The 252,455-nt window shown below is 45.1% G+C and overlaps 3 protein-coding genes and 3 long non-coding RNA genes across 6 annotated transcripts; 4 read left to right on the top strand and 2 right to left on the bottom strand.

Moving 5' to 3' along the window:
- Nucleotides 1-1,307: 1,307 nt before the first annotated feature.
- On the top strand, nt 1,308-18,739 carry LOC142070627 (killer cell lectin-like receptor subfamily B member 1B allele C). The gene is made up of 6 exons (XM_075124453.1): nt 1,308-1,412; nt 7,758-7,829; nt 11,236-11,325; nt 14,972-15,115; nt 17,270-17,424; nt 18,209-18,739. Exons 1-6 carry the CDS (start codon nt 1,331-1,333, stop codon nt 18,356-18,358), a joined length of 693 nt encoding a protein of 230 aa, XP_074980554.1. The 5' UTR covers nt 1,308-1,330; the 3' UTR covers nt 18,359-18,739.
- LOC142070629 (uncharacterized) lies at nt 5,766-32,378 on the bottom strand. The gene is made up of 2 exons (XR_012666545.1): nt 32,292-32,378; nt 5,766-6,110 (listed from the first exon to the last, which is right to left on the bottom strand). It is a non-coding gene; the product is annotated as an uncharacterized LOC142070629 (long non-coding RNA).
- Nucleotides 32,379-66,242: 33,864 nt separating this feature from the next.
- Nucleotides 66,243-80,965, top strand: LOC142069380 (uncharacterized). Its single transcript, XR_012665179.1, has 4 exons — nt 66,243-66,533; nt 77,061-77,503; nt 78,800-78,859; nt 78,977-80,965. It is a non-coding gene; the product is annotated as an uncharacterized LOC142069380 (long non-coding RNA).
- A 788-nt stretch (nt 80,966-81,753) lies between these two features.
- LOC125623125 (C-type lectin domain family 2 member L) lies at nt 81,754-99,569 on the top strand. Its single transcript, XM_048821996.2, has 5 exons — nt 81,754-81,894; nt 89,360-89,443; nt 90,233-90,420; nt 92,213-92,313; nt 96,374-99,569. The coding sequence occupies exons 1-5, from the start codon at nt 81,825-81,827 to the stop codon at nt 96,477-96,479; spliced, it is 549 nt and encodes a 182-aa protein (XP_048677953.1). The 5' UTR covers nt 81,754-81,824; the 3' UTR covers nt 96,480-99,569.
- A 17,109-nt stretch (nt 99,570-116,678) lies between these two features.
- Nucleotides 116,679-128,157, top strand: LOC142069381 (uncharacterized). Its single transcript, XR_012665180.1, has 2 exons — nt 116,679-117,065; nt 126,015-128,157. It is a non-coding gene; the product is annotated as an uncharacterized LOC142069381 (long non-coding RNA).
- Nucleotides 128,158-132,556: 4,399 nt separating this feature from the next.
- LOC125623141 (uncharacterized) lies at nt 132,557-239,653 on the bottom strand. The gene is made up of 10 exons (XM_048822009.2): nt 238,993-239,653; nt 236,492-236,569; nt 232,845-233,008; nt 226,914-227,017; nt 165,102-165,307; nt 142,836-142,925; nt 140,084-140,227; nt 137,800-137,954; nt 136,897-137,015; nt 132,557-135,204 (listed from the first exon to the last, which is right to left on the bottom strand). Exons 1-10 carry the CDS (start codon nt 239,318-239,320, stop codon nt 135,057-135,059), a joined length of 1,536 nt encoding a protein of 511 aa, XP_048677966.2. The 5' UTR covers nt 239,321-239,653; the 3' UTR covers nt 132,557-135,056.
- Nucleotides 239,654-252,455: the final 12,802 nt, after the last annotated feature.

The raw sequence follows: 252,455 nt of genomic DNA on the forward strand, positions 1-252,455 counted from the left end.
AAGTTAAACCAGAACATCTGGGGGGGGGGGTAGGAAAAAGCAAGAGGAAACAGGCTACCTTGCATAATGACTTAGCCACTCCCAGTCTCTATTTAAGCCTAAATTAATAGTATCCAATTTGCAAGTGAATTCCAATTCAGCAGTTTCTCGCTGGAGTCTGGATTTGAAGTTTTTTTGTTTTAAGATAGCGACCTTCATGTCTGTGATTGTGTGACCAGAGAGATTGAAGTGTTCTCCGATTGGTTTATGAATGTTATAATTCTTGACATCTGATTTGTGTCCATTTATTCTTTTACGTAGAGACTGTCCAGTTTGACCAATGTACATGGCAGAGGGGCATTGCTGGCACATGATGGCATATATCACATTGGTGGATGTGCAGGTGAACGAGCCTCTGATAGTGTGGCTGATGTTATTAGGCCCTGTGATGGTGTCCCCTGAATAGATATGTGGGCACAATTGGCAACGGGCTTTGTTGCAAGGATAAGTTCCTGGGTTAGTGGTTCTATTGTGTGGTATGTGGTTGTTGGTGAGTATTTGCTTCAGGTTGCGGGGCTGTCTGTAGGCAAGGACTGGCCTGTCTCCCAAGACTTGTGAGAGTGTTGGGTCATCCTTTAGGATAGGTTGTAGATCCTTAATAATGCGTTGGAGGGGTTTTAGTTGGGGGCTGAAGGTGACCGCTAGTGGCGTTCTGTTATTTTCTTTGTTAGGCCTGTCCTGTAGTAGGTAACTTCTGGGAACTCTTCTGGCTCTATCAATCTGTTTCTTTACTTCTGCAGGTGGGTATTGTAGTTGTAAGAAAGCTTGACAGAGATCTTGTAGGTGTTTGTCTCTGTCTGAGGGGTTGGAGCAAATGCGGTTGTATCGCAGAGCTTATGTACTAATATAGAACACCTTTATACCTATATAACTGCATCCATCCTTGGGGCATTGTACAGTTTTAACTCTATCAATATAATTAAAGTGGTACTACTTTTGTGTGTAGACAAACTCTTAGACAATTTATTACATTGTGACCAAAACGAAAAGTGTTTCCCCAAGACCAACCCCCGCCCCACATAACCTTTTCTACTTTTAGTCATTTATATTTTATCCTAAAGGCAAGATCTCACGTTGCAAGAGGCAGATTGATGGCTGAAAAGTGCCCAATGAGAGGAAGCTGTGAAGCCACATTTAACAGAAATAACTCTTTTTTTAACCTCCCCTAGACTCATCATGCTGTGTGTGTATGTGTGTGTCTGTGTGTCTGTGGAGGCAGGTGAGATTAATGCAGGATACAACTACTCTGTTAAGCAACTGTTTCCAACACTCAGACAGAATTTTATCACCAATGGCAAACCAGGTCACACACACCGATGTAAAGATTTTACCCAGGGAAAGATCATGTATTGCTCCTCCGACTTCGAATCCAGGTAAAATATTCTTAATAGTTATCAGATTCATATTTGCATGTTGTCTTTTCTTTTAAAAATGTCATTTCAAAAAGCTTTAAATAATTGTCATGACATTTTGCAAGTGAAGGCAATGTATTTGAGGACAAAATTGCACACACATTGTGCCTGATCCTTAGAAGATATCAATCCGCAAAGCTTTATTGAAATCAGTGTTGTCATGCTCATTTACCCTCTCTGAGGATCTGGCCCAGTGTTGCTAATAACAGAATAAAATATACGTTTAGCTAAATTATAAATTAGCAGAACAATAGTTTATTTTTTTAAATGTCTTTGTCTGATCAGAGGGTTACTATGGCTTAAGTAAGCCATGATCTGATCTGAATTAGCTAGCCTGAGAGGCCAATTATTGCATTTGACCAATGTGCTAATTCTGGCAAAATGGTGGCATATAATCCCCCCAAAATCACAAAAGACAGTTGAAAGTTCAGCCACTGCTGCTGCAAGGAAGGCACCAGATGGACCCATTTGTCCACAGTTCTTTTATATTTGGTTTTTAAATAATGACTTTCCTGTAACCAAACTATCAAATCTGTAAACACATCATATGCTTGTCATAGAAGACAAAAGTTTAAGTGGATATTTAGGGGGAAAGAGCTGACTTTGACAATATTTCTTTGTGAATAATATTCCCAGGACTTGAAAACAATTGATAAATTCATTCTTCAGTACATTTTGCAAAAATGATGGACCGCCACTAACCTATGTTACAATGATTAAAAGTAAATATGAAATACATAGTGTTCAGAGTAAGTTGGCTAGTTCATAATGTTTTCAGGGTACAATAGCTATTAATTAATTATATTAGCAACCAACGATGTCATCATTTTACAGTCTGTATTATTAGAATAAATAATATATTTACTATCTACTTTGATTCTTGATTGTTGAGCTGTGATTTAATGTAACGGAATGGTAGAAACAATATTTTGATATATATTTACAAAAACTATTTCTCATCATTTAAATTTCATTTCATTTATTTATCTTAATTGCATTTACAATTAGAATAGTGATAATATATGGTACAGGGCTAGGTTATTATTATTAGTCTGACTTCCTATATATCGCAAGCCATCGAATTCCAACTAATTACTCCTCTATGGGGCTGAATAACTCCTTGTCTACCAAAAGGCGTCCAGTTTTGATATGAAGAAAGAGATGGAGAATCTACGACTTCCATTAGTAGTTTGTTCTAGTGATTAATTGCCCTTACTGTTACAAAAAATTAGGCCTTATTTCTAATTTAACTTTTTCTGGCTTCAGCTTCCAGCCATTGGTTCTTGTTATGCCTTTCTTTTCTAAATTAAAGAGCCCTTTAATATTTTCTTCCTATAAAAGTTCTTATACATTGTAATCAAGTCACCTCTCAGTCTTCTTTGTGAGAAGAAGAACAGATAGAGCTCTTTAAGTTTCTAATTGTAAGGCATTTTCTCCAGCTCTTGAATAATTTTTGTGGCTCTTCTCTGCATCCTCTACAATTTTTCAATAGCCTTTTTGTAATGGGGACACCAGAACTAGATGCAGTATTCCAATGGTGATTTTCCCAATCCCGTACTCAGGGGTAAAGTCACCTCCTTATTCCTACTCAATACTCCCCAGTTTATACATGCAAGGATAGTATTTGCCCTTTTCCCCACTGCATTGCACTGGGATCTCATATTGAGTTGCTTGTGTACTGACCCCTCAATCTTTTTCAGAATTGCTGTGTGGGTATGGCCTATATTCTTTGTTCCTAGATTTATGAACTTGCATTTGAGTGTACTAAAACACATTTTGTTTGCATGGGTCTATTTTACCAAGCAATCCAGATCACTCTGTATCACTGCTTCATCATTATTTACCATTCCCTCAATTTTACTTCTAAGTCATTGATAAAAATATTGAATAGAGTCAGGCCCAGTACCAATCTTGCAGAACACCTCCATTTGATGGTCATTCTCCATTTACAACTACTTTTAGAGATCTTTCTGTTAGCCAATTCTGAATCCATTTAATATATGCTAATATTTGAATCAGAATGTGTGCTACTAAGTTCAATTATTCCTACCCTAAAGTTTTAATATTTTGGCTGAAATTTGGTACACAAGCTCTCAGTCAAGGTGGAAATTGTTCTGAAAGTTTCAAAAAAAAAAAAGGTGAGATTTTTAAGTGCAAAAAAGGTGGAAGAAAATGGAGATTTTCTGCAAACAAATTTTTAAACACCTCTTGTGACTCAGTAGAAGAAGGATGAAACCTGAAATTTGGAAGGGACATAGTTGTTTGATGAAAATTGGTTTTGGTTTGCCCAAGTTATGTGGGGTTTAAAAAATGTATTCTGCATGCATGGTGTTTTTTGCTATATGATAATCCGCAGTGCGGGAGGGTTCTAGTGAGGTGCCCCGAAGTTCTGTTCTTGGCACAATGCTATTCAATATATTTGTCAATGATCTGGGAGAAAACATAAAATCATTCCTGGTAAAGGTTGCAAATGACACATATTTGTGGAGTGGTGAATAATAACTGTCCTCATCATTAAAAACTGATCTGGATCACTTGATAAGATGGATGCATTTGAACAATGTGGCCAATAGCCTAAAAGATATTTAGGAGTTTTTAATTCCCATTGAAATCTGTGGGAATTAGGCACCTAAATACCTTTATCTGGGCTCATTTTTTTAGTACAGTCAAATACAAAGTCATACATCTAGGAACAAATAATGTAGTTCACCCTTCAGAATGAGGAACTGTATCCTGGAAAGCAGTGACTCTGAGAAAGACTTATACCGGTAATGGTAGATAACCAGCTGAACATGAGCACCCAGTGAGATGCTCTGGCTAAGAGGACCAATACTATTCAGGGGAATGTTGAGTAGAAGTTGGGAAGTAATATTATCTCTTTTTACAGCATTGGTAAGACCATTACTGGAATACAGTGTCCAGTTCTGGTGTCCACATTTTAAGAAGAATGTTGAAAAATTAGAAAGTATTAAGAAAAGAACTACAAGAATAATCTGAGGTCTAGAAATCCTGTTTTACGGTGAAACACTTAGAAAGTTCAATCTACTTAGTTTATGCAAGAAAAGGCTAAGACATGACTTGATCATGGTATACAAGTACATGGGGAGAAGATTTCTGACAATAGACGGTGCTTTATTGGAGCAGACAAAGGCATAACAAGATTCAATGGCTTAAAGTTTAAGCTGGTTAAATTGAAACCAGAAATAATGTGAAGATTTTAAACCGTGAGGGTGTTAACCATTGAAAAAATTTACCAAGAGCTGTGGTGGATTTTCCATCACTTGAAGTCTCTAGATCTCTAGATCTCTGGATGTCTTTCTAAAAATATGCTAGCTCAACCACAAGATATGGGTTTTGATACAGGAATTAATATGTGAAATTATATGGCCAGTGTTATATAGGAGATGAGCCTAGATGATCATAATGCTACCTTCTGGTCTAAAAATCTATGAATCTACAAAACTAAGGATCTGCCAAAGTTGCATTGACACTCCGCATGTTTGTGTATATACGCTGAGTGGAAATTTCCCTTTAATAGAAAAAAATATCTCTGTACTCCATTGGATTTGCATATACATGTATAACTAAGTTGAGTAAAATTTCACTTTTAATATGTGGCACATGATCTGTGAAGATCTGAATCTAGTGAGATAGGGCTCTTTTATATGTCACATACGGGTATGTTTGCAGCAGGTAGAATTCAGGTTGCAGGAGTAACCTGGACTTTGCCGTCTGATGATTTCTGAGGACTTTGCATTCTAACTTCAATGTTCATTTATGTAGATACTTTGAAATACAGGCAATGAACTTATTCGGGAAAAATTCTGTTTCCATGATACAGAGTCACTTTTTTTCATACAGCCAGATAAGTTGTGTTTAATATTTAAAAAAAGTAATGTGTATTTATTTGGGGATGGAGGGAATTTTTTTTACATTTACAGGTTTTCTAAGTCAATAGGGTTAAATGAGTTTTCCTATTTATACAGCAACTAAATTTTAAAATGTACAAGCCTCCATTATTTCTTTACCATAAAACAATATTCAGATTTTAAATAAAATATATATTTGAACAATGTCTTCCTGCAAACACTATCAGAGTTATCTCTCTGTACAATAACTATATCTGTATAATTCTTCTGGGACCAACAGCATTTTAAAACTTTTTTTAAGAAAAAATATTTAATTACAGTTATATATAATAAATATAAATGTGCATATTTTCTACATTTTATTGGACGAATCAATTAAGAAAGAACAAAACAAACAGCAAAATGTCTGTACACCCACTGAGTCACAACACAGGGGACCTAAAAGCATAGATGTGCCTCATTTATTAACCATTTCCCCAATATTTTTCTTGTGATATTTACCTTTGTAAAAATTTTGAATAGTTCAGACTGAACACTCTACAGATCAAGTGTGCTCGGATGTTTTTTCTAACAGCTAGACTGCTTATCTGACGGTCATGCATCATTACCTTTCCTTCTCATGCAGCATTACCAGTTCTGCTGACCAAATTCTGCCCTCAGCAACACTTGTGCACTCACATTATAGTCAATGGTATTCACATGTGTAATTAATTGGAATTAGTTAACTATTCTCTTGATGTTACACAGAAAGGAATAAACAGCAGGAACCTCCCTCTGAGTTGTGTTGGCTCTGCAAAAAAACAAGAGGAATTTATCTTGTCATCAACCAGCATTTTTTATTCAGAAGTTGAATCACACTTTAAATTCACAGTATTCTTATAAAAAACATGAACTACCCATGACAGCAGCAACACAAGCCTCATCTTATATCTCACCCTTTCCTGAGTGGGGCAAAGATGCAAATATTATCCTCTGTAAAACTAGGGATATGTTTAACCAAGGTAACATCTTGTGTCCCAGCAAAAATGGTGAAATAATGATTAATAACTGAGGTACACGCATGCTTTAAAGTTGAGTTATTTTGGCTCCATTTTAATCTCCTGCTTAAGTTCCAGCAGCTAATATCTCAGGTGACTCTACAGTTAGGGTTTGATGCCACATAACATTTTATAGTTACAGTTTCAAGTTGTAAGTGTACATATTTATTGGTTCTTTCAAGATAGTTGCCACCAAATCCAGGTCTGAATTGGAATGTAGGGAGAGGGCGGGGAGTTGGGACAAGGAGCAAAGCAAAAAGGTACCGAGATCACCCCATGATAAGATTTGATATCTCTTGGTCTACATGGATTGGAAGCAAATGCTTTACATATACTATCTGAAAACTGGATTAAAGAAGTAACAAATTTAAACTCATTATTTATGATATCATGGGCTAATCACATGTTTGTTAAAAGAAAAGGAGTACTTGTGGCACCTTAGAGACTAACCAATTTATTTGAGCATGAGTTTTCGTGAGCTACAGCTCACTTCATCGCATGTTTGTTGGTATTGAATTTTCCTGGACAGGACCTAATATTAGAGCTAGTTGAAAACGTGTATTTTGTTTCCACAAAAGATTTCAAAGAAAAAAACCCTTTTTTTGTCAAAATGTTTTGCAGGGTTTTTTTGGGGGGGGGGGGGGAGGGCGTGTTGCTGGCAAAAAAAGAAATATATTTAGTTTTGTGTGGTTCATTTTTTTTTTTTGACAAAAACTGAAATTTCAGAAACCCATTTCTCACTGAAAAATGTTTTAGTAGATCAATGTTTGACCACCTCTACCTAATCTATCCGGTCCCTGACATTGGATCAGTGTAATATTCAGTGACTAATATCCACTAGTGACATAGCCCTGCACACAGGTTGGTGCATAAACTACCAGGAGTAGCCCGGGGAGCTATGATTTCTCACAGATACTTCTCTGAGGCACAATTCCCTCTCTGCTTCTCCCTTGCTCCAAGGGGGTGGTAATTTTGTGCTGGCATATATCAGCACAATTTGTGACTCCCCCTGAGTTGACTCAACTATGTCAGCCAGTTTGTTGTGGGCAGAGTCAAGGATCCACCCATTCTCCCCCTCTCCCTTCCCACACACACACACTCCACCCATTCTCCCCGTCTCCCCTCACACACACACACACACACACACATTACTTATCCACCTGTTCCAAGATTCAGGTAGTTCATGCAGCAGTGTAAGGCAGATTCTTACTCCCCCCATTGCTCCTCTGCATAGACGTGTAGTCTCAGGTATAATCTAGCCCATTGTTTCTAGCAGTAATGAAGCTGAGCCAGCACCATGGGGAACATATGCACTTTGCAGATAGACTGATTCTTGTAATGGTGTCTCTATGTAATGGTTGTCACATCCAACATTGTCAGCATTTACTTGCTCCTTACAGGGATCACATATGCTCAACTGCGTGTGCATCGTAAATCTGAAAGGATCAGCAGATCAGAGACTTCCCCTTCTGGTATTGTGGGTATTTGCTGGGGTGGCATTTTTAGTTATTAGAGATGTATTCTTTATTATGTTAGAAAACTGTAAAAACAATATTGCTGAGAATCTCTAAATTATAAATCATGTATAGAAATTATTTCAACATTTTAAATGGTGACTTTTCTATTCACTGGCTTATTGAGCCCTACAACAGCTCTGTGGTGAACGCAGTTTCAAAAGTAGTTTAAACTGGCATTTTCTGATTTTCTGAAATTCTTTTGTGCTCTGTTTCTGAAATTTGGGAGGAGGGAAGTGCCTTAAAATAAAACTGATTTTTAATGAGAACATTCACAAATTAATCAACATAATGTATTGGACTGGGGTTTGGTTTACTACCATTCAGACTCTAGGCATCTAAGCACCTTGTTTATTATGAAACCTTATCTAAGTCACAACTCATTTGCTCCATTGCAGCAACACTCCCAGTGTGTGATTGGCCACAGTTACCCTGGTGAGACCATCTTATATGCAGAGTTTCACCTACTGTTTGTATTGTAAGCCATCTTTACCCCACCTCCTTGTCCTGAACCGCACTGAGTGCCGGTCAGATGGCCCACAGAATACTTTAAACTGAACTCAGAGTGAACATTATGAGAATACTACATTGTGACACTGTATGGAGGCAGGGTTAGAGACCTGGTGGTTATCTGAGTGTGACTCTGTGGCTTATTGTGGGAATGCAACCTCAACCCTGAATTTCCTGGGTTTCTAATCTTTGAGTTTGTGTTATAGCCAGAACACCCTTGTAAAGTGGACAAACTGTGTCAGGGTGTATTTGGTCATTGTGGCTCCCTGCTGAGTCCGCCACAGTCCTACTACCCCTGCACTCCAAGAAGTAGCAAGCTGGGAGAAGAACAGCAATGAAGGTTACTCCTACAAGCTTTCCTAGAGAGGACTCTCTGGAGCAGCCATTTTGGAAACCACAGAGACCTGGTCCTCCAAGGGCAAAAGGGGCTAGCAATAGCCAATCAGGGGCCACGCTGGCCCAAATAAAAAAGGGCTGCCTGGCTTTAGCAGTTTAGCTCCTGGCTGGGAGTGGAGGAGGGAAGAAGGGGGTTTGTACCTGGCTGGAGTAGCCAGCAATCAGACAGCATTCATGCTGGGCTGAATTTCCATAGCTGGGATCACAGAGGGAGAAGGACCTGGGGATGCTGGACCTGAGACAGGGCTGGAGATAAAGGGGCCAGGTGGAAAGAGGCCCAGGGAAACAGCAGTGAAGGACTGAGGGAAGTGATATATGGCTGCTGGTTGTAGGATCCCTGGGCTGGAAACCAGAGCAGTGGGAGGCCTGGGTTCCTCCACCAGCCACAGGTAAAGTAGTGAAAGACCCAAGAAGGGGGCAGGGCTTAGTTGCAAACCTGAACAATTTAAAGGGTCCAGAACCAGGTTTAAGATCCTAGTGAGGGCAAATAGCCTGTTTGTTTACTGAAATCTTAAATACCCCACAAGGGGTTCATTTCAATTTTGTGACTTAGCCAGAGGGCCAAACCACTGAAAACCCACCACAGTTGTCCTGCAGCCTGCAGGGAGCACCAGGGGTGAGAAAAGGCATGTGGTACCACACCAAGCTGCTCAGAGGTGCTCAAGAGGTGAGTGCCCCTTTAGAATCATAGAATATCAGGGTTGGAAGGGATCTCAGGAGGTCATCTAGTCCAGCCCCCTGTTCAACGCAGGACCGATTCCCAATTAAATCATCCCAGCCAGGGCTTTGTCAAGCCTGACCTTAAAAACCTCTAAGGAAGGAGATTCCACGACCTTCCTAGTAAAAAAGTGCTTCACCTCCTTCCTAGTGAAAAAGTTTTTCCTAATATCCAATCTAAACCTCCCCCACTGCAACTTGGGATCATTACTCCTTGTTCTGTCATCTGCTACCACTGAGAACAGTCTAGATCCATCCTCTTTGGAACCCCCTTTCAGGTAGTTGAAAGCAGCTATCAAATCCCCTCTCATTCTTCTCTTCTGCAGACTAAATAATCCCAGTTCCCTCAGCCTCTCCTCATAAATCATGTGCTCCAGCCCCCTAATCATTTTTGTTGTCCTCTGATGGACTCTTTCCAATTTTTCCACATCCTTCTTGTAGCGTGGGGCCCAAAACTAGACACAGTACTCCAGATGAGGCCTCACCAATGCTGAATAGAGGGGAATGATCACATCCCTCAGTCTGCTGGCAATGCTCCTATTTATACAGCCCCAAATGCCGTTAGCCTTCTTGGCAACAAGGGCACGCTGTTGACTCATATCCAGCTTCTCGTCCTTTTCTGCAGAACTGCTGCCTAGCCACTCGGTTCCTAGTCTTTAGCAGTGCATGGGATTCTTCCATCCTACGTGCAGGACTCTCAATGCTCTGATATGAACCTTCAACCTCAACTTCATTTTAACAAAGACTTTGGTGTGGGACCATTATCCTTTCTATACAGTCATATGAACCAGTTTTCAGTCCAAATGACAGTGACCCCACAGCACATCCTTCTGAAGAAACGAGGGTCAGACATTAGGGGAGGAAACCTCCACAGCAACTCTTCATGGAGATTTTCCTGAGGTGTCCCATTGGTGGGATGGCACGTTTACCCCCCTTGGAGAAAAAGAAGAGAATTCATTCCCCCAGAGCCCACTACTCGATGCATATCTCAGGATCTCTCTCTGAGGCATAGGTTCAGGGTGTTCTGGTCCTTGTCCCCTCCTGTACACCATTCCCTAGTTCTCTGGATGAGTGGTTCTATCGGAGCGTCATTACTAGGACTTGCCTCAAAGAGCAGCGATTCACTCCAGAGGGGGCAACAGGAAGTGTGCTTCAACCTGGGGCTGTGTTACCTTTTTCAGGTAATCTGTGTGGCACTGGTGTGTGAACAATGTATCCCCCAGCCCTGCATCCAACTTGCCAAAGATCACAGTGGAACCCCAGTGCCACAAACAACTGATCCCTTCCCCTTCCCGCTACATGGAAGAAAGCTATGTGTGGATGGCCCTCATCATATAGGCTGAATGAATTTTCATGTAATATTTTATAATCTGTGACATTTACAGCATTCCCTTCCTCTGCCAATACTATGATCCTGTCATAGGAAGCAATTGGGTTCCTTGGGGTCCCAGTCATCCTGGGAAACATTCACGCCAAGGTCCTTCTCCCAGAGTGTGATTCTCTCCTATCCTGCCCTTTGTGTCTCCATTTACATCTGTGCAAAGTGGGTGTAAAATGCTAACAAATAAAGATGTTTCCTTTCACTTAGAAGTATTTTTAGACTGTCAATTTCTATCTCAGCACTTGGTTAGAAACTGTCCGATATCTGAAGCCAATGTGGCAATGCTTGCGCATGCTAGCAATGTGAGGGCTTAAATTGCAATTTCCTCCAAAGCAACTCTTTTGTTTTTCTTTTTTGCAGGTCCTGGCTCCCAGTGTTCAAGCTGGCTCCATGTTGTTCTAGTCCTGGGGCTTATCGCACTGGTTTTCATGGCTGTTCTAATCACTATTTGTGAGTGCCACTTTCCAGATGACAACTTTTGCTTTATTCATGCAGCTGTGCATGTTTAAACCTCTCCAAGAGGATATTACATGTAAAAAATAACTGACATTAATGCAATATTATGGGTGACAAGTTAAACACATAAATCAGAAAATTAAAATATTAATGTTTCCACAGGGACATTTACTATTATTTCACATGCAGAATATTTATGAAGGTGAATAGTTAACAAAGCATCAAGTACTCAGAGATACTGTATATGCGCTCTGTGGGGGACTTCAGTGACCTATGAGACAGTTAACCTTTGAATTTCTCTATTCATAAGATTGAATTGCCAGCCTTGACTTTGTGACACTGGACCATAAGGTAGTTTTCTTTGTTTATTTTCCTTGGACAGATCATTAGCTGGTGTAGACTCATAGACTTTAAGCCCAGAAGGGACCATCATGATCATCTAATCTGACGTCCTGCACATTGCAAGCCACAGAACCTCACCCACCCACTCCTGTAATAGACCCGCTAACTTCTGTCTGAGTTACTGTAGTTGTCAAATCATGACTTAAAGATTTCAGGTTACAGAGAATCCACCATTTACACTAGTTTAAACCTGCAAGTGACCCCATGCTGCAGAAGAAGGCGAAAAAACCCCGGCGTCACTGTCAATCTGACCCGGGGGGAAATACCTTCCAGACCCCAAATATGGTGGCCAGTTAGACCCTGAGCATGTGAGCAACACTCTCCAGCAGGACACCTGGGAAAGAATTTGTTGTAGTAACTCAGAGCCCTCCCCATCTAGTGTCCCATCACCCACCACTGGAGATGTTTGCTGCTAGCAGTCACAGGTCGGCTACATGCCATTGTATGCAGTCCCATCATACCATCCCCTCCATAAACTTATCAAGTCCAGTCTTGAAGACAGTTAGGTTCTTTGCCCCCACTGCTCCCCTTGGAAGGCTGTTCCAGAACTTCACTCCTCTGATGGTTAGAAACCTTCATCTAATTTCATGCCTAAACTTGTTGATGGCCAGTTTATATCCATTTGTTCTTGTTTCCACATTGGTGCTGAACTCTCCTCTCCCTCCCTGGTATTTAACCCTCCAATATATTTATAGAGAGCAGTCATATCTCCCCTCAGCCTTCACGTGGTTAGGCTAAACAAGCCAAGCTCTTTGAGTCTCCTCTCATAAGGTAGGTTTTCCATTCCTCAGATCATCCTCGTAGCCATTCTCTGCACCTGAATAGCTCCAGCAAAGTATCCTTGTTCAACAAAGCACTTAAGCACATGCTTAACTTTAGACACATGCTTAAATCCCATTGACCTCCATGAAACATTAGTGTGTGATTAAAGTTAAGCACATGCTTAAGTGCTTTGGTGAATCAGCGGTTCTATGAATGTGAAGCTTAAAAGGTATGTCTCTTTCTGCTTTGGGGTATAGTGTGGAATGAGTTAAAAAACTAAACCCCTTCTCTCCCTTGACACTAGTCTTCAATATTGTGAATTCTCTGATAGCATTACTATTATGTTCTTTGGCCTAAGAACTCCTTTTAGCTTAACTGTACATCCCCACTAACTAGGCCTTTAAAGGTGACAGACAAAAGGGGGGGAAAGAGTTGTCCTGCTTTTTACATCTTTTTGAGGTTTAAATAAGCATGATGGGTTGACCCTCTGGTCTAAGTGGTCCCACTCTCCAATTACACCTGGTTCAAACATGTTGGAAATTTGCAGGTGGGTTTGAGCCATAACCTGGAGTCCAAGTGTGATCTTCTTCTAACAGCAGGCAGCATCAGGGTCACTTTCAAGTAATTTCAAGGCCTCAGTTGATGGACACTAATTGGGGCTGGTGGGACTGTGGAGACCCTGTGCACATAATTCATTGGTCAGATATGAATACAGAAAATCCTTAAGCACTCATCATATTCTTAGGTGGTGCCATTGGCAGATATGGTTGAATAATTTTTCAAGTTACATATTATTTTTTAAAAAGAAAAGGAGTACTTGTGGCACCTTAGAGACTAACCAATTTATTTGAGCATGAGCTTTCGTGAGCTACAGCTCACTTCATCGGATGCATACCGTGGAAACTGCAGCAGACTTTATATACACACAGAGAATATGAAACAATACCTCCTCCCACCCCACTGTCCTGCTGGTAATAGCTTATCTAAAGTGATCATCAAGTTGGGCCATTTCCAGCACAAATCCAGGTTTTCTCACCCTCCACCCCCCCACACAAATTCACTCTCCTGCTGGTGATAGCCCATCCAAAGTGGCAACTCTCTACACAATGTGCATGATAATCAAGGTGGGCCATTTCCAGCACAAATCCAGGTTTTCTCACCCCCATACACACACAAACTCACTCTCCTGCTGGTAATAGCTCATCCAAACTGACCACTCTCAAAGTTTGGATGAGCTATTACCAGCAGGAGAGTGAGTTTGTGTGTGTATGGGGGTGGGGGGGTGAGAAAACCTGGATTTGTGCTGGAAATGGCCCACCTTGATTATCATGCACATTGTAGGGAGAGAGGTCACTTTGGATGAGCTGTTACCAGCAGGATAGTGAGTTTGTGTGTGTGGTTTTTGGGAGGGGGGTGAGGGGGTGAGAGAACCTGGATTTGTGCAGGAAATGGCCCAACTTGATTATCATGCACATTGTGTAGAGAGTTGTCACTTTGGATGGGCTATCACCAGCAGGAGAGTGAATTTGTGTGGGGGGATGGAGGGTGAGAAAACCTGGATTTGTGCTGGAAATGGCCCAACTTGGTGATCACTTTAGATAAGCTATTACCAGCAGGACAGTGGGGTGGGAGGAGGTATTGTTTCATATTCTCTGTGTGTATATAAAGTCTGCTGCAGTTTCCACGGTATGCATCCGATGAAGTGAGCTGTAGCTCACGAAAGCTCATGCTCAAATAAATTGGTTAGTCTCTAAGGTGCCACAAGTACTCCTTTTCTTTTTGCAAATACAGACTAACACGGCTGTTACTCTGAAACCTGATATTATTTTTTGTATGTTTGTAAACTATTTAAATAACTATAAGCCCTGAAAGGGTTTGTAGTGGGTTTTTTTTTTTTTTTTTTACTGCTTGTTTGTTACCTTAGAAATATCAGGATTATCAATTTTGACTTCCTTGTTATTGCTGGAGGATTTCTGTGCGGACTCCGCTACGTAGGAAGGTAACGTCTCATCCTTTAAATTAAATATTGGGATGTTGGATCTTTTTGTTAACGAGATTTACTCTCATATGCTTAGGTTAAATGGGGGCTAATAAAAGAAAAAACTGAATTCTAGACAGTCTGAATCAAATTGATATCTCTTTTCAATTAATCAGATATATAACTGTAGTAAATGTAATGTCATAACCGTACCTATTCTCCACCAAAGTAGGCAAGACCTGAATTTCTTATGGAGAAAACAAGCAGGGAAAACAAATCAAATTTAAACAAAAAACAACAAAGAGAAAAAAATACCAGGCCTTCTTGATATCTCATAACCCAACAAAAAAGGCACAAATCTATTTTTAATCCCTTTGCAAGCTGCCTTCCTCACTGACTGTGCTCTCTGTAATACAACTGTGTTTTCTGACCCTCAGATACCAAGACTGCATATTACTGATGCTCCTATTAACCATGTTGTCTTCCTTTGCATTGAAGTCTGGAGGGGAAATGGTCAGAGTCCGTCCCTGCCCAGGACAACCTGCACTGAAAACACTACATCTTCAGGGGAATCTCCATGCACAGGGAGATGCTCGATGACAATCAATGGATTAATGGACAATCTGTGTGAAGATAGAGAGGGTGAGGAATTACAGCCCCTCTCTAACTGTGCAGTGTGTTCCCTTCTGCTGTTTGTTAACACCCCTCTTCTATAACAACCTGAAAATGTTATGGATCAAAATATGGCTTCTTTACTGTCCCCGTTGAAATCAATGGAACAATTCACAGAAGAAGGTACTACTCAGGATGAATAAAAGTATCAGAATCTGGCCCTGAAGATGTATTTGAACCAATATTTACAATTCCTAGTTAGTAATTATAATTATTGATACATACCCTGTGCTTGGAATAGAACTGGAATGTCCAGGGCTGCTTTTAAAAATGACATTAGATACCTTAGAGCACTGATTCTCAACCTGTGGTCCATGGACTTCTGGGGGTCCACAAACTATGTCTAAGGAGTCTGTGAAAGACTTAGACTGAAAACTGACTGAACAGAATTCAGCTATATCTACAAAGGGGTTTCCAAAGGGGTCCCCACCTCCATTCGAAATTTCCAAAGGGGTCTCAAATGAAAACCTCTGCCTTACAGCTTCCTGGTGTTTTCAAGAACTGCTCAAGGCCAAGGATTTTTTGCAAAGAGAGGGAAGGATTTTGGCAGCCTGGGCCCTTTACTAAATGACACATGTAGCCTTATTTCCCTGAATCTATAATTTGATGATAAATATTACTTGTTGTTAAATATTTTTATAATGCAAATATTTTGCTTAAAACCTGTAGCAGGAAGCCAAGCAGGAGTGAGCTAGGGAGGGTTCTAAACAGAAGCTCCTATGGTGAGAGAGAAAGAGAATGAGTGTAGTTTTAGGGATAATACTGTTTCCCTTATCCTAATAAAGTTACTTGTTCACTGTGGCCCTCTGTAGACTCAGATCTAAAGTACGCTGGTACCACGTTCAGGCTAACACTTGTAACCGACACACTCTGGAGGTTTAGGCTAGATAAGGTTGGGTGCTCTTAACACTTATTGAACCCGGTCAAGTTAAAGTCTTTGCCTAGACAAGGGCTGTGTTAGAAGGAAGTACATTTTCTGTGTCTCTCTAACCCAGGGAGGGTGTGACATTTGGAGTGCAATTATTCAGACCAGTGAGAAGTTGTCACTTCTTGCCATGTAACCCTGGGTGTCTTTAATGCTCTGCTGCTGTGGCTCACAGCCCAGACACCAACAGCCAGCAAACACATGCAGCTCCCTGAACGTGTGTGCACTGTGCAGCCCTGGTTCAGCGCTCTGACCCCAGCAGCCTGACACAACACAACAGCCACACCCGGGTCTTCACCAGATTCGTTACAACTCACCCAGATCCTGTGGAAAACATGTTTGTAATGTCATTTCCCCACCAGAGTTAGGAAAACTAATTTTTTTTCTTGTAACACTCTTCAGTAGTAGTGGCATAAGAAGCCTGGTTTACTCACAGAATAGATTATCCACATTCTCCCTCTCCTTTATTTAACTGGAAACTGATCACATTTGCATAAGTGGCAATTTTACCTTTTCTAGTCTTTTTTTTTCAATGAGGAGATTTCTTCTCTGCTACGTCACTTGCTCTCAGCTCGTTGTTGTTCCCCATCCTCTCCTCATCACATTAGATTGTAGGATTTTCAGGGCAGGGACCATGTTTCAACTCAGAGGGGCCCTTTCTCAAGCCGTTAGGAGCTACTAAGATACAAAGAAAAAGAAGAATCCTCGTCTTTTACTTACACACACACACACACACACACACACACGCATGCAAACAATATTCAGGTCACTGATTTACCGCCATTTCAGGTGAAGGGAAAACAACCGAACAAGCAAGAACAGTCACAGGCTGCATCTCAACAACTGAGAACAAAATGGCAGCTGCTGCCTGCAGGCTCCTAGAGAGGCAAACGTGCAGCACACAGGAAACAAAAGCACCAGTTTCACAGTTCGAGGCCGGAGCATGCACGGTGTCATGTTGCTCGAAGCAATGGTTCCCTAAATAGGCATTTAACCCATTCAACGATAATTAGAAGAATGTAAGACCCGTCGGTAAAATGCAGGGCAACTGACAGCTGTGACATTTCACCAAGAATATTTAATTTTCCAAAATGTACTGTTAACAGCTGGGAGGCTATTTGCTTCCCCACAATATGTGATGGGAGTCATTAAACCATTTGTGATGCTGGGTAATGATCTTCTTTCCTCCCCCTCCCCAGGAAGAACCGAGTGTCTGCTCTGCTCCCCAGGGTGGATGCTGCACAGGGGGAGCTGTTACTATTTCTCAGAGCAGTCGGGGACCTGGGATGCCAGTATGCGAAATTGTTCAGGCAGGAAATCCCAGCTGCTTGTTGTTGAAGATGAGGCTGAGATGGTAAGTCTGGGAACATTCCACATAGTACCCAGCAATCAGCAAACCCTCCATGTCATTCAGACACTTGACTGAAAAGCACAAATATACCTTAGGTTTTATCAGAACCTCTGACCAGGCAGGCTCTCCCTGAGAAACTGTCTGTGAATGGGCTTTTATTTCCCCACAAACAAGAGCCCCACTTGGGAAGACACCCAGAGGAAGCGGGGCCTGGCCTTTCTTCCCTCTGGCTGCGATCAGTCCTCTGATCCATTACTGAAAAGCTGCTCTACCAATTCAGTGGGCTTCCCTGGGTCTCCGTGAGGCTGATGGGCAGATGCTTCAGATGCAAATGTAGAAAGCAGAATAAGTTCTGATCTGGGAGGAGATTGGGGGTGTGATCAAGGGCTTTCCGCAGTCTGCTAAGGCAGGAAAGGCTTTGCTTTGCGGTTGAGTGCGACTTTCACGCTGTCGAGGGCCTGCCCAGTCTCCCTTTGGAAATGTAGAGGGTAGATTCCCTCTACAAGGCAAAAAAGGGCCTGATTTTCATGTCTGGAAGTTCACTCAGGGTCTGGCTGTTTTCAGCGACTCTTATGTTCTCCCAAGTGCAAGACTTTTGGGAAAAGCAGCTATAAGGATTCCCATGTGCCCTCAGGCTGTTCCAACCAAACTAGTTACCGGTGTGGCTGAGTCCTTGTCTTTCACATGTATCCCGGTCTCGGTTCAAAATGAGCATGTGATTGCATGAGGAATGAGGCAGAGCTGAAATGGCCCATCAGTGTGTAATGTATTTCTGTTTAATCCACAGGAATTTATAGCAACCAGAACAGAAACGAAATATTTCTGGATTGGATTAAACTTTCAAGAGAAAGAGGGAAGATGGATGTGGCTGGGTGACTCCCAGTTAGAAGGGCACAGGCTGAGCTTGTGGGTGGATTTTTCTTTGTATAAATGTTAAGTTACATTAATATAAATGCAGATACAGCTCTGACCGCATAGCTTCCCGCTAAGTAATTCCCAAAGCACAGAGCTAGTACTGTGATTGAAGGCACATATTTAGCTCCATCTTAGATTGCAAAGTCTCCAGCATGACCTGTTCCACAGAGACTAAGTTTTCCTTACTTATAGTCACAGTCTTTAGAAAGAAAAGGAGTACTTGTGGCACCTTAGAGACTAACCAATTTATTTGAGCATGAGCTTTCGTGAGCTACAGCTCACTTCATCGGATGCATACTGTGGAAAATACAGAAGATGTTTTTATACACACAAACCATGAAAAAATGGGTGTTTATCACTACAAAAGGTTTTCTCTCCCCCCACCCTACTCTCCTGCTTGTAATAGCTTGTCTAAAGTGATTACTCTCCTTACAATGTGTATGATAATCAAGGTGGGCCATTTCCAGCACAAATCCAGGGTTTAACAAGAATGTCTGAGGAACAGTGGGCGGGGGGGGGGGGGAAGGAATGAACAAGAGGAAATAGGTTACTTTTAATAATGCTCAAATGAATTGGTTAGTCTGTAAGGTGCCACAAGTACTCCTTTTCTTTTTGCGAATACAGACTAACATGGCTGTTACTCTGAAATTAGTCTTTAGAAAGCAGTGGTGCGGGAGATGCTGCATGAAGGACTCATCCTCAAGTTCAAATCACTGCAGACCATTGCTGCTTAGGCCCTATCTACAGAATCGTTTGGAGACTATTTTGTAGACGTTTTGCTAGGGCTGTATAGCAGCCCCATGAAAAACCTCTAGGGCTTGTCTGTACTAAGGTTATGGCCACATTGTAACTTAAGTTAATTGATTGCCAATTAACTCAATTCAAGTTACACAACTATACATGTTAGTGTAGACACTGTACAAACATTTGTTCCTTCTGGTCTTGGGTCACCCTACACTGAACTCGAGGAACAAGTATTTATGGAGTGTCTACATCAGCGTGTACCATCAAGCTAATTAATTGTTGATTAGAAATTATAGGAACAAAAGTACAGGACCAAACACGTCAGTCTAGACACAGCTCTAGTGTAACCATGTGGCACCAGAGTAAAAAGAAAAGTGATTTGTATCTGTGGAGTTTGCCTTGGGGCTTCCAGATGGGGAGAAATCTTCACCCCTGTGACATCAACAGGAATGCAAAACTCCCATTCACTTCAGTGGAAGTAGGATTTCACCACTAGGGTTTGTACTAGTGCAGCTAAATTGGTGGAGATACAACTGCACAAAGCAGCATCCTCCCTAGACAGGACCTTCTTGGCATCAAAGTTAAGTTGATGATCTCTTTATTCTCTTCTTTGGCAATCAGGTGGCTTTGGGCAGGGTGAGGATAGCCGAGCTGGAGGAATAAAGTGCACTGACACATATCATAGTAAGGTGGCACTGCAGGGACACAGTTATTCAAATGGTTTAAAAATGTACAAAAATAATATGTAACTTGAAAGAATTTTCAACCACATCTGCCAATGGCACTAACCTAAGAAGGTGCTGAGTGCCTAGGGATTTTCTGTGTTCATATCTGACCAATGTATTATGTGGCCAGGGTCACCACAGTCCCACCAGCCTCAATTACTGTCCATCAAGTGAGGCCTGTAAGTACTTGAAAGTGACCCTGATGCCGCCTGCTGTTCATAGAAGATCGCACTTGAACTCCAGGTTATGGCTCAAACCCACCTGCAAACTCCCAATATGTATGAATCAGATGTTATTGGAGAGTGGGACCACTTGGGTTGACTGTCTGGTCTGTCATGCAGACTTGACATTTGGATTCATGTAGCTGAAAACTCCTCCTCGCCTCCTCACTATTAAGACTCACCATTTCTCCTTTGTGGAAGGGTTTTCCTCCTCTTGCTGATAATGCTCATGGACCCCTGAATTCCTCCTACCAGTGTCTGCTCTCCGTGAATCCCTGTGCAAATCCCATCTGTCCGATCAAATGGATTGCAATGAGCCTGCATATGCCAGTCTAGCCACATAAGAAAAAAACACACACACAAAAGAAAAAAACCCTGGTTCCCTCCTCCCAAACTCTGTTCCTGTCTTTTTATTCAGTCCCAAGTTCTGAGCTAATCTCTCAGCGAGCAGCTTTTGTTTTCTCTTTAGGGTGGTGGAAAACGGAACTGGAGATGGCAAGAACTGTTGTGTTTTCAAAAAGAAGTTATACTCTGAGAGCTGCCCGAGTTTACACAGATGGATCTGCAAGAAAAATGCATTCACGCTGGCTCCCTGGAACACCCCAGAACATTAGACACTGTCCCTTGTAGAATGATGCATTTTCTTGTACTTTGATATTTTAATGTAAATAATCATAAGAGCATTGCACAAAAACCATAGCATTCGGCAATCCTGTGTCGATTGACCACTGGCTGTATTAGGAATAGGTTTGTATTGTAACCCCCTGTAGCTCCTGGAGTCCAAGGCTAGAGGATGTTTAGCTAAACAGATTATAATAATTGATGCATGATAAATAAGCCAATAGCACATTCGATCCAGGGCCGGGCCTTTACCCTTCAGCTTGAGCAACCTCATCCCATTTTATTCACCTCTTCAGATTCCAAATGCTTTTCGTTTTAGGCTAATCCCTTTCTCTTAAGATTTAGTGCCAAATGACATCTGCATAAATATGGAAATGCCTGTGACTATCTGCTCTGTATTAAGAAATGACTCATAAACACCTCTTTCCTTGCTTACTTTCAACTTTTGTATTATTAAGATTTTCAAGTAGAAACTCTTATGCAATGGAAGGTTCTTTCCTGCTCCTTGGTGCAGCTGCTTTAGCAGGAACCATTTTGGTTCCTCTGACCAGCCGTGCCCAAAGATGACTTGTGTACATTGTGAGTAAATGTCAATATTAATTAACTGGACAGGAAAAATACTCTTCTAACACCTGGGGAACTAAGGCACTTTGGCCCAGATCATAGAATCATAGAAGTGAATGACTGTCCCTGTACTCCTGTCCCTGTACTCAAGGCAGGACTAAGGAATAACTAGACCGGGGGTTGGCAAATGGGAGCTCCGGGAAGCGAACCGCAGCCACTGGAAGCTGTGAGAGTCTGTGCCCACGGACAGTCAACGTAAACAAAATGTCTCGCGGCTTGCCAGCAAATTACCCTGATGGGCCACGTGCCGAAGGTTGCCGACCCCTGAACTCGACCACTCCTGACAAGTGTTTGTTTAACCTGTTCTTGAAAACCTCCAGTAATAGAGATTCCATAACCTCCTTAGGTAAACTATTCCCGTGCTTAGCTACCCTGACAGGAAGTTAGTTTTTCCTCATGTCCATCCTAAATCACCCTTGCTGTAATTTAAGCCCATTGCTTCTTGTCCTATCCTCAGAGGTTAAGGAGAACAATTTTTCACTCTCCTCCTTATAACATCCTTTTACATACTTGAAAACTGTTATCATTTCCCTGCTCAGTCTTCTCTTCTCCAGATTAAACAAACCCATTTTTGTCAGTCTTCCCTCATAGGTATGTCCTCCAAACCTTTAATCATTTTTGTTGCTCTTTTCTGGATTTCTCCAATTTTGTCCATATCTTTCCTGAATTGTGGCACCCAGAACTGGACACAGTGTTCCAGCTTACACCTAATCAGTACAGAGTAAAGCGGATCCACACAGCAAATTAGGCTCTTAACATCCCTTGATTTCAGTGGAAGTTAGGAGTCTAAGTAGATTTGTGGAACTGGGTGATTAAATGACTCTCCCAAGGTCACACAAGAAATCTATGGCAGAGGTGGGAATTGGATTTAAAACTCCTGAGAGACAATCTAGTGTAATTTTCTTCCTTGAATTCTGTAAAAGCCTACCCAACATGCACCTTGTTTTTAGACAGAGGAGGTTGTTTTCACCAGATGCCCAGTTATTGTTCTATTTAATTCCCAAGATACTATAGATGTCTTCATTATTTTTGAAAAAGGCCTCATTTATTTAAATGATTACTGTGTAAGATTCTTTGTTGCATTAGATACTTGCTTTGTGTCTGACCTTAATGCAACAAGGTTACAGCCTGCCTCTGGGAGAGGAGTGTAGTTAAAAGCTTAGAGACAGGATAACCACAGCTAGAACAATCAATCTGAAAGATTTGACCTGATCTGCCACATTAGAGACCGGGGTGAAATCCTGGCCCCAGTGATGTCAATGGCAAAATGCCCACTAACTTTAAGGAGGTCAGGATTTCACCTTAGGGTTCTATTTCTAACTGAGCCTGCAATGAGCTTGAATAACCTCTCTCTCTATTTATTTTAAAATGTAGTCTGTGTGCAGCATCTTAGACTGGATTGTTCCCATGGCGTTGGTCAATAAGAAGCATGGTGAAGGATGAACACAAAGAGCAGTTAGCAGAGGTGATACAAACTCATGGCAAACACTATCAATGTCTAACTGACATTGTTGAAAGTGACCCATGAGGAGCAATCAGTGGAGCCAACCATCGATCCCTGAGCATTTCAGATTCCTTGCAAAGGGGTTTTACAAAAGGTGAGACAACCCAATGAAAACCAAAAAGGATGATTTTCAACTCTCCTTATTCTTCCTGTATCAATCTGCTGTTCTTCAAGCCAGCATGAAATGTTCAAAAGGTGCTTAAAATTTGCCATTCTTAAGATTTGTATGAAATAAAGATTTAAAATTCCAGTTAAACAGAAACCTCTGCAACAGCTTTAACTGTGCTGTTCAGACCAGCTCCAGCATGGCACAACACTGTGTTCTTCTCATTGAAGTATCTCAACACCTTGAGGAACAATCCTCAGATCTCCACCGGCGTCCCCCCCCAAATATCTTATCCTCTCTTTCACAGCTGGAACTCAATGTGCTTTCTCTTCTGCCCAGGTGAAGAGGCAGCAAGGAGTCAGTTCTAAGAAAATTTCCTCCCAGTGCTGGAGACCTGGGGCCTCATTCCCCACCTCGTGACTCCAGATTTACACCACCGTGAGGCCATAGGTTTTAATGGAGTTACACCAATGTAAAACTGGAATAACACAGTGGTGTATGAGGCTCCTGATCTCTTCAGAACCATCCTACCAACTGGGCACACAAGGAAGTGAACTCAGCTAATTGCTCCTATAACTGCCATAGGAGCCACAGGAGCGAGAATTGATGGAGTTGATGCTCCTTTCAGCAACCGTAAACATTGAAGTGCAAATGAACATTTAACACTTACCCATGTAAATCAAGAGTCACTCCACTGCCTCAGTGGAGTTAATGAGAGGAGCATCAGGACCAGTGGGTGCGTTCTTCCAAAGGTGCAGAGCAGCCTTCATTCTCCTGCCCCTTTAAGAAACAGTGGTGTCAGACCAGAGAACATTCTAAGTGTGTTTCTTCTTCAGTGCTTTCTGGTGTACAATTTCACTGCAAAGCACCAGGGCAGGCCTGCTGCTCAGATTATACAACCTGGAGGAGGGGTGGGAGAATGTATGCCTCCATGTAGGTTCACACACAGTCTGACACTTCCAACACATGTACCCATGTTGGTCTGTGTGTAACCCTTCTGCCTGTCAGAGTTGGCAGCAACAAGGGCCGGGTTCAGTATCTAGGGCTTCCATTCCAATAACACAATGCAAAACCGGCTTGAGCCCCCACCCAGTGACCTGGGACAAATATATACCACCTCCGCTGGGCGCCTCCAAGAGGCAATACTTCCCCTCTTGCAAGCACATAGTCTGAGTGTAGCAAAACGCCTTTTAATAACAGAGAGAAACAATGTGGCATTATGTTGGGGACACACCACCAACAGGATTCATAACACAACTCATGAGCAAAAAAACCCACCCCAAGCAAATTGGGGAATGTCCTTTCCCTTTGGTTCTTGAGTCCAGCAACCCAAATCACCCAAAGTCCAATGACCAAAAGTCTCTGTCCCTGGTCAGGGCAGCCCCATAGTTCAAAAGTTTATTTGCAGAGTTTTACTTCCCAACCTGGGTGGAGATTGGGGGAGGGGAGTAAGGGTCACCTTACGTGGTCCAAAACTGATGGCCCCACCTCTCCATGGGGCTCCGCTCTGCCAGCCACCTGATGAGCTGCTCCAGGCATCCAACAAACTGCTCTGCTCTGCTCCACCAGCCGCTCTGCTCACCGTCCTGCAAACTGCTCCACCATATATCTTCAGGCTCCCCCACTAATTAACACAACACTCAGTGATTTCAGCTCTTAGTAAGTTTAGCTCTTTTGTGATTTCAGCTTGTAGTATGGGAGCCTCAATTCTGGTACACCATTAGCCCAAAGTGAATTCAGCTCAGCAACCTGTAACTAGACTCCTAATAGAATCAAAATTAGCTCTGATATTCCACTGTGGAGAAAGGAGGCAGTGCAATTAGCATGTAAGGCCCTCGCCAGGCCAGGCCACCAAGTATTATTTCCTATCCCCGTCCTCTTTCAATTCACAGAGTTTTGGAACCCATGTCCCTTGCCTAGCGAGTGCTACTTAGTTGATGGCAAGTCCCTCCATCATAACAAAAGGCCAAGTACAGTTCCACTGTCCTTGATTCCCATAATCAGGGTAATAACAATTTATTCTTCCTGCCCCAATAACAGAGACACTGGGGATCCCACAGCAGCCAAAGTGACCATTTGGGCAGCTATGGCCTCATTCTAGGCGGGGTGGGTGTTCCTATGCAAATGAGATCGGCGCCAGAAGTTCTTTTCCACAACTTGCCACACCTCACCACCAGATGTAAGGGTGGAGCTCATCCTGACTCTGCTTACATGTCTAACTCAAAAGGCTACTTTCTTTCACCAGCAGAAGGTGGTCCAGTGAAAGATATTACTTCTCCCACCTTGTCTACTTTTGACACAGTCTGGCAAATACAAGGTATTTCGGGGGCCGGGGCCAAAGGTGCAGAGCAGCCTTCATTCTCCTGCCCCTTTAAGAAACAGTGGTGTCAGACCAGAGAACATTCTAAGTGTGTTTCTCCTTCAGTGCTTTCTGGTGTATAGTTTCACGGCAAAGCAGCAGGACAGGCCTGCTGCTCAGATTATATAACCTGGAGGAGGGGTGGGAGAATGTATGCCTCCATGTAGGTTTACACACAGTCTGACACTTCCAACATATGTACCCATGTTGGTCTGTGTAACTCAAAAGGCTACTTTCTTTCACAGAAGTTGGTCCAGTGAAAGATATTACTTCTCCCACCTTGTCTACTTTTGACACAGTCTGGCAAATACAAGGTATTTTGGGGGCCGGGGCCAACCACATTGCTAGTTTCATGATGGAGCTCCTAGGGGTCCACAGAGCCAAACACGAGACAGACCCTGCCCAGAAGAATGTACAGTTCAAATAGAACAGACAAAAGGTGAGAAAGGAAACACTTTTCTCCCCTGTTTGGAGATGGGGAAGTGAGGCAGAGAGAGGGGAGGGAAGCCACTAAGCCATTTCCACTGGCATTTTCAATATGTTTGGTGGTCACTGGAACTAAAATTTAGCTTGTTTAGTTCTACATTACACAGTGTTCTGCTGAAGTAAAAGCATATTTTGCTGGGTCTATAAATGCCTCTTCCTGCCTCTCCATAGATTCCTCGATTTTAAGGCAACTGGAGCCCATCTAGCCTGAGCCCTGCACAACACAGGCCATAGGATTTCACATATTCATTTCGGCATGAAGCCCATAAGTTCTATCTGAGCAAGAGCACATCTTTTACAAAGATCCCTTTGAAGCCAAGGGCTGTGGCACAAGCTCCATCCTCCGTCAGTACTTGAGGTCCTTTTTATGGGTGTAGGACCTTTGCCTCCAGCAAGAGAACAGCTTCTGTTCAGTTTCACAACAACTTTAGTGCAGTTTTCCTCTAGGCTACAATTCAAACAAATAATTCTTCACCAGAGCAGCTCCAACAATGAAAGCCATGGTGGAAGCTGCCATTTAAAAATGTTGCAGGCATTTTACCACCAGGTGGTAGGGTTAGATAATATCCAGGGAAACAGCTGGACCCTCTTTGTGTTACAGATCCTACCACTACTATTACCATTGGAGCTTCACTGGTGGAAAATTATGGGTCCATTTTTTTCCTCGTGTAGACAGGGCCTTAGGCCCAGATCCATAAAGCTACATAGGCACCTCAGCTCCAAACTGAGGTTCCTAAATTCCATTTTTAGGCTCCACTGCAATCCCCAAAATTGCCACTCGGCTACTGCTTAACCCTGAAGGTGCTTAAACTCACTCAGTGCCTAAGCTTTAGCTGTAAAAGGTCACTAAGCACCAATGTTTCTGTTTCTGGGCATATGCACTGCTGCCTCCATCTAGGCACCTGGACACCGATCTCCTGCCTAAGCCCAGAGCAACCTGCAAACCAGGGGAAGATAAACACTCCTTCTCCTCCTAAATCAATATGCAGGCACTGCTCCAGTAGCCATGCTCATAGGCTGCCTAACTTCACACAAAGCGGCTGATGGGGAAAGAGGAGGAAGAACTCCATTATAAGCTTCATGCAGTGGAGAGGGAACTTACCTGAGATGTGGGTAGCCCCTACTTCAAGTCTCCCCTCCTTCTGAGTTGGAGAGGAGATTTGAAGAGGGATCTGCCACCTCTCTGGTGGCTGCCCTCACCCTAGTGTTTGGGATATTCTAATGTGGGCCTTCCTTAATCTCTCCTAATTAAGTTATACCACTTTAATAGAATAATTAAAGATTAATTGGGCCAAAGAAAGAGTGAGGATGACTCTATAGTCCAGTGGTTACAGCGCGTTCCTCCCTCTTCAACTCCCTTATCCTCATCAGGCAGAATGGGGACTAGAATGGGGAGGGGCGCTCTCCCATCCTGGTTGAGTATCCTAACCACTGGGCTAGAAGTTATAAGTGAGCTCCTCTTTCTCCTTCTCCCACCCCCGTTTGGTGTAGATTGGGCCCACTGCCGAGTTACCTGAGAGTGCCATTTTCCTCCTGGTTTGTGGATCACTGGCAGAGACTGGCACCTCACTGCAGCCTGGACTCAAGTCCTGTCCCTCTCACAGAGTTCAGCACTTAAGACAAACCCCTCTTGTTGCCATCTCCCATTAGCTAGCCTAGGTGGCTCCCATCTAGCCTGCTGGCTTTTGTGGATCTCATTCTAAGGTCTGATCTACACTAGGGGCAGGGATCGATCTAAATTATGCAACTTCAGCTACATGAATAACGTAGCTGAAGTCGACGTACTTAGAACTACTCACCGCGGTGTCTTCACTGCAGTAAGTCGACTGCTGACACTCTCCCATCGACTCCGCCTGCGCCTCTAGGTCCGGTGGAGTACAGGAGTCGACAGGAGAGTGCTCGGGGGTCGATTTATCACATCGCATTTATGTGATAAATCGACCCCCACTGGATCAATCGCTGCCCTCCGATCCAGCGGGTAGTATAGACATACCATAAGGCACCTATCATTCCCCATTCATTGTACAGGGAGCCTGGGTGTGTAACTCAGGCTGTGAATCCCAGTGTTGTTCCTTTGATTTTCTAGGTGCTTAAAAGTTGGGTGTTGTAATGCTCAGTACTGCAATTGTAAGCAGAGTCAGGATGTGCTCTACCCTGACATCTGGTGGTGAGTTGTGGTGGGTTGTGGAAAATAACTTCAGGGGCTGATCTCATTTGCATAGGCACACCCATCCCGCCTAGATGGTCACTTCGGTTGCTGTAGGAGCCCCAGTTTCTTTGTTATTGGGGCAGGAAGAATAAACTGTTATTATCCTGATTATGTGAATCAAGGATAGTGGAACTGTACTTGGCCTTTTGTTATGATGGAGGCACTCACTATCAACTAAGCAGCGCTTGCTAGGCAAGGGTCATGGGTTCCAAAACTCAGTGATTTGGGAGAGGTTGGGGGTAGGTATTAATGTCTTGTGGTATGCGTCTCTGGTGAGGGTCTTACATGCCAGTTCTCTTCTCCTCACTGTGGAATACTAGAGCTAGTTTTGATTCCACTTGAAGTCTAGTTAGAGACTGCTGAGCTGAGTTCACTTTGGGCCAATGGTGCACCAGTGCTGAGGCTCCCCTACTGCAAGCTGAAATCACTGAGCATTGTGTTAAGCAGTGGGGTGGGAGCCTGAAGGTATATTGTGGAGCAGTTCTTGGGATGGCTGGTGGAGTGGACTGTCTGGTGGAGCAGTTTGCGGGACGGCTGGAGTGGGTCACAGGACGGCTGGTGGAGTGGAGCCCCACGGAGAGGTGGGACAGTCTGCTTTGGTGTCCATTAATCCCCACATTTCCACCCAGTTTGGGAGGTAAACTCTGCAGATAAAGTTTTGAACTCTGGGGCTGCACTGACCAGGGACAGAGACTTTTGGGTCGTTGGACTTTTGGGACTTTGGATTGCTGGACTCAAGAACCAAAAGGAAAGGACATGGCCCAATTTGCTTGGGGTGGGTTTTTGCTCATGGGTTCTGTTATGAATCCTGTTGGTGGTGTTTCCCCAACATAATGCCACCTTGTTTCTCTCTGTTACTCAAAGGCTTTTGCTACATTCAGACTCTGTGCTTGCGAGAGGGGAAGTATTGCCTCTTGGAGGCGCCCAGCGGGGGTGGTATATATTTGTCCCAGGTCACTGGGTGGGGACTCGAGCCGGTTTTGCATTGTGTTATTGGAATGGAACCCCTAGATACTGAACCCGGCCCTTGTTGCTGCCAACTCTGACGGGCAGAAGGGTTACACAATGCTTAACTGCCTTTATGGATCTGGGTCTTAGTCCATAAAGGAAAATGCTGCCAATTTCCCATAGGAAGGAAGGGAGACCCACTAAACAGGCAATGAAGAGGATACAGTTCCAAAACCTCAGTGGCACCATAGCCTGATATCTTACTTCCTTTTCCTAAATGAGATCTTTGAGAACTAACACCAGACATCTGACAACATTCTGGATCCTACCAATCAGGCTCTAGCTATTGGAATGGTATACTAGGGTTGCCAGGTGTCTGGTTTTTTCCAGTTGAAAAGGGACCTTGGCTGCTCCAGTCTCCACTGCCGTCCAGGCCATTAAAAGTCCAGTTGGTGGTGCATCGGAGGCTGGGGCTAAGGCAGGCTCCTTTCCTGCCCTGGCTCTGCATGGCTCCCGGAAGCAACCACCAGGTCCCTGTGGTTCCTAGGTGCACGGGTGGCCAGGGAGGCTCCATGCACTGCCCCCGCCCTCAGTCCCAGCTCTGCAGCTCCCATTGACCAGAAACTGCGAACAATGGGAGCTGTGGGGGCGGTGCCTATGGCCGCGAGGGCAGTGCGCAGAGCCTTCCTGGCCACCTATGCGACTAGGGGCTGCAGGGACCTGGCAGCCGCTTCCTGGGAGCTGCAGTAAGTGATGCCGGGACCCCACACACAAACCCCCCACACACACACTCCGACCCCCTGCCCCAGTCCTAAGCCCCCTCCAGCACCCCAAACCTCTCATCCTCAGCCCCACCCCAGAGCACACACTCCCAGCCAGAACCCCCACCCCCACACCCTAATCCTCTGTCCCAGCCCAGTGAAAGTGAGTGAGGTTGGAGGAAAGCGAGCGATGGAGGGAAGGGGAATGAAGCGAGCAGGGGGTGGGACCTTGCAGAAGGGGTGGGGGCTCGTAGAAGGGGCGGGGCAGGGATGGAACGGGGACAGGAAGAGGTGGGGTAGGGCGGGCTGGGGGCAGGGTAGGGCGGGGGCGGGAAGATGCTGGGCAGTTGGGGCCCTGGGGGAAGGGGTGGAGTGGAGGCAGGGCCTGGGATAGAGCTGGAGGTCGAGCACTGCGGTAGATTATGTGAAACTCACTGGTTGTGCTGGTATGACTCCCTCCAAAAACTGCATGCAAGATATGGCACTGTAGTGGAAACACTGGAAGACGTTTCAGTTCAGAACCATCAGCTAGATCAGTTCAGACCATCAGCTAGATGGCAAGGCCAAAGAGCATCTGTTGAGGCTCTTGGCTTTGGAAAGAATATTCAAGATTTTGAATAGAGCTTCAGAAGAACTACAAAATGAAAACCTGAATTTATCAAGTACCATGGAATTAGTAGCAAGCAATATTGCTGCTCTTCAAGAAATGAGAACATCTGAAAGCAAATGGAAGGAGCTTTGTGATACAGATGAAATCATTGCCAAGGAACTTGAAATTGCTATTCCGGGTCAGGCAGTCACAACTCCTGAGCACAACAAAACAAAATGGCAAGAAGACCTAACAAAATGTCCTCCAAGCTGGCCTTGTTTTTTGTTTCTAGTACACTGGGTCAGTCACCGACACGTGATGTTCTCAACAGCATGCAAGAATCTATAAAATCTGATTTCTACTATCCTGTTCTGGCCACAGTTCTTGCTGAGCTTGATAAACGATTCACCTCTAACTCCAGTTTGTTTTCCTCACTAATTGCTTGTGACCCAAAGAGTGAACATTTTCTTGATTATGAGAAACTGAAAATAATTGCAGATCACTATAGATCAACAGGCACCAATTTTGTTGACCAGGATGCAGAAGTCAAAGTTGCCAAGAAGCACATTGCACCAAAAACTTGACTTCAATTTCTGAATTCTGGAATGTTCTCAATGATTTACCAAGGGTTATTAGTCTTTGATATCCATTGTAGATATTGTGTTGAGCCTTCCAGGTTCTACAGCATCAAATAAGAGGTTCTTCTCTGTGCTCAAGAGAATGAAGGACTACTTAAGATCCACAATGAGAGACAGGCACTGAAGTGACTTGGTCATTTTATCTTCAAAACACCTGGATATCAACAAGGCTATTGACAATTTTGCCAAGATGAGACCCTGGCATTATCTATTGTTTTACTCATACCTGGAGTGGTTGTTTGCTTGTTTGTTTGTTTGTTTGTTTGTTTTCAATAATTTATTTCCTGTTAAATATTTCTGGAACAAATTTACTGTCGGATTCTCCTCTTCACAGTTTGGAACATAAAACATTTTAGCCAGGATGGGCAGGGATGTAAAAACATGCGCTGAAGTGTCCCTAGCCTCTACTTGCCAGAAGCTGGGAATGGGCAACAGGAGGTGGATCCCTTGATGGTTACCTGTTCTGTTCATTCCCTCTGGGGCACCTGACACTGGCCACTGTCAGCAGACAGGACACTGGGCTAGTTGGACATTCTGACCCAGTATGGCCGTTCTTATGTTCTTAAAAAAAACAATTGCAAGGGTAAGCAGATTTTATTCGTTTTTATTATCTCTACTAAAGACAGTATACAAAGTATCAAACTTGTGTTTCCGTTATCTATGCTATGGCTGCAAAACCTCAAGGCTTGGGATTGGGGATATTTTGCTGTATTAGCTCCTCATTGTTCTACATTTGCATATAAAATTAAACTATGGCTTCAACTGGTGTCTGTATATATTTTTTCTTTCTTGATATAGGAATTAGATACAGTGCTCCTGTCAGCTTATTTCTACGTTATTATCTACTAAAAAACTAGAGATTTAGGTGCTTAAGTAGCTCCTAGAATCACAAAGCTGCCTCCCCCAATCTGAAATGACTGGATTCCCTCCAACCACATATTGAACTCAACACATGACAGCAGCAGCCCATACTCCAAAACAGCCTTCCAGCATTCAAGCCACATCCTGGGTGTCTGTGTGAAACACCCGCCTGCCAGCCACATCTGAGTTACACTTTGACTCTCACCAGCCTTGGTTATACTGTAGGGTGACCTTCAGTCTTAGATTTCCCCCCAAAAAGATGTGTCCTGTACTGCCCACCCCTCTCCTGGACTATACAAATTACATTAGGTCCAATGTTTCTTTAATAGAAATAGTCTGTACACAACTTGTCACTCCAAATGGAGTTGCCCAGACAATTCAATTTCAACACACTGGACTAGACAAAACAATACAACAGGTTTATTAACTACAAAGAGAGAGATTTTAAGTGGGTACCAGTAATGCAATATAAACAAATGGTTACAAGGAAAATAAAGATAAAATGCGACTGGTGCCTAACTTAACAAACTATGTTAAATTCAAAGCAAAGTTTTCTTACCACATGCTTTCAGCAGTCTTACCGATCAAACTTCTTAGCTCAGGACCCCTTCTCCGAAAGTACAGTGAATGCTTCCTTTGTTTCTACGGGTGCCATGAATGTGATAGGTGGGCGGGGAGGAGGGTATCTTGGGCGGGGGTGAGGGGGGTCTGCCACTTCTTTTTATAGTCCTGTCTACCCTTTGAGAAGCATTTCCAGCGGGGAGTGTGCAACAGGCCATCTGTGTGGAAGGGAACTCCATACTGTGACTTTGCTAAAATGTAGATTTTTTTGCCCTGCCCCCTTTCCTGCCACAGAATGGCCACTCAGCTAGGGTGACCACATGTCCCATTTTGGCTGGGACAATCTCGTCTTTAAGCCCTGTCCCAGCCATTCTGATTTTTTTTGGCAAAACTGGGCATTTGTCCCATTTTCTCTTGCCAACTGATCATCAATTGGCAAGAGCAAACTGGACAACTGCACAGTTTTGCCAAAAAAGTGGGGTGCAACCCCTAGTGGGACACAGAAGAACTTGCAGGGAGAGGCAAGGGGCAATGCCAGCCCTGCAAGGGAGCGAGGGTTCGGGAGAGCGGATCAGGCCAGGCCAGCCCCACATGGGCAGCCAGCCAGAGTTCTTGGGCTGGCCCACGTGCAGGGAGTAGAGGGGGGCCTCAGGCCAGCCCTGCTCAGGCAGGTGGCAGGGGGGGCTCAGGCTAGTCCCATATGTGGGGGGGGTCTCGGGTGGGCAGCAGGGGGCTCAGGCCGGCCTGGCACGGGACAGAAAGGGGGGCCTTGGACCAGCCATACGCAGGCAGGTGGCAGTGGAGTCAGGGAGGGCTGGGAGTGGGTTCACACGGGGGAGGGACAACAGCACCATTTCAGATTTGTGGTGGGAAACAACTTTAACTGTGATTCCAGGTGCTACTTAGGCACTTGAAAACTCTATTTTTTTGTCAGATAACTTAGCAATTAAACTGACAGGAGCACTGTATCTAATTCCTATATGAAAGAAAGAAAATTAAATAAATATTAGACCCACTCAGCTCTAATACTAACATAAGAACACAAGAACATAAGAGTGGCCATACTGGGTCAGCCCAAAGATCCATTCAGCCCAGTATGCTGTCTGCCGACAGTGGCCAATGCCAGGTGCCCCAGAGGGAGTGAACCTAACAGGTAATGATCAAGTCATCTCTCTCCTGCTATCCATCTCCACCCTCCGACAAACAGAGGATCAGGATACCATTCTTTATCCACCCTGGCTAATAGCCATTAATGGACATAACTTCCATCAGTTTATCTAGTTCTTTTATAAACCCCGTTATAGTCCTAGCCTTCACAACCTCCTCAGGCAAGGAGTTCCACAGGTTGACTGTGCGCTGTGTGAAGAACTTCCTTTTATTTGCTTTAAACCTGCAGATTTGTCAGATTTGTCACCTACAAAGGACGGGTTAGGTTTGGGAATCTCCCTAACATCCTCAGCCGTGAAGACAAATGCCCATTAATTTCATTTGGTCGCCCCTAGTTCTTATATGATGGGAACAAGTAAATAACTTTTCCTTATTCACTTTCTCCACACCACTCATGATTTTATATACCTCTATCATATCCCCCCTTAGTCTCCTTTTTTCCAAGCTGAAAAGTCCTAGCCTCTTTAATCTCTCCTCATATGGGACCCGTTCCAAACCTCTCATCATTTTAGTTGCCCTTCTCTGAACTTTTTCTAATGCCAGTATATCTTTTTTGAGATGAGGAGACAACATCTCTAGGCATTATTCAAGATGTGGGCGTATTATGGATTTATATAAGGGCAACGTGATATTTTCTGTCTTATTATCTATCCCTTTCTTCATGATTCCCAACGTTCTGTTCGCTTTTTTGACTGCCGCTGCATATTGAGTGGATCTTTTTAGAGAACTATCCATGACGACTCCAAGATCTCTTTCCTAATTAGTTGTAGCTAAATTAGCCCCCATCATATTGTATGTATAGTTGGGGTTATTTTTTCCAATGTGCATTACTTTACGTTTATCCACATTAAATTTCATTTGCCATTTTGTTGCTCAATCACTTAGTTTTGTGAGATCTTTTTGAAGTTCTTTACAGTCTGCTTTGGTCTTAACTATCTTGAGCAGTTTAGTATCATCTGCAAACTTTGCCACCTCACTGTTTACCCCTTTCTCCAGATCATTTATGAATAAGTTGAATAGGATTGGTTGACTGACCCTTGGGGAACACTACTAGTTACCCCTCTCCATTCTGAAAATTTACCATTTATTCCTACCCTTTGTTCCCTGTCTTTTAACCAGTTCTCAATCCATGACAGGATCTTCCCTCTTATCTCATGACAACTTAATTTACGCAAGAGCCTTTGGTGAGGGACCTTGTCAAAGGCTTTCTGGAAATCTAAGTACACTAGATCCCTCTTGTCCATATGTTTGTTGACTCCTTCAAAGAACTCTAAAAGATTAGTAAGACATGATTTCCCTTTACAGAAACCCTGTTGACTTTTGCCCAACAATTTATGTTCTTCTATGTGTCTGACAATTTTATTCTTTACTATTGTTTTAACTAATTTGCCTGGTACTGACGTTAGACTTACCTGTCTGTAATTGCCGGGATCACCTCTAGAGCCTCTTTTAAATATTGGCATTACTTTAGCTACCTTCCAGTCATTGGGAACAGAAGCTGATTTAAAGAACAGGTTAAAAACCATAGTTAATAGTTCCACAATTTCACATTTGAGTTCTTTCAGAACTCTTGGGTGAATGCCATCTGGTCCCGGTGACTTGTTACTGTTAAGTTTATCAATTAATTCTAGAACCTCCTCTAATGACACTTCAATCTGTGACAATTCCTCAGATTTGTCACCTACAAAGGACGGCTTAGGTTTGGGAATCTCCCTAACATCCTCAGCCGTGAAGACAAATGCAAAGAATTCATTTAGTTTCTCCGCAATGACTTTATCATCTTTAAGTGCTCCTTTTGTATCTCAATCATCCGGGGCCCCCACAAGACATTCTGACATCTTGTGGCAAGTCACTTAAGAGACACTAGTTAGTTCAAATTTTAATGTATATTCTCACTTTGTTACTAACTCTGTAGAAAGAGAGACTCCATCAGGACTCCTGGGATCTATCTCAGCTCTGGGAGGGGAGTGGGGTCTAGTGGGTTACAGCGTGGGCAGGGGGGAAGCAGATACATCTGAGTTCTAAATAAGAACAGAATGACCATACTGGGTAAGACCAATGGTATATCTAGCTCAGTATCCTGTCTTCCAACAGTGACCAATGCCAGGTGCTTCAGAGGGAATGAACAGGACAGGCAATCATCCAGTGAGTCATCCCCTGTTGCCCACTCCCAGCTTTTGGCAAACAAAGGCTAGGAACACATAGAACATGGTGTTGGAACCCTGCCCACCCTGGCTATGATAGATCTATCCTCCATGAACGTATCTAATTCTTATTAGAATCCTGTTATAGTTTTGGCTGTCCCCAACATCCCCTGGCAAAGATCTCCACCGGCTAACTGTGAAGAAATACTTTCTTTTGTTTGTTTTAAATCTGTTGCCTATTAATTTCATTGAATGACCCCTAGTTCTTATGTTATGTGAAGGAGTAAATAACATTTTCTTCTTCAGTTTTTCTGCACCATTCATGATTTTATAGACCTCTATCATATCTTCCCTTAGTCATCTCTTTTCCAAGCTGAAAAGTCCCAGTCTTTTTAATCTCTCCTCATGCAGAAGCTGTTCCATACCCCTGATCATTTCTGTTGCCCTTCTCTGTGCCTTTTCCAAATCCAATATATCTTTTTTGAGATGGGGCGACCACATCTGCACACAGTATTCAATATGTGGGCGTACCATGGTTTCTGTGACAGGGACCTCTGCTCCCAGTAGGGCCTAGACCTAGGCAAATATTTATTGAAATGGTTTAGAACATAAGAACAGCCATACTGGTTCAGACCAAAGGTCCGTCTAGCCCAAACAAAGGGTCTTCTGAGAGTGGACAATGCCAGGTGTTCCAGAGGGAATGATGTGAACAGCTAATCATCAAGTGATCCATCCCTTGTCACTCATTCCCAGCTTCTGGCAAAGAGAGGCTAGGGACACCATCCCTGCCCATCAAGGCTAATAGCCACTGATGGACCTGTCCTCCATTAACTTACCTAGTTCTTTTTTGAACCCTATTAGTCTTGGCCTTTACAATGTCTTCTGGCAAAGAATTCCACAGACTGATTGTGTGTTGTATGAAAAAATACTTCCTTTTGTTAGTTTTAAACCTGCTGCCTATTAATTTCATTTGGTGACCTCGAGTTCTTGTGTTATGAGAAGGAGTAAATAACACTTCCTTATTTACTTTCTCCACACCAGTCATGATTTTATAAACCTCCATCATATCCCCCCAGGAGCAAAAGAGCACTCTCTCTCTAGCTCTGAGAGGGAGGGACCTGGCTGCAGAGACCTGAATAGAGGACCTAGTTTGGAGCAGGGCTGGGGAAAGGCCAAGGGAGCCGGGGAGCTCTGGCCTAGGAAAGCTCCAGGCTGCAGGCCTGGGAAGGCCTATTAGGTAAGGGGGTTCCAGGGGTAGCCATGGGTAGGCAGAGGCAGCAGGTCCAAACCCAACCTTGCTGGTGATGAGAGGCTCATACTGCAGTCTACCCCAGGGAGTGGGGGCCAGCTGGTGACTGGCAGGAGCCTACGACAGAGGTGAGGTAGGGATAGTGGGTGGGGGGTTCCCCTGGGAGGGGAAGACCCAGGACTATGGGGTACTACAGTGGGCAGCATCCAGTGTAAGGGGCATCGGGATCCTGGGAGGGACACGGGAGTGAGTAGCAAGGCGGGACACAGGCCTGAAGAGGGCGCTCTGGAGGCTGGAATGCTAATTCCCTGAGATGACCAGCAGGAGGTGCCGCTGGTGAGTCTGCGTGTGGCTACACTGCCCTTTTCTGAACTTTTTCCAATTCCAATATATCTTTTTTGAGATGGGGTGACCACATCTGCATGCAGTATTCAAGATGTGAGTACACCATGGATTTATAATTTGAAAATGTACCCCAAAATATGCAGTGTATAAAGTTATAAAACCACATGTGGTTATGACAATAACTAACAACATGGTCACAGCCAAGGTATGTGGGGCGGGGGGGGCGGGGTCTGTTAATATCTGGCCAATTAATGATATAGTCAGGGCACCACATTCATACCAGCCATTATTTGTTTCTGTAGCCAGGGCTATAATTATTTTAGATGATTAGGGGGCTGGAGCACATGACTTATGAGGAGAGGCTGAGGGAACTGGGATTATTTAGTCTGCAGAAGAGAAGAATGAGGGGGGATTTGATAGGTGCTTTCAACTACCTGAAAGGGGAGTTCCAAAGAGGATGGCTCTAGATAGTTCTCCTTGTCCTGTCATCTGCTACCACTGAGAAATGGTCTCAAGTTGCAGTGAGGGAGGTTTAGGATGGATATTAGGAAAACCTTTTTCACTAGGAGGGTGGTGAAGCACTGGAATGGGTTACCTAGGGAGGTGGTGGAATCTCCTTCCTAAGAGGTTTTTAAGGTTAGGCTTGAGAAAGCCCTGGCTGGGATGATTTAGTGGGGGATTGGTCCTGCTTTGAGCAGGGGTTGGACTAGATGACCTCTTGAGGTCCCTTCCGACCCTGATATTCTATGATTCTATGATCCTGATGCTGCCTGCTGTTAGAAGATCACTCTTGGACTCCATGTCTGGCTGAAGCACATCTGCAAGCTTCCAACAGTGTTATTGGTGAGCAGTTCCATGTGCAAACCATGTACTGGGATTCACTGGCCAAAGGCTCCCTTCTCACCATTGCAGCTTAGCAGTTCTGCTTTGTGCAAGATTTTTCTCCTCTACTGATAATGCTCTTGGGTATGGGGACCTCTGAATTCCCTCTTCTGGTGCCTGGGCTCCCAGATTCCTTGTGCACATCCCATCTGCCCAGTGAAATAGACTGCAATGAGCCAACACGTGGCAAAGCACCCAGAAATATTTTTAAAAAAGTTTACTCATCCCAAGCTTTGTATCTGTCTTTATATTTAATACCAAATTCTGAGGCAATCTCTGTGAGGAGCTTTCATTTGCTCCTCAGAGTGGCAGTATATGGAAGTAGAGATGACAATTTGGGAGACTAAATCCCATTTTTAAAAGTGACTTTGGGCACTTAGGAGAATAAGGCTCATTGAAAGTCACTTGGATTCCATGTCCTGGCTCAGCCCCATCTGCAAGCTTCCAACCTGTGTGTACCAGGTGTTATTAGATTAGTACCTACTGGGCTGAACCTCACATCTATCATACACACCAGGCACTGAGATTCATGTGGCTGAAGGCTCCTTCCCACCTTTTCACTATTGGGGCTCAGCATTTTGCCCATTTATAGTTCTCCCAATCCCCACTGACAGCCAATAGTACTTAGGCACCTAACTTCATTAGACCCTTTGAAAATCCAAGCCTCAAAGTAGAAACCCCTTTACCTGCACTTCCATACCAAAACCCCAATAAAGCTGCTGCCACTGTTGAAGCTGTCAAGGTTCCTTCCCCACTCTGAACTCTAGGGTACAGATGTGGGGACCTGCATGAAAGACCCGCTAAGCTTATTCGTACCAGCTTAGGTTAAAACTTTCCCAAGGTACAAACTTTGCCTTGTCCTTGAACCATATGCTGCCACCACCAAGCGTTTTAAACAAAGACCAGGGAAAGAGACCACTTGGAGACGTCTTCCCCCAAAATATTCCCCCAAGCCCTACAACTCCTTTCCTGGGGAAGGCTTGATAAGAATCCTCACCAATTTGTACAGGTGAACACAGACCCAAACCCTTGGATCTTAAGAACAACGAAAAATCTATCAGGTTCTTAAAAGAATAATTTTAATTCAAGAAAAGGTAAAAGGATCACCTCTGTAAAATCAGGATGGGAAATGCCTTACAGGGTAATCAGATTCAAAACAGAGAGAATCCCTCTAGGCAAAACCTTAAATTACAAAAAGACACAAAGAGAGGAATATACATTCCATCCAGCACAGCTTATTTTACCAGCCATTAAACAAAAGGAAATCTAACGCATTTCTAGCTAGATTACTTACTAACTTAACAGAAGTTCTGAGGCTGCATTCCTGATCTGTTCTCGGCAAAAGCATCACACAGACAGACAAACCCTTTGTCCCCCCCCCCCCCCCCCCCCGCACTCCAGATTTGAAAGTATCTTGTCCTCCCATTGGTCATTTGGGTCAGGTGCCAGCTAGGTTACCTTAGCTTCTTAACCCTTTACAGGTGAAAGGGTTTTGCCTCTGGCCAGGAGGGATTTTATAGCCCTGTATACAGAAAGGTGGTTACCCTTCCCTTTATATTTATGACAGAAGCCAAATCCCAATTAAGGATTATGGTTTCTGCAAGGTCTGTTTTTCACAGAACTATTGTGTTCTGTCTTTTGTTGAAAAAGATTAATAGATTCCAAGGCCAGAAGGGACCATTGTGATCATCTAGTCTGACCTCCTGTATAACTCAGGACATAGAACTTCCCCAAAACAATTCCTAGAGCAAAGATTTTAGAAACACATCTATTCTAGATTTAAAAATTATCAGCAATAGAGAATCCACCACAACCCTTGGTAAATTGTTCCAATGGTTAATTACTCTCACTGTGAAAAATTTACACCTTATTTCTAGGCCGAATTTGTCTAGCTTCAACTTCCAGCCATTGGATTGTGTAATACCTGGCTCTGATAGATTGAAGAGCCCATTATTAAATATTTGTTCCCCATGTAGGTACTTTTAGACTGTAATCAAGTCACCCCTTAACCCTCTCTTTGTTAAGCTAACTTCATTGAGCTCCTTGAGTCTATCAATATCAGGCATGTTTTCTAATCCTTTATTAATTCTCATGGCTCTTCTCTGAACCCTCTCCAATTTACCAACATCTGTCTTGAACTGTGAGCACCAGAACTAGACATAGTATTCTAGCAGTGGTTGCACCAGTACCAAATACAGAGGTAGAATAACCTCTGTGCTCCTGAGATGAATGGTGTTAAACTGTGAAAATCAGTGTCTCCAATACATGCTTTTCCAGATGTATTTTCCAGGCTAACTAAAAAGGAAACAGACATTGTTGCTTTTAATAACAGAATTAATTCCTACTGTTTTCAAGGCGGCTATTACACCTCATTATAGCTTGTCAGAATGCCCTTTTATCAGGACTTTGTTTGAAGGATTTTGCAGCCTCCCTGATGTTTAACCAGGGCTATACCCATCTAATACACTTCATAGCTGCGCTACCAGTACAAATCCGCCAGTGGGAGTGCACGTGGAGGCTGTAGTAGACAGGATTTTTACACAGGCAAGGTGACGTGGTGGTGAAAACACCTGAGCCCCAGGTACACAACAGCTTCCACTGTTGCTACCTAGTGGGAACTGCACCAATGTTTAATTATAGTTTCAAAGTCTGGTAGTGTTGAAGTAGATGCATCCAGAGTGTTCTGAGTTAGGCACTAAGCATGACTCACCCAACTCATTTGTGTAACTTTGATGACAAACGCGAGAGAAGTTGCTGTCTTTTCCTGTCAAATGAACCTATATAAATATTAAAGTTCCTTTTTACAGCTGGAGTTACTAAGCTACTTTTAAATCCATCTAAGTACCTAAAAGGCCCACACAGAGTACTGCGAAAAATAAACAACCCTCCACCAAAACTCAATCTGATCCTTATATTGAAGAGGATAAGTATGTAGTTGTTTTAGCTGCATGCTCAGTTTGTTACTGACACACTTAATAGTTGTGTGACCAAAAAATATTGTTGTGATCTTTCCTATCTCTAACAAGTTCTTGTTTAATTTAATACTTAATGAGATGTTTTACTAAATTAGGTACAGGCTTGGTATCTGGCCTTATTTCTGTAATGTCACTTAGAAGGTTGTATTCTCTTTGAAAAAAAATTTCACAATTAGAAAGAGGATATAACTATGGCAGCACTGAACATTGTTCAGAATGACTATTCTCCTCATCTCCCATTGTAACTCACATCCCAACTGGATGTTTCCCCACTGCTTAGTCAGGGACAGATCAGCATACAGGCACAAGAGGCCAGTACCCAGGGCCTTGGATCCTGGAGTGATGTGATAACATCAAAATCTCAGCTTTCATTTTTTTAAAAAAAAGTTTCTAGCCCTCTTTGTTGTGAAGAAAATGTTGAAAATGTGACCTGAGTGTAGCTTATGCAGGGACATCTGCTTGAATCTACAGCCAGCCTGTTGCGAACCACATCATGCAGATCTGTGGGGTGTTAATTACAAGACTCACTGTTCCAGGAAACTCTGTCAACACCATCCCTGCAGAGAACTTGTTCAGGAGTAGAACTGTGCAATAGACTCACACTGCGGGTCTCCTGCTGCTGCCCATGCATCCCTAGGCAGAAGACGGGATCCCCGCTGGTCATCCAGGATAGGGCCTCTGCAGCTGCACCTGGGAGGTGAAGGGACCTCATGCAGCTGCCTCTGTCTCTACAAGGCATTGAGCCACCCCTCCCCACACTCCTGCCATTCCAAATGGGTGGGCCCACAGTGCAGGATCAGGGTCATTGGGGTGGAGCCATAAGGGCCCATGTCATAGGAAACCAAGGGCCCCAGATTGTTTTAGTCCAGCCTGCCTCTAATTATGGATCTTTCTGTTTGTTTGTCTAGTCTACAATAATCTTTTACATTTTTTAATCTCCCAGTATTACTTTCCATCCTCTATCTGTAAACAAGTCATTGCAACCTAACTCAGGAATAGAGCAGACCAGAAAACCCATATTCCCTTTTGAAGCTTTTCAACTGAAAAATGTTGGATTCTCTGCGGGGATTTTTAAAACAAAATTACATTTAAAAAACCAATGATTTTTTTCATTTCCTTTCCACTTTAAATGGTTTAATGTTTGGAAACCAAAACAACTTTCACACATGTCCTTACCATTTTCCAACATTTTCCAGTGTAGGGAGAGAGATTAAAAAAAGAAAAAAAAAAGGGGGGGGGGGGAGAGGAATGAAACACATTTTTTGTTTTCCAGAACTAAAATACTCCAAAAGCACAACCTTTAAGTTACAATGAAAATGTTCATTTTCTATTGAAATGTCAATTCAAAATGAATTTTTGTTTTGAATTTTCTGGTTGGAAAATGGGAAAATGTTGTTGATTTCAACATTTGCCTGTGGAAAAAAATTGGTTTTCATAAAACCAGATTATCCAATAGAAAAAATGTTTTGGTCAGATGATTTTGACCACCCCTGGTCTGGAAGTCTTTGCTCTTTAGTTGCCACCTTGCTGAAAAGCACATTCTTCTCTACCCCCATCTATTCCCCCCCACATCTCTGAAGAACACCACATAAAAATAATGCCAGTGGGCAACACTGTGATTCCTTGAAGGGGAATGAGAATATTCTCACAAACACCCCAGGTTAGGAGGAAGTGCTTTGTAGAATCAGTCCCTCTGGCCACCCAGGAGCAGTGTTCACTGGCTTTACAGGAAACTCCATCCCTCAATCACAGAAATTATTAACCAAACAGCCTGAGAGAACAGAGACTGGAGACTTCACAAGAAACCTCTTGACCCACAAAGCACGAAGGGTAAAATCTTAGTCCCAACTGAAGTCAATGGGAATTCCAAATGGGCCAGGATTTCATCCCAATTTTATATGTTTCTGCACTGTCTGCTGAAAAAGAAATGACATAATTAAAAGTAAAAGGTGCCACTCTACATGTAAAAACAATTTCTTAGGCCAGCATTAATATTCTCTGTAGCTGTGAAACAGAGGGACAGTGCAAATGTGGCCTCTGAGGGATACAGTCTTTAGACAGTATTTATTATGAAACTGAAACAATTAAAAGGGGCTGGACCTTTCTAGAGCAGATGATGCATTGTCTCTGGTTACGCCCAAGTGGTAAGTGTCTGGGCCTTTACTGCTTCAGGGATGGGCTGTAGGGGGTTGAGAGCTAGCAGAGCGTGTGTTTGTGACTTTGCTGGTGAGTGTCTAACAAACATAGCTACATGTGAGCTGTCTCCTAACAGTTCTCTGGCTTTAGCATATTGACCAGCTCCAACTGGTCACACAGGACACAGGACTAGTGCCTGCAGGTGACACCTTCCTCTGTGAGTGCAAAATGTGTTCTTCACTGTGTGCGAAGGCAAAGAGAAGACAGAAGACAGTAGAGCAGTAGAGTGTGAGCAGCAGTGTAAAGATTAACACCTCTTGTCACAAAACTCTACAGATAGGGTCTGGTGAGCACAGGGCTCCAGGTTCTTCCTCCTGCACCTTTTCAATGGCTCTAAATGCATTCCTGACAACTAATTTAAACTTACCTCTTGCTTCTTCCTGACTAATGCATAGTGATAGTCAGAGAGATGCTCAAGCCAAGATGATTGAATCCTAATCCATTTTAATCCAAAATTTGAGGTCATTGGATGTCTTTCTAATGAGACATCCTGTGTATACGGTACATGGCTCAGAGGAGATCAATCTTCTGCTTACACCACTAACTAGAAAGTTGGGCCTAGTCCACACTGGTCCTGCACCATGTTTCAGATGAAGCCAGTTCAGATGAAAGCTCTGCACTACAAGCTAGGGGTGTGATTCCCTTACTCACATAGGCGCCGACTCCATGGGTGCTCCGGGGCTGGAGCACCCACGGGGAAAAATTGGTGGGTGCTCTCCACCCACCGGCAGCTCCCCACGTCCCCCCAGTTCACCTCCGCTCCGCCTCCACCTCCTCCCCTGAGTGCGCCGCACTCCGCTTCTCCCCCTACCTGCCAGTGCTTGCTGCGCGAAACAGCTGTTTCGTGGCGCAAGCGCTGGGAGGGAGTGGGGAGGAGGGGGAATGCGGCCTGCTCCGGGAAGAGGCGGAGCCAGGGCGGGGATTTGGGGAAGGGCTCCTACAGGGGCAGGGAGGGGGCAGAGTTGGGGCAGGGACTTTGGGGGCTGGGATGGGAGCGGGGCAGGGGTGGGGCCGGGGGCAAGCACCCACTGGCACATGAAAAAATTGGTGCCCATGCTTACTCATGGACACATATTCACACTAGCTCTCGTTGAGCGAGCAAGAGTGTACATAGCAGTGTAGCCACGGTCACACAGGTAGTGGCAGCAGAGGCACAGCTGGGCCATGAGGAATACATACATATGCCATGAGAACACCTGTTCTCACTTTCAGGTGACATTGTAAACAAGGAGCCAGCAGCATTAGCTCTTGCAAATGTAAACAAATGTGTCTGTCTGAGCGATTGGCTGAAATAGGACTGAGTGGACTTGTAGGCGCTAAAGATTTACATTGTTTTATTTTTGAATGCAGTTGTTTTCTGTGTATAATTCTATATTTGTAAGTTCAACTTTCATGATGAAGAGACTGCATGACAGTACTTGTATTAGGTGAATTTAAAAATAGTATTTCTTTTGTTTTTTACAGTGCAAATACTTGTAATCAAAAATAAATATAAAGTGAGCACAGTACACTTTGCATTCTGTGTTGTAATTGAAATCAATATATTCAAAAATGTAGAAAACATCCAAAAATATGTAACTAAATGGAATCATACAATTAATTGTGATTAATTTTTTTAATCGCAATTAATTTTTTTTTGTTGTTGACTAAATAGTTCCTGGATTTCAGGGAGAATTGATCCCCTGCTCGCCTGACTCCCATTCTCCTCCTCATCATTTTCCATGATGTCCTCCCTGTTGTTGCCTGAAATGGCCCGGGACTCAGACTCCTGTGAGGTATCCCACTGTGTTTGGGGGTAGTGGTGGGTTCGCCGCCAAGAATCGCATGTAGTTTTGTAGACACGGCACGTGTGTGGTGCAGAACGAGAATGACTGTTTGCCTCCCTTGTTTTCTGGTTCACTTGCCAAAGTTCTTTGATTTTCATGTGGCACTGCTGTGTGTCCCTGGTGTAGCCCTTGTCCCCCCTGCCCTGTTCAGTCTTTTCATAGATGTTGACATTTCTATGGCTGGATTGGAGCTTTGCATGCACAGGCTCTTCTCCCTACTGACCAATAAGATCCACCATGTCCTGTGTACTCCAGGCAGGAGGGCGTTTGGGGTGTTGAGTTGCCATGATCAGCTGGGCTGGTGAGCGCTCCACACTGAACAAATATGAAATGGGCATTCAAAAGATCCTGGGGCTTTAAGAGGGGAAGGGCTATTTCCTGTGTACTCTGTGCAGCGGAGTTAAAAATGATCACCAGAGTGGTTACAGCGGAGCATTGTGGGACACTGCCTATTGGCCAATTCAGTCGACCTACACAATGCTGTGTCTACACGGCCTCTCTGTCGACCCATCAACATCAAATTAAGCACTACATCTGTCACGGAGGTGGAGTAATTAAGTCCATGTAACAGGCAAATTAGGTAAAAGGAAGAAACCTGGTAGTGTAGATGCACACATTATTATGTCAACATAAAGGCGGCTTCTGTTGACCTAAGTTTGTAGTGTAGACCAGACCTTAGTATGTAGATTTCTAGTATCTGTATACCAAGCACTTACAAAATTTGTCAAAATTTAGCTGTCTGCGTTCATGTGATGTAATTGAATGGGACTCTTTTTCATTTGACTGTTCCTCTTCAGTTCCTACCTGTACTTTATCAACTTCTATGTAGTTGGATATAGAATTATAGAATATCAGGGTTGGAAGGGACCTCAGGAGGCCATCTAGTCCAACCCCCTGCTCAAAGCAGGATCAATCCCCAATTTTTGCCCAAAATCCCTAAATGGCCGCCTCAAGGAACTCACAATGCTGGGTTTAGCAAGCCAACGCTCAAACCACTGAGCTATCCCTCCCGCAAGGAATATAGAGTATCCCTTTAATAAATCCTTCCCTGTCTGAACCATGTGCTTCTCCACACCTAACGGCTTTCCCCAAGCCCTTAGTTTAAAAACTTCTGTATGACCTTTTTAATTTTACATGTCAGCAGTCTGGTTCCATTTTTGGTTTAGGTGGAGCCCATCCTTCCTACATAGCCTTCTCCTTTCCTAAAAGGGTCCCGAGTTCCTAATAAACTGAAATCCCTCCTCCCAAAACCATTGTCTTATCCCTGGACTACACTCAGAGTTGAGGTCGAATTTAGCAGCGTTAAATCGATTTAACCCTGCATCCGTCCACATGACGAAGCCCTTTTTTTTTTTACTTTAAGGGCTCCTAAAATCTATTTCCTTACTCCATCCCTGACAAGGGGATTAGGGCTGAAATTGGCCTTGCCAGGTTGAATTTGGGGTACTGTGGACACAATTAGACGGTATTGGCCTCCGTGAGCTATCCCAGAGTGCTCCATTGTGACTGCTCTGGACAGCACTCTCAACTCAGATGCACTGGCCAGGTAGACAGAAAAAGGCCCGCAAACTTTTGAATTTCAATTTCCTGTTTGGCCAGTGTGGCAAGCTGCAGGTGACCATGCAGAGCTCATCAGCAGAGCTGATCATGCAGAGCTTATCAGCAGAGGTAACCATGATGGAGTCCCAGATTCGCAAAAGAGCTCCAGCATGGACCAAACAGGAGGTATGGGACCTGATCGCTGTTTGGGGAGAGGAATCTGTGCTATCAGAACGCTGTTCCAGTTTTTGAAATGCCAAAACATTTGTCAAAATCTCCCAGGGCATGAAGGACTGAGGCAGTAACAGGGACCCGAAGCAGTGCTGCATGAAATTTAAGGAGCTGAGGCAAACCTACCAGAAAACAAGAGAGGCGAACGGCCACTCTGGGTCAGAGCCCCAAACATGCTACTTCTATTATGAGCTGCATGCCATTTTAGGGGGTTCAGCCACCACTACCCCAGCCGTGTTGTTTGACTCCTTCCATGGAGTTGGAGGCAACACGGAAGCAGGTTTTGGGTACGAGGAAGATGATGATGATGAGGTTGTAGATAGCTCACAGCAAGCAAGCGGAGAAACTGGTTTTCCCAACAGCCAGGAACTGTTTCTCACCCTGGGCCTGGAGCCAGTACCCCCCGAACCCACTCAAGGCTGCCTCACGGACCCGCCAAGCGGAGAAGGGACCTCTGGTGAGTGTACCTTTTAAAATAGTATACATGGTTTAAAAGCAAGCATGTTTAATGATTAATTTGCCCTGGCATTCGCGGCTCCCCTGGATGTACTCCCAAAGCCTTTGCAAAAGGTTTCTGGAGGGGACAGCCTTATTCCATCCACCATGGTAGGACACTTTACCGCTCCAGGCCACTAGCACGTACTCGGGAATCATTACAGAACAAAGCATTGCAGTGTATATTTGCTGGCGTTCAAACAACATCCGTTCTTTATCTCTCGGTGTTATCCTCCGGAGAGTGATATCATTCATGGTCACCTGGTTGAAATAGGGTGCTTCTCTTAAGGGGTCATTCAGAGGTGCCCATTCCTGCTGGGCTGTTTGCCTGTGGCTGAACAGAAATGTTCCACGCTGTTAGCCATGGGGAGGGGGTAGGGGCTAGCCATGTGCTGGGGGGAGGCAAAATGTGACCTTGGAACGAAAGTACATGTGCTATGTATGTAATATTAACAGCAAGGTTTACCATGAAAGAGTGTACCCATTGTTCTCTAAAATGTGTCTTTTAAAATACCACTGTCCCTTTTTTTTCTCCACCAGCTGCATGTGTTTCAAGGATCACAGGATCTTCTCCTTCCCAAAGGCTAGTGAAGATTAGAAGGCGAAAAAAATGCACTCATGATGAAATGTTCTCTGAGCTCATGCTGTCCTCCCACACTGACAGAGCACAGTCGAATGCATGGAGACAGACAATGTCAGAGTGCAGGAAAGCACAAAATGACTGGGAAGAGAGGTGGCAGGCTGAAGAGAGTAAGTGGTGGGCTGAAGAGAGGGCTGAAGTTGAAAGGTGGCGGCAGCGTGATGAGAGGAGGCAGAATTCAATGCTGAGGCTGCTGGAGGATCAAACTAATATGCTCCAGCGTATGGTTGAGCTGCAGGAAAGGCAGCTGGAGCACAGACCGCCGCTACAGCCCCTGTGTAACCAACTGCCCTCCTCCCCAAGTTCCATAGCCTCCTCACCCAGACGCCCAAGAACGCAGTGGGGAGGCCTCCAGCCACCCAGCCACTCCACTCCAGAGGATTGCCCAAGAAACAGAAGGCTGGCATTCAATAAGTTTTAAACTTTGAAAGTGCTGTGTGGCCTTCTCCTTCCCTCTTCCACCATGCCTCCCGGTGCTTCTTTCCTGCACCAACCCTCCCGGGCTACCTTGGCAGTTATCCCCCTATTTGTGTGATGAATTAATAAAGAATGCATGAATGTGAAGCAACAATGACTTTATTGCCTCTGCAAGTGGTGATCGAAGGGGGTGGGGGTGGTTAGCTTACAGGGAAGTAGAGTGAACCAAGGGGCGGGGGGTTTCATCAAGGAGAAACAAACAGAACTTTCACACCGTAGCCTGGCCAGTCATGAAACTGGTTTTCAAAGCTTCTCTGATGTGCACTGCGGCCTCCTGTGCTCTTCTAACCACCCTGGTGTCTGGCTGTACGTAACCAGTGTCCAGGTGATTTGCCTCAACCTCCCACCCCACCATAAACATCTCCCACTTACTCTCACAGATATTGTGGAGCGCACAGCAAGCAGTAATAACAGTGGGAATATTGGTTTCGCTGAGGTCTAAGTGAGTCAGTAAACTGCGCCAGCACGCCTTTAAACGTCCAAATGCACATTCTACCACCATTCTGCACTTGCTCAGCCTGTAGTTGAACAGCTCCTGGCTGCCTGTGTACGGCTTCATGAGCCATGGCATTGTCCCCAAGGATAACTATAGGCATTTCAACATCCCCAATGGTTATTTTTTGTTCTGGGAATAATGTCCCTTCCTGCAGCTTTTGAAACAGACCAGAGTTCCTGAAGATGCGAGCGTCATGTACCTTTCCCAGCCATCCCACGTTGATGTTGGTGAAATGTCCCTTGTGATCCACCAGAGCTTGCAGCACTATCGAAAAGTACCCCTTGCGGTTTATGTACTCGCCGGCTTGGTGCTCCGGTGCCAAGATAGGGATATGGGTTCCGTCTATGGCCCCACCACAGTTAGGGAATCCCATTGCAGCAAAGCCATCCACTATGACCTGCACATTTCCCAGGGCCACTATCCTTGATATCAGCAGATCTTTGATTGCATTGGCTACTTGCATCACAGCAGCCCCCACAGTAGATTTGCCCACTCCAAATTGATTCCCGACTGACCTGTACCTGTCTGGCATTGCAAGCTTCCACAGGGCTATTGCCACTCGCTTCAAAACTGTGAGGGCTGCTCTCATCTTGGTATTCTTGCACCTCAGGGCAGGGGAAAGCAAGTCTCAAAGTTCCATGAAAGTGCCCTTATGCATGTGAAAGTTTCACAACCACTGGGAATTGTCCCAGACCTGCAACAGTATGCGGTCCCACCAGTCTGTGCTTGTTTCCCGAGCCCAGAATCAGCATTCCACCGCATGAACCTGCCCCATTAGCACCATGATGCCCACATTGCCAGGGCCCCTGCTTTGAGAGAAGTCTGTGTCCATGTCCTCATCACTCACGTTACCGCACTGACGTCGCCTACTCCGCCAGGAGCACCTCGGACAGGATAAGGATGGTTTTCAGGCCTATTGCACTGTCTGCTGCCACAAGGCAATGAGTTGCTGCTGCTGTGTAGCAATGCAGTACCACATCTACCAGCACCCAGGAGACATACGGTGACAGTGAGCTGAGCGGGTTCCATGCTCGCCGTGGTATGGCGTCTGCACAGGTAACTCAGGAAAAAAGCCCGAAACGATTGTCTGCCGTTGCTTTCACGGAGGGAGGGAGGGCCTGAGGATATGTACCCAGAACCACCCGTGACAATGTTTTTTGCCCCATCATGCATTGGGATCTCAACCCAGAATTCCAATGGGCGGCGGAGACTGTGGAACTGTGGGATAGCTACCCACAGTGCAACACTCTGGAAGTCGACGCTAGGTTCGGTTCTGTGGAAGCACTCTGCCAAGTTAATGCACTTAGAGCATTTTGTGTGGGGGGACACACAACTGTCTATATAAAAACGATTTCTAAAAAACCGACTTCTATAAATTCAACCTAATTTTGTAGTGTAGACATACCCATATTGACCATTACCCCATAAGGGAAGCCACAAATATAACCATTATTGGGGGAAACAATTCTCTGGCCCCTGTAACTCTCCAGTGTATCAGAGCATGACCCTCCAAGGCCGCAGTGCATGGGGCAAGTGAATCCCAGCAACTGCTGGGTCAGTGTCTTGCTTTGTTTCTTTGCTAGCCCTGTAGAGACTTAAGTGAGGATAGGAGGAGCCACTCACAGCCAGAGTGACCTCATGCCTTATTATTTATTCCTTTAGTTAAGAGTTAGTTACTGTTTATTCCTCTAGTTATTAACACTAGAAATAGAGCTCTGATTTATTACAATCGTTAACCCTATTATATATAACGGATTGTATTCTATAATGTTTTATCAACAATTTATTATTAATAGCTTTAACAATATTATTACTATAATGTGAATTATTGTTCATATTTTTATTACAGTTTTATGAAACTTAGCTTTAGTAACTATTTATTATAATGACCATTATTATTATCATTAGGGTTAGAACTGGGTCTAGTGCTTTATTTTTTCTAATGCTGCTCTTTCTCTCTTCCCTGAGCATTCAAAGCGCTTACAAAGTGCATTCTGTTCAACCACACAGTTGCTGTCTGTACTGGCACCAAAGAAGACCCCACTGGAAAGGAGCCCATAGTAACAACTCTCTGTGTGGCTTGTTTGAGGGAGAGTGTGTTTACCTGTGTGTCTGGGCTGAAAGGAGACTGTGTGTGTCTGTGTGTGGGTTGGGAAGAGAGTGAGTGGATATTAGGTTGGATATTAGGAAAAACATTTTCACTAGGAGGGTGGTGAAACACTGGAATGCGTTACCTAGGGAGGTGGTGGAATCTCCTTCCTTAGAAGTTTTTAAGGTCAGGCTTAACAAAGCCCTGGCTGGGATGATTTAGTTGGGGATTGGTCCTGCTTTGAGCAGGGGGTTGGACTAGATGACCTCCTGAGGTCCCTTCCAACCCTGATATTCTATGATTCTATGAGTGTGATGGGCTGAATGGAGAGTGAATGTCCAGCAATGACAGTGAGCCATTAGCATGGCATTGTTGCTCACATATGTATGTGCTAATTCATTGAGATTTTGGGTGTATTAATTGCAACTTTCTTTAGGATGAGAATTTGTTTAATAATCACTGGAGAGGAAATGGCATACAATCTAAACCCTTTTAAAAAAAAAGCCCTGAAATTTATGATTACATGAAGTTATTTACAACTCTTCAAAATTTGCTCATTTAATAATTTGCATACATTTTCACAGGTACAATTAAGTGTCCTTTGTTTTCTACCCAAAAGGCAGGAATCCTATGAACTTGGAACTCAGGAACTTGATGCTGTTTGGCAAGAGTAGTTCATTGTGAATTTTACCTTGGATTTAGGTCATGCACATAGTCTTTCTCTCATTTCTCTTCCTACCTTTCCTATTTTCCTGGAAGGCCACTGACCAACAGTCCTCAGCAGAAGAAGGGGTCATTTAATGAGGAGAAGTCAAGTACACCTGGTCCCTGTCAGTGAGTTTCTCTCCTCCTTACATTACTTCTGAGGATCCTGTGGTTCTAAACGTAAAGTGTTTCTTCAGCCCCTCTACCACCAGAAAGCTGGCTGGCCCAGACTTCCTTCCTGATTCGGGTCAGGTTCTTATTGAGTCGAGGCTGGAATGACAATACATGACAAATAGGGATTTAATATCATTCATAATGCTACCTCATAGAGTTTGCTTCCCCTCCATCCACATTTTGTGTCCCTTCTTCCTGGGGCATTATGAATTTAGTAGTGGACTGGCTTTGGGAGTCCTGTGTTCAATTAGTAGCTATGCCATAGATTTCCTATGTGAGAATGGGCAAATGACTTCATTAATCTGTACCTCAGTTCCTTGCCGGTAAAAAGGGGAATCTTAGCATCCATGGGTGTTGTAAAGTGAATATGTGTGATACTATGGTGATGGAAGCCATAGAAATTAATGGATAGATCAGTGGTCCCCAACCTCTGGTGCGTGCCCCCCTTAGGGGGGCACGGAGGAATGTCTGGGGGGCATGGCCCAGGCCCAGCTCCACTCCATCCCCAGCTGCAATCTCTGCCCCTTCTCTCAGCCCCGGCCTCTGCTCCTGGGTGTGACTCAGCCCTGCTCCTGGCCCCAGCTCTCAGCTGTGGATTAGTTTCTGCTTAATGCAGAATTTTGCATCCTTTCTACAGTCTACAGACAAGTCATATCAACCTGAAAATTGGTAGGTCAGGTCAAGGTCTTGAGTAAAGTTTGTGAGGAAAAACGTTAAGTAATTTGAACAAGGTTTTCCAGAAACTGAATGCCCTAAAAAGTGTGCCATTTTCATAATTGAAAAATTCAAATGCTTTTTTACAAAGACCTCCAGGAAAAAATAAGACAGGAGACACATGAAACATATCACTAGACTCCTCCTGCTCAGATCCATTGCATGGTACCAAAAGCAAGGTCTGCAATTCAAAATAGAAAAATTAGCCCTTGAATTGGAATTCTGTGGACAGCAGAGTGTTTGATGGCTGGCACAGAGTGCAGGTGCTTTAGCTGAGCTGTTAGCTGCACTCCTCGCTCCCTGCCCTGCTTCCAGTAGACCTAATGGGGAGCATGGAGGGGGCAGATAGGTGGGAAGGGAACCGAAGCTCTGACAGAAGCAATGCACTGTAAACAGCTCTTCTCCTCTTGAAACACCTCCAGCCAGTGAAGCAGCTTGGTATCTAATGCAGTCCTATTTATCCCGTGGAATTCTCCTCTCTTGTGAAGTCAAATCCATAGACCTTGCTTTGTTATTTTCCTAATAAATTTTTGTAGGAAAAAACACACACAAGAAGGAATCTCTTCATCAGCCATTTCTAGTGTTTTGTCCAATTTTCAAAATGTCAAATCTTTGTTCCGGACTAGAAGATCATAGAATCATAGAAGATTAGGGTTGGAAGAGAGCTCAGGAGGTCATCTAGTCCTACCCCCTGCCCAAAGCAGGACCAATCCCCAACTAAATCATCCCAGCCAGGGCTTTGTCAAACCAGGCCTTAAAAAGCTCTGAGGATGGAGATTCCACCATCTCCCTAGGTAACCCATTCCACTGCTTCACCAGCCTCCTAGTGAAATAGTGTTTCCTAATATCCAATCTAGACCTCCCCCACTGCAACTTGAGACCATTGCTTCTTGTTCTGTCATCTGCCACCACTGAGAACAACCGAGCTCCATCCTCTTTGGAACCCCCCTTCAGGTAGTTGAAGGTTGCTATCAAATCCCCCCTCACTCTTCTCTTCTGCAGACTAAATAACCCCAGTTCATTTATCCGCTCCTCATAAGTCATGTGACCCAGCCCCTTAATCATTTTCATTGCCTTCTTCTGGACTCTCTCCAATTTGTCCACATCCTTTCTGTAGTGGGAGGCCCAAAACTGGTCACAGTACTCCATATGTGCCTCACCAGTGCCAAATAGAGGGGAATGATCACTTCCCTCGATCTGCTGGCAATACTCCTTCTAACACAGCCCAATATGCTGTTAGTCTTCTTGGCAACAAGGGCACAGTGTTGACTCATATCCAGCTTCTCATCCACTGTAATTCCCAGGTCCTAAGAACTGCCGCTTAGCCAGTCGGTCCCCAGCCTGTAGCAGTGCATGGGATTCTTCCATCCTCAGTGCAGGACTCTGCACTTGTCCTTGTTGAACCTCATCAGATTTCTTTTAGCCCAATCCTCCAATTTGTCTAGGTCACTCTGGACCCTATCCCTACCCTCCAGCGTATCTACCTCTCTCTCCAGTTTAGTGCCATCTGTGACTTTGCTGAGGGTGCAATCCGTCCCATCATCCAGATCATTAATGAAGATGTGGAACAAAACCAGCCCCAGGACTGACCCCTGGGGCACTCCGCTTGATACCGGCTGCCAACTAGACATAGAGCCATTGATCACTACCTGTTGAGCCTGACAATCTAACCAGCTTTCTATCCACCTTATAGTCAATTCATCCAATCCATACTTTTTTAACTTGCTGGCAAGAATACTGTGGGAGATCATGTCAAAAGCTTTGCTAAAGTCAAGGCATATCACATCCACCACTTTCCCAATATCCACAGAGCCAGTTATCTCATCATAGAAGGCAATCAGGTTGGTCAGCCATGACTTGCCCTTGGTGGATCCATGTTGACTGTTCCTGATCATCTTCCTCTCCTCCAAGTGCTTCAAAATGGATTCCTTAAGGACCTGCTACATGATTTTTCCAGGGACTGAGGGGAGGCTGACCAGTCTGTAGTTTCACAGATTCTCTTTCTTCCCTTTTTAAAAGATGGGCACTATATTTGCCTTTTTCCAGTCATCCAGGACCTCCCCCATCGCCACAAGTTTTCAAAGATAATGGCCAGTGCCTCTGCTATCATCCAACTCCCTCAGCACCCTTGGGTGCATTGCATCGGGCCCCATGGACTTATGCATGTCCAGCTTTTCTAAATAGTCCTTAATCTGTTCTTCCACCACTGAGGGCTGCTCACCTCCTCCCCTCACTGTGTTGCCTAGTGCTGCAGTCTGGGAGCTGACCCAGTCTGTGAAGACTGAGGCAAAAAAAGCATTGAGTACCTCAGCGTTTTCCACATCATCTCTCACTAGGTTGTCTCCCCCATTCAATAACGGTCCCACACTTTCTCTGATCTTCTTGTTGCTAACATACCTGTAGAAACCCTTCTTGTTACCCTTCACAAACTAGCTACAACTCCAATTGTGCTTTGGCCTTCCTGATTACACCCCTGCATGCTCGAGCAATATTTTTATACTCCTCCCTAGACATCTGTCCAAGTTTCCACTTCTTGTAAGCTTTCTTTTTCTCTTTAAGCTCACCGAAGATTTCTCTGTTAAGCCAAGCTGGTTGCCAGCCATATTTGCTATTCTTTCTGCACATCGGGATGGTTTGCTTCTGCACCCTCAATAAGGCTTCTTTACAATATAGCCAGCTCTCCTGGACTCCTTTCCCCCTCATATTAGCCTCCCAGGGGATCCTGCCCATCAGTTCCCTGAGGGAGTCAAAATCTGCTTTTCTGAAGTCCAGAGTCCGTATTCTGCTGCTCTCCTTTCTTCCTTTTGTGATCTAGTGAATTAGGGTGAAAACACAGAGGTCTCCCAAGAGGTTCAGTTACCACCAGAGGGTTCCCTCGTTCAGTGAAATTCTTGGATGGTAAATCTCAAGGTAACAATTTCTTTCATTCTCTCTTGCAGGTTGGCAGCAAAGGGTTTTAGAGAATGTGCTTATATTGAATCCGATGTGGTCTCCAGTTCTGGATGCTCATTAACCAGGGGCTGGGGCTATAAAAAGAGCCCTTAGCTGTTTGTGCTCATACACACAGGACACAGCTTGACTTGGCCGTTTTCTCCACTGTTAGATGCTCATTCACCATTAGCTACAAATGGCTTGATTTTGTTTATTATAATGATCACTGATAGCAGCGCTATAGTGAGTAGAATTATATAAGAGATGGAAAAGACATGGAAGGTTGCCTAATCCAGTTCTATCACTGTCCAATTTAAGGTCGTTCCCTACAATACACAGAGCAACCCATACTGCACACCACCCCCAAAGTATACCTATAAGCTTGGCTTGCAGATCTGTTCCACCCCATCACAAAACCAGCCTCTTTTAAAAAAACAGTTTTTGCTGCTAGCTCTGCTCACCAGATATCAGGCATTCTGTGTGTTCCCCATTTTACTTTTAGATGTCACTTCATTCACCAATTAATATAAGACCCAGGTTTTAACATAATTTTGAAAGCTATAATGCAATGTAGTCTCAATAAATGTATATAAACTTCAAAGCATTAACAACTGTAGATTAGCAAAATCTCTTCCCCAAAACACTAACTCACAACCCCTCCGTGTGGGTTCAGTAAGGAAGGAGAAAGATCGAGCAGCAATGAAATGAAAACTCAAGCAAGCTGGTGTGCTGTGAGTGCTAACTGTCCGGCTGATAGGTCCCATCTAATAGATTCCTTGTGCTTCGTCCCCATACCACCACCCCCGCCGGTTTCTTTGTTGTATCCACCTATTGTTTCTCATCTCGTAGTGAGGATATGTCGATGCATACCCAAGCTAGCTTTGATCTTACTAGCTCAAATTACAATAGCAATGAAACTGCAGCTGGGGACCTCGAAATGTACTTAAGCAGCAAGTCCGTGCAGCGTCAGCTTCAGGTCTATTGTTACTCAACTTAGCTAGTTCAGAGGTAGCTCAAGCAAGTCCAAGCTTGCTGCAGTCACATCTCTGACTGCAGTGTACTCTTAGACTGCAAGCTCCTTGGCTAGCTAGATCAAACTATGTCTGTGCCATATGTTTGTGCAGTGCCTACCACAATGGGGACCTGACACTAGGTGCTATCACAATGCAAATAATTAATAGTGGTAGTCACTAAGCCGATCAGAGGATTAGATTCAAATAATTCTTGGGGGTGTTGGGGCCAAATAAGTTTGTAGCACAAAATTCAGTTCAGGGGCATCTACTAGGGTCACTTTCCTTTCACACTCAAAGAACATGTTCTGGGGGAACAGTCCGAAGGGCTATTCCAGTGCAGCAGTAAAGTTTAAGGTAGTCGGGGCAAGTTCCCAACCAACCCTGAGCTACCTACGAATGGAATCTTAGGTTTCTGAGTGAGGGCTTGTCTATGCTACGGGTGCTACAGTGGCAGCACTCCAGCTTTGCTGCTGGATCACCACAGAGTAGAGGCTTCCAACATTGACGGAAACCGGTTTTCCATTGACGTAGGTAATCAGCCTCCCCGAGCGGCAGTGGCTACGTTGATGGAAGAATTCTTTCCAAGCACCTGGGATTAGGTTGGCTTAACTATGGTTCTCAGAAGCATGAATTTGTCACACCCCTCAGCACTATAGCCAGGGTGGATTTGATTTAAATCAAATTGATTTAAATCATGGTTTAAATCAGGGGTCGGCAACCTATGGCACGTGTGCCAAAGACGGCACGGGAGCCATTTTTTAATGGCACGCTGCTGCCTGCTGGGTCCCAGCCGCCGGCCCCGCTCAGCCCGCTGCCAAACCCAGGCCGGGACCCCCGCAGGCAGCAGCATGCCATTAAAAATCCTGCCCGCCCCAGCCCACTCTTCTCCACCTCCCGCCCCCCATGGGGGCAGGGTGAAGAAGCTTGGTCCTGCTGACTGCTGCTGCAGGGCAGACAAGGTCCTCCTTCCCACGCTGTGCTGGGTTCCTGCCCCTCCTCCTCTCCCTCCCTGCCACCGATCAGCTGATGGCTCTTGTGAGGGAGGGAGAGAAGCAAAGCCACAGCACACTCGCTACTCCGGGGAGGAGGCAGAGAAGAGGTGGGGATAGGGCCTTGGGGAAGGGGGGGAGGGAATCAGGGCATATCCCCTCCAGCCCCTTGCCGTGAGCCGCTCTGGGCAGGGGACTGGGAGCACCCCCATGACCGTAGCCCACACCCACCCCCCCAGCCCTCTGCCCTGAGCCCTGCACCCCCCACACATACCCAGCCCTCTGCCCTGACCCCCGCAACCCCAGCCTTGACTCCAGCACCCCCCACACCACATGCCCTGACTCTTGCACCCCCTCACATGCCCCCAGCCCTCTGCCCTGACTCCTGCCCCTCCTCACACGCCCCCAGCTCTCTGCCCTGATCCCGGCACCCCTCACCCCCCTCCCAGCCCTCTGCCCTGACCCCTGCACCCTCCCACGACCCCTGCCTTTACTCCAGCACCCCCACGTATACCCAGCCCCCCCACACCCTATGCCCTGACTCTTGCACCCTCCTCACACCCCCCACACCCTCTTCACACACCCCACACCCCATGCCCTGACTCTTGCACCCCCCACATTCTCACCCCCACCCTGAGCACCAAACGGGAGCTCCTGCACCACCCTCCCACATTCCTGCCTGCTCTGGGCAGGGGACTGGGAGCACCCCCATGACCCTAGCCCACACCCACCCCCCCCAGCCCTCTGCCCTGACCCCTACACCCCCCACACATACCCAGCCCTCTGCCCTGACCCCTGCACCCCCCCCCACAACCCCAGCCTTGACTCCAGCACCCCCACACCGCATGCCCTGACTCCTGCAACCCCCTCACATGCCCCCAGCCCTCTGCCCTGACTCCTGCACCCTCCTCACACACACCCCAGCTCTCTGCCCTGATCCCGGCACCCCTCACCCCCACCAGCCCTCTGCCCTGACCCCTGCACCCTCCCACGATCCCAGCCTTTACTCCAGCACCCCCACACATACCCAGCCCCCCATACCCCATGCCCTTACTCTTGCACCCCCCACATTCTCACCCCCACCCTGAGCACCAAACGGGAGATCCTGCACCACCCTCCCACATTCCTGCCTGCACCCCTCGCACCAAATGGGAGCTGCCCAGGTAAGCACTCCACACCCAAACCTCCTGCCCCAACCCTGAGCCCCCTCCCTCATTCTAGCTCCTGGCCAGACCCTCCACCCCAACTCCCAGCCTGCTCCTTCACCCCCAGCCCTCTGCTCAGTGCAGAGAGAGAGGAAGAGAATGGGCTAGAACCAGGGAGAAGGTAGGTACCCACTCTATGTGGGCAGGGCCAGCATCCCAGACTGGCAGCGGGCTGAGCAGGGCCAGCAGCCAGGACCCTGGCTGGCAGGAGCCGGCGGACGGAACCCCAGACTGGCAGCGGGCTGAGTGGCAGCAGGCTGAGCCGCTCAGCCCACTGCTGGTCTGGGGTCCTGGCTGCTGGCCCCGCTCAGCCTGCTGCCAGCCTAGCTGAACGGAACCTCAGGCTGGCAGCGGGCTGAGCGGGCCAGCAGCGTAAGATCAGCATTTTAATTTAATTTTAAATGAAGCTTCTTAAACATTTTGAAAACGTTGTTAACTTTACATATGACAATAGTTTAGTTATATAATATATAGACTTATAGAGAGAGACCTTCTAAAAAATGTTAAAATGTATTACTGGCACGCGAAACCTTAAATTAAAGTGAATAAATGAAGACTCGGCACACCACTTCTGAAAGGTTGCCGACTCCTGGTTTAAATCATGATTTAAATCACTAGTCAGGAAGACTCAATATAATCATGGTTTTCTCCATAAAAGTGCATTGTTGTTGGTTGTTATAACCTTAATACATATTCTTCACATCTCAGAGATAGATGTAGGTTTCATTTTTAGAAGGTACACACTATACATTTTTAAACAGTGATTTATTTTGAAAACTTTTCAGATGAGTTTTACAGCTATATCAGAAAATGAATGATTGTTTGGTTATTTCATTTACCAAAGGTATTGAAGCAGATATTTATGAAGTCATTGGGAGGTAAACTACCTCCAATTCAACAGGTTAATCATTAATATTTGGAGGATTTTTTTGCCGTGTTGTATTAGGAGGAGAACATCACCAGACAGACATTTAAATTGTTTGATTTAACTAAAACAACAATGTTAAGTATTCTGGATTTTTTTCCTCAACAGCAAACATATAATATTTTAACAAAATAAGTATATGTCCCTCGCGTCTCACATTTATCTCCAGACTTCTTCTCCTTGTCCAGATCTATTGGGCCCCCAACAATCTTCTATTCATTGAACTTTTTGAAACTTTGCACTTTTAGAAAGAGGTAAGGGATTGACGCTGTGTACACAAATTTGCAGAGGGACAATAGAGTTGAGGTCTGTTATTTCTCACCTCTATATATTTATTTATTTATTTAAAAACATTTTTGCTGTTAACAAGCATGTTACCTCTGGAGACACAAATCCACAGTTTTAGAACTGCAGAACTAAGCATCTCTGATGGTATTTTCTAGATTGACCACTGAGTCCCATTGGGTAGATAGAAAGATTAACCTAAATAATCTACACAGAAGCCCCTGCAACCCCATAAAATTGGGTCCCTAATCCATGAACTATTAGAACTCATTTACAAAACTTTTCTTAAACATTACACGAATATATTGTCTCATACTATAGAATTAGAATTTATAATCCTAATTCCGCGCTGAGCTATCTTTGAGCTATAATGTATCTTAATTAAAACTATCTTTAGATAGTTTTTTTCCTCAAAAATCTGATTTAAATTAAAAAAAAAATCCAATTTTTTAAATTTCTTTTTAAAAATCATGGATTTTTATCCACCCTGGCTATAGCTAGGCTGATCTAAATGTTAAGTGTAGATCATGGCTCAGTATATGAAGCTACTCATTTCTCTGTTGAGATCGTTCTAAGAATAGTGAGGGACAAACAAGAGCAAGGTAGCTGTGGAACAACTACCACTGTGAGTGAGTTTATGCGGCCCAGCCAATTGATTCTAGCTGTTGGTGACGTTTGACTCTTAGGGTAAGAAACCATTTCAAATCCGCTGTCTGTACTTGGGAAGGATCAAGAGTTACCATAAGTCTGGGAGGACTGGAAGCCCTCTAATGTGAGTGAGCTCTGAAGAAAAATATCAGCTTTCATTTAAATATAATTTTCCTTCAACAAGCAGGGGCAATAGAACGAACACAGATCCCCACTGGCACAAAGTTTATCACAGTGATTTTTTTCCCTGAAGATCACAGAGCCAGCTCTTCAGCTAATGTAAATCAGTGTAACTCCATTGACTCACGTGAGGATGTGCCAAATCACACCAGCAGAGGCTCTGGCTTCATGTGTCCTTCAGGGTTCTCTCCACTCGTCTCCCTAGGCATGGGGTTGGTCTTTGTGATCCGTGACACCAGGGACTTGAGAGTTGTTGGAGGGAGAAGTTCGTATGCAGCCGCTACAGAGCGCCTGCTCTTTAGGAAAAAGAGGATCTCGTGATAATCTGTTTTTCAATGGCTCTAAAATTGTGCTTGGTTTCATAAATTGTTTACTTACATTATTAGACTGCAATTTTTTCCCCATAATGGTCTGGTTTTACTGTTCACTTTGCCTTATATATTTTACTTCAATGTATTTTTCTTAAAGTTTATTTGCTGTTCGGTTTTGTCCATCTTATGTATGTCGGCAGTATGGTAGGGCCTTTACACTAACAGGACGATATAAATGTCCTGGAGTTTATGATTCCAATACCTTTAGTGACTCAGACTTTCTAGATGATCATTTGTTTTTGGTTTTTTATCATTTTAATATTTTGTAGATTTAGTAATAAAAACAAGAAGAATATTTTAACACTTTGGACACACAGACCCCTATGAAGGGTAAAGTAGTAGAGCTGTCCTGAAAGAATACCCCTACAGCGAGTAGATATTGGTACATTCCATGTATGTATGAACATGTCAAGTTGCCTTAATTAAAATTCACATAACTTTCAGATTATTGGATGGAACAGTTCTATCATTCTTTATATCTGAACAGTTTTCCCCCCATCTGTTGCCATGAGAATTCAGAAACACATTGTGACAGGTTTTGCCAAGGTGCAACCTGAACGGTGGGACCTTTCAGCCCTCTATTCCACAAATCTCTGTGATAAGCCACAAACCTCTGTCAGGTGCTACACTTACATAGACATCCACAGGCAGGGACACACCCAACTGAGTTACATGAATGCTTCTCCCAGCCACTCATGAACCAACAATAGAGAGGCTCCCCCTCAGCTGCCCCAGAACCTGCATAGAGCATAATAATAATTAAAATCCTGTAAACAGCGTCCCACTGCAGCAGCTGTGCCAGGGAAGGCTTAGCCTTCTCTGGCCTGTTATACCTGTCACCTCTGGTGCCCTCTAAACCCCGCTGTGAAACAAACACTAAATAATGTGCTCATCCCACCCCCCAACACACACCATCTGCTCTTGCGCCCCACACAAGCCAACTTCCCACATCCAACCTGCTCTAGATGCCTTCCTGGCCCATGCACATACCCTGTGTTCTGCCCCTCCAGGCTCAGCCTCATACACACATGCTCTGCCCTGCATTTCCCTCCCCCACCTACACACAGGCTGTGGTCCTGCCAGTTACATGCCTTCTACTTTCACATTTTCCAGCAGCTGCTCTCCTCCATTGCTCCTTCATTATAAGCCCCAGCCTCTGCTCAGCAGTCAGGGACCAGGCAAATGGAACTACATTCCTCTAATCTAATGCAGTACAGGCTGGGGAGTGGGACAGTTCTGGTTTTCTGGCACTTGCTGCCTTCCTGTTTAATACAAGTTCTCTCACACCCCCACTCTCCGCCCCCTCTTGGTCAGCAGCTTTCACTCTTCGTTTGTGTTTGCAGCTGCACTTGGGGATGAAACTCAGCTCCTGAAAGGGCATTTTATTTTGGAGGAAAGGGGTCACCCTAGGGCAAGAAGAATTTGGGTGAGGAACTTACCTTTTAGTATTTGTACCTTTGGAGAGCTGTTCAGGAGATGTGGATTGTGGAAGATCCAACATGTACTGATCAAATGTTTAGGAAACACAGGAATTTAGATCGCAGTGGGGTGCAAGAGTTTTGAGCAGGTGTAGATCAGTGTGTCTGCATTCATGCATGTGCACACCCACATGCTTGTTGGCTCACTCTCATTTTGAATGTTGTTGTGTTAATGGGAACCTTCTCCACTCTAATATATGTGAATTGGACGTCAGCTTTATCCTGCGGTTTGTTCATCCTGCTCACTCTGTTCCAAAATTTCCAGTTCTAAAGATTGTAGCAAGAGAGTAATGCCATCAGCTTGCACTCTTGTGGCTTCTAGAGAAGGAGCAGGAAAAATGAATTCTGTCCCCTTACATTCTCTGTTGGTCTGATTAGTTTAGAGGCCTAATTCACCACCACATTACACTGATGTAACTCCATTGAAATCAAGGGGATTATATTGGCATGCAACTGGAGTAACACAGTGGTGAATCAGGCCCTATGTCTCCAACACTGGGAGGAGAAGTACTTAGAGCTGCTTTCTCATCCTGTCTTTGTGGGGAGACAGCCTGGGGAGACTAGAACTAAAGAGAGAAGTGAAAATGAGAAAGGGTATAAAAGCATTTGGGGGGGCTACTTGTTCCCCATAGACTGTGACAAAGTGGGAATGTTCCTAATAGTTTCTCTGAATACTGTGTGTGTGCCTCAGTTTCCCCTATGCATTTCTTAAGTATCTAGGTGGTGGGATAAGGGCGTGTGATTATTGCAGAGCCCTAGAGGGGAAGGGGTGTGCAGGGGTCTGCACAGAGAATGGCTGACACCCTGTCTCCTGGCAACTAATGGCCTGAGCACCTTCTCTGCAAGGTGCCAACAAAAGGTGTTGGAGAAAAAAGAGATCAGGTGTCTCCTTGCCCGGGAAAGAGACAAAGGCCAGAGCAGGGGCTGGAGGGGTTTTCAGTTTGGAGCTGGCTGGGGAAACGGATGGAGGCCCAGCACCGGAGTCGGGGCTCCCTATCCCACAAGATGGACTTGACTGAGGGGTCCTGTTTTCTGTACCTAAAAGCTCAGTTTTGGACTGTGTTCCTGTCATCTAATAAACCTTCTGTTTTACTGGCTGGCTGAGAGTCACAGTGCATCGCAGGAAGTGGGGGGTGCATGGCCCTGACTCCCCTAACTCCATGACATAGACATTCTGTCTTCTCTATCTTACTAAAGCAAGGAGAGCTTGTATTCAATGATTGCATTGTTTTAGTTTACTTTATATACTTCTAACAGGGCAGTATACAGAGCCCATCCCTAGCTGCAACCTGAAGTTCTCTGTTCAGCTGAACAGCTACTAGCCTTCGAATGACCTTTTGACATAGAATCATAGAATATCAGGGTTGGAAGGGACCTCAGGAGGTCATCTAGTCCAAACCCTGGCCCAAAGCAGGACCAATCCCCAATTAAATCATCCCAGCCAGGGCTTTGTCAAGCCTGACCTTAAAAACTTCTAAGGAAGGATATTCCACCACCTCCCTAGTTAATGCATTCCGGTGTTTCACCACCCTCCTAGTGAAAAAGGTTTTCCTAATATCCAACCTAAATCTCCCCCACTGCAACCTGAGACCATTACTCCTTGTTCTGTCATCTGCTACCACTGAGAACAGTCTAGAGCCATCCTCTTTGGAACCCCCTTTCAGGTAGTTGAAAGCAGCTATCAAATCCCCCCTCATTCTTCTCTTCCGTAGACTGAACATCCCCAGTTCCCTCAGCCTCTCCTCATAACTCATGTGTTCCAGTCCACTAATCATTTTTGTTGCCCTCCGCTGGACTCTTTCCAATTTTTCCACATCCTTCTTGTAGTGTGGGGCCCAAAACTGGACACAGTACTCCAGGTGAGGCCTCACCAGTGTCGAATAGAGGGGAACGATCACATCCCTCGATCTGCTGGCAATGCCCCTACATATACATCCCAAAATGCCATTGGCCTTCTTGGCAACAAGGGCACACTGTTGACTCATATCCAGCTTCTCATCCACTGTAACCCCTAGGTCCTTTTATGTAGAACTGCTGCCTAGCCATTCGGTCCCTAGTCTGTAGCGGTGCATTGGCTTCTTCCGTCCTAAGTGCAGGACTCTGCACTTGTACTTGTTGAACCTCATCAGATTTCTTTCAGCCCAATCCTCCAATTTGTCTAGGTCCCTCTGTATCCTATCCCTGCCCTCCAGCGTATCTACCTCTCCTCCCAGTTTCGTGTCATCTGCAAACTTGCTGAGGGTGCAATCCACACCATTCTCCAGATCATTTATGAAGATATTGAACAAAACCGGCCCCAGGACCGACCCTCGGGGCACTCCACTTGATACCGGCTGCCAACTAGACATGGAGCCATTGATCACTACCCATTGAGCCCGACAATCTAGCCAGCTTTCTATCCACCTTATAGTGCATTCATCCAGCCCATACTTCTTTAACTTGCTGGCAAGAATACTGTGGGAGACCATGTCAAAAGCTTTGCTAAAGTCAAGGAACAATACGTCCACTGTTTTCCTTCATCCACAGAACCAGTTATCTCATCATAGAAGGCAATTAGATTAGTCAGGCATAACTTGCCCTTGGTGAATCCATGCTGACTGTTTCTGATCACTTTCCTCTCCTCTAAGTGCTTCAGAATTGATATCTGCTGCCACCTCATATATTCCTTACAAACAATAGATCTGCTTCACACCATGATGATGGTGAAATAAAAAAAGGTAAATTGGATTAGACAGTGACTGATATTCTTCCCAGCCATTTTATGTAACTTTATTTTAGGGAAGGGAACTTTGCTAAAAGAAAATACTTTCCCCTTCAGATCAAAATTTGAAGTCACAGAAGGCCTTAACCACCAGTACCTTAAATAGACACAGTCATTTCCTGTAGTGCACAGAGATTTTAAAAAAATGACTAAAAGGTATCGGGTGACTGCACATTTAAGATCTGCAACACTCTGATGCAGAGTTCAAAACACCTGGTCAGTCAGTCCTCTGAGGTGACTGGACTGGAGGGCAGCCTGGAAGACCGGCCCTCAGACTCTGCTTACCTGAGCCAGTGTTTGATGCCATTTTTCTTGTTCATTTTCTTTTATCGAATTCAAGTAATCTTTGTTTACTGAGAGTATAACTGCCTGATTGGGAATCCCTTTGTATTCACCCTCCCCTCCACGTAAACACAAGCTGCTCCACTACCACAAAACACTCTGAGCCCGTTATTCTCCTCTACCCCACACCACTCTGTAAATGCACTTCACAAATGACCTTCTGCCTCCCTCCCCCATTTGGTCCTAAACGCTGCACAAAGATCTAGGCTGTATCTTTCAGTGCCGTATCTCTCAGTTCCATCATTGGCAAGGTAGTCAGGAAAGCAGTTTAAATTGGCTGTATCTGAAAAGGAAACCTCTCTCACTCAGCAGACAAGAGAGGACAATTTTTTTGTAAAGCCCCGTTGGTGGCAGCTGTTCAGCTCAGCATTCTTTTGCAGTTGGTGTAAGACTAAACCCAGTGCTAAACAGGAAACTGTGGTTTGAAGAGCTCAAAGTGATGTCAGAGTAATTTTATAGCTTCCTAACCCCAGAGTGATACAAATCCACCGTGCAACCTAGGAAACTGGTTCTGATCTTCTCTATGACTGAGGTCTGGCTTCCTGGGAAAAGTAGCAGATGATGGCATTGGCTGATGAGGCAACTGTGCAGCCTCATTCCACCCCAACCATTAAGCTGTTTTCTGGTGCAGATGCACCGGCTACAGATATCTCCTTTGAAAATTTACCGACCACAGTCACCAGGATGGAGGCCAGGTTCACCTGGCTATGACTCTGACTCACAGAATGAGAAACCTCACTGTGCTCTTGGCTGCAAAACCTTCAAACTGTGAGTAGCTCTTCAGGGGGTTAAAACTAGACTCAGTGAAAGGTTCCTCAGCCTTAAGGAAAATACTGTACTCCTCTGGGAAGGTGGAAATGTTGGAGACCCATATAGCAGGGGTGGCCAAACTGTGGCTCTTTTATTATTAAAGTGTGGCTTGTGGAGTCCCCCCCCCATTCTCCATCTACCAGACTGGGTGGGAATGGAGCTCAGGACCTCTGCCTTGCAGCAGGGCGATGCAATAGGGCTTCCCCATTGGGGAAGGGAGTCTTGGGGCTTCAGCTCTGCATGGTGCTCCTTCCGGGGCTCGGGGCTTCAGCAGGAGCGGGGCTTCCGCCCATAGCCCCATCAGGTGCCTTCTGCAGGAGAGAAGCCCTGACCCCCGGCAGGTGTACCCTGGATCTCGAACTTCTGAAGATTGTTGTATGTTGCTTGGAGGGCCAGTAAATTTGGTCACCCCTGCCAAATACATCTAATCTGTATCTAGAGTCAGATCCTCAGCTGGTGTAAAGGAAGTCAGATGAGCTGTGTCCACTTATACGAGCTGAGGATCCTGCCCCTGATCTCTTCTCTCTCTCTCTCTCTCTCTCTCTCTCTCTTACTGATTTTTATTATGTTATTTTAATCTTATTTATCTTCATCTTCTCCATGTCATTGTACTGCTATATCCCTTGTTCTTCCTCACCCCATCCTCTCCCTATTTCTTTTTACCCTCACTCTCACCAACGGCCATAGTAGATTCTCCATCACTGACCATTTTTAGATCAAGGTGGATGTTTTTCGAAAGGATCTCTTCTAGGGATGATTCTAGGAAGTTCTTTGGTCTGTGTTATGCAGGAGATCAGAATGGTACCTTCTGGCCTGGAAATGTATGAATCACATATTTAACATCTATCAGTGAGATTGTCTTCAATCTGAGAGGGGGGCATGTCTTCTGTTAAGCACCTTGCTTACTTCTGAGTGCTAAAGAGAAATCAATAATAATAATGAATGTTGGAATCATTAACAGCATTTAAACCACAGGTCACAGTCGACCTAGAACACTTGCCCTGCTGTCTTCCACACAATACTATAAGGGAACTGCTTTCCAGATGCTAGGGCTTTATACACTTTTTCTGCAGCTCTAAGGCTTATCTGTTTTGACACTCAGAATCTGATTTGTTCCTTCTCAGCTCTGAACTCTAGGGTACAGATGTGGGGACCTGCATGAAAACCCCCTAAGCTTATTTTTACCAGCTTAGGTTAAAACTTCCCCAAGGTACAAACTATTTTACCTTTTGCCCTTGGACTTTTTTGCAGCCACCACCAAGCGTCTAACAAACATATATCACAGGGAAAGAGCCCGCTTGGAAACGTCTTTCCCCACAAAATCCTCCCTATCCCTACACCCCCTTTCCTGGGGAAGGCTTGATAAAAATCCTCACCAATTTGCATAGGTGAACACAGACCCAAACCCTTGGATCTCAAGAACTATGAAAAAAGCAATCAGGTTCTTAAAAAAAAGAATTTTAATAGAAGAAAAATTAAAAGAATCAACTCTGTAAAATAAGGATGGTAAATACCTTACAGTGTAATCAGATTCAAAACATAGAGAATCCCTGTCAAGGTTCCTTCCCCACTCTGAACTCTAGGGTACAGATGTGGGGACCTGCATGAAAACCTCTTAAGCTTACTTTTACCAGCTAAGGTTAAAACTTCCCCAAGGTACAAACTATTTTACCCTTTGCCCTTGGACTTCCATTGCCACCACCAAACGTTTATCTGGGTTTATTTTTATTAGGAAAGGGTTGTTTGGAAACGTCTTTCCCCCCAAAATCCTCCCAACCCTTGCACCCCACTTCCTGGGGAAGGTTTGGTAAAAATCCTCACCAATTTGCATAGGTAACCACACACACAAACCCTTGGATCTTAAGAACAATGAAAAAGCATTCAGTTTCTGAAAAGAAGGATTTTAATAGAAGTAAAAAGTAAAAAAGAATCACCTCTGTAAAATCAGGATGGTAAATACCTTACAGGGTAATTAGATTCAAAACATAGAGAATCCCTCTAGGCAAAACCTTAAGTTACAAAAAGACACACAGACAGGAATATTCATTCTATTCAGCACAGCTTAATTTCTCAGCCATTTAAAGAAGAAATCATAATCTAACGCATATCTAGCTAGATTACGTACTAAGTTCTAAGACTCCATTCCTTTCTGTTCCTGGCAAAAGCATCACACAGACAGAGAGAGCTTTTGTTTCTCACCCCCCCTCCAGCTTTGAAAGTATCTTCTCTCCTCATTGGTCATTTTGGTCAGGTGCCAGCGAGGTTATCCTAGCTTCTTAACCCTTTACAGGTGAAAGGCTTTTTCCTCTGGCCAGGAGGGATTTTAAAGGTGTTTACCCTTCCCTTTATGTTTATGACACGCCCTCCAAATCACAGATAGGGTGAAACGCTGGCTGTGATTTCTTCCTGGAGCTCTAGGAGAAAACAGAGTTAATAAGACACATGCACCTCTAAATATACTTTATACCAAGTGTATAAAGACTAACAATATTTTCCACCTCTCAAGGACTATTTTAACCAGTTGATTCTGGGAAACTTTCACGGGAGAGTGCATCAGCCACTTTGTTAGAAGCTCCTGAGATGTGTTGGATGTCGAACTCAAAATCTTGGAGAGCTAAACTCCACCGAATAAGTTTTTTGTTATTTCCCGTGGTGGTATGAAGCCACTGTAGCGCAGCATGGTCGGTTTGCAGGTGGGAACACCGTCCCCAAACATATGGGTGTAGCTTTTCCAGAGCGTAGACAATGGCGTAACATTCTTTTTCACTGACTGACCAGTTGCGTTCCCTCTCAGACAGCTTCTTGCTGAGAAACACTACAGGGTGGAATTCTTGATCCGGTCCTTCCTGTATTAAAACTGCTCCCACACCACACTCGGACGCATCTGTGGTTACTAGGAAAGGTTTGTCAAAGTCTGGGGCCCTTAGTAGAGGGTCAGACATGAGTGTCATTTTAAGCTGCTAAAGGCCTTCTGACACTCTTCGGTCCACTGAACGGCATTTGGCTGTTTCTTTTTGGTTAGGTCTGTCAGTGGGGCGGCAATTTGGCTGTATTGCGGTACAAATCATCTGTAATAACGAGCCAAGCCTAAGAAGGATTGAACCTGTTTCTTTAACTTTGGGACAGGCCACTTTTGGATAGCATCCACTTTAACCTGTAGGGGGTTGATAGTTCCTTGACCCACCTGGTGTCCAAGGTAAGTCACTTTGTTTAGGCCTATTTGACACTTCTTAGCCTTAACAGATAGTCCTGCCTCCCTTATGCGCTCGAAGACTTTTTGTAAATGTTCCAGGTGTTCTGCCCAGGAATCTGAAAATATGGCCACATCGTCAAGGTAGGCGACTGCATATTCTCCTAATACCGCTAGGAGACCATCTACAAGTCTTTGGAAGGTGGCGGGTGCATTCCGCAGCCCAAAAGGGAGTACATTCAATTCATACAGCCTGACATGTGTGGTGAAGGCTGACCTCTCCTTGGCGGATTCATCTAACGGTACCTGCCAGTACTCCTTGGTTAAGTCCAAGGTAGAGATGAACTGGGCCTGTCCCAGTTTCTCTAATAGTTCATCTGTGCGTGGCATTGGATAGTTGTCTGGGCGAGTTACAGCATTTAGCTTACGGTAGTCCATGCAAAAACGTATCTCCCCATCTGGTTTGGGAACTCGAACTACTGGAGATGCCCACGTACTGCCAGAGGGGCAGATTATACCCATCGGTAACATATCCTGGATCTCCCGTTCTATAGCAGTTTTAGCTTGAGGAGACACCCGGTAAGGTTGGACTTTAATTGGGTGAGCATTACCTATGTCAATGGAGTGGTATGCCCGTTCAGTCAGTCCTGGGGTGGCTGAGAACGTCAGCGCATAGCTAGTGCACAGCTCCTGGATCTGCTGTCACTGCATACGCCCAAGGGTCATGGAGAGGTTCACCTCTTCCACAACACCAGCACTTTTCCCTTCTTAGTAGACACCTTCAGGCCACTCAGCGTCATCTCCTCCCTGGGCTATAAACTGACAAACTTTTAATTCTCTGGAATAAAAGGGCTTTAGAGAATTGATATGGTACACCTTAGGCTTTCAGTTTGAGGTAGGGAATGCTATGAGATAATTAACAGCTCCCAGGCGCTCCTGGACCATGAATGGCACTTCTCATGACGCTTCCATTTTATGGGCTTGGAGCGCCTTTAAGACCATGACCTGGTCCCCTACTTTGAAGGAACACTCTCTGGCATGTTTATCACACCAGGCTTTTTGCTCTTTTTGAGCATCCTGTAGGTTTTCTTTGGAAAGGGCTAAAGGGGTTCGGAGGGTGTTTTGTAGGTTGGTTACAAAGTCCAGAATGTTAGTTCCTGGAGAAGGTGTAAATCCCTCCCATTGCTGCTTCACCAACTGCAATGGCCCCTTAACCTCGCGGCCATATACAAGTTCAAATGGTGAAAACCCTAAACTGGGAGGTGGTACAGCTCTGTAGGCAAAGAGCAACTGCTGCAACACTAGGTCCCAATCATTGGAGTGCTCATTTACGAATTTACATATCATGGCCCCCAAAGTTCCATTAAACTTCTCCACCATGCCATTTGTTTGATGGTGGTAAGGAGTGGCAACCAAGTGATTTACCCCATGAGCTTCCCAAAGGCTTTCCATAGTTCCTGCCAGGAAATTAGTTCCTGCATCTGTGAGGATGTCAGAGGGCCAACCTACCCTGGCAAAAATGTCTGCTAGTGCCTGGCACACACTTTTAGCCCTGGTGCTGCTTAGAGCTACTGCTTCCGGCCATCGGGTGGCAAAATCCATGAAAGTCAGTATGTACTGCTTTCCTCTGGGTGTCTTTTTCGGAAAAGGACCCAGAATATCCACAGCTACTCGCTGAAATGGAACTTCAGTGATGGGGAGTGGCTGGAGAGGGGCTTTGACCTGGTCTTGTGGTTTTCCCACTCTTTGGCATACCTCACAAGACCGGACATAGGTAGAAACATCCTTGTCCATTCCCTCCCAGTGGAGTGACCTCCCCAAATGGTCTTTGGTCGTGTTCACCCCAGCGTGGCCACTAGGATGATCATGGGCTAAGCTCAAGAGCTTGACCAGGTACTTAGTTGGAACTACCAACTGTCTCTGAGGATGCCAGTCTTCCTGGTGGCCACCAGAAAGAGTTTTCTTGTATAAAAGTCCTCTTTCTACAACAAACCTGGATCGATTAGAAGAGCTGAGAGGCGGTGGGTTGCTCTGTGCTGCCATCCAAGCTTTCTGGAGGCTTTCATCTGCTTCCTGTTTGGTCTGGAACTGTTCCCTTGATGCTGGAGACATCAGTTCCTCATTGGATTGTGGACCTAGGCTTGGTCCCTCTGGAAGCGACATAGGGGATGGGGCTGTTTCCGTTGACTGTGAACCACTCTCTGCTGGTGCACTATGTTGGGGTTCAGGCTCCGGCTGAGCCTCTTGTGTCGGGTTATGGGCTGCTACCGGTTCAGGTTCGGTGGGGCCCTCTGGTGTTGGGGTTGCAAGTACTGGATTCAGTGCTGGCAATGGGTCTGGTGCTAGTTGTTCCGCCGATTCTGGTTCTGGGACTGGCTCTGTCTGGGTCTCTGGGACTAGATCCACTAGTGCTGTTGCAGACATTGGCCTGGGGTCCAGGTCCATCACCTCTGACCGGGTCCTGGTAGAAGTTTCCGGAACAGAGCTAAGCATGATGACTTGTTTAGCCTGGCTGGCTGCAGGTGACCATTCCCACCCTCTTGGCTAGCTTCACACGATTGGCCAAGTCTTCCCCCAACAGCATGGGGATGGGATAATCATCATCGACTGCAAAAGTCCATATTCCTGACCAGCTCTTGTACTGGACAAGCAACTTGGCTGTCGGCAAATTGAAAGAGTTTGACTTGAAGGGTTGAATCATCACTTGGATCTCTGGGTCAATTAAATTGGGGTACACTAAGAAAGCATGGATAGCCGACACTTGTGCTCCAGCGTCCCTCCACGCGGTGACCTTCTTCCCGCCCACACTCACAGTTTCCCTCCGCTCTGAGGGTATCTGGGAGGTATCTGGGCCTGAGGACCTCTGGTGTGATTCCGGTGCAATGAACTGTAATCTGTTGGGATTCTTGGGCAGTTGGCCTTTACATTTAAAAAGTCATCCAACTGACGGGTCACTGGGGCGAGTTGGGTTGCTGGAGAAAGGTGTGGTGGGACGATAAGGTGGATGGAGGGTTCCTTGGGGGGTAGTTGGGGCCTTGGGCTGCCCCCGGTAGTAGGGTGTGGTCTGAGGTTGTCCCTTCGGGTCTCCGCTCCAACTGCGACCAGTTTTTTTCTTTTCTGCCACCTCCACCCATTTGGCTCCAATCTTCCCCACCTCGAGTACAATTTCCCATCTAGGATGTATCTTTCTATTTCCTCAGGAATATCCTCTAAGAACTGCTCCATTTGCATTAGGAAGGGCAAATCTTCTGGAGATTTAACACGTGCTCCCGATATCCAGGCATCCCAATGTTTCACAATGTGGTAGGCATGTCGGGTAAATGATACGTCTGGTTTCCACCTTAGGGCTCTCAACCACCGACGGGAATGCTTGGGTGTTAGCCCCATTCTGACTCTTGCCTTGGTTTTAAACAGTTCATACTGTTTCATTTGTTCCTTAGGCATTTCAGCCGCCACCTCAGCTAAGGGTCCACTGAGCTGTGGCCTCAGCTCTATCATGTATTGGTCTGTAGAGATGCCTGTACCCAAGGCAGGCCCTTTCGAAGTTTTCTAAGAAGGCCTCAGTATCATCGCCTGCCTTGTAGGTGGGGAACTTTCTGGGATGGAAAGTGGTACCTGGAGAAGGATTGCTAGGGTTTGTTGGTATATTCTGCTGAGCCTTTGCATTCTCCATCTCCAGTGCATGCTTCCTCTCTTTTTCCTTCTCCTCCAGTTCTTTGTCCCTTGTCTCCATAGCTCTCCTGTGGGCAGCCTCTTGGTTTTTTTCTGCCTCTTTCGCTGCCTCCAGTCTGATTAACTCCAATTCATGTTGTGTCTTGGTTTCTGTCATCTTTGCCTCTCTGTTTTTAACTAACTTTACACCCGAGAATTAGAAATCAATCAAACAAACAAACAAAAAACTTGGCTTGTAAAATTTTGCTGTGCTGTAATATGATACCTATATTCTCTGATAGTGATTGTCAGCCTACAGAAAAATCCTTAAAAAAAACAAAAAACAAAACCCTAACACCTTTGTCTCCAGGCAAATAGATAGAAAACCCCTCTAGTTGCTCTTAGGTAAAAAACAACTACAGGTCTGTGAAGACTTGTGCATTTCCCTGCAGAAGGTTAACTACCCTGCCTTTAGGTAGAGAAAACTCCAGCTCAAAAAAGACAATTCCCTTTTGTCTCTGCTCTGGCCCCGAAACAGAGGAAAAAAAAAACAACCTCTAACTGCTTTCAGCTTAAAACCTGCTTTCCAGCAGCCCAAAGGAAAAAAAAATATTTCCTTTTCAAATCTGTGCTTCCGGTTCAAAAAATTGCAAATTGATCTCAAAATGATTTCAAGTTAATCCCACTGCTCTGCCACCATGTCAAGGTTCCTTCTTCACTCTGAACTCTAGGGTACAGATGTGGGGACCTGCATGAAAACCCCCTAAGCTTATGTTTTACCAGCTTAGGTTAAAAATTCCCCAAGGGCAAACTATTTTACCTTTTGCCCTTGGACTTTTTTTCCGCCACCACCAAGCGACTAACAAATGTATATCACAGGGAAAGAGCCCACTTGGAAACGTCTTTCCCCCCAAAATCCTCCCTAACCCTACACCCCCTTTCCTGGGGAAGGCTTGATAAAAATCCTCACCAATTTGCATAGGTGAACACAGACCCAAACCCTTGGATCTCAAGAACAATGAAAAAAGCAATCAGGTTCTTAAAAGAAGAATTTTAATAGAAGAAAAAGTAAAAGAATCACCTCTGTAAAATAAGGATGGTAAATACCTTACAGGGTAATCAGATTCAAAACATAGAGAATCCCTCTCGGCAAAACCTTAAGTTACAAAAAGACACAAAAACAGGAGTATACATTCCATTCAGCACAGCTTATTTTCTCAGCCATTTAAACAAAACAGAATCAAACGCATATCTAGCTAGATTACTTACTAAGTTCTAAGACTCCATTCCTTTCTGTTCCCGGCAAAAGCATCACACAGACAGAGAGAGCCTTTCTTTCTCACCCCCCCCCCTCCAGCTTTGAAAGTATCTTCTCTCCTCATTGGTCATTTTGGTCAGGTGCCAGCGAGGTTATCCTAGCTTCTTAACCCTTTACAGGTGAAAGGCTTTTTCCTCTGGCCAGGAGGGATTTTAAAGGTGTTTACCCTTCCCTTTATATTTATGACATTCTGAGGTGCATCCTCAATTCTTAATGGCTTCTTTGGGATATGGGGATGCTCAGCACCTCACAGGATCTGGCCCTTAACTTGCTGCATCAGATATTTTCAATGTTACTTTCAAATGCTTTTATAGGACAGTGACTTTTTAATGGTTCTAAACTCTACTAACCAGGACAGAGCGTCTGCTAGCTAATTCAAACTGCATGATTTTATGTCGCAGCCTCCCCCTTTCCATCCCTCTGTTTCATCTATCATTGTTTAAGGCCCCGATCCTGCTCATGCTTACTTTTACATGTGTAAGCCAGTCCCATGGAATGCAGTGGGAGTACTCACATGCTTAAAGTTAAATGTGTGCATAAACCTTTGCAGCCTTGAGGCCTAAGATTTGAAGTTTTTTGGTGCAGGGATCTTGTTTTCCTTATGTCACTAAAGTATCATGCAGATTTATAGTGTTACAAAATAATAATAATAGGCCCAAGACCAGGAACACACTTTATTTTACAAATACTAAGAAAAGAGACTGTTCATATGCATTTGTCCTTCTGAACATAAAATATAAAACCAGCACTGAGTACCAGTGATAACTTAGGGGCAGACAGTAGCATTAGGATGAAAATAACCTTGAATATCTTCTTTGGATTTAGAAAAAGAGGTCTCATGGCACAGGGAAGGTATTGATTGGGAGGTTGTTTCATAAGTATTATTGGTCTGTTACAAATGCAAAGCAAGGAGCAGGCTATGACAGTGGGGATACTGATGGTTAGTAACCTTCAAAAATTCAAGAAGTAACATTACAAGATATAGTATCATTATAACCTTTTTGGGGGTGAAAGTAAATAGTAAATAGAAGGGGCGGGGCCTCAGGTGGAAGGAGCGGGACTGGGGGTCAGCCTCCCCCAGACAGCCCATCTATGCTGCCTGGCCCGCGCCACCTAGGGCTCTGGAGGCGATTTAAGAGGGCCCGGGGCTCTGGCTGCTGCTGCCAATGCTGCCATAGTAGATGCTCCATCACTGACCATTTTTAGATCAAAATGGCCCCAGGGCAGCTGCCCCTTTTGCCCCCCCCACCCTCTGTCGGCGGCCCGGGGGGGGCAAAAGAGGCAATGGCAGTAAAGTGCTGCCGCAGCTCTTAAACATCGCTGCCCCTTTGGCCCCCTCCCCTGCTGACAGGGAGGGCAAAAGGGGCAGCAACGTTAAAGCGCTGTCGGCTGTGTATGGGCCGGCACCGGCTTCTCACCGGTACGCTGTACTGGCCTGTACCAACCTACTTTCAGCCCTGAACCTGATCCAACTCTCATTGCAGTCAATGCAAAGACTCCCCATGATTTCAATAGGAGTTGGATTGTACTCCAAAATAGTAATACGCATATAGATAGTGGACTCGCATCTAACAACTAACCAGAATTTCCAAGAATACCCATCAGTATCAGAAAGTTAACATCTTCACTGGGCTCAGAGCCCAATCGAAAGCCCACTGGAGTCTTCCCATGGAATGTTGTTGGAGCTGGATCAGGACGTAAGTGCCCACTTATGCTTCAAGCATGTTTACAGATCCATATTATAAGGCCGGAAGGGACTGCTGTGATCTAGTCTGTTACACTTTTGTCCTGCACTATTGATATGCAGCTATTTGTTGTCAGATAAAACATTGCTGGATACTCAGAAAATATCAGTTTGTAAAAATAAATAAATGAATAAAAAGGTTGTGGCTGGAACCTAATTGATTGGATGTCAGGGTTCAAAATATTAGTCTACGTGGACCAAATCTGTAAGGTGCTCAGCACTAGAGCTCATCAAAATGTTTACAATGAAAAGGTTTTCATTGGAAAATGCCCTTCTTTTTTCATAGAAAGTGTTCACAAAGACCTTTTGCTTTTTTTTCAAAACTTTTCATTCTTTCCTTTTGGGGCTTTTTGAGTGTTTTCTGTTTCTTGTTGCTGTTGGTGAACTATTTTCCTCTTTCTTTGGCCATTTTCCTTTTAAAAACGGCAGAAACACTGTTTTCTTTTCCTATCATTTTTAATTTTCATTGATAAAATGGGAAAATTTTCAATAGAAAGTTTCATGAAAAAATCAAACCCTTGGGGGGGAAATGAAATTTTTGTGAGATTAATTCTTTCCCTTTTTCTGACCAACCCTCCTCAGCACCTTCAACCACAATGACTTCAGGGGGAGTTGAGGACACACAGCAACTTGCAGAGAGTACTCAGTACCACGTTGGACTGGGCCATACATGTGTGAAACTCGTTGTGTGAAACTTCAGCGACAGGAAAACAGGCTATTTCCTAGGTGACCAAAGAGTCTTTCATGCCTCATCTTTCAGTTGACAACTTAATCAACTGAACAAGGAGCACACACAAGAGAATACAAGATGGGGTTCGTGGACTGCAAGATGGGGTTCGACTGGAAAAAGGCTAATGTAGTGCCCATCTTTAAAAAAGGGAAGAAGGAGGATCCGGGGAACTACAGGCCAGTCAGCCTCACTTCAGTCCCTGGAAAAATCATGGAGCAGGTCCTCAAGGAATCAATTCTGAAGCACTTCGAGGAGAGGAAAGTGATCAGGAACAGTCAGCATGGATTCACCAAGGGCAAGTCATGCCTGACTAATCTAATTGCCTTGTATGACGAGATAACTGGCTCTGTGGATGAGGGGAAAGCCGTGGACGTGTTATTCCTTGACTTTAGCAAAGCTTTTGACACGGTCTCCCACAGTATTCTTGCCAGCAAGTTAAAGAAGTATGGGTTGGATGAATGGACTATAAGGTGGATAGAAAATTGGCTAGATTGTCGGGCTCAACGGGTAGTGATCAATGGCTCCATGTGTAGTTGGCAGCCGGTATCAAGTGGAGTGCCCCAAGGGTCGGTCCTGGGGCCAGTTTTGTTCAATATCTTCATAAATGATCTGGAGAATGGTGTGGATTGCACCCTCAGCAAGTTTGCAGATGACACTAAACTGGGAGGAGAGGTAGATACGCTGGAGGGTAGGGATAGGATACAAAGGGCCCTAGACAAATTAGAGGATTGGGCCAAAAGAAATCTGATGAGGTTCAACAAGGACAAGTGCAGAGTCCTGCACTTAGGACGGAAGAATCCCATTCATCCCTACAGACTAGGGACCGAATGGCTTGGGAGCAGTTCTGCAGAAAAGGACCTAGGGGTGACAGTGGACGAGAAGCTGGATATGAGTCAACAGTGTGCCCTTGTTGCCAAGAAGGCCAATGGCATTTTGGGATGTATAAGTAGGGGCATTGCCAGCAGATGGAGGGACGTGATCGTTCCCCTCTATTTGACATTGGTGAGGCCTCATCTGGAGTACTGTATTCAGTTTTGGGCCCCACACTACAAGAAGGATGCGGAAAAATTGGAAAGAGTCCAGCAGAGGGCAACAAAAATTATTAGGGGACTGGAACATATGACTTATCAGGAGAGGCTGAGGGAACTGGGATTGTTTAGTCTGCTGAAGAGAAGAATGAGGGGGGATTTGATAGCTGCTTTCAACTACCTGAAAGGGGGTTCCAAAGAGGATGGCTCTAGACTGTTCTCAGTGGTAGCTGATGACAGAACAAGGAGTAATGGTTTCAAATTGCAGTGGGGGAGGTTTAGGTTGGATATTAGGAAAAACTTTTTCACTAGGAGGGTGGTGAAACACTGGAATGCGTTACCTAGGGAGGTGGTGGAATCTCCTTCCTTAGAAGTTTTTAAGGTCAGGCTTGACAAAGCCCTGGCTGGGATGATTTAGTTGGGGATTGGTCCTGCTTTGAGCAGGGGGTTGGACTAGATGACCTCCTGCGGTCCCTTCCAACCCTGATATTCTATGATTCTATGACTGCAAGGCACAAGATACTTTCAGTCCCTAACAAACCCCTTTTCCTTCATACACACAGATCTCTTCTGCCTCTGAAGCTGAGCCCCCAATTCCCATGTGTTCAAGAATCTTTTATCAGGTAAATTCCAGGCTCTGAATCCTCCCCCTTCATTTACTTGAGAGATGCAGCTTGTTCCTTGTTCCTCTCAGTCTGCTCCAGAGTCTTTAAAAAATCTCCACCCATGTTCTCTTGTAGGTGCCAAGGACACTGGTGCTTCATCCCCCCAGGAGCCTGGAGATGTCTGTTAGCGCGAGTGACAGCACGGAATGTCTGATATTTCCCTGCACTGCCTGGCTCAGAGGGGCCTGATTTGGTTACCCTGCGACCTTCTGTGCCAGCAGGTGCAAAGAGGTTGTAAAGCCAAATGGCCACACCCCCCAACCCCCTCCCTACTGTGGACAAAACACAGTAAAGGGTCTCTCTGGCAGGCACAGAGCTGACACTTTCCCTCCAAGTGCCCTCAGTGCAGGGGGCATTACTGGGGTAGAAGAGGGTATGGCCGGGGTCATCCTTAGCCCTTGCTATTCCACAAGTAACGTAGGGCCCTTAAGGACCTTGGGCAGCTAGGCACAAGGTAGGGCCGCCCTCAGGGCTAAGCAGTGTTGGGGGCTCATCCTGGTGTCAGCAGATAGGGGTGGTGTGGGGGTGAAAAAGGTCCCCGCTTTCAGTCCATGTACTGGGCTCTGCACAGGTGGAGGGGTGAATTCTCCCCAGGGTCAGCCCCGGCAGGGTGGCCACTGACAGACCCGGTAGTGTAGCTTCCACTTAATATACAGGACACTCAGGCAGTTTCCATTTATGGCTGTCTTGACTTGTTTCTTGGAAAGGAACTCCTAAACCATACAGGCCCAGACATTCAGAGGTTAATCTGCCCCGGCTCTCCTCTCTCCTCCCTAAAGCCCATTAAGCATTACTATCCCATGAATATTCAATCTGACTGGTCCAACCTTATCTCAATCCAATAATTACAGTTTCACCCTTTGTTCTCCCTCCCTTATCAAGAGGGGGCATTTGAACACCTGGCCTGCAGGGCCTCACTGCTTACTCTGATAACAAGGAGAGGTTGCCTTGAGAGGTGCCTGGGATTAAATAAACTGTGAAGCTGAAAGTCCAAGCTCCTGGTTAGCTCAGAGCACCATTATAGGAAGCCCCTTGGGGTTATCATTACTGGTATCAGGCTGAAGAGTCTAATAATTCAGTAGTGGAAACATTATGGGGTTTCAGTGTTTTTCTTTTTAAACAGAAGAGAAAGTGATCAAGCTGAGGCTGCCCTGTGTACTAGTGGCTGGTGACAGTTGGGAGGATTTCTGTGCATGCTGTATGGTTATGAGTAAACATCTGATGAAGTGAGCTGTAGCTCACGAAAGCTCATGCTCAAATAAATTGGTTAGTCTCTAAGGTGCCACAAGTACTCCTTTTCTTTTTGGTTATGAGTCAGTAACTCCACTGTCCACTGGTTTTGCACAGTCCCATTTAGTGGGAAAATAACCAATTATTTCTCTGTTCTACGTAACAGGGGAACTTTCTGGACTGTAGCAGATCCAGTCACTGCTATAGCTCACGAAAGCTTATGCTCAAATAAATTGGTTAGTCTCTAAGGTGCCACAAGTACTCCTTTTCTTTTTTCTAATATAAATGCTTCTCTTCCACAAAAGCCTATTGGATAAATCCTCATAAACTCCTCTCCTGTTGTGTACAGTATCTGATACTGTTCACAGTGGAACCTGCTGGGTACTGTACTCTTATGAAAATTTCCCCCATGTATATTTACAGTGCTGCATAAATGTTACATTCTTACAGTAATTTGGCATTATGGGCACTAATGAAAACAGAAGAGTCCCTCTTTGGAGTTGTACAGCGTAAAACAACCCAAAAATTCACTGCAAAGCAATGGGAAGGGCAGCAAGAATTCTCCTCGCAGCCTAATTCTTTTCCCTGCTTCTGTTCCACTGTCTCCCTTGGCTAGAACCCTGAGTACGCCGCACAGTACTTGGTTCCAACTTAAGTTGCTCTTTAGGTTCTGAGCAGGGTGTGGCCCTTGCCTTTAAGAGCTATCATGCAGCAGATTTCAAATTCTTATTACTACAGTGTGCTTATTGCTTCAGAAAAATGAAAGTGGTGTTGGTCCCTGCCCCACAGAGCTTACAATCCAAATCAGACAAACAGAAAAAAACGGTGGGGGAGGGGGCATGTTTCAAATCACTAGAGGTGATTTAAGTAGTTTGGGGGGCAGTGTCATTTGCTTGGGGGGGAGAGGGTCCTTGGTCTTGTTCTGTTTCAGACTGAGGTCAATTTACAAGGCAAGAGCAGATGGCCCACCCACGAAAGCTTATGCTCCAATACGGCGGTTGGTCTATAAGATGCCACAGGACTCTTTGCAGCTTTTACAGATCCAGACTAACAGGGCTACCCCTCTGATACTTGACAGCATATTCTAACTTCTCTGGAGCTCTTTGTTTCTCTACCCCCGATTACATTTGCGACTCTCCACAATACACTATCATCACGACTTTAATTACCATGCTTTCCCTCTCTCTTTCACACCTAAGAACTGACCGTCTCATTGGGGCACCTCTTCGCCATGCCTCCATTGCCAAAGGGAGATGGACCATCAACCCGTGACGGTGTTTATATCCAACTGCCACTCCGTTTTCAGGTGAGACCACAACACTGAACATTTACATAACTTCAGAGTGCTTCATATGCACTCACTGACCACCCTTCCCAACCCGTTCGGGAGGCAGATCGCCGTTCCCCCATGCACCTGATGAGAAACTACCGGTGCCGGACGTGAAGGGCCCGTGTCAAAATTTACTGGACCCAGGGTTTGGCCGCTACTATCCCTCCTTTGGGTGCACAGTTGTGAGAGTCGCTGGGAAGCCCCTTCCCCCCAAAGCGCTTGCAGCCAGGACGCTGGACCCAGCCCCGCTCCGTGTTGCAGGCTTCCCTATTTCACGCTTCCCTTTTCCACTCGTATCCGCCCCCTGGCCTCCGCCCTGAGGGCGCCATGCAGCGGGAGACAGGGAAGCGGAAACCAGGCTAAATGAAGCGGAGCAGGGGAGACGCAGTAATAGGAGGGGGGTCGCCTCCCGCTTCCCCTGGGTGCCTCCCAGGTAAATATGCCTGCGGGGTCCGCAGCAGCCACTCGGGGCTCTGGCCGCTTCTCCGGCCGCAGCGGGGCGGCGCTGGGGGAGGGGACCCCCCTGTCAAATGGTGCGGGGAGGGACCCGGCTGGGGGCAGCTCCGGCGAGTCCAGCACCAGCTGGATCAAGCCGGGGCGAGCGGACTTGTGCGAGTGGAGAGGCGGCTGCTTTGGGGAAGGGCTCAGGCGGATCCCGCACAACCCGCCGTAGCGGCTGGTGGCGAGCCCAGCCCATGCCCTGGAGCGCCTGCAGGGGCCAGTGAACGGGCTGCCCCGGCCCCAGCCCAGCCTGAGCCGGGTGGGAGCAGCAGCCAGGGCTGCCCCGAGAGGATCGTAGCGGGCCAGGGAGCGCTCAACTGCTGAGGCAAGGGGATCCCAGTGCAAAGGCTCGGGCCCTGGGTCTGGACTCATGTACATCAGGACACCGGACCCAGAGGGAGCCAGGCCCGCCCTTGAGCCTGCCCAGGCCCGCCCTTGAGCCTGCCCGGACCCGCCCTGTTTCTGGGAAATCCCGTGACTGCCGTGCAAGGGAAGTAGTGGGCCGCAGGGGGCAGCAGATAAAACCGGCCTTGCCTGCACTACAGAATTAAGGTGACGTTAAGTTAAGTGGACATACAGTCACTGCAGTATCTGAAGTGGTGTGTCACATCCACACTGTGCTCCTTCTGTCTGTGGTGCGTGTCCTCACCAGGAGCGCCTCCACTCACTGAAATGGGGCATTGTGAGGCACTCTCAGCTGGAGCCCCCCCACCCTGGGACTGACAGCCTGAGCTGGCTGGGGCTCGCACAGCTGGAGTGTGCGGCTGGCAACACAGCAGCCAGCCTGCGAGTGCCCAGCTGAAGCCAGGGTTCTGGGAGCTGACAGGTTCTCCACCCCACAGCAGCAGCCCTGGGAGCTCCAGGGCAGGGAGCCAACCAGCAGTGAAATTGACATTGTTGTCAGTTTCACAACTGCTATTATTTCACATTTCCTCTCTGGCTCAGGCTGTCAGCCCCCGGGGACAGGGGGCTCCAGCTGTGAGCCCAGCACAGACTATGTAAGTAACAGTGTCTGCACAGACACTGCATTGCTATAACTACATAGAATCATAGAATATCAGGGTTGGAAGGGACCTCAGGAGGTCATCTAGTCCAACCCCCTGCTCGAAGCAGGACCAATCCCCAACTAAATCATCCCAGCCAGGGCTTTGTCAAGCCTGACCTTAAAAACCTCTGAGGAAGGAGATTCCACCATCTCCCTAGGTAACCCATTCCAGTGCTTCACCAGCCTCCCAGTGAAAAAGCTTTTCCTAATATCCATCCGTCAACCTAAGCACTATGTCTCTCATGGAGGTGGAGTTATTAAAGTGACGTAGTGGACAAATTACATTGGTGGGAGCTACATTTTAGTGTAGATGCTTACAGGGTTAGGTCGTTGACTTAACTCTGTAGTGTAGACCAGTCCACTGCGTCCCGCTGCACACGTTGGGCCATGTTGCCAATTGCATCGGCGTGCCAGAGTCTGTGTAACTATTGTCCAAAGATACTGCGTGTGCTGGGTTGGGTCTGGTGGGATGCTCCACGTCTCCCCACCGTATGAGGCTTCCCATCAGAAAGTCCAATGGGCTATTTCAGGGGCAGCGTGAGGGATGGATGGGAAGTGCTACCGGGCTCAGAATGCAGGAATGGAACTTCCACACTGTTGTGACAGCAGGAGCCAGTTACACATGAAATGGCCCCTTTCCCACTGTGCTCTGATCTAGTGCACTGAGTGGTGCCTTACCTAAGGTAATCAGGAGAGCCCAGTGGAGAGAGCCCCATGCAGTTCCTCACCTGACCCCTGCTGGAGTTGCTCTGCCTCCCTCCCGCAATGGGCAATAATATACACCTCACAGTCTGTATCTGGTTCCCACAGAATCTCAGCTCAGCTCTGTTTAGCTCAGCTTTGGAAAGATGCTGTGGGACAGATGCCCAGCTGCTTTAAGTTTGGGTAGCTCCAGTGACTAGAATGGAGCTACACTGATTTACACTAGTGGATCTGGCCCTGTATCTTTTCCAGTTCTAAGCTTAAGGCATTAAGTACACTTGCATTGTTTACTCCTGGGGGAATTCTGTGCCAAAAAATTAAAAATTCTACGCACAATATTTTAAAATTCTGTAAATCTTATTTGTCAAAATAATACTATTTAATCATGCCACTTTCAACTATTTTGGTAATTTATTTAAAAAATACCTATCAGCAAGGATGTTTGTAACAATATAGACACACACAAAATTTCGCCCAGGAGTAGAGAGTTAAAGAAACCCCTGTGACAACCAAGTTCCTGTTTCTCTGCCTCCTCCCCCTGAGAGCCCAGCTAGGTGGCCAGACACTCACACCCCCACCCAGATCCCAGCCATGCCCCCCCAGTCCAGAAACTCATACCTCCTACCCCCCCCAGAGCCCAGCTGTGGCCCCTCCCAGCCCAGACACTCACACCCTCTACACCCCAGAGGCCAGCTGCAAGGCCCCCTGTCCCCAGCACAGACACAAACTCCTCCTACCCCCCAGAACCCAGGTGTGATCCCCCTAGCCCAGACATTCACATCCCCTAACCCCCAGAGCCCAGCTGTGGCCCCCTCAGCCCAGACACTCACACACTACCTTCCCCCCGAGCCCAGGGATACAGAGGGAGAAACAGCCTGATGCTGAGTCCTGGGCTTGCATGGAGTTTCCTGCACGCCCACGCTGCCTGCCTTTGGGGCGTCCTGGGAACCTTCCAGTTCCCTCCCCCAGCCTTGTCTTCTATTTGTGAGATGAGCTCTGCCAGATCCCGTGGCCCCTAGTGGTGGGCAACATCTCTGCCGCCCATTTCTGTGGGGAAAAAATGGAAATTCTGTGCGCACAACATTAATTTCTGCAAAATTCTGCATTGTGCAGGGGCACAGTACATTCCCCCAGGAGTCCTTGTTGTGTAAATGCCAAATAATTTTCCTCTTTGTGCTCTGGGCACAGAGCAATAGCAGGAAACTTTCCAGCCAGATTTCAGAGTAACAGCCGTGTTAGTCTGTATTCGCAAAAAGAAAAGGAGTACTTGTGGCACCTTAGAGACTAACCAATTTATTTGAGCATAAGCTTTCGTGAGCTACAGCTCACTTCATCGGATGCATACTGTGGAAAGTGTAGAAGATCTTTTTATACACACAAAGCATGAAAAAATACCTCCCCTCACCCCACTCTCCTGCTGGTAATGGCTTATCTAAAGTGATCACTCTCCTAACAATGTGTATGATGATCAAGTTGGGCTATTTCTAGCATAAATCCAGGTTTTCTCTCCCCCCCACCCCACCCCCCCAAACACACACACAAACCCACTCTCCTGTTGGTAATAGCTTATCTAAAGTGACCACTCTCCTTACAACACGGCTGTTACTCTGAAACCTGTCATTATGCAAGGCACTGCATTTAGCCGTATGGAGTGGAAATCTATCAACTGCATGAAAACACTTGTACAGATAGAGACAGACATCATCTTCCTTTCCAAATGCAAACAGATGGACATCGTACCAAAAGGACTGAAGGTAAAAAATCCATTACAATCTACATACCACACAGACTATGCTGACAGCTTGTGCCACATGCTCTCAAAGAAACTGCGGAACCACCTGATCAACACCCTCTACAGCAAACGGGGAAAGATAAAGAAAGAGCTCTCAAAAATGGATACTCTCATAAAAAAACAACTTTCCACACAAACTTCCTCGTGGCTGGACTTTACCAAAACTAGACAAGCCATTTACAACACACACTTTGCTTCTCTACAAAAGAAAAAGGACACTAAACTTTCTAAACTACTAAATGCCACAAGAGGCCACAGCAATGGTTCCCTCAACCCACCCAGCAATATTGTTAACCTATCCAATTATACTCTTAGCCCAGCAGAAGCAGCTGTCCTATCTTGGGGCTTCTCATAGATTCATAGATTCATAGATATTTAGGCCAGAAGGGACCATTATGATCATCTAGTCTGACCTCCTGCACAATGCAGGCCACAGAATTTCACCCACCACTCCTAAAAAAGACCTCACACCTATATCTGTGCTATTGAAGTCCTCAAATTGTAGTTTGAAGACCTCAAGGAGCAGAGAATCCTCCAGCAAGTGACCCGTGCCCCATGCTACAGAGGAAGGCGAAAAACCTCCAGGGCCTTCCAATCTGCCCTGGAGGAAAATTCCTTCCCGACCCCAAATATGGCGATCAGCTAAACCCTGAGCATATGGGCAAGATTCATCAGCCAGATACTACAGATTCTCCTTCTGCCCCTCCATCCCCACGAACATGATACAGTTCTGTGGTGACCTAGAATCCTATTTTTGACGTCTCCGACTCAAGGAATATTTCCAACATACCTCTGAACAACATACTAATCCACAGAGACCTCCCTACCAACACTACAAAAAGAAGGATTCTAGGTGGACTCCTTCTGAAGGTCGAGACAGCAGACTGGACTTCTACATAGAGTGCTTCCGCCGACGTGCACGGGCTGAAATTGTGGAAAAGCAGCATCACTTGCCCATAACCTCAGCCATGCGGAACACAATGCCATCCACAGCCTCAGAAAAAACTCTGACGTCATAATCAAAAAGGCTGACAAAGGAGGTGCTGTTGTCATCATGAATAGGTCGGAATATGAACACGAGGCTGCTTGGCAGCTCTCCAACACCACTTTCTACAAGCCATTACCCTCTGATCCCACTGAGAGTTACCAAAAGAAACTACAGCATTTGCTCAAGAAACTCCCTGAAAAAGCACAAGATCAAATCTGCACAAACACACCCCTGGAACCCCGACCTGGGATATTCTATCTACTACCCACGATCCATAAACCTGGAAATCCTGGGCACCCTATCATCTCAGGCATTGGCACCCTGACAGCAGGATTGTCTGGCTCCCTCCTCAGGCCCTACGCTACCAGCACTCCCAGCTACCTTCAAGACACCACTGACTTCCTGAGGAAACTTCAATCCATCGGTGATCTTCCTGATAACACCATCCTGGTCACTATGGATGTAGAAGCCCTCTACACCAACATTCCACACAAAGATGGACTACAAGCCGTCAAGAACACTATCCCCGATAATATCACGGCTAACCAGGTGGCTGAACTTTGTGACTTTGTCCTTACCCATAAATATTTTACATTTGGGGACAATGTATACCTTCAAATCAGTGGCACTGCTATGGGTACCCACATGGCCCCACAGTATGCCAACATTTTTATGGCTGACTTAGAACAACGCTTCCTCAGCTCTCGTCCCCTAACGCCCCTACTCTACTTGTGCTATATTGATGACATCTTCATCATCTGGACCCATGGAAAAGAAGCCCTTGAGGAATTCCACCATGATTTCAACAATTTCCATCCCACCATCAACCTCAGCCTGGTCCAGTCCACACAAGAGATCCACTTTGTGGACACTACAGTGCTAATAAGCGATGGTCGCATAAACACCACCCTATACCGGAAACCTACTGACCGCTATTACTACCTACATGCCTCCAGCTTTCACCCTGACCACACCACATGATCCATTCTCTACAGCCAAGCTCTGTGATACAACCGCATTTGCTCCAACCCCTCAGACAGAGACAAACACCTACAAGATCTCTATCAAGCATTCTTACAACTACAATACCCACCTGCGGAAGTGAAGAAACAGATTGATAGAGCCAGAAGAGTTCCCAGAAGTCAACTACTCCAGGACAGGCCTAACAAAGAAAATAACAGAACGTCACTAGCCATCACCTTCAGCCCCCAACTAAAACCCCTCCAACACATTATTAAGGATCTACAACCTATCCTGAAGGATGACCCAACACTCTCACAAATCTTGGGAGACAGGCCAGTCCTTGCGTAGAGACAGCCCCCCAACCTGAAGCAAATACTCACCAGCAACCACATACCACACAATAGAACCACTAACCCAGGAACCTATCCTTGCAACAAAGCCCGTTGTCAACTGTGCCCACATATCTATTCAGGGGACACCATCACAGGGCCTAATAACATCGGCCACACTATCAGAGGCTCGTTCACCTGCACATCCACCAATGTGATATGTGGCAGCAATGCCCCTCTGCCATGTACATTGGTCAAACTGGACAGTCTCTGTGTAAAAGAATAAATGGACACAAATCAGATGTCAAGCATTATAACATTCATAAACCAGTCGGAGAACACTTCAATCTCTCTGGTCATGCGCTTACAGACATGAAAGTTGTGATATTACAACAAAAAAACTTCAAATCCAGACTCCAGCGAGAGACTGCTGAATTGGAATTCATTTGCAAATTGGATACAATTAACTTAGGCTTGAATAGAGACTGGGAGTGGCTAAGTCATTATGCAAGGTAACCTATTTCCCCTTGTTTTTTCCTACCTCCCCCCCAGACGTTCTTGTTAAACCCTGGATTTGTGCTGGAAATGGCCCACCTTGATGATCATACGCATTGTAAGGAGAGTGGTCACTTTAGATAAGCTGTTACCAGCAGGAGAGTGGGGTGGGGGGAGGTATTTTTTCATGCTTTGTGTGTATAAAAAGATCTTCTACACTTTCCACAGTATGCATCCGATGAAGTGAGCTGTAGCTCACGAAAGCTTATGCTCAAATAAATTGGTTAGTCTCTAGGGTGCCACAAGTACTCCTTTTCTTTTTCCAGCCAGAGCAGCAAAGTGTAAAATAGCACAGAAACTGCATGAAGCAGCAGAGAAAAGAGCAAGAAATACCCGCATCAAACACTCATTCTCAGCCTTGTTTGTTTGGCACTCTCCCTGCGGGAGCAGTTTCCTGCAAGTACTTGGTCCCCTGTCCACTAGCTCCTTGGGATTTGGAACAGCAAACTACAACAGACAGATAGTTGGGTCCCTCCTGGTAGTAAGTAGAGCTCACTCTCTTGAAGTTGGCGGCAGGGAGTGGGGGAAAGAGAGGGAGTCTTTGTAGGAGGAGACTGGAGGTTGCAGCAGCAGAAGTTCTGGGCTCAGAGGGCAGTAGACAATGACAATCCTTAGTTCCCTTACACACACCATGAACCCTTCACTGCCTTACCCATTAGCTCTGTTCCTTAGTCTTTCTATTCCTCTATCTTTATTCCCAGCTCAGTCCCCTCTCCCCATGTCCCATCTCTCTCTACTTCACTATTATTATGAGTGCTGAGTACTGGCATTGCACACAGTTGTTTGTAGTGGATGTTTAGTCTTTTCTTTTCCTAGCTTCAGTAGCCTTTTGTTGTTTTTTTCATTGTGGTTGTTGAATGCAGAAATTTCTACATCTGGGCTTTCCTAGGTTAACTGTCAGCTTTCCCAGATGTCCAGCTCTGCTCCTATAAAGATTACAACCAGTCATTACATCCTAAACCCATTCTAGTACATAGATTTCTTTTAGAGTTCTTAAACTTATAATTTTGTCATGGTTTTCAGGGCTCTGCTCAAATATCTGGTTCTGGAGGTGCACTACAGGGATTCTTGCTGTTGTTTCGGTTTTGATCTTGTGTATTCACCTTGGTAAGTATTTAAGTAATTTTAAAATAAAGTATTATTTACCTCTACAGTCAAGAGAACTCCAGATTTTCATATAGAAACCAAAACCAAATTTAGTTTGTTCATAACTCCCATTATTTGAGAGTTAAATAGGTGTCCCTTGAGAGAGACATTTCATTTTAAGACTCAGTTTCAAGACTGGAGAGGTGAAACCCATAGCAGTAGAAATGGTAAGGGCCATATGTAGTCCTGGTTTACACGTGACTTGTGAATGTGTGACCTTGTCTATTTCCAGATTCAAAAAAACACTCCTTCAGTTCACAGGCAGAAGATTTCCCTGGCCCTGATTCTTTAATTTCTGGCCCTGACTCTTTAAAAACATGAAAGCTAAATTAATGCAGAAACTGATGAGACTGCCAAAAAATGCTGCTCTGGCATAACAGCCAAGGCTGGCTCAGTCGAACACTGACGTTATCAGAAGTTGGGGAGATTTTTTTTTAATTTGGGAATTTGGTCTGTTGTTTTCACAAGCTGCCTTCTGGTTATAATTAGACTGTAATCTCTTTAGGCCTCTTAGATCTCTCTTATGAGGTTGTTCAGCATCTAGCACTCTCTAGGAAACATAAAAATTATACAGGTTCATTAAATTTAAATCTCAGCCCAGTGTTATATTTGATTTCCTGTAATATTTTCAATTGTTTTGAGCTCTTGTCTGCAGAGGGCACAAACTGAGGGCTGGGCTAGGTAGCTCCAGGAAGTCTGCTCTGGGAGATCTGACTGGCAGAAATGTGATGGTTTGTTGTTGTTTTTTAGCGGTAAACTGCTCATCAGGGAAAGGTTCTTCTGGCTCTCCTCCTCCAGAACCATGCCCTGCCGACTGGCTGTACCACCAAAGGAAATGTTACTGCTTCTCTGAGAAAGTAAAGGACTGGAACTCCAGTCAGAGCTTTTGTGCCTCACACAACAGCTCCCTAATTGTAATTGAAAGCCAGCAGGAACTGGTAAGGGAATGAAATATGATAGTTTCACCCCCTCCCATCTCCTGGGATCTGTGTGATTCCCCACTCTCTCATTCTGCTCTCTCATCTGAATGGCTGTAAATCCAGTTAAGGAGTGTGACAAGGTACAGTGCACAGAAAAACATGAAGATAAGAATGGCCATACTGGGTCAGACCAAAGGTCCATCTAGCCCAGTATCCTGTCTTCCAACAATGGCCAATGCCAGGTGCCCCAGAGGGAATGAACAGAACAGGTAATCACCAAGTGATCCATCCCCTGTCACCCATTCCCAGCTTCTCTTCTGGAGTTGCCGTCTTCAACCCTGGTAGTTAATGTTTTAGAAGTTGCCCATGGAATGCCCCATTTAACCTTTGGATTGATCACATTGACAAACGCTGGTGTCTGAAGCGACTGTCTGTGAAAACAATGTCCCGTCTTTCTTATCTGTAACCAGACATAAATTCTCTCAGAGTTACCAGGACCCACTGAGGCCAACGAGCCTGGATACTTGTGTTAGCCCCAGTTTGGGAGTGAGGTAACAGTTCTCTTCCACTGAGATTTGCCATTTCTCTTGAATTTTAAATTTCAGTGCTGGGATGTTAGAAATGGTCCCACTCCAGCCCAGCTCTGAAATATAGGAAGAGATTCTCTCCTTTCCCTGATCTGTCCCTTAAATGGAGCTGCAGCAGTGAACAGGGCCCCAAAAAGCCCCATAGCCAGCCAGAAGAGAACTGCCTCAGCTGAAGGGAGCGCTGCACAGCCCCCATCCCTAACCTCAGCATAGTGGTCATACTGGGGGCAGAAGGGGAGTCTGCAGAGCAAGCTGCACTGTGGGTTCGGGGCAGCTCCATGTTGCAAAGCTGCACACAGCCAACCCAGGAAGGTCTTTTCTGAATTAGAGGAGGCTTTTGGGCTGCGCTTAGTTGTGTTAGGGGCCACACTGACCCTAGCCATCACAGAAGTTTGCTTCCCTTTGTCTCCACTCTGCCCAGACTGCACCTGTTTGTGCACTGGCTCCTAGACAGGCAGTACACACTCCCACCCTACACCTTCACTACAGGAAACTTTGCACTCTACTGAAGCTCCTTATCTTCACTTTCAAGACCCTCTATAATCTGGCTGCTGACTGTAACTCTGCTCTCATTTTCTCCTACTTCCCACCTTGCTCTGTATGCTCCTTCCAGTCTTGTTGCCTCACTGCTCCCTTCATCTTTTTCCATGCTTGTTTTGGCACCATCTGTTTTCTTGCTTCCAACACTTGGAACAATTCCTCTCTCCTCATTCACATCCCTCTGTAAAACCTACTTCTTCCAGGAATCCTTCTTCTGGTCTCTACACCAATGATTTCTCCAATCTGCTTTGCCTAAACTGTTGTCCACTGTTCTGTTGATGTCACACTGTAGGCTGTTCAGGGCAGGGACATAACTTATTCTCTATTTTGTACAGTCCTGTGCTCATGAGTCTATGTAAATACTTAATAATTGTCTATGTTCATCCAGGTTCTTATAGTAGACTCGATACATTGCTACAGTGTCAGAGCACCTCCATGGCTAAATATAAATGCTTAATATTAGTCCATGGCAGTCTTTTGAGCAGAGACTTCCAATCTGGCTGAATTTTGGGGTGCTTTTCTTTATGTGGATATCACAAGATCCACACTTATGATTTTGATGTCAGCTCTCAAGAGGTGAAAGGCTGGTACATTAACCCATAGTCCTCTGGGAGAAGGGAAAGATCATCCTTTCGTTTTCTAGTCTGGAACAAAGATTGCTCCTTGTGGTTTTTTTCCTACAGAAATTTATAATGAAAATAACAAAGCAAGATCCGTGGATTGGACTTCGCAAGACAGGAGAAGAATTCCATTGGGTAAATGGGACTCCATTAGATACAAATCTGTAAGTTGATATTGACTTGTATTGCCCTGGATACATGATAACAGAAGGGTTAATGAAGGGTTCCCGGAATAAGCAGAATGTATGGAGTGATTTGAAGGTAGAGTTAAAATGCTGGCGATACAAGTAGCATTGTCTCTGACGCATCTGAGATTACGAGACCGCAGAGAGGATGATAGACTGGGGTAGGCAGCTAGATTTTTGAATCTGTCATGTAGCATTGGCAAAATCATAGGAGGTGTTAAGGTGGAGAGAAAAGCTGAGAACACAAAGGAAAGAATCCTAAGGAGCAAAGAGAGAGAGAGGAGGAAGAGGACTTAGTAAAATTGGTGCTGAAGGAGTGGTCAGGAAAGCAGGAGTGAATCAAAGAAAGCCCAAAGCTACAGAGTCTGAGAGGAGAGAGAGATCAGTGGTATAAAGGCAGCAGGCACACCAGAAAGGCTGACAGAGAAGTGCCCCTTTGAATTAGCAAATCAAAGGTTGTGACCTTGGTCAGGCATTTTCACTGGAATGGATAGGGCTGAGGATAGACTGGAGAGCACCAAGAAGAGGCGGCCAAGGCAGCAGGAGCAGACAGCATATCTTAAGGTACATCTACATGGCACACCACTGGTGACAGTGTGTAGGGTATGTATTGCTTCATGCTGCAGTGGAAAAGCAGACTGTGTTCACACTGTGGTGGTGTGCAGTCACACACAGCCGTGAAAAGCTCTGGTCGGGGGGGTGGCAGTGGAGAAAGGCTCCTGCAAGTCCCTACTGCCAAAGGCTTTCCCACTGCTCCCCCTCTATTTGAGCCTTTCACTATGCCAGGGTCTTTCACTGTGGTAGGGAATCCCCTTTACTGGAGCCTTTCTCCAGTGCCTTCCCCCACCATTGAATTTCTCTACTGCTGGAGACTCTGCCTGTGGCAGGGAAAGTCGCTGGTAGTGGGACACTGCTAAAGACAGCAGTGTAGACAGGGAAGGCACTGCTTGGGCATGTAGAGATCCCTATAGCGTACGAGTGCAGGTGTATTTACTTGCCTAAGCAATGCTTCACCATTTGGGACAAGGGGTAAAAAGTGAGATGGCAAAATTTGCAGATGATACGAGGCTACTCAAGATAGTTAAGTCCAAAGCAGACTCTAGATAGTTACAAAGGGATCTCACAAAACTGGGTGAGTAGGCAACAAAATGGTAGATGAAATTCAATGTTGCTAAATGCAAAGTAATGCACATGACAAAATAGAGTCCCAACTATACATGTAAAATGATGGGGTCTAAATGAGCTGTTACCACTCAAGAAAGAGATCTTGGAGTCATTGTGGATAGTTCTCTGAAAACATCCATGCAATGTGCAGCAGCAGTCAAAAAAGCAAACAAAATGTTGGGAATCATTAAGAAAGGGACAGATAATAAGACAGAAAAATATCATGTTGGGCGGCACTTACCTCAGGCGGCTCCTGGTTAGTGGCAGAGCAGGGCTAAGGCAGGCTCCCTGCATGCCCTGGCTCCGCACGGCTCCGGAAGCGGCCGGCATGTCCCTGTGGCCCCTAGCGCCGCTGTGATCAGGAAGGCTCCGCGTGCTGCCTCCACCCATGCAGCTCCCATTCACTAGGAACCCCCTAACCCCCTGCCCCAGCCCTGAGCCACTCCCATGCTCCAAACCCCGCATCCCCGGCCCCACCCCAGAGCCCGCTCCCTGAGCCGGAGCCCTCATTCTTTCCCGCATCCCAACCCCCCGCCCCATCCCAATGAAGGTGAGTGAGGGTGGGGGAGAGTGAGTGTCGGAGGGACGGGGGAGGGAGTGAGTGGGAGCTGGGGCCTCAGAGAAAGGGCGGGACCTTGGGGGAGGGGCTGGGCAAGGGTGTTCAGTTTTGTGCAATTAGAAAGTTTGCAACCCTAACCAACCACCTGATGTTTAATTCTAGAGACTGTTAGTGTGACTGTGTGACCTGATTTCCATTTCTGGGTCACTGCAGGTGAGGAGAAGGACGAGCTGTTAGGTAGCCAGGATCTTTGTTCCCTTTGAGCTGCGCGGCCACGCAGGTGCTCAGGGCTGCAGCGGGGAGAGATGCCTCTCCCCCAACCCTGGACGTGCTGTGATGGGGAGAAGCGCGCCAGCCCCAAGCCAGCCTCAGACGTGCCGCAGCCCCAACCGAGCACCGGATCTTCCATGGCCGGGAGGCAGGTGCCTCTCTCCCAGCCCCTGACCTGTCATGGCCGGGGGAGAGCCATCTGGCCCCAAACCAACCCAGCCCCGGCCCGGACCTGCTGCGGCCGGGGGATGGGTGCCCCTATCCCGGCCCCAACCCTGCCCCGGATCAGACCTCCCTTGGTGGGGAGAGGTGCCTCTCCCCTTCCAGCCCAGGTGCTGCTTTGGGGGAGAGAACTGGGGGGAGTCCTCTCTCCCTGCCATAGGCCCGGGGGAGGCTGCACCCCAAACCCCGCATCCCCAGCCCCACCACAGAGCCAGCATCCCGAGCCAGAGCCCTCACCCACAGTCTTCTGCCCCAGCCCTGATCCCCCCTTCCACACACCATACCCCCAAGCCCCACCCCCGCCACATGAAATTTGTTATGTGCACCAATATGGATGATGTCACACATCACCTCCATATTCATGCACATAACAAAATTCATTCCACACATGTGTGAGAAAAATGAGAGGGAACACGGGCTAGGACTCAAGCCATGAAGGGCTTTAATCATAGACTCAACAGCTAAAATATTACCCAGAAGCAGATAGTGAGCTAGTGAAGTTCACAAAGGATTGGTGTACTATGGTGTCCTGATTTCCATTTCTGTAGCTGTCCCAGCTTTCATGAAGCTTTCATGGGTAGCCCCACATACAGCTCAATGCATGTATCTTGTCTGGAGGTCACAGGTGCCTGGAGAATTGTGACAAGGGCCACATCTGAGAAAAATGGAGCAGAGCCTAGCCAGCTGCAGATGGAAACAGCACTTTGGAGTTCTTGAAGTGTGTCAGATTCCCAGTAGCAGATGAGGATCTATAATAACCCACAGGCTGTAATCCTCTTTGACAAATAGTGACAAATTCCCTCAGTAATGGTATGGAACCATCCCCCCATACCCTGAAGCTCCTTTCCCAATGCATCCTTCTAGTATTGTTTCCATTTTACCTGACTCTTAGCCATTTTGCTCACTCTAGTCCCAAACTCAGCCAGACATTGGAAAAACCAAAGGAACATGCACCATGTGGGCCACATGAGGAAAGACTTTGTGTGTCATCTGCATATTGATGACATCATAGCCCAAACCACCCATACACCTGTGCTGAACAGGAAAAGGAATTCCCCTTAAATGACCCATCCAGGCAGATGAGCAAGCACCCAGAAACATCTTTTTGGGGCTGTCAGACAGGAATGGAGGAATACCCATATATAAATAGTCCAATGTGCTGACTGCAAACCCAGGCTATTCATGTCATAGATCAAAAATGAAAGAAGACTTTGTAAAGGTTAAGGAGAACGTGTGGGAGACCTGAACTGGAGAGTTTTTGTGTTCTGAGGATCTGCTTCTGCTGTCACTTGCAGGACCAGCTCTCGGCACTAGCAAACCAAGCACGTGCTTGGGGTGGCACAATTGCAGGGGCGGCATTCTGGGTGGTTTTTTTTTTTTTTCTTGCTTGGGGTGGCAAAAAACCTAGAGCCGGCCCTGGTCACTTGCACTGGTGTAACTTCACTTGAAGTCTCTGGAATTGCACCAGTGTAAAACTGGCATGAGTGAGGAGGAGATTCAGCCCCACAGCTTTTTAAGAAGTGTAACACTAGCCGTGAATTTCCAGATATTTAGTTTGTTACAAAATTCTTGTAAAATGACATTTGCTGAAATTACTAGTAACTTCATGTTAACTAAGCTTTCTGTCTGGGAATTAAATACATAATCTCTTTTATATTAAGAAAATTCCCATCTTCCCCTTTGCAATAAATTTCATGTAGTGAATTAGGGTGAAACACTGGGGGTCTCTCAAGAGGTTCTTTTACCAACAGAGGATTCCCTCGTTCAGTGGAATTATTTGATGGTAAATTTCAAGGTAACAGTTTCTTTCATTCTCTCTTGCAGGTTGACAGTAAAGGGTTCTGGAGAATGTGCCTATATTGAATCAGATGTGGTCTCCAGTTCTGGATGCTCATTACCCAGAGGTTGGGTCTGTAAAATAGGCTCTTAGCTCTGTGTACTCATGCTTCACTCAGCCAATTAATGTAAAACCCAGGGTTCAGCTGTCACAGTTGAGGGCAACTGCACCTGTATGTCCCCTCAGTGATCCAGCAAGGGCACCTAGTCTCAGGCTTGCTGCATTGCTCTCCCTTCTGACTGGCGTATTTCCAAGGCTGCACAGTTCCCTGCCTTTATTGTGTTGTTCCCAGCACAGACAGGTTGCCCAAGGACACCTGCTTGCTTTCTCCTCTGAGACAGTTAACAGGTGTAATGGCTACAGTTATAAGATACCACACAGCACTTCCTATGACAGCCCACTTTATTCTTATGGTAAAAATCATTACGGAGAAAACATTGAAAACAATAAAAGACACTACACACATGCTACTAAGCTTCCCAGAATTCACGCTAACATGGATTCTGGCAGGAGCAGTTCTTCCCTCCCCCCACCCAACAGATTCCTTGTGGTTACAAGTTCATCACAGCTTCAGCTCAGAACAAGCTCAATAGGGCCAGTCCTTCCAACCCTACCAGAAGGATTGGGGCCTTCTGTGGACCAGAGGTCCTGTCTGTTTGCTGGATCAGGAAGAAGGCCCTGAGCTGGTTGAAAATCAAATTTTTTATCCAAAAATCTTTTTTTTCTGTTGGTCCCTGGAGAGTCCAGTTTGAACTAGTAGAGGTGCACTTCTCCGGGTGGTGTTGTCTCTCTGGAGATATTACAACCTGGGCGAATGTACCTAATTACCCCCTGCTGTTCTCTTATTTATCCGTCCCTTGGAAACACATACATTTCCACAGTAATACGGACAAAGTTACATTTTAATACAGTGGACCCCCAAAGGTATTCACCTCTTTCAGTAAGGTCTAACTTAGTTCAATAAAGTTCCTTCAGGATATTGTAGGAACTTGTCAGTCTGTTATCTCAACAACATCTTGAAAGCTATAAATGCAATGTAGCCTCAGTACATTTACATACATTTCAAAGCATTAACAACTGTAGATTAGCAAAATCTCTTCCCCAAAACACTAACCCACAACCACCCCACCTGGATTCAGAAAGGAAGGAGAAAGATCTATTAGCCATGAACTGAGAACTCAGCCAGAGTTAAACAAGCTGGTGTGCTGTGAATGCTGCTTGTCAGTCTCATCTCATCTCATCGATTCCTTGTGCTCTCCCCCTCCCACCAATCTCTTTGGTGTATCCACCTGTTCTTTCTCATCCAATAGTGAGCGTATGTCTATACTGCAATCGGAGGTGAGACTGCAGCAAGCATAGACATACCCGAGGTAGCTTTGATCTAGCTAGCTCAAATTACAATAATAATGCAGCCACAGCAACACGGGCTGTACAATCCTGCTGGGGCCCTTGGGTATGCAGTTGAGCTGCTAGCCTGTACTGCCACAGCTTCTGTGCTATTGTTACACAATCTAGTTAGATCAAAGCTACCTCAAGTATGTCTATGCTTGCTGCAGTCTCACCTCCGATTGCAGTGTGCCCTTAGAGTCTAAGCTCCTTGGCTAGCTAGATCAATCCATCTTTTTGTCACGTTTGTGCGGTGCCTACCACAATAGGGCCATTATCTCTAGGCATTATCGCAATACAAATAATGAATACTACTACTGAGAGTCACTTTCCAACCTAGGCTGATCAGAGGATGAGATTCAAATAATTCCTGGAACCACATAAGTTTGTAGCACAAGATTCAGTTCAGGGGCATCTACTAGGGTCACTTTCTTTTGACACCCAAAGAACATGTGCTGGGGGAACAGTCCGAAGGGCTATTCCAGTCCAGCAGTAAAGTTTAAGGTAGGCGGGGCATGTTCCCATCCAACTCTGAGCTAGGTAGGAATGGAATCTTAGGTTTCTGAGTGAGGGCTTGTCTATGCTACGGGTGCTACAGTGGCAGCACTCCAGCTTTGCTGCTGGATCACCACAGAGTAGAGGCTTCCAACATTGACGGAAACCGGTTTTCCATTGACGTAGGTAATCTGCCTCCCCGAGGAATGGTAGCTAGGTTGATGGAAGAATTCTTTCCAAGCACCAGGGGTTAGGTCAGTTTACCTATTGTGCTCAGAAGTTTGAATTTTTCACACCCCTGAGCACTGTAGCTAGGTTGAGCTAAATGTTAAGTGTAGATCAAGGCTCAGTATATGAATCTACTAATTTCTCTGTTGAGATAGTTGTAAGAATAGTGAGGGATAAACGAGAGCAAGGTGGCTGTCAAACTCACTCACAGGGGTCAATGTCGACGTGGCCCAGCCAATTGATTCTAGCTGCTGGTGACATTTGACTCTTATGGTAAGAAACCATTCCAAATCAGCTATCAGCAGTTGGGAAGGATCAGGAGTTACCATTAGTCTGAGAAGACTGAAAGTCCTCTGATGTGAGAGAGGTCTGAAGAAAAATATCAGCTTTCATTTTTAAAATAATTTTCCTTTGACGAGCAGTGGCAATAGAACCAGCCCAGAACCCCGCTGGCAGTTTGTCACAGAATGTGTTTCCCAAAGTCCATGGAACCAGTTCTTCAGCTGGTGCAAATCAGTGTAATTCCATTGACTCAAGTGGAGGTGTGCCAGTTTACGCCAGTCGAGGATCTGGCCCCTTGTGTGCTTTGGGGTTCCCTCCACCCACCTCTATAGGTATAGGGGTTAGTCTTCGTGAGCTGTGACACCATGCACATGGGGTTTTTTTGGAGGGAGCCCCCGGACCATTTTATAAAGTTTGCATGAAGCCATCAGTGAGTGCCAGCTGGTTAGCGAAAAGCAGATCTCTTGATATTCTCATTTGTTAAAAATGTCTCTGTTTTTCCGTGTGTGTAAAATTATGCCTTGTTTTACAAACTGTTTATTTACAGTATTTACACTGCCAATTTCCCCCCATAATGGTCTGTTTTTACTATTCTCATTGCCTTGTCTATTTTTTTTCAAAGTATTTTTCTTTATTTGATTTGATTTGATTAGTTTATAGTTTATTTGCTATTTGGTTTTGTCCATCATATGTACAGTAACTCCACACTTATCGTCGACCCAGTTAACGTTGTTTTGTTGCTGATCAATTAGAGAACATGCTCCTTTAAAGTTGGTCAGTGCTCCCTTATAATGTTGTTTGGCAGCTGCCTGCTTTGTCCACTGCTTGCAGAAAGAGCAGCCCAGTGGAGCTAGTTGGTGGGGGCTTGGAACCGGGGTGGACCGGCAGCCCCCCATCAGCTCCCCTAAGTTCCCTGTGCGGCAGCCGCCCAGCAGGCTGTCAATTGCCGGGCAGTTCAGCTGTCCCTCCCCGCACTGCCGTGTGCTGCTCCTGCCCTCTGCCTTGGAGCTGCTCTCAGGAGCCTCCTGCTTGCTGTCGGGGGTGGGGGTAAGAAGAGGGGTACTAATGTCAGGGTGTCCCCCTCCCCCCACTACTGCCCCCCACTCCTGTACCCCACCCCACAGAGCAGGAGGGGGACACAACAGGGCTCAGGACGGAGGGAGCTTGCTGGCAGCAGCTGCTGTCTCAACTTGCTGATCTACTTAAAGAGGCAATGTACTTACAGTGTGGTCAGCGTACCAGAAGGGGCAATGCGCGTCTCTCTCTCACACACACATGGTGTCTCTCTGTCTCCCTCTCTCTCTCACACACACACGCACACACACACGCACACACACACACACACACACACACACGGTGTGTCTCTCTGTCTCTCTCTGTCATGCTGTGTCTCCTCCCTCCATTCCTGCTCCCTTGTAGAGTGTGAGGCTACATTAACAATGTGTTAACCCTTGAGTGACCCTCTTCCACCCACTGACTCCACCACCTCAACCAAGCTTCACAATCATCATTGCTGTGTGTAGTATTATATTGTGTGTTTAAAAGATAGTCTTTTGTCTGGCAAAAAAAATTTCCCTGTAACCAAACCCTCCTCCCCATTAACATTAATTCTTATGGGGAAATTGGATTCGCTTAACATTGTTTCACTTAAAGTAGCATTTTTCAGGAACATAACTACTGTGTTAAGCGAGGAGTTACTGTATAACATCGGCAGTATGGTAGGGTCTTTACAATGACAGGACAATATATAAATGTCCTGGAGTTTAAAAAGTCTAATAATTTGTAGCTTTAATAATAAATACAAGCACTTTTTTTTTTATCCTTTGGACACAAATACCCCTCTGAAGGGGAAAGTAGTGCAGCTGTGCTGAAAGTTTTTCTGAGGAATACCTCTACAGCAAGTAAAAACAACAAGGAGTCCTTGTGGCACCTTAGAGACTAACAAATTTATTTGGGCATTACGGGGTATAGTAGAATTTACTTCTGCTTATTCACGTGGCAGAGTTTTCAAAATATTGGCATTTACCACCATACTTTTAGAAACTTAGTAAAGTATGTACTAGTCATAAAGGTTATTCATCCGCCATGTTTCATGTCTTAAAGTCTTGTGATAAGCAGATTGAACTGAATAGTTTTTAACAGTAGGACAAGGTACATTTTTATTCTTTCTCATAATTAATTAAGCCTCCCAAAAAATTCAGCTCTGGGCAGATACCAAGCATGGAAAATTTCAGCTGTTAAAGGGGAATGTTTAGAAAAGTTATAAGAACAGGTAAGTTATAATGGAAATTATTTTATGACCTTGACTCTGGCAGGCACAGCCACTATTTGCTCTCATATCTCATATCTAAATGCTGTAGCATTAGGTAACTTAGGGCCAGATAATGAGCCCATTACACTGATGAGCAGTTACACAAGTAGTTCCATCGCAGTCTCCCATATCTTGGGATGAATGAAGTAATTTAATATTAACTGGAGCATGGACTGGAATTCAAGTCAACCCCTCCCAGGTGAATGCCCTAACCATCAGCCTATAGAGTTAATCTCACTCTCTCTGGCCCTGTAAATATTTAATTATTTGATACAAAGTGGAACAGCTTCAACAGGAGAGACTGAACAAGTCACAGCCCAGAATATGCTATAATAGCCCAGTGTCTAGGGCACTTGCTTGTGACATGGGAGTACTGCGTTCAAGTCCCTGATCCACATTAGGCAGGGGTGGCATTTGAACCTGGGTCTCCCACACCCAAGTGACTGCTTTAATCACTAGACTTTGGGGTAAGGGCAGTGGCACTTCAGTTTTTTGTGAGGAATGGCTGACAAGATGTAGGCACCTGACTTGCAGAGGGGCAGCGCTTAAGCCACACCCTTCTCCTCATCTCCTATTGGTTAACTTAGGTGGCTCCCTGCTCACCTTGCTGACTTCTGAAGGGACTTTGCTTAGGGAGTTTTGGCACCTAACTTGGGGCTGTGGATTCTGCTAGGTGGCATGGCACCAAAATGTTAGGTGTTGCAATGCTAAACTTGAGTCCCCTTTGTGGATCTAGCCCAAATTTTCTACCCCACATATGCAAGGGCACATTTTCAGATATTCAGTTTATTTCAAAGCTATTATTTTTTCCTACTTAATAATGGAGACATTACAGGATAATCCTTTGCTAAGTTGACCAGACTAGCTGTTTGAGTCCCCCTCCCTCCACAACATCATTATGATTTTTTTGTTTTTAAAACACAATTAAAAAAAATAGTGTGCTGGAGGGGGCTCTCAGTTCCCTGGTAAAGTTATACCATGAAAGGGACAGTAGGGCTGATTTCTCACCACCTCTTTGGATAATGTTCGAAAGTCACTTCAGAGAAGACTTATCCTGGGGGCTCAAAAATACTTCTGAAGATCCAATGTATTGTCCTTATGGAATGGAGCAGATTGCAACAACCATCAGGTGATTTACTAAAAATTTCCTATGGAAGGAGACCTCTATGCCTGATAGAGAGAGAGAGACTCTCTCTCTCTCGGCTAGCTCCTCAGTCCCTGGAAAAATCATGGAGCAGGTCCTCAAGGAATCAATTCTGAAGCACTTCGAGGAGAGGAAACTGATCAGGAACAGTCAGCATGGAATCACCAAGGGCAAGTCATGCCTGACTAATCTAATTGCCTTCTATGATGAGATAACTGGCTCTGTGGATGAGGGAAAAGTGGTGGACGTGTTGTTCCTTGACTTTAGCAAAGCTTTTGACACGGTCTCCCACAGTATTCTTGCCAGCAAGTTAAAGAAGTATGGGCTGGCTGAATGGACTATAAGGTGGATAGAAAGCTGGCTAGATTGTCGGGCTCAACGGGTAGTGATCAATGGCTCCATGTCTAGTTGGCAGCCGGTATCAAGTGGAGTGCCCCAAGGGTCGGTCCTGGGGCCGGTTATGTTCAATATCTTCATAAATGATCTGGAGAATGGTGTGGATTGCACCCTCAGCAACTTTGCAGATGACACTAAACCAGGAGGAGAGGTATCATAGAATCATAGAATATCAGGGTTGGAAGGGACCTCAGGAGGTCATCTAGTCCAACCCCCTGCTCAAAAGCAGGACCCATCCCCAATTAAATCATCCCAGCCAGGGCTTTGTCAAGCCTGACCTTAAAAACTTCTAAGGAAGGAGATTCCACCACCTCCCTAGGCAACGCATTCCAGTGTTTCACCACCCTCCTAGTGAAAAAGTTTTTCCTAATATCCAACCTAAACCTCCCCCAGTGCAACTTGAGACCATTACTCCTTGTCCTGTCCTCTTCCACCACTGAGAATAGTCTAGAACCATCCTCTCTGGAACCACCTCTCAGGTAGTTGAAAGCAGCTATCAAATCCCCCCTCATTCTTCTCTTCCGCAGACTAAACAATCCCAGTTCCCTCAGCCTCTCCTCATAAGTCATGTGTTCCAGACCCCTAATCATTTTTGTTGCCCTTCGCTGGACTCTTTCCAATTTATCCACATCCTTCTTGTAGTGTGGGGCCCAAAACTGGACACAGTACTCCAGATGAGGCCTCACCAATGTCAAATAGAGGGGGACGATCACGTCCCTCGATCTGCTCGCTATGCTCCTACTTATACATCCCAATATGCCGTTGGCCTTCTTGGCAACAAGGGCACACTGCTGACTCATATCCAGCTTCTTGTCCACTGTCACCCCTAGGTCCTTTTCCGCAGAACTGCTGCCTAGCCATTCGGTCCCTAATCTGTAGCTGTGCATTGGGTTCTTCCGTCCTAAGTGCAGGACCCTGCACTTATCCTTATTGAACCTCATCAGATTTCTTTTGGCCCAATCCTCCAATTTGTCTAGGTCCCTCTGTATCCTGTCCCTGCCCTCCAGCGTGTCTACCACTCCTCCCAGTTTAGTATCATCCGCAAATTTGCTGAGAGTGCAATCCACACCATCCTCCAGATCATTTATGAAGATATTGAACAAAACCGGCCCCAGGACCAACCCCTGGGGCACTCCACTTGACACCGGCTGCCAACTAGACATGGAGCCATTGATCACTACCCGTTGAGCCCGACAATCTAGCCAACTTTCTACCCACCTTATAGTGCATTCATCCAGCCCATACTTCTTTAATTTGCTGACAAGAATACTGTGGGAGACCGTGTCAAAAGCTTTGCTAAAGTCAAGATACAATACATCCACTGCTTTCCCTTCATCCACAGAACCAGTAATCTCATCATAGAAGGCGATTAGATTAGTCAGGCATGACCTTCTCTTGGTGAATCCATGCTGACTGTTCCTGATCACTTTCCTCTCATGTAAGTGCTTCAGGATTGATTCCTTGAGGACCTGCTCCATGATTTTTCCGGGGACTGAAGTGAGGCTGACTGGCCTGTAGTTCCCAGGATCCTCCTTCTTCCCTTTTTTAAAGATTGGCACTATATTAGCCTTTTTCCAGTCATCCGGGACTTCCCCCGTTCGCCACGAGTTTTCAAAGATAAAGGCCAATGGTCCTGCAATCACAGCCGCCAGTTCCTTTAGCACTCTCGGATGCAACTCGTCCGACCCCATGGACTTGTGCACGTCCAGCTTTTCTAAATAGTCCCTAACCACCTCTTTCTCCACAGAAACTCCACAGGTAGATACGCTGGAGGGTAGGGATAGGATACAGAGGACCCTAGACAAATTAGAGGATTGGGCCAAAAGAAATCTGATGAGGTTCAACAAGGACAAGTGCAGAGTCCTGCACTTAGGACGGAAGAATCCCATGCATCTCTACAGACTAGGGACCGAATGGCTTGGCAGCAGTTCTGCAGAAAAGGACCTAGGGGTTACAGTGGACGAGAAGCTGGATATGAGTCAAGAGTGTGCCCTTGTTGCCAAGAAGGCCAATGGCATTTTGGGATGTATATGTGGGGGCATTGCCAGCTGATCGAGGGATGTGATCATTCCCCTCTATTTGACATTGGTGAGGCCTCATCTGGAGTACTGTGTCCAGTTTTGGGCCCCACACTACAAGAAGGATGTGGAAAAATTGGAAAACGTCCAGCGGAGGGTAACAAAGATGATTAGGGGACTGGAACACATGACTTATGAGGGGAGGCTGAGGGAACTGGGATTGTTTAGTCTGCGGAAGAGAAGAATGAGGGGGGATTTGATAGCTGCTTTCAACTACCTGAAAGGGGGTTCCAAAGAGGATGGATCTAGACTGTTCTCAGTGGTAGCTGATGACAGAACGAGGAGTAATGGTCTCAAGTTGCAGTGGGGGAGGTTTAGGTTGGATATTAGGAAAAACTTTTTCACTAGGAGGGTGGTGAAACACTGGAATGCGTTACCTAGGGAGGTGGTGGAATCTCCTTCCTTAGATATTTTTAAGGTCAGGCTTGACAAAGCCCTGGCTGGGATGATTTAGTTGGTGTTGCTCCTGCTTTGAGCAGGGGGTTGGACTAGATGAACTCCTGAGGTCTCTTCCAACCCTGATATTCTGATTCTATGATTCAAAGATCATCAGTGTAGGTCATCACTTGACTAGGTATAGGAGGCAGACTCAAAACTAATTGGATGGCTGATGAAGGACTAACCCCCACAGCTTCCCCCGCAGTTCCACAGCTCCCCCCGCAGTTTTGTTCTGTCTCCTCTAGATACTGGCAGGGCTGGGGGATTCAGCACCTACTGCAAGAGAGAGAATAATTAAAATAAATTTTAAAAAAATGAAGAGTTGGGTGTTTTCTCTTGCCTGGAATTACCACAGCCCCCAACCCTGCATGCTGAGATAACAGGCTAGGAGGAAGTGGAGGAAGGTTCATATAGGAGCCGAAGGCTGCGTCCTTTTTGCTCGGTGTCCCTGCTATAAGGTGCAGAAGGAGAGGTTTTTGCCTTGTGTGCTCCAGCTGCCTCATCTGCTGGGTCAGAAAAGTTTCACTTAGACTGCCTGATCCTGATCCAAGAACCAGTTCTCCAGGAGTTTCCCACCAGTGGGGCCAGGGAGCCTGATAGCCTGGCCCAAACATCTCAAAGGATGATGGAAAACTGAAGAGAGCCTTTCAGCTGCTGGAGGTGGTTATATCAAAGGGCAACGGCCTGGCATAGGGAAACCATCAGGAGTCCTGGCTGAATCCGCCACAGGCACAGCAAGGAGCTGCCAGTGAGACCATTTCAGGTGTATGCCCTCTCACAGCGTAGGTCTTATGACTCCCATCCCTTCCTTCACTGGGAATTCTGTTTCCATCCCTTAGCCCGAGGGGAAGTCAGGAATCTTGTATGGGGGGGAGCAGAAGAGACTCTCCCCATCAAGAAGAAATTCCTTCTTGGACTAGGGAGCTCTTAGATTTGGTGTGAAAAGCACCTTTAGTTCAGAGACCACCATCTTCCAAACCCTTGGCAGCAGCTGCAGTGCCCCCTTACAGCATAGGTATCAAATATACCTCTGGCCCATGAAACAGTTTATTCGCTTCCTGTGAATCTTTGGGCTTGTCTATGCAACCCTGGAGTCTGCTCTACCAGGGTGTGATTGGTAGAGTGCACCAGTGTGTTGTGATTTGACTCCCCCATGTAGGCCCTGCTAGTGTGCCTTGGTGTAGACCTGGTTTAAACATTTAATGCAGGGGTGGGGAACTTTTTTGTGTCAGGGGTGTGACGGCTCACCTGCAGTGGGTGGAAGACCCAAGCCTCCCCGCCCCGGGCGGGTGAATTGAATGTATGTGGCCCATGAGCCAGATGAAAATGAGCAATGGGTGGGATCCGGCCTGTGGGCCATAGGTTCCCCACCTTTGATTTAGTGCATGACAGCAGGGTCCACACAGAGGAGTTAGAGCACAACACAGTGGTGTACTCTACAAATCACAACCCCCTAGTCCAGACTCCAGCACAGCAATCCAGCAAAACCTCATGTACAGGTGTAGACCATCTTGATGGCATTTAACACAGGCATTAGAAGCATTAGTCTGGCAAAAGCTGTTACGTGTTCAGGTGAGCGGAAATATCACCAAAGAGCCCTTAAGAGTACTAAGAGATGCCAGGTATCGGAAAGTAGCAGTAGTAGTCACTAAAATCTAAAATAATTGTGACTACCAGCATGGTTTATCTTTATCTATTTCTATTTTAATAACTTTTGCTGAGTGTGGCCCATGATATTCTTTGATTCTATGCCACGGGACAGGCTATCAGGTGAAGCCTGCCATATGAAATGAATAGGACACCCCTGCACAGTCCTTCTATCCACTCTCAAAAGAGCAAAAATAAAGAGATTTCCATTAGCAAAAGAGCTTTGCAGGACTCCTCATCTGACTCAGGCTACCAGTCCCCACATCTCTTACAGAGTAAAATTATAAAAGGGGAAAGGGATTCAAGAAATTACGTCCAAAACAGGAGAAAACTGACCTGTTCTTCTGGGGATAGCAGTTCCTGTGACTCATCACCAGAGGGTGCCAGAGCTAAAGATTCTGCTCACTTGGTATCAGTGACACAGGACAGGAAAAGATAGGAGAGAGGTCCTGGAGGCCAAATTTATGCAGTTAGGTAAGAGCTTAAAGTCCAGGACTCCATAGTACCATTCTCTGAAATGCTTTCACATCCATGCGTAGGGCCAATTAGGCAGAACTGCAAAGTCTCAATGAGTGATTAAGACAATGGTTTTCGGAGGAGGGATTTAGGTTTATTAGGAACTGGGGACCCTTTTACGAAAGGAGAAGGCTCTGTAGGAAGGATGGGCTCCACTTAAACCAAAATGGAACCAGACTGCTGACATGTAAAATTAGAAAGGTCATACAGAAGTTTTTAAACTAAGGGCTCGGGGAAAGCCGTTAGGTGTGGAGGAGCACTTGGTTCAGACAGGGAAGGATTTATTAAAGGGATACTCTATATCCCTTGCGGGAGGGATAGCTCAGTAGTTTGAGTGTTGGCCTGCTAAACCCAACATTGTGAGTTCCTTGAGGGGGCCATTTAGGGATTTTGGGCAAAAATTGGGGATTGGTCCTGCTTTGAGCAGGGGGTTGGACTAGATGGCCTCCTGAGGTCCCTTCCAACCCTGATATTCTATAATTCTATATTCAACTACCCAGGAGAGGATAGAAGTTGATAAAGTACAGGTAGGAACTGAAGAGGAACAGTCAAATGAAAAAGAATCCCATTCAATTACATCACATGAACGCAGACAGCTAAATTTTGGCAAATTTTGTAAGTACTTGGTATACAGATGCTAGAAAACTACATACTAAGGTCTGGTCTACACTACAAATTTAGGTCAACAGAAGCCGCCTTTATGTTGACCTAATAATGTATGCATCTACACTACCAGGTTTCTTCCTTTTATCTAATTTGCCTGTTACATCGCCTTAATTACTCCACCTCCGTGACACGTGTAGTGCTTAATTTGCTGTTGATGGGTCGACAGAGAGGCCGTGTAGACACAGCATTGTGTAGGTCGACTGAATTGGCCAATAGGCAGTGTCCCACAATGCTCCGCTGTAACCACTCTGGTGATCATTTTTAACTCCGCTGCACAGAGTACACAGGAAATAGCCCTTCCCCTCTTAAAGCCCCAGGATCTTTTGAATTCCCATTTCCTATTTGTTCAGTTTGGAGCGCTCACCAGCCCAGCTGATCATGGCGACTCAACACCCCAAACGCCCTCCTGCCTGGAGTACACAGGACATGGTGGATCTCATTGGTCAGTAGGGAGAAGAGCCTGTGCATGCAAAGCTCCAATCCAGCCATAGAAATATCAACATCTATGAAAAGATTGAACAGGGCAGGGGGGACAAGGGCTACACCAGGGACACACAGCAGTGCCACATGAAAATCAAAGAACTTTGGCAGGTGAACCAGAAAACAAGGGAGGCAAACAGTCATTCTCGTTCTGCACCACACACGTGCCGTGTCTACAAAACTACATGCGATTCTTGGCGGCGAACCCACCACTACCCCCAAACACAGTGGGATACCTCACAGGAGTCTGAGTCCTGGGCCATTTCAGGAAACAACGGGGAGGACATCGTGGAAAATGATGATGAGGAGAATGGGAGACAGGCGAGCAGGGGATCAATTCTCCCTGAAATCCAGAAACTATTTAGTTGACGACAAAAAAATTAATTGCGATTAAAAAAATTAATCACAATTAATTACATGATTCCATTTAGTTATATATTTTTGGATGTTTTCTACATTTTTGAATATATTGATTTCAATTACAACACAGAATGCAAAGTGTACTGTGCTCACTTTATATTTATTTTTTATTACAAGTATTTGCACTGTAAAAAACAAAAGAAATACTATTTTTAAATTCACCTAATACAAGTACTGTCGTGCAATCTCTTCATCATGAAAGTTGAACTTACAAATATAGAATTATACACAGAAAACAACTGCATTCAAAAATAAAACAATGTAAATCTTTAGCGCCTACAAGTCCACTCAGTCCTATTTCAGCCAATCGCTCAGACAGACACATTTGTTTACATTTGCAAGAGCTAATGCTGCTGGCTCCTTGTTTACAATGTCACCTGAAAGTGAGAACAGGTGTTCTCATGGCATATGTATGTACTCCGCATGGCCCCGCTGTGCCTCTGCTGCCACTACCTGTGTGACCGTGGCTACACTGCTATGTACACTCTTGCTAGCTCAACGAGAGCTAATGTGAATATGTGTCCATGAGTAAGCATGGGCACCAATTTTTCCAGGTGCCGGTGGGTGCTCGCTCCCGGCCCCGCCCCTGCCCTGCTCCTATCCCAGCCCCTTCCCCAAAGTCCCTGCCGCAACTCTGCCCCCTCCCTGCCCCTGTTGGACCCTTTCCCCAAATCCCTGCCTCGGCCCCGCCTCTTCCCAGAGCAGGCCGCATTCCCCCTCCTCCCCACTTCCACCCAGCGCTTGCCACCACAAAACAGCTGTTTCGCGCAGCAAGCGCTGGGAGCTAGGGGGAGAAGCGGAATGGCGGCACACTCAGGGGAGGAGGTGGAGATGGAGCGGAGGTGAGCTGTGGGGGGGGGAGCTGCCAGTGAGTAGAGAGCACCCACCAATTTTTCCCCGTGGGTGCTCCAGCTTGTAGTGCAGAGCTTTCATCTGAACTGGCTTCATCTGAAACATGGTGCAGGACCAGTGTGGACTAGGCCCAACTTTCTAGTTAGTGGTGTAAGCAGAAGATTGATCTCCTCTGAGCCATGTACCATATACACAGGATGTCTCATTAGAAAGACATCCAATGACCTCAAACTTTGGATAAAAATGGATCAGGATTCAATCATCTTGGCTTGAGCATCTCTCTGACTATTACTATGCATTAGTCAGGAAGAAGCAAGAGGTAAGTTTAAATTAGCTGTCAGGAATGCATTTAGAGCCATTGAAAAGGTGCAGGAGGAAGAACCTGGAGCCCTGCGCTCACCAGACCCTATCTGTAGAGTTTTGTGACAAGAGGTGTTAATCTTTATACTGCTGCTCACACTCTACTGTCTTCTGTCTTCTCTTTGCCTTCGCACACAGTGAAGGACACATTTTGCACTCACAGAGGAAGGTGTCACCTGCAGGCACTAGTCCTGTGTCCTGTGTGACCAGTTGGAGCTGGTCAATATGCTAAAGCCAGAGAACTGTTAGGAGACAGCTCACATGTAGCTGTGTTTGTTAGACACTCACCAGCAAAGTCACAAACACACGCTCTGCTAGCTCTCAACCCCCTACAACCCATCCCTGAAGCAGTAAAGGCCCAGACACTTACCACTTGGGCGTAACCAGAGACAATGCATCATCTGCTCCAGAAAGGTCCAGCTCCTTTTAATTGTTTCAGTTTCATAATAAATACTGTCTAAAGACTGTATCCCTCAGAGAACACATTTGCACTGTCCCTCTGTCTCACAGCTACAGAGAATGTTAATGCTGGCGTAAGAAATTGTTTTTACATGGAGAGTGGCACCTTTTACTTTTAATTATGCCATTTCTTTTTCAGCAGACAGTGCAGAAACATATAAAATTGGGATGAAATCCTGGCCCATTTGGAACTCCCATTGACTTCAGTTGGAACTAAGATTTTACCCTTTTTGCTTTGTGGGTCAAGGGGTCTCTTGTGAAGTCTCCAGTCTCTGTTCTCTCAGGCTGTTTGGTTAATAATTTCTGTGATTGAGGGATGGAGTTTCCTGTAAAGCCAGTGAACACTGCTCCTGGGTGGCCAGGGGGACTGATTCTGCAAGGCACTTCCTCCCAGCCAGGGGTGTTTGTGAGCAAAATGAACATTTTCATTTTAACTTAAAGTTTGTGCTTTTGGCGTATTTTAGTTTTGGAAAACAAAAAATGTGTTTCATTCCCCCCTCCCCCTGTTTTTTTTTTTAATCGCTCTCCCTACACTGGAAAATGTTGGAAAATGTTAAGGACGTGTGTGAAAGTGGTTTTGGTTTCCAAACATTAAACCATTTAAAGTGGAAAGGAAATGAAAAAAATCATTGGTTTTTTAAATGTAATTTTGTTTTAAAAATCCCTGCAGAGAATCCAACATTTTTCAGTTGAAAAACTTCAAAAGGGAATATGGGATTTCTGGTCAGCTCTATTCCTGAGTTAGGTTGCAATGACTTGTTTACAGATAGAGGATGGAAAGTTATACTGGGAGATTTAAAAATGTAAAGGATTACTGTAGACTAGACAAACGGAAAAGAGAACAGAAAGATCCATAATTAGAGGCAGGCTGGACTAAAACAATCTGGGGCCCTTGGTTTCCTACGATATGGGCCCTTATGGCTCCACCCCAATGACCCTGATCCTGCACTGTGGGCCCACCCATTTGGAATGGCAGGAGTGTGGGGAGGGGTGGCTCAATGCTTTGTAGAGACAGAGGCAGCAACATGAGGTCCCCTTCACCTCCCAGGTGCAGCTGCAGAGGCCCTATCCTGGATGACCAGCGGGGATCCCGTCTTCTGCCTAGAGATGCATGGGCAGCAGCAGGAGACCCGCAGTGCGAGTCTATTGCACAGTTCTACTCCTGAACAAGTTCTCTGCAGCGATGGTTCCAGACAAAGTTTCCTGGAACAGTGAGTCTTGTAATTAACACCCCACAGATCTGCATGATGTGGTTCACAAGAGGCTGGCTGTAGATTCAAGCAGATGTCCCTTCATAAGCTACACTCAGGTCACATTTTCAACATTTTCTTCACTACAAAGAGGGCTAGAATTTTTTTTTTTAAAAATGAAAGCTGAGATTTTGATGTTATCACATCACTCCAGGATCCAGGGCCCTGGGTACTGGCCTCTTGTGCCTGTATGCTGATCTGTCCCTGACTAAGCAGTGAGGAAACATCCAGTTGGGATGTGAGTTACAATGAGAGATGAGGAGAATAGTCATTATGAACAATGTTCAGTGCTGCCATCATTATATCCCCTTTCTAATTGTGAAAAAAAAAAATTTGAAGAGAATACAACCTTCTAAGTGACATTACAGAAATAAGGCCAGATACCAAGCCTGTACCTAATTTAGTAAAACATCTCATTAAGTATTAAATAAAACAAGAACTTGTTAGAGATAGGAAAGATCACAATATTTTTTGGTCACACAACTATTAAGTGTGTCAATAACAAACTGAGCATGCAGCTAAAACAACTACATACTTATACTCTTAAATATAAGGATCAGATTGAGTTTTGGTGGAGGGTTGTTTATTTTTCGCAGTACTCTGTGTGGGCCTTTTAGGTACTTAGATGGATTTAAAAGTAGCTTAGTAACTCCAGCTGTAAAAAGGAACTTTAATATTTATATAGGTTCATTTGACAAGAAAAGACAGCAACTTCTCTCGCGTTTGTCATCAAAGTTACACAAGTGAGTTGGGTGAGTCATTCTTAGTTCCTAACTCAGAACACCCTGGATGCATCTCTGCAGTATGAGCCACTCATCACCGGCAAGGTTGGGTTTGGATCTGCTGCTTCTGCAACCCCCTTACATAATAGGCCTTCCCAGGCCTGAAGCCTGGGGCTTTCCTAGGCCAGAGGTCCCCGGCTCCCTTGGCCTTTCCCCAGACCTGCTCCAAACTAGGTCCTCGATTCAGGTCTCTGCAGCCAGGTCCCACCCTCTCAGAGCTAGAGAGAGAGTACTCTTCTGCTCCTGGGGGGATATGATGGAGGTCTATAAAATCATGACTGGTGTGGAGAAAGTAAATAAGGAAGTGTTATTTACTCCTTCTCATAACACAAGAATTCGAGGTCACCAAATGAAATTAATAGGCAGCAGGTTTAAAACTAACAAAAGGAAGTATTTTTTCACACAACACACAATCAGTCTGTGGAACTCTTTGCCAGAAGACATTGTGAAGGCCAAGACTAATAGGGTTCAAAAAATAACTAGGTAAGTTAATGGAGGATAGGTCCATCAGTGGCTATTAGCCAGGATGGGCAGCAATGGTGTTCCTAGCCTCTTTTTGCCAGAAGCTGGGAATGAGTGACAAGGGATGGATCACTTGATGATTAGCTGTTCACATCATTCCCTCTGGAACACCTGGCATTGTCCACTCTCAGAAGACCCTTTGTTTGGGCTAGACGGACCTTTGGTCTGAACCAGTATGGCTGTTCTTATGTTCTAAACCATTTCAATAAATATTTGCCTAGGTCTAGGCCCTACTGGGAGCAGAGGTCCCTGTCACAGAAACCATGGTACGCCCACATATTGAATACTGTGTGCAGATGTGGTCGCCCCATCTCAAAAAAGATATATTGGATTTGGAAAATGCACAGAGAAGGGCAACAGAAATGATCAGGGGTATGGAACAGCTTCTGCATGAGGAGAGATTAAAAAGACTGGGACTTTTCAGCTTGGAAAAGAGATGACTGAAGGGAGATATGATAGAGGTCTATAAAATCATGAATGGTGTGGAAAAACTGAAGAAGAAAATGTTATTTACTCCTTCACATAACATAAGAACTAGTGGTCATTCAATGAAATTAATAGGCAGCAGATTTAAAACAAACAAAAGAAAGTATTTCTTCATAGTTAGCCGGTGGAGCTCTTTGCCAGGGGATGTTGGGGAAAGCCAAAACTATAACAGGATTCCAATAAGAATTAGATATGTTCATGGAGGATAGATCCATCATAGCCAGGGTAGGCAGGGTTCCAACAGCATGTTCTATGTGTTCCTAGCCTTTGTTTGCCAGAGGCTGGGAGTGAGAGACAGGGGATGACTCACTGGATGATTGCCTGTTCTGTTCATTCCCTCTGAAGCACCTGGCATTGGTCACTGTTGGAAGACAGGATACTGAGCTAGATATACCATTGGTCTTACCCAGTATGGTCATTCTGTTCTTATTTAGAACTCAGATGTATCTGCTTCCCCCCTGCCCATGCTGTAACCCACTAGACCCCACTCCCCTCCCAGAGCTGAGATAGATCCCAGGAGTCCTGATGGAGTCTCTCTTTCTACAGAGTTAGTAACAAAGTGAGAATATACATTAAAATTTGAACTAACTAGTGTCTCTTAAGTGACTTGCCACAAGATGTCAGAATGTCTTGTGGGGGCCCCGGATGATTGAGATACAAAAGGAGCACTTAAAGATGATAAAGTCATTGTGGAGAAACTAAATGAATTCTTTGCATTTGTCTTCACGGCTGAGGATGTTAGGGAGATTCCCAAACCTAAGCCGTCCTTTGTAGGTGACAAATCTAAGGAATTGTCACAGATTGAAGTGTCATTAGAGGAGGTTTTGGAATTAATTGATAAACTTAACAGTAACAAGTCACCAGGACCAGATGGCATTCACCCAAGAGTTCTGAAAGAACTCAAATGTGAAATTGCGGAACTATTAACTATGGTTTTTAACCTGTTCTTTATATCAGCTTCTGTACCCAATGACTGGAAGGTAGCTAAAGTAACGCCAATATTTAAAAGAGGCTCTAGAGGTGACCCCGGCAATTACAGACAGGTAAGTCTAACGTCAGTACCAGGCAAATTAGTTAAAACAATAGTAAAGAATAAAATTGTCAGACACATAGAAGAACATAAATTGTTGGGCAAAAGTCAACATGGTTTCTGTAAAGGGAAATCATGTCTTACTAATCTTTTAGAGTTCTTTGAAGGAGTCAACAAACATATGGACAAGAGGGATCTAGTGTACTTAGATTTCCAGAAAGCCTTTGACAAGGTCCCTCACCAAAGGCTCTTGCGTGAATTAAGTTGTCATGGGATAAGAGGGAAGATCCTGTCATGGATTGAGAACTGGTTAAAAGACAGGGAACAAAGGGTAGAAATAAATGGTAAATTTTCAGAATGGAGAGGGATAACTAGTAGTGTTCCCCAAGGGTCAGTCAACCAATCCTATTCAATTTATTCACAAAACATCTGGAGAAAGGGGTAAACAGTGAGGTGGCAAAGTTTGCAGATGATACTAAACTGCTCAAGATAGTTAAGACCAAAGCAGACTGTGAAGAACTTCAAAAAGATCTCACAAAACTAAGTGATTGGGCAACAAAATGGCAAATGAAATTTAATGTGGATAAACGTAAAGTAATGCACATTGGAAAAAATAACCCCAACTATACATACAATATGATGGGGCTAATTTAGCTACAACTAATCAGGAAAGAGATCTTGGAGTCATCATGGATAGTTCTCTAAAAAGATCCACTCAACATGCAGCGGCAGTCAAAAAAGCGAACAGAAAGTTGGGAATCATTAAGAAAGGGGTAGATAATAAGACAGAAAATATCACGTTGCCCTTATATAAATCCATGGTACGCCCACATCTTGAAAAATGCCTAGAGATGTGGTCTCCTCATCTCAAAAAAGAAATACTGGCATTAGAAAAGGTTCAGAGAAAGGCAACTAAAATGATGAGAGGTTTGGAACGGGTCCCATATGAGGAGAGATTAAAGAGGCTAGGACTTTTCAGCTTGGAAAAGAGGAGACTCAGGGGGGATATGATAGAGGTATATAAAATCATGAGTGGTGTGGAGAAAGTGAATAAGGAAAAGTTATTTATTTGTTCCCATAATATAAGAACTAGGGGCGACCAAATGAAATTAATGGGCAGCAGGTTTAAAGCAAATAAAAGGAAGTTCTTCACACAGCGCACAGTCAACCTGTGGAACTCCTTGTTTGAGGAGGTTGTGAAGGCTAGGACTATAACAGGGTTTACAAGAGAACTAGATAAATTGATGGAGGTTAAGTCCATTAATGGCTATTAGCCAGGATGGGTAAAGAATGGTGTCCCTAGCCTCTGTTTGTGAGAGGGTGGAGATGGATGGCAGGAGAGAGATCACTTGCTTATTATGTGTTAGGTTCATTCCCTCTGGGGCACCTGGCATTGGCCACTGTCGGCAGACAGGATACTGGGCTGAATGGACCTTTGGTCTGACCCAGTATGGCCATTCTTATGTTCTTGTGTTTTTATGTTAGTATTAGAGCTGAGTGGGTCTAATATTTATTTAATTTTCTTTCTTTCATATAGGAATTAGATACAGTGCTCCTGTCAGCTAATTGCTAAGTTATCTGGCAAAAAATTAGAGTTTTCATTGCTTCCCACCACAAATCTGAAATGGTGCGTTGTCCCTCTCCCGTGTGAACCCACTCCCAGCCCTCCCTGACTCCACTGCCACCTGCCCGCATATAGCTGGCCCGAGGCCCCCCTTTCTGTCCCGTGCCAGGCTGGCCTGAGCCCCCTGCTGCCCACCCGAGACCCACCCACGTATGGGACTAGCCTGAGCCCCCCCTGCCACCTGCCTGAGCAGGGCTGGCCTGAGGCCCCCCTCTACTCCCTGCACGTGGGCCAGCCCAAGAACCCAGGCTGCCTGCCCATGTGGGGCTGGCCTGGCCTGATCCGCTCTCCCAAACCCTCGCTCCCTTGCAGGGCTGGCATTGCCACTTGCCCTTCCCTGCAAGTTCTTTTGTGTCCCACTAGGGGCCGCACCCCACTTTTTGGGCAAAACTGTGCAGTTGTCCAGTTTGTTCTTGCCAACTGATGATCAGTTGGCAAGAGAAAATGGAACAAATGCCCAGTTTTGCCAAAAAAAGTCAGAATGGCTGGGACAGGGCTTAAAGACGAGATTGTCCCAACCAAAATGGGACATGTGGTCACCCTAGCTGAGTGGCCATTCTGTGGCAGGAAAGGGGGCAGGGCAAAAAATCTACATTTTAGCAAAGTCACAGTATGGAGTTCCCTTCCACACAGATGGCCTGTTGCACGCTCCCAGCTGGAAATGCTTCTCAAAGGGTGGATAGAACTATAAAAAGAAGTCCTATCCTCCTCCCCGCCCACCTATCACATTCATGGCACCCGTAGAAACAAAGGAAGCATTCACTGTACTTTCGGAGAAGGGGTCCTGAGCTAAGAAGTTTGATCGGTAAGACTGCTGAAAGCATGTGGTAAGAAAACTTTGCTTTGAATTTAACATAGTTTGTTAAGTTAGGTACCAGTTGCATTTTATCTTTATTTTCCTTGTAACCATTTGTTTATACTGCATTACTGGTACCCACTTAAAATCTCTCTCTTTGTAGTTAATAAACCTGTTGTATTGTTTTGTCTAGTCCAGTGTGTTTAAATTGAATTGTCTGGGCAACTCCATTTGGAGTGACAAGTTGTGTACATACTATTTCTATTAAAGAAACATTGGACCTAATGTAATTTGTATAGTCCAGGAGAGGGCTGGGCAGTACAGGACATGCCTTTTTGGGGGGAAATCTAAGACTGGGGGTCACCCTACAGTATAACTAAGGCTGGTGAGAGTCAAAGTGTAACTCAGATGTGGCTGGCAGGCGGGTGTTTCACACAGACACTCAGGATGTGGCTTGAATGCTGGAAGGCTGTTTTGGAGTATGGGCTGCTGCTGTCATGTGTTGAGTTCAATATGTGGTTAGAGGGAATCCAGTCATTTCAGATTGGGGGAGGCAGCTTTGTGATTCTAGGGGCTACTTAAGCACCTAAATCTCTAGTTTTTTAGTAGATAATAACGTAGAAATAAGCTGACAGGAGCACTGTATCTAATTCCTATATCAAGAAAGAAAAAAATATATACAGACACCAGCTGAAGCCATAGTTTAAATTTATATGCAAATGTAGAACAATGAGGAGCTAATACAGCAAAATATCCCCAATCCCAAGCCTTGAGGTTTTGCAGCCATAGCATAGATAACAGAAACACAAGTTTGATACTTTGTATACTGTCTTTAGTAGAGATAAATAAAAACAAATAAAATCTGCTTACCCTTGCAATTGTTTTTTTTTTTGAGAACGTAAGAACGGCCATACTGGGTCAGAATGGTCCAACTAGCCCAGTATCCTGTCTTCCGACAGTGGCCAGTGCCAGGTGCCCCAGAGGGGATGAACAGAACAGGTAACCATCAAGGGATCCACCTCCTGTTGCCCATTCCCAGGTTCTGGCAAACAGAGACTACGGACACTTCAGAGCATGTTTTTACATCCCTGCCCATCCTGGCTAAAATGTTTTATGTTCCAAACTGTGAAGAGGAGAATCCGACAGTAAATTTGTTCCAGAAATGTTTAACAGGAAATAAATTATTGAAAACAAACAAACAAATAAACAAACAAAAAAACACTCCAGGTATGAGTAAAACAATAGATAATGCCAGGGTCTCATCTTGGCAAAATTGTCAATAGCCTTGTTGATATCCAGGTGTTTTGAAGATAAAATGCCAAGTCACTTAAGTGCCTATCTCTCATTGTGGATCTTAAATAGTCCTTCACTCTCTTGAGCACAGAGAAGAACCTCTTATTTGATGCTGTAGAAACTGGAAGGCTCAACACAATATCTACAATGAATATCAAAGACTAATAACCCTTGGTAAGTCATTGAGAACATTCCAGAATTCAGAAATTGAAGTCAAGTTTTTCGTGCAGTGTGATTCTTGGCAACTTTGACTTCTGCATCCTGGTCAACAAAATTGGTGCCTGTTGATCTATAGTGATCTGCAATTTTTTTTTCAGTTTCTCATAATCAAGAAAATGTTCACTCTTTGGGTCACAAGCAATTAGTGAGGAAAACAAACTGGAGTTAGAGGTGAATCGTCTATCAAGCTCAGCAAGAACTGTGGCCAGAACAGGATAGTAGAAATCAGATTTTATAGATTCTTGCATGCTGTTGAGAACATCACGTGTCGGTGACTGACCCAGTGTACTACAAACAAAAAACAAGGCCAGCTTGGAGGACATTTTGTTAGGTCTTCTTGCCATTTTGTTTTGTTGTGCTCAGGAGTTGTGACTGCCTGACCCGGAATAGCAATTTCAAGTTCCTTGGCAATGATTTCATCTGTAGCACAAAGCTCCTTCCATTTGCTTTCAGATGTCCTCATTTCTTGAAGAGCAGCAATATTGCTTGCTACCAATTCCATGGCACTTGATAAATTCAGGTTTTCATTTTGTAGTTCTTCTGAAGCTCTATTCAAAATCTTGAATATTCTTTCCAAAACCAAGAGCCTCAACAGATGTTCTTTGGCCTTGCCATCTAGCTGATGGTCCATCAGCTCTCTGAACTGAAATGTCTTCCAGTGTTCCACTACAGTGCCATATCTTGCATGCAGTTTTTGGAGGGAGTCATACCAGCACTACCAGTGAGTTTCACATAATCTACTGCAGTGCTCGACTTCTGGCTCTATCCCAGGCCCCACCTCCACTCCACCCCTTCCCCCAGGGCCCCACCTGCCCAGCATCTTCCCGCCCCCGCCCACCCTGCCCCCAGCCTGCCCTACCCCACCTCTTCCCTTCCCCGCTCCATCCCTGCCCTGCCTTTTCCCACCCAGTTCCCACCCCCTCCCTTGATTGCACTGTGTCCTCACTCCTCTCCCCTCCCTCCCTGCCCCCTGCACAGCGCAAAATAGCTGTTTGCAGTGGGCGGGAGGGGGAGGCACTGATCCGTGGGGCCTGCCAGCGGGCAAGAGGCACTGAGGGGGAGCTGATGGGGGGCTGCCGGTGGGTGCTTAGAACCCACCATTTTTTCCCCAGGAGTGCTCCAGCCCTGGAGCACCCATGGAATCGGTGCCTATGTAATCTATCTAGCTCAAGAACCTTCTGGCCTGGCTCCTGCTGTGCCTTAACAAACAGTTCATGGCACCTTTGAAGATGTATAGTTCCTGAGCAAATGCAAGATTAAGCTTGAGAGCATGGCAGTGCACATAAGTGGCATGTGTAATCCTTTCCTCAATTCGAGTTTATACTCCTTTTAAATGCCCACTCAATATAGAAGCTCCATCGAAGCACTGGGCAACAATGTAATTAATATTCAAATACTGTAGTTCTTCAATAATCATTTTTGAAACAGATTCGGCATTTAGATTTTCGGCATGTGGAAGCAGACCAGAGCTCTTTCCTGAATGATTTCTTTTTGGTGGTAGCATAAAAGGAGATACAGTTGTTCTTTTTTTGATGCATCTTTACTTTCATCAGCAAGGACAGAAAAATATTTAGCATGTCTTTTTTACTGCTGTCACTTAGGGTGTGTCTACACAGCAAAAGCTGTGCATGGGCTAATCTGTCCAAGCTAACTTGAATCCAGATAGCATGGGTAACAATAGAAGTGAAGACAGTACAGCCAGGCTTCAGCGTGGTTAGTGCAAGTCTCATGTGGACTTCGTATTGGCTTGCTAGCCCATTCTGAAGCCTGTGAGTTGAACTTCTGTTCTGTATGCGGAGATGGGAGTAAGTTTTATTTAAGAGTCTGCATGTTTCCTGTTTTGGTTTATTCTTATAATTTAGATCCTCAATACATTAGCCCCCACTTCATCTCTAACCACTCGGCCCTGGCCAAACCATCATTTGCCATGAAAAAAAGTCAGTGATTACAGTAAAAGGAAATCACATAACAGTAAATCATTTCCCGAGTCACTAAAACACAGATCTCTATTTTAACTTCAGTATGAAATGTGTGGTTTACTGACTTTCATAAACTCATTTTTGTAGTTAATATTTTTTATTGTAGATTAAAACTGTGGATTACATTTGTAACCACACAGATCAGTTTAACTTACGTTTATCAACTAGCATTATAGGAAAGTCATTTTACACCAGCTTAGACATCTTTGCCAGGAACTAGGTGTCTATTGTAAATCTCAGATGAGATCCAGAACAATGGCATAGTGGTTAGACTGTGTTTAAAAACGAACCTTCATTTTTAAATTAATTTTAATTCATTTTAGTTTATCTCCTTTTAACTCATGCTTAAAGATTAACATAATACGTTGTAATTTTACATTTACTTAAACATTTAATTTATTATATAACATTTAAATATTGCTTTCCCATAGATACTCGTCCTCTAACTCCAGATTAAATTTGATTAATTAACGAGCAGGATTTTTGAAATTCATGCCCTTGCTTAATCCTGAAAGCCAAATTGGGTTTTTTTTCCTGCTTCTTTCATCTTCACCAGTAAAGCATTCAACAATTCTGTGGCTGTATGAGGTCAAACAGAATACAGCTTGCTTTCCTTGCCTGATATTGGTTCTGGCACCATTAAGAATATAAACATGTTTGTATCCATAAAATGACCAGATTTTATTTGAAACAGAGAAAGTTGATATATTTGACTGTAGTGATGTTTTTACAGATCCATTTTTCTGACCACAACTGGACTTTAAAGAAAAACTCACATTTATTTTTGTCCGGCTGGACATACAAGATATGCCAATGAACAATCTCATAATCCATCATCTAAGTCATTAGCTAGGAGAGTGTGCAGTCTTGAGGGCACAGTATCAGAATGGGGATCAGGGCTGAGATACATTTCCAGCTCTAATAATAACGTCTTGTAGCAAGTCACTTAAGGGACACGGGTTAGGCTTAAAATTTTAATGTTCCTGCCCTACAGATCTAAATCTAATCCTTATAATTCCATATGGCAGGCAGGCAAGTACTATTATTCCCATTTGACAGCAATAGGAACTGAAGTAAAACGTCCAAACCCTGAATGATATATACAAACTCTAAATAATAAGCAAGATTCAATTTTTTTCTCAACTTTAAAATGTGGAATTTTCTTGGTGTTTGGTTTTAAATATTCTCCTGTGAGAACTGCAACTCAGTCACTGTAGTGATGTGTTTAAGAGCCTTCTGGAAAGTACTGTAACTAGCCTTTAAACAGAAATGAAAGTGACTTCACAGTGTTTCACTCCTGTTTAAAGTCAATTTCTAGTCTATTATTTTTATCTGTAGTAGGATAACACCCCGAAAGCCCCAGGCAGGTGCAGTAGAGGACAGTAGTATGTTACTATTGGTTGGGAGAATTGTCACTCCATATTGTCTCAGCTGCTGATTGGTGGAAGCAGGTGAGGGGATGGAGTGGATGAGCTCGCACAGCGGAGGAAACTGACCACAGGAGCCATAGCCAGAGAACCCGGCTCCTGGAGGAGGGGACCTAGCTGTGCAGCGCTGACAACAAGAGTTCTGCCTGGGGACTGGGGCGTGCGCTGTGAGCAGACTTCCACTATGAAACTTAGGAAGGGGGGGAAGTGCCCCCCCTCATCCTTCCTAAATGGTGCCCCTGGAATCCAGCCTGGCTCTCTCTCTCTTCGCACTTTGACACTGTGCTGAAGGTGTGTGTATGTGTGTGGGGGGGTGCCTCTCCATGTGCTGCATGTCATAGCCAGGTCAGTACAGCCAGACCTAGTTTTCAGAGCCAGAGTCCACAATCACAAGACAGTAGTCAAGTCAGCTAGGTCAGGATACCAGGAGATCAGAAGCAGGAAACAAACTGAAGATCAGAACCACAATCATGAACCAGAGTCAGGCTGGGTCAGGATACCAAACTGCCAAAGACAGGAGACAAAGTGAAAGTCAGGAACCACACATCAGATGCCAGGAATCAAGACAGATCAGAATGCCAGGAGATCAAGCCAAGGAAGAACATAGTTCAGAGCAGGATGGAGCCCAGTTGTTCAGACAGCTTCCTGTGCCTGCTGCTGGCTTCAGTAGGGCCAGTGGGCCAATCAGCCACTCTGGGACTCTGCTCATCAGACCTCGGGGCAGAGCCTCACACTGGAGCTGGGCTTCATGGGTCATAGGTAAACTATTGCTGACAGGTGGAGGGTTGGAGCATGGCTTCTCCCTTGACCCTGGCAGGAGTGGTTTGCCACCCATGGGCCATGACACTGGGTCTATAGGTGTTATGAAGGTGTCTGGCTTGGTTCAGTCTGTCTTATCTTTCCCCCCAGGAGTTAGTGAGCTCCTCCCCCAAGCCATTCCTCCAGGGGAGAGGGCTCAGAAACCATCGGGATGTGTTGGGTCACTAGATATGGATGGGTTGGTGGGGGAAGCCCTTTTCTCAACTTAGCTCCAGCCAATCTGTCAGCTCCCAGGTGTTCCCAATTCCAGTGGGTGCTGCTGTTTGGTGGCCTGGAGCTTACCTCTTTAGAATGTTCAGTGATTTTGACAAACTTTCCAGAAGACAGAAATTGAGAGAAGGGAAATGATGAATTGTAACACTTCATAACTCAGCTATATCTGAAGGCAATTTCACTAGATGAGAAAACACACATCTACAGCCTGAGGGGTATCCATAAGAACATACCATAACAATAGCCATACTGGGTCAGACCAAAGTTCCCATCTAGCCCAGTATCCTGTCTTCTGACAGTGACCAATGCCAGGTGCTTCAGAGGGAATGAACAGAACAGGTAATCATCAAGTGATCCATCCCTTGTCTCCCATGCCCAGCTTCTGGCAAACAGAGGCTAGGGACTCCATCCCTGCCCATCCTGGCTAATAACCATTGATGGACCTATCCTCCATGAATTTATCTAGTTCTTTTTTGAACCCTGTTATAGTCTTGGCCTTCACAATACCTCTGGCAAGGAGTTCCACAGGTTGACTGTCCATTGTGTGAAGAAATACTCCCTTTTGTTTGTTTAAAACTTGCTGACTATTAATTTAATTTGGTGACCTCTAGTTCTTCTATTATGAGAAGGTGTAAATAACACTTCCTTACTTACTTTCTCCACATCCATCATGATTTTATAGAGCTCTATCATATCCCTCCTTTTTCATCTCTTTTCCAAGCTGAAAAGTCCCAGTCTTATTAATCTTTCCTCATATGGCAGCCATTCCATACCCCAATAATTTTTGTTGCCCTTTTCTATACCTTTTCCAATTCCAATATAGCTTTTCTGAGATGAGGCGACCACATCTGCACACAGTATTCAAGATGTGGGCATACCATGGATTTATATAGAGGCAAAATGATCTTTTCTGTCTTATTATCCATCCCCTTCCTATTCCATTTTGAATATCAAAGGCCAGCTACAAACAACAGAGCAGTGAGAGCTCCCCAAAGAAAAGTTCCCAAGAACCCTTTATGATGGAAAGAATTCAGCAGCCTAAATATAGGGAGAGCTGGTAGCAAACTTATCAGTTACTGTCACTCTCCTTGCAGAGTTAAGGTAATTGCTTCTCTCTGCAGCAGTATCTTAGAGTATGTCAACACTGTGATAAAAAACACAGGGCACTGAGTCTCAGAGCCTGGATCAGCTGACTTAAGCTTGTGGGGCTCAGGCTGTGGGGCTCTAAAATTGCAGTCTAGATATTTGGGCATGGGCTGGAACCTTGGCTCTGACTCCCCTGTCCTGGGGTCTCAAAACCCAGACTCGAGCCCAAGCCTGAATGTCTGCACTGCAATTTCATAGCACCAGAGACTGAGCTCCATGAGCCCAAGTCAGCTGACCTGGGTTAGCCATGACCCTGCCGCAGGTCTCTTATTGTGATGTCCCCTTGCTTAGTCCCCAGCACTTGAGCAAGAATGCAGCAGCCTGAACAGAGAGCAAGACAAGAAATAAATAGTGTTCATCGGAAGAAGCTGCTGAAGTTTTTCTCAGCTTCAAGTTTATTCCCAGAGAAGAAGATTTTTCCTGAAAAATTGCATTTTCATGTATATCCCAAGTGTTCAGGATATGTCAGTCATGGGCTGGGTTAATCAGCAGGGGTAAAGAGTCCGCAGCTGAAGATTCTAACTTCCTCTGCTGAAAAGTCAGTGTAAGCCATCAACAAGGGATGTCAATAGTACAAAGATAAAGGTGAATGTGGTGATAAAGAATAAGACAGAAATTTCAACTAAAATGGAGAAGGGCCAGCTTGAGATCACAGGTGTTAATTACAGAAAAGAAAGGTGCCATCAGACTAAGATTTCAGTGGGAGTTAAGCACCCTAAATACCTTTGAGGATCTGGGCCTGGGGAACTAGAACTGCTCACATATAAACTGTTCACAGGTTACAGCAGGACAAGGGGAAGGGATAGCTCAGTGGTTTGAGCATTGGCCCTGCTAAATCTAGGGTTGTGAGTTCAATCCTGGAGGGGCCATTTAGGATCTAGGGCAAAAATTGGGGATTGGTCCTGCTTTGAGCAGGGGTTGGACTAGATGACCTCATGAGGTCCCTTCTAACGCTGATATTCTATGATTCTATGAAGTTTTAGAAAAGAAATTTCCTGACCTCTTCAGTGCCTGAATCTTGAAACAGCTCGTTCTAGAGCATTTCAGAGGACAAGCCATTTTTGTCTTAATCCTAAATAACACGACAGTTGATTCAAAAAATAATTATAGTAGTTGTGGTGCTCAAAGAACTACAGAGAAAAAGGAAATTTAGTGGAAAGGGGGATTGTGGCAGGCAAAAGGTAGATTGACATTAAAAGAACAGAGGGATTTTGAAGAGCAGTTTGCCACACAGAAATACAAATAAAAAAGAAAAGTTTTAATCACAGCAGAAGCAGGAAGCCTGGGGGGAAACTGGTAGGTGCACAGGACCACCAAGAAGTAATGGAGTAATTATAGAGAATAAGAATTATTGCAGAAGAATTAAAGGATTTTTGCATTGAACTTTGTGACAGATATTGCAACTGCATGCAGTATCTTTGTAGAAACATATTGTATTAAGTTTATGAATGGTTTAGGTACCATTGTGGGCCAGGGATTGTATGTAACTTCAGGAGAGAAGTTACCACTGCTCCTTCAGGAATTGGAATCAGAGGGGAGTGATTAAGGCTAGTCACTGAAACTGTAAACAACTCTAGAGAGGTACCCCTCCCTGGGGTGACTTGTGTATACTGGTTCAAACTGTGTTTTCCAGAGACCAACAGAAAAAGAAAGAGCCTGTGGTATGAAAAGGCTGAGTTAAAAATGACACATGCCCTCTTGATTCAGTAAATTGTCAGACCTTCTGTCAAGGATGGGAGGGGTGACTCTTGGTCCACTAAGGCCCCATAAAATTGATGGGTGACCTCTGGTAAGCTTTTAGCATGCATATAGAAACTTGTTTTGTTTTAGTGTTTTCCCTGTAATGCTTTTGCCCTAAGAATAAATGTACTTTGTTTTTTGAAGGCTAGTTGGTAACTGCTGTACACTGTTATAGCCTCTGGAGAAAAGATAACCACGGTGCTGGCCCCCAGTCAGACCTTCTGGGAAATGACAGTGAGGTGCAGAGGGACTGCAAGTCTAAATCTCTGGTCTGGAGGGAGAGAGGAAGCCTGAAACCTTTAAGTGCGTGCCCTCAAGGAAGACTGAGAGGGCTGTCAAAGGTACCGTTAACTCTGAAACTGTGACAAACTTCACCACAAATACCTGTCCCAGCTGCATTCTACTGACACAGTTCTATTCAGAGAGCATTTTCAGCAACTCAGGAGGTCAACAGAAGAGGTGATAGAGCAAACAAATATATTGAAAGAGCAACCACCACCAGAACCAGTTGGTACATCCAAGAGCTCTGGATGAAATATCTAAGCTTCTAACAAAATACGCAATTTCTCATAAAATCAGCTACTGTACCAGATAATTGTGTGGTACAAATATTTTATCTGTCTTTCAAAGAAGATATAGGAGATGACCACACGAATTTACAAACTAGGGAGGTTTACTCCAGTGCCAGGCAAACTATTTTGAAAAAATAAAGAGAGAATTTATGAAATATCTCAGTTAATATGATCTGATTGAGACAAACCTGCACAGTTTCTGTAAAGGAAAATCTTGTCTCTCCAATCGACCAGAATTTTTGGAGCTTTCAAGGAGCTTTTGACAAAGTCTCTCTCAAGAAGCTATCAAGGAAAGTAAATAGTCATGGGATGAGAGATAAAGTTCTGTCATGGATCCCCCGCGATGCCAACTGGCAAAGGATTCACTGTTCGTAAAAGCAATTCCTGACAGGCCTGACAAACTCATTACACCTAACATGCAGCTTTCATAGTATTGATGCAAAATGGGTCATGTGAAGTGTGTAATAAACTCTTAGGTCATACTGATCTTCATAATCATTGAGAGATGTAAATAAGGATGATATTTAAAGTTGTATATATGTACTAAACATATGTTTTGAGATCTAAATCACGGCAGGGATGACAAACAGGTTTTGAGTCAGAAAAAGGAAGCTGATTCACCTGTCTCTCTGTCTGCTGTGTAGATTAAGCATGAAAAACTAACAATGGCAGTCAAATCTGCATATGATGCAAACAGGAGTATGTGAAGATGATTTGGAGCCAGCACACCAGGAAAGGAACCTTGGGGATCATCTTGACTCTGGGGATAAACTCAATGGACTTTGGGGTATAAGAGGAAGGGGAAATGACAGCTTTTTGTCAATCACTGAGTAAGCAAGAAAGATAGTATTTTTTGCATTCATGAATGTTGGAGCTTAGCCATGTTGGTTAGTGAAGCTGGAAGATTGCTTTGGGTGAGAAACTGCTCTAGACAAGGATTTTAGCCTATTAAAGTTAAGTTTAGATTCTAAGAAGCACGTTAAACTTTTAGTTTGATATGTAATTATTTCTGTTATCCTTACTTGCCATCTTGCCAGCAGATTGAGGGACATGATCGTTCCCCTCTATTCGACATTGGTGAGGCCTCATCTGGAGTACTGTGTCCAGTTTGAGGCCCCACACTACAAGAAGGATGTGAAAAAATTGGAAAACGTCCAGCGGAGGGCAACAAAAATGATTAGGGGATTGGAACACATGACTTATGAGGAGAGGCTGAGGGAACTGGGCTTGTGTAGTCTGCAGAAGAGAAGAATGAGGGGGGATTTGATAGCTGCTTTCAACTACCTGAAAGGGGATTCCAAAGATGATGGATCTAGACTGTTCTCAGTGGGAACAGATAACAGAACAAGGAGAAATGGTCTCAAGTTGCAGTGGGGGATGTTTAGGATTGGATATTAGGAAAAACGTTTTCACTAGGAGGGTGGTGAAGCACTGGAATGGGTTATCTAGGGAGGTGGTGGAATCTCCTTCCTGAGAGGTTTTTAAGGTCAGGCTTTGACTCATTGTCTGTAGACAAAAAGTCTTAGAAATGCTGGATGCAGCCTTGCAGGTCTTCTGGCAGCCCTGAAGAAGTCAGAAAGGTTTCCTTTAAACAAAAATTAACTTTTATTAGCCACCATGAAGTGTTGTTTTAGCTGCGTTGGTTCTATGATATTAGAGAGACAAGGAGGGTGAGGTATTACCAAAAGTTGGTCCAATAAAAGATATTTACCTTGTCTCTCTGTACATCACTGTGTATTTTCAATGTCCAGCGCTGGGTGTGGTATGGCTGTGAGTGCGTAGAAGTGTTTGTATCTAATGATTCCATCATTTAAAAAAAATTGCATTTCACTAAGTAAGCCAAAGTTAATAATGCAAAATATTTCCTGCTAAAGTATTTGTTATGTTGAGAACATTTGTTTCTATTTCATGTGTCACAAATACCACTATGTAGCTTTCCTTTATGCTCCAAGGCTGTTTTAATTGTATTTATTAAATCTAATTTAATCATTTTTTATAAAATCACATTCCATTATTTGAAAGCACACTAAACTAGGATACGTGTTTGGAATCCTGTATATAGGTACCTTAATTCTGAAAGAGGTACAGGTTCCACTTAGCATCTGTATTCTAGGTCCCTTTGATGACTACATGAGGTTTGCCAACACTGTGAAAACAATTTCAGTGCAGTGTCACAATAACTTCACTGTAGTTTTCACCTAGGTTACAATTATTATTTTAAAATGTTCCCCCTTACATGGTTTTAATGATCTAGGTTGCAGATGTATTAGATATATTAAAAATGTTTTCTCTATTTGGGGATTGGTCCTGCTTTGAGCAAGGGGTTGGACTAGATGACCTCCTGAGGTCCCTTCCAACTCTGATATTCTATGATTCTATGATTCTATTCATTAGATAATCCATTAGAGGATTATCATAAATATTAACGAAACAGTATATTTTGACCATGCAAGCATTTTCTTTCTGACTTTAAAATCAAGTATAATTTCTGGTTGATATTAGACAATTGATGCAAAAGTTATTTCAGGGACCCCAGTCCCCAGGTTCCTGTAGTTACAGTTCCTGGGGTTATCCTGAGGTGCGAAAGCTAAACAAAGAGAGGCACCTGGTTAGAATGTTTCTGGCTGCACCCACTACATCTATCTTATCACTTTGGTGGCAAAAACACATACCCTCTCTAGGTCCAGAATGAAAGAATTAAGAGAAATGGAGAATTAAGAGAAAGTGCCTGGATTAGCTAAACATCTGAGCTATACAGGGCGGGCGGTGGGGGGGACAGTGGGCTGAATGGGATGAACTGCTTCTTAAAAGAAATCATTGACAGAATTTCTACAGGAAGAGTGGTGTCAGCAGAAGGCAGGGTCATTGCATGGCTCACTGTCCCAGTTTCAAATAGAGCTTAGCGAATAATGGATTTTTTGGTGCAGGGACTGAAAAGCAAAAATAAATCAATCAATCAATCCAATTTGATTTCAACCAAAACTAATTTTTCTTAACTGTTTTTGTAGAAAAGAAAAACTAAAAAAGAATGGAACTGAATTGACCACATCATTTGATTCCTTACTTCCTTTTCATTTGGTCAGCTCTGAATTTTTTTGTTTTGATTTTTTTTCTTTTCAATTTGGCTGTTTTGGGGTGTTTTAATCCCTTTTCTGTGTTTTTTAAATTGGCCAATTCTGATTTTGATATGAAAAGATGAAATTACACATTTTGGAATGGTCAAAATGAAATATTTTCTCTTTTTCTAAATTACTTTTTCATTTTTTCTCAGCCAAAACTGTTTGTTGAATTTGTCCCAAATTTGCCAAAAGTTTCAGAGCATCAAAAATGTGTTTTTTGACAAAAAATGATTTTGTTGAAACAAATTTCACTGAGCTCTAGTTTACAAAGGCTTACAATGAAAATGGACATGGCAGTCAAAGTGTGGGAGAAAAGACAGAGTATCATCCTTGTTGTATATTTGGGAAATGCCCTCATTCACACAGGAAATCTGTGTAGCTGTGTTTAGTGTTTGAAGAAGGGCTACAGCCATGTCAGTGCAATTCAGCACATCTCTGCAGAGTTTTAAGGCAAGTCTGCTGTAATTTTTGGTTAACTGAGCATTCAGTTTGAAAACAGCTCCTATAGTAGGAGTATGTAGCTCTCTATCATCTTCCTATGGCTTGGAGGCATTGTCCATCAGGATGACTAACATATTTTGTGTGCCATAGGGTTGCCAACTTTCTAATTGCAGAAAACCAAACACCCCTGCCCCACCCCTTCTCCAAGGTCCCACCCCGTGCTCGCTCCATTCCCCCTCCCTCCATCGCTCGCTTTCCTCCAACCTCACTCACTTTCACTGGGATGGGGCAGAGGATTAGGGTGCGGGGGTGGGGGTTCTGGCTGGGGGTGTGTGCTCTGGGGTGGGGCTGGGGATGAGAGGTTTGGGGTGCAGGAGGGGGCTCAGGACTGGGGAAGGGGGTCGGGGTGTGTGTAGGGGGGCTTGTGTGTGGGGTCCCGGCAGCACTTACTGCAGCTCCCAGGAAGTGGCCGCCAGGTCCCTGCAGCCCCTAGTCGCATAGGCGGCCAGGAAGGCTCTGCGCACTGCCCTCGCGGCCATAGGCACCGCCCCACAGCTCCCATTGTTCGCAGTTTCTGGCCAATGGAAGCTGTGGAGCTGGGACTGAGGTGGGGGCAGTGCATGGAGCCTCCCTGGCCACCCGTGCACCTAGGAACTGCAGGGACCTGGTGGCCGCTTCCGGGAGCCATGCAGAGCCAGAGCAGGAAGGGAGCCTGCCTTAGCCCCAGCCTCTGATGCACCACCAACTGGACTTTTAATGGCCTGGACGGCAGTGCTGACTGGAGCAGCCAATGTAATCTCATTTGCATAGGCACACCCATCCTGCCTAGATGGTCACTTTGGCTGCTGTAGGAGCCCCAGTTTCTTTGTTATTGGGGCAGGAAGAATAAACTGTTATTATCTTGATTATGGGAATCAAGGACAGTGGAACTGCACTTGGCCTTTTGTTATGATGGAGGCACTCACCATCAACTAAGCAGCGCTTGCTAGGCAAGGGTCATGGGTTCCAAAACCCAGTGAATTGAGAGAGGTTGGGGGTAGGTATTATGCTTGGTGGTATGGGTCTCTAGTGAGGGCCTTACATGCCAGTTCTCTTCTCCACACTGTGGAATATCAGAGCTAGTTTTGATTCTACTTGGAGTCTAGATACAGGCTGCTCAGCTGAGTTCACTTTGGGCCAATGGTGTACCAGCGCTGAGGCTCCCCTACTGCAAGCTGAAATCAGAGCATTGTGTTAAGCAGTGGGGGGTGGGGGCCTGAAGGTATATTGCGGAGTGCCTTGTGGGATGGTTGGAGTGGGTCACAGGATGGCTGGTGGAGCAGAGTGTAGCCCCATGGAGAGGTAGGACAGTCTGCTTTGGTGTCTATAAACCCCCCCATTTCCACCCAAGTTGGGAGGTAAAACTCTGCAGATAAACTTTTGAACTCTGGGGCTGCCCTGACCAGGGACAGAGACTTTTGGGTCGTTGGACTTTGGGTTCCTGGACTCAAGAACCAAAGGGAAAGGACATTCCCCAATTTGCTTGGGGTGGGTTTTTTTGCTCATGGGTTGTGTTATGAATCCTGTTGGTGGTGTTTCCCCAACATAATGCCACATTGTTTCTCTCTGTTATTAAAAGGCTTTTTGCTACACTCAGATTATGAGCTTGCAAGAGGGGATGTATTGCCTCTTGGAGGCGCCCAGCGGGGGTGGTATATATTTGTTCCAGGTCACTCGGTGGGGGCTCGAGCGGGTTTTGCATTGTGTTATTGGAATGGAAGCCCTAGATACTGAACCCGGCCCTTGTTGCTGCCAACTCTGACAGGCAGAAGGGTTACACACAGACCAACATGGGTACATGTGTTGGAAGTGTCAGACTGTGTGTGAACCTACATGGAGGCATACATTCTCCCACCCCTCCTCCAGGTTGTATAATCTGAGCAGCAGGCCTGCCCTGGTGCTTTGCAGTGAAATTGTACACCAGAAAGCACTGAAGAAGAAACACACTTAGAATGTTCTCTGGTCTGACACCACTGTTTCTTAAAGGGGCAGGAGAATGAAGGCTGCTCTGCACCTTTGGAAGAAGGCACCCACTGGTCCTGATGCTCCTCTCATTAACTCCACTGAGGCAGTGGAGTGACTCTTGATTTACACTGGTAAATGTTAAATGTTCATTTACACTTCACTGTTTACGGTTGCTGAAAGGAGCATCAACTCCATCAATTCTTGCTCCTGTGGCTCCTATGGCAGTTATAGGAGCAATTAGCTGGGTTCACTTCCTTGTGTGCCCAGTTGGTAGGATGGTTCTGAAGAGATCAGGAGCCTCATACAGCCACTGTTTTATTCCAGTTTTACATTGGTGTAACTCCATTAAAACCTATGGCCTCACGGTGGTGTAAATCTGGAGTCACGAGGTGGGGAATGAGGCCCCAGGTCTCCAGCACTGGGAGGAAATTTTCTTAGAACTGACTCCTTCCTGCCTCTTCACCTGTGCAGAAGAGAAAGCACATTGAGTTCCAGCTGTGAAAGAGAGGATAAGATATTTGGGGGGAGGGGGGGACACCGGTGGAGATCTGAGGATTGTTCCTCAAGGTGTTGAGATACTTCAATGAGAAGAACACAATGTTGTGCCATGCTGGAGCTGGTCTGAACAGCACAGTTAAAGCTGTTGCAGAGGTTTCTGTTTAACTGGAATTTTAAATCTTTATTTCATACAAATCTTAAGAATGGCAAATTTTAAGCACCTTTTGAACATTTCTTGCTGGCTTGAAGAACAGCAGATTGATACAGGAAGAATAAGGAGAGTTGAAAATCATCCTTTTTGTTTTTCATTGGGTTGTCTCACCTTTTGTAAAACCCCTTTGCAAGGAATCTGAAATGCTCAGGGATCGATGGTTGGCTCCACTGATTGCTCCTCATGGGTCACTTTCAACAATGTCAGTTAGACATTGATAGTGTTTGCCATGAGTTTGTATCACCTCTGCTAACTGCTCTTTGTGTTCATCCTTCACCGTGCTTCTTATTGACCAACGCCATGGGAACAATCCAGTCTAAGATGCTGCACACAGACTACATTTTAAAATAAATAGAGAGAGAGGTCATTCAAGCTCATTGCAGGCTCAGTTAGAAATAGAACCCTAAGGTGAAATCCTGACCTCCTTAAAGTTAGTGGGCATTTTGCCATTGACATCACTGGGGCCAGGATTTCACCCCAGGCTCTAATGTGGCAGATCAGGTCAAATCTTTCAGATTGATTGTTCTAGCTGTGGTTATCCTGTCTCTAAGCTTTTAACTACACTCCTCTCCCAGAGGCAGGCTGTAACCTTGTTGCATTAAGGTCAGACACAAATCAAGTATCTAATGCAACAGAGAATCTTACACAGTAATCATTTAATTAAATGAGGCCTTTTTCAAAAATAACGAAGACATCTATAGTATCTTGGGAATTAAATAGAACAATAACTGGGCATCTGGTGAAAACAACCTCCTCTGTCTAAAAACAAGGTGCGTGTTGGGTAAGCTTTTACAGAATTCAAGGAAGAAAATTAGAACACAAGATTGTCTCTCAGGAGTTTTAAATCCAATTCCCACCTCTGCCATAGATTTCTTGTGTGACCTTGGGAGAGTCATGTAATCACCCAGCTCCACAAATCTACTTAGACTCCTAACTTCCACTGAAATCAAGGGAAGTTAAGAGCCTAATTTGCTGTGTGGATCCGCTTTACTCTATACTGATTAGGTGTAAGCTGGAGCACTGTGTCCAGTTCTGGGTGCCACACTTCAGGAAAGATATGGACATAATTGGAGAAAGTCCAGAAAAGAGCAACAAAAATGATTAAAGGTTTGGAGGACATGACCTATGAGGGAAGACTGACAAAAAAATGGGTTTGTTTAATCTGGAGAAGAGAAGACTGAGCAGGGAAATGATAATAGTTTTCAAGTATGTAAAAGGATGTTATAAGGAGGAGAGTGAAAAATTGTTCTCCTTAACCTCTGAGGATAGGACAAGAAGCAATGGGCTTAAATTACAGCAAGGGCGATTTAGGATGGACATGAGGAAAAACTAACTTCTTGTCAGGGTAGCTAAGCACGGGAATAGTTTACCTAAGGAGGTTATGGAATCTCTATTACTGGAGGTTTTCGAGAACAGGTTAAACAAACACCTGTCAGGAGTGGTCTAGTTCACGGGTCAGCAACCTTCAGCACGTGGCCCATCAGGGTAATTCGCTGGCAGGCCGCGAGACATTTTGTTTACGTTGACCGTCCGCAGGCACAGCCTCTCACAGCTCCCAGTGGCTGCGGTTCGCTTCCTGGAGCTCCCATTTGCCAACCCCCGGTCTAGTTATTCCTTAGTCCTGCCTTGAGTACAGGGGACAGGAGTACAGGGACGTGCGTTCATTTCTATGATCTGGGCCAAAGTGCCTTAGTTCCCCAGGTGTTAGAGTATTTTTCCTGTCCAGTTAATTAATATTGACATTTACTCACAATGTACACATAAGTCATCTTTGGGCACGGCTGGTCAGAGGAACCAAAATGGTTCCTGCAAATGCAGATGCACCAAGGAGCAGGAAAGAACCTTCCATTGCATAAGAGTTTCTACTTGAAAATCTTAATAATACAAAAGTTGAAAGTAAGCAAGAAAAGAGGTATTTATGAGTCATTTCTTAATACAGAGCAGATAGTCACAGGCATTTCCATGTTTATGTAGATGTCATTTGGCACTAAATCTTAAGAGAAACGGATTGGCCTAAAACGAAAAGCATTTGGAATCTGAACAGGTGAATAAAATGGGATGAGGTTGCTCGAGCTGAAGGGTAAAGGCCCAGCCCTGGATCGAATGTGCTATTAGCTGATTTATCGTGCATCAATTATTATAATCTGTTTAGCTAAACATCCTCTAGCCTTGGCCTCCAGGAGCTACAGGGGGTTACAATACAAACCTATCCCTAATGTACCCAGTGGTCAATCGACACAGGATTGCTGAATGCTATGGTTTCTGTGCAATGCTCTTATGATTATTTACATTAAAATATCACAAAGTACAACAAAATGCATCATTCTACAAGGGACAGTGTCTAATGTTCTGGGGTGTTCCAGGGAGCCAGCGTGAATGCATTTTTCTTGCAGATCCATCTGTGTAAATTCGGGCAGCTCTCAAAGTATAACTTCTCCCTGTTGAAAGCAGAACAGTTCTTGCCATCTCCAGTTCCCTTTTCCACTACCCTAAAGAGAAAACAAAAGCTGCTCACTGAGAGGTTAGCTCAGAACTTGGTACTGAATAAAAAGAAAGGAACAGAGATTGGGAGGAGGGAATCAGGGTTTTTTTCTTATGTGGCTAGACTGGCATATGCAGGCTCATTGCAATCCATTTGATTGGATAGATGGGATTTGCACAGGGATTCATGGAGAGCAGACACTGGTAGGAGGAATTCAGGGGTCCATGAGCATTATCAGCAAGAGGAGGAAAACCCTTCCACAAAGGAGAAATGGTGAGTCTTAATAGTGAGGAGGCGAGGAGGAGTTTTCAGCTACATGAATCCAAATGTCGAGTCTGCATGACAGACCAAACAGTCAACCCAAGTGGTCCCACTCTCCAATAACATCTGATTCATACATGTTGGGAGTTTGCAGGCGGGTTTGAGCCATCACCTGGAGTTCAAGTGCGATCTTCTACTAACAGCAAGTGGTATCAGGGTCACTTTCAAGTACTTACAGGCCTCACTTGATGGACACTAATTGAGGCTGGTGGGACTGTGGTGACCCTGGCCACGTAATACACTGGTCACATATGAACACAGAAAATCCCTAGGCACTCAGCGCCTTTTTACGTTGGTGTCACTGGCAGATGTGGTTGAAAATTCTTTCAAGTTACATATTATTTTTGTACACTTTTAAACCATTTGAATAACTGTGTCCCTGCAGTGCCACCTTACTATGATATGTGTCAGTGCACTTTATTCCTCCAGCTCGGCTATCCTCACCCTGCCCAAAGCCACCTGATTGCCAAAGAAGAGAATAAAGAGATCATCAACTTAACTTTGATGCCAAGAAGGTCCTGTCTAGGGAGGACGCTGCTTTGTGCAGTTGTATCTCCACCAATTTAGCTGCACTAGTACAAACCCTAGAGGTGAAATCCTGGTTCCACTGAAGTGAATGGGAGTTTTGCATTCCTGTTGATGTCACAGGGGTGAAGATTTCTGCCCATCTGGAAGCCCCAAGGCAAACTCCACAAATACAAATCACTTTTCTTTTTACTCTGGTGCCACATGGTTACACTAGAGCTGTGTCTAGACTGACGTGTTTGGTCCTGTACTTTTGTTCCTATAATTTCTAATCAACAATTAATTAGCTTGATGGTACATGCTGATGTAGACACTCCATAAACATTTGTTCCTCGAGTTCAGTGTAGGGTGACCCAAGACCAGAAGGAACAAATGTTTGTACAGTGTCTACATTAATATGTATAGTTGTGTAACTTGAATTGAGTTAATTGGCAATCAATTAACTTAAGTTACAATGTAGCCATAAACTTATACAGACAAGCCCTAGAGGTTTTTCATGGGGCTGCTATTCAGCCCTAGCAAAACGTCTACAAAATAGCCCCCAAACGATTGTGTAGATAGGGCCTAAGCAGCAATGGTCTGCAGTGATTTGAACTTGAGGATGAGGCCTTCATGCAGCATCACCCACACCACTGCTTTCTAAAGACTGTGACTATAAGTAAGGAAAACTTAGTCTCTGTGGAACAGGTCATGCTGGAGACTTTGCAATCTAAGATGGAGCTAAATATGTGCCTTCAATCACAGTACTAGCTCTGTGCTTTGGGAATTACTTAGCGGGGAGCTATGCGGTCAGAGCTGTATCTGCATTTATATTAATGTAACTTAACATTTATACAAAGAAAAATCCACCCACAAGCTCAGCCTGTGCCCTTCTAACTGGGAGTCACCCAGCCACATCCATCTTCCCTCTTTCTCTTGAAAGTTTAATCCAATCCAGAAATATTTCGTTTCTGTTCTGGTTGCTATAAATTCCTGTGGATTAAACAGAAATACATTACACACTGATGGGCCATTTCAGCTCTGCCTCATTCCTCATGCAATCACATGCTCATTTTGAACCGAGACCGGGATACATGTGAAAGACAAGGACTCAGCCACACCGGTAACTAGTTTGGTTGGAACAGCCTGAGGGCACATGGGAATCCTTATAGCTGCTTTTCCCAAAAGTCTTGCACTTGGGAGAACATAAGAGTCGCTGAAAACAGTCAGACCCTGAGTGAACTGCCAGACATAAAAATCAGGCCCTTTTTTACCTTGTATAGGGAATCTACCCTCTACATTTCCAAAGGGAGACTGGGCAGGCCCTCGACAGCGTGAAAGTCGCACTCAACCGCAAAGCAAAGCCTTTCCTGCCTTAGCAGACTGCGGAAAGCCCTTGATCACACCCCCAATCTCCTCCCAGATCAGAACTTATTCTGCTTTCTACATTTGCATCTGAAGCATCTGCCCATCAGCCTCACGGAGACCCAGGGAAGCCCACTGAATTGGTAGAGCAGCTTTTCAGTAATGGATCAGAGGACTGATCGCAGCCAGAGGGAAGAAAGGCCAGGCCCCGCTTCCTCTGGGTGTCTTCCCAAGTGGGGCTCTTGTTTGTGGGGAAATAAAAGCCCATTCACAGACAGTTTCTCAGGGAGAGCCTGCCTGGTCAGAGGTTCTGATAAAACCTAAGGTATATTTGTGCTTTTCAGTCAAGTGTCTGAATGACATGGAGGGTTTGCTGATTGCTGGGTACTATGTGGAATGTTCCCAGACTTACCATCTCAGCCTCATCTTCAACAACAAGCAGCTGGGATTTCCTGCCTGAACAATTTCGCATACTGGAATCCCAGGTCCCCGACTGCTCTGAGAAATAGTAACAGCTCCCCCTGTGCAGCATCCACCCTGGGGGGCAGAGCAGACACTCGGTTCTTCCTGGGGAGGGGGAGGAAAGAAGATCATTACCCAGCATCACAAATGGTTTAATGACTCCCATCACATATTGTGGGGAAGCAAATAGCCTCCCAGCTGTTAACAGTACATTTTGGAAAATTAAATATTCTTGGTGAAATGTCACAGCTGTCAGTTGCCCTGCATTTTACCGACGGGTCTTACATTCTTCTAATTATCGTTGAATGGGTTAAATGCCTATTTAGGGAACCATTGCTTCGAGCAACATGACACCGTGCATGCTCCGGCCTCGAACTGTGAAACTGGTGCTTTTGTTTCCTGTGTGCTGCACGTTTGCCTCTCTAGGAGCCTGCAGGCAGCAGCTGCCATTTTGTTCTCGGTTGTTGAGATGCAGCCTGTGACTGTTCTTGCTTGTTCGGTTGTTTTCCCTTCACCTGAAATGGCGGTAAATCAGTGACCTGAATATTGTTTGCACGTGTGTGTGTGTGTGTGTAAGTAAAAGACGAGGATTCTTCTTTTTCTTTGTATTTTAGTAGCTCCTAACGGCTTGAGAAAGGGCCCCTCTGAGTTGAAACATGGTCCCTGCCTTGAAATTCCTACAATCTAATGTGATGAGGAGAGGATGGGGAACAACAACGAGCTGAGAGCAAGTGACGTAGCAGAGAAGAAGTCTCCTCATTGATAAAAGAAGACTAGAAAAGATAAAATTGCCACTTATGCAAATGTGATCAGTTTCCAGTTAAATAAAGGAGAGGGAGAATGTTGATAATCTATTCTGAGAGTAAACCAGGCTTCTTATGCCACTACTACTGAAGAGTGTTACAAGAAAAAAATTAGTTTTCCTAACTCTGGTGGGGAAATGACATTACAAACATGTTTTCCACAGGATCTGGGTGAGTTGTAACGAATCTGGTGAAGACCCGGGTGTGGCTGTTGTGTTGTGTCAGGCTGCTGGGGTCAGAGTGCTGAACCAGGGCTGCACAGTGCACACACGTTCAGGGAGCTGCATGTGTTTGCTGGCTGTTGGTGTCTGGGCTGTGAGCCACAGCAGCAGAGCATTAAAGACACCCAGGGTTACATGGCAAGAAGTGACAACCTCTCACTGGTCTGAATAATTGCACTCCAAATGTCACACCCTCCCTGGGTTAGAGAGACACAGAAAATGTACTTCCTTCTAACACAGCCCTTGTCTAGGCAAAGACTTTAACTTGACCGGGTTCAATAAGTGTTAAGAGCACCCGGCCTTATCTATCCTAGACCTCCAGTGTACGTCGGTTACAAGTGTTGGCCTGAACGTGGTACCAGCGTACTTTAGATCTGAGTCTACAGAGGGCCACAGTGAACAAGTAACTTTATTAGGATAAGGGAAACAGTATTATCCCTAAAACTACACTCATTCTCTTTCTCCCTCACCATAGGAGCTTCTGTTTAGAACCTTCCCTAGCTCACTCCTGCTTGGCTTCCTGCTACAGGTTTTAAGCAAAATATTTGCATTATAAAAATATTTAACAACAGGTAATATTTATCATCAAATTATAGATTCAGGGAAATAAGGCTACATGTGTCATTTAGTAAAGGGCCCAGACTGCCAAAGTCCTTCCCTCTCTTTGCAAAAAATCCTTGGCCTTGAGCAGTTCTTGAAAACACCAGGAAGCTGTAAGGCAGAGGTTTTCATTTGAGACCCCTTTGGAAATTTCGAATGGAGGTGGGGACCCCTTTGTAGATATAGCTGAATTCTGTTCAGTCAGTTTTCAGTCTAAGTCTTTCACAGATTCCTTAGACATAGTTTGTGGACCCCCAGAAGTCCATGGACCACAGGTTGAGAATCAGTGCTCTAAGGTATCTAATGTCATTTTTAAAAGCAGCCCTGGACATTCCAGTTCTATTCCAAGCACAGGGTATGTATCAATAATTATAATTACTAACTAGGAATTGTAAATATTGGTTCAAATACATCTTCAGGGCCAGATTCTGATACTTTTATTCATCCTGAGTAGTACCTTCTTCTGTGAATCGTTCCATTGATTTCAACGGGGACAGTAAAGAAGCCACATTTTGACCCATAACATTTTCAGGTTGTTATAGAAAAGGGGTGCTAACAAACAGCAGAAGGGAACACACTGCACAGTTAGAGAGGGCCTGTAACTCCTCACCCTCTCTATCGTCACACAGGTAGTCCATTAATCCACTGATTGTCATCGAGCATCTCCCTGTGCATGGAGATTCCCCTGAAGATGTAGTGTTTTCAGTGCAGGTTGTCCTGGGCAGGGACGGACTCTGACCATTTCCCCTCCAGACTTCAATGCAAAGGAAGACAACATGGTTAATAGGAGCATCAGTAATATGCAGTCTTGGTATCTGAGGGTCAGAAAACACAGTTGTATTACAGAGAGCACAGTCAGTGAGGAAGGCAGCTTGCAAAGGGATTAAAAATAGGTTTGTGCCTTTTTTGTTGGGTTATGAGATATCAAGAAGGCCTGGTATTTTTTTCTCTTTGTTGTATTTTGTTTAAATTTGATTTGTTTTCCTTGCTTGTTTTCTCCATAAGAAATTCAGGTCTTGCCTACTTTGGTGGAGAATAGGTACGGTTATGACATTACATGTACTACAGTTATATATCTGTTTAATTGAAAAGAGATATCAATTTGATTCAGACTGTCTAGAATTCTGTTTTTTCTTTTATTAGCCCCCATTTAACCTAAGCATATGAGAGTAAATCTCGTTAACAAAAAGATCCAACATCCCAATATTTAATTTAAAGGATGAGACGCTACCTTCCTATGTAGCGGAGTCAGCACAGAAATCCTCCAGCAATAACAAGGAAGTCAAAATTGATAATCCTGATATTTCTAAGGTAACAAACAAGCAGTAAAAAAAAAACACTACAAAACCTTTCAGGGCTTATAGTTATTTAAATAGTTTACAAACATACAAAAAATAATATGTAACTTGAAAAATTATTCAACCATATCTGCCAATGGCACCACCTAAGAATATGATGAGTGCTTAGGGATTTTCTGTATTCATATCCGACCAATGAATTATGTGCACAGGGTCTCCACAGTCCCACCAGCCCCAATTAGTGTCCATGCAGTGAGGCCTGTAATTACTTGAAAGTGACCCTGATGCTACTTGCTATTAGAAGAAGATCACACTTGGACTCCAGGTTATGGCTCAAACCCACCTGCAAACTTCCAACATGTTTGAACCAGATGTAATTGGAGAGTGGGACCACTTAGACCAGAGGGTCAACCCATCATGCTTATTTAAACCTCAAAAAGACGTAAAAAGCAGGACAACTCTTTCCCCACCTTTTGTCTGTCACCTTTAAAGGCCTAGTTAGTGGGGATGTACAGTTAAGCTAAAAGGAGCTCTTAGGCCAAAGAATATAATAGTAATGCTATCAGAGAATTCACAATATTGTCAAGACTAGTGTCAAGAGATAGAAGGGATTTTGTTTTTAACCTCATTCCTCACTGTACCCCAAAGCAGAAAGAGACATACCTTTTAAGCTTCACATTCATAGAACCGCTGATTCACCAAAGCACTTAAGCATGTGCTTAACTTCAATCACACACTAATGTTTCATGGAGGTCAATGGGATTTAAGCCTGTGTCTAAAGTTAAGCATGTGCTTAAGTGCTTTGTTGAACAAGGATACTTTGCTGGAGCTATTCAGGTGCAGAGAATGGCTACGAGGATGATCCGAGGAATGGAAAACCTACCTTATGAGAGGAGACTCAAAGAGCTTGGCTTGTTTAGCCTAACCACGTAAAAGCTGAGGGGAGATATGACTGCTCTCTATAAATACATTGGAGGGATAAATACCAGGGAGGGAGAGGAGAGTTCAGCGCCAATGTGGAAACAAGAACAAATGGATATAAACTGGCCATCAACAAGTTTAGACATGAAATTAGATGAAGGTTTCCAACCATCAGAGGAGTGAAGTTCTGGAACAGCCTTCCAAGGGGAGCAGTGGGGGCAAAGAACCTAACTGTCTTCAAGACTGGACTTGATATATTTATGGAGGGGATGGTATGATGGGACTGCATACAATGGCATGTAGCTGACCTGTGACTGCTAGCAGCAAACATCTCCAATGGTGGGTGATGGGACACTAGATGGGGAGGGCTCTGAGTTACTACAACGAATTCCTTCCCAGGTGTCTGGCTGGTGAGTGTTGCTCACACGCACGGGGTCTAACTGGCCACCATATTTGGGGTCTGGAAGGTATTTCCCCCCGGGTCAGATTGGCAGTCACGCCGGGGTTTTTTCGCCTTCTTCTGCAGCATGGGGTCACTTGCAGGTTTAAACTAGTGTAAATGGTGGATTCTCTGTAACCTGAAATCTTTAAGTCATGATTTGACGACTACAGTAACTCAGACAGAAGTTAGCGGGTCTATTACAGGAGTGGGTGGGTGAGGTTCTGTGGCTTGCAATGTGTAGGACGTCAGATTAGATGATCATGATGGTCCCTTCTGGGCTTAAAGTCTATGAATCTACACCAGCTAATGATCTGCCCAAGGAAATTAAACAAAAAAAACTACTTTATGGTCCAGTGTCACAAAGTCAAGGCTGGCAATTTAATCTTATGAATAGAGAAATTCAAAGGTTAACTGTCTCATAGGTCACTGAAATCCCCCACAAAGCACATATACAGTATCTCGGAGTACCTGATGCTTTGTTAACTATTCACCTTCATCAATATCCTGCGTATGAAATAATAGTAAATGTCCCTGTGGAAACATTAATATTTTAATTTTTTGATTTATGTGTTTAACTTGTCACCCATAATGTTGCATTAATGTCAGTTATTTTTTACATGTAATATCCTTTTGGTGAGGTTTAAACATGCACATAGCTGCATGAATAAAGCAAAAGTTGTCATCTGGAAAGTGGCACTCACAAATAGTGATTAGAACAGCCATGAAAACCAGTGCGATAAGCCCCAGGACTAGAGCAACATAGAACCAGCTTGAACACTGGGAGCCAGGACCTGCAAAAAAGAAAAACAAAAGAGTTGCTTTGGAGGAAATTGCAATTTAAGCCCTCACATTGCTAGCATGCACAAGCATTGCCACATTGGCTTCAGATATCGGACAGTTTCTAACCAAGTGCTGAGATAGAAATTGACAGTCTAAAAATACTTCTAAGTGAAAGGAAACATCTTTATTTGTTAGCATTTTACACCCACTTTGCACAGATGTAAATGGACACACAAAGGGCAGGATAGGAGAGAATCACACTCTGGGAGAAGGACCTTGGCGTGAATGTTTCCCAGGATGACTGGGACCCCAAGGAACCCAATTGCTTCCTATGACAGGATCATAGTATTGGCAGAGGAAGGGAATGCTGTAAATGTCACAGATTATAAAATATTACATGAAAATTCGTTCAGCCTATATGATGAGGGCCATCCACACATAGCTTTCTTCCATGTAGTGGGAAGGGGAAGGAATCAGTTGTTTCTGTGGCACTGGGGTTCCACTGTGATCTTTGGCAAGTTGGATGCAGGGCTGGGGGATACATTGTTCACACACCAGTGCCACACAGATTACCTGAAAAAATGTAACACAGCCCCAGGTTGAAGCACACTTCCTGTTGCCCCCTCTGGAGTGAATCGCTGCTCTTTGAGGCAAGTCCTAGTAATGACGCTCCGATAGAACCACTCATCCAGAGAACTAGGGAATGGTGTACAGGAGGGGACAAGGACCAGAACACCCTGAACCTATGCCTCAGAGAGAGATCCTGAGATATGCATCGAGTAGTGGGCTCTGGGGGAATGAATTCTCTTCTTTTTCCCCAAGGGAGGGTAAACTTGCCATCCCACCAATGGGACACCTCAGGAAAATCTCCATGAAGAGTTACTGTGGAGGTTTCCTCCCCTAATGTCTGACCCTCATTTCTTCAGAAGGATGTGCTGTGGGGTCACTGTCATTTGGACTGAAAACTGGTTCATATGACTGTATAGAAAGGATAATGGTCCCACACCAAAGTCTTTGTTAAAATGAAGTTGAGGTTGAAGGTTCATATCAGAGCATTGAGAGTCCTGCACGTAGGATGGAAGAATCCCATGCACTGCTAAAGACTAGGAACCGAGTGGCTAGGCAGCAGTTCTGCAGAAAAGGACAAGAAGCTGGATATGAGTCAACAGTGTGCCCTTGTTGCCAAAAAGGCTAACAGCATTTTGGGCTGTATAAGTAGGAGCATTGCCAGCAGACTGAGGGATGTGATCATTCCCCTCTATTCAGCATTGGTGAGGCCTCATCTGGAGTACTGTGTCCAGTTTTGGGCCCCACACTACAAGAAGGATGTGGAAAAATTGGAAAGAGTCCAGCAGAGGGCAACAAAAATGATTAGGGGTCTGGAGGACATGACTTATGTGGAGAGGCTGAGGGAACTGGGATTATTTAGTCTGCAGAAGAGAAGAATGAGAGGGGATTTGATAGCTGCTTTCAACTACCTGAAAGGGGGTTCCAAAGAGGATGGATCTAAACTGTTTTCAGTGGGAGCAGATGACAGAACAAGGAGTAATGGTCTCAAGTTGCAGTGGGGGAGGTTTAGGCTGGATATTAGGAAAAACTTTTTCCACTAGGAGGGTGGTGAAGCACTGGAATAGGTTACTTAGAGAGGTGGTGGAATCTCCTTCCTTAGAGGTTTTTAATGTCAGGCTTGACAAAGCCCTGACCGGGATGATTTAGTTGGGGTTGGTCCTGCTTTGAGCAGGGGGTTGGACTAGATGACCTCCTGAGATCCCTTCCAACCCTGATATTCTATGATTCCATGATTCTAAAGGGGCACTCACCTCTTGAGCACCTCTGAGCAGCTTGGTGTGGTACCACATGCCTTTTCTCACCCCTGGTGCTCCCTGCAGGACAACTGTGGTGGGTTTTCAGTGGTTTGGCCCTCTGGCCAAGTCACAAAATTGAAATGAACCCCTTGTGGGGTATTAAAGATTTCAGTAAACAAACAGGCTATTTGCCCTCACTAGGATCTTCAACCTGGTTCTGGGCCCTTTAAATTGTTCAGGTTTGCAACTAAGCCCTGCCCCCTTCTTGGGTCTTTCACTACTTTATCTGTGGCTGGTGGAGGAACCCAGGCCTCCCACTGCTCTGGTTTCCAGCCCAGGGATCCTACAACCAGCAGCCATATATCACTTCCCTCAGTCCTTCACTGCTGTTTCCTTGGGCCTCTTTCCACCTGGCCCCTTTATCTCCAGCCCTGTCTCAGGTCCAGCATCCCCAGGTCCTTCTCCCTCTGTGATCCCAGCTATGGAAATTCAGCCCAGTATGAATACTGTCTGATTGCTGGCTACTCCAGCCAGGTACAAACCCCCTTCTCCACTCCCAGCTAGGAGCTAAACTGCTAAAGCCAGGCAGCCCTTTTTATTTGGGCCAGCATGGCTTCTGATTGGCTATTGCTAGCCCATTTTGCCCTTGGAGGACCAGGTCTCTGTGGTTTCCAAAATGGCTGCTCCAGAAAGTCCCCTCTAGGAAAGCTTGTAGGAGTAACCTTCATTGCTGTTCTTCTCCCAGCTTGCTACTTCTTGGAGTGCAGGGGTAGTAGGACTGTGGCGGACTCAGCAGGGAGCCACAATGACTGAATACACCCTGTCACAGTTTGTCCACCTTACAAGAGTGTTCTAGTTATAACACAAACCCAAAGGTTAGAAACCCAGGAAATTCAGGGTTGAGGTTGCATTCCCACAATAAGCCACAGAGTCACACTCAGATAACCACCAGGTCTCTAACCCTGCCTCCATACAGTGTCACAATGTAGTATTCTCATAATGTTCACTCTGAGTTCAGTTTAAAGTATTCTGTGGGCCATCTGACCGGCACTCAGTGCGGTTCAGGACAAGGAGGTGGGGTAAAGATGGCTTACAATACAAACAGTAGGTGAAACTCTGCATATAAGATGGTCTCACCAGGGTAACTGTGGCCAATCACACACTGGGAGTGTTGCTGCAATGGAGCAAATGAGTTGTGACTTAGATAAGGTTTCATAATAAACAAGGTGCTTAGATGCCTAGAGTCTGAATGGTAGTAAACCAAACCCCAGTCCAATACATTATGTTGATTAATTTGTGAATGTTCTCATTAAAAATCAGTTTTATTTTAAGGCACTTCCCTCCTCCCAAATTTCAGAAACAGAGCACAAAAGAATTTCAGAAAATCAGAAAATGCCAGTTTAAACTACTTTTGAAACTGCGTTCACCACAGAGCTGTTGTAGGGCTCAATAAGCCAGTGAATAGAAAAGTCACCATTTAAAATGTTGAAATAATTTCTATACATGATTTATAATTTAGAGATTCTCAGCAGTATTGTTTTCACAGTTTTCTAACATAATAAAGAATACATCTCTAATAACTAAAAATGCCACCCCAACAAATACCCACAATACCAGAAGGGGAAGTCTCTGATCTGCTGGTCCTTTCAGATTTACCATGCACACGCAGTTCAGCATATGTGATCTCTGTAAGGAGCAAGGAAATTCTGACAATGTTGAATGTGAGAACCATTACACAGAGACATCATTACAAGAATCAGTCTATCTGCAAAGTGCATATATTCCCCATGGTGCTGGCTCAGCTTCATTACTGCTAGAAACAATGGGCTAGATTATACCTGAGACTACATGTCTATGCAGAGGAGCAATGGGGAGAGTAAGAATCTGCCTTACACTGCTGCATGAACTACCTGAATCTTGGAACAGGTGGATAAGTAATGTGTGTGTGTGTGTGTGTGAGGGGAGACGGGGAGAATGGGTGGAGTGTGTGTGTGGGAGGGGAGAGGGGGAGAATGAGTGGATCCTTGACTCGGCCCACAACAAACTGGCTGACATAGCTGAGTCAACTCAGGGGGAGTCACAAATTGTGCTGATATATGCCAGCATAAAATTACCACCCCCTTGGAGCAAGGGAGAAGCAGAGAGGGAATTGTGCCTCAGAGAAGTGTCTGTGAGAAATCATAGCTCCCCGGGCTACTCCTGGTTGTTATGCACCAACCTGTGTGCAGGGCTATGTCACTAGTGGATATTAGACACTGAATATTATACTGTTCCAATGTCAGGGACCGGATAGATTAGGTAGAGGTGGTCAAACATTGATTGTCAAAACATTTTTCAGTGAGAAATGAGTTTCTGACATTTCAGTTTTTGTCAAAAAAAAAAAATGAACCACACAAAACTAAATATTTTTCTTTTTTTGCCAGCAAACCGTGCCCCCCCCCCCCCGCCAAAATTGCAAAACATTTTGACAAAATGCTGGAACTTAAGCAGGAGATTAAAATGGAGCCAAAATAACTCAACTTTAAAGCATGCGTGTACCTCAGTTATTAATCATTATTTCACCATTTTTGCTGGGACACAAGATGTTACCTTGGTTAAACATATCCCTAGTTTTACAGAGGATAATATTTGCATCTTTGCCCCACTCAGGAAAGGGTGAGATATAAGATGAGGCTTGTGTTGCTGCTGTCATGGGTAGTTCATGTTTTTTATAAGAATACTGTGAATTTAAAGTGTGATTCAACTTCTGAATAAAAAATGCTGGTTGAATCATAGAATCATAGAATATAAGGGTTGGAAGGGACCCCAGAAGGTCATCTAGTCCAACCCCCTGCCCAAAGCAGGACCAATTCCCAGTTGATGACAAGATACATTCCTCTTGTTTTTTTGCAGAGCCAACACAACTCAGAGGGAGGTTCCTGCTGTTTATTCCTTTCTGTGTAACATCAAGAGAATAGTTAACTAATTCCAATTAATTACACATGTGAATACCATTGACTATAATGTGAGTGCACAAGTGTTGCTGAGGGCAGAATTTGGTCAGCAGAACTGGTAATGCTGCATGAGAAGGAAAGGTAATGATGCATGACCGTCAGATAAGCAGTCTAGCTGTTAGAAAAAACATCCGAGCACACTTGATCTGTAGAGTGTTCAGTCTGAACTATTCAAAATTTTTACAAAGGTAAATATCACAAGAAAAATATTGGGGAAATGGTTAATAAATGAGGCACATCTATGCTTTTAGGTCCCCTGTGTTGTGACTCAGTGGGTGTACAGACATTTTGCTGTTTGTTTTGTTCTTTCTTAATTGATTCGTCCAATAAAATGTAGAAAATATGCACATTTATATTTATTATATATAACTGTAATTAAATATTTTTTCTTAAAAAAAGTTTTAAAATGCTGTTGGTCCCAGAAGAATTATACAGATATAGTTATTGTACAGAGAGATAACTCTGATAGTGTTTGCAGGAAGACATTGTTCAAATATATATTTTATTTAAAATCTGAATATTGTTTTATGGTAAAGAAATAATGGAGGCTTGTACATTTTAAAATTTAGTTGCTGTATAAATAGGAAAACTCATTTAACCCTATTGACTTAGAAAACCTGTAAATGTAAAAAAAATTCCCTCCATCCCCAAATAAATACACATTACTTTTTTTAAATATTAAACACAACTTATCTGGCTGTATGAAAAAAAGTGACTCTGTATCATGGAAACAGAATTTTTCCCAAATAAGTTCATTGCCTGTATTTCAAGGTATCTACATAAATGAACATTGAAGTTAGAATGCAAAGTCCTCAGAAATCATCAGACGGCAAAGTCCAGGTTACTCCTGCAACCTGAATTCTACCTGCTGCAAACATACCCGTATGTGACATATAAAAGAGCCCTATCTCACTAGATTCAGATCTTCACAGATCATGTGCCACATATTAAAAGTGAAATTTTACTCAACTTTGTTATACATGTATATGCAAATCCAATGGAGTACAGAGATATTTTTTTCTATTAAATGGAAATTTCCACTCAGCGTATATACACAAACATGCGGAGTGTCAATGCAACTTTGGCAGATCCTTAGTTTTGTAGATTCATAGATTTTTAGACCAGAAGGTAGCATTATGATCATCTAGGCTCATCTCCTATATAACACTGGCCATATAATTTCACATATTAATTCCTGTATCAAAACCCATATCTTGTGGTTGAGCTAGCATATTTTTAGAAAGACATCCAGAGATCTAGAGACTTCAAGTGATGGAAAATCCACCACAGCTCTTGGTAAATTTTTTCAATGGTTAACACCCTCACGGTTTAAAATCTTCACATTATTTCTGGTTTCAATTTAACCAGCTTAAACTTTAAGCCATTGAATCTTGTTATGCCTTTGTCTGCTCCAATAAAGCACCGTCTATTGTCAGAAATCTTCTCCCCATGTACTTGTATACCATGATCAAGTCATGTCTTAGCCTTTTCTTGCATAAACTAAGTAGATTGAACTTTCTAAGTGTTTCACCGTAAGACAGGATTTCTAGACCTCAGATTATTCTTGTAGTTCTTTTCTTAATACTTTCTAATTTTTCAACATTCTTCTTAAAATGTGGACACCAGAACTGGACACTGTATTCCAGTAATGGTCTTACCAATGCTGTAAAAAGAGATAATATTACTTCCCAACTTCTACTCAACATTCCCCTGAATAGTATTGGTCCTCTTAGCCAGAGCATCTCACTGGGTGCTCATGTTCAGCTGGTTATCTACCATTACCGGTATAAGTCTTTCTCAGAGTCACTGCTTTCCAGGATACAGTTCCTCATTCTGAAGGGTGAACTACATTATTTGTTCCTAGATGTATGACTTTGTATTTGACTGTACTAAAAAAATGAGCCCAGATAAAGGTATTTAGGTGCCTAATTCCCACAGATTTCAATGGGAATTAAAAACTCCTAAATATCTTTTAGGCTATTGGCCACATTGTTCAAATGCATCCATCTTATCAAGTGATCCAGATCAGTTTTTAATGATGAGGACAGTTATTATTCACCACTCCACAAATATGTGTCATTTGCAACCTTTACCAGGAATGATTTTATGTTTTCTCCCAGATCATTGACAAATATATTGAATAGCATTGTGCCAAGAACAGAACTTCGGGGCACCTCACTAGAACCCTCTCGCACTGTGGATTATCATATAGCAAAAAACACCATGCATGCAGAATACATTTTTTAAACCCCACATAACTTGGGCAAACCAAAACCAATTTTCATCAAACAACTATGTCCCTTCCAAATTTCAGGTTTCATCCTTCTTCTACTGAGTCACAAGAGGTGTTTAAAAATTTGTTTGCAGAAAATCTCCATTTTCTTCCACCTCTTTTGCACTTAAAAATCTCACCTCTTTTTTTTTCTTTGAAACTTTCAGAACAATTTCCACCTTGACTGAGAGCTTGTGTACCAAATGACAGGTTTCAGAGTAGCAGCCGTGTTAGTCTGTATTCGCAAAAAGAAAAGGAGTACTTGAGGCACCTTAGAGACTACCCAATTTATTTGAGCGTAAGCTTTTGTGAGCTACAGCCAGTGAGCTGTAGCTCACGAAAGCTTATGCTCAAATAAATTGGTTAGTCTCTAAGGTGCCACAAGTACTCCTTTTCTTTTTGTGTACCAATTGTCAGCCAAAATATTAAAACTTTAGGGTAGGAATAATTGAACTTAGTAGCACACATTCTGATTCAAATATTAGCATATATTAAATGGATTCAGAATTGGCTAACAGAAAGATCTCTAAAAGTAGTTGTAAATGGAGAATGACCATCAAATGGAGGTGTTCTGCAAGATTGGTACTGGGCCTGACTCTATTCAATATTTTTATCAATGACTTAGAAGTAAATTTGAGGGAATGGTAAATAATGATGAAGCAGTGGTACAGAGTGATCTGGATTGCTTGGTAAAATAGGCCCATGCAAACAAAATGTGTTTTAGTACACTCAAATGCAAGTTCATAAATCTAGGAACAAAGAATATAGGCCATACCCACACAGCAATTCTAAAAAAGATTGAGGGGTCAGTACACAAGCAACTCAATATGCGATCCCAGTGCAATGCAGTGGGGAAAAGGACAAATACTATCCTTGCATGTATAAACTGGGGAGTATTGAGTAGGAATAAGGAGGTGTCTTTACCTCTGAGAACGGGATTGGGAAAATCACCATTGGAATACTGCAACTAGATCTGGTGTCCCCATTACTAAAAGGCTATTGAAAAATTGTAGAGGATGCAGAGAAGAGCCACAAAAATGATTCAAGGGCTGGAGAAAATGCCTTACAATTAGAAACTTAAAGAGCTCGATCTGTTCTTCTTCTCACAAAGAAGACTGAGAGGTGACTTGATTACAATGTATAAGAACCTTTATAGGAAGAAAATATTAAAGGGCTCTTTAATTTAGAAAAGAAAGGCATAACAAGAACCAATGGCTGGAAGCTGAAGCCAGAAAAAGTTAAATTAGAAATAAGGCCTTATTTTTTGTAACAGTAAGGGCAATTAATCACTAGAACAAACTACTAATGGAAGTCGTAGATTCTCCATCTCTTTCTTCATATCAAAACTGGACGCCTTTTGGTAGACAAGGAGTTATTCAGCCCCGTAGAGGAGTAACTGGTTGAAATTCTATGGCTTACGATATATAGGCAGTCAGACTAATAATAATAACCTAGCCCTGTACCATATATTATCACTATTCTAATTGTAAATGCAATGAAGATAAATAAATGAAATGAAATTTAAATGATGAGAAATAGTTTTTGTAAATATATATCAAAATATTGTTTCTACCATTCAATTACATTAAATCACAGCTCAACAATCAAGAATCAAACTAGATAGTAAATATATTATTTATTCTAATAATACAGACTGTAAAATGATTACATTGTTGGTTGCTAATATAGTTAATTAATAGCTATTGTACCCTGAAAACATTATGAACTAGCCAACTTACTCTGAACACTATGTATTTCATATTTACTTTTAATCATTGTAACATAGGTTAGTGGTGGTCCATCATTTTTGCAAAATGTACTGAAGAATGAATTCATCAATTGTTTTCAAGTCCTGGGAATATTATTCACAAAGAAATATTGTCAAAGTCAGCTCTTTTCCCCTAATATCCACTTAAACTTTTGTCTTTTATGATAAGCGTATGATGTGTTTACAGATTTGATAGTTTGGTTACAGGAAAGTCATTATTTAAAAACCAAATATAAAAGAACTGTGGACAAATGGGTCCGTCTGGTGCCTTCCTTGCAGCAGCAGTGGCTGAACTTTCAACTGTCTTTTGTGATTTCGGGGGGATTATATGCCACCATTTTGCCAGAATTAGCACATTGGTCAAATGCAATAATTGGCCTCTCAGGCTAGCTAATTCAGATCAGATCATGGCTTACTTAAGCCATAGTAACCCTCTGATCAGACAAAGACATTTAAAAAAATAAACTATTGTTCTGCTAATTTATAATTTAGCTAAACGTATATTTTATTCTGTTATTAGCAACACTGGGCCAGATCCTCAGAGAGGGTAAATGAGCATGACAACACTGATTTCAATAAAGCTTTGCGGATTGATATCTTCTAAGGATCAGGCACAATGTGTGTGCAATTTTGTCCTCAAATACATTGCCTTCACTAGCAAAATGTCATGACAATTATTTAAAGCTTTTTGAAATGACATTTTTTAAAGAAAAGACAACATGCAAATATGAATCTGATAACTATTAAGAATATTTTACCTGGATTCGAAGTCGGAGGAGCAATACATGATCTTTCCCTGGGTAAAATCTTTACATCGGTGTGTGTGACCTGGTTTGCCATTGGTGATAAAATTCTGTCTGAGTGTTGGAAACAGTTGCTTAACAGAGTAGGTTGTATCCTGCATTAATCTCACCTGCCTCCACAGACACACACACACACACACACACACACACAGCATGATGGGTCTAGGAGAGGTTAAAAAAAAAGTTATTTCTGTTAAATGTGGCTTCACAGCTTCCTCTCATTGGGCATTTTTCAGCCATCAGTCTGCCTCTTGCAATGTGAGATCTTGCCTTTAGGATAAAATATAAATGACTAAAAGTAGAAAAGGCTATGTGGGGGGGGGGGGGTTGGTCTTGGGGAAACATTTTATTTTTTTGGTCACAATGTAATAAATTGTCTAAGGGCTTGTCTACACACAAAAGTAGTACCACTTTAATTATATTGATAGAGTTAAAACTGTACAATGCCCCAAGGATGGATGCAGTTATATAGGTATAAAGGTGTTCTATATTAGTATAGATATTCCCATTCAGGAAAGTAAATAAACTATATTAGTATAAGGCACTTCTAAACTTGTATAACTGCATCTACCCCAGGGCTTCGACCAGAATAACTATTTCGGTAAAAATTCACACCCCTCACTGACATAGTTATACTGTTAGAAAAACTGTGTGTAAAACAGGTTTTAGTTTCACTGGTTTAACTGAAGGTGTAATTTAAATGTATATAGTTAAACAGTACAAAAAGACGAAGTTAACACTCTCATTTCATTTTAAGAGAGTGGATTTTTAGATTTAGCTTGTATCCAGTGGCGGATTATCCACTGGGCCACTGGGGCCCATGCCCAGGGGCCCTGGCCAATTGGGAGACCCTGGAAAAATGGGCATCCCCACACCCTGACCTGCTCTGCCCACCGTGGAGCAGGGTTGGGGTGCAGGGCCTTGCCCCGCTCCACCCACCTGGCGTTCCTGCTGGGAAGTGGGGATGGGTTTGGGGGCTTGACCCACTTCACCTGCCTGGCACTCCTGCCAGGGAGTGGGGATGGGGTATGGAGGCTTGCCCTACTTCACCCGCCTGGCACTCCTGCTGGCAAGTGGGAGAAGCTCCCATGACCCAAATCTGCTCCCCGGCAAGAGCGTGGGGCAGGCAGGGGGAAGCTTGCACCCCGACACTGCTCCCTGGCAGGAGGGCCAGGCGGGAGGGTGGGGCAAGCCCCTGTACCCTGACCCCATTTCCTCAGCAGGAGCACAGGGTTGGGGGTCGGGGGGGGGGGACTGCAAGCAGAAGGCATGGAGAGGAGCCCTGACTCGCTCTGGCCCAGGCCCCAACAAAAGCTTAATCCGCCTCTGCTTGTATCTGTTCCAACTCAATTTAAATGATCCCAAATAAGCAATTAACTGAACTAAGAGTGTCCACACAGTATTTTGCACTAGTTTAATTAAATTAGTTTAAAGTCAAATCTTTATTTAAACCAGCGCAGTTCTGCACATCAACAAGCCCTAAGATTCTGTAGAATTTCAACCTTTTGTGTTACAGAAACCACAGTATTGTATGATGAAATACTGGGAAATAATCTGGAACTATATTATGAAATGAAGAGTAATGTGGATGGAGTTTAAGAATAAAATTCTCCTCTCAGATCTGCCCACCAAATGTTACGTCCAACAATATGCTGTCTCTGATGGAGTGTACACCCCAAACCCAGCCCTTGAAGGGGTTAAAGTGGCTAGGTGGGCCAATTGACCACCTAGGCTGCACCTGGAGGAGTCAGGGAGCAATGAGGGCTAGTTAAAGGATGAAGTTCATCTGGACAGGAACAGGCGGGGCTTGTATACAGGTAGCTGAGAGCAAAAGGAGGCTGCAGGGAGGAGGTCTGCAGTCACTCTGAGGCTAGGGAGAAAAAGGAGCTTGGCTCGGAGGGAAGGGCATACCCCGAGGAGGGTGGAGAAAGAGTCTGATTGAGGAAAGGTAGAAAGCAGTACAGGGAAACAGCAGCAAGGTGTGGGACAGTGCAGAGCTTAGCATTGTAGGGTTCCTGGGTTTGGAAGCCAGAGAATAGGACGAGTCTGGGTTCCTCTACCAGCAACTGGGGAAGTGGCACCATTGAGGGGCAGTGAATTGGAAGACTGTCTGGGACAGTTGTTACAGAGACTTTGGTACACCCCCCACCTTCCCCCACCCCTGAATGAGAAAACTACAGTGATCTGGCCAGAGCACCAAGCCATGAAGAGGGAACAGTCAAGTCCTGAGAGAGAGAGAGAGCAACTGAAGGAAGAGGCATCAGACTGGCTGGGCTAATCCCCAGCCATGGCCACAAGGAGGTGCTCCAGTGGTCAGCAAAGTACCCTGTGACACTGTCCCTACATTCATAAAGCAGATACCTTTTGCATACCAAATCCACTGTAGCTCTCTGTACTTTAAAGTAGCACCCTGGAACCCCCATATAGTTATGATATGTTTTGTACGAAGTATGCCTTGTGAGGTATCATATTAAAAGTCTTGATCTGTTGAACATTAATATCATGTTGGATTGTATGTGCTATCATTGTTTGTGGAGTTATGAAATGTTGCTATGTGTGTATTCCTGAAATATGTTCCGAGTTTGGGAACATCCACAACCAGCCTTTCAGGTACAACAGTGGAGTAGCCAGATGAGCTGATGGCCCATTACAGGGAATCTACTTTCCCAGAAGACTTCTCAGAGAGAGCATGGAGACTGCTTGACTAATGGAGGTGGACATGCATGTCACAAGCAAAAGATCTTTCCAGCAAGCTGGAAGAAACTATAAAAGAGGGGAAGGGACATCATCACTTAGCCTCTCACCCTCCCTCCCCCACAGCAATACCTAGAGGAACATCTGAAGGACAAAGACTTTGAACTGGAGGGGAGCGGTCTCGGGCTGGAAGGCTGTTCCAGCCTGTGTATTGAAGATCTGTGACCTGTTTGTACCATCTATCAGGGTGAGACACTGTTTGATTCAAATCCTGTTTAGTTTATAGAACTCAGATTGCGAATTTACTTTTCTTAGGTAACCCACTTTGATCTCTACACTTACTACTTATAATCACTTAAAATCTATCTTTCTGTAGTTAATAAATCTGTTTTATATTTTACCTAAAACAGTGTGTTTTGGTTGAAATGCTTGGGAAATCTTTCAGCTCAGTTTAAAAAGGCTAGTGTGTGTCACTCTCCACATCAAGGGTTGGAGGACTGGGTAATGAACTTATACTGGTCAGATTTCTGACCAGTCTAAGATAGTACAGTTCTGCGGTGCAAGGCTGGGGCAGCATTGGCCTCTCTATTGTTGGTACATGACTGTCTGGGGAAATCATTCATGTAACTCAGTTGGATGTGTCCCTGTCTGTGAATGTCTATGTAAGTGCAGCACCTGCCAGAGGACTGTAGCTTGCCAACAGCATCAGAGAGTGAGAGGAATACACCAGGTTGTGGGACTGAGAGCTCTGTGGTCCCACAGTCCAGGTTGCACCCTGGGAAACCCATCACACCCACCCACAGAAATTAGTCAAAGAACAACCAGCAGAAATGGATATACAGTCTATCACCTCCATCCCCTACAGCACAGACCCATAATAAAGAATAAACAAAGCACCTGGCTAACTGAGACTTCTTTCTACTCACTCCCCCTTGTTGCAGGGGACTTTGGGTACAATGTTTTTGTCTATATGTTTTGTCCAAAGCACCCACCATATTTTAACCTGATGCCCCAGAAAACAAGTACCCTTGTAGACACAATTTTGACATTTCTAAGAAGGTGTTCTTTTACAGGTTCTATACTTTAATTTAGTTTATTTTCATATAGAAAACTCTTATAGAATTTAATAGGGATGAAACCAATACAAATCTATTGAAATTAAGTAAGATTCTATAGAAATTACTCTAAAAACCCAACAAATGCAGAATGATCTCCTTTTTCTATTTTTAAATCAGTCCTATGCAATTCTGTAATAAGGACAGAATTCTCCACTAATTGCTAAAGAGTGGCTAAAAATCCTAAGGGAAGAGTCTCATTTTCTTTTACAGTCCATAGCAGGTTTCCGTAAGGGTTCATGTCAACTGAAAATTTGGCTCCTTGCAGTCATGTTTGTGTTGTTCCCCCCTCCTCCTTCTCTCAGTGTTCATTAAACACATTACTCAGAACTAGTGTGCCTGTCAGTTAAGATTTATATGTAATATTTCTAAATCATTTGCTGCTGCAGCAACTATGGGATAAGCAATCTTGTATGCAGAAACAGAGTTCATTCCATGGCATCAGCCATGTAGTTGGCATAATAATGACATACAGCATCCCTTATCTGATTGACTTATCTGCAACTGCCTGCCATTGAAGCTCTGAACACCCTTCAGAGCAGGAATTTCAGGCCACTGGCACTGAACAATCCCCTGTGGGTTTTTTTTCCAGTCTGCACCAAAATGGGCCAAAAGCGATTGCTGGGAGCGGGAACTGTGATATGTTCATTTAGTTACACACAGAAGTAGGGTCTGAACATCCCCTTTCTAAATGATTCAGAACGATCAAGTTTTTCCCGGACCCTTGCCGATACCATTGCTCTCATATTCCATCCACTGTTCCCTTCTAATTTTCATCACACTCACTTGCTGCAGCTTGTCTTTAATTTGATTGTAAGCTTTATTCATTATTATTATTTATTAGTATGTCCCCTCAAGCACACCATGGAGTTACTGAAAATTCTTGCACTCTGGACTCTGCTTGGCCAGTCTGTAGTAACATAAAATACAGTATCAGTGATCCACTATTGCCATCAAGACCAAAGGATAACAAGATTTGCACTTGTAGCACTCAGTGGCATTATATGGCAGGCAGAGGTAGGCAAGTGGGCTGATTCAACAGTGTACAGAGTTGGGAAAGCCTATTTCTGTTTGGACCCTAGCATTATCTCAAAGTAATTTGTAATAGTGACCACACTCTCCATTGGGGTTCTCTGCATTGTGAGGATCGTTTCAGACACACTAGTGCCCACCACCGCAGGGTGACCTTTCATACCTCAACAGGCCATTGTGTGTGTTTGCAGCAAAGTTTTTTAAGACTCTGGCTCTGATGCCACTTGCTGGTGCTAGGACAGGTTGGTCAGCTTTTGCATATATCACCCATCCTATCAATTTATCAAATAACTATTGGAATAGGACACTGATCCACCTCCATTCAAAGGTTTATGGTGACTTTATCACCTTCACAAATTATTAAACTTCCACTAGTTTTTGGAAGACACACAATCACCACAGCCCATTCGCTGAACTCTGTGCAGAATTTTAATATGCCTGCTCTTGCACTTCTGCTGATTACCTTTGCACAGATTCTCATAAAACAGTGGCTTTCAACCTTTCCAGACAACTGTAGCCCTTTCGGGAGCCTGATTTCTCTTGGGTACTCACAAGTTACACCTCACTTAAAACCTACTTGGTTACAAATTCAGATATGCAATACAAAAGTGTCATAGCATGCTATAACTGAAAAATTGCTTACTTTCTCATTTTACCATATAATAATAAAATCAGTTGGAATATACATATTATACTTATATTTCAGGGTACGGTATATAACAAGTTATTATGTGTATGAAATTTTAGTTTTACTGAGTTCGCTAGTGCTTTTTATGTAGCCTGTTGTAAAACTAGGCAAATATCTAAATGAGTTGCTGTATTCCTTAGAAGACCTCTATGGACCCCTGTTTGAGAACCACTGCCTTAAAACATCAGTAACTTGACACAACTTTAGAAATGCAGGACTGGGATTTCAACCACATGCAGCTTTGTGTTTACACCTTATATTAACCATATGTCTGTGTAAATGAGATTTATATTTTTCTCTTCTTCCTCTGAGCTTCTTGAATTTTTACAATCCCATCCATATATGAAGAAATGTGTCATGTTTTCTCATTGACAGAGAGTAAACATGAATTTTCAGTCTGGATTGATTTTTTTTTCAAGTTTAAAAACAAGAACAAACGCAACGTCTCTGAAAAGGCGCATGGTGTGAGTGTGACTACTGGTGAATGTTCCCCCTGTTTCATTACCAATGAGTGAAGCTGAATGCAGGTTAATTTGAACAAGTGAACCTTCATTAAGCCATATGCACTGCTCTGTAAATGTGACTGAGTTGCTTCCAGCCCAACTCAACCTGTTTCCTGTTCCCCAGCTGTCCCCTCAATCACAGCTCCTCCAGAGAACATGGCCTCTTTCATGATCAGTGGAACTGGAATCATACAACCCCCATCTCTATGGGGCAGGGATGTTTGATGATTGGACCAGCAGGGCAAAGAAAACCTCTGGGATCCTTCCCCACTATTCACAAAGCATGTGGAGGTTGTGCCTGAATTGGGGAGTTTAGTTCAGGGAAGGAGGAAAGATTTCTCTGCCACTCTCTGCTGCCATGGCTAGGCTCTGGCAGGCAGGAGAATGGAAGGGTGAGTTGATTGTCTGTTGTGGCTCAATTGTGTTGTGAGGGATGAATTCCATAATAAATTCCTCAGTGATGAAATTGCACAAAACATAGGGCCCTGATTATAAGATCTGGTATCTCCCTGCCTATCTGAGTTAGAAACAAAAGCTTTAAACATGCCATTTAAGAGCTGGGTGGGTGAGAGATCAGGCCTCAGATCTATTGTTCATTGTCTCATGGACTAGCCCTGTGTTTCTGAAAATGGACTTTCCTGGTCTGGGGTTTCATAGGAAGTCTCAGATGCTGGAGCAATGTAGAATTCAATCCCCGATTTCTCCAGGTGGCATTGTTTCTGTCTATCAAAGAACAGCTCCAGTACACAAAGAATCTGTGTTCTTTTCAGAGAAAGCATTTCTTGTACTAGTTCGTTAATTTTTCTATTTAATAATCCATATGTCTGCAATTGTCATCATTTCCTTTCTCCGTATAGCAGAGAGGCCATATATGTCAATGTCCAAGCACGTCAGAAATCTAACAAGAGCAACAGATCAAAGACTTTCTCTTCTGGTATTGTGGTGCTTCATTGTGATTTCGTTATTAATTTATTTCCTCCTTTTAGCAAATAGTAAATATAATCTTTTTGTGCCTGTACACTATGCATCTTTTCACTGAAGACAAGTGATTTCAGCATTCTAAATGGTGACATTTCTATTAATTGCTGAGCTTTATGACAACTTGGGCTTGTCTAGACGAACACTTACTATGCAGCAAGCTGGAGTGTAAATCTACCTCACATCAGCGTGCCATGCACTAACTATCCCTGTGGACCCCCCTGCCACACACGAAGAGTTCCCTAGTGTAAAAGAGAGAGAGAGAGTGAGAGAGAGAGCCTGGAGCATTGGGCCTGGTGCAAGACCTGAGGCCTGAATCAGAGGCTGTGAAGCAAAGTTAGGCCATGTATTAAAACAGATGTTTACAAATTCACTGTCCAATACATGACCTTGACAAAAGTATTGCTAGCACTACTAAAACATAGGCACTCCTAAGAAGCAACAGACAGTGGGTATGTGTGAGAACTCACGCCAAAAGCTTAGCCCAGGGACATCCTGACTTAACACCTGTCAGAAATATAAAGGGAAGGGTAAACACCTTTAAAATCCCTCCTGACCAGAAGAACAATCCTTTCACCTGTAAGGGGTTAAGAAGCTGGGATAGCCTCGCTGACACCTGACCAAAATGACCAATGAGGAGACAAGATACTTTCAAAAGCTGGAGGGAGGGAGAGAAAGAGTCTGTCTGTGTGATGCTTTTGCTGGGGACAGAACAGGAATGGAGTCTTAGAATTTAGTAAGTAATCTAGCTAGGTATGTGTTAGATTATGATTTCTTTAAATGGCTGAGAAAATAAGTTGTGCTGAATAGAATGAATATTCCTGTCTGTGTGTCTTTTTTGGTAGCTTAAGGTTTTGCCTAGAGGGATTCTCTATGTTTTTAATCTAATTACCCTGTAAGGTATTTACCATCCTGATTTTACAGAGGTGATTCTTTTTACTTCTATTAAAAGTCTTCTTGTAAGAAAACTGAATGCTTTTTCATTGTTCTTAAGATCCAAGGGTTTGGGTCTGTGGTCACCTATGCAAATTGGTAAGGTTTTTTACCAAACCTTCCCCAGGAAGTGGGGTACAAGGTTTTGGTGAGGATTTTGGGGGGAAAGAAGTTTCCAAACAACGCTTTCCCAGTAACCCAGATAAACGTTTGGTGGTGGCAGTGGAAGTCCAAGGGCAAAGGGTAAAATAGTTTGTACCTTGGGGAAGTTTTAACCTAAGCTGGTAAAAGTAAGCTTGGGGGGTTTTCATGCAGGTCCCCACATCTGTACCCTAGAGTTCAGAGTGGGGAAGGAACCTTGTTACTTACTAAGTTCTAAGACTCCATTCCTGTTCTGTCCCTAGCAAAAGCATCACACAGACAGACTCTTTGTCTCTCCCTCCCTCCAGCTTTTGTCTCCTCATTGGTCATTTTGGTCAGGTGCCAGCAAGGCTATCCCAGCTTCTTAACCCTTTACAGGTGAAAAGATTTTTCCTCTGGCCAGGAGGGATTTTATAGGTGTTTACCTTTCCCTTTATATTTATGACAACACCAGATAAGAGGATGTTTTGCCTAAGACACCTGGAGTATGATACAAAGGGAGGTAACAAGAAGAGATCATAAATCACATGAGGTGGTATGTAAATTGTTTGTCTCAGTCTATAAATGTCAGGGTACCTTGCCTTAACCCTTTGCATGGCCTAGGGGACAGCAGAATTTCCTGCTGCTGACTGAGCCATTTTTTGCCACTTGGCACTCATGTGTTAGTGTATCTGGAGATCCTATGGGACACTAGGACTGTGCCTTAAGGGCAATAAATCTGTCCGAGTGCCTTTTTCACCAGCCTATGCTGGTGTTCCTTTTTTATTAATATTGAGGCCTATTGAATTAGCAAGCAGCCTTCTATGCTTCTGTTAATAACCTTGGCATTCCAGGAATAGAAACACTAAGCAGCTATAACAGCTCAAAGCAGCCCCTGGACAGTGTTACCACAGCAACAACATTCCAGCCTTCAGCACTTAACAGCACCTAGTGCATGTTAATCTACTCCCATTTCAAGCACGGTTAATCAAAGCACACTAGGGAATTTTTAGTGCATGGCAGCAGGATCTGAATGGACATTTACTGTGTGGCAGGCTAGTGTGAGGTCAATTTATACTCCAGCTTGACACCCACTGTGTGTTTGTGTAGACAAGGCTCTGCTCTTCAGACAGCAATTTCTGAAGTAGTCTTAAATTTGCATTCTCAGTTTTTTCTAAAATATGTTGTGTTCTGAAATTAACTTGTATCTACAAAAGCGGGGGATGCTTTTAAATAAGAAACAAATTGTAATGAGAACAACAAGAAGTAAATGAATATAATTCATTAGACTGGAATTTATTTTTTTAGAGCATCTCTTACACCATTTGTGTTATAAATTACGTTATAGTTCATTGCTGTGCATACTGGTAATTCAGTGACTGAGTAGGCAAATGTATTTAGCTGTTAAATTCTGGGCAATTCAGTCAATCACACAAAGGGCTCAGAACTTTACTGTACTCAGTATCTTCCATGTGCAGAAGAGACAAGAGAGCTGCAAGGGAGCCAGTTGCAGGCATCAGAGGTTAACAAGGGACCAGTTCAGCCCCCAGTGTAGTTTGGAACAGTTTAAGGGCTGCTCTAAACTACATCCCTGCTGTAATGGCCTCCAAATGGGTGTCTAGCAGCTGGGGATTGTCAGAGCACACTGCCCTCCAGCCAGACCCCCTGCCACATCCTACTTGCCCATGATATGCTACATGGGGATTCCCTCAACAATGGGGGAAACCTCCAGCTGGCTGTTTTATCCAACTATATGGCCCATTTTCTCAGAAGTTAACCCAGGGACTCAAGCACTGAACTACCTATTGAGGGATTGTGATGGGTTATACAAACCCCAAACTGAGCCCAAAGGGGATAAAAGACCATACTGGGTCCAGGTAGCCCGTGGGGGCTTGCTTTGCATGTGGGCAACAATGCCATTTCCAGGGAGACTGCCTGTTCATGGATTATAATTATGGGCAGGCCCGGATGCAGACAGCCAGGCTCAGAAGAGCGGCCCAAGGAAAATGTTAGGCTCTGTACATGTGGATGACTAACCATCCAAGGACTCAGATTCTGGCTGCAGCCAGACCCTGGTCAGTGAAGATCTGGTGGGCTCAGGAGGCATACAGCCCTGCCCAACAAGAGAAGTGAGATTGACCATTGAGCAAAATCACAACAAGATGGGAGTGCATGCCAGATGGCCAAAGACCTGGCCTACCCAGTCATCCTGGGGCTTGACTGGAGGTTTTTTGAAGAGGCTGTCCAGCAGTGGGGCGGCACACCCCCAGCAGACATAGGATCAAGACCTAAAGACCCAAGAAAATGGGAGATGACCATGATGGCCAAGGAAGGGCACCATGAGGGGAGTCCCACAGAGGAAGTCAAGGACCCAGAGGCAGGACAATCTTTGCAGGTAAATGATCATGCACTGGAGCCAAACTGGAGTAGTAAGGGCCCACCACCACCACTCAGCTTGATGTCTGGTGAGATTGCGTTGTTCTCTTAAGTCTATGACCCAACCTTGGGTCAGATTTGTGAACAAATCATGAGGGTGACACAGTTCTAGACCCTGGGCTCTTGAAACAGTGGTCCCATTCTGAGCTGTTTGAAGAAAGGGAAAATCAGGTCATGAAGTCTCCAAGATGGGGGAAGTGGGGATGCAGCTGCTAGTCCCCATGAAGTTCTGAAGGGGGTTGCTCCAACTGCCCCATGCAATATTGTGCAGGGGCCACTTGGGGAGAGAAGACACTTGACAGAGTGACTATGTGGTTCTACTGGCTGTGCGTCCACTCACAGGTGTGGGACTTTTGTGCATCATGCCCCGAGTGCCAGTGGACAGGTCAGAAAAAGTTCCCAAAAGCTGTCTTGGTACCACTGTCCATCATGGGGTGCTCTTTGAAAGGATAGTTGTGGACCCAGTGGTTAGAAAAGTCTGTAGTTGGGTACAAATACATCCTGGTGATCCTGGATTGTGCCACCCAATGCCCCAAAGCCATCCCTCTCCACTTAGCTACAGTGGTTGATGTCACTGGTGAGCTCCTGAAAGTATTTTCGCAGGTGGGGATCCCTAAGGAGATGCTGCTGGATCAGGGAAACCAATTTCACCACCAAATTAATGAAGGAGCTATGGGACTTGCTAAGGGTCAAGTCATTTAAAACATTGGTATGCCACCCTCAGACCGACAGATTGGTGGAACAATTCAACAAGACGTTGAAGAACATTACATTTGTCACCACTGATCCCTGATACTAGGGCCCCCTGCTCCCACCTCTCCCGTTCGCCATCCATGAGGTGCCTCAAGCATCCACAGGCTTCTCCCCATTAGAATTATTGTATGGGAGGCAGCCATAGGGATTTCTGGGCCTCCTCCATGATACATGGGAAAAGCAGGACTTCAGGACAATCAGACTGTGATGCGGTATGTTATTGAGTTCTGCCAGAAGTTGAAGACTGGGTGGGTTTGCAAGGAAAAAGCTACAAAGGGTGCAGCACCACTAAGAGTAGACCTATAACAAGAGGACCCATGTATGTGAGTTCCAGCTGGGAGACCTAGTGTTGCTCCTGGTGCCAATGTTGGAATCAAAGGTATTGCCCCAATGACAGGGCCCCTTCTAGGTGTTGAAATGAGTGGGAAAGATTGACTATGAGATCCAACAACCTGGGAGGAATAAGCAGAACCAGCTGTATCTTGTCAACCTCTTGAAGGTATGGAAGGGACAGAAGGGTCTGCTCATCACCCCATTCCCTGACCCCAAACCTGCGGGTTCCTATGCCCTCAAATCCAATCCCTGTGCCATTTGGGAGACATCTACAGCCTGACCAAGAACAACAAGTTTGTCAGCTGGTTGCCTCATTCCCAGAGGTATTCTCAACGTTGCCCAGGCAAACACATCTGGTGTCCCACCATATCGACACTGAACCCAGATGAAAGGTGCATGAGTGTTTGCAACCCCTTCCAAAGCTGTGGGATACAGTATGCCAGGAGCTCTGTGCCATGTTAGACATAGGGGTGATAGAAGAGTCTCACAGAGAGTGGAGAAGCCCCATTATGCTCAAGCCCGAAAAGGATGTGTCAATACAGTTCTGCATCAATTTCCCCCAAGATTGAATGCAATTTCAAAATTTAATGCAACCCCCATGCCAAGGGCTAACGAACTACTAGAAAGATTGAGTGGCGGCCAGGTATATGTCTACTTTTGACTTAATGAAAGGCTATTGGCAGATGCCCTTGACATCAGAGTCTAAAGAGAAGACCATCTTCTCTGCCCCATCCAGGTTACATCCATTTAAGACCCTGCCCTTCAGGCTCCACGGGGCCACTGCCACTTTTCAGTGATTGATGGATAAGGTGCTTGCAACTATATTGATGATATTGTTCTATACTGTGAAGGGTGGGCTGACCGTATAAACCACATTACTGCAATACTACAAGCTCTTAAGGAGGCAGGTTTGATGGTCAAGCCAACCAAGTGCTGCCTGGCCACCCAGGAAGTCACTTACCTGGGGTATACAGTAGGAGGGGGACATTTATGATCCCTGGTGGACAAAGTCCAAGACCGAGGACATTGCCCCATCCCCTCCACCAAGAAGCATGTTCGCTGATTCTTTGGACTGGTGTCGGTCGCACGATTAGCAATTCATCCCCATCTTCACCACCATTGCCATTCCTTTGATGGACCTGGTAAAGGATTTGGTGCCCCAAAAATCTGTTGGACAAAGAGCTATGATGAGGCATTAAAAGCATTAAAAAACTGTTTGAGCCAGGAGCCGGTACTGTTCCACCTGGACGTCATGAAATCATTTATTGTACAAACCAACACATCAGATGTTGGGCTCGGGACAGTGCTGTCTCAAGAATTCAGAGAAGGGTGTCCCGTCCTCTTTCTCAGGAGAAGGTTGTTCCCCCCAGCAGGTAGCATACTCAGTCATCAAAAAAGAGGCCTTGTCAGTATAATGGGATGTTAATGTCCTGCAATATTACTTATGAGGGCAACCTTTCCACCTCGTAACAGACCATGAACTACTCCGATGGCTGAGCTCTATGAAAGACCACAACCCACACATACCTCTCATTGGAGTCATACACCTTTCAGGTATCCCACCATGCAGGCCGGGAAAATAAAAATGCTGATTTCTTTTCATGAGAGGGGAGCTCAGGATCAGTCCAGTGACACCACAACTCAGGGGCTGAGGGGCAGGGTGTGTGATGGGGTATACAAACCCCACACTGGGCCCAAAGGAGTTAAAAGACTATATTGAGCCCAGGTAGCCTCACCCTCCAGACCTGATGAGCATGCTGTGGCTGGAGGAATGGGTTAAAAGTTGCTCAGAAGCCAGGCAAAGGGTGGTGGACAGGAATTCTTCTCCAGGAACCTAGATGAAAGGTTGAACCTGAGAGGGGACACAGAATGGTTCAGAAGGCAATGCCTTCTCCAACCTGCACCCGCTTTGAGAACCAGCAGTTCCTGCAGGGCCCTGATCCTTTGGACTTTTTTGTTGTTGTTGTTTGTAGAAGTGCCTGGCTGTCCCTCCCTGTCAATCTCAGAGGGAGGCCATGCCCCCTCACTCTCAAGTCCTTAATAAGGCAAGGATTATTTAGAGATTAGCAGTCTCTATGGCCCTGATGCTCTAGGCAAGGCAAGGCACCAGGTAGTCCAGGGCCCAGGCTGCAGGTAGGGCAGAGAAATAAAGAGTCTATGGGCACAGACCAACACAACCAAACTACTGTCTGGTGTCCCTGGGCTACATCCTACAGTCCCCTCACAGTGTATCTGTGGCTTGGGGTCATCCTCTGTCTCCCTAGGGTACACTGCTCGCGGCAGTTCCAGCAGCTCCTCGGTGCCCTGGTCGGCCAGCAGCCCAGGTAGCTCTGGTAAGTCCTCAGCGAAGCAGGGATCCTCTTCAGGCTCAAATCCCAGCAGTGGACAGGAGACATTTGTCTCCTTTGGCAACTCCAGCCCAACTGAGCTGCAGGGCCCACCTTTTATACTTCCTGTCCTGTCCCTCTGCTTCTGGCAGGGTGGGAGCTGGTGTTCTGGCTCCACCCACCAGGGGGTGGGCAGGGGGTCCTCCTTGTCAATCTCAGAGGGAGGCCACACCCCCTCACTACATTGTTGTTGAGAGATTGACTATTTGGACTATAGGGCCCACGCCTGAAGCTTAAGGGACCTCTTGGTAGGAAGTACTCAGGGAAGCGATTGTGGACTTACAGCAGTGAGGACCCTGCTGGTGTTGTTTCCCACAGGGCCCTGGGCTGGCACCTGGTGAAGAGTGAGAGCCCAGCTCCCCTTATCACAACCCCTTAAGGGCTGAGGCCCAGATGCAGGTGGAAAGCCAAATCTCTGAGCTTAGGATCAGGAACAGTTATTGCTACCACCCTGACAGAGGGACAAGAGGCTGGAAGTTGGGTGCATTAATCTCTAGATCGCCCAGCTCTCTGAATCCCCTATGACATGGACCTTACCATAAACGTTCACAATCTTTCTCCTGTATTACTAAAATCAAAATAAACTTACCATGTATCATACAAAACCAGAAGGTGAAATGGGAGCAGAGCAAAGTGTACAGGTGAACCTAGCCCTGCATATCCATCTTTGCATTTCCCCCCAAAGCAATTCTTTTTTCTCATTTGCAGGCCCTGGCTTTCAGCATTCATGCTGGTTCTAAGTTGCTCTGGTGGTGACTGCACTGATTCTGCTGGGTACTGTAATCACCTTACCTCAGCAACATGAATGCCACTATCTAGAGGGCAGCATTAAGCTTCATTCTTTCAATTATGTAGCTGTTTGAACCTTGTAAACAGGCAATTAAATGCAAAAAAATGGCATCAATGCAACATTAAGGTTGAGAATTTAAACTCATAAATGAGGAAATTCAAATAGTAATGTTCTCCTGGGAGCATTAACTCATTCCCATATCCTATAAGCACATATGAAGATAACCTAATTGGTAATCAGAACTGCAGTGTATGTGTGTGTGCTCTGAGTGATTTATTATTAGATAATTTAACTCTGAATTTCCTGACTGAGTTTAAATTCTCAGCCTCAATTTTACATTAAGATAAGATATTTCGCATTTAACTTCCTTGGGTTTGGGCTTGTCTTTTTAAAGGCGGAAGAGAAGAGGGAAAGTGGGCTGAGATCCACTGGGGCTGCCACAAATCCTCTCATAATCCTATGAAGGGTTTTGGAGAGCGCTCACCTCCTTAACCACAAACAAAAACACACATATGTTCCAGATTTGATATGAACCTCTGAGCAAGCAGGTTCACTCTGAGAAACAGGATGTAAATGGGCCCTTAGCTCCTGGCAACAGGAGCCCCACTTGGGAGGATGCCAACTCAGCCTGGCCTTTCGTCCCTCTGGCTGTGATCTGGTGCAAATGGAATATCTGGAAAGCACACTCAGCTCTGATAGGTGCAGAAGATTGGTGGAGGAGTCAGGAGCCTTTTATCCACCTCAGTCATTCTGGATGAAGAGACTTGCTTCTGCTGCTGGAAGGGAGTTTGTTGCAACAGAGCATCAATCATTTGTCCCCTTGAGACTATAGAAGGCAGATTCCTTTCAGAAGGTGTAAGTGGTCTGATATAGCAGTCTAAAAGCTGCCTCAGAATTCTGTGAAGACCTGAGAACCCAAAGCCCTGGAGAACAGGTTTTTTATCTAAACCTTGGACTTTTGGAAATGCCCGTTTGTATGAGTCAGGTTTCCTGGGGACAGTATGAAAGATGTTATAAGGATTGCCGTGTGTTTCTAATGTTGTTTTAACCAAATTCGTTATTGCTAGGACTGAGACAGTGTTCTTGACTTCATGCATATTAATGGTCTGAGTTAAAACTGAGCAAATGATATGATAAAGAATGAAGCAGAGCTGAAATGCTCTATCAATGAGTAATGTATTTCTGGTTAGTCAACAGGAATGTACAGACACCAGATAAGAAAAGGCTAAATATTTCTGGATTGGGTTAAACGGAGAAGGAGAAAAGATGGATTTGGCTTGATGACTCCCAATGAAAAGTTTACAGGTGGAGATTTCTGGAGGATATTTTTTAAGTCTGAAGTTACTTTTTATTTTAAATACAGATACACCTTGGGATCCATAGTCCTGTGCTGGCTATATCCCAAATCACAAATCTAGTATTGCAATAATAGTATTGCATTTAGATCCAGCTTAGATTCCAAAATCCACAGCATGGCCAATCTCCCAAAGACTGGTTGTACTAAGTAAAGCTAGGATCTTTGAAAAGCAACAATGACAACTAAAACCTATTCCCCAGTCTCTGATCATTGCATTCCATGGCTCTTTAATTGGTATTAAAGTGGAGTTAATGATCTTTTATAAGTCCTTAGAAATCAGATGGCTTTGGGCAAGGTGGGCATTCCATGTAGGCCATGATGGGGGACTTTATCCTGGGATGCAGTGACTCTGAAAGAGATTTGGGGGTAATGATGAATAATCAGATGAACATGATCTCCCAGTGTGATGGTGTGGTCCAAAGGGCTAATGGAATGCATAAACAGGGGCAACTTGGATGTATAAATAAGGGAATCTCAAGTCGGAGTAGAGAGGTTATTTTACCTCTGTATTTGGCACTGCTGGAATACTGTTTCCAATTCTAGAAGGATGTTGATAAATTGGAGAGGGTTCAGAGAAGAGCCATGAGAATGGTTCAAGACTTAGAAAACATGCTATATACTGATAGAGTGAGTTTCTTGAGTCTATTTAGCTTAACAAAGAGAATATTAAGGGGTGACTTGACCACAGTCTGTAAATACATGCATGGGGAGCAAATATTTAATAATGGGCTTTTCAATCTAGCAGAGAAAGATATAATATAATCCAATGGCTGGAAGTTGAAATTAAACAAATTCAGACTGGAAATAAGCTATAAATTTTTAACAGCTAGAGTAATTAACAACTGGAACAACTTATGAAGGGGTGTGGTGAATTCTTCATCACTGACAATTATAAAATCAAGATTGGATGTTTTTCTAACAGATCTGCTCTAGGAATTATTTAGGGGAAGTTCTATGGCCTGTGTTAGATCTATGAATTTTTGAAAAGAATAAGCAACAGAGAGAGAAATGCAGAAGTGTATTGGAGGATAGAGATGGCTGAATAATAATATTAATTTTGTTAAATTCTTCAGCCCACTCCATTGGTGGATCTATACAATGCTAGTGGTTGAGGCTTAGCCTCTGTTAACATATGGCCAAAGGAGAGCCACCACATGCATACCAGCCCTACTTTGTGGCTATCAGGCCAAAGTTGATATTACTTTAGAATGGTCCTGATGCCACCTGCTATTAGTAGAGGAGAGCACTTGAATTTGTAGTCATGGACCAACCTCATCTGCTCATCTCCAATATCACCATTGTGTACTTGGCATTTTTTGAAAGAAGGAAGCATCTGGGCTGAACCTTATGCCTATTGTGCAAACCAGGCATTGGAATTGATGTGGCTGAACAGCCCCTCCCCACCTTTTCACTACGGAGGCTCAACATTTCTGCTTCATAGAAATTATTTCTCCTCTTTCTAATGATGATCCATAGGGGCATAGAAATTGCTGCATTCCTCCTCCAAGTACCCTGGGCTCTCAGATCCCTTGTGCACATACCGACCATCCACTTAAATGGAACAGAAAGTGCCTGCACCTGCCAAGCCTCCTGAATAAAAAACAAAAAACAACTGGTTCACTCACCCCCAACTCTGTACCCTATGTTTTTATTTAATACCAAGTTCTAAACTAATTTTTCTCCTCAGGCTGGCATTAAAAGGAAATGCAGATGGCAAGAACTGTGCTGCTTTCCAAAGGAAGGAGAAGATCCTCCATGATAGCTGCCATTTTAAACGGATGGATCTTCAAGAAAAAATGCAACCCTGCTGGCTGGCTGAGACCCTACAGGATACTAGACAATGTGTTTTATAGAATGATACATCTTCTTGCACTTTGAGATATTTGGCTATAAATAATAATGGGTTTTATCCAAAGTCCAGTGAAGTAGATGAAAAGACCACCCTCCCTAAAATAGACTTTGAATCATAGAATCATAGAATCATAGAATATAAGGGTTGGAAGGGACCCCAGAAGGTCATCTAGTCCAACCCCCTGCTCGAAGCAGGACCAATTCCCAGTTAAATCATCCCAGCCAGGGCTTTGTCAAGCCTGACCTTAAAAACCTCTAAGGAAGGAGATTCTACCACCTCCCTAGGTAACGCATTCCAGTGTTTCACCACCCTCTTAGTGAAAAAGTTTTTCCTAATATCCAGTCTAAACCTCCCCCACTGCAGCTTGAGACCATTACTCCTCGTTCGGTCATCTGATACCATTGAGAACAGTCTAGAGCCATCCTCTTTGGAACCCCCTTTCAGGTAGTTGAAAGCAGCTATCAAATCCCCCCTCATTCTTCTCTTCTGCAGGCTAAACAATCCCAGCTCCCTCAGCCTCTCCTCATAACTCCTCATAACTTTGGATTAAGCCTTATAAGAAGATTCCACAGAAGCTAAAATACTCAGCAGTGATGTGTATCACAGACTGTATTAGGGGCAGCTGGGCATTGTCAGACCTGAACTCCTTTGCTGTTAGATGTTTAAACCACAGTATATTTGATCAAACAAAACATTATTTGATGCAGCATTAAAAGGGAGCAGAGAGGGTGGCTGGGACTTAGTGTGACTATATCTCAGCACATATGGCTATGGGGGTGTCACTGGGCAGCTCAGCCTCACTGCCTGGCCAGTTGAGATGGTTTCACAGTCACAAACACATCAGGCTGTTTATCTTTCACCAAGGCCTGTATTTATTCGGCTCTTACATAGTAATACCATGTAATACAGTCTTATAGCAAGGATTGGCTTCCCTGCAGTCCCCACTCCCCAGCTCCGGCAACCCCCTTCCAAGTCTCCTTCTGAGTTGCCCCATGCCTCCTGTTTCCTCCCCTTATATTCTCCCCAATTACCTTGTTAGCTCAGTGATTGTCACCCAAGTGCTCACTCCTCAACTGAAAAGGTGTATAAGTGCCCTCAGCTCGGCCTGCAGCCTTCCTCAGACTACAGCAATATCAGTGATCAGGATGCTGCTGATAGCTCCCTGTCACACACCTCCCCCCTTATTTCAATTGAGGCCCTTTCTAGCCTCCAAATGAGGCCTTCTTTGCTGCCCATATCTTACCTTCATGCCTCATTATGAGGTTGGGATTCCACCGGGGGTTCCTGTGCTCTTTGGGGATGGCTCTCATTGGACCACGGGTGAGGGTCTCCTGCCTTCCACCCATAGAAGTACAGTTTGAGGGTGGAGGTTGCCCCCACAGCTCGGCCTTGGCCCATAGGTCATCACAGCCATCACATCCCACTGGTCTTCCTCCCAGTTTACTTGGCTCTGGGCTTATATCTACCCAGGCGCACTGTCCCTCTAGGGCCACAATTTCAAGACCTCTCTCTTCCCCTGACTTATCTTGCCCTTGGTGTGGGACTGTTGGGTTAGGTTCGCCCAGCAAAGCTTCCATGTCAGAACCCCGTCTCTCTCTTCAGCTTGTTTATTACCCTGTGTCTAGTCCAGGGCTTATTTCTTCTGGATGTCTGCGGAGCCTCCACCCTCCTTGTCTTCTAGGTATCCCTGTTCTGTCATTCCCTGCTTCATTGCCCCCAACTTGGATTTTTCTCCTCCCCACAAGTCCTCCAGTGTGCCACCTCTTTCTGAGCTTGTGTCCTTATGCATAGGGTCATCACACACTGAACTTAGAGGACTCCCTGGAGGATCTACACTTGTGGGCTTCTCATGTGGACCCACCAGTTGGGGTCCATTCCCTCACTGACTACCCTTTTTACCTAAGGGAAATAGGGTCCTGTCAGTCCCTAGCATTACTGAGTAAGGTAATGACTTTACCACCCCTACTCACTGCCATCAAAACTTCCCTTCTACTTCTAAGGGGATGACAGCCACAGGATAAGTGCTCTTTTCCCCATGTATACAATAGACTGTTAGCGTTGCCCCCTCCTGTTGCCACCTGGGCATTCCATACGAGGGAAAACGCTGCTTCTGAAGCCACAACGGCCCTCGTTGTTCTTTGGCCTACATTGACTGGAATCATTCTTATCCCTAGGCCCCCTTTTACGCCTGTCCACAGAACTCCAGGAACTTGGAGTCCATGTAAGGGCAGTTTCTCTTTATGTGTCCTTTGCCCAGCACTGGTAGCAGACTACTGGTACCTCTTTTGCCCCTGCATCTCCTTTCTTGGCTTCGCTGCACGGGGTCCTTCAACCTTCTTTCTCCTGCTCTCGGTCATCGGGATACGGAGCTCTTTTAATGGAAAAGTCCATCTCCACATACTCCTCTGTTAATTTCACTGCTGCCTCTAGTGATTGTGGCTGGTGCTTCTGAACCCAGACCCTTGTAGTCTCAGGAAGGCTCTGTATAATCTGCTCCAGAGTAATGGAGTTCATTAGGACTTCAGTGTCCCATCTATCCGGCTGCAACCATCGTGTGGCCCAGTCTGACAATTTCTGCTCAAAGCTCCTGGGGCATAGCCTGCCATCTTACATGGCTGCCCTGAACTTTTGGTGGTATTTCTCAGCTGACAGGCCAACTCTGTCCAAAGTAGTGGCCTTCAGTGTATCATAGTCTTTCGACAGGTTTCAGAGTAACAGCCGTGTTAGTCTGTATTCACAAAAAGAAAAGGAGTACTTGTGGCAGGAGAGTGGGGTGGGGGGAGGTATTTTTTCGTGCTTTGTGTGTATAAAAAGATCTTCTACACTTTCCACGGTATGCAGCTGATGAAGTGAGCTGTAGCTCACGAAAGCTTATGCTCAAATAAATTGGTAAGTCTTTCGACAGGTGTTCGCTCAGGGCCATATAGCCTGCGTGAGCCTTGCTGGCCAGATAAGGGACCAGCTGAAGTGCCCATGCAACCTTGTCCCATCCGGCACTGCTCAAACATTAATAAAAAGGCATCAGAGTCATCCCTTGGGGCCATTTTATATAGTCCCAGGTCCACTATTTGATTCCCAGTCCCCTCACTAGCACTCACCAACCTTTGCAGGAGCTGTTGCTGTAACTGGGCCTGCTCTTTGATGAATTCTTGCAACATTCATTGCCACTTGATGAATTCTTGCAACTGCCTGCCAATTCCGGAGTGCTTGCCTCTCCACCTGCTGGGTCTGCTGCATCTCCTTTTGTTGTTCCACGAGCCAGGACAGCATCTTGTCCATAGTGCCCACATCTCCTGCCATCACGCAGGTGTCCCCATATGTATGCTCATCAGCTGAGGGACTTACTCACTTTGGACAAGCCCACACTTGTCACAGGGCAGCTCCCTTGCTACTTCATCAACCACACTGCATGACCAGTTCAGATGGTTTCACATTCACACACACTGGCCTGTTTATCTTTCACCATGGTGTGTATTTATGATAATACTGTGCAATACAGGCTGATAGCAAGAGTAGGCTTCCCTGCAGCCCCCACTCCCTGGCTCTGGCTCTAGCTGACCCTATCACAGGGGGAATTGAATGTCTCCCTCAGATAAAAATTCCTGGATGCAGGACAAAGTGGGGGAGGCATTCGGTGGTGGTTCCAGCCCACACAGAACTCAATGCTGCTTGTAGATGGCTTTCAGTTCCACTGATCTCATAGGTCCTTAACAGACCCTGCACCAGCGGAGGATTGCTATGGTGGAGCAGAGGATGTGGGGGCAGAGACCCAAGGCCTGGCTACACTTACACCAGATGGCAGTTTTTCTATGCCAGCGGAATTGTCTGCTGGGCATTTATGGTTGAATTAAGGATATTTTGTGTCTCCTGTGTGGTGCAAAAGAGTCATTACCCAGTGAGAATCTAGCCCCTTGTCTGCAGAAAAGGGGAGGGCAAATGGAGAAAGTCAGGTGACTGATTTTTCATGATGTGTGAGAGGAAAGGCTCTTTGGGAGACTAGAAGGTGTATTGTAGTCCCAAGGCCATATACATGAGGTAGGATAAATAAGCTGCCTTATGGGAAATGGAATAAAATATGTAATTTTTTGCACATTTTTTATTGAGTTACAACATAGTCAAACTGTCACATGCCTTGCAACCAAGCAGATTCTCACATATCTTGAGAAAGTGGCTGTTTCACACTATCTGTTACACTTATTTCATAAAGCAGACTTGCAAGACTTGCAAGGAATATTTAGCAGCCCAGGTGTAAAATCTACTCACTTTGCACTTACAGTTATGACAGATAATGGAAAACTAAGACAACGTTACTCACCTCAGGGTAAGAGGTGAATATGATTTTTGCAACGCTTTTGTATTGTGCTTGATGCACTGCATAACGAAAAAGTGGATTCCCGTTACGTTTAGGACAGGTTTGTACTGCTGCAGATTTTTCCATGCAATAAATATTTCCCTTGAGATTTAATTACTTCTGCCTTCGTGATTCTCCTCATACTTTTCAATCCCTTCATGGCCAATCCTGGCCTTGTCCTCAATCAGTTTCTGGTCACCAGGTCTGACTCCCTGATTTACCAGCCACAATAGCAGATAGTGCCTTGGCCATGGAAGGGAGGAAGGGAGGGATAGCTCAGTGGTTTGAGCATTGGCCTGCTAAACCCAGGGTTGTGAATTCAATCCTTGAGGGGGCCATTTAGGGATCTGGGGGAAAAAAAATTGGGTATTGGTCCTGCTTTGAGCAGGGGGCTTTGAGCAGGGGGTTGGACTAGATGACCTCCTGAGGTCCCTTCCAACCCTGATATTCTATGAATATTCAGTCCCTGGAAATCTCACTCCTATCTACAGCTTAGGCAGCCTTCTTCCATAGTGTTAATGTGCTCAGAATTCAAACACTTCGGCTCAGGTCAGTGCATGACTTTAAAGCTTTACCGTTGTGTATATATACACAAAAGTTAAGTCAGACAAGATGTTCCTGCCATTTGTCTCAAACTATTTGTTCGTGTTTATTATTACTGCGTGTGTCACGGGGTCAATTTTTGGTTCATTGCTCATAGGAAAAAAGCACTACTTCAGCCTTCTCTGCTCCATGAGTTCCAGCTGCAGTCCCTGGAACACAGCAAGAGTCTGGGTTGGCCTCCTAAACTTTATGGGTTTTCAAGATTCCTACTTCTTCCCCATAACCACAATGTTCCCTGTGGAAAGCCCTAGAGCACAGCCAAACTTTCCATTATTTGGACCACCCAGTTCCTGAATCCAGTACTTTTAAGGCCAGATCCAATGAATTCAGTGGGAGCGAGGTGCCTAAATACCTTTGAGGATCTGAGTCTAAAAGCCTCAGGGGCCTCAGAACGTTTAGGCACCTACCACCCAGTGGAAGCCACATCCCTTGGTTAGGTGTCCAGACTCCCTTTACAAAGCGTGGGGAGAGCTGGTGCCTCAGAATGGGATCCTCCAAAACCAGCACACTGAGCAGGGAGCTGCCTGAACTAGCCAGGGGGAAATGCTATGGGGAGAGACCAGGCCTAAGACGCCCCCGCCCCACAAAGGAGACTATTTCTGCTTGGGATTCGCAGCCATGAACTTTCTTCTGGAGTTAGTCACCTCAGCCACGTCAGTCCTTTCTCACACACACAAAAGGAAGAGGAGGCGGCAGTGGTGCCTTATCTTATCTCCAGAGCACTCACCCAGCGTGTAGGGAACCTGAGGTCAAAGCATCCATTCTGCCTGACACGGAGCAGGGACTTGAACTCAGGTTTCTTACGTTACAGGTGAGTGCTCTAACTATGGGGCAATTGGCACAACCAACACCAACTCCTTTTCCTCTGTCTTTTGTGTGGCTTAGATGTGCTCTGAAAACAGCCACTGGATGAAGCCCTGCAGGTGAGATAGGTGGAGGAATGCCTAGTTTGTGAATCCTTCCAGGGCTTTGGTGTGAGCTAGGGTGCTGAGCAGCTCAGCAAAATCAGGACTCAGGTGATTGTGCACATGTCCACCTGCAGAAATTTAGGCATCTAGAAGCAATTTAGAGGCCTCCAGGTTTAGGTGGCAGCTGAGTTTGAGGATCTCAGTGGCAAATAAATGCTGGACTTAGGCACCTAAAGTGGCAGTGAGGTGCCTAAGTCCCTTTGCGGATCTAGCCCTCAGTCCTTAGCTCCTTTCATTTAAGAAGAGCCTAGTGTCCTCAAGCAGACTGAACACACAAAAACAAAGGCGCTCCAGAATGGAGAGGAACCCAGGTCTGTAAATCCTTTTCTTGTTTGAGGAGGGCAAAACAAACAAAATAGTGTCTTTCTATTCCCTTCTTCCCCAGAAGGGAACAATCCAACGGTAAATCTCACGTTTCCTCCAGCAGCAAGAAACCCAGTCAAAAACTCACAGCTGGGCTCCTTGTTGCTCTCTGTCAGCATGATTTCCTCAGGAGCTATTGAAAGTACAGCACTTTTGAAAAACAGGCCACTTACTTCAGTGCCTGAACATGGATTTAGGAGCTCAGCTTTACCCACCCTGTTATGTTTGTGGCATACATACAAGAAAGTTAGATTAAAAACAAATACTCTTCCTGGAAGGTTGGAATGTAACACTATATTATTTCTTAGAATTCTGAATGATAATACACAAGAACCCAAAACAGAGAAAGACAAAGCAGGCTGCTCCCTAAATCAGTAAGGCACAACTCACTCCACCTGACTGTTGGCTGGCTCTCTGCAGACTAACTACTCAAGGCCCAGATTGCATGCTTCCCTACAGAACCCCCAAGCCTGCAAGCATGACCCGAAAGCTCTTTACAGATGTTAAGTGATAGCTTATAATTTTAATACAGATTTCAATACACCTCACATCCATTTTTTAAAAATAAACCATTATTGGACAAAACAATGTCATTATTAAAAGCGAAAGATGTGACTTTCCATTTAAAAACAGTTTCTCAGTCTGGAGTTAAAATCCTCTGCAGCTGTGGGACAAAGGGACAGTGCTCATGTGGCTTCAGAAGAGTGTAAAGCTATAGAAAAACATGCTATGACTATGAAACAATTAAATACAGGTTGACATTTCCAGAGCAGATAGCACATTTTCTCAGGCCTATGCCCAAGTGGCAAAACACTTCAATCTTTACTGCTTCAGGGATGGGCTATAGGGGTTAATTTCTAGCAGATTTTTTGTCTGTGACTTTGTTGATAAGCATCAATGGTTATATGAGTTGTCAGATAACAGTTCTCTGGCTTTAGCATATTGAACAGCTCCAACTGGTGTGCAAAAGACTCACAGGAAGTGAGACTAGTGCCTGCAAGTGACACCATCCCCTGTGGGTGTGAAAGCGAGTCTTTCACTGTGTGAGAAGAGCAGAGTGTGAGCAGAGATGTGAAGTTGAACACGTGCTGTCACGGAAACTGTGGTTAATGTCTGGTGAGCCCATCAATCCAGGTTTCTTCTGCTTTTCTGACAACATAACTGAATTTTTTGCTTCCTGGTTAATGAGCTGAGAGAGAGAGAGCGAGAAAGACCCAGGCTTTAAAGGCTGGATCCAAATGCTACTTCTCCCTTCCTGGGGCTGCACTTCAGGCCCATCTGTAGTAGAACAGCCTTGTGTGTGGTGCAGGGGGAAGAGCAACACAGGTCAGAGAAAAATCAATGGAGTCTAGGCCCTGTTTATGGATATTTTTTCCCATTGAAACAAAATTTCTCTGTCACCTAACCAGAGAAAGAAGCAGCAGCATGAGGCAAAGAAACATATAATGAACTACTGGTTTGCTGAAAATGCTTATACTGTATATACTGAGTATATTGACAAGTGTAGTAGTGTTCAGCTTGTGTGAATTGAAGTGCATGTGTGAAGGTGCTTGAGATGGGATGTAAGAGCTGGTAAGACTGTTCCCCTTCCATGTATTTTTTTAAGTATCTGATGCTTGGAGCTATCAGGTACATTCCCTAAAGACCATAAATTTGCTCTTCATAGGACTGGCGAACAGCAAACATAGTGCCTATCTTCAAAATAAGGAAAAAGGAGGACCCAAGGAATTATACACCAGTTGGCCTAACTTTGATACTGAGATACTGGTACAAATTGTTAAACAATCAGTTTTTTAAAACATAGAGGATAATTAGATGATAAGTAACAGCCAGCATAGATTTATCGAGAACAATTCATGCTAAACTACTCTAATATCCCTTTTTGACAGGGTAACCAACCTAATGGATAGGGGGGAAAGTAGTAGATGTGATATCTGGACTTTGGTAAGGCTCTTGACACAATCCCACATGACATTCTCATAAGCATACTAGGGAAATATAGTCTAGAGATGAAATTTCTATATAGTGGGTGCATAACTGGATGAAAGGCTGTACTTAAAGTAGTTATCAGTAGTTCACTGTCACACTGGGAAGAAATATCTAGTAGGGGTCTTGCAGAGACTAGCCAGCATCCTGTTCAAGTATTCGTCTCTATTTTCATTAATGACTTGGATAATGCAGTGGAGAATATGTTTCTGTTAGAGAGCTTATTCCTTCACTCTCCCACTTCCCTGATCCTTCTCGCATGAACAGAGAGCAACAATACCCGAAGTCCGAAGGTGCAAACAATTCAATGTTTATTGGGGTGAACTTCCAGCAAGCTTAAATCCAAGTTCCTTTTTCCTTATTTTTGAATCCCAATTTACTTCCTGTTTGCCCCTAATTTATATAGTAATATTCTTAGCTATACCTTAACCAATCATTCTTCTGAAATTTAACTAACCAATCCTAACATATTGTAACATGATTAGCTAACCAATTATATCCCACCACCTTGATTAGTTTACACCCAGGAAAATTAATTATACAGCAGACAGAAACAATCACAGAACCAGACAGAGACCATGCCAATAAACAATAGTAAAGTGGGAACAATAATGACAAATCAATACAGAAGTGAGGATTTCACAACTACATCTATAAAGACATAAGGGTTTCCCAGCTGTGTCGATTGATAAGTGAGTTCTTACCAGACAGAAAACTATCAACCTAAATTTCCTTTTACATCTTCTAGGCACTTCCCTTTCTCTGGAGGTGACAGGCATTATCAGGACAGGATTGTATTCCTAACAGCCCAATAGCACCTTCTTTCAATGTGACTACTTTGGAATGTGAGGATGTGACCCGTCGCTTCCCAGCTTATGGCTGCCTCTGTTGCTTAGCCAAAGGCCTTAGCCTAAGAACAGGGCCTCAGACTGTCGCAGTAAGAGAAGGACCTTACACTGGCAGACAGTGATTTTGATTCTTTCTTTTATACCTCTATAACTAGCTAAGTGATAAGAATACACCTAAATTCTTAGAGTACAGGCCTTTGCAGACAGGCCTGAATATCTATATCCTAACAGTTTCTAAATCTGATGATGACACCAAGCTGGGAGGGGTTTGCTTTGGAGAACACCATTAGAATTCAAAATGATCCTGATAAACTGGAGAATTGGTCTGAAATCAACAAGATGAAATTCAGTCAAGACACATGAAAAGTACTACTCTTAGGAAGGAAAATTAAGTGCAGAAATACAAAATGGAGAATAACTGGCTAGGCAGAAGTGCTGCTGAAAAGGATCTGGGCATTATAGTGGATCACAAATTGAATGAGTAAACGAAGTGATGCTGTTGCCAAAAAGGCAAATATCATTCCAGGGTGTGCCAACAGGAGCATCATATGTAAGAAACAGGAAGTAATTTTGCTTCTCTACTACTACTGGTGAGGCCTCAGCTGGAGTATTGTGTCCAGTTTTGGGCACCTTGCTTTAAGAGAGACATACACAACTTGGGGAGAATCCAAAGAGGAGCAACTAAAATAATAAAAAATTTAGAAAGCATGACTTATGAGAAAAGTGTGAAACACTAGGGCATGTTGAGTCTAGAGAAGAGATGGCTGAAGAGGGATCTCAAAAGTCTTTACATATGTTAATAGCTGTTATGAAGAGGACAGAGATCAATTGTATTCCATATACACTGAGGGAAAGACAAGAGGTAATCAGTTTAGTTTGCAGCAAAGGAGATTTAGGTTGGACATTAGAAAAAGCTTTCTAACTATAAGGGTAGTTAGGCACTGGAACAGGTTAGCAAGGAAAGTTGTGGAAACACAGTCAGTGAAGATTTTTAAGAACAGATGTTCTAGGTACACTTAGTCCTGGCTTGGCAGCGAGGAATGGACTAGATGAGCTCTGGAGTCCCTTCCAGCCCTAGATTTCTATGGTTATGATGACCCCCAAGTTCTCTGAGATGATTGTTTTAACAGTATACAGTGATGGGGTGAGTCAGAGAGAGAGAGAGGAACCAGCCCACACTTATTTTCAAACTGATGACATAGCTTTAACCAGCAGCTGATGACAGCCCCCTCCAGCACACAGTTATTCCCCACTCCACCCTCCACTCCCCGCTTGGGGGGTGTGCATGTGTATTTTCAAAACTTGTGGTTGTAAGTTAAGTTCTGAACATTTGAAAATAAATGATCATACCTGGTTAGTAGTGAATTTGTGCCCATTGTGACTTGAGGCATGTTTGGTGGAGGCATGCTGAATTCAATCTTTCAGACCTTTAAAATTTCTAAACTGATTTTCTTCCAATTTTGTTTGATAAGTAGGTCTCATCCTACACAATAACAATACATGGCTTTGATATAGCTCAGAGTTCATTTCAAAGTGCTTTACAAAGAAGGTCAGTGTTGTTATCCCCATTTTACAGATGGGGAAATTGAGGCACAGAAATGCGAAGTGACTTATCCAAGGTCACCCAGCTGGCCAGTGGCAGACCTGGAAATAATAGAATTTAGGTCACCTTAGGCCCAATCCAGTGTGCTATCCACTAGGCCAGGCTGCCTGCAAAACAAACTGTTTGAGGGTAGTATTGGAGTATAACTTTCTGATTTAACGAATGCTACATCATTTGGATATTATAGAAGTTTTAGATGTACCTTCTATAACCAAGGTAGCAATATGGTTTCCATTATAACTTTTACCACCTCAATTGCTCATAATTTTTCAGAACCCTTTTGAGTTGAAATATTCCATGCTGGGTCTCCACCTGAGCTGAATTTTTAGAATTATTCTCACCATCATTTTTTCTTCTGTTCCCACTTTTCCATCATAATAATACAATTTTCACATAGCCAGATGAAGACAGCATAAGACAAAACACAAACCCTGGGTACAACTGTTATTACCATACCACCACCTGCTTATCTCTTATCTCTATAATCAGCATGGACCATATTCAGTTGCACATTGACTGGTGAATGTGATGAGGAATGTAGGTGTGTTGATGGTGGGGGATGAGTATAGGTGAATATGATAAATGAGTTGTGCGCAGGGGAGTTTATGTATGTGTGGGAGAGAATTTATCTGGCGATTATTTATGAACATAATAATGGCCCATACTGTGTCAGACCAATGGTCCATCTAGCTTAGTATCCTGTCCTCTGACAGTGGCCAGCTCTAGAGGCTTCAGAGGGAATTAACAGAACAGGGCAATTTATTGAGTGATCCATTCCCTGTTGTCCGGTCCCAGCTTCTGGCTGTCAGAAGATTAGAGACACCCAGAGCATGGAATTGTGTCCCTGACCATCTTGACTAACAACCATTGATGGACCTCCATGAACTTACCTAATTTTTTCTTGAACACAGTTATATTTTTGTGCTTCACAACTTCCCTTTGCACAGAGTTCCACAGGTTGACTGTGCATTGTGTGAAGTACTTCCTTGTGTATTTGTTTTAAACCTGTTACCTATTAATTTCATTGGGTGACCCGTGGTTCTTGTGTTATGTGAAGAGGTAAATAATTCTTCCCTATTCACTTTCTCCACACCAGTCATGGTTTTATAGTCCTCTATCATATTCCCCTTAGTCATCTCTTTTCTAATCTGAGCAGTCCCAGTCCTTTAAACCTCTCCTCATACAGAATCTGTTCCATATCCCTAACCATTTTTGTTGCCCTTCTCTGTTGTTTTTACAATTCTAATGTATCTTTTTTGAAGTGGGGTGACCAGAATTGCACACAGTATTCAAGGTGTCCCCTTACTACCTTCAGAGTGAAATCCTGGCTCTGTTGAATTAAATCGCAAAACTCCTACTTTTCAATTTCACCATTAGCCTTTACGGTGTGGACTGGAGATGTGAGGGGAGCATGCTAAAGACTGAGAATATGGGGAACAATATGTGGAAGAAGGAGAATAACGGCTGTGTGGAGAGGGCTGGAGAAGGAAAATCAGGTGTAGCAGAGCTCCCTTTGGTGAACCACAGCTGAGCCATTGGAGCAGAAGCCTTCTCTGTTCCTGTTTCTCCCTTTCTGACTCCAGGGGAGCAGCCAGCTGGCTAGAAGCAGAGGTGAAAGTAAGCCAGTCTGGTCCGGTATGGCATACCAGCAAGAGCCAGTACACCAAGCCGGGCCAGACCAGGCTGGCGCTTTAAAGGGCACCAGACTCCCCACAGCGGCCAGAGCTCCAGGCCCTGTAAAGCGCCCCCTGAGCCCTGCTGCCGGAGCCCCGGGGTAGGGCTCCAGTGGTGATTTAAAGCAGTGGCCGGAGCCCGGGGCCCTTTTAATCGCCTCTGAGCCTCAGGGCTCCCAGCTGCCTCTGCAGCTGGTAGCTCTGGGGGTGATTTAAAGGCTCGGGGGCTCCCAGCCGTAACCCTGGGGCCTTTAAATCTTTAAAGGACCCGGGTATTTAAAGGCCCCGCCTCTTCCGGTTGAGGCCACGCCTCTTCTGGTCGAGGCCACGCTATAGTCCACCCCGTTAGGGTACCTTCCAGAGTAATACAGTCCAGTGACCTTACAGCAGGTCTTATGTCTCTCTCTCAGCTCCATGATCCTTACTTCCCTTATCTCAAGGGGTTTCACCTCACTTTTCTTGGTGGCTGATAGGGGAACCCAGGCTCTGCCTCTACTCAGATTCCAGTCCAGGGACCCTGCGGCTGGCAGCTAAGGTCTTCTCCCTCAGACTCCTTGGTCCCTCCCTGAACCGTTTCCATCCCCCAGAGCATGACTGCAGACTCCACTTGTAGCTTCTTTCTTCTTCTTCTTGGCTTTTGTGGCATACAAGACTCACTTCCTGAGTGTTTTACCACCATGCACTGTACTTTGTATCTTCTTCATGACTTAAGAGTCTTGCACCTTTCCCGGTATCCTTCAAGAATTGCAGAAGAGCTTTTTTTTATTCGGCCCCATTTTCCTTGTATTCTTGATAGATGTTGCAAGCAAACTTTTGTTACTTTTGTTAATTTTGTTACTTTAAGACCTCTGACTTTTCTATATAAATACTTCCTTTCACTGGTACAGTCTTTACAATCGCAAAGAATATGATCTATCATTTCCTGGACCTTACATCTTTATACTTGTTAATTAGAAATAAATTACTATTTAACCTGCAATGCCCTGTTAGAATTCTAAATGGAGCCACTTCAGTCTTCCTCTCAGGCCTTGGGTCATATCAACATTTTCAACTGGCGAGCATATGTCAAACAATTTTTTCCCTTTCTTTCATTTCCCCACAGTTCTTGCCATTCCTTCCTTAGCTCATTTTTGAATAGGTGTTTAAATTCCAGTTTGCTTAAGGGGATTCCTAGGTCAACTTGTTCAAGATTAATAGCACTTTTTGTCTGTTTGTCCACCAGTTCATTGCCTGCTATCCCTACATGTACCAGAAGCCATGCTATTACTATGGTTATATCCAATTGTAACAGCTATTACCAGCAGGAGAGTGAGTTTGTGTGTGTGGTCTTTGGAAAAAAAGGTGGGGGGGGGGTGAGAAAACCTGGATTTATCCTGGATTTATGCTGGAAATGGCCCACCTTGATTATCATGCACATTGTAAGGAGAGTGGTCAGTTTGGATGAGCTATTGCTAGCAGGAGAGTGAGTTTGTGTGGGGAGGGTGGTGAGAAAACCTGGATTTGTGCTGGAAATGGCACACCTTGATTATCATGCACATTGTAGGGAGAGTGGTCACTTTGGATGAGCTATTACCAGCAGGAGAGCGAGTTTGTGTGTGTGTGTTTGGTGGGGGGGTGGGAAAACCTGGATTTGTGCTAGAAATGGCCCACCTTGATTATCATGCACCTTGTAGGGAGCGTGGTCACTTTGGATAAGCTATTACCAGCAGGAGAGTGAGTTAGTGTGGGGGGGGGGGGGCAGAGGGTGAGAAAACCTGGATTTGTGCTGGAAATGGCCCAACTTGATTATCATACACATTGTAAGGAGAGTGATCACTTTAGATAAGCTATTACCAGCAGGAGAGTGGGGTGGGAGGAGGTATTGTTTCATGGTCTCTGTGTATATAATGTCTTCTGCAGTTTCCACAGTATGCATCCGATGAAGTGAGCTGTAGCTCACGAAAGCTTATGCTCAAATAAATCGGTTAGTCTCTAAGGTGCCACAAGTACTCCTTTTCTTTTTGCGAATACAGACTAACACTGCTGTTACTCTGTAACACTGTTGTAACAGTTTGGTTGTTAGCAGTAATATTTCATTAAGAATATAATTTCTGCTGTCAGACTTACCACTGTATATTGCCTGCTGTCTGGATAAGGAATCAGTCAAGATGGCTATGGCAGCTAGTCACACATTGGAAGCCCAATGTAGTGCTAGAATAATCTCTCTTAGCTCAGCTGTAAAGATAGCTATGAAATTAGTTAGCATTATGGTTTTCTTGAGTCTGAGTGAAGGCATGGAGAAAGCTGTTCCCACTCTTCCTGTTCCTTCCTCTTTGAAGCTGTCTGTATATACTTGGCAGTAGTGTTCACACTTATCACCAGTTTATTGGTTTGCTATATCTTGTATATTTATCATTATTCTTTTCTCATTTCTTTCATTATATAATTCCATGTTTCTCTCGGGGGGATAAAGAGTATTTCCCCATAGCTATAGATTTTTCAATCTTCTATTTCCATCAATATTCCTTATCACATCTGTACTCTACTTACCTTGGGAATTCTGATTTTTTTTGTCTTACCCAACCTCCACTTAATTCCCAACAATCATTATATATTAGCTTTGTGATGTCATCTTCACTATTACTTAGTCAAAGGTTAAGCCCAAAAGCTTCTTTGTAAGCGTGATGGGCATTTCACGGGCTGCTATCTGTAGTACATACAGTAGCAGAGTAATAAATGCACCACATCAATATATATTGCCTGTGCTTGGATATAGTCTAATTTTCTTAGATTTGCGTTCACTGCTAACCCAAAGGCCTGGCATCCATACTCAATAATTGGACTAACTTTCTAGCCTTACCACCATTTTCTTATCCACGCCACAGGATGTTCCACAGACACTTTTAAGTAAGTTAATTCTGCCTTTGGACTTATCTTTAATATTTTCATTGTGGTCCCTCCAAGTGAGCTTGTTATCAAATATCACACCTAAGAATTTGTAGTTTTTCGTTATATTTATCTGTTGGTCATACAGATATAACTTTACATCTTTCTGGATTTTCCTTTTTTGTGAAAATCATTCCAATCATTCTTAGTTTTGTCTATGGAGAAACTGAAGCCCCCACCTGTTTCTCTTTTCTGCACTTCTCTCACGTGCATCGTTGAATATTTTGGAGGTGCTTTCATGGTTTCTGCTTTTGGTCCGTATGGCACAGTCATCAGCAAATAACATGATCCCTATTCCTGTACTCATCTCCTTAAGGAGGTCATTTATCATGGTGTTAAGAAGGGTTGGCCTAATTACACTCTCCTGTGGAGTTCTATTTGCAATTGAATATATGTTGGAAAAAGGTTTCCCTATTCAGAGATGTATAGTTCTTTTGCTCAAGAAGTCCCTTTTCTATCTGTACATTTTCCTGTAACACACATGGAGGCCACTTTCTGAAGAAGTCCTTCTCTCCATGACACATCGTAGGCTTCTTCCATGTCTATGTATCATGAATACTTCGGTATTCATACTTTTTTATGCATCTGTCTGTATTTTTACAGTGTGATCAATCACATTCCTACCTCTTCTGAACCCACTTTGTATTCCTTCTATGGACCTATTTCTTTCTAGGTGAGCTACTAATGTCTCCATTACCGTTCTTTCCATAGTTTTACCTAAACATGCTGTGAGGGCAATTGGTCTGTATGCCTCAGGACCTGAGCACATCTTACCCGATTGCCTCACTGGAACAATAATTGCATGTTTCCAGTCATTAGATATTTCGCCTTTTAGCCATATGATATTATGAAATTTTAGTATCACCCTCATGCTTCCTTCACTTAGGAGTTAAAGCATTTCAAGCTTATTCCATCCTTACCTGGTGTAGTGCTTTTATTCCTTATCACTTTCTGGAGTTCTCTCATACTAAACTTTTCATTAAAATAATATCCACATCCTCCTCCCACCTCTTCATCCTCTCATAATTATCCTTAATGAACGTTCTTTTCCTCTTCCTAATTTCTATCCTGTGATCCTTGTCATTGCTGACTTTTTGAAACATAGTGGCCCTCACATGCAGCCCCATGGCCTGACAGGAGCTGTCTCCCTCCCAAATACAGAAGTCAAACTATGCCTATGGATATTATCCTCCTCTTTGGTATTTCCTATTTCCTTAATATGTAATTAATTCCCTTCTCTCAGTAAATTTCCCAGCTGAATTTTATGGTATAGAAGCTAAAGAAGCTTCGGTCAACTGCATTGAATCTGGTAGGTGCTCCATCATTTAATAGTACTAAATTATTCTCTTCAAAGAATAGCTCTAAACATTTTCCATTTTTATCATTTTTCTTACTTCCTCATAATCTGTTGTGACTATTCAGATCACCACAGATAATGAGCAGGCATGTGACATCCACAATTAATTCTTTCAGTCCCATAGCCTCTAGTTTCCTGCATGGGTTATAGACATTATAAAGTCTTAGAGGGGCAGAATTGCTTTGCATCAGTATCTCAGGAGCAGTATACTCCATACTTAGCTTCGGCTTCCAAGTTGTTCAGGTTCTACTTAATGAAGGTGCAGACACTACACCCTTTCCTATTTCTCTCTGAGGTTTATATGTACCATATCCCTGGATTTTATAGTCTAGCTTTTCTATTAGCCCAGCGTCTTGTGTGCACATTACATCAGACTTGGTTTTCATATCAGTAATATTTTTATTTAATTCCTGCCCATCTGCTATTAGACTGTAGGCATTCCAGCTGAAAACAGTCACTACCGTTCTTTTAACCTTCAATGTTTCCTTCACTTCGGAAAGTATGAAGTCATTCGTTCACAACACTTTTCAGCAGCTTTAATTATAATTCTCATGTTCTCTGTTTTCTTTCAGCCTCTTTCTACTACAACCTTTTTGGCTTTATAATCACCACGCAGCCCCTCCCACACTGGGCTCGATTATCCATGAAATCAGGGAGGCAAGCTCTCTCTCTCTCTCTCTCTCTCTCTCTCTCAGGTGCTGCCAGATATGTTAATTAGCCTCTCAGGCCCACATTAACCCTTTCAGGGCCTGTGTGGGGTACATACCCAATGAGAGTGTTCAGAGTGGGGAGAGAAAAAAAAAACTACATGTAAGGAGTAGTGACAATAAATAAAATACTTGCTAATAGTTTATGGACTGCTAAAAATAGAAGACTATGTCACTAAAAGTATGCTGATTGCAAGGTTTTGGGGTCCAAAGACCTGAAATTAGTCTGATGTGTTAATCCAAATAAACAATTAGACAAAAATAAACTGCAATTAATATATTTTGGAGATATTTGGAATATATGTATCTGTGGAATGGGGAGGCAACAGTGAGACAAGAACAAAAATACCATTGAACTATAGCTAAATACAGACTGTGAAATGAAGAGTCTTCCATTAATTTAAAACATTTTCAGAGTTCTCCCACACCTTCCCTTTCTGTAACTCCAAGCTTCCAGATCTGTCTGTACCACTGAACTAGTCTAGGTCCAGCTGTTCTCCATCCTAGGCTTTCCAGGCCCCACTGAAAACAGCAGCCTCCTGCCAGCAGGAACCCTGGTAAACAGAACAAGTGAGACTACAAAGAAAACCTCCTTTCCCCTGATCACCAGCTCTCTCTAGTGTCAGTTCACAAAAATTACAAGTGTGTAATATAATCTTCCCCTACAGGCAGCAAACCAATACAAGAATTATTGTGCTTGTGTTTTTGTTTCATTTTTTAAAGTTTCAAAGCCTGATTGTTCTCTCATGTTGGTGTAAAGCAGATGTAACTATTGAAATCTGTGGAGTTGCACTGATGTAAAAATGATGTAAGTGTGGTCAAAACCAGAGCTTTAATCTGACAGGGGAATGCCCCTCCTAACTAGAAAAAACAAGGAGGAGTCCAGTGGTGCCTTAAAGGTCCTTTAAGGTGCCATCGGACTCCTCGTTGTTTTTGTGGATACAGACTAACACAGCTACCCCTCTGATACTTGCCTCCTAACTAGAATGCTGGGACCTTAGCACCTCCCTGTTACATGATATCTCGTCCTCAGACTAGCCAGGCTGACAAAGGTCTGGCTCTGGCATGGGCATCCCAGGAGGAGTGGAAGTTATCTGCTGTCCTTTAGAACCATTCCTTCTGTGACCAAGGGAGCTGTCCATGTGCTCTAAGACAGGAGATAAATAATTTAGGCCTGCAATCCCTCCCAGGGTGTGGCTGAGGTGGGCAGAGGGTTAATCCTGGGAAAGGAACATAACCTGGTTGTGGAACACTTTGGCTCTCTGACAGAAAGTTAGTCACAGCAGTCCTGGCTCTGTTGGAAGATTGCAGCACCCCTGATTCTGGTGTCTGGCTTCTTACACCAGGCCATGCTGCACATGCCATGGGAAACAGGGTTGGGCGAAGGAGCTGGTCTGGCAGTTGGATAAACACAATGCAGTGTCCCTTTGCCTTGGAGAACCAAGGTACTTGTGGTGCTGATCTGAAACTTAAGAGAACCAAATAAAGTTGTGGAGTGTGTCTCCTTCTTGTCCTGTCCATTTCCCTGTTGTGAGCATAGGAGTAGGATTTTCTGTGATGCTGGGGTGGGTGGGGTGCAGATGGTATTCATGGTTCACATCTTCCTTGGTGTGGAAACTCCATCTGCTAGTTGAGAATATAGTCAATTTCCAGTCAAGTTACCTTCCAGTGCTGTAAATGTATTTCAGCAAATGTCTGGTGTAGCAGAAACTCCAGTCAGGTCTTGAAGTTCAACAATAGCATAAATCTGCCTGGTCCACTTTCAGAGCTGACCAATCCCCTCCATTCAGCAATGGGTGGGTTTGACCTTCAGCAGAAACATCTCTCTGGCATAGATTGCCAGATCTCCTCCTCTATTCCGTTCTGATGCGTTGAAAACCACTATGTTTTCCAAATGTTGGCCAGCCTTTAAAGAAGACATTGCCAACCAGTAATGAAGCCCCAGGACCCTCTGAAGCACCCTATCAACATTTTAATTCTTTTTAAAATATCAGTAAATTTTCCTTACCATTCATAGCCTCTGCTCCTTCCTCATGGGCTGCTGGTGGACACCCAACCCCAACCCCCCAGCTTCAGAAATATCCAAGTCCCAGGAATACACAGGAGGGAGGGGAAAATGCAGTTAAAGTAATGCAGAAAGCACACTAGTTTTCAATGCGGCAGAACTCTACAACACAAAAAAGGATTAGATGAAAGTCTCTACGGCTTTGTGTGCATGCAAACAATCAAAACACAATTCCAGTTACAATTCAGGCAATGGCAGCATCTGCCACTACCCTGTACATAAACAGCACCTCCCTCCCCAACTGTAGCAGGGATTGGTGCTGTATAAAAGCCGATAAGTGCAGTTAGCACCATTGATAATGAATGGTTAAAAAAAAAAACAAGAATGGCTGAATACCTTTCTCTCCTCTCTCCACTCCCACCCCCCACAACAAATCGTCATAAGGTCGTTCGGAGAAATTTAGTGCTCCTGATAACAGAGGTTTGTAAGCACATTTGAATAGTGAGGAGCCTTAGTAAGTTCACTGTTCAGTATTTGAAAATGTTGTTGTGTTTGTTCTTTTCGGGGGAGCTGTTATGAGCAGCAAGGGAGTTTGTTCTCTGCCTTAATCTCTGTAACTAGAGTCAATTCTTGAGGCAGAGTTGCTCTCTGGGAACTCGGCACTGATGACAGAGGGATTTGACTGGATGCTGGTTGTGGCCACCTCTGTTCAGGGACTGCTGTCTACAGTGTAAAATAATCAACTTGCAGTAAATGTATGTACCCAGATTCCATCACTGATTGCTCCTCCAATAAGAAGCTGACTTGCAAGTCCCTGGACATCTGCTTCTGCTCAGCAGAGGGATGACATGCATCTCCTTTCTTCTCCATCATCTAGTAACCTTCTCTCACTCCCTTTTTTGCAGCAGCATTATTAATCCTGTGAAGTAGGATATTCCTCTTCAAGCACGGATTACATCTGATAATGAGTCTCAGGGCAGCAGAATTCACTGCAATTCAACATGGAATGCAAGAAAGAAAATTCAGGGACTTGTGTAACACTGCTTGCACCTTGTATAGTCATTTACACCTGTCAAGAGTGGGCTCGAGGTTCTGGTGTGCTTTACTTTGTTTTCAATGTGCCCTTGTATGGATAAATCATCTGGGGGTGGGGGAGAGGAATATACTTGTCCAAGCAACTGAGGCAAGTTAAAGTGATGGCCAGGGTTGCAGGTGAGCAGGGCGTAAAGTAAAGGGGGATCACAGGCATGGAAAACATTTTTTAAAACTTGAGAAGGGTTGCACATCAAAACTGTAGACTCATGCAGCTCCTCAGGATCTGCTCCACACCCTCTGTGCAGAAGCACCACTGCCCACTCATTAGGTCATCTGCCCATGTCAGACATGCAGGGTCTGTTTACTGCCTCTCTATTGGGGAGAAATATTTTGACCCTACCCACTGTTGGGTGGAGAGTGGGGAAAGTTGCTGGCGGGATTGGCTCTTTGTTTGGAAGCTGGGAGCCAATGGGGATCGAGAAAGAGAACACACCATAGAAATGAATGGGGCAATTCACATCTCTGCAAGGCTTCTAAGGTTCTTGAGGTGGGTAAGTTACTCGGGAGATCCCTTTCCCCCTCCAGCTTTACACCAGGCTCCTTACAGCTCCTTAATACAGCAGTGTAAATACTGGGGGCTGAGAATCTGACCTCACGTCTCCAGAGGCAAAAACCTAAAAGCTTTCAATATAGTGTCTGGAAATGTTCAGTGTTCTTATTTGAAAATTAATCTACCTCTGTCCCTGTTGTTTGGACTCATCAAGCCATATCCGTCGGTTTGTACTGGGCCTAATTAGCAGCACAAAAGGCATGACTTAGGGCCTGATCCTGAGAGCTGCTGAATGCCTCTTGCAAAGGTGCTAAGCAGCCTCAACTCCACTGATTTTCAGGTGGTTGACCCCTTTCTCGAGTTGGCGATCCAGGGTAGGGGAGTAGTATTCAGTGTTACTTTTGAGAGAGGATTAATGCTGTAAACAAACAACTAGCACAGAGGGAAAATTGGCAGATGATGTAGAATTTCAAGCATCCTTGAAGACATAAGTAAATATGCTAGCTGCCCTGTTTACAGCTCCTTCATACAGCAGTGTAAATACTGGGGGCTGAGAATCTGACCTCACGTCTCCAGAGGCAAAAACCTAAAAACTTTCAATATAGTGTCTGGAAATGTTCAATGTTCTTATTTGAAAATTAATCTACCTCTGTCCCTGTTGTTTGGACTCATCAAGCCATATCCGTCTTCCTTTCTTCTCTTCATAATTTAATCCAGTCCAAAGAAAAACAGCATCTTTGTCCTTTAATTTGTTTATAAATTCCTACAGATAGAATTACATCATTACACCCTAATAATAATGGCATGTTGCAAAACTCCAGTGGTAATAAAGTTCAATAGTAACACAATATTTGCTTGTGCACTTTTCATGCCTAAGGATTCCAAAGTGTTTTACAAACCATCAAACTATGCACCTGGGGCCAGATTTGCAGCTGTGCCCAGATTCACTGGTTACAGCTGCTATGGGGGAGTGGCATGGGAGGCAGATCTTGGGGTCTATTCTGTGCTCTCCCCAGCCCATGCTAGCTTACTTCAGACCAGCTGCAGGTTCTAAAGCACACCGGCTTTTAATGTGTCTTCTTGCCGAGGGACTGCAGGGGTTAGGGATGCTGAAGAGCACTTCACTAATTCTGTCAACTGAAGATCCAAAAAATGTTGGGGAAGTCCCCATTTGGGGAGGTCCAGCTGCTTTCTAGTCCCTTTTTGTTGCAGGAATGACAAAGTTGTTGTTTAGGATTTGGCCCATGGGACGTGATTCTCCACTGCCTTGTACAGACATTTAAACTTCTGCAAAGGAGGCCTAAGGTACGCAGAGGAATCACTCCACGCACCGGTGAAAAGCAGCAGCCTTCGGGGTGGTTTAGTTGTGCACAGAAGTTTAGGACAAAAATTGAAGGACAGAAATCCCTGAATCAGTTACTAAATATCTATTGTTGTTGGGGTTTATCACTAAGACAAATCACTGCAAATATTGTTTATGTGAAATTTAGGCTGATGCACATCACATCATTCATACAGACAGCCAAGAGTTTTCTTCATATACAGGGGTCTATTTTCCCTCAGCGCACTTGCTTACTAGCCATTAATATTGCATTATATGAGCATATTTATAGAACTGACCTCTGTTAATACGGGGAAATATTCTGCTCTTTTTCAGATTTATATCCATGTAAATGAGATCAGAAGTTGAAACACAGTAAGCAATGCAGATTTACCATTTCAGTTTCATCTTCAATAACAAGGAGCTCAGATATTTTTCTGAACAATATTCTTTATTGTAGTTCCAAGTCTCATGATCTTCTGAGTAACAGTAACATCTCCCACTGTGCAGCACCCATCCATTGGGGCAGAGCTCACATTTTGAATGTGAAGAGTTAAGGAGTGAAGAGGTATTAATATTAGTTATTTATAATTGTTTTATGTATTGCCCAATTCAAACTTTTGTTGTGGATTTTGAAAACAGAAGCCAAGATTTTTTTTTAAATGGGTGCCTAAAGTCATGCCCATAAGTCTGTATTTAGGCACCTAAATAGGTGCCTGCTTTTAAAAGTCTCAGCGTTAAAATGAGGCATTTTTCATGCCTCATGTACCTTGTACCCTTTCTACTTGTGCTGCTTTTCTTGTGGCTTTTCCATAAGGAGAAGCCCAGCGGGCAGGTATTGGGAACTAGCTGATCCAATTAAGCAGCAGCTAATGATTGGCTCTGATTCCCAGCTGGAAGATATAAGTGAGGCCTCAGTGCTGTTGTGGGGTGGAGGTGAGAAGGTATAAACACTTTTCTGGCAGGGTTGGTGTCCTGAGATTAAGAGAGGGCTGTGATCCGATTCCATGAGCTGTGGGGTGGGGATCCTGCAGCATCAGTCCAGGTCAGGACTATCATTTGTTACAAAACCATAAGGAACATAGAAAAGTGACAGAAAGTAAAAGAGTCTGTGCAGAAGGCTGACATAGAGTGGGAGTGTCTGATTGTTTTGTCCCCTGAGCCAGTGGGGAGGCCCACCACACAACAGCCTCCTTCCATGAAGTCTTCTGAATATAACAGGGCTGGGCAAACTACAGCCCGGGGGCCACATCTGGCCCTCCAGACATTTTAATCCAGTCCTCTAGCTCCCGCCAGGGAGTGGGTTCAGGGGCTTGCCCCACTCCACACAGCTCTTGGAAGCAGCGGCATGTCCCCCCTCTGGCTCCTATGTGTAGGGGCAGCCAGGGGGCTCCGCATGCTGCCCCTGCCCCAAGCACCTCCCCTGCAGCTCCCATTGTCTGGGAACTGCGGCCAATGGGAGCTGCAGGGGAGGTGCCTGCAGATGGGACAGCAAGCAGAGCTGCCTGGCTGTGCCTACATGTAGGAGCCAGAGTGGGGACGTGCTGCTGCTTCTAGGAGCTGCTTGAGGTATGCACCGCCTGCACCCCCTCCCTCCTGCACCCCAACCCCTTGCCCCAGCCCTGTTCCCCCTCCTACACTCCAACCCTCTCCATCCCAGCCCGGAGCACCCTCCTGCACCCTCACCCCAACACAGAATTATAGAATATCAGGGTTGGAGGAGACCTCAGGAGATCATCTAGTCCAACCCCCAGCTGAAAGCAGGACCAATCCCCAATTTTTGCCCCAGATCCCTAAATGGCCCCCTCAATGATTGAACTCACAACCCTGGGTTAGCAGGCTAATGCTCAAACCACTGAGCTATCCCCCAACCACTAATTTCATGAGCATTCATGGCCCGCCATACAATTTCCATACCCAGATGTGGCCCTTGGGCCAAAAAGTTTGCGCACCCCTGGAATATAAGATGCACCTGTTGGGGAATGCCTAGGTTAAGGACATGGATCCACATTCTTAAAGGTATTTAGGTATCTAATGACGCAGGGGCACTTAATAGGATTCTCAAAAGTACCTAGACACCTAACTCACATTGATTTTTGTCACTTAGGCACCTAGTAGGATTTTCAAAAACTCCTGTCTGTATTGTAAGGTGCCTAAATTCCTTTAAAAATCTGACCCATAATGCCAACTCACTTAAGCAGCGCTTGGTTCCAAAAACATTGGCTGAAATCCAGAAGTGTCCCTCCATTCTAGCTAAATTTGATCAGATGTGCAAAGGGAAACACACAATGTGGAAATGAGTTGGCTGCACAAAGGGCAACCCCACATACATAAGGTGATTGCACATGACATATTGAAAGAGAACAGATAGCTTGCGCCTTTTGATGGTGCTATAAGCTTCATGCTGGGAAGGTTTAAAGAGAAAAGAAATTATCTGGTGCCTGCATAGGAGAAAGGAGAAAGTGTTCTCTGTCAGTATTAATTTAAATAAATTATATTAGGCCTTGTCTACAGTACACAGTTATTTCGGAATTAGTCGAGTTACTTCGAAATAAAACTTATTTTGTCCACATGACCAAACCAGTTTTTTTTTTTTTTATTTAAAGGGCTCTTTAATCCGATTTCTGTACTCCACCTCGGCAAGTGGAGTAGCGCTAAAATTGAGATTGCAGTTCCAGGTTACAGGTACTGTGGACGCAATTCGACGTTATTGGCCTCTGGGAGCTATCCCAGAATGCTCATTGTGACCGCTCTGGACAACACTCTCAACTCCGATGCACTAGCTAGGTAGGCAGTAAAAGCCCCGAGAACTTTTAAATTTCCTGTTTGCTCACCATCAGCACAGGTCAGCATCAGCACAGTCCATCATCACAGGCGACCATGCAGAGTCCACCATCACAAGAGACCACGCAGTCCCGGATTCGCAGACGAGCTCCAGCATGGTCCGAATGGGAGGTACTGGATCTCATTGCATGTTGGGGAGACAGATCTGTTATGGCAGAACTACCTTCCAAAAAAAGAAACGCAAATACGTACGCTAAAGTCTCCAGGGCCATGACGGAAAGAGGCTACTCCAGGGACACAGAACAATGTCGTACAAAAATCAAGGAGCTCAGGCAAGTGTACCAAAAAGCCAGGGAGGTGAATGGGCACTCTGGTCACAGCCCCATACATGCCGCTTCTACCGTGAGCTGCATGCAATTATGGAGGGGTGACGACACCACTACCCCACCACTGTCCGTGGACACCTGCAAGGGGGGAGTAGCACGGGGCGAGGAGGATGAGTTTTTGGAGGACGAAGAGGAGGAGGAGGAGGACAGTGCATAGGCAGCAAGTGGGGAATCCGTTTTCCCCCCTAGCCAGGAACTATTCTTAACGCTGGAGCCAATAGCCTCCCACCACGCCCAAGGCACGCTCCCGGACCATGACCCTGGAGAAGGCACTTCTGGTGAGTGAGAGCTAGATAAGAGCCACACGGTGGGGGATGGGGGGAAACCCAGCCGTGCTGGGCTGTTTCCGTTTAGTTTAAAGGGCTAATTCCTGCTCAGAGCCTCATCAGAGCCACGCGGTGTGTGTGGGGGAGGGTGTAGTGTGAAGCGATCATCCCAGAGAGCCCGCAGGCCCTCCTTTTATATGGCAAACCCATCAGGCATTGCTTGCTACGGGAAAGGGGGCCCGGCAGTTTGAAAGCATTGAAATTAATGTAGAAGAAGCAGAATCCTGCGTGCCCCTAGGGCTTACCATGGCTGCCTGCAAGCTGAATTCTGTTGCCCGGCCGCATGTGATAACTTACTCACACCAAAGTGGCAGACACTTCAGTATAAGAGGCAAACCTTGTACAGAAAGAACATGTGCTGTGTACTATGAATTGCCTGTTTCATGGAGAAAGAGTGTCCCCTTTGTTCTCTAAAATGTATCTTTTAAAATACTACCCTCCCTTTTTCTCCTCCCCCAGCACGTGCAAATGTTTCAACGCGGCCCCTATCTACTCCATCCCAGAGGCTGGTTCAGATTAGAAGGTGGAAAAAATGAACTCGGGACGACATGTTTGCCAAGCTCATGCAGTCCTCCCGCACTGATAGGGCCCAGCTGAATGCGTGGAGGCAAACAATTGCGGAGTTGTGTACAGCATTACATGAATACGAAGAGAGGAAGGACGCGCGCGATGAGAGCAGGCAGGATGCTATGGTCAAGCTCATGGGGGAGCAAACTGACATGCTCCGCTGTATGGTGGATCTAATGCGGGAAAGGCAGCAAGACCACAGACTGCCGCTGCAGCTCCTGAATAACTTCCCTCCCTCCTCCCCAAGTTTCATAGCCTCCTCACCCAGACACCCAAGAACATGGCGGGCTGGGGAGCTATGAGGACCCACACAGTCAATCCCAGAGGATTGCACAAGCAGCAGAAAGCTGGCATATCCTAAATTTTGATTTGCTTTCTGGACTTGTCCTTCCCTCCGCTACCACCACTCTAACCCAATACCCCTTCCCCCCCACCCCCCATCCCCCTTACTCTCACACATATTGTGGGGCACACAGCAAGCAGTAACAACAATGGGAATATTGGTTTCGCTGAGGTCTAGCTGAGTCAGTCAACTGTGCCAGCGTGCTTTTAAATGTCCAAATGCACATTATACCACCATTCTGCACTTGCTCAGCCTGTAGTTGAACTGCTCCTTACTACTGTCCAGGCTGCCTGTGTACGGCTTCATGAGCCATGGCATTAAGGCGTAGGCTGGGTCCCCAAGGATACATATAGGCATTTCAACATCCCCAACAGTAATTTTCTGGTCTGGGAAGTAAGTCCCTTCCTGCAGCTGTTCAAACAGACCAGAGTTCCTGAAGATGACCCTTTCCCAGCCATCCCACATTGATGTTGGTGAAACGTCGGTGAAACGTCTCTTGTGATCCACCAGTGCTTGCAGCACCACTGAAAAGTACCCGTTGGGGTATATGTACTGGCTGCCCTGGTGTGCCGGGGCCAAGATAGGGATATGCGTTCCGTCTATCGCCCCACCGCAGTTAGGGAACCCCAGCGCATTAAAGCCATGCACAATGGTCTGCACATTTCCCAAAGACACTACCCTTGATAGCAGCTGGTCAATGATTGTGTTGGCTACTTGCAGCACAGCAGCCCCCACAGTAGATCTGCCCAGTCCAAACTGATTCCCGACTGACCGGTAGCTGTCTGGCGTTGCAAGTTTCCACAGGGCTATCGCCAGTCGCTTCTCAACTGTGAGGGCTGCTCTCATTTTGATGTCTTTGTGCTTCAGGGCAGGGGACAGCAAGTCACAACGTTCCATGAAAGTGGCCCTACGCATACGAAAGTTTCTCAGCCACTGGGAATCATCCCAGACCTGTAACACTATGCGGTCCCACCAGTCTGTGCTTGTTTCCCGGGCCCAGAATCAGCGTTCCACGGCATGAACCTGGCCCATCACCACCATGATCTCCCAATCGCCACATGCCATGCTTCTAGGAACGTCTGTGTCCATGTCCTCATCACTATCATAATTGGCTATTGTCACTCCCTCGCCCGGTTTTGCAGGTACTGCACATACTGCTGGATAATGCGCAAGGTATTTACAATGGTCAAAACTGCAGCGGAGATCTGAGTGGGCTCCATGGCTATGGTGCCTGCACGGGTAATCCTGGAAAAAGGGCTCAAAACGTAGGAGAGCAGAGTGGCACTGGAAGAGGTGCTGTTCGGTTCATGATAGCTGAAAAAAGGCGGGAAATGGTTGTCTTCTGCCCTGCCTGCAGCCAGCCCCTGTCGCATGCACCCGCTGCCTTGTCTCCAGCCAGCCCTGCACCCCCTGCCCGCAGCCAGCCCCTATCTCCAGCCACCCCCACACCCTCTGCCCTGCCCGCACCAACCCCTGCCGCACCCCCTGCCCTGCCCGCAGCCAGCCTGTCTCCAGCCACCCCCATACCCTCTGCCCTGCCCGCAGCAGCCCTTGCCGCACCCCCTGCCCTGCCTGCAGCCAGCCCCTGCCACACCCCCTGCCCTGCCCGCAGCCAGCCCCTGTCTCCAGCCACCCCCTGCCCTGCCTGCAGCCAGCCTCTGCCGCACCCCCTGCCCTGCCCGCAGCCATCTCCTGTCTCCAGCCAGCCCTTCACCCCCCTGCCCTGTCTGCAGCCAGCCCCTACCTCCAGTCAGCCCCTGCCCTGTCTCCAGCCAGCCCCACACCCCCTTGCCTCCAGCCAACCCTGGACCCTCCTGTCTCCAGCCAGCTCTGCACCCCCTGCCCTGCCCACAGCCAGCCCTGCACCTCCTGCCCCCAGCTAGTCCTGCCCCATGCCCCTGTCTGCAGCTGGCCCCATGTCCACTGGTGTCCTGCAGTTCCCAGGGTAGTAACCCTGCACACCTGCTTCAATGAGGGGGGCAGGGAGCAGCTGAGACCCACACATGTGCACACCCTAGGGTGACCAGACAGCAAGTGTGAAAAATCAGGACATGGGGTTGGGGGTAATAGGAGCCTATATAAGAAAAAGACCTCAAAACCGGGACTGTCCCTATAAAATCGGGACATCTGGTCACCCTAGCACACCCCCAGGGAGTGGCGGGGACCCACACACGTGAAACGGAGCTCATTTCTAGTTCAGGCCCATCTTTTAAAAAAAGAACTTTAGGCGGGGTTAACATACACCTGTATTTTCCCAGACAAGTCCGGCTTTTTGGTTCTTAAATCGCCGTCCGGAAAAATATGGGAAAATACGGACGTATGGTAACTCTGTTGGTACAAAAAATACATACTGGGGACATCCCTTACATCAGAACTTGTTAAGATTTTGGCAGCTCATCACTGCCTTCATGTATGTATCAGCCTTAGCAGAGAGAGGTCTGGAACAGGGGAAGAGGGAGTTGGAGAAGAGTCGCTGCTAGGCCCATGCTCAGTTGCTGTCTCTTGTTGCCCTGGACTTGGGGGAGTTGGGGAAGTGGTGCTGCAGAGACCTGGGCAGAGGAGAAGCCCCAGTACAGTGGGAGAGAAGTATAATTTAAAATAAAAAATAATTATTTTAAACTATTTAATTAGTGCAATTAAAATGAGATCTTTTTTAAAAACCTAAACGATTTATTGTAATTACTGGATAATTTATATATTTATGTCATAGGCGCTGACTCTGTGGGTGCTCCAGGGCTGGAGCAGCCATGGGGAAAAAATGGTGGGTGCTGAGCACACACTGGCAGCCCCCCCATCAGCACCTCCCGTTCCTCCCAGTGCCTCCTGCCCGCCAGCAGGCCCCACACATCAGCACCTCCCCACGCCTCTCACCCACCGCAATCAGCTGTTTCGCAGTGTGCAGAAGGCTGGGGGGGAGAGGGAGGAGTGGGAATGGCCTCACTCGGGGGAGGGGGTGGAACTGTGCGGGAACAGGCAGAGTGGGGTGGAGTGTGGGCGGGAAGAGGTGGGTGTGGGGTGGGAAAAGGTTGGGTGGAATGGGGCCTTGGGGGAAGGGGTGGAGTGGGGGCAGGGCCTGGGGCAGAGCTGAGGGTTGAGCACTCCCCAGCACACTGGAAAGTCGGTGCAGTTTATGTAGTTATCAAAATTATACAAAGAAAGGCTGATTTCAAGATATTTTTGAAACACTTTGAATGTGATTGAATTGCTTATTTGAAAAAAAAAAAACATATTAAGAATTCTAAATATAATTACTGCACCGAGACATAGAAAGCTCTACTTGGGTGAGGGTTTTCCAGCAGTTAGCAGGGTTGCTGACATTATAAAGACGTGTAGATAGACTCATAGATATTAAGGTCAGAAGGGACCATTATGATCATCCAGTCTGACCTCCTGCACAATGCAGGCCACAGAATCTCACCCACCGACTCCTGCGATAAACCTCTCACCTATGTCTGAGCTTATTGGAGTCCTCAAATCATGGTTTAAAGACTTCAGGGTGCAGAGAATCCTCCAGCAAGACCTTCTTCATGTAAAGATTTTTGCAGCTCACCTAATCTTTACTAAAAAATTCATTTAAAAACTTGATCCATGGGGCGGATGCTTTGTGTTTCTTGGATATTCACTGTTCACTTTCCAGCTCTATTTTATAGCCTTTGTACAGTATATTCAAAAATAACATCACAATCCTTTGTGTCTGATTTATGAAGGTGCAGGTGACCAGTCAGGAAAATGGGAAGGAGGAGAATTAGGGAGGAACGTTGAGGAGGGGAATATGGGGGGAAGGTGGGAAACAAGGAGAGGAGAGTCAAGACACAGGTAGCAATGGATGGGAGTTCTCTTATCAATGGGGGGGAGGAAGTAAGTGGAGTCTCCATCTGAACAGTCGGGGAAGGTGTGCATTTTTGTGTATGGTTGACTTTTCAATCTGATTTATCACACACAGTGACAAAAGTAGATATGATTTTAAAAGTCAAAAGAGACTAAAAAATATGATTTGATTTTTTTTAATCTCATGATTTTTATGTCTGACATGTTTTTGATCTCTTGAGATTGGCAATATTGTAATAGATCAGTATTGCATAACTTGAGTCTTTTCATAACATAACAACTAGTTCCAACAGGCCAGAGCCTCTTAAAAGTACAGTTCCTCACATCTTCCTTCCCCAGTCAAACATAATAATAATTAACAATCAAATCAATATAATACAGAATTTCAACTACTTTTAGCCAACCTAGTAACTAAACTAACAATGTTCAATTAGTCTCTGAGGTGCCTTCTGCTGTTGTGTGGACCTTTCGGGCTCCCCTGAGACATCAGCACCACTGTTATCAGGCAGCAGTAAGTCCATTAGTTCAGGCTGGTCCATACCAATGAAGTGAGCTGTAGCTCACAAAAGCTTATGCTCAAATAAATTTGTTAGTCTCTAAGGTGCCACAAGTACTCCTGCTCTTTTTGCTGATACAGACTAACACGGCTGCTACTCTGAAACTTCCTATTGACACTCTGTTTTTGTTAGCACCTTCGACACATACATCATTGGTCTCTAGTTTTGACTATACTTCTGTAAGAGGACTGTACCAGTACCCTCTTCAGAGGCAACCCATGGACAACACTGTTTTGTGCTTCCTGTCATAGAACCTTAGCCCTGGGGCCTCTTTAATTAACTCCTTCAGTTTCTCAGACTGTTTATTAGAATTTGCAACCCATGTCCAGTGGATATCTTTGTAGAACAGCAGTTTCAGGTTACTGGTTTGAGCAGCTAGATTAGGGATAGATTCCCTTATATAGTTCCCCATTCCAAAGAATCTTTGTACCCTTTCTTTGTCTAGAGGCAGGCATGTTGTTATACCAATAAAATAAAAACCAGCAGGATCTTATTAAAGGGGAAAAGGCAAAATGCCACATTTATTGTGAATACAGAAAGAATCATAGTAAGCAGTTAGTTATAGCTATAACATTCCATTCAATTTCATATTTATTCACACATTCATTCATACACACACGCACACACAGGTTCTGCAAGGTTGTTATCATAGTAACCAGCCTTAGAGTTGCTCATGCCACGCCACTGGCCAGGTGGCCTGGACATGAGGAGGGAGCAGGACCTTGTCAGATGCTCATCTGATGCTCCTGGAAGTTGGTTTGCAGAATCAGACCCCAACGTTCTCACTTTCTAGAGTCCATTTTTATAGGAATTTCTTCCTATGCCAGTCTATGGGAATTGCTTCATCATGCTGTTGCTGAATCAATCAGCAGATGTGACATTCCTGACAGCTCCGTGCTGCCAGATGTTATCATGTTCTTGGTTCTCCCATCCTTGAGGCTGTTGGGTGGATTCCAGTCTGCCCTCTGGGGGTCCTCCGGTTATTTCCACTTGACGCCTTCTTCAGCCAATGGACACTGGATTCTTAGGCTGGCACCTCCCTGATCAGTCAGTTATTATCCACACCAAGCATCCATCCACATACACCCTTTATTTTAATCACAATTGTTAACAAAGCGAGATGAATACAACAAAAGGGCGGGGAGTCTCTGGGTGCTGTTTCTGTTGTTACAGAGTATTGCTTTGAGTCTCCCTCTGTGTGAGTAGTTGTTGTTACAAAAAATTGCTTTGAGAACAGACTCTGTCTCAGAATGTACTAACACAATTAGCAGCTTGCAAGTTTCACACATAGAGGGAGAGAAACAGTACCAAAAACCAAGAGACCTCTTAATTAGTAATACCGTGGAATTTAAACTATGGGGAATCAAACTCATTTATGATTTTAGAACTTCTTTAATATGATCCAACAATGTTGGTGATGGCCTCAACCTTACTGTGATCTACCTCTACACCTTGCTGTGTTAACTTCTCTCGCAGGTATTCTTATATCCATTACATGAAATTTACATTTTTGGTTGCTTAGCTTTAGCCCTGCTGCTCGGCTCTTTCCAAAGCAGCCTGGAGCTGCTGGTCATGCCCTTGTCCTGTTTTTCCCCCGATCAAAATGTCTTCTACATAAACCTCAGTGCCCTCTAAACCCATCAAAATTTGGTGTATTTTTCAGTGAAACATGTTGGGTGTAAACAACCGAAATGGCTGTCTGTGGAAATAGTGTCTCCCCAAGGGGTATTGAATGTACACAAACCTACGCTCTGTTTTAATAAGGGCACCAGCCATCTCCCCAAAATTCCTCCTCTTGTAGGCAGTGGAAAATGTTCCTACTAACATATTTATTTAATTCTCTGGGGTCTATAAATAAGTGAAGGGGTCCATCTTTTTTTCCTGCAGTGACCAACAAATGTACACAACTCTGCTGGTTCTTCTATTTGTTCTATGATTCCCAAAGCAATGAACCTATCACGGGCAGCACGTCAATCCTCCATTTAGTGAGGCTGTGTGTGCCTGGACCGTGGCCCCACCCCAAGGCGTGCCCCAATTCAACCTCCACCCCTGGAAGCCCCGCCCATGCTCTATCCCCAGCCCTGGTTGGTCCCCACTCCGAGGCCCCCCTACCTGCTGCTCATGCCTCTTCTCCCCCCCACCCTTCGCGCTGCCCCCTCTCTTTCAGTGGCAGCTCCAAAGGTGGCCTCTTATACCTGCTACCTATGGAACCTTTCCAGTTCTTCTGAGCTGCGTGGATGCAAGTCCTGTAACAATTCTATTTCCAGTACCCTATAGCCTGCCCAAGTCCTCAAAAGATGTGTGCCAAAGTTAGCCAGGTGGAGACTGCACTAGGGCAAAGCTTTTTTTTAACACTGCTGTGAACTGGTATCTTGTCAGGAGGCTGTCCTCTCAGTGTATAAGTGTCCTCTCAGCTCCATAGGGCTAGCAGAACTTTGACTGCCCTTATTCACGGTACACATCTGATGAAGTGAGCTGTGGCTCACGAAAGCTCATGCTCAAATAAATTGGTTAGTCTCTAAGGTGCCACAAGTACTCCTTTTCTTATTCACTTGACAGCCCAAAAAACAAGTTTGAGGTGGCAAAATTGGCAGATGATACAAAACTTCTCGCTTTAACGTCACTGGCCCTTTTGGCCCCCTGGGCCACTGAGAGGGGGCAAAAGGGGCAGCTGCCTCGGGGCCAGCAGTGCCCAGAGTCCCGGGTGATTTAAACCGCTGCCAGAGCCCTGGGCGGTGCGGGCCGGGCCGGGCAGCATGGAAGGGTTGGCTGGGGGAGGCTGAGCCCCAGCCCCACCCCTTCCGCCTGAGGCCCTGCCCCTTCCGAGGGCCTGGAGCCGGGCCCCCGTACCGGTAAGAGTTTTATGTTACTTTCACCTCTGGTGCCTTTTTGAAGTGATGGTAAAACTCTGGCCCACTTTTGGTTGTTAAAGATCCCCTTGCACTGTTCACTTGGAGGGATGGCGGCTGCAGATCCAGCGCCTGGGTAAAGAACATGCTGATGTAGAGATACTAGATGAATCTGTGTAGGCACATTCTTCATGATCCTGTATGCGAAACCTGAAAAATATGTGATAAAACAGTCTTCGGGAAATAATTTCCAGCATGACATTCACATCCTGCAGTCTTCTATGAGGCAAAACTTCTACTGAAGCTAGTTTCAATTCATGTGACTACTTGCGTCACTTCAGATTGAATTAAACGTTCCAATTAAGATTTTGCAATGACATAAAAAGTTTTACTAAATTCCAGATACGGTATATACATAACTGCTGCATTTCTTCACAAAAAACAATCAAGTGTATTTAACATGATTTATTCTTTATAAACCTGACACTTTATTGCTCATCAACTAATTCCATTAGCCTCTAAGTGAAAACATATTTTCTCTTAAGTTTGCTCCATTATGGAGTGAAGGTAGATTTAACAGACAGTAACTGCCAGGATCACTGTACTTTCCTTTTTAAATATGCTTACCAGACTGGCTTTTTTAAAAATTTTATCAGCTACCTGCTTGAATCTCCGTGGTTCAGGGATTCACTTACAGCTCAATGTACAGATATTCACTTTTTCTTAGTATTTCATTCCTGCCTTCTACCAGTTTTAGTTAAAAGATCTTCAATTTTCCATTACCTTTTTTTTAATTTTTCTTGTTTAAAAAAAAAGACAGTCCATTACAACTATGTTAAAATCATGATAGATTCAGCCTGTCTCCTAATTTAAAGGCTGTTGTTGTTTTTTTTTTACTGAGTTTTCCCTTTGTATATTATTATGGAAGTGCTGCTCACAATTCCATAATTAAGGCTGAGTTGAGTTTTCCACTATAAAGCAATGGTATAACCACTTTGTAAGACAAGAAGAATACAGGACATCTACCCTAAAATTACAGCACTTACTCTGAGTACAGAAGGAATTTCCTGAGAATTCACAACTAAATTTGTTACTTGGTTTGAGTTAAAAATAATTTTTAAAATTAAAGTTTAGCCCCCTGTGTCAGACCATTTTTATGTCCCAAATGATCTTCATAATGGAATAACACAAACCCTTAAATTGTCCCATATAGTTAAAACTCATGGATTGTGCATTGGCTATATTTTGAGAATTATCTTTAGTATCAACAGCCATTTTTCCTGTTATTCTTCATATCTGTTTCAGATGTTTGTCCTTCAGCAGAAGCTGTCAAATACTGTTCTCCATCATGGAACTCTTTCAAAATGGCTGCTATCTCCTATGTTCTCAATGAGAATGAAGCTAAAGGGATGCCATTCACAAAAATGCCCTCTCTCAAAATGGCTACTGTGATAAATGAAGGGGGAGGGGGGGTAGCTCTCCTTTATGGACACCCAACCAGCCAGTTAGCTGTAAAATCCCTTTTGGTAGCTGTTCTCTACTTGCTTTACCTGTAAAGGGTTAAAAATGTCCCCAGGTAAAGAAAAGGGCACCTGACCAAAAGAGCCAATGGGAAGGCTAAAACTTTTTAAATTGGGAGGGAAGCTTTCCCTTTGTGTCTGTGGTTGTTCTCCGGAGAGGAGGGAACAGAGCAAAGTCAGGGCTATGACTACGCTATAAACAGCTTTAAGCCAGGTTGGAGAAATCATCGGATTATACCTAGAATTACTTATTTGAAACCCCCCCAAATATGTAAGTAAATTAGGAATGTTTAGAAAGATGAGATTAGGTTTGTTTCTGTTTATTTTTTAAGGCTTGTGGACTTCTCTGTGATAACCCCAGATGCTTTTGTTTGCTTGTAACCTTTAAGCTGAAACCCCAAGAAAGCTATTTGGGTGCTTAATTTTTGGAATTGCTCTTTTAAAATCTAGCAAAAGCCTAAATTCCAGATGTATTTTCTTCCATTTTGTTTTTAATAGAATTTAACTTTTTTAAGAACAGGATTGGATTTTTCGTGTCCTAAGAGGTTTGTGCATGTTGTTTGATTAGCTGGTAGCAACAGCTAATTTCCTTTGTTTTCTTTCTCAGCTCTTCCCCGGAGGGGGATGGGTGGGGACAGGGCTTGAGGGTACCCCACAGGGAGGAATTCCCAAATGCTCCTTCCTGGGTCCAAGGGGTTTTTTGCATTTGGGTGGTGGCAGCGTTTACTAGGCCAAGGTCAGAGAGAAGCTGTAACCTTGGAAGTTTAATACAAGCTTGGAGTGGCCAGTATTAATTTTTAGAATCCTTGCAGGCCCCCACCTTCTGCACTCAAAGTGCCAGAGTGGGGATTCAGCCTTGACAGCTACCATCTTCCATTGTTCCCAAGTGGTGTGAAGCCAAACTGTTCTTAGGAAGACGGTGGCTCTATGTGGCTATTTTGAAAGAGGGCAGTTCTAATACTAAGCACTTATTTTTAAAAATTACTGTTGCACCAATCTACTCAACAGAGAGGGCAGGAGCGGGACATTTGGCAGTGTAGTGTAAGGACATTTGTGAACAGAACAGAGGAGGAAATCGGTGTGCGCATACGCAGGTGCATGCATGTGTGTGAGTGTGCAGGGAAATGTGAGGAACAGCAGGGAGAGGAAAATTGAAGGGAAATGTTGGAGACAGTAATGGGGAGTAAGGGGCATGTGTAGGAATTTAAGTTCCACCACTTTTGGAGGGGCACGTTCTGTGCCCTCTCCTGTTGGCCACCAGCCAAAGGAGCTCACTCACCCCGCCATGGCCCTGGGGCCAGAGGAGCTGTAAGTTCCCACCATGACCCCGGGGCTGGAGGAGTTCTGTGTCCCTGCCAATTACTGGGGGGAGTGCCATGTACCTGCTTACCCCTCCTTGTGCACGCCCCTGGGGAGAGGAATTGGTGTGTGCATGGGTGAATGGGGGGAGACATGTGGAACTGGAGGAAACTGGCCACTATATTCTGGCTTGTTTACATAGCACCACAGCGGTAAAAAGCAGCTAGATTTGGTGACTCTGATAATAAAAGTTAAAAATAGGGCTGTCAATTAATCGCAAAAACAACAAGGAGTCCTTGTGGCACCTTAGAGACTAACAAATTTATTTGGGCGGGACTGCTATGGGTACCCGCATGGCCCCACAGTATGCCAATATTTTTATGGCTGACTTAGAACAACGCTTCCTCAGCTCTCGTCCCCTAAAGCCCCTACTCTACTTGCGCTCCATTGATGACATCTTCATCATCTGGACCCATGGGAAGGAGGCCCTTAAGGAATTCCACCAGGATTTCAACAATTTCCACCCCTCCATCAACCTCAGCCTGGACCAGTCCACACAAGAGATCCACTTCCTGGACACTACAGTGCTAATACATGATGGTCACATAAACATCACCCTATACTGGAAATCTACTGACTGCTTTACTTACCTACATGCCTCCAGCTTTCGTCCAGACTACATCACATGATCCATTGTCTAAAGCCAAGCTCTAAGACACAACCACATTTGCTCCAATCCCTCAGACAGAGACAAACACCTACAGGATCTCTATCAAATGTTCTTAAAACTACAATACCCTCCTGGTGAAGTGAAGAAACAGATTGACAGAGCCAGAAGGTTACCCAGAAGTCACCTACTATAGGACAGGCACAACAAAGAAAGTAACAGAAAGCCACTAGCCGTCACCTACAGCCCCCAACTAAAACCGCTCCAGCGCATCATCAAGGATCTACAACCTATCCTGAAGGACGATGCCTCACTCTCACAGACCCTGGGAGACAGGTCAGTCCTCGCTTACAGACAGCCCCGCCACCTGAAACAAACAACTACACACCACACAACAAAAACACTAACCCAGGAACCAAATCCTGCAACAAACCCAGTGCCAACTCTGTCCGCATATCTATTCAAGGGACACCATCATAGGACCTAATCACATCAGCCACACCATCAGGGGCTCATTCACCTGCACATCTACCAATGTGATATATGCCATCATGTGCCAGCAATGCCCCTTTGCCATGTACATTGGCCAAACCAGACAGTCTGTATGGAAAAGAATAAATGGTCTCAAATCTGACATCAGGGATTATAACATTCAAAAACCAGTAGGAGAACACTTCAATCTCCCTGGACACTCAATAACAGACTTAAACGTGGCAATTCTTCAACAACAAAACTTCAAAAACAAACTCCAACAAGAAACTGCAGAACTGGAATTAATTTGCAAACTGAACACCATCAAATTAGCCCTGAATAAACACTGGGAGTGGACTACAAAAACTAATTTCCCCTTGCTGATACTCACACCTTCTTGTCAACTGTTTGAAATGTGCCACCTTATTTACATTGTCCTCATTAGCACTACAAAAGTGATTTCCACCCCTTCTTGTCAACTGTTGAGAATAGGCCACTTCCACCTTAACTGAATTGTCTTGTTAGCACTGAACCCCCACTTAGTAAGGCAACTCCCATCTTTTCATATGCTGTGTATTTATACCTCCCTACTGTATGTTCCACTCCATGCACCTGATGAAGTGGGTTTTAGCCCACAAAAGCTTATGCCCAAATAAATTGGTTAGTCTCTAAGGTTCCACAAGAACTCCTTGTTGTTTTTGCTGATACAGACTAACACGACTACCACTCTGAAATTAATTGCAGTTAACTCAAGCGATTAATGCAAAACAAATTATCTAGATTTTAAAAAATAGTCACAATTAATCACAGTTTTAATAGTACAGTTAACCAATAATAGAAGACGAACTTAAATTTATTATAAATATTTTTGGATGTTTTTCTATTTTCAAATATATTGTTTTCAGTTACAACACGGAATGCAAATTGTGCTGTGCTCATTTTATATTATTATTTTTGATTACAAATATTTGCACTGTAAAAAAAGAAAAACAAAAGAAATAGTATTTTTCAATTCACTTCATACAAGCACTGTAGTGTAATCTCTTCATCATGAAAGTGCAATTTACAAATGTAGAATTATTATTATGGCTTTCAATTACTCGCAGTTAATGCATGTGATTAACTCAAAACAACTTAACGTTATTTTTTTAATGAGCGTTAATCGCACACCTCTGTAGATGGGATTCAGCAGCAGCTGGGCGAGGAGGGAGGCACTGGCTGTGGCAGCAAGTAGGAGACAGCCAGGGACAAGATACTCCATAATATCCAGACTAGACGTGCAGATTACAGAAATGTCTCCCGACTGAGGCTTACACCCTAACGACTTCTCTGAGTAATTACTGCATCTCTTGAGGAAGCTCGTAGTAGGAAGGTAATATGGATGGGGAGTGTTCAGCTGTTGTGACCTGCACTGGATGTGCCATGTTTGTCTTTCTTCCACAGGACAGAAGCGACTTTGTGTGCACAAAGTGCAAGCTGGTCTCCATATTGGAAGAGAAGGTTCAAGGTCTGGAGCAACAGGTATCGACCCTGCGTTGCATAAGAGAAACTGAAGATTTTCTGGAAAGACGTCAGGATATGCTTCTACAGGCACAAGATTCTGAAGATTCAGAGCAGGCTGCGCAGTGGGGACAGGCGGACGGTGAAGAAATTTGGCAACATGTGACCTCCAGAAAAAGAAGGGGGAACGTCCATGTACCAGCAACACAGATACAGGTAAGTAACCGTTTTCATTTTCTCTCCACAGGTACCATTGCGGGGAGTGGTCCAGATGATACGTCTGGGAGAAGGGAGCAGAAGGAGACTCCACCAGTTGAAAGGCATGAGATGCACTGTCCTAAGGTTGGGGGTTCCACGACCACCACTCCCAAGAGAAGGAGGCGGGTGGTGGTCATCGGGGACTCTCTCCTCAGGGGGACTGAGTCATCTATCTGCCGCCCTGACCGGGAAAACAGAGAAGTCTGCTGCTTGTCAGGGGCTAAGATTCGCGATGTGACGGAGAGTCTGCCGAGACTCATCAAGCCCTCGGACCACTACCCCTTCCTGCTTTTCCACGTGGGCACCAATGATACTGCCAAGAATGACCTTGAGCGGATCATTGCAGACTACGTGGCTCTGGGAAGAAGGATAAAGGAGTTTGAGGCGCAAGTGGTGTTCTCGTCCATCCTCCCCGTGGAAGGAAAAGGCCGGGGTAGGGATCGTCGAATCGTGGAAGTCAATGAATGGCTACGCAGGTGGTGTCAGAGAGAAGGCTTTGGATTCTTCGACCATGGGATGGTGTTCCAAGAAGGAGGAGTGCTAGGAAGAGACGGGCTTCACTTAACGAAGAGAGGGAAGAGCATCTTCGCAAGCAGGCTGGCTAACCTAGTGAGGAGGGCTTTAAACTAGGTTCACCGGGGGAAGGAGACCAAAGCCCTGAGGTAAGTGGGGAAGTGGGATACCGGGAGGAAGCACGAGCAGGAGTGTGTGAGAGGGGAGGGCTCCTGCCTCATACTGAGAACGAGGGACGATCAGCAGATTATCTCAAGTGCCTATATACAAATGCACAAAGCCTGAGAAACAAGCAGGGAGAACTGTAGGTCCTGGCAAAGTCAGGGAATTATGATGTGATTGGAATAACAGAGAATTGGTGGGATAACTCGCATGACTGGAGTACTGTCATGGATGGGTATAAACTGTTCAGGAAGGACAGGGAGGCCAGAAAAGGTGGGGGAGTTGCACTGTATGTAAGGGAGCAGTATGACTGCTCAGAGCTCAAGTATGAAACTGCAGAAAAACCTGAGAGTCTCTGGATTAAGTTTAGAAGCGTGAGCAACAAGGGTGATGTCGTAGTGGGAGTCTGCTATAGACCACCGGACCAGGGGGATGAGGTGCACGAGGCTTTCTTCCGGCAAGTCGCAGAAGCTACTAGATCGCACACCCTGGTTCTCATGGGCGACTTCAATCATCCTGATATTTGCTGGGAGAGCAATGCAGTGGTGCACAGACAATCCAGGAAGTTTTTGGAAAGCGTAGGGGACAATTTCCTGGTGCTAGTGCTGGAGGAACCAACTGGGGTGGAGCTCTTCTTGATCTGCTGCTCAGAAACCGGGAAGAATTAGTAGGAGAAGCTAAAGTGGATGGGAACCTGGGAGGCAGTGACCATGAGATGGTCAAGGTCAGGATCCTGACACAAGGAAGAAAGGAAAGCAGCAGAATACGGACCCTGGACTTCAGAAAAGCAGACTTTAACTCCCTCAGGGAACTGATGGGCAAGATCTCCTGGGAGAATAACATGAGGGGGAAAGGAGTCCAGGAGAGCTGGCTGTATTCTAAAGAATCTTTATTGAGGTTAGAAGGACAAACCATCCCGATGCGTAGAAAGAATAGTAAATACGGCAGGCGACCAGCTTGGCTTAACAGTGAAATCCTTGCTGATCTTAAACACAAAAAAGAGGCTTACAAGAAGTGGAAGACTGGACAAATGACCAGGGATGAGTATATAAACATTGCTCGGGCATGTAGGAATGAAATCAGGAAGGCTAAATCACACCTGGAGTTGCAGCTAGTGAGGGATGTTAAGAGTAACAAGAAGGGTTTCTTCAGATATGTTCGCAATAAGAAGAAAGCCAAGGAAAGTGTGGGCCCCTTACTGAATGAGGGAGGCAACCTAGTGAAGGGGGTTGTGGAAAAAGCTAATGTACTCAATGCTTTTTTTGCCTCTGTCTTCACAGACAAGGTCAGCTCCCAGACTACTGCACTGGGCAGCACAGCATGGGGAGAAGATGGCCAGCCCTCTGTGAAGGAAGAAGTGGTTCGGGACTATTTAGAAAAACTGGACGTGCACAAGTCCATGGGGCTGGATGCGTTACATCCGAGAGTGCTAAAGGAATTGGTGGATGTGATTGCAGAACCATTGGCCATTATCTTTGAAAACTCATGGCGATTGGGGGAAGTTTCAGAAGACTGGAAAAAGGCTAATGTAGTGCCAATCTTTAAAAAAGGGAAGAAGGAGGATCCTGGGAACTACAGGCCAGTCAGCCTCACCTCAGTCCCCGGAAAAATCATGGAGCATGTCCTCAAGGAATCAATTCTGAAGCACTTAAAGGAGAGGAAAGTGATCAGGAACAGTCAGCATGGATTAGTCAGGCATGACTTGTCCTTGGTGAATCTAATTGCCTTCTATGATGAGATAACTGGTTCTGTGAATGAAGGGAAAGCAGTGGACGTGTTATTCCTCCACTTTAGCAAAGCTTTTGACATGGTCTCCCACAGTATTCTTGTCAGCAAGTTAAAGAAGTATGGGATTGGATGGATGCACTACAAGGTGGGTAGAAAGTTGGCTAGATTGTCGGGCTCAACGGGTAGTGATCAATGGCTTCATGTCTAGCTGGCAGCCGGTATCAAGTGGAGTGCCCCAAGGGTCGGTCCTGGGGCGGGTTTTGTTCAATATCTTCATTAATGATCTGGACGATGGTGTGGATTGCACCCTCAGCAAGTTTGCAGATGACACTAAACTGGGAGGAGTGGTAGATACGCTGGAGGGTAGGGATAGGATACAGAGGGACCTAGACAAATTGGAGGATTGGGCCAAAAGAAATCTGATGAGGTTCAACAAGGACAAGTGCAGAGTCCTGCACTTAGGACGGAAGAATCCAATGCACCGCTACAGACTAGGGACCGAATGGCTAGGCAGCAGTTCTGCAGAGAAGGATCTAGGGGTGACAGTGGACAAGAAGCTGGATATGAGTCAACAGTGTGCCCCTGTTGCCAAGAAGACCAATGGCATTTTGGGGTGTATAAGTAGGGGCATTGCCAGCAGATCTAGGGACGTGATTGTTCCCCTCTATTGGACATTGGTGAGGCCTCATCTGGAGTACTGTGTCCAGTTTTGGGCCCCACACTACAAGAAGGATGTGGAGAAATTGGAGAGAGTCCAGCGAAGGGCAACAAAAATGATTAGGGGTCTGGAACACATGACTTATGAGGAGAGGCTGAGGGAACTGGGATTGTTTAGTCTATGGAAGAGAAGAATGAGGGGGGATTTGATAGCTGCTTTTAACTACCTGAAAGGTGGATCCAAAGAGGATGGATCTAGACTATTCTCAGTGACAGCAGATGACAGGACAAGGAGTAATGGTCTCAAGTTGCAGTGGGGGAGATTTAGGTTGGATATTAGGAAAAACTTTTTCACTAGGAGGGTGGTGAAACACTGGAATGCGTTGCCTAGGGAGGTGGTGGAATCCCCTTCCTTGGAAGTTTTTAAGGTCAGGCTTGAGAAAGCCCTGGCTGGGATGATTTAGTTGGGATTGGTCCTGCTCTGGGCAGGGGTTTGGACTAGATGGCCTCCAGAGGTCCCTTCCAACTCTGTTATTCTATGATTCTATGACTCCTGGGAGCCGGTCTCGTGCCCCTTCTTCCCATGATAATCCATTGATTTATTTTACATGAGGGGAGGGCTAAGGGCAATTGCTAGCAGCCGTGAGGCTATAAAGCAGGGAAAGGGTGATTCGCAGCTGCCACTGCAGGACCCCACCTGCCGGGTGACTCCAGTTATCTCTTCCTGTTGCACTAGTCAGTCGTGACCCAGTCCCGTAGTCTGCGGGCGATTTAGGAGAGCAGGTTAAACACCTTTCAGGGGGAGAGAGGAGCCAGGCCCCCTGCCACCAGCATCATCCCAGCCCCTCTAGACAGGGCCGGCCTTAGGGGTGGGCAAGGGTGGCCACTGCCCAGGGTGTCATGCTCAGTGGAGCACCACTGCATGCCTCAGGGCTGGGGTGCCTCTCCTCCACCACCCTGCTCCACTGCTGCTCCCACTTCCCCCACCACCACCATGGAGCTGACCCTGGGCAAGCTGCTCCAGACCAGGAGCCTGCCTTCTGTCTGCTGCGCAAAGCGGTGGCGGTGGGAAGTATGATATCAGGGTGTCCCTGTCCCGCAGCCTCTGTACCCAGGCACCACTGAGCTGGAGTCAGGGAACACGGGGAGCCTGTCTACTGCTGCTGCTAGCTCAGGAGTGAGTGCTGCCAACAGCAGCTGCAGCTGGCTGAAAAAGCGTTCAGGCTCCTGATTGCTCTGCTTAAGGAGACAGTACTCCCCCAAACACACACTCTTCCTCCCCAACACACACACACACTCCCCCCGCAACACAAACACCCTTTCTCACACCAAATCAAAACTTGAAATGGCGCCCCGGTGAGCCAGGAATGGCCAGAGGGCTGGGGGATGGCCGGGAGCTCTGGCAAGATGGAGCCCCCAAGCGACAGCACAGAGTCCGCCTTGAGCTGCAGGCTGAGTGTCGGGTACCACGAGCTGCAGCAGCAGCGCAGAAGTAAGGGTGGCAATACATCATATACCATACCACCCTTACTTCTGATTGGCTGAACAAGAAGTAGGACTGAGTGGACTTGTAGGCTATAAAGTTTGACACTGTTTTATTTTTGAGTACAATTATGTGAAAAAAATGTACATTTGTAAGTTGCATTTTCACGATAAAGAGATGGAAGTACAGTGCTTGTATGAGATGAATTTAAAAATACTATTTCTTTTGGTTATAATGCAAATGTTTGTAATAAAAAATAATAATATAAACTGAGCACTGTACACTTTGTATTCTGTCTTGTAATTGAAAAAAATGATTACTAACCTTTCCGTAACTATTGTTCTTCGAGATGTGTTGCTCATGTCCATTCCCATGTAGGTGTATGTGTGCTGTGTGCATCGTTTCCAGAAGGTTTTTCCCCTCCACGGTATCTGTAGGGTTGGCTCCAGCACCGTCCCCCCCACCCCCTGGACTCATGCCCTCATGGTGCTGTATATAGGAGCCTGCTGCCCAGTCATCCCCTCAGTTCCTTCTTGCTGGCAACTCCGACAGAGGGGTAGGAGGGCAGGTTTGAGAATGGACATGAGCAACACATCTCGAAGAACAACAGTGACGGAAAGGTTAGTAACTGTTGTTCTTCTTCGAGTACTTGCTCATGTCCATTCCCATGTAGGTGATTCCCAAGTAGATGCAGGAGGTGGGTTCAGAGTTCAATGACAAGCAGACTGTAGCACTGCTCTGCCAAGTTCAGCATCGTCTCAAGCCTGCTGCATGATGGCATAGTGGGTTGCAAAGGTGCGGACTGAAGACCACGTTGCTGCTCTACAGATATCCTGGATAGGAACCTGTGCCATGAATGCCACTGAAGACACCTTAGCCCTCATGGAATATGCCACCACTGCCAGAGCAGAGACTTTCACCAGGTCATAGCATGTGCGAATACAAGAAGTAATCCATGAAAAAATTCTTTGCGTTGAGACTCGGAGGCCCTTCATCCTATCTGCCACTGCCACAGAGAGCTGAGTAGTCTTTGTAAAGGATCTGGTCCTATCTGTGTTAGAAGGCCATCACCCGCCTGACATCTAGCAAGGTCAACCTCTGCTCCTGGCTATTGCCATGTGGAACTGCGACACTACCTTTGGGAGGAAGGCCGGCTGGGGGTTCAGCTTGTCCTTGAAGAAGACAGTGTAGGGCGGTTCTGAAGTAAGGGCCCTGACTTCTGAGACCCTCCTGGCCAAGGTGATGACCACGAGGAAGACCACCTTCCACGAAAAATAAAGGAAAGAGCATGTTGCCAAGGGCTCAAATGGTTTCCCCATGAGTCTCAAGAGAACCAAGTTGAGGTCCCAAGGCAGGATTGGCTGTCTCACCTGCAGGTAGAGCCTGTCCAGTCCTTTAAGGAAATGGCTACAGAGCGGGTTAGCTAGGATGTACCTGCCTCTCATGCCCAGGTGTAAGGCCAAGATGGCTGCCAGGTGCACCCTAATCAAAGACACCGACAGCCACTGATGTTTTGGATGTAACAAATAGTCCAGGATAAACGGTATTGTTGTTCAAGTAGGCAAGATCCTCTTCTGCCTGGCCCAGATTGAGAACCTTTTCCATTTTGTCAGGTAGGTGGCCCTGGTGGATGGCTTTCTGCTCCCTAACAGAACCTCCTGAACCAGGTCCGAGTACGCTAATTCCAAAGGGTTCAGTCATGGAGCTTCCAGGCTGTCAGATGGAGGGACTTGAGGATCAGATGATGTCTGTGATCCTGGGAGATCAGGTCTGGAAACAGCGGTAAGGTGATTGGTTTTCCAACTAAGAGCTCCAGGAGGGTGGTGAACCAATGTTGATGTGGCCAGGCCAGTGCTACCAGGATCAGGCTTGCTCTATCCCCTTTGACCTTCAGTAGGACCTTGTGTATGAGCAGAATCCGTGGGAATGCATAGAAAAGATGGTGTGGGAGAAGGAACATGTCTGCAAGCGAACCCAGACAGTAATTATGAAAGGAGAAGGACTGTAGACACTTCCTGTTGTACTTTATCACAAGCAGGTTGTCAAGGTTCCTTCCCCACTCTGAACTCCAGAGTACAGATGTGGGGACCTGCATGAAAGACCCTCTAAGCTTATTCTTACCAACTTAGGTTAAATGCTGCCACCACCAAAGTGTTACACAAAGAACAGGGGAAGTGCCCACTTGGAAACGTCTCCCCCCCCAAAATCTCCCCCCAAACCCTACATCCCCTTTCCTGGGGAAGGCTTGATAAAAATCCTCATCAATTTGCATAGGTGAACACAGACCCAAACCCTTGGATCTTAAGAACAATGAAAAGCAATCAGGTTCTTAAAAGAAGAATTTTAATTAAAGAAAAAGTAAAAGAATCACCTCTGTAAAATCAGGATGATAAATACCTTACAGGGTAATCGGATTCAGAACATAGAGAATCCCTCTAGGCAAAACCTTAAGTTACAAAAAGACACAAAAAAAGGAATATACATTCCCTCCAGCACAGCTTATTTTATCAAAAAGAAAAGGAGTACTTGTGGCACCTTAGAGACTAACCAATTTATTTGAGCATGAGCTTTCGTGAGCTACAGCTCACTTCATCAGATGCATACCGTGGAAACTGCAGCAGACTTTATATACACACAGAGAATATGAAACAATACCTCCTCCCACCCCACTGTCCTGCTGGTAATAGCTTATCTAAAGTGATCAACAGGTGGGCCATTTCCAGCACAAATCCAGGTTTTCTCACCCTCCACCCCCCCACACAAATTCACTCTCCTGCTGGTGCTAGCCCATCCAAAGTGACAACTCTTTACATAATCAAGTCGGGCTATTTCCTGCATAGATCCAGGTTTTCTCACATCCCCCCCACCCCCATACACACACAAACTCACTCTCCTGCTGGTAATAGCTCATCTAAACTGACCACTCTCCAAGTTTAAATCCAAGTTAAACCAGAACATCTGGGGGGGGGGGTAGAAAAAACAAGAGGAAACAGGCTACCTTGCATAATGACTTAGCCACTCCCAGTCTCTATTTAAGCCTAAATTAATAGTATCCAATTTGCAAATGAATTCCAATTCAGCAGTTTCTCGCTGGAGTCTGGATTTGAAGTTTTTTTGTTTTAAGATAGCGACCTTCATGTCTGTGATTGCGTGATCAGACAGCAGGATTGTCTGGCTATGTAGACTCCCTCCTCAGGCCCTAAGCTACCAGCACTCCCAGCTACCTTCGAGACACCACTGACTTCCTGAGGAAACTTCAATCCATCGGTGATCTTCCTGATAACACCATCCTGGCTACTATGGATGTAGAAGCCCTCTACACCAACATTCCACACAAAGATGGACTACAAGCCGTCAAGAACACTATCCCCGATAATGTCACAGCTAACCTGGTGGCTGAACTTTGTGACTTTTTCCTTACCCATAACTATTTCACATTTGGGGACAATGTATACCTTCAGATCAGCGGCACTGCTATGGGTACCCGCATGGCCCCACAGTATGCCAACATTTTTATGGCTGATTTAGAACAACGCTTCCTCAGCTCTCGTCCCTTAAAGCCCCTACTCTACTTGCGCTATATTGATGACATCTTCATCATCTGGACCCATGGAAAAGAAGCCCTTGAGGAATTCCACCATGATTTCAACAATTTCCATCCCACCACCAACCTCAGCCTGGTCCAGTCCACACAAGAGATCCACTTCCTGGACACTACAGTGCTAATAAACAATGGCCACATAAACACCACCCTATACCGGAAACCTACTGACCGCTATTCCTACCTGCATGCCTCCAACTTTCACCCTGACCACACCACACGATCCATCGTCTACAGCCAAGCTCTGCGATACAACCGCATTTGCTCCAACCCCTCAGACAGAGACAAACACCTACAAGATCTCTGTCAAGCTTTCTTACAACTACAATACCCACCTGCAGAAGTAAAGAAACAGATTGATAGAGCCAGAAGAGTTCCCAGAAGTTACCTACTACAGGACAGGCCTAACAAAGAAAATAACAGAATGCCACTAGCGGTCACCTTCAGCCCCCAACTAAAACCCCTCCAACGCATTATTAAGGATCTACAACCTATCCTAAAGGATGACCCAACACTCTCACAAGTCTTGGGAGACAGGCCAGTCCTTGCCTACAGACAGCCCCGCAACCTGAAGCAAATACTCACCAACAACCACATACCACACAACAGAACCACTAACCCAGGAACTTATCCTTGCAACAAAGCCCGTTGCCAATTGTGCCCACATATCTATTCAGGGGACACCATCACAGGGCCTAATAACATCAGCCACACTATCAGAGGCTCGTTCACCTGCACATCCACCAATGTGATATATGCCATCATGTGCCAGCAATGCTCCTCTGCCATGTACATTGGTCAAACTGGACAGTCTCTACGTAAAAGAATAAATGGACACAAATCAGATGTCAAGAATTATAACATTCATAAACCAGTCGGAGAACACTTCAATCTCTCTGGTCACGCAGTCACAGACATGAAGGTCGCTATCTTAAAACAAAAAAACTTCAAATCCAGACTCCAGCGAGAAACTGCTGAATTGGAATTCATTTGCAAATTGGATACTATTAATTAATTAGGCTTAAATAGAGACTGGGAGTGGCTAAGTCATTATGCAAGGTAGCCTGTTTCCTCTTGTTTTTTCTACCCCCCCCCCCCCCAGATGTTCTGGTTTAACTTGGATTTAAACTTGGAGAGTGGTCAGTTTAGATGAGCTATTACCAGCAGGAGAGTGAGTTTGTGTGTGTATGGGGGTGGGGGGGATGTGAGAAAACCTGGATCTATGCAGGAAATAGCCCGACTTGATTATGTAAAGAGTTGTCACTTTGGATGGGCTAGCACCAGCAGGAGAGTGAATTTGTGTGGGGGGGTGGAGGGTGAGAAAACCTGGATTTGTGCTGGAAATGGCCCACCTGTTGATCACTTTAGATAAGCTATTACCAGCAGGACAGTGGGGTGGGAGGAGGTATTGTTTCATATTCTCTGTGTGTATATAAAGTCTGCTGCAGTTTCCACGGTATGCATCTGATGAAGTGAGCTGTAGCTCACGAAAGCTCATGCTCAAATAAATTGGTTAGTCTCTAAGGTGCCACAAGTACTCCTTTTCTTTTTGCGAATACAGACTAACACGGCTGTTCCTCTGAAACTTTATTTTATCAGCCATTTAAACAAAACAGAATCTAAACGCATATCTAACTAGATTGCTTACTAAATCTTTACAGGAGTTCTGACCTGCATTCCTGCTCTGGTCCCGGCAAAAGCATCACACAGACAGAGAGGATCCTTTGTTTCCCCGCCCCCCCTCCAGCTTTGAAAGTATCTTGTCTCCTCATTGGTCATTTTGGTCAGGTGCCAGCGAGGTTATCTTAGCTTCTTAACCCTTTACAGGTGAAAGGGTTTTTCTTCTGGCCAAGAGGGATTTAAAGGTGTTTACCCTTCCCTTTTATATTTATGACACAGGTCTATCTAGGGAGCTCCCTATCTCTGGAAAATGTCCCTCACAACATCTGGGTAAATGGACCAGTTGTGATTGGAAAAGGACCTGTTGAGATGATCTGCTAACCCATTCTGGGGCCCCAGAAGGTAGGAAGCCTCGACTTCCTGGCATAGGAGAGAGGAGTGCGCTTTATCCTTTCTTTATATAGAATATCGATGTTGTGTTGTCTGTAAGCACTGACACACACTTGCCTTCCAGGTAGGGCTGGACCATTTGGCAAGCACACCACTCTGAGTTTTCTCACATTGATGTGTAGCAAGAGCTCCTCCTGGGACCACAGGCCTTGAGTCCTGAGGGCCCCAGGTGAGCTCCCCATTCCAGCTCAGAAGCGTCAGTGACTAGAGACATTGATGGCTGTGGTCTCTTGAATAGAACACCTGTGCACAACACCCCTGGGTCCAACCACTATAAGAGGGAGTCGATCACCGAAGGGGGAAGTGTGACCACTCTGTCCAGGCAGTCCCAGCCTAGTTGGTACGTGGTCATTAGCCAGGCCTGAAGCGGTCTGAGTTGCAGCCTCATGTACTTTACCGTGTACATGCACGACACAGTGTGCCCCAGGAGCTTCAGGCAGGTCCTCACAATGGTGGTGGGATATTTTCTGAGGTCTCTGTGATTGAGCTCCGCATCTGGAACCTGGCTTCTGGTAAGAAAGCTTTGGCCTGGACTGAGCCGAGGACAGCCCCTATGAACTCTATCTTTTGGATGAGGGCGAGGTTCAACTTTTGCGTGTTGAACAAGAGGGCTAGCCTCTGGAAGGTTGACAGTACTAATTGAATCTACTTTTCCATCTGAGCTCTGGACTGGCCTCTGACCAGCCAGTAATCGAGGTAGGGATATACCTGTACTGTTTCTCAGGAAGGTCGCAACCACTGCCATCCACTTTGTGAAGTCCTGCAGGGCCACTGACAGGCCAAATGATAATACTGCGAACTGATAGTGCACATGCCCCACAACAAAGCACAGGAATTGTCTGTGGTCCGGGAGTATGGAGATGTGAAAATATGTGTCCTTCAGGTTGAGAGTGGCAAACCAGTCTCCTGGATCGAGAGAGGGGATAATGGAGGCCAAGGAGACCATGCAAAACTTTAGCTTTTTCATGAATCCGTTGAGGTTTTGCGGGCCCAGAATGGGATTGAGGCCACTGTTGGCCATGGGGATTAGAAAATATCAGGAGTAAAAACCCCTGTCCCATAACTCTGGAGACCTCCTCCGCTTCTTCCACTTGTAGGAGCGTCCGCAGCTCTTGAATTAGAAGTTGCTTGTGAGAACGGTGTGATGGGTTACCCCCGACCCACAGATTCAGAGTGCCACCTGATGTACTGGGGTTCCACTGAGCCTGCCCGTTCCACCAGCCTGGGCTCCCTCACCCTGTCCTGCTGTGCCAGGCCCTCAAGCCTTCTCTAGCACACACACAGGTAGGGACAAACCCAGCTGTAGAATCACACAGAGTCTGCAATCAGTTTGGTGTGGGAAGACTCAGCTCGGGGATTGCCCAGCATTCAAGTGCACATCCCCTCTGGAGTGTAAACCCAAAATTGTATTGTCTTACACTGTATAGATTTCTGAACAGCGCAAGCTCATGAAAATCGCCCCCTCTCTCCAGTGGCGGCTCTACCAAATTGCCGCCGCAGGACACGGACTGCCGCCTCATTCTGAATGCCGCCCCAAGCACCTGGAAAGCTGGTGTCTGGAGCCGGCCCTGCCTCTCTCACTGTGGAGGAAGATATGCAGGGCTTCCCCCCTGCCCAATTATGAATTGCAGAAACTGGGTTTTAGAATAAACAAAAAACAAATGTATTAAAAACAAAAGGGAAATTTTAAGTGATTATGAGGCATAGCAAACAGATCAGAGCAGATTACTGAGTAAATAAGACAAAACACGCAAACTAAGCTTAATACACTAAAGAATGCTGGCTACAAATAATAATTTCTCACCCTAAATATTGTTTTAAACAGATTGCAGAGTTTCTTGAGGGTAAACTGTACTGGTTGCACCTTAAATCTCCAAGTATTCCTTTCACAGGCCAGACACCTTCCACCCTGGGTCCAGTTCTTTCCCCAGTTCAGTCTTAGGTGTTTCCAGCAGACATTTTGGGTGGGGATTCTGTGAAGAACTGACCATGATTAACTCACTCCCCAGCCTGAAATAGGATTTATATATGGCAGGAATCCTTTGTTTCCCAGTTTGATCTGCACCCCCTCCTAATGGGAAAAATACTAGCAGTTCAAGATGGTGTCCAGTACCAAGTGACTTTATCACCTGACCCTGCAGTGTCCAAAGCAGCATCCCAGGAAACTTCTTAGGAAGGAGGGATATTAGCATCTTCAAAGACCTATTGTTCTCCCTAATGGCCCATCCAGGTTGACTGCATTCTGTCTGGTGGGTGTTTCCCCAGGTACAAACACAGTTGTAATTGTTACATAATTCATAGTCTTAACTTTAGATACAAACATGGTACATGCATACAAATAGGATAATCATATTCAGTAAATCATAACCTTTCCAATGATATCTCACATGACCCATCTTGCATAAAATACATCTTAGTTATGCCATATTCATATTATAACAATATTTCTGTGAAGAATATGGGGTGTCGTGTCACAAAGGGTCCCTGAAAAGAGACGAGGAGATAGGGCGGGAGGGAGAGGAAGAACTAATTCAGGAGTGTATCCTGGTCCTATTGTGCATAGCACCCAGCTATCTGAGGTGATATGGGCCCACGCCCGATAGAAGTGGGATAGCCAGTCCACAAAAATAGGGGAGGATGCCATCCACGGGTACACCCTCAAAATGCCTGCTTGGTGCCAGATGACTGCCTGGTGGGCCCAGATCCCTGGATCGAAGAGAATTAGAAGGAGGTCGCCTCTTGTAATTCCTGCCCTGCCTTTGACTATAGTCTTGTCTCAGTTGTGACCTGTAGAACTGAGGCAATGGCTGTAACTTGAAATGTTTTCTCAGTAGGGTCATGGTGTGCGGTCCCAAAGACTTCAGCATGGCCCTGGAGTCCTTCAAGCTGTGCAGTTTGGCATCCATTTGCTCAGAAACCTGTGCAGTGCCTTCAAAAGTCAGGGCTTGGATTGTCTGCTGCCCCTCGTGAGGGAGGCCTGAGGTCTGCAACCGAGAAGACCTTCTCATAACCACCGCCAACACCATGGTCTGCTCAGCTAAGTCAGCTACAGCCAGAGACACCTGCAGGGATGCCTTTGCTACCACCCTGCCCTCCTCGACCAAAGATGAGAACTCTGCTCTGGACTCCTGGGGCAATTTAAATTTTGTCATTGCTCCCCAAATATTAAAATAATATTGGCTACAGAGCATTGCTGATTCGCAACACAAAGCTGGAGCCCCCCTGTGGCACAGATCTTTCTGCCGAAATGGTCCAGCTTTATGGCATCCTTAGCCTTCAGGGTATGACCCTGTTGCCTTTGTCTCGCTCGTTTGCTGCTGAGACTACTAGGGACCCAGGAGGGGGTGGGTTATAAAGATATTCAAATCCTTTTGGTGAAACTAAGTATTTTCTCTCCACCCTCTTTGCCATAGATTGCAATGAAGCTGGAGTCTGCTACAGTGCCTTGACCGGTTCTAAAATGGCACTACTGAGAGGCAGAGCTACCCTTGATGGACCCAATGGTGCCAAGATATCCACCAGAGCATGGGAGGTCTCTGAAACTTCCTCCACCTCGATCCCCAGGTTTTGAGTGACCCTGTTCAGCAGCTCTTGTTGCGACTTGTGGTCATCTTGTGTGGGCACCATTAAGGTTCCTGCAACCGCCTCCTCCGGTGAGGAGGTAGAGGATATTAGAACCAGTACCGGCACTTGGTCTTGCCTGTGAACTCCTGATGGGTCCCGTGGTGCCAGTCCCTGAGGCACAGTACCGGGCTTGGTGCCTTGGTCATGTCCCTGTACCACTAGAGGACGAGACAGTGCTGGGGCTCTACTTTCTGATGCCACTGAATATGACTTCCTCGACTGAGGTCCTTGGGCCTGGTGAAAAGCCCAAGGAGTCCAAAATGGCCATTGCACCAGCATCTGCCATTGTGCTGGCCAGCCCATTGGTAGGAATCCCTGAGTCGTGTCCTTTATTCAGCACAGTTGGCCCAACCAGTGACAGCTCCTTTGTGAGTCTGATGCCAAGGATTCACTGCCCAGAGACCAAGGGGGTGCTAGATGGTACCAGCAAGCGGTGCCGGGATGGGCTGTTGCATCATTGCCGGCTTTCCTTTTGACAACGCCTGGGGTCTTGGTACCGAAACTGTCCTTGCTTCCGGTGCCGGCTCGCGTCTAGTTGGTGATGGAAGTACTGGGAGGGACGTCAGGTCCCATGTTGCCTGGAACTCCTCAGCAATGCACGGGAGTGCCAGCCCTACACTCCTGTGGCTCTCCAGTGGCACTGGACGCGACAGCTCCCTCCCTGGGGTTGGGGTCAACAGTGCCACAGTACCAGTTGTTGAGTCTGAGTGGCCCTGTGCAAGTCTCACTCTGCCAGAGTCCTTATGACTGGTGGGCTTTGGGGTAGGGGAGTGCCCCCATCAGTTTTGCACTGCTTTTTGTGCAGTACTGGGGAACAGGAGCAGTGCCGCCTACTCTCCTGCACCAACCTCCTCTGTACTGGCAAACTGTGGCAATGCCGGGAGTCATGTGATGCTGATGAGGAGTCCTTCCTCAGTGCCAGAGAGATTGGGCTGCGGTGTCTGTCCCTCACAGAAGCCTCACACTCCTCACAGAGGCAGGGGTGCTCAGTGTCCAGTCGGGGTGACCCGGCTCTGAGGGATGAAGAGCCGCCTCCATCAGGAGGAACTTAAGTCTCTGTTCCCTTCCTTTTGAGTCCAGGGCTTAAAGCTGATATAAATTCCTCTGCGATCACGCAGCTGGGATTCACCCAAACACTTGAGGAAAGTGGAGTGGGAATCACTGATAGGCATAGGCTTGTGGCAAACCTCGCATGGCTTAAACCCCAGAGACGGAGACATGCCCCCATGCTGGAGCAGGAAAGAACCCATGAAGCAGGGTCCTACTCTATGCTACCAACTACTAACTACCGCAAACACTAACTACAAACTTTTATATAACTATTTACAGGAAAATGTACAAGAAAGTCCACTGGGGAGGGTACCTGCAGAGCAAGAAGGAGCAGTTCCAGCAACCGTCACAGGCAGAAAGCTGGAACTGAGGGGATGGCGGGGCTGCAGGCTCCTATATACAGCACCATGAGGGCACAACTCCTATGGGTGCTGGAGCCAACCCAATGGACACCACTGAGAGGAAAAACCTTCTGGCGATGGTGCATGCAGTGCACGTACACCTACATTGGAACGGACATGAGCCAGGACTCGAAAAAGAATCAATATATTTGAAAATGTAGAAAACATCTAAAAATATTTAAATAAATGGTATTCTATTGTTGTTTTACCGTGCAATTAAAACTGTGATTAATCATGACTATTCTTTTAATCTCACGATCAATCACAATTCATTTTTTTAATCCTCTGACTGCCCTAGTTAAAAATAAAATGATTTAAGATACAAATATCAGATGGTAATATTATTTGGGGGCTTATTATTTAGTGTTTGGGTATACGATTGTTTGGTTTTTTAAAAAGGAAATTCCTAAACAAAAATTCCAAAACATCCAAACGTTAAAATATGGGGAATACCCAGGTAAGCTAGCCAAACAATCTAACTCTGCCCTGTAGTGATAACATGAGGAACATGAAAAACCTAATATAGCTTTATAAATCCGCTTCATCTAATCACAAACATTATTATGCACTAATCATGTTTGGTTATTGCATGGCATAGCTACAGGCAAAGTTTAAGTTGTTTGGGTGCCTTAACTGTGCACTTCCATACATAAAATGTTTGGTTCTCCACTTGTGAGGTAACTCCCTTCTCTTCATGTGTTGGTATAATAATGCCTGCATCTGTAATTTTCACTCCATGCATCCGAAGAAGTGGGTTTTTTACCCACGAAAGCTTATGCCCAAATAAATCTGTTAGTCTTTAAGGTGCCACTGGACTCCTTGTTGGTTTTGTGGATACAGACTAACATGGCTACCCCCTGATACTTGACAAAATGTTTAGATTTGTTTTATGTTGAAGTCAGTTTCCTGAGTTCGTAATGCTTGTCTTTGGGATAATTACAATACCCCAGTGATGTTTTACTTCCAACGTACTGATACGTTTAATATATTTTTTATTCAGGAATATTTATGAAAGCTCTTCCTATTCTCCTGTGTCTAGTAGTAACACATTCTATATTTTTGCTGCATTTCTTTGTTCTCTGCAGGCTTAACAGACCCTGTTTATCTTATGTATTTCCCTGGTTCATTTTCTGTAAGAGTGCTTTTTGTACTAGGGAAAAAGCAGAGCAGTTTGGAACTATACCACTGTCAGGAGTGTCTATTGCCAACTCCACGCATTCAAAAATAATGAGATTTTTAAAAGTAATGCATTTTGTGTTCTTTTTATTTGTCATCTGGGTTGCAATGTTAGGGCTCATATTTTCAAGCTTTTCTCTACATCATAAGCACTGAAACTTACTGGTTTTGTATAAAAGTCATGTGTAGACAAGCCCTAACTCTGCATTTGTTTAATTACTTCCCTTATTCTTGATCAGCATCAATATATTAGAAACTCAGAGGGAACTTACAGGTCTGTTGTAAGTGGAGTGCCACTGACCCAGTAGAAGCCTTCTTCTCGCTTGCGCAATCCAATCCAAGAGTCTTGCATGTGCATACGCTTAGTGAGGAAATGCTAAACAAGACAATGTTTATATTAATTTGAATTTCCCCACTGGGCACTTTTCTGTACCCACTCAGGAGGGATGATTAGTCATTCTATCAAGGAGTTCTCATTGTTATTGCACAGAAAGTGATGGGCCTGATTCTACACTTACATCTGTCTTACATTCATGTAACTCCAATGATTTTAGTGAAGTTACTCGTGGTTTACTCCAGTACAAGTTATTGCTGTTTATTGTTTACACTGCAGAAACACTTAGCAGTCCCAACAAGGTCAGCACCCCACTGTATGCTGTTCTGACATACAGTAAAAGAATCACTGCCTTGAAGAGTTTACAATCTTAGTTTAAGTCACAGTGTAATCTAACCTAACCTGAGTGAAACAAACAAAGAGCAGTGGAAGGTAGCAGGAAAGGGAGGACAAGGTAACAGAAATATGAGCATGTTAGCATGTGGAATTCATTGCCACAAGTTATCACAGAGGTCAAGTGTTGAGCAGGATTCAGTAAATCATTAGCTATTTATATGGCTAGCAGGAATATTCAGGATTATGACTGTAAGGGGGTTTATTTAAAAGATTTGGAAGGGATATTATAACAGACTGACAATATCCTGTAATATCCTGAACAAACCTTATGGAATTAAGATAAAGTTTATTGAATTAAGTTAGACCTTATTGAACAAGGCTTAATACTTCTGGTGTACAATATATTAAAAATGTAACTGTGTATATGTTGTTGGGGCATTGTATGTATCTTCTCTAATAGGAGGGGGATGCTAATCAACTTCTTCCTTCATCAACCTTTGAGGCCCCACGGGGAGATAAGCATATGTTAGTTCCAATTGGATTTTCCAGGGAAGAGACGACAAAGAAAAGAATTTTGGATAAAAGCCTGCATTTAAACTGATTCTAGGCCTCATTTTTGATGCAGCAAATGGACATTTGATAACAGCCTTCAACTACCTGAAGGGGGTTCCAAAGAGGATGGAGCTAGGCTGTTCTCAGTGGTGGCAGATGACAGAACAAGAAGCAATGGTCTCAAGTTGCAGTAGGGAAGGTCTAGATTGGATATTGGGAAACACCATTTCACTAGGACGGTGGTGAAGCACTGGAATGGGTTACCTAGGGAGGTGGTGGAATCTCCATCCTTAGAGATTTTTAAGGCCCGGCTTGACAAAGCCCTGCCTGGGATGATTTAGATGGGGTTGGTCCTGCTTTGAGCAGAGGGTTGGACTAGATGACCTCCTGAGGTCTCTTCCAACCCTAATATTCTATGATTCTATGACAGGAGCCCTAGTCTATGGAGGGCCCCAATCCTTAGGGGAGGATGGGAAGGACTTGGCTATTAAGACCTCATAAGATTGTGTGCTTGTTCTGACCTGAAGCTTTGATAAGCTTGTAACCACAAAGAAACTTCTAGAGTGGGGTGATGCCTGGTAAGCTTATTAGCATGCATGGAGGTTCTTTCACTGTTTTTAATGTTCTCCCTGTCATGCTTTTTACCTTAAGAGTAAAGTTGGCTTGCTTAGAAAGAGCTGTGTGGTAACTTGTATCTATAGTAATCACTCTGTTATCGGTCTCTGAAGAGAATGCAAGCAGGTCTGGTCAGACAGACTATCTGTGCTGGGAGATACACAGTGAAGGCAGGGAACTGTACAGCCTGGAAATACCCCAGTCAGAAGGGAGTGAGACACGGGGTCTCCACGAAGGAAAGCAACAGCTGGGCAGCTGGAAGCCAAAAGTGGGTGCCGTTGCTGAATTGCTGAGGGGAAATACAGGTGCAGTTACCCTGAACTTTAACAGATGTGCTTCCTACCAAAAGCTAATCGCCAACTAATGGTATGAAGAAGAAACTTTCACTGTGGGCACATTTATGTAACTGCCTTCTCCAGGGTTTCTTATACTTTCTTCTGATGCAGCTAGTATAATGGATGAGATGGATCACTGTTCTGACCCAGTGTAGCAATTACTATGTTCCTTTTTTTTTTTTTTTTTTTTATAGACTAGCTGTGATCAGTTTATAGGTATAGAGCACTGGTTCTCAACCTTTCCAGACTACTGTACTCCTTTCAGGAGTCTGATTTGTCTTGCATATCCCAAGTTTCACCTCACTTAAAAACTACTTGCTTCCAATATCAGACATAAAAATACAAAGGTGTCACAGCACATTATTACTGAAAAATTGCTTACTTTCTCATTTTGTCTAGATGAAATTTTTGTTTGCACTAACTTCGCTCGTGCTTTTTATGTAGCCTGTTGTAAAACTAGGTAAATATCTAGATGTGTTGATGTACCCCCTGGAAGATCTCTCCATTCCCCCAGGGATACATGTATCTCTGGTTGAGAACCACTGGTATAGAGCATTGTTACTGCTGAATTCCTTTCCAATACAAATAAATAAAATTAGATTAAAAAGCATAGACTACATTCATTCTTGATGTAAATTAGTGTAAATTGACTTCAGGACTGAATTATTTCCCTGTCACTATGTTATCACCAATAAAATCAGTAAATCAGATAAAACTCTGGCTTTCTGACCATATTCAGTGATTAAAGTAGGACAGAAAGCTCAAATATCAGTCTATCACAGAGGTGGGCAACCTTTTTGGCCCAAGGGCAACATCTGGGTGGGGAAATTGCTTGCAGGGCTGGGCAGGGGGTTGGGGGGCAGGGGCGGAGTGCGGGGAGTGGGAGGGGGTGCGGTGTGCAGGAAGAGGCTCAGGGCAAGGGGTTGGGACAGAGGAGGGGTGCAGGGTGTATGAGGGGCTCAGGGAAGGAGGTTAGGGTGCAGGAGGGGTGTGGAGTGCAGGAGGGGGCTCAGGTCAGGGGGTTGAGGTGCAGGAGGGGTGCGGGACGCAGAAGGGGGCTCAGGGCAGGGAGTTGGGGTGCAGGAGGGGTGCAGGATGCAGCAGGGGGCTCAAGGCAAGGAGTTAGGGTACAGGAGGTTCAGACTCCGGCCCGGTGCTGCTTACCTAGAGTGGCTTCGGGGTGGCAGCGGCGCGCATCAGGGCCAGGGCAGACTCCCTGCCTGCCCCGGCCCCGTGCTGCTCCACTCCGGGAAGTGGCAGGTATCGTATCCCTGCACGGCCCCTGGGAGTGGGGTGGAAGAGGGGCGCAGAGGGCTCCACGTGTTTCCCTCGCCTGTGGGTATCTCCCCCGAAGCTCCCATTGGCCGTGGTAATCCATTCCTGGCCAATGGGAGTTTTGGGGGAGGTACCCACAGGCAAGAGCAGCGTGCGGTGCTCTCTGCTCCCCCACCCCACGGGCTGCAGGGACGTGCTGTGGCCGCTTCCCAGAGCGGCACAGCGCCACGGGTGTGGCAATCCCATGGGCCGGATCCAAAGCCCTGAGGGGCTGGATCCAGCCCGCAGGCCGTAGTTTGCCCATCAGAAACCAAACTTTCCATAAGAGTACAGTATGTTACCTGTTCAGTATATTACTCAGAATACACAGGTTCAAGTTCTCATCTAATAATAAGTAATAATGCAGCAATGTCACTAGTGTTGATTAACCCAGTGTGGTTGGACAACAACAGGAAGGAATGAAGATATGTCCGTGCAAATGACAAAACAGTGAGTTAGAATCCAAGGAAGGCCAAAGTAGATCAGTCCCGATCTACACCAAGGGATGATCTACAGTCAAGGGATCTAGTCCCACCTTGGCATAGTTGGTGTGTATCTCTAATAGGGATGAAGACCAAAATGTTCAAATCTGGGTTATTTAAAATTAGGCAACTACATCCATATTTAGGCATTAAATAAAAGTGACCTGAAGATCCACTGCTCCCAGTGCGATAAGGAATTAGTTGCCTAATTTTAAGAACCCATGTTTAACACCTTGACCTAAGTGTGTGTCAAGGAGAACAGATGATACCTGGAGGCAAGGAACCACAAGAAACAGCAGTGTAATCATTGCACATCATTCACTGCTTTCCAGAGGGAGAAGGGAGAGATAGGAAGGGAGAAACAAAAGTTTACAGAATTTAGAGACTGGAGTGGTAAAGAACAGAGACCACAACTAGAGTACTCTCCTGATATTGTAGTCCATACCCATAGCTCTGCGAAAGCACCCCCTTTAATCTAAGGAAATTTTCTCCCACTAGTGCCTGCAATCCAAGGAATGAATTGGGCTCATTGTTTTAAGATTCTGATGGCTGTCTTACATTCTTTTAAGGTGGTCAGATACCACAGGTATGGCCATGATATAAATATATTGACAGAGGAGCAAAAACACCACTCCTGTTGCCAAAATTCTGTTAGAAGGAGGTGGGTTAAACTAATGAGGCATTATCACTCATCTGTCTGAGACCATGAAAGCCCCTCCACAGAAATATTATTCCTATGTTATTACATGGTTTCAGGGAGATGACTAGGTGTGGAAAGGATATTGAAGAACTGTCCTTCACAGCACTGTCCCCCTTCAAACTCATTTTGATTTCCCTACTGGCTATATCAATAAGATGGAATCCCACTCCATGGTATCAAACTTCTTCAGTAAGACGATTGACCTAGTGTATCTAGAGAAACCATGACAGCTAAGCCATTGAGGCCAAAGGTTGTGGGGCCAGGAAATTGTGTGGATGCAGTGACCTCCATCTTGGTGCCTGGCCTTCTCAGAATGGTCTCATATCTCCAGGTTTTCCTCATTAATCTTGGGACCTCTATGATGTTGGAAAACCATGTCTCCCACTTACTACATGGAAAGGAGTACTTGTGGCAACTTAGAGACTAACACATTTATTTGAGCATAAGCTTTTGTCAGCTACAGCTCAGTTCATCAGATGCATGCAGTAGAAAATACAGTAGAAAATACAGTACACAGAGAACATGAAACAATGGGTGTTACCATACACACTGTAACGAGAGTGATCAGGTAAGGTGTGCTATTACCAGCAGGAGAAAAAAACAAACAACCTTTTATAGTGATAATCAAGGTGGGCCATTCCTAGCAGTTGACAAGAACGTGTGAGGAACAGTGAGGGGAGGGGATAAACATGGGGAAATAGTTTTACTTTGTGTATTGACCCATCCACTCCCAGTCTTTATTCAAGCCTAAATTAATTGTATCCAGTTTGCAAATTAATTCCAATTCAGCAGTCTCTTGTTGGAGTCTGGTTTTGAAGTTTTTTGTTGAAGAATTGTGACCTGTAGGTCTCCTAACACGGCTGCTACTCTGAAACCTGTCATTACTACATGGAGAGGCAGTCTGTCTTCCCTCATCTGTACTTAAATTTGGTGGGAATTCTGCAGCCTCAAAGCCAAGGAGTCTTTCACATATGTGGACTCCGGGATTGTCTTCTAGGTGGGAAGCAGTTATCTAGTCTATAATTTGTCATTCTCAAGTAATAAAATTAATATGACTCATGATAGATGTTGTTTGTATGGGCCCAACCTTTTCTGGGGGTTTCTTTCTCCCCCATATTTAAAGGAAGACATCAGATTTGCAAGTAGATGATACTGGAAGGTGACCTCCATTTCACTGAACCGTGTTTTACAGGATCTGATTTCTTTACCACAGATCCATTCATCTCTGTGTCCTGTGAGCTTGGACATGCACTGGAGGGAGGAAGGGACAGGAAGAGTCAGGAGATTAATAATTTCACCTATAATTTGCAAGTTCAAATCCAGCCATCAGGGCAATGTGTGCATTGCTGCTGCCTCTGCTGGTGTTAAATAAAGGCCCTTGGTTTCCTGGACTGACAATCTGGCATCTTTCACTATCTGACTCACATAATTTTTTATTTTACAAAGATTTAAAAGGACAAATATTGAATGAGAAAGTGGGGACGTTACAGGAGCTAAGGGAAGAGACTAAATGAATTTTGTTTTTATTCCCTTACCATTTCTTGATGGTTTTCAATCACAGCAAGTGAAGCTTCATAAAGGGAACAGAAGCTCTGACTGGAGTCCCAGTCCTTCTCCTCCTCTGAGAGGTAATAACATTTCCTTTTGAAGTACAGCCAGTCCTCAGGGCATGGCTCAGAGGGCAGGGAGATGGGAGGTTCTTTATAGGAGAAAAGACATACAAATAAAAAGGGGAAAAATGTGTCATAGTTCTTTCTGATAAAATCTCCCAGTTCAGGTTCTCTGGGGCAGATTAATCCAGCCAAGTTTAGCCCTTCTGAAGCAAGATTCACAGTGAATGTCAGAGGAAAAAACAAACTAAATAAAGAATAATAATGCACCTAATCCTGCAAGCCCTTCTGCATGCAGAACTCCCATTGGTCTCAGCAGTTGAGGGAGCTCAACACCATGCAGGATTGTGCCCTCAGTGACATGCCCAGGATCTCAGTGACAGTCTCATCCTCCATGAGCACCAATGCACATCCTAGGTCACGAGCACCTTCATTACCGAAGGCACCAGAAGTTCTCTACCACTTGAGCTATACTTTAGCGGATAGTAGTAACAAGCTCTTATCTTCTTTTTGGGCCACTTCACTCACCTCATGTCAAAATAATTGGGCTTTATACATGTGAAGTACTGTGGAAAGGAGGAGGAGCTCGTGGGGAGTGAATATATGTCCCAGTCCCTGTGGCCAGAACCTCCTGCTGCTCCAGCTTCTCCTCACCATTTTTGTGTTGTGTTAGATCATTGGATCTGCACAATTGTCAGTCATGTAGCCATTCTCCCAGCCTGTCCCAAATACCACCTTCTGCATTGGCCCACGTAGGACTGGTGTGAAATCCCTTTCTGCAATGCACAGAGAATATAGAATCTGCTTCCATCTGCACAACCTCATCGGGGGCATAAATGGTGTCAGGGGCTTTGCACAAGGGATCCTCACCAGGGTGAAATTCACCCCATGGTGAATTATTATTTATGTCAGAGTAACTCCCAAAATATCTCACAGCACTGTACTGACATGTAGACAGATGTATTACTGACCCCAAAAGCTTATTAACCAATGGCAGCCATGAAAAAAGAGCTACAACAATAGATGGGAAAATTGGAGGATGGCCAGAGGAGGGTGTGATGAACTGGGGATTTTCCCTTGTTACATTGTATGTGTGAGTCTATGTGAGTTTTACTGTTTTGCATGAATACTGTGTGTGCCTCAGTTTCCGTATGCTGCACCAATGCCTAGGTGGTGGGAATAAGGGTGCGTGACTTTGGCTGAGACCCTCAGGGGGCAGGTGAGGCTGCTCCAGCTGCCTGTATGTAGGCGATGGTTGGTGCTCTTCATAACTTGAGACCCAGGAGGGGGATGCAACCAGGTGATGACTAGGTGATTTTGCCTGGGAAGCAGGACAAAGACAAGGAGAAGGAGCAACGGGGGTGCCTGAGGTCAGGTCGCTGGAAGCTGGCAGTCTGCTTGGGGGGACTGGAAGAGGGGGAGTCCAGGGCATCTGGCCCAGGACTTCCCAAGATGGACTTGGCTGGAAGTCACTGATTTCTGTGCTACCAAGCTCTGTTCTATGCTGTGTTCCTGTCGACTAATAAACCCTTTTGCTCTACATGCTGACTGCCGTGTTGGGGTGCAGGGCCCCCTGGCTTCCCCAAGAGCCCCATCCAGGTGGACTCACTGCGGGAAGCGCACGGTTTGGAAGGGGATGCTGAAAGCTCCAAGGTCAGATCCAGGAAGGTCGAAGCTGTGTAAGCTTCTTGCCCTGGTGACAGTATGCTCAGAGAAAGTAGGCATGCTACCCCAGAGTCCTGACTGGCTTTATACGGCATAGTTCCAGAGCATTGCCCTGGTGACTCCATGACAGAGGGTTGCAGAAAATAAGGTCATGTACACTTAAAATTTTACCAGCAGAGATACATCAGCTAGGAGTATGATTTTTACCAATATAGCTATGCCAGTAAAAGCCTTAGTGTAGATGCAGTTATATCAGTATGACAGTGCTTATGCCAGTATAGCTTATGCTGGGCAGGGAAACAGGCATTAACTATACTACTGTAAGTACTTTCATACTCATAGAACTTCGTCTACAGAGGGTTCACCTGGAGTTATGCACATCTTGTTACAAAATGTGTTTGACAACATGTATAAAACTCCCTTAACTCACTTAAATCCTCTTCCAGGGTAGAGTGCCCCTATATTCAAACTCCCAACCCCATCCTCACTCACCATTCAACCTCTCCATCCACCACCCTCTCTAAACATCCAACCATCCTCTGTCCTCATTCTACATGGCAACTCCTTGGCAGGTCATCCTGTGACCATTCCATACCTACTCCTAGCAGCCTGCTCCTTCACGAGTTCTCTTCCCCCCCCCCCCGGGCTATTGTGAAAGTTTTCAGTAACAAAACTTGATAAAGGAGAAAAAAAACCTTGATTATTAGGCAATACACTTGCCCTCTCCAATCCGGAGGCGGTACTTGCAGGAGCGGGCAGCACACGGAGACCTGCTGCCCCCCCTCCCCTCAGGGGGCATGCAGAAACGTGCCAGCAGCAGCCAGCCGCATTTGCTTGCGGGAGCGGTGTGGGGCCACGGCATGCAGGCAGCCTGCCTGAGCCCTGCTGCGCTGATGGCCGGGAGCCGCCTGTGGTAAGTGCCTCCCAGCTAAAGCCTGCACCTCGCACCCCCTCCTGTATCCCAACCCCTGCCTCAAGTCAGAACCCCGTCCTGCCCCCAAACTCCCTCCCAGACCCTGCACTCCCTCCTGTACCCCAATTCCCTGCTCCAGCCCAGAGCCCCCTCCTGCACCAAACTCCCTCCCAGAGCCCACACCCCTCACCATCTCCTGCACCCCAACACTCTGCACCAGCCCAGAGCTCACTCCTGCACCCAAACTACTTCCCAGACCCCGCACACCCTCCTTTACTATAGTAGGAATGTGCGGCCTGGTACAACTTACCAAAATTCGTGGAGTGGCCCCCCCGCAAAAATTATTGTCCACCCCGATCCAATGGCAGGTTGGTGTGGAGTAGGAAAATGGGATTCTTTCTGGTCTCCAATGAGTTAGGGGCTAGAGTTGGCTGAAAAAGGGGAATCCTTTTCTGGAAAAATTCTTTCCATTTTGAAAAAAGTTATGTCCTGAAGCTAAACTTATTTTCATCAGAAAATTTCTGACAGCTCCGTTAGGGTACACAGGGCTGCATTTCACCCTTAACAAATGTTTAACGAACAATACGAAAAAATAAAACATAGAAAAATAGCAAATGACCCCACAGAATGTTTGTGGGAAAGGGGCACAAAAGGTCGAGTTAAGAATAAAAAGGTAATTTTATTGCTAAATTCTCTGGATTTTATTAATGTGTGGGGGGGAATTAAACAGTTTTGGAATAGCAGACTTCATCATTTTTTAAGATTCTATATTGAAGTTATTCCGCCTCAATAGCAGCATCACATTGCTGTAAAGATGCCTGACATAATAAAATGAAATGTTGCCTCCATCAATGGGAGTTCTGGCTTTAGGCCCCAGCATTTCCAGTATTGTTGGATACAAGTATTATTGCATTTGACAACTGAAGTCCTAGAGCATGATAGTTAGATGAAATGTACAGTACTTCAAATGGCAAAAAATAATACAAATACTTACTCAGGAAAATTACCAGGACCAATACCAAAATCCCAACAGCAACAGTTCCAGCAATGAGTTTCTGGCCTGAGAAAAATCCTGAAAAGGTGAAGATCATTAAAGGCTTTAACATGTGTTTCAGGTTTAGGACTACTGGCTGGAGTTAGGCTGTGCACCACAGAGCCAGATAAAGGAGTCCTCAGACAACGCTGGGACAATTTCTAATCTCAGTTACACCAATGTAATCCTGAGCAACTCCACTGCAGTCAAAGAAGTGGTTGCTCCAGTTTTACATCAGTGTAACAGGGCTTTTCTACACACAGAATTACAGTATTCCTGATTAATGTCACATGTGGACACTCTTACTATTTGCACATGGATTATGTATGCTAAACATGAAGAAAGCACTTTTCTTATGGAATAATAGTGGCCACACATGGAGTAATTCAGGAACAGCTACTGTGCTTTAAATTCACACCCTATCTTAATCAGGGTCAATTTTCAAGCATACACAACTCCTGTGTGAGATCAGAATCTGCCCAGTTGTGTCTACCTAGCAAATCCACCCAACGCAGTCAACCAGTCAGCCACATGTACATACCTGTAATCATGTTATATTAATGAATGCAGCAAGATGGGATGTTAGATGGGGTGGGATCTGAGTTACTACAGAGAATTCTTTCCTGGGTGTCTGGCTGGTGAGTCTTGCCCACCTGCTCAGGGTTCAGCTGATTGCCATATTTGGGGTTGGGAAGGAATTTCCCCCCAGGGCAAATTGGCAGAGGTTTTTTTTTGCCTTCCTCTGCAGCATGGGGCACGGGTCACTTGCTGAAGGATTCTCTGCACTTTGAACTCTTTAAACCACGATTTGAGGACTTCAGTAGCTCAGACATAAGTTAGGGGTTTGTTACAGGAGTTGGTGGGTGAGATTCCGTAGCCTGCATTGTGCAGGAGGTCAGACTAAGACGATCAGAATGGTCCCTTCTGACTTTAAAGTCTATGATTCTAATACAAGATGAGGTACTTGAGTGGGGTTGGGGGGGTGTGGGGTTGGGGGGCATGGGGTGGGAGACAGAGAAGAGTTAGAATCTCATCTGAGAGGAGCAAAGGGATACAAAGGATACCAGGACAAACCAAGGACAGTAGTGACTTGGATTTAAAAGGGCATGTCTACTTGAAATCTAATCAATTTAGAATATATATGTTCGTTAAGAAGGAGCCTCAAGCTCTATACCTGCTCCTGAATACCCCTACCAATTGCTGTGGTTTTATAATCACATTTTTCTAGTTTCAAAAAGTTTTGTTTCACGCCTGTTGTTGTATGAAAGACCCACACAAACAACAGGGAAACAAATAAACAGCAATCACATTTCCCATAGATTTTGGGGCCAGTTTGAGAAGTGCAACTTTCATAGGGGGCAGCCCCAGACAGAGGCATTCAAAGCCACTAACCGCTTCTGACTTTTTGGCCTTCCTGTACAGGGACAGTAGAGAGTTTGACTCAGCACAAGACCCCAGACCAGCAAAGGTATTTCAGTGGGAGTCAGGCACCTAAATACCTTTCAGGATCTGGGCCAATATGCTAGCAAATAGAAAGTAAATGGATATTCTTTCTCTAATCTCTTTTAGTTACAATAATTTTTGATGTTATTTGTAGTTAGTAGGAAACATTTTCAAAGAGAAGTATGATTTTTAATTGGCAGTATCCTTTTAAATAAGCAATGGCTTTACGTTTTCCTAGTGCACCTGTGATAATCCCTGCGTAAAGAGGTATGCTTGAAAGGGTGTGAAAGAGTGAGGAATCTATTGTTTTGTTTTTCCACTTAAATAAAAACACATTCTCTTAATCACAGAATTTACAAGTGTATTAAGATGCACTTGGCTGACAAGATTTATACTTTGTTCCTGAAAAACAGACCCATAATATTGCACAGTTCAAATGGCAGAATTTGGGACAGGAGGCCTGGCTGCACATCTTGAAAGCGAATCAACTGTTGGGGTGAGGGGCCTCACCACTGGATTTTGTGAGAGAGAGAGAGAGCGAGCGTCCATTCCATTGTGTTGTGTCCTTCGCGTGCAACTAGCGCTTGCAGCAAACTCAGCCCCCACCCGCACCCGATCGGGGCATCTCGCTAGGACCGCGCAGAACTCAAATCTGGGACTTCGGCAGTCTTTCCCAACCTGGATGTGGCGCCCAACTTCCCCCGCGATGGAGGTGTTCAGCGTGGCCCCTTTCCGAGATGGATGTGGGGGGGGTTAATGTAATTAAACATTACAACCTCCTCCTGTAATATCGTCCCACCGCCAGCACGCTCCCTTTTCTCCCTCCCACACAATCCCCATTCTTTGGTCATCGTCCCCGAACACGACCTTTTCTCTTCTCTTCCCCCATCCAAAATCCCCCCACCCCCAAAGGTGGGCACCCTTCCCCCTCAAATGGTCTAGGCCCGTAACTGCAGCGGAGAGGAGTGGGGACAATTCAGATCGCACCAGCTCCAGTCTCCTGGAGTAAAAGCTCTTACCGGACACAGCTGCCTTCATCCGACTGAACGGCTCCCCGCACAGCTTCCAGGTCCAAAAAGTTGCATTAGTCGGTAACGAAGGGCTCCCGATGGCAGGAGTACACCGAGGACTCGGCTCTCCCGACCCGCGGCGAGGCTGGGGCTCACTGCCGGCGCCGGGTGCCCACCGAGTGCCCTGCGAGCTGCGATCTTCCGGGGTTCCCGGGGGTGCTGTGCTTGTTAGCGGCTCTCTCTCCTCTCGGCCCTCGGGCAGGGCCCCAGCGGCTCCTGACGCAGCCCGAGGAGGAATCCCCCCTTCTCCTTCCCTCTGGGCCCCGACAGGCTCCATCCCCGCTGGGACGCGGCCTCGGAGTGGTCGCGCTTCCGCAACGATCCGGTTCCCCCCTTTCACTTTCACTTTCGTGCCCGGGCGCCCGCAGGAAAGGCAGCGGCTCCCCCCCGTAGCACCCCCCTGCTCTGCCCTGGAGAGGCAAGCAGGGAACGGGAAGGGGTGGGGAACGGGGAGAACAGTGCCTCCAGGGGGCGACGAGGGCAGAGGGGTAAAGGGGAAGGGAGATGGGAATGACCTGGGAGTAGAGAAGAGGTTACAGGGTGGGCAGCACAGAGAAAGGAGGGGATGCCATGGGCAAACAGCAGGAAGTGGTACGGAGAAGAAGGGGTGGCCTGGGACAGAGGGGAGAAGGTGAAGAGATGGCACAGAAAGGAGCCTAGGCATAGTTTGACGGCTATATTTGGGGGGGGGGGGCAAAGCACTGAAGCCATTCTCCCCCCACCTGCAGTGGTCCCGGGGCTGCTGGTGCCAGGGTCGGGGGAATGGGTTGGGATGGCTTAATGGGGCATCCCCAGCTACTGCTGTCTGCTGTGGCAGCCTGAGCAAGGGAGCTGTGGCCACTCTGGCAGCAGCTGCTGCCCCATTGTGCCTGCTCTGGTGCCCCTCTGTGCTGCTGCAGCGCGCTCCCTGCTGGGGCTGCTGCTGGGAGGACAATACATGCTGGCCTCTCGCTTCCCCGTGCCCCCCATTTCCATATCCAGGGATTTCCCTACACACACACACACACCCCTGAGTTTTCCCAACACCTCTCCCCCCACTATATATGCACAGTTATATGCAGTGTTGCCAATTTACTGGGTTGGAAATTTGAATTGATATTGAAACATTAATACACTTTAAAAGCATATACAGTATATGAGAAAATATTTTTACCTGAGAAAACATAATGGGTTTGAAAAGTATGAACAAGGACTACCTTCCTCACACAGCTGTTATTTATGACAATGTTGGTGAATTTGTTTGCGCTATATGGGCCTACCTAATCATTTCAAATTATGATTTGTAAGCCAGGTCTGAATGAGCTCTCCCCTGACATCTAGTGATGAGCCAGTAGTGGGTGGAAAGGCTTCAGGACCAGACTGTATATACATGAACACACTTACTCTGCCTAGGTATCCAGCAAACACAACTGTGCTGCTCAAGTGATCAATTTTGGCTGGTGTTGGGTTACAAATCACTTTAGTATTGAAAGTGGGAGTCATGAAATGTTATCCTTATTGTACGAGTAAAGGGTGGCAGAACTGTACTTAGCCTGCCTGAATTCGGGAGGGGGGTGTCTCCCTCAGTGCTTAATTTGTGTTAGGGCTTGCCAGAGCTGAGCCCCAGCACCTGTGGGCGTGGCAGTTCATAGCCCTGGGACCTCTGGGCTTGTCACATCAGTTATGAAAGTAAAAAACTTGCTTGAGCCCCAGCACCTCTGTTGTTACAAAGTAAGCACAGGTCACCCTCAGCTGAACTGCACTCCCTACACAGGAGGTTTGGATGCCATAGTCTAGTGAAGAGAGAGAGATGTTTTGTTTGGTGGTGTGGGCTCTGCCTAAAAGTCACAGGCAATATTTGACCTGCCCCTCTCTCCTGTTTAGAGATAGAGCTGATTAGGCTTCCTAGGGAGTCTTTTGGTTTGTTAAGTGACCACTTGAGCTGAAATCACTGATAATCAGGTCTGAGTGCTTAGATCTGCTGTAGGACAGTGTTTCTGTGGAATAGACAACCCAGCCTTCACTAGAAGTGAGGTTCCCCCACTGAGAGTTGAAATCACTGAGAGCTGGGTGGAACCTTGAGAGACCGACTCACAGAGGTCACAGTGGCAGGTGACAGCAGAAGGTGACAGTGCCAGGCCATTGGGGACAGAGCAGTGGAGTGAATGGTGGCACAACGAACAGCAGCGGCCAGAGCATTTGTTTGTTGGACTATGTTTTTGTGACTTTGCTCCAGAATGCCAGATTTGTGACTGGAAACTTATACAAATATACGTTTCCTAAAAGGCCAAGATTTTTAAAATGCATTATTTGTTAAGGTTGTTATCTCACATCATCGCTATCTCAAGAGGAGTTTCTGTACTAAACTTTATTATTTTTATGTAAGAATGGCCATATTGGGTCAGACCAATGGTCCATCTATCCCAGTATCCTGTCTTCTGACAGTGGCCAATGCCAGGTGCTTCAGAGGGAATGAACAGAACAGGGAATCATCGAGTGATCCATCCCCTGTTGTCCACTCCCAGCTTCTGGTGAACAGAGGCTAGGGACACTCAGAGCATGGTGTTGCATCCCTGCCCATCCTGGCTAAAAGCCCTTGTTGGAGCTAACCTCCATGAACTTATCTAGTTCTGTCAAGGTTCCTCCCCCACTCTGAACTCTAGGGTACAGATGTGGGGACCTGCATGAAAAACCTCCTAAGCTTATCTTTACCAGCTTAGGTCAAAACTTCCCCAAGGTACAAAATATTCCACCCGTCGTCCTTGGATTGGCCGCTACCACCACCAAACTAACACTGGTTACTGGGGAAGAGCTGTTTGGATGCGTCTTTCCCCCCAAAATACTTCCCAAAACCTTGCACCCCACTTCCTGGACAAGGTTTGGTAAAAAGCCTCACCAATTTGCCTAGGTGACTACAGACCAGACCCTTGGATCTTAAGAAAAATGAACAATCCTCCCAACACTTGCACTCCCCCTTTCCTGGGAAATGTTGGATAAAAAGCCTCACCAATTTGCATAGGTGACCACAGACCCAAACTCTTGGATCTGAGAACAATGAAAAAGCATTCTTTTAATAAAAATAGAAGTAAATAGAAATAAAGAAATCCCCCCTGTAAAATCAGGATGGTAGATATCTTACAGGGTAATTAGATTCAAAAACAGAGAACCCCTCTAGGCAAAACCTTAAGTTACAAAAAAGATACACAGACAGAAATAGTTCTTCTATTCAGCACAATTATTTTCTCAGCCATTTAAAGAAACCATAATCTAACACATACCTAGCTAGATTACTTACTAAAAGTTCTAAGACTCCATTCCTGGTCTATCCCCGACAAAGACAGACTACAGACAGACACACAGACCCTTTGTTTCTCTCCCTCCTCCCAGCTTTTGAAAGTATCTTGTCTCCTCATTGGTCATTTTGGTCAGGTGCCAGCGAGGTTACCTTTAGCTTCTTAACCCTTTACAGGTGAGAGGAGCTTTCCCCTGGCCAGGAGGGATTTCAAAGGGGTTTACCCTTCCCTTTATATTTATGACAAGTTCTTTTCTGAACCCTGTTATAATTTTGACCTTCACAACATCCCCTGGCAAAGTGTTCCACAGGTGACGGTGCATTGTGTGAAGAAGTACTTCCTTTTGTTTGTTTTAAACTTGCTGCCTGTTAATTTCATTGGATAACCCCTGGTTCTTGTGCTAAGTGAAAGGGTAAATAACACTTCCTTATTCATTTTCTCCACACCGGTCAAGATTTTAATAGGCCTCTATCATATCCCCGCTTAGTCATCTCTTTTGCAAGCTGAAAAGCCCCAGTCTTTTTAATCTCTTCTCATATGGAATCTGTGTCACAACCCAATGGCCCTCTCCCTCAGGGGGTCCCCTGGGGAAGGCATATCAGCATCATATGTTGCTAACACTTTTGCAGGCATTGCAAGGTATTTTGGGAAGGGTTAAAGGTGTGAGTGTGGAATGAAAGGTTCCTTTGCAGATTGTGAGTGGCCGAAGAGGGAGGGAGAGAGAAGAGAATAGGTTAACTTGACTCTCCAGCTAGGTCCAAAGATAAGAAGCTGACTCCAGCCCAAGGCCACAACAGACTCTTGGCTACCTGCCAAGAAAGATGGGTGCCTAGATTCCAACCCCAATCAGTCATGAGAAAGGAGAACTAAGCTGAGCAGTACTGCAGAGACTGCAAAAACTAGTGAGACAGCAAAGGCCAGCAAGGGGGGAAAACAAAGTCTCGCGTCTCTGAAGCCGGTGTGTTTTGGGAAAGCTGAGGAAGCTGCAGAAAGCCAGTTTGGACTGGGACAAAGGTCCCTGAACGAAACGCCCCCAGAAGAACCCAGGACTTAAAACCCTCCTGAGAGCTGAAGCAAGTCAGAGATCAACAGCGGACCCTGGATGACCTGTGCATAGGACAGAATTCCCGTCCCCCTCTCCCCCTCTTTTTCTTATGTTACACCCGGGCTTGGTCAGCCTCGGGTAGTACATGTATGAGTATGAAAGTGGGTTGAGACTTGAGGCACTAACACTTTCTTCCTTCCTCTGAGTGACATGGGGAACCCCCAGCACTCTCTGCTGTTATTTTACCTTGCTTTATTAATAAAGCTTTGAAATTTAGACACTTGGTGTGCTCCTTCATCCCCTCACCTAACAATCCTGCAGCCTCAGCCTGATCACCTGACGCCTCAGGCAGATTGGTAACAAATCTGTCACATCTGTTCTATACCCCTAATCATTTTTGTTGCCCTTCTCTCTGTACCTTTTCCAATATATCTTTTTTGAGATAGGGTGACAGAACTGCACGCAGTATTCAAGATGTGGGCATATTATGGATTTATATAGTAAAAGTGCAGGAGCTTGGTTTGCCAGACTGATCAGCCAAGCCAATACTGACAACCTACATGAAAAGGCTATGAAACACCATGCCTCTGGACTGCATCAACATGCAGAAAGCCTTATAAGCCAGTCACTGTCAAAGCCAATGTTAGAAGTACTTAATAAGGCTGTATGAATGCTGGAGACACAACTCAGTTTATGTGAGCCAACATGGCTGTTGCATCATACTTTCTATTTAAGCAAGAGATACCACACACTACAAACTGGAGGCCAATATTAAGTGCATTGTCACTTAGAATCATAGAATATCAGGGTTGGAAGGGACCTCAGGAGGTCATCTAGTCCAACCCCCTGCTCAAAAGCAGGACCCATCCCCAATTAAATCATCCCAGCCAGGGCTTTGTCAAGCCTGACCTTAAAAACTTCTAAGGAAGGAGATTCCACCACCTCCCTAGGCAACGCATTCCAGTGTTTCACCACCCTCCTAGTGAAAAAGTTTTTCCTAATATCCAACCTAAACCTCCCCCACTTCAACTTGAGACCATTACTCCTTGTCCTGTCCTCTTCTACCACTGAGAATAGTCTAGAACCATCCTCTCTGGAACCACCTCTCAGGTAGTTGAAAGCAGCTATCAAATCCCCCCTCATTCTTCTCTTCTGCAGACTAAACAATCCCAGTTCCCTCAGCCTCTCCTCATAAGTCATGTGTTCCAGACCCCTAATCATTTTTGTTGCCCTTCGCTGGACTCTCTCCAATTTATCCACATCCTTCTTGTAGTGCGGGGCCCAAAACTGGACACAGTACTCCAGATGAGGCCTCACCAACGTCGAATAGAGGGGAACGATCACGTCCCTCGATCTGCTGGCTATGCCCCTACTTATACATCCCAAAATGCCATTGGCCTTCTTGGCAACAAGGGCACACTGCTGACTCATATCCAGCTTCTCGTCCACTGTCACCCCTAGGTCCTTTTCCGCAGAACTGCTGCCTAGCCATTCGGTCCCTAGTCTGTAGCTGTGCATTGGGTTCTTCCGTCCTAAGTGCAGGACCCTGCACTTATCCTTATTGAACCTCATCATATTTCTTTTGGCCCAATCCTCCAATTTGTCTAGGTCCCTCTGTATCCTATCCCTGCCCTCCAGCGTATTTACCACTCCTCCCAGTTTAGTATCACCCGCCAATTTGCTGAGAGTGCAATCCACACCATCCTCCAGATCATTTATGAAGATATTGAACAAAACCGGCCCCAGGACCGACCCCTGGGGCACTCCACTTGACATGGGCTGCCAACTAGACATGGAGCCATTGATCACTACCCGTTGAGCCCGACAATCTAGCCAACTTTCTACCCACCTTATAGTGCATTCGTCCAGCCCATACTTCTTTAACTTGCTGACAAGAATACTGTGGGAGACAGTGTCAAAAGCTTTGCTAAAGTCAAGATACAATACATCCACTGCTTTCCCTTCATCCACAGAACCAGTAATCTCATCATAGAAGGCGATTAGATTAGTCAAGCATGACCTTCCCTTGGTGAATCCATGCTGACTGTTCCTGATCACTTTCCTCTCATGTAAGTGCTTCAGGATTGATTCCAGTGTCCAACTTCAGGATTAACAAGACTGGCAAATGCTCGCTATCTTTCTACAAAAATCTCAGCTGTCTAGAAGCATGCGGTGCAACAGTGAAAGACTCAGCAGTTGAAAAAGTGAAGCACTCTCTCACCACATTCAAAGAATGTGCATACATGGCTGATGAATGTATCAATGCAAATAGGCATCAAGTATTAAGTCATTATGTATGTTATCTTGGTGTCCATGGTAGGCCAGTAGATGCATTCTAGATGTTCAGGTTATAGAAGACACACAAGCTTCATCTGTGACATCTTAGAAAAGTTAAATGCTTGTAAATTGAGCCCTAAACAGATGGCTGCTTGTGCATTTGATGGAGCTACAAACTTTTTTGGAAGACATAGTGGAGTACAAGATTTGCTCAGAGAAAAGTGTAACCCTAATCTCTCCTATACACACTACAGAGGACATCTACTCCAGCTAGCGCTATTATGAGCTGAAGAATCTTCAAAAGAAATTAAAAAGCCATACTTTAATGGCTTCGTTATACTCTTTTTTCAGCAAGAGTCTAAAAGGACTGAACGTCTTAGAAATAAATAGAAGATACACTGGGACTGAAGTTCTAATTAGTCCAACCTGGGAAAACCAGCTGGTATTCTCATGAGTGATCCTTGGCTGTTGTTTTAAAATTACTGCAACTGTTATTACTGGCTTTGGAAAGCATCTACCAAGATAGGACAGATCTAAATAGTGAGGCTGGTGGACTACTTTTGTTACTAATTTCAGAGAAGACTATTGCCATTCTCTCTCTTGTAAGTCTATTGTTGAAACCACTTGGGTCATTAAACAATGCCATCCAGGCATCTGCTATAACAATAGTAGATCTTTTTCCAGCAATAGAAGCTACTCTTGGATCAATTAGAGAGATATCCATTGAAAACATACTGGAAGAAACAAAGACTTCAGTCCAGAAGTAGACTAATGAAGGCAATTATATTGACTCCTTAAGTGAAGGGGACAAGAAGTGTTTGTTAAGCCAGCTGAAAAAGTACACAGACTTGATTCTTACGAATCTACAATAGCGATTTCTGGATTCTACTCAACCGCTATGTAGCTTTTACAGATGCTTGTCTTATATAAGATCTTCTGTGGAGTGAGGTGCTACCAGCAATGGGGCTGCTATGTGATCAGGACAGAACAGAGAATTCTGAACACAGAGTGGAATATCATATGACGAACGAATGAAGATTCGACTTCTTCTTCTTCATCATCACTAGTCATTTGACCCAATCTTTGTGCTACGTTTCCTGGGATGAAAGAAGTAGGAATCCATCTCTTGCTACTCCCAGTCATAACAGCTACAGCTGAGCCTTCTTTTTCCTCACTGAATAGACTACTGTGTTCTGAAAGAAGTCGCCTTCTGCCTGGTCATGAGCATATCATGAAGGACTGGAACTAATGGATACACAAGAAGACACCAAGTAGTTGTGCAAAATTACAACAAGAAGCCAAGAAGGATGTAGATATAGTGTTTCATAGTAGGCTTGAGTAGCCAACTTTAATTCCTGTGATGATTTTAAAACATGAGTTAAATCTAATAAAATGGTCGTGAAACATTTTTCAGTTTTTACTATGATGCCTTACCGCGAACCTTTGCCCTCATAGTCTCAACACTCATCGGCCCTCACCCCCGTGTATATTCAAATACCCCCTGTAGCAACACGATCACTCACCGGTGCGGCACCTCCTGCTGGTCAGCCTGGGAATTACCTCTCCAGCATATGAAGCGCCCTCTGCAGGCTGGTGTCTCACCTGCCACTGGCCCCGTGTCCCTCCCGGACCCCAGCGCCCCTTTCCCTCAGGGATCTGCTCCAGAAGTATCCCCACTCTGGGTCTCCCCTCCCAGGGGAACCCCCAGCCCTCTAAACCCACCTTACCTCAGTGGCTACTGCCAGTCCTCATCCAGCCCCCTTTCCCTGGGCAGACTGCAGTTCATAATGGCCACTCATCACTGGCAAGGGTGTAGGACCAGCTCCCTCTGCCTTTCCCCGGGCTGCACCTCTGCAGCCCCAGTACCTTTTGGCCGTAAACAAGGCCTACAGCTTGGGGGTTTACCAGGCTGGAGCTCTCCAGCTCCGTTTGCTCTTCCCCAGCACTGCTCCACATCAGGTACCTTGCTCCCAGGCAGCTAGCCCTTCCCCCTCCACAGCTAGAGTGAGACTCCTCTTTTCCTGGCCCCCAGCCCTCTTATAAGGGACAGCTGGGCCCTGATTGAGTTGGCCACAGCTGTGGCTGCTAGTCCAATCAGCCTAGGTTGGCTGTTTTAACTCCTTTTTCCCAGCTGCAGCCCTCTCCAGGGCTGCTTTAACCCCTTCAGGGCCAGAGCAGGGTGACCACCCCATTACACCCCCCAATTTCAATTCCTGAGGAAAACACTGCCCATATCCCCTTCTCTTCCCCATCCCATCCCCCTTCCCCTCCCCCCCATCCAGTTCTCTTCCCCCTGCCCTATCCTCCCTTCCCCACTGTCTCTTCCACCATCCCCCTTTCCCCAGCCCTATTCCGCCCCTCCTGCTCTGCCCCCACCCCCAGCTCCACCATGGGCACTCACCGTTGTACAGGAAACAGGCGGGTACTAGGGCACTGGGACCCAGGTGGCCTCCCGGGGAAGCTGCTCTGTTCTCCTGCTCCCCACCCAGGCCTGGCTGCTGGGCTGCAGGGCTTACTCTGCTTGGCCTGCTGGGGGGAGGTGCAGTGTGAGAAGGACAGAGTTTCCCCTCTCCCCCCACCACCCGCTCTTTGAAGGCCGAGTGGTGAGGTGAGGTGTCACGTGATGCTGCATGCCCCCGCCCCACACCTCACCTCTGTCTGTGGGGGCAATGCCCTCCCTGCATCCCTCCAAACTATGCCCATGAGCATAGGGAGAAGTGGAGAGGATTGCACAGGGAGGCCATGGCACAAAGGGAGTGTGGGGATGGGGGAAGAAGGTGGAGATGGCACAGAGGTTGTTATACCAATAAAATAAAAAACAGCAGGGTCTTATTAAAGGGAAAAAGGCAAAATACCACATTTATTGTGAATACAGAAAGAATCATAGTAAGCAGTTAGTTATAGCTATAACATTCCATTCAATCTCATATTTATTCACACATTCATTCCTACAAACACACACACACAGGTTCTGCAAGGTTGTTATCATAGTAAGCAGTTAGTTATAGTTATAGCTATAACATTCCATTCAATCTCATAGTTATTCACACATTCATTCATACACACACACACACACAGGTTCTGCAAGGTTGTTATCATAGTTACCAGCCTTAGAGTTGCTCATGCCAAGCCACTGGCCAGGTGGCCTGGACATAAGGAGGGAGCAGGGCCTTGTCAGATACTCATCTGATGCTCCTGGAAGTTGGTTTGCAGAATCAGACCCCCAAAGTTCTCACTTTCTAGAGTCCATTTTTAGAGGAATTTCTTCCTATGCCAGTCTATGGGAATTGCTTCATCATGCTGTTGCTGAATCAGTCAGTAGATGTCACATTCCTGACAGCTCCGTCCTGCTAGATGTTATCTTGTTCTTTGGTTCTCCCATTCTTGAGGCTGTTGGGTGGATTCTAGTCTGCCCTCCGCGGGTCCTCTGGTTATTTCCACTTGACGCCTTCTTCAGCCGATGGACACTGGATTCTTAAGCTGGCACCTCCCTGATCATTCAGTTATTATCCACACCAAGCATCCACCCACATACATCCTCTATTTCTATTTTAATCACAATTGTTAATACAACAAAAGGGCGGGGAATCTCTGGGTGCTGTTTCTGGTGTTACAGAGTATTGCTTTGAGTCTCTTTCTGTGTGAATTGCTTTGAGAACAGACTCTGTCTTAGAATGTACTAACGCAATTAGCAGCTTGCAAGTTTCACACATAGAGGGAGAGAAACCCTACCAAAAACCAAGAGACCTCTTAATTAGTAATACCCTGGAATTTAAACTATGGGGAATCAAACTCATTTGTGATTTTAATACAGAACTTCTTTAATACGATCCAACAAGGTGAGGGGTTGAGGGGATTCCAGACAGGAGGCATGAGGGAAAGAATGGCTGAACAGGTAGTGTTGGAGACCATATTTAGCCCAAAATAGTATTTTTCTTGCAGTTGCAAGAAACAGCAGTAAGTTAAAAGATGCCAACGGTTCTTGGATACAATCACAAGAAGTTTTTCCATTTTCAACTGAGGGCTTGTCTGGGCAAGTTAACATACTTGTGAAGGCCAGAAGAGACCATTGTGATTATCTAGACTCACTTGTATAACTCAGGCCACAGAACTCCCCCAAAACAATTCCTAGAGCAGATGTTTTAGAAAAACATCCAGTCTCAATTTAAAAATTGTCAGTGATGGAGAATCCACCATGACCTTTGGTAAAGAGTTCCAATAGTTAATTACTTTCACTGTTAAAAATTTACTTCTTATTTACATCTAACCAGTGTGTGTGCACCATCCAACAGGGCTGGCCTTACCATGAGGCGAACTGAGGCGGCCGCCTCAGATGCCAGACTGTGCGGGGGTGCCAGTAGGGCCCAGAGTGTAGAAAATTGTGTCTGCTGCTGGTGCGTATGTATTCTCTCTGCTCGAGATGCACAGAGACAGTGGAGTGCTGTGCTGGAGGAAGGAGGGCACAAGAGACATAGCAGGCAGGCAGGAGAAAAGGGGAGAGGGAATAACAGAAAGCAGCAGGAGCTGCAGGGAGAGAGAGGAGGAGGAGCCTCTTATGTACCTCTCTAGCACCCCCAGGAGCCTGGACTGATTAACACCAGCTTCTCAGGGAGCTTCCTGTTTCCTGCTGCTTCCCTGAACCCACTTGAGGAGAACAGGCTGTCAACTGAAGTAGTAGGAGCCAGTTAGGCCCTTAAGACGCTGATATCTTCCCTCACTCAGGCCCTGCTACCAGCCTGCTTATTTGTCCCCTTCAACTGAGTGTTGAGAGCCACTCTAGCTGGGACAGAACAGCAGTCATGAGTGAAAGAAGAAAACGCCCCTCTGGGACAGCATTCAGAAAAAGAAAGAAAGCAAAGGAAGCTTTTCTATCTAAGCAGGAAGGAGCTCTTCTGAGATACATAGACACAAATGTTGAGCCTTCCGGCCCCAGTGAGGATGTGAGCGGTGAGAAGATGCCTGATCTTCCAGTTCGTCAGAGTGCAGGTGACCTGGCAGCTACCGCAGCATCCATATCTCCATCTCAAATGGATGTAACCCTGCACATTCCTGAAGAAAAGTGTAGATCAAAGAAGAGGGTGGTAGAGGCGCAAGAAACAGCAGCTGCTGAGTTTAGTTCCTTAAGTCTAGATGATCCAGGACTGTGGACCCACTTGAGCAGTAGCCTGAGGGACTTCCTTGTACTGTATGGGCCATAGCAAGTGAAAAACTTCATGTTCCCCAAAGACAATGAAGACAGAAGTTTCCATCCAACACATTACTGGCATGAAATCCCCAATGGTGACAAAGTGGAGAGGCCAGGCTTATGTACTCAAAAACCCAGAATGCTGCATGCTGTTTTTGTTGCAAACTCTTCCAGTCTAATGTTCCAGCCACATTGGGTTCTACAGGAACAAAGGACTGGAAAAATCTGGCTAGAAATCTGGCATGTCATGAGAAGGCAGCAAATCACCAGAGAGTATTCCATAGGTGGAAAGAGCTTGAGATGAAACTAAGGTTAAAGGCCACCATAGATGATCAGCATCAAGAGAAGATTGCATCAGAGTCTCTTTACTGGCAAAATGTTCTGAAAAGGCTCATTGCCATTGTGAGAATGCTTGCTACCCAAAACCTAGCACTGGGTGGCACTTCAGATCAGCTGTATGTGCCAAACAATTGGAACTTCCTTAAAATTGTGGAGCTGATGGCTGAGTCTGATGCTGTACTCCAGGAGCATCTAAGAAAAGTCACCACCCAAGAAATGTACACGCAGCACTACCTTGGAAAAACAATTCCAAATGAGATCATACAGTGACTGGCAACAAAAGTCAAACAGAAGATTGTGGCAGATCTGAAGTCAGCATGATATTACTCTGTTATTCTGGACTGCATACCTGACGACAGCCATAAGGAACAAATGACTTTAATAGTGTGTTTTGTAACAACAACAGAACCTAGTGAAAATGTCCTTGCAATGGTGACTGACAGATGTTAGGATATAGATATTCAGGCCTGTCGGTAAAGGCCTGTACTCTAAGAATTTAGGTGTATTCTTATCACTTAGCTAGTTCTAGAGGTATAAAAGAAAGAATCAAAATCACTGTCTGCCGGTGTAAGAGCCTTCTCTTACTGTGACAGTCTGAGGCCCTGTTCTTAGGCTAAGGCCTTTGGCTAAGCAGCAGAGGCGGCCATAAGCTGGGAAGCGACCGGTCACATCCTCACATTCCAAACTAGTCACATTGAAAGAAGGTGCTATTCGGCTGTTAGGAATAAACAATCCTGTCCTGATAGTGCCTGTCACCTCCAGAGAAAAGGAAGTGCCTAGAAGATGTAAAAGGAAACATAGTTTGATAACATCCTGTCTGGCAAGAACTCACTTATCAATAGCTGGGATGTGAAATCCTCACTTCTGTATTGTTTTGTCATTATAGTTCCCACTTTGCCATTGTTTGTCTGTATAATCTCTGTCTGGTTCTGTGATTGTTCGTGTCTGCTATATAATTAATTTTGCTGGGTGTAAACTAATTAAGGTGGTGGGATATAATTGGTTAAATAATCATGTTACAGTATGTTAGGATTGGTTAGTTAAATTTCAGGAAAATGATTGGTTAAGGTATAGCTAAGCAGAACTCAAGTTTTACTATATAGTCGGCAGTCAATCAGGAAGTGAGGGGATGGGAGTGTGGGTGGGTGTGTGGGGGGGAGATGGGAACAGGGAATGGGGGTAAGGAAATTGGAATCATGTTTTGCTAAAAGGGGAAATGGGAACAGGGAATTGGAGTAAGGAAATTGGAATTATGTTTGGCTAAGGGCAGGAATGGGAACAGGGACACAGGTGT

The sequence above is a fragment of the Caretta caretta genome, chromosome 1 (assembly GCF_965140235.1).
Source record: "Caretta caretta isolate rCarCar2 chromosome 1, rCarCar1.hap1, whole genome shotgun sequence".
Taxonomy (NCBI): Eukaryota; Metazoa; Chordata; order Testudines; family Cheloniidae; genus Caretta; species Caretta caretta.

Excerpts from the sequence above, each read along its gene's own strand:
- LOC142070627 (XM_075124453.1), top strand. The coding sequence starts at position 1,331 with ATGGCAAACCAGGTCACACACACCGATGTAAAGATTTTACCCAGGGAA. Across the intron at positions 7,830-11,235 it reads ATCAGAGACTTCCCCTTCTG|GTCCTGGCTCCCAGTGTTCA; the intron begins GTATTGTGGGTA and ends TCTTTTTTGCAG. Across the intron at positions 15,116-17,269 it reads TCTGTGTGAAGATAGAGAGG|GAAGAACCGAGTGTCTGCTC; the intron begins GTGAGGAATTAC and ends CCCCCTCCCCAG.
- LOC125623125 (XM_048821996.2), top strand. The coding sequence starts at position 81,825 with ATGAAGCGGAGCAGGGGAGACGCAGTAATAGGAGGGGGGTCGCCTCCC. Across the intron at positions 81,895-89,359 it reads TTCCCCTGGGTGCCTCCCAG|GGCTCTGCTCAAATATCTGG; the intron begins GTAAATATGCCT and ends CATGGTTTTCAG. Across the intron at positions 92,314-96,373 it reads ACTCCATTAGATACAAATCT|GTTGACAGTAAAGGGTTCTG; the intron begins GTAAGTTGATAT and ends TCTCTCTTGCAG.
- LOC125623141 (XM_048822009.2), bottom strand. The coding sequence starts at position 239,320 with ATGGAGCCTGTCGGGGCCCAGAGGGAAGGAGAAGGGGGGATTCCTCCT. Across the intron at positions 236,570-238,992 it reads GATGAAGGCAGCTGTGTCCG|GATTTTTCTCAGGCCAGAAA; the intron begins GTAAGAGCTTTT and ends TCACCTTTTCAG. Across the intron at positions 227,018-232,844 it reads TTGAAAACCATCAAGAAATG|CATTTCCTCACTAAGCGTAT; the intron begins GTAAGGGAATAA and ends TGTCTTGTTTAG.